Here is a 286682-nt window from a genome sequence, read left to right on the forward strand (position 1 = left end):
TGGTTTCAATCGTGTGATATATATGCATATGCACATGTATATGAGATATGTATATGTATGTGCGGATATAAGACACATGTTTATGTATAGGTGGTCCCCAACTTAAAATGGCTCAACTTACAATTTTTTGACTTTGTGATGGGTTTATTGTAGCATTAAATACATTTACAACTTACAATATTTTCATATTACGATGGGTTTATCAGGATAAAGTCCCACGGTAAGTCCAGGAGCAAATATTTTTGCATACACAGGTATGTGTACATGATACATATTTATATGTATTGATGCTGTGTGTATATATAGATGCATATGTGTGCTATGTATGAGGCAAATCTGCGCATGTCTGTGTACATGGTAAATATTTACGTCCCTCTGTGCGAGTCATAGACATAGAACAGGTGGGATGTAAACAGACGGGCTGGGCCTAGCTGCTCCTTTCCCGCCTCACTCTAGTCTGGCACCAGATTGGCCGCTCCCAGCCCGCTCCGGGTGCCGGCCCCTGCCCCCCACCCTGCACCCCGCACCCTGCCCTGCACCCCACCCCGGCCCATGCCTCGCACTCCACCTTTCCCGCACCCCGCCCCGCACCCAACACCTCCCGCGCCCCCCGCCGCGCCCCCCCCACGCACGCACCAGGCCCCGCCCACTCCGCCGCGAGCCCAGCCCGCGTCACCGCCCTCATCCCCAGGCTCCAGCGCGCCTTGCGGGGCCGCGCACGCTGGCGGAGCCGCCGGGAAGAGCGCCGTGCCGTCGATGGCGGAGGCGCGCACGTCTGCAGGGCCGCGCACGCAGTGACGGCTGACCGCCATCTTCCCTCCCGAGGCGGCAGTTCCAGGGGCAAGCGCCGGGTTTGCTGACCGCTGGGCGCCCGTGCAGCGGCCCGAGCTGTGGCCGGCGTGGATGAGGGGCAGGCGAGGCAGGGCCGCCCCTCCAGTATTGCCGCCCCTCCCGCCCCAGGGCAGGGCTGGGAGGGTACAGCCCGGGGGCGGGCTCGGGTCGCCTCCCGGCCGCCGCGTCCTCGCTGCCCCGGGCCGGGCGGGCGGGCGCCGAGAGCCTCCCAGCCCGCCCCGTGCCCCGCCCGCCCGGCTGCTTCCGCGGCGGCGCTGCCCGCACATGGGCTAGGCTGCCAGGATGTTCAGCTTCGAAGGTGACTTCAAGACGCGGCCCAAGGTGTCCCTTGGCGGCGCGAGCAGGAAGGTGAGGGCCGGGCTGGCGGGGCGCCCTCGGCTCGGGGCCTGCGCGGCCAGAGCTCGGGGCTGGGACTCGGGGTTGGACTCGGGGCTGGACTCGGGGCCGAGACTTGGGGCTGGACTCGGGGCCGAGACTTGGGGCTGGACTCGGGGCCGAGACTTGGGGCTGGACTCGGGGCCGAGACTTGGGGCTGGACTCGGGGCCGAGACTTGGGGCTGGATTCGGGGCCTCCCTGGCAGGGACTCGGGGCTTCCTCGCCGGATCTCGGGGCCGCTCCGGCCGGGACTCGGGGTTGGACTCGGAGCCGAGACTTGGGGCCAGGACTCTGGCTGGGACTTAGGACTGGACTCGGGGCCTCCCTGGCTGGAACTCGAGGCCGCGCCCGTGGGGGCCTTGCCTGTCCGCTGCGCTTCGGGACCCGGGCGCGCTGGCCGTGGCTCCCTTCCATGCAGGAGGCCGGTGAACCCTGGCACGGTTTGTGCCACCCGAGGTGAACTTACCCTTTCTGAGTGTTTCCTTTCAGAAATGCGCTTTTCATGCTCGCTCCCGCATGGCATCAGGGAGTGGCTGCTTTTCGAATGCCACCTGAAGGGCATTTTCGGGTGTAGAAGGTGAACGGCAGGCATTTGCTGATGTCGATAATCTCTAAAGTAGAGGCAGAATGTCTCATGAATAGCCACGTGTTTGAATCCAAGACCAGGGCAGTTATTTGCTACCGGCCTCCTGGAAGCTGTGGAGAGACTCCGGACTTACATCTGTTGTGATGTACCATAAGTTGTTCGCATGGTAATTGTTTAGGATAAGGGTAGGCAAACCATGACGCCTCTGTTGTTCTAGTCTAGAATTTCCAGCTGTCTGTCCCTGAAGACGGGCATCTGTTGGTTCACTGGAACCGCTAAGTCGTTGAACACTGTGTGGTCTTGTTCCCGCCCCTCCCTTCCCCCCCTTCCCATCATTTCTGAAATGTTCTTTAAAATGCTTCACCTAGTTTTTCTTGTCTGTCAGTATATTCTGTATATCACAACCGCCAGGTAGGCACATAACGCGGAGTGGGTGCGCACCTGGCAGGCCAAGGAGGAACTGCTGTTATTAAGATTGTGCTGTGGGGCTGTGTTTGGTGGTTTCTGAGGGTAGAAGGGAACCTGGGTAGAGTTGGGAGAGAAGTGTGCTGATAATTTTTCAGCTTTGAGGTTTGTGTGATGGTGATTGCTTGGAAGTCACTTGTGCTCCAGAAGTAAGTACTGTGCAGTTAAGGGTGGGCGTGGTAGCACTTAGGGTCTTCCACGTTAATGAAAATTTCTTATGAAATCAAAGGATTTCTACAGTTAGAGGAGACTTCAGAGAATCTCAGGGCCAAATCGCCTTGCTTACAAGTTCGGAAGGTGAGCTGCAGAGCATTTGAACGAGTGCCCATTCACACAGCAAGCTAGTGGCAGACCACCTGAGACTCCATGCCATTTACACAGCGCCGCGCGGCCTCTGTTGCAGGAAGGAACACCCCACGGGCCATGGATGTTGGTCCCTTTTCACCAAGGAGTGCGTCTCTGCTCTGAGGGAGTGAGATTTCTTAACTGTTGATCAGAATCTCAAGGGAAGATAGCACGAGCTGTGTAAAAGAATCACCCCTTTAAAAACAAAACTCTTTTTATTGAGGTTTAACTTAAGATACAGTCAGGTTCACAAACACTAAAGAGATCCTTGTGCAAGTGAAATTGAGGAGGAAGGGCGTGAGGGAAGCTGGGTAGGGAAGGAAAAGGCGTCTCAGCTGGAGGCTAGCTTTAGCTCCATCTTACCAGGAGCATGCTACAATTGGCCCTAATTGCAGCCTAATGGCTGCAGGCTGCTGCACCTCCGGGATGAGGGTGGGAGTGTGGCACTGCTAACCCTGAGCTGAGGGCCATTCTTCTGGGAGAGAGTGGCAGTAAAGAGCCCTTAGGAGGAACTGGCAGCAGCTGGGGCATGGGTGCCCTGGCCTGGTTAAGGAATCTGGGTGGGGAGCCAGCTGTATGTACAGCTTGAAGGATTTTTGCATATGGACACTCTCCTGTAGAGGGAACACCACTCACATCAAAGGAAGACCATCCCCAGCATTCCAGAGGCTCCCTTGCACTCTCACCCATTCATTACAGTCATATGTGACTTAAAGAGGTGGACACTGTCACTAGTGCAGTTGGTTGTTGTGGGACCATCCTAGAGTGCACTTAACACAAACCTAGCTGGTGTTGCCCACTACACACCTAGCTGCTTGGTACAGCCCGTTGCTCCCATGCTACACACCTGGACAGCGTGTTTCTGTACTGAATACTGTAGGCAACTCTTAATGCAATGGTGAATATTTGTGCATCCAAACATAGATACAGTAAAAATACAAATTATAATCTTATGGGACCACGGTGTATATGTGGTCTGTTGTCGACAGACTGAGAGGTCATTATGCCACGTGTATCTGTAACCCCACAAAGGTGACTGTCCTTCTGACCTCCGTTACTGTAGATGAGCGTTACCTGTTGAACTTCAGGGGCATGGAGCCACTCACCACTTGTCCTTTGTGCCTGGCTTCTTTGGCTCGGCTTCTGTCTCAGATGCGGATTCCATCCGCCTCGGTGCACGGCATTGACCTTTGTGTGAACGCACCATGGTTGATTCTATTTTCTTACAGGCCTTTGCTGTGTGTGCCTTTTGGTGCACATAATACTCTTGTGCTGGGTCCTAGATTATATGTATGTTCAGCTGTTGTGCACACCGCTGACACAGTTTCCCCATGTCGCTCGCCCACAGCATCTGAAGGTGTCCAGGTTTCCACATCCTTGCCAACACTTGATATTGCAAGTCCTTTAATTTTAGTGAGGATGTAGTTTCTTTGTGGTTTTAATTTTCTTTCCTGACAACTAATTATGTTGAGCACCTACATATGCTTATTTTCCTGAATTCTCTTTGACTGCCACATAAGTCCCTTCCCTTGTTGGAAAAATGAAGTTATAGTGACCCTTTTCTCATGTCTTAAATTATTATTTGAAATCTTCCCTTTCTGGAGCTTAGTGGAAAATGGAGTAGTTACCACCTTGAATAACCTTTTCTTTTTTCAAATTAAATACTTTTAGTATTTATTATTTGTATAGATCTGTGTATGACAAGTCTGACTTGAAGAAGTTTATAATCTGGTTGGGGAGATAAGACTTAAGCAATTAAAAATTAAATAACAATAGAGTAATTGCTACATTCTAAATTTCCCTTGGTCCTGATTCAGAAAAAGTAGAATTGTTTGGAGCTTAGTCCTGAAGGATGGGTGTAATTAGGATGGGTGGAAGACAAGAAGGCATTCCAGGTTCGTGGAGGGGGGGTGTGGAGTACATGTGGATTGGATTCCATTGATTCAAAGTCACTTTGGGGAGCTAAACATTGATTACACATGGACATAAAGATGGGGACGATAGACACCAGGGACTACTAGAGGGGGAAAAAGAGGGACGGGGACAAGGGCTGGGAAACTACCTGTTGGTTACTGTGCTCACTCCCTGGGTGATGGGATCATTCATACCCCAAACCTCAGCGTCATGAAGTATATTCTTGTAAGAAACTGCATAGGTACCCCCTAACTCTAAAATAAAAGTTGAGGGGTTTTTTTTTTTTTTTTTTTTTTTTGAAATGGAGTTTCACTCACGCTGGAGTGCAGTGTTGCCCAGGCTGGAGTGCAATGGCACGATCTCAGCTCACCACAAACCTCCACCTCCCGGGTTCAAGCGATTCTCCTGCCTCAGCCTCCCGAGTAGCTGGGATTACAGGCGTGTGCCACCACGCCCGGCTAATTTTGTATTTTTAGTAGAGATGGGGTTTCTCCATGTCGGTCCGGCAGGTCTCGAACCCCCGACCTCGGGTGATCCGCCTGCCTCGGCCTCCCAAAGTGCTGGGATTACAGGTATGAGCCACTGTGCTCAGCCCGAAATTTTTTTTGTAAGTCACACTGATTTCTATCTTTTAAGTATTTCTGACATCGGGATGCACACTGATAGCATGATGCAGTTTAATTGGGGGTATGTTTTTCTTGGTAGTGTATAGAAGAATATCATGGGGTCATCTGATTTCAAGTACAGAAATGGACTAAAACTAGCTTAATAGGCAAAACAGAAACAAAAACAAGTTTATGAAAGGATAGGCGTGTCTGACAGAATAGAAAGGTCAGAAACACCCAGATAGCAGGTATCACCACCACAGGAGTTGCTTGTCTTTCTCTAGGAGCTGGGTGCACTCCCTTCTTTCTGTCCTCTTCGTTCCTGGCTCTGCAGACTGGCTTTCTCCATTTCTCACACATGCTTTCCTAGCTTAAGCGTCAAGAAAGTTTGATCATGCTTACCAGTTTTCAGGAGAGGAAAGTGTGATTGGCCTGGGTCATGTTTCCACCTGATAAGCTCAGTCTGAGGAGGGCTTGGAGGCTTGGTTCAAATGGAGCAGTCTAGATGCACCTGAGGGCTGGGGTAGATTCTTCAAGAAGCGGGGAGTGGTTGTTGACTGAATGCCTGAGTTCCTGTGGGAGAGACAGGAAGGAATCTGGGCTAGAGATGCAGATTTGGGGGTTATCAACAGACTGGTGGCTTCGAACACAATTCCCTAAGAGGACTTGGAGTTTGGGACAGGGTGGGACTCGTGAGGTACTGCAACGTTTAATACGTGTGGGAGTTGGGGGTGCTTACAAAAGAGTCACACACCTCTGGGAGTGGAGGAGAGTGGTGTCCAGGGAGTGAATCTCAAGGAGGGAGGAGTGACAGCCAAGTGCTGCACAGACACAGTGAGTCTACTGACTGTGGAGCTGGGAAGAATTGGGTGATTTGAGCATATTCTGTAGGGTAGTCAGAGTTGGAAGTCAAGAGCATAGCACATTGGAGAGTGAATGGGAAGTCACAAACAGGGCCGAACACAGGCCGGATGCTGTGGTGCACGCCTACAATCTGCCACACCGAAGACTGAGGCGGGAGGATCGCTGGAGCCCGGGAATTCAAGGCTGCAGTGAGCTGTGATCATGCCATAGCACTCCAGCCTAGGTGACACAGCATGACCCCATCTCTTAAAAAATAAGGCAGGGGCAAGGCAACAGTGTAGACCTTTTTTGAAAAGAACCAGAAGATTGGATGATAGAGGGAAATTTGGTGTCTCGGAAAGAGTTTTGTCTGTTTTGGTAGACGGGGGAAACTTTATAGACTGGGAAGGATGGGGGTTAAAAATGTGGGGAAGACAGGAGTGGCATAACTTTCAGAGTCTTCGAGAATACCTGAGAGAGGGGAGAACTGAGTGTGAGCAGGCAATGGGAAATATTTTGAGACTTAAAGAAGCTAGGGATGAATATGGATATAGAAAAGTTTGTAGACCGGAGGAACTGGAAATTTGTAAGTTTTCGTAGATAGTTCTGACAATAATAATGGGAGTAGAATTAAGATCACTTTAATGTTTGTCCAGTGCTTTTTTAAAAAAAATAGACTTTATTTTTTAGAGCACTTTCAGGTTTACAATCAAGCAGAAGGTAGGTTTCCCGTATGCCTAGTCTCCCTCACCTCACTTTTCTCTATTACTAGCATCTGGCATTAATGTGGATCGTTGGTTACAATTGATAAACCAATGTTGATGTGTTACTATTAATTGAAGTCCATGGTGTACATTCAGGTTCACATTGTGTGTTGTGCATTGTGTAGGTTTTGACGAATATATGATGACTTGTATCTACCCTTACAGCGTTATACCGAAAAGTGTCGTTGCCCTAGAAATCCTCAGTGCTGGCCAGGTGTGGTGGCTCATGCCTGTAATCCCAGCACTTTAGGAGGCCGAGGTGGGCAGTCGGGAGTTTGAGACCAGCCTGGCCAACGTGATGAAACCCCGTCACTACTAAAAATACAAAAAATTAGCTGGGCGTGGGAGGCTGAGGCAGGAGAATTACTTGAGCCCTGGAGGTGGAGGTTGCAGTGAGCCTGGATCGTGCCAGCACATTCCAGCCTGGATGACAGAGCATGACTCTGTCTCCAAAAAAAAAAAGAAAAAAGGAGAAGGCCCGGCACTTTGGAAGGCCAAGGAGGGTAGATCACCTGGAGTCAAGAGTTCAAGACCAGCCTGGTCAACATGGTGATACTCTCTATTAAAAATACAAAAATTAGCCAGGCGTGGTGGCAGGTGCCTGTAATTGCAGCTACTCAGGAGGCTGAGGCAGGAGAATTGCTTGAACCTGAGAGACAAAGATTGCAATGAGCTGAGATCACGCCATTGCACTCCAGCCTAGGTGACAAGAGCGATGCTCTTTTAAAAAAGAAAAAAGAAAGAAATCCTCATTGCATATTCATCCGTCCCTCCCATCCCTGTAACACCTGGCAACCACTGATCTTTTTACTGTTTCTACTCTAGCCTTTTCCAGAATGTCATATAGTTGGAATCATATACTACGTAATCTTTTCAGATTGGTTTCTTTCACTTAGTAATATGCATTTAAGGCTCTTTTCATGGCTTGACAGCTCATTTCTTTTTACTTTTTTTTTTTTTTTTTTTATCAATTAATAGGCTATTTTTTTTAAGAGTGGTGTAAGGTTTACAGAATAATTGATGGGAAACTATAATAGAGTCCTCAAAACCTCCTCTCCGCTGCACGCTGTTTCCTTTGTTATTTACATCTTGTATCTGTGTGGTACATTTGTGACATTGGATAACTATTGAATTTTAATGAAGTCCAGCTCACCAGTGTTTTCTTCAAGGATCTTGCTTCTGGCGTTGTGTCTAAAAAGTCATTACCAAAGCCAAGGTAACCTAGATTTTCTCATATTTTCTAGTAGTTTTATAATTTTGTATTTTACATTTAGGTCTCTGATCCATTTTGAGTTAATTTATGTGAAAGATACAAAATCTGTGTCTAGATTTTTAATTTTTGAAGTTTTTTTGTTTGTGGATATCCAGTTAGCACCATTTCTGAAAAGACATTCCCCAACTCCATTGAATGCCTGCCTTTGCTCCTTTGTCAAAGATCAGTTGGCTATATTTTTATGGATCTATTTCTCTTTTTTTTTTTTTTTTTTTGAGACGAAGTCTCGCTCTGTCTCCCAGGCTGGAGTGCAGTGGCGCAATCTCGGCTCACTGCAACCTCCGTCAACTGGGTTCAAGCAGTTCTCCGGCCTCAGCCTCCCGAGTAGCTAGGATTACAGGCGTGCACCACCATACCTAGCTACTCTAGTACAGACGGGGTTTCACCATGTTGGTCAGGCTGGTCTCGAACTCCTGACCTCGTGATCTGCCCACCTCGGTGTCCCAAAGTGCTGGGATTACAGGCATGAGCCCCTGCGTCCGGCCTTTATGGATATGTTTCTAAGCTCTGTTATGGCTTTATTCTCTCCTCCATTGGTCTCTCTCCCTTTGTAAATACCATACCGTCTTGATTACTGTAACAGATCTATAGTAGACTGTACTACTTAGTATATATATTAAACTAAACTATTTTTAATTTGAGAGGGAGCTTCCTGTTGCCCAGGCTGGAGTGCAGTGGTGTGACCTCGGCTCACTGCAAACTCTGCCTTCTGGATTCAAGTGATTCTCCTACCTCAGCATCCTGAGTAGCTGGGATTATGGGCATGTGCCACCACACCTGGTTAATTTTTGTATTTTTAGTAGAAACTGGATTTCACCATGTTGGCCAGGCTGGTCTTGAACTCCTGACCTGAAGTGATCCGCCTGTCTCGGCCTCCCAAAGTGCTGGGGTTACAGGAGTGAGACACCACGCCCAACCATAGTAAGCATTGAAGTCTGGTAGTGTGAGTCCTTTGACTTCCTTTCTTTAGTATTGTGTTGGCTATTGTGGATCTTTTGCCTCTCCATAAGAGTCGGTTTGTTGATATTCACACACAAAAAAAAACCTGTGGAATTTTGATTGGGATTGCGTTGAATTGGTAGATCAAGTTGGGAAGAACTAAAATCTTGACAGTGTTGAGCCTTCCTATCCATGAATATGGAATATCTCTTAATTTGTTTAGTTCTTTTATTTCTTTCATTGGTTATATAATTTTCCTTATACATACCTTATACATATTTTGTTAGATTTATACCAAAGTATTTATTTTTGAGGGGTGCTAATGTGAACGGTATTGTGTTTCAGTTTCAAATTCCAGTTCATTGCTTATTTGTAGAGAAGCAATTGACTTTCATGTACTAATCTTATGTCCTGAAATCTTGCTATAATCACTTCTTAGTTCCAGGAGTGGTTTTTTGGTTGATATTTGGAATTCTCTGCACAGATAATCATTTCATTTGCAACCAAGACAGTTTTATTTCTTCCTTCCTGATCTGTATGCCTTTTTTTTTCTTTTTTCTTTTCTAAGACCATCAGAAAGCAATGTGTTTTATTGTCTTACTGCATTAGGTAGGATTATAGTTGAAAAGGAGTGGTGAAAACTTGCCTTGTTCTTAATCTTAGTGGGAAAGCTTTGAGTTTCTCATCATGAAGTATGATGTTTGGTGGATATTCTTTATCAAATTGGGGAAATTCCCCTCTGTTCCTAGTTTGCAGAATTTTATCATGAATGAAGGTGGGGTTCTGTCAGATGCTTTTTCTGTATCTGTTAATGTTATGTGATTTTCCTTTGCAGCCTGTGGATATGATGGATCACATTAAGTCATTTTAGAACATTGAGCCCGTCTTGCGTATCTGGGATAAATCCCACTTGATTGTGATGCATAATTCTTTGTATACATTGTTAGATTGAGCTTGTTGATATTTTGTTCAGGATTTTTGCATCTCTTTTGATGAGGGACATCAGTTTAGGGTGTTTTTGTGATGTCTTTATCTGGTTTGCTATTGGAGTGATACTGGCCTTATGGAATGAGGATACTCTAGGGCCTGCCAAAACCAGTTACTATAGTTTTTTTGTTTTATTTTGTTTTTTTGAGACAGAGTCTCCCTCTGTCACCTAGGCTGGAGTGCCTGGAGTATGGTGGTGCAATCTCACTGCCACCTCTATCTCCCGAATTCAAGTGATTCTCCTGTCTCAGCCTCCCAAGTAGCTGGGATTACAGGCGGCCACCACCAGGCCTGGCTAATTTTTTTTGTATTTTTAGTAGAGATGGGGTTTCGCCATGTTGGCCATGCTGGCCATGCTGGCCTTGAACTCCTGGCCTCAAGTGATCTGCCCACCTCAGCTTCCCAAAGTGCTGGGATTACAGGTGTGAGCCACCATGCTTGGCCTCAATTACTCTAGTTTTAATTCCTCCCCTATGATAGGTCTAGACTGTTAAGATGATAAGAACTTGATTGCTTAGTTTTGTAAAACTGCCCTCTATTATATAATTTAAGGGATTACCTAAAATATTTTAACTTAAAATGTTTTGTGCTATTTTGTTTTAAAAAGCAGGCGTGTAAAGTATGTGATAGTATAATGCTCCATATACATTGCAGTGGAACATAAAAACTTTTTCTTACAGATCTGGCATCAAATAAAATAAAAATATTTTCTAAGATCAAATTCTTTTTTTTTTTTCCTTTAAGAGACAGGGCCTCACTGTGTCGCCCAAGCTGGAGTGCAGTAGCTATTCACAGGCATGATCATAGTGCACAGCAGCCTCAAACTCCTGGTCTCCAGCGATTCTACTGCCTCAGCCTCCTGAGGAGCTGGAACTCCAGGCTTGCCACTACCCAACCCCAGCCTGGCTCTGAAAATGTTAATTGACTGTCAGGACTGGTATTATTCAGCAACACTGCATTTGTTCCTTTGAATACAGTTATGCTGTATCCTTTACATATAGGAGCAAAAGACTGTAGTTCCCTGCTATAGATAAGGTTAAGAATTCTTTTTTTGTTTTTTGAGATAGAGTTTTGCTCTTGTCGCCCAGGCTGGAGTGCAATGGCACGATCTCGGCTCACTGCAGCCTCCGCCTCCCAGGTTCAAGCAATTCTGCCTCTGCCTCCCGAGTAGCTGGGATTACAGGTGCCTGCACCACACCCAGCTAATTTTTCTATTTTTAGTAGAGACGGGGTTTCACCATCTTGGTCAGGCTGGTCTCGAACTCCTGACCTCGGGTGAGCCACTATGCCCGGCCAGGAATTAACCGATTTTTAAAAATAGAAACCAAGTGGAATGGAAGGAGTGAGACTTGAGACTAATTGTCTCATTTTCTTTGGACATTAAATCTGGGCCTACAGGGAGGTGGGTAAAGCACCATACAGTATTTAAGGAGGCACTTACTCTCAGGTTCATGCACAGGCTGACCCTGCACTGGCACATCCCTGAGAGTGAGTGCCTCCTTAAATTTGTGCCTTAGGCATCTGGCTTGCCTCATGATATCCCCTACTTGGCTTTAACCACTTGAATGTGTGCTGATTTTCTTGAGTTACAGTGTGAATTGCCAGCTAGGGTCCTTAAAAGGTTAAAAAATAGATGGTCTCATAAGACCATAGAATAGCCTCAAAAGAAGTTCTTGCAAAAGCTATAAGGAGCTTCCCTCTGTGACTTTTCTTTAATTCTTCTATTATAGAATGTAGGCACCTAGGAATTTGGAAGTGGGGCATCTTATTCTTTGACTGTGACCCCTGTTTTTTACTGCCTTTAAAGCAGCTGCCTTCTGCATGTCCCTGTTCTCTTGTCTCAGTTCTCCAAATGCTGTCCTTTACCATTTGTCAGCATGAAGGAGAAGCCATGCTTTCCATAGCCCACCACCTTCGATGGTGGTCAGATTACAGGCGGTAATACCTGCTGTTGCTGAGGGCGTACCAGACACTGGGCACAACCTACCTAGGGTTGGTTATAACAGATTTATCAAGAGTCTGACAAGGCCGGGCATGGTGGCTCACGCCTGTAATCCGAGCACTTTGGGAGGTGGAGGCTGGCAGATCACTTGAGGTCAGGAGTTCCAGACCAGCCTGGCCAACGTGGTGAAACCCCATCTCTATTAAAAATACAAAAAATTAGCTGAGCGTGATGGCACCCGCCTGTAATCCCAGCTACTCGGAAGGCAGAGGCGGGAGAATCGCTTGAACCCGGGAGGCAGAGGTTGCAGTGAGCTGAGATCATACCACTGCCCTCCAGCCTAGGTGACAGGGCAAGACTCTGTCTAAAAAAAAAAAGAGTCTAACAAGATATGTCCCCTCTAATCCAGCAGAACAAATTTCTACATTTAGAAACGTAAAAGTTTATTCTAGTGAACTAATATGCATAGGAGAAGATGCATGGGAAAGGTGATTTATGGTATTATAATACTGAAAAATACTGAAACAGCCTACATGTCTAAATACGGGACATTTGTTAAATAACCGTTAATATAACAATGCAGTGAAATACTGTGCAGCCATTTAAAGTGGTCATGATGTGTATTAATGTCTATCATTAATTTATTAACATACTTGTATTTATGAACATGATTTATTCTTAATGGAAATAAGTAGATTACAAAACAGTATTGCAGTCTGCGTTTAAATTATGTTTATCTGAACAGTCAAGATAGCTACTTTCCCAGTTTCTTAATTTCCATTGAATAAAAGAAAGATACTAGTTGCTTACTGCTGTGTAATAGAGCTTAAAGCAATACATTTTTGTTACCTTGGTCAGTTCTGTGGGGCGGGCATCTGGATCTACTTCGGAGCTGGCCTGTTCACAAGCCTGGAAGTTAGTGCTGGCGGTTGGCAGGAGAGTCCGTTCTTGGCCGCTTGCGGGGCTTCTTAGGGATATCGTGTCCTCATGGCAGCTGGCTTCCCACTAAGCTGCTGACCAGACAGAGCAGGGAGGAAGGGCAAAGCCTGTGGTGACTGGCCGTCTCAAAGCCACACACTGTGACTTTGGTCATAGTGTATTTGTCCAGCCCACTCTCAGGGTGAGGGGAATCGGGCTCCACCTCCTGAAGGGAAGCCGTAGCAAAGCATTTGTGGGCATAATCCTAAAGCCACTGTAGAAGGGAACTTCAGTTCTAGCATAGTCGTAAATGCTGGCACTGCAAAACAAATACGTTATGTTTTCTGTCTCAGCCTATTAGGAGTTAAAAATTGTGGTTTTCCTTCTTACCTCTTACCTTCTATATCAGTAGTTATTGGCTACATAAATAACAACAGTGAGTTAAAAAGCAAGCATTGTCCACATACATTTTGGTGAATGTGAGTTCACTCGGAGAAGATTGTGTAGCTCTTTGGAAATGTAACAAAGAAATTGGCAAACTAGGAGCAGCTTGAAAAACAAGTAAATAGAGAACTGACTTAAAATGCTATTTTTCTAGATGAGCCCTCCTGATCATGTGCTGGCTTTTCTTGTGAACTGTTACCTTCTCCCTTATGCTGCTTGGAAGTGTTTAGGTTCCTGCATTATCCTGCTGGAAATACTATTTATTAAGCCATTTAAGTATCTTCCTCAAAAAAGCCTAGTAGAACCATAAGGAGTAATTTTTTGTAACAATGCAAATTCACTGATTTAGATCATTTAGCTTTTTAATCCATTTGCCCTTGGAGAGAAGAGGGGGCTATGCAGTTGGACCAAGGGGAGTCAGTCAGCCCTTGGTTTGTCACCATGACAACCATGGAGCAGGAGGTAGCCACATCATGACAGGGAGGAGAGGTGAGTGAAGTGAGAAGCAGTGGGGCATCACAGTAAAGTGGCCGTCATCTGAGAACGCTTCTGCACAGCCTTGTACCCAGAAGTTTGTTCACCTTCTGTTCTAGTACCATGTGTGTATACTATTTCCAGAACCCCAAGCAAGCATCAGTTTTTGTGTGCTGGACTGGGTAAGATTCTTAGGACTATTTACATATTAACATTACTGTCACCAGTTAGAGGGACAGCATGGGCAAAGGTGTCCAACCGTGGAGACGTGGTGTTCAGCTACAGGTTGTGGCCAGAATGGGGGTGGGCAAAGGGTGTGGGGAAAGTAGAAGAGAAGGCTGGGAGGAAGGTAATCAGGGACAGAGCTGGGAAGGAAGGTAGTCTGGGAGAGAGCTGGGAGGAAGGTAGTCAGGGAGGGAGCTGGGAGGAAGGTAGTCAGGGAGGGAGCTGGGAGGAAGGTAGTCAGGGACAGAGCTGGGAGAAAGGTAGTCAGGGACAGAGCTGGGGGGGGCATTGTAGGACACACTAAGGCATATTCAGGGAGGACTGGAAAGCCGCTAAAGGGTTTTAAGTACATTAATGAGACTTAGGTTTTAGAGATGCGTGGGGGGCAGTTTGGGTGTTTGATTCTAGGGAGGCAAAGCCTGAAGCCAGGGAAATCAAGGGAGAAGCACCCACACTTGTGCCTGAAGAGCAATGAGGGCCTAAAACCTGCAGAGGGCATTTTCTTTTAAGGATGTTTCTGTTTCTCTCCTTATTTGTCACATGTAGATCTGCCGCGGTACTATTTGTTCTCCTGCAGGGCACTTTTCTTGTATGAGCTCATTGATCTTGACTTCTGTTATGTGAGGCAGAGGTGTTAGTGTCCTGTGGAGGAAGAAATCAAGGCCTGGAATCCAAATAATTTAGCAAAACCCACAACACTGCCCTGTGGTTTGTTTATCCGGATGCTGTACGGCCTCTCCGTTGTGTCTGGGCAGGGTGTCTTGCTTGCACATCTTGCTTCTGTCTCCTGCTTTATTTGTGCATTCCTGTAACTGCTTGGGAAGTTGAGGACCACATCCTGCAGGCACTGAGAAGGTGGTTCCAACAGTCCTACATCTTTTGAAACTAATTTTTCTTACAGTGCAGCTTTAACATTGTTTAATTTTTTGCCAGGCTTGGTGACTTAAGCCTGTAATCCTAGCACTTTGGGAGGCTGAGGGGCGTGGATTGCCTGAGGTCAGGAGTTTGAGACCAGCCTAGCCAACGTGGCGAAACCCTGTCTCTACTAAAAATACTGAAATTAGCCAGGCATGGTGGCGGGCGCCTGTAATCTCAGCTACTTGGGAGGCTGAGGCCGGAGAATGGCTTGAACCCCAGGGGAGCAGAGGTTGCAGTGAGCAGAGATCGCACTACTTCACTTCAGCCTGGATGAAAGAGTGGGACTCCTTCTCAGAAACAAAACAAAATTGTTTAATTTTTTACATATTACTTTAGAGATGTGTTAGTAGACGCTAGATTGTTGGCAGTTAGCATGGTTCACATCATATCTTGCTACTGTGAAACCCCTTTACTGCAAAAGATGAAATTTTAGAAAGTGTAACCTTGAAAAAAAAATCGTTAACTCTGGAACCAACTGTCTGTGACTTAGCTGTTCATCTTTTCTGGGCTTTTCTTTATTGTATCATGTAATGGGAAAGTCATAATTCTCTTTTTAATTTGTTTTTAAGAGAGTCAAGGTCTCACGATGTTGCCCAGGCTGGTATTGAACTGAGCTCAATTGATCCTCCCACCTTGGATTCCCCAAGTAATCCCAAGTGTTGGGATTACAGGTGTGAGCCACACGCCCAGCTAGAAAGTCATAATTCTTGATAATGATAAAACCAAACTTAGATTATCACGAATCTTCCTTGCTCTAAGAATGGTTACGTTTCTACTCTGCAGTCAGTGGCCTTTTTAAAAAGTTAACTTTTACTCCCGGCACTCTGGGAGGCTAAGGCAGGCAGATACCTTGAGCCCAGAGTTCCAGATCAGCCTGGGCAACATGGCGAGATCCTGTCCATACTAAAAATACAAAAAAAAAAAAAAAAAAAACGGGCATGGTGGTATATGCACCTGTGGTTTCAGTTACTCGGGAGGCTGAGGTGGGAGGATGGCTTGGTGGGGCGGGGGCGAGGTTGCAGTGAGTGAGCCAAGACCACGCCACTGCACTCCAGCTTGGGTGACAGAGAGGCTCTGTCTGGAGGGAAAAAAAGTTAACTTTTTCTGTTTAAAAAAAATGATAGGCCGGGCACAGTGGCTCACACCTGTAATCCCAGCACCTTGGAAGGCCGAGGCGGGTGGATCACGAGGTCAGGAGTTCAGACCAGTCTGGCCAAGATGGTGAAATCCTGTCTCTACTAAAAATGCAAAAATTATTCAGGTGTGGTGGCAGGCAGCTGTAATCCCAGCTACTTGGGAGACTGAGGCGGAGAATTGCTTGAACCTGGGAGATGGAGGTTGCAGTGAGCCAAGATCACACCACTGCACTCCAGCCTGGTGACAGTTCGAGATTCTGTCTAAAAAAAAAAAGATAAAGGGTCAGACTTTCTAAAGAGCATCCATGAAATCATCTTCTCACTGAACCCCCTAACTTCCCACCATTATTTTCTCAGTATCCTTTCAGAACAAGTCTAAACATAAACATGTTCTACCCTCTCATTTTCAGTTAAAATGAGAGATCATATTGCTTTTTCACCTCAACAAAATGTCTTAGTGATTCCATATCAGCATCTTTATATTTGTTATTTTTCATGGTATATAATATTCCATAGCATAGTTTGATACTTAATATAACCACTTTCCTATCAATGGATACGTATAAATTGTCTTTAGAGTTTTGCTATTAAAGGTAAGAAAAGAAAGTCTCTTGGTGTATATTGTGATATTTAAATGATGGCGTTTTGCATTGGATACTGCATTTTTTCTCTAGTCAAGTGAAGCAGAGGGAGTGGAGAAGGAACAAAGAAATCTGTAACTGGTTGTGGTCAGTTAGACTTTATTTTTAAAAATGAGCTCTTATGATTATAAAATAATATTTATAATTGGAAATGTAGGCTATACTGAAATGTATTTAATAATTACCTATAGGAACCCTACCCATCCCTTAGAACTGAAATGCTGTTAATGCATAGTCAGTTTTTTTTCCCATCTTTGTGATGGTAAATGGTCAAATATTTTCCTAGCATTTTAAAAAATTTCTTTTGAATTTGCATCATATTGTGCATTGTTTTATAAATATGATTTTTAGTGGCTTATGATGATGCACCTTTAAGTATGTTTTGCATATGTGAAATTGGTGGTTCTCATATTTTCATAGAGGTTCTTATTTCATGTAGGTCTTCAAAAAAGAATCCCACCCCCTCCACACACACACACACACATTGTAGCTTATGCATTATTCACAAATGTTAACTTTTAACATTTTCCTTTACTCAAAGGCAATGTTCTTTGAAGTGTATAAAATGGCTAGCATTATGTTAGTGCCTGAGAGCCAGAAAATACTGAACTGAAACAGATGTGAAGCTGATAATTCTGTGTAAATGGAGTAAATTGTTAATGGAAGATAAGCCAAATAGGTGAAACAAAAACCTCACAGTTTTGGGGGGTTTTTAAAAAATCAAGATATTTACAAACATGCTAACAATTGTTCTGTAAATGGTTAGCAATTAATTTGGGCATGTGGTCTTTGGGAAGTTACTTAAATTTACTTTGACATTCGCTCTAGTTTTTTAACATAATTTTATTCTGAGGGTGTAATGAAATCTGATTTAAACTATGTACGCTTTACTATTTCAAATAAAGAATAAACTTTGTTACCACTAAATTTATTTAGTGAAGAAAGCATTTTCCCCCCATTTAAAATCATCTTGGTAAGACAAAAAACAAAACGAAAAGAAAATCACCTTGGTAAATGGCATTTGTAAGGTTTGGTCATATTTAATGTTCAGAGAAGATAAGGATAGTACCTAAAGCTCCACAGGCACCCAGAGCAGTTGGCTGTGCTCACTGTGGATTTCACATTGGTGGGTAGTTACAGCAGGGAGCGTGCGCGCTGTCAGGACGATGGCCTCGGTCTTTTCGGAGACCCTTTGGGTGTTTGATGGACCTTGTCTGTAACTGCTACTAGGCATCCCTGCGGGTTCTACATCTGCATAATTTAAAAGATAATGTTTTCAACTATGAGTACAATAAATTGAAACCAAAAACTTGTTAATCAATAGGAAGTTTAGTCGTTTTTCAAAATCAAAGTGCTTTCTCCTGGTACCTTACTTGCCCCTTTCCTCCCAGCCACTTAGTGATGAACTTGTTCCTCATTATATTGAGCTGTTTTTAGAACTTGTTCTCATATTGCTTTCTTATTACTTTCTTCTAAAAAAGTGAGAAAATATTGTAAGTACATGGGTAATCATTCAAATGGGAATGTAAAAATTCATATAAAATACTAGAAGTTTTCTTGCCTTTCACCTCCACTCCTCACACTCCCAGTTCTTTTTTTTTTTTTTTTTTTTTTTTTTTTTTTTTTTTTTTTTTTTTTTTTTTTTTTTTTTTTTTGAGACAGAGTCCCGCTCTGTCACCTGGGCTGGAGTGCAGTGGCATGATCTCGGCTCACTGCAGCCTCCACCTCCCAGGTTCAAGCGATTCTTGTACCTCAGCCTTTCGATTAGCTGGGACTACAGGCGCACATCACCACCCCCGGCTAATTTTTGTATTTTTCGTAGAGACAGGGTTTCACTACGTTGGCTGGGCTGGTCTCGAACTCCTAACCTCAAGTGATCCGCTACCCTGGCCTCCCAAACTGCTAGTGTTATAGGCATGAGCCACCGCATCCGGCCCCAATTCTTTAATCCTTACATTCACACTCTATTTTGGGATTTTTACACATCCTGTCAGAGCTGTTCTCTACATATATAATCATATAGGTGTGTAAATTCCCTTCTTTAAAAAAACAAACAAGCTAGAGCATATTAAACAGATTGCTGTACTTCTCCTGTCCCCCTTAATAATACTCTCGGAGACAGTTCCTGATGAGTAGATAGATCTACCACATTCCTTTAAAGAGCTATATGATATTCCATGTAGCGAATGCCGTATAATTTATTCAGCAGCCAAAAAAATAAAGCTGACTCCAGTGAGTTATTAATGCGGTCCTTATTATATGTGAAGACAGCCCTATTTATAGTTAATGTCTTCAGTTATAAGACAGTCTTCATCATTAGACTTTTTAAATGACCCTTTTAAAAACTCATGTCAGGCCCAGGCAGTAGGAGGAAAAAATAAAGGTGTAGGCATGATCCTAATTCACAATTATGAATATCAGCATGTGGCTCACACTAGTAAGTGTCAGCTTCTGAAAGTGAAATTTCAGCATGCTATTAAAAATAAACCTGCAACAATGAATTAAAAAATTCAGTATACAGAAATCCATGCTAGTGATGTGGACGGTAATAGTCCATGCTGTGCACATAATCCTAAGCTGCAGCTACTGAATTCTTAAGTGAGAAATTTGACTACATTAAGAATTAAAACTTTGTACACAGAAAAATATAACCAAGGTTAAAGAGTGACAAAGGGAATATTTGTAGCATCATGAAAATGATTTTTTGTAAAACAAGACGAAAAGATAATCAAATGGAAAAATTAAATGATTCAAACTGTGGAAACATAAAAAGATGCTGCACTATGCAGGTGAAGACAAGGGACAGCAGTAACTTTTCATACATTGACATGATCTCCTTGGAGGGCAATTTGGAAATATTCATTAAAATTCAAAATGCACATAGCCTTTGACCTACAGAGAAATTTAACCTACAGACATTACTGACACATATGCAAGGATATCCACTGCAGTTTTATTTGAATTAGCCAAAAACTGAAAACAACCTAAATGACCATTAAAATATAACATGGTGGCTGGGCGTGGTGGCTCATGCCTGTAATTCTAGCACTTTGGGAGGCCAAGGTGGGTAGATCACCTGAGGTCAACAGTTTGAGACCAGCCTGGCCAACGTGGTGAAACCTGGTCTGTACTTTGAAAAACAGCACAAAAATTAGCCAGGCATGGTGGTGGAAGCCTGTAATCCCAGCTACTCGGAGGCCGAGGCAGGAGAATCGCTTGAACCTGGGAGGCGGAGGTTGCAGTGAGCTGAGATCGTGCCACTGCACTCTAGCCTGGGCAACAGATATATATAAATATGTATGTATAGAGAGAGAGATACATATAAACATGGTGAGACCCAATCTCTACACTCTTTTTTCCTTTTTTTTTTCTGTAAAGAGAGCCTTGTTTCATGGCCCAGGCTGGTCTCAAACTCTTGGCTTCCAGTGATCTCCTGCCTCAGCCTCCCAAAGTGCTGGGATTACAAGTGTGAGCCACTGTGCCTGGCCCTAGAGTCAGCTTTAACTTGGAGGCTGCGAAGAAAATCAAAGGAAACACAAATATAATGAAGCTTTTTGAAAACCAGTTTTTCATGGACTGGCCGAGAGAGGGAACCTGTTCTATTACATGCCAAATTCCAGTGTGAAACCATGCACTCATACTTTATTTTGAAACCATAAGCCGTAGCACCCAAAACCTGTTAAACTTTTGGGAACAAACGGTTGAAAGTAGATGCACAGAGTGGCAGGACCGGTGTAGAGAACACTGCATCTGTGCATTGTATTTAATCACAAAGGCTAGAGCTGCTAATTGGCCAAATGGGAAGCTGCTGCCAAAGCTGTGATTAAAAGTGATGATTAGTCACAAAGCAAATAAAATAATGGACAAGATTCCTTTGTCTAATGATTTAGCTCATTGTCCATTTTTAGATAGGGACAAATACATTGAGCAGCTGTTACTTTCCTGGGGAAGACAAACTTGGTTCTGTTCACTAGAGACCGATGAGCCCACTGATCCTCTGAACTCAGCTAATCCTTTGCTTTGTCAGGCATGAGCTGAATAGACAAGTCCATGGAGACATTTTTTTTCTAGCTCGTCAGTTAGAAGAAATGCTTTAAAATCTATTGTTGATTTTATGACAAATGATAACATAGACTCCAAGTGTGTTGAATGGTAAAAGCAGAGATGGTGTCTTGGGTTAATATGAGAATTTGGTCCATTGTGCTCCAGCACCAGAAACTTTACCAGAACTAAAGTCTGCTCCCTTTTTGTATTGAAAACATAGTCCTACTAGTCTCATGTATGCGGGGATATTAAGTCCGTTATCAATAGAGTGTGAAATAATTACTCTTGTGAAAGGCGGAGACTTAATTCTCTAGCCTTGTGAAGTCATGGACAATAACTACCAGCACCCACTTCTCCTTCATCCTGAAAGCTTGTAGGTGGCAAAGTCTCTCTCTCCTTGACTGTTATCTCAAGAAGAATGTCACAACTTTGTGGAGTCAAACTTTCACCATGGCATACACACCATGATTGTGGAGGAAAGAATTGTGGAAAACTTGAAAAAAGTATTTTGAATATGGCATTTACAAAGTTAGGAGTATTTGACACAGCAGGCATGTGGGAAAAAAGAAAAGAATTAAAAAAAAAAATTAGGATTAAAGGTCTCTGTGAGTGTTTTCCTGAACCAGTTAGTGGTGATGAATGGATAAAGACAGTCTCCCCCTACCCTGTTTTATTAATATGTGAATATTACCAAGTAAAAGGACACATTCAAAAGATCAGACTGTGGATGGTTTCTTGAAGCAAAAGTTTGTTAAAGCAAAATGGCATTTTGGTTAGGAATTCCTTTTCAGAATCCAGTTCTATCAGAGAACATGATTAAATACCATTTGCAGCTGGGTGTGATGGCTCACGCCTGCAATACCAGCACTTTGGGAGGCTGAGACGGGTGGATCGCTTGAGGTCAGGAGTTTGAGACCAGCCTGACCAACATGGTGAAACCTTGTCTCTTCTAAAAATACAGAAACAGCTGAGCGTGGTGGCACATGCCTGTAATCCCGGGGACGGAAGTTGCAGTGAGCCAAGATCGCCCCACTGCACTCCAGCCTGGGCCAGAGCGAGACTGTCTCCAAAAAAATAAATAGCATTTGCCTGCCTGATCTAATTACAGACATGTAAATTAGAATTATTTGGTTAATATCAAAATTTAAAAATAAAACTGTCTTAATAGAGCCTAATCTTCCTCTTAAACTAAGCAGCATAGCGTCTCGTATTCTTTTATTGTGATTATAAACAGTTTCTTTTACCTTGAGGAATCAAGTTTCAGATAGGACTTTTTATAAATAAACTTGTTAGATTTTTATGTAATTCCGTAGTTACTTTTTTTTTTTTTTCCTCTCTTTTTTTTTTTTTTTGAGATATAGTCTCGTTCTATCACCCAGGCTGGAGTGCAGTGGCATGATCTCGGCTCACTGCAACTTCTGCCTCCCAGGTTCAAGTGATTCTCCTGCCACAGGCCTCCAAGTAGCTGAGACTACAGGTGTGCGCCACCACGCCCAGCTGATTTTTGTATTTTTAGTAGAGACGGGGTTTCGCCATGTAGGTCAGGCTGGTCTCGAACTCCTGACCTCAGGTGATCTGCCGGCCTTGGCCTCCCAAAGTACTGGGATTACAGGTGTGAGCCACTGCAGCAGCCACTTTCAAATTTAACTTTAAAAATACAGTTTTCATTGTATTTAATTTGGGGGGATGCCTTCTGTTTGTGACCAGTGATGCTGTTTTTCTGTTTAGTGATGAAAGATTTCCCCTTGAGATAAATACATTTAGGTTAAAAAGAGTCTTTTTGGCAAGACTAACACAATAGTTGATTGTATCGTTTGTATGGTACCCAGTAGTAGTTCATTATGCCGTTATGTTTTATTACTGAGCCAGTTGATGTCTTAGTTGGTGTCTGCAAATTTTCTCCCCTCTAAATTTTCTGTCTTTCCCTTGTTAATTGATCTATATCTTGAGAGATACTTTGAGACTAGGCAAATCCTGTTTCTCCTCAAACTTTTGCCCACTAATTTTAGCGTACATTAGTAGATCTTGTCTGCAGTGTTTTTCTGTTTTCTGTTTTTCTCTTTCCTTCTACATTTTTAAACTCGATTCTGTGAGGAAAAGAGTTTTCTTTTCCTTGTTTATTGATTTGGTTATTTATGTAAGTATTGAGTCCATGATGCGTGTTTGTGCGTATAATCCTATGGATTAAAATCTAATGCTATCCTTATTGCATAACCTTACTGTATTCGTGAGAGTATTGGAAAAACCCAAATTGAGGGACAGCATCCAGGACATGAAAGATGAAGATAAGAACTCTATAGATTGGAGGAAGATTAAGAAGAAATAGTACCTAAATATAATGTGGGGTCCTGGATGGAATTCTAGAACTGATAAACAGCATTAGTGGGAAAATTGGTGGATTTCTAATTAAGTTTGTAGATTAGTTAATGTTATTGTATCAGTGTTAATTTCCTGTTGATAATTGTATCTGCTTAATGTAGAAGTGAGTAAGACATATGGGATAAGGGAACTTGTATCATTTTTGTAGCTTTTCTTTGTCTAAAATTAGTTTTTAAAAGCTTAAAAAATTAAAGAATATTAAGTAAACAATCATGAATCATTTTAATTAAGTTTAAAACAATATTTTTTCTGCTGTTGGACATGTGATAAAGGTTTTTTATGTGAAATTTTCTATGATAGAAAGTATCTGGAGGATTAATTTCTTTGATTTTACTTTTTTTTTTTTTTTTTTGAGACAGGGTCTCACTTTGTGACTCCGGCAAGAGTACAGTGGCACAATCTCGGCTCACTGCAGCCTCAGCCTCCCCAGTTCAAGTGATCTTTCTGCCTCAACCCCCAAGTAGCTGGGACTACAGGCATGCGCCACCATGCCTTGCTAATTTGTTTTGTATTTTTTGTGGAGATGGGGTTTCACCATGTGGCCCAGGCTGGTCTCGTACTCCTGAGCTCAAGTGATCTGCCCTCCACGGCCTTCCAAAGTGCTCGGATTATAGCCATGAGCCACTGTGCCAGGTCTGGCTTTACATTTTGACAATTAGAAACTTGATTCTAGGCCGAGCATGGTGGCTCATGCCTGTAATCCCTGCAGTTTGGGAGGCCAAGGCGGGCAGATCACTTGAGGCCAGGAGTTCGAGGCCAGCCTGGCCAATGTGGCGAAACCCCGTCTCTGCTAAAAATACAGGTTAGCCAGGTGTGGTGGCGCGCACCTGTAGTCCCAGTTACTCGGGAGGCTGAGGCACGAGAATTGCTTGAAACCGGGAGGCAGAGGTTGCAGTGAGCCAAGATTGCCACTACACTCCAGCCTGGGTCTCAATTTAAAAAAAGGATAGAAACTTTGATTCTGAATATTGTTAGTTCACCTATCAGTGTATAATTTTAAGTTGGCTTAACTACTGTCTGACACTGTTCTGATTAAGTATATCTCTTAAGATATTTAATTTTTTTTTCTTTTTTGAGATGGAGTCTTGCTCTGTTGCCCAGGCTGGAGTGCAGTGGCTTGATCTCGGCTCACTGCAAGCTCCGCCGCCTGGGTTCAAGCGATTCTTCTCCCTCAGCCTCTCAAGTAGCTGGGACTACAGGCATGTGCCACCATGCCCGGCTAATTTTTGTATTTTTAGTAGAGACGGGGTTTCACTGTGTTGGCCAGGCTGGTCTTGAACTCCTGACCTCATGATCTGCCCGCCTCGGCCTCCCAAAGTGCTGGGATTACAGGCATGAGCCACCGTGCCTGGCCTAAATTTATTTTTTTGTAATGATTCATATATAGTGTCTCCAATCTTGAACTTTTTTTTTTTTTTTTGAGACAGGATCTTGCTTTGTCACTCAGGCTGGAGAGTGGTAGCTCAATCCTGGCTCACTGCAGCCTTGTCCTCCTGGGCCTAAGTGATCCTCTCACCTCAGCCCCCTGAGTAGCTGGGACTACGGGCACATGCTGCTGCGCCCAAATATTTCTAAAAAGTTTTTGTAGAGGCAGGGTCTCAAACTCCTGGGCTCAAGTGATTCTCCTGCCTTGGCTTCCCAAAGTGCGGGGATTACAGGCATGAGCCACCTTGCCTAGCCTGGACCTTTAATTTTATTTTGGATGAAATTTACAAAAATAAAATGTCCATACACTAAAGACTGGAACAGTCTGTGGGGGAGAAGAGGGTTCTGTTTAAGTATTTTTCATTTATGTGAAGTTTTCGTTTTATTCCTTCCCTTCCTTCTACAAACCAAGTGATTTTATTCAAAACTTAATTTTACTTATGAAAAAAAATTTTCATCAAAGAAATTGATTTCTTCATTGAAATTTTTATTGAGATAATTGTAGATTCATATGCAACTGTTAGAAATGATACCCAGGGACGGCTGGGCACGGTGGCTCACGCCTGTAATCCCAGCACTTTGGGAGGCCGAGGTGGGTGGATCAGGAGGTCAGGAGATCGAGACCATCCTGGCTAACAGAGTGAAACCCCGTCTCTACTAAAAAAATACAAAAAATTGCCGGGCGTGGTGGCGGGTGCCTGTAGTCCCAGCTACTTGGGAGGCTGAGGCAGGAGAATGGCATGAACCCCGGAGGCAGAGCTTGCAGTGAGCCGAGATCGCACCACTGCACTCCAGCCTGGGCGACAGAGAGAGACTCCATCTCAAAAAAAAAAAAAAAAAAAAGAAAAGAAAAGAAATGATACCCAGAGACCCCTGTCCACATCGCCCAGTTTCCTCTGGGGTAATACTTTACAAAGCTAGTAGGATGTCACAACCAGAACTCTGACACTGGTATGGAGCACCAGTCTTACTCACATTTCCCCAGTTTTACCTGTACTCATTTGTATATGTGAAGAAATCAGATTTTATGCTTTAAAAAACTACTGAAGTACTAACTTGTATTACATCTAGTGACCTCTGGGAAACCATTTAACTTCTTGTGCCTCAGATTCTCTTATCTGATTAAGTCAAGACAGCTTGTTTGGATGGTCTTTGGATCTTTTTTTGGGTGAAAACATTCTATAATTTTTGTATGGGAGTTTTATAATTGAAATTATAACCTTACCTCCTTTTTTCTCTGTTTGGATGTAGGAGGAAAAGGCTTCTCTTTTACATCGTACTCAGGAAGAAAGAAGAAAGAGAGAGGTAAAAACAGTTTTGTAATACTCTGTAGATAAGCATTTTTTCTACAGCATTTAAACACGCCTTGGTTTTACTGTATATATGTATGTGTGTATGTATTTTTTATATATGGCAGAATGTGTGTGTATGTGTGTTTAGCTTTAGAAACATTTATTCTGGAGCCAGTGTAGAAAGAGATGGACTAAAAGGGCAGTTTCCAGACTGGAGAAGGAACGCGGGCTTTTGGTTGACTTACATAATGATATGGTTTCCAGAAGATCTAGAAAGCCGTGTTATAAATATAATGTTCATATTTCTTTTTCTTCTCTCTTTTGTTTTAAGATATTGAGTCTCGCTCTGTGACCCAGGCTGGAGTGCAGTGGCAAGATCATAGCTCACTGTAGCCTTGACCTCCTGGGTTCAGGTGATCTTCCTGCTCTAGCGTCCTGTAGCTGGGACTACAGGTGCATGCCACCGTGCCCACTTAATTTTTAAAATTTTTGTGTAGATGGGGTCTTGCTTTGCTGCCGAGGCTGATTTCAAACTATGGCCTCATGCAGTCGCCTCCCTCATTTTCCCAAAGTGTTGGGATTACAGGCGTGAACTGCCTCATCTGGCTTACGATGTTGATGTTTCATGAAGCAAAAGGAGAAAGCTCACTGTTAAGACATGTGTCTTAACTGTTTGTGAAGAAGGTAAAGACACTAATGACATTTTTATTGTTTATCCTACGTTACATCTTGTGATAATTTCTTTAAATAGCTTTATTTTGTTGATTAATCAGCAATTGTACTATCTTATGACCTGCTTTTTTAGGTAGAGTTTTTTGTTTTATTTTAACAATTCATTTAGGCCCCTGACAAATATTTATTGAGAACGTACTATGTATGTACTAGATATTGCTCTGCTTGCTGTCTGTACAGATAGTGAATAAGACAGACAAGGTTCCTGCCGTGAACCAGGATGCTGAGGTGGTGACAAAACCTCTGAGGGCAACAGAGTAATGTGATTACAACTGGAAGGGCCTATATTAGAGATGGTGTTTAGGGAAAGGGCTCTCTGAGGTGGTTACAGTGAAAAGAGTTTTAGGCAGGATTTTCCAACCTTGGCGCTGACATTTTTGAACAGATAATTCTTTGTTGGGGGGAACTGCTCTGTACCTTGGAGGATGTTTAGCAACACCCATGGCCTCTACCCACTAAATGCCAGTAGCACTCCATTGCTTCAGTTGTGACAACCAAAAATGTCACCAGAAACTACCACATGTCCCGGGGAGGGCACTGCTAAACCAAGAAAAATATTTGTTGGTTGGTGTTTTTAATCTTGTTTTATGGAAAATTCTCGGCCATTATCTCTTCCATTAGTGCTTTTGCTTCATTCTTCTCCTCCTCTCCTACTTGGACGCAAACTGTAAATGTATTTGACCTTTGCGTCGTTTCCCATATTTCCCTCATGTGCTTTTCTCTGTGTTTATCCTTTTGAATATCTCTGCTTCAGTTTGGATATTTTCACCTGACCTGACTTCTGATTTACAGCTGATGTCTTTAGCATTGACTTTTTTTTTTTTTTTTTTTTTTTTTTGAGATAGAATCTCGCTGTGTCAACTGGGCTGGACTGCAGTGGCGCGATCTCAGCTCACTGCAACCTCCGCCTTCCGGGTTCAAGTGATTCTCCTGCCTCAGCCTCCCGAGTAGCTGGGACTACAGGTGCACGCCACCGCACCCAGCTAATTTTTTGTATTTTTAGTAGAGATGGGGTTTTGCCATGTTGGGCAGGCTAGTCTTGAACTCCTAACCTCAAGTGATCTGCCTGTCTCAGCCTCCCAAAGTGCTGGGATTACAGGTGTGAGCCACCCTGCTGCCTAATTGTTAAATACATCCATTGACTTTGTAATTTCAGTTTTTGTTATTTCAATTCTAGAACTTTCTTTCATTCTTTTATATAGTCTTTAGTTCTCTTTTAATTTCTTGAACATAATTATAGATTTTTTAAGACAATGTTTAAACTCCAGTAATTGGATCTTCTGTGGGGTTTGTTTCTATTGTTTGTTTTCTTGATTTTTAATCTGACGGGGTTTCGTTTATAGGTGACTAGCTGGTTTTCTTTTGATGCTTTTAGAATTCAGTCTTTATCTTTGACTTTAGATAGTCTGATTATTTGCTTGGAGATCGTTGAGTCTGCTGTATGTGAGTGTCTAAATCTCTTGTGAGACAGGAAGTTTTCATCTATTATTTCATTAAATAGGTTTCCTAATCCTTTCTTTGACTCTTTGACCTTGGTGTTACCAATACTTTGAATATTTTATTGCTTTATGTTATCCCAAATGTCATGAATGCTTTGCTCATTCTTTTTTCTGTATTTTTGTCTGGCTGAATTATTTCAAAAGACCTGTCTTCAAGTTCTGAGATTCTTTGTTTTGCCTGATAAGTCTGTCTTGAAGCTTTCAAATGTATTTTGTATTTCTTTAAATGAATTCTTCACTTCCAGAATTTCTAGTTGATTCTTTTTAAAAATACCTGTCTCTTTGGTAAGTTGCTCACTTATATCCTGAATTATTTTTCTGACTTCTTTGTCTTTTTCAGAATTCCCTTGTATCTCACTGAGTTTTAAAATCAATATTTTGAGGGCTGGGCGCGATGGCTCGCGCCTGTATTCTCAGCACTTTGGGAGGCCGAGGCGGGCCAATCACCTGAGGTCGGGAGTTCGAGACCAGCCTGACCAACATGAAGAAACCCTGTCTCTATTAAAAATACAAAATTACCCAGGCATGCTGGCGCATGCCTGTAATCCCAGCTACTCGGGAGCCTGAGGCAGGAGAATTGCTTGAACTTGGGAGGTGGAGGTTGCGGTGAGCCGAGATCACGCCGTTGCACTCCAGCCTGGAGTGAAACTCTGTCTCAAAAAAAAAAAAAAAAATCAAAAAAAAAAAATCAATATTTTGAATTATTTGAGATTTTCAAAATTTCTATTTGATTAAAATCTGTTGCTGGAGAATTTTTGTATTCCTTTGGAGATGTCGTATTTCCTTGTTTTTTCATGTTTCCAGTGTCCTTACGTTGCCATGTGCATCTGGTGAAAGTCTGTTTTTCCTGGTGGTGGTAGTGGTGGTGGTGGTGGTTGTTTTTGAGACAAAGTCTTGCTCTGTCACCCAGGCTGGAGTGCAGTGACATGATCTCAGCTCACTGCAATCTCCACCTCCCGGCTTCAAGTGATTCTCCTGCCTCAGCCTGCCAAGTAGCTGGGATTACAGGCGTGCACCACCATGCCCAGCTAATTTTTTGTATTTTTAGTAGAGATGGAGTTTCACCATGTTGGCCAGGCTGGTCTGGGACTCCTGACCTCAAGTGATCCGCCCACCTCGGCCTCCCACAGTGCTGGGTTTACAGGCGTGAGCCACCATGCCCGACCTCACAGGATTTTTTAATAACCATTTCAAGCCCAGGAAGTACATCCACATGACCTGATGGTGTTCTTGAATCCCACAGTGTGTGTGTTAGTCTCAGCTTTGTAGACGGCATTCATAGAAGACACGAAACAATGTAGTATGGTGAGATGGAGTACAGGCTTTATTATCATATCTGAGTTTGAATTCTGCTTTACATCTTTGGGTAATCTTTATAGCGGTCTCAGTTTCTGCATCCTTAAACTGGAAGTGATGCTCGCCTGTAAGATGACTGTGCATTTGGATAGAAAATGCCTCTCTCTCTCTTTTTTTTTTTTTTTTTTTTTTTTTTTTGAGATGGAGTCTCACTCTGTCACCCAGGCTGGAATGCAGTGGCGCGATCTCGGCTCACTGCAAGCTCCACCTCCTGGGTTCACGCCATTCTCCTGCCTCTGCCTCCTGGTAGCTGGGACTATAGGCACCCGCCACCATGCCTGGCTAATTTTTTGTATTTTTAGTAGAGGCGGGGTTTCACCGTTTTAACCAGGATGGTCTCGATCTCCTGACCTTGTGATCCTCCTGCCTCGGCCTCCCAAAGTGCTGCGATTACAGGTGTGAGCCACCACGCCCAGCCTAAAGTGTCTCACAGGGCTGGCACATAGTAGTAAGCTGTCCAACAGCAGTAGCACTGGTCATAACAATGATGAAGAACACGTATTTTTGCCAGGTCTCTGAACATTTTAAAGATACTCTCAAGTCAATGAAAATTGGAATTTTCTCTTGAAACAAGAAAGTGACCTTTAAAATAGATGCTGGTGTTGTCTGCTTGTATTCCTTTAATATTTAAAACTTTAAAAAGTCCTGCTAGCCGGCACGGTGGCTCACGCCTGTAATCTCAGCATTTTGGGAGGCCAAGGCCGGAGGATCATGAGGTCAGGAGATTGAGACCATCCTGGCTAACATGTTGAAACCCCGTCTCTACCAAATATACAAAAAATTAGCTGGGTGTGGTGGCGTGCACCTGTAGTCCCAGCTACTCGGGAGGCTGAGGCAGGAGAATGGTGTGAACCCAGGAGGCGGAGCTTGCAGTGAGCCGAGATCATGTGGGCAACAGAGCAGGACTCCGTCTCAAAAAAAAAGTCCTACTATGCTGGTGAGATTGTAAAATGGTGTTGCCATTTTTGGAAAACAGTGTGGCAATTCCTCAATGATAACTCTACTTCTAGGTTTATGCTCAAGAGAAATGAAAACCTGTATCCACAACAAAACTTATATATGAATGTTCATAGCAGCCTTAATTCATAATAGACCAAAGTGGGAGCACCCCAGATGTCCATCAGTAGATGAATGGATGAATTCAACGTGGTCCATCCATACAATGGAACATTACTCTTACTTAGCCTTAGAAAGGAATGAAGTTCTCACATATGCTGTAACCATAGGTGGATCTTGAAAACATCATGCTAAGTGAAGAAAACCAGACACAGCATATTGTATGATTCCATTATATGAAGTGTCCAGAATAAGCAAATCCATAGGATAGAAGTAGATGAGTGATTGCCAGGGGCAAGGGAAGGGACAGTAGGAAACGGGGGGTGACTGCAAATGGAGACGGGGCTTCTGGTTGTGGTGATGAAGGTATTCTAAGATCAGTGGTGATGGTTGCATAGCTCTTAATATATTAAATGCATATTTAGTGGGTGTTACCTTTTAAAGAATTAATTTTATGGTATGTGAATTACATAGCTGTTAGTGTTTTTAAAGTCTTTACTAGCAAAATGTCATTTTCACTGGATTCTGACCAATTGCTCCCTCACTCCTCCTTTTATTGTTCAGGAAGAAAGGCGAAGGTTGAAAAATGCAATAATTATCCAGTCATTTATTCGAGGCTATAGAGACAGAAAACAGCAAGTAAGTTTGTTTGTTTTAAAATGAGAAGATTAGTAGGGCATGGGAGAGCTTATTTTAAATGCGGTATCTTTGTACACTTTGTTAATTGAAGTCAATGCTGACAGTAGTATTCTTCCCAATAAATAATTTTATTTGTTCTGATTATTGTGAAGATTTATAGATAGGTGAGTTTTTAGGTAATTTTTAAATAATAAAATACAAACATGGGCCTCACCACAGTTGAAAATCAAAATAGAAGGAAGTCGTGAGAGATTCTTTTTTTTTTTTTTTTTTAATTAATTGAGACTGAGTCTCATTCTGTTGCCCAGGCCAGAGTGCAGTGGCATGATCTCGGCTCACTGCAACCTCTACATCCTGGGTTCAAGCAATTCTACTGCCTCAGCCTCCCGAGTAGCTGGGATTACAGGCACGTGCCACCACGTCCAGCTGATTTTTGTATTTTTAGTAGAGTCGGTGTTTTGCCATGTTGGCCAGGCTGGTCTCGAACTCCTGACCTCAAATGATTTGCCTGCCTTGGCCTCCCAAAGTGCTGGGATTACAAGCATAAGCCACTGCGCCTGGCCTGTTTTTGTTTTGTTTTTTGTTTTTTGAGAGAGTCTTGCTCTGTCACACAGGCTGGAGTGCAGTTGCACGATCTTGGCTCACTGCAAGCCCTGCCCCCAGGTTCAAGCGATTCTCCTGCCTCAGCCTCCTAAGTAGCTGGGACTACAGGTGCATACCACCACAGGCTGGCTAAATGTTTTTGTATTTTTAGTAGAGATGGGGTTTCACCATGTTGGCAGGCTGGTCTCGAACTCCCTACCTCAGGTGATCCACCCACCTCGGCCTCCCAAAGTGCTGAGATTACAGGCATGAGCCATCGCGCCCTGCCTAGCTTTTGTATTTTTAGTAGAGACGGGGTTTTGCCATGTTGGGCAGGCTGGTCTTGAACTCCTGACCACCTCAGGTGACCACCTGCCTTGGCCTCCCGAAGTGCTGAGATTAAAGGCGTGAGCCACCATGCCTGGCCTTTTTTTTTTTTTTCTTTTTAACCATTTTTTTTTCTACAACTCAACTGTGAGCAAGGACCAATAATGGCATTTTCGTTGTCAATTTCCACCATTCCTGTAAACACAGCAACGTATATTTACATCATAAGAATTGTGTGTCCAAATACTATATTTATGGGTCATTTTGTTTTGTTTTTCTTCCAGTATTCCATCCAAAGAAGTGCATTTGATCGCTGTGCTACCTTGTCACAGTCCGGGGGCGCTTTTCCCATTGCTAATGGCCCCAACCTTACCCTTTTGGTAAGGCAGCTTCTGTTTTTTTACAAACAAAATGAAGACTCAAAACGTTTGGTGAGTGTTAACTACATTTTCACTTGTCCTCGTTTACACGTGTTCTACTTTTTTGTTTAAAGTGGAAATGGCATCTCATCAGAAAGTTAAACAGCTCTCCACTGCATCCAGGCTTTGCGAACTTCTCAGCTAGCTGTGAGAGGTTACCTTTGTGGTGATGTGTTTTACCTCTTAAAATTTGATACACATAAAAATGTGTATCCAAAAATAGTCTTTTTCGTATTTTTTACAGTGGAAAACCATAAGCATTTAAAAAGCAGAATATTTTGCCCACCTGTCATGTACCCTGACACAGCCTCAGCAGTTGCCAACACGCCTAGGTCAGTGGGACGTGCACCCTGAATACCACATCGTGATTACCTGCAAACTCTAAAATACAGGGTCTCAGTGTTTACATTTTATTATTATTATATTAGAGATGGGGTCTTACTCTGTTGCCTTGAATTCCCAGGCTTAAGCAGTCCTCCCACCTCAGCCTCCCAGGTAGCTGGGACTACAGGTGTGTGTACACCTTGTTAATGTTAAGGCTAATTTTTTTTTTTTTTTGTAGAGATGAGGTCTTGCTATGTTGCCCAGGCTGGTCGCGAACTCCTAGCCTCAAGTGATTTTCCCTCCCTGGCCTCTCAAAGTGCTGGAATTATAGGCGTGAGCCACTGTACATGATTTAGGGTCTCTTTTTTGGAGGAGGGCACTGAGGGACAGAGCCTTGCTCTGTCACCTAGGCTGGAGTGCAGTGGTGCATTCTTGGCTCACTGCAACCTTCGCCTCCCGGGCTCAAGCAATCGGTGGTGTCTCAGCCACCTAAGTAGCTGGAATTACAGGTGTGTTACCAACATGCCTGGCTAATTTTTGTATTTTTAGTAGAGACAGGGTTTCACCATGTTGGCCAGGCTAGCCTCCAACTCCTGGCCTCAAGTGATCCTCCCACGTCAGCCTCCCAAAGTGGTAGGATTATAGGCATAAGCCACCATGCCCAGCCTTAGGGTCTCATTTTTTTAAAAAAATCCCAAATGTAATCGTAGTTCTCTAAAATCTTGTAGGCTTTTGATCTTATCAGTGCTGAGGAACAGTGTGTATTAATGGTGGAAAATACATCCAGATGCATAGAAGAATAATTTTTTTAAAAAATGGAATTTGTTACTGTCCATTTTCTCAGGGAATATTAAGAGATTTGTATGTAATTGTTGGGTTATATACATTTTTAAATGTTTTTTATATATATATATATATATATATATATATATATTTTTTTTTTTTTTTTTTTTTGGAGACAGAATCTTGCTCTGTCACCCAGGCTGGAACGCAGTGGCACGATCTCGGCTCACTGTAACCTCCGCCTCACAGGTTCAAGCGATCCTCCTGCCTCAGCATCCCAAGTAGCTGGGATTACAGACGTGTACCACCACGCCCAGCTAATTTTTGTATTTTTAGTAGAGGTGGGATGTCGCCATGTTGGGCAGGCTGGTCTCGAACTCCTGGCCTCAGGTGATCCACTTGCCTCGGCCACCCATAGTGCTGGGATTACAGGTGTGAGCACCGCACCTGGCCTAGGTTAAATATGCTATTTATCTTTTTTTTTTTCCTTTTTGAGACGGAGTCTTGCTCACTCTGTCACCCAGACTGGAGTGTAGTGGTGCGATCTCAGCTCACTGCAACCTCACCTCCTGGGTTCAAGCGATTCTCCTACCCGAGCGCCCTGAGTAACTGGGATTACAGGCTTATGCCACCACCCCAGCTTAATTTTTTTTGTATTTTTAGTAGAGTCAGGTTTCACCATGTTGGCCAGGCTGGTCTGTACTCCTGACGTCAAGTGATCCACCTGCTTTGACATCCCAAAGTGCTGGGATTACAGACATGAACCACCATACCCAGCCAGGTTAAATATATTATTTATTTTTGGAAATTTTTGTTTATCTGTGTTAAAAATTTCAAATTGCATGAAAAGGGGAATATACAGTGAAAAATAAGTCTTCCTCGCTACAAACCATCCCTACTAGAATGATCCTACATGAATTAATTACAGCGGACAGAGGAATACATGATTACTCCTCTAGTGTTTGGCTTTAAAACCCAGCATTGCTCCGGAGTTGAGCTAAGGTGGAACATGGGGAAAACTTTCTGTAAACTGAGAACGTGCAGAGAAAGAACTGAGAGCCAGTCTAGAGAGGCAGTGAAAGCCGTTGAATCTACCCATTCTGGACTTCAGTTAAGTGCAGGCTCTTTCCAGGCTTGCTTTCTGAAGTTGTTGAAAAAAAGAATCAGAATAGTACAACGGCAGATAATTGGGCTTGCTTTCTGGAACAGGATGTCCTGGCCTCACATACTCTAATCTTGTAGATTGCAAGATCACCAAGGAGCACAGACAGGCAGGTGCTGTGAGATGTCGATTGGTGTCTCTCCAGAGCACCTATTGCCTTTGAGTGAGGTCCTCAATCTTAGTCATCAGTCACGACATGGTGTAGCTACACAGTCTTGCTTCAGAAGCCATCTGTGAAAAGCTTGGAGGTAAATGAACGTATTTGACTTTCGGCCTTGAGCAAATATCAAGCAAATTGCTCATGTACAGATTCTGAAACCTGAAATAGAATTAAATGTCATAAGACCAGTCCAGGAAAAGGATAAAAGAAAAGTGGGCTGGACACAGTGGCTCAGGCCTATAATACCAACACTTTGGGGGGCTGAGGTGGGAGGATCCCTTCAGGCCAGGAGTTTGAGACCAGCCTGGCCAAAATACCAGACCCCACCTATAAAACAAAGCAAAAAATAAATTAGCTGGTTGTGGTAGCGTGCTGCTATAGTCCAGCTACTTAGGAGGCTGAGGCAGGAGGATCGTTTGAGCCCAGGTATTCAAGGCTGCAGTGAGCTATGATCCTGCCACTGCACTCCAGCCTGAGCGGTTGAATGTTGATTCAGTTCTCAAGCATAGATGCGATAGCAATAAATTAATCTTAACGTAGGGGAAAATGTCTCCTGCCCCAGTCTTCACATTGTGTGCTTTCTACTCTAGGAGTAAGCATAATGCCACTTTTGATAGGTTTTCAAAGTTATTCTATGCAAAAATCAACATATATGGCTATTTCTTCCTCACCTCCTTTTAAAAAAATTTTTATTATGACTTTAAGTCAAATATGGTACTAAGATTATATTTTATGTACAGTTTAATTCTGGAATTAATTGCCTCACTTTTTAATTGCTTAATTTTCTTTGAATCTTTTGATAAAGTCTTCTTCCAACAGTCCTATTATATAATGTATAGTTATTTTACATCTTATTTGTTAACTGATAATAGAAATTTTAGGACGAACTACATGTCAGATAGTGAAGGAAGTATTCATACCTTATTTTTTCCTGAGAAAATGTGGGCAAGGTGGCTCCAAACACCTCAAGAGAAAGCCTGTGTGTAGGCAATTAACTAATATTCGGAGTAGTTCAGAATTATTTCGTCCCAGTTTAAGACATGCGCTAATTTATTATGCAGAGTGCTTTTGTGTTGGTAATTTCTTTTTTTTTTTTTTTTTTGAGGCAGAGTCTCGCTCTGTCGCCCAGGCTGGAGTGCAGTGGCGCCATCTCGGCTCACTGCAAGCTCCGCCTCCCGGGCTCACGCCATTCTCCTGCCTCAGCCTCCCGAGTAGCTGGGACTACAGGCGCCCGCCACGACGCCCAGCTAATTTTTTTGTATTTTTTAGTAGAGACGGAGTTTCACCGTGTTAGCCAGGATGGTCTCGATCTCCTGACCTTGTGATCCGCCCGCCTCGGCCTCCCAAAGTGCTGGGATTACAGGCGTGAGCCACCGCGCCCGACCTTGTGTTGGTAATTTCATTGTTTAATAACGTTTTATGGCAAAGAAATGTTAATGTCAAAGAAGAAACTACTTAAAAATATAGGCAAAGAAAAGGCTATGTGGCATATTTATAACTAGCTACACTTAAGAGGCTATCTTTGCCGAGGGTGGTGGCTCACGTGTATAATCCCAGCGCTTTGGGAGGCTGAGGTTGGTGGATCAGTTGAGGCCAGGAGTTCGAGACCAGCCTGGCCAACATTGCGAAACCCCGTCCCTACTAAAAATATAAAAATTAGCTGGGTGTCGTGGCGGGCACCCGTAATCCGAGCTACTTGGGAGGCTAAGGCATGAGACTCGCTTGAACCTAGGAGAAGTTGCAGTGGGCCAAGATTGCATCACTGCTCTCCAGCCTGGGTGACAGAGTGAGACTCTGTCTCAAAAGAAAAAACAAAGGCTATCTTTTCGTTCTAGATGATTCTAAATGGGCCTTATGAAAGGAAAAAATAAAATACCAGTCTATTTCACAAACGTATAATAGAGAAAGTAGAAGAGATTCCTTGTTAAGTATTGTGTTTTCAAAGTAATAGGGCAGCTTCATACTTACTGTCTGGTCAGGCCTCTTGATTGCAAGCCACAGAAATGTGCATCTGCCTTTAATGAACTCACTGACTATCCTTTTATCCAGGAGAATGGGAAGTTCTGGCCAGCCTGGTGAGTGGGGCCATAGGATTGCCTTCCCTATCAAAAAAATGATGGAGTTAGGGAAGGGAAGTATCCAAAAGGAACAGATGCTAGAGACACACAGGCACACACATCCGCAGAGGAAAAAGGTGAAAAGAAACAGATATCCTATGTAACTTGGAATTAATATCGTATTTCTCATATATTTTTATTACAGATTTCTGATTTTTGCAAGTGAACTATTTTTCAGATTGACATGAGCTTTAAGTGTACTTAGTTACTAATTTAGTAATTTAATACTGATGTATTATTTTAAGATTGAAAATGCAAATACTTTTGTTTTTTTGGAGACAGTGTCTCTCACTCTCTTGCCCAGGCAGTGCAGTGGCTTGATGTTGGCTCACTGCAACCTCCACCCACACCCCCCAAGTTCAAGTGATCCTCCCATCTTAGCCTCCCGAATAGCTGGGACTACAGGTGTGTGCCACCACGTTCAACTAATTTTTGTATTTTTTTGTAGAGACAGGGTTTCACCATGTTGGCCAGGCTGGTCTTGAACTGGACCTCAAGTGATCTTCCTGCCTCAGCCTCCCAAAGTTACAGGCGTGAGCCACCGTGCCTGGCTGGAAAATGCACATACCTCTAAATAAAACCGACTTAGAATATTTACTTCTTACCATCTTTTGATTAGGTTCGATTAAATGTGCATTGCCACTTAAGGAAATTTGGGGTATTATGTAAATTAGCAAACTTAAATTTTCATTGAGAGTTGTATATTATGTTTTGCTGTTTCAGATATGGCTGTATCAGAACTTAATTAAACACAGCTCTCTGTTTGTCAAGCAGTTGGATGGATCTGAGAGACTTACATGCTTATTTCAAATAAAAAGATTGATGAGCCTCTGTTGCAGGTAAAATTGTATTGTAAGTCAGTAACGTATATAACGTATTGATCACCTTGTCTAGGGGAACACCTTTTGACTTTTATTTTCAGAGACAGTGGCTTTTCCGTACTTTTTTTTTTTTTTGAGGTCATGGACTTCTATATATATATTACAATTTTTACTCTAGGTGATTCAGGCCTGCATGAGGTATAAATGAAGACACATGTATCAGTATCTTTTAGATGACTTTTTCTTTCAAGGATGCCCTCGAATTATCTTGTGAATGTTGGCCATCCTGGTTACTGGAGAATGGAAGGCCAGCCAAAAGAGGACTCCTGATGTGTGAGAATGATTCCATTCCATAGGGGTCTCCACCAAAATGCAGTTTGAAAGCCCCCTCTTTAGAATACACCTTTCATCAGGCTTTTTATTTTTTATGTAGGAACTCAGCATAAGCCTCTGCCGTGACTTTCTTGCATTCAGTGTCCGAAAGCACACGTGTAAGTGATGTGAGTTACATTACCTGCATATAACATCTTTACCAGTTTTTAATAAATTGCTTATATCTCAACCGCAGTAAAATTTTCAAATGATCCTGAGCCTTCAATATAATTTCAGTTAATTTTCTGGACACTGTCTGTAATATTTGTTTAGGATTACTATCAGAACCAGTCTTTATTAACTGATTTTTCCAAAATACTTAGCTGGACCAAAGATAGGAATAAAGAACCTATTAGAAGAGAGAACCAGGAGGATCCCAGATGCCAGTAATTCATATTTTTTCTAACTTATTGCTTTAATAAACTTTTAGTTTGAAAAACACGTTGTATACATTCTTTCTGTAAAGCAGGAGTCTGCAAACTTTTTATGTAAATGGCGAGGTAGCAAGTATTTTAGGGTTTGTGGTCCACATATGGTCTCTATTATGTATTTTTCTTGCCTTTTGCTTACAACTCTTTAAAAATAAAGGAATCATGCTTCACTCAACAGCCGTACAAAAAACAGCCCTAGGGTTAGTTTGGCCTGTGGGTTGTAGTTTGCAAAACACCTTTAACGTAACTTTTGAATGTATTTGTATAAGCAAATAATTTTGATACAAGATATATGTAAATATAATTATTCTTTTCCCAACTTTTATTTTTAAAAATTTCTAATACCAGAAACTCGTGAAGCCCAGGAGTTCGAGGCTGCAGTGAGCTGTGATTGTGCTACTGAACTCCAGTTATTTTTATTTTTGAGATAAGAGTCTTGCTCTGTCACCCAGGCTGGAGTGCAGTGGCGTGATCTCGGCTCACTGCAACCACTGCCTTCTGGGTTCAAGCAGTTCTCCTGCCTCAGCCTCTCAAGTAGCTGGGACCACAGGCACGTGCCACCACGCCGAGCTAATTTTCGTATTTTTAGTAGAGATGGGGTTTTGCCATGTTGGCCAGGCTGGTCTCAAACTCCTGACCTCAGGTCATCTGCCTGCCTTGGCCTCCCAAAGTGCTGGGATTACAGGCGTGAGCCACCGTGCCCAGCCAAACCCATGTTTCTTTAACAACAACAATAACAACAACAACAAAACACTCCTCCTCATCTTTCCTCTTTAATCTTAGTAAGGTCTCATGTATTTTTTAAAATACAGTGTATGACAGATGACTTTTAGTGGTCTGCTTATAGGTAGAGAGCGCCCTGTAAGCAGCCCATTTTTCTTGGCTTGGTCTCATTTGTATTTTGAGAGATCTTTGTTTTCTGTGAGGTCACAAAGGCTCAAGTGCTCTCTCTGCCCCTGGCCTAGGGCTGTTTTCTCTAAGGAGCACTGATTCTTTTTGATGAGAAATGGAACTTTAACAAAATGTAAATGTTAGAAATTGTATTTCAAGTGTATGTTAGTAAGTTGACAGTCTTATCTGCCATGTGCCAGAACATTGAATTTTTCTTTTTCTGTAAATGTGGCCTTCCAGAACCACCTTCAGCTCCTTTTATGACGAATCACATACATAATTTTTAATGCTGTTGAACATTTCTGAAGTCATGGAATCACTGGGTCACATGGTAGTTATATATTTCACTTTAGAGGAAACTACCAAACTTAGGACAGCAGCATATGAGAGGCGCAGTTCCTCCGTATCCTGAACCCTTGGTATTGACATCTGTCAAAACCCAGCCATTCTGATGGGTGTGTAGTTGTATTTTATTGTGATTGGAATTTGTATTTCCTGGATTACTAATGATGATGGGTGTTTCTCAGGAGCATACTGGTCATTCAGATGGCTCTTTTTCAAGAGTCTGTTCAAATCTTTTACTTTATTTTTTAAGTGGGTTGTCTCTTGACAATATGGATATCCTTTTCCCGTCCAAGGCTGTCCCGATAAACCTGGAGCTACATCTTATGTTGTCTCTCACTCGAGGCACCGTTCCAGCACTTCTCTCTGTTGCATTATCAGGTTTACCTCTCACATGGGATCATCAGCACACATGCTGCTGACTTTTGCAGGTTGACAAGAGGCTCTCCCACTGCCCGCCGCTGCCCTTTGTGTCCCAGCGGCTTGTTATGTGTAGCCCCACTCCTCCTGCACTCCTACACCCCTCGCGAGACACCAGTGTGGTGCTGAGGGGAAAGTTGTGAGAAGGGCAAAAACAAAACAAGGTCTTGCTGGGTGTCCTGCCCAGCCTGCCCGCTGGGTCCTCACCCCCGTCTCTCCTGGGCTTTGCGGCTGTTGAGACAGAAGGCAGCCTGCAGTAACCCGATGAGCTGTGTAGACACACCCTACCCAGAACCCTGCACGTTATTCCCCTCCCGGCAGGGCAGAAGGCTTTTATCACATAGAGAAGTTAGTTTCAGTGAGGCACTGAAACAGCCTCCTGGGTCCCTCATTAAAGGTGATGTGTGATCAGATGGATTCTGGTTTTTTTTGTTTGTTTGTTTGTTTTTTAAAAGAAAAAACAGCTGTAAAATACATCGTGAAGACAACAAGAGAAATCTAAAAATAAGTTTGGTGTTAGACAAAGGTTTTGATAGAAAAAAGAATTGGGATGGGGGGAAAGAAGGAGGAATGGACTAGAGACAGCCAAGAAGAGACTTTTGGGAGTGACAGATGTGCTCTGTGTCTTGATTGGTGTGACCTGTCCAGACTTCTTGTACTGCCCTCTTTAAATGGGTAGCTAAGCCTGCAGTTCTTCTTATAGTAAGAAGGGAAGCCTTAGTCAAAATGAGAGTTGACTTAGGACCAGAAATATATCATTGTTCTATTTGGGGGATATTGCAGGCATGGAAAGTCTCAAAAGCATCTTTAAGGAGATGATATGCACTGTTAAAGAGATTTGTATCTGAGTTTAATTAAATGAAGCTTCTTGGTACAATTCATGGATTATAACACTTCTTACAGTGTTTTGTAATCTTTAATTTTTCGTGTTCATTTCTCCACTGTCCATTTTTCTTGTCTGTGAACTTAGTGCCAGCATACCGTTTGGCACATAACGAGAATTCTTTTAAAAACTGAATGACTGAATGTTAGTTGGATGATTTCCCTGTCTATCTGTAAGATGTCCCTATTTTCAGAGATAATCTTGTACTGGAATAGTTTTTTAACCATTGTCACTGAGAGTAACTTGGGGAAACTGGTGACATTTTGCCATCCAGTAAGTGTGTGAATACTTTTTTTCATTTTTACAGGTTGCTGCAAAACTGTAATGATGACAGTTTGAATGTTGCACTTCCAATGAGAATGCTTGAAGTATTTTCATCTGAGAATACTTACTTGCCTGTTTTACAAGATGCTAGCTATGTGGTGTCAGTGATTGAACAGATTTTGCACTACATGATTCACAATGGTAAGTGGTAGGCAGAGTCAGAACTGTGGCTCAGCATCCCGATGGGGAGTGAGCAGAGGCCAGCCTGCTGCTGCAAGCCTGTGCCCTCAGTCTCAGTGTCAGAGCGGTACTGGTGTCCCAGACGCCTTGTGCTCCATCCACAGGTGCCCACCAGAGTCCCAGATTCCAAAATCTGTCCTCGGCTCCACCCACTCTGAAAATTCAGAAACATGCTACTCTCTTTGCCTTTTTCTTTTGCTTGGAAATGAACAAAATTGACATATGCTTTCATCAGTTGTCCCGTCATCCAAGATTGGTGTCTGCAGTGCAGCTGCCGGTCCTTCACCTGAGCAGGAAGGGCTCTTACCACCTCCTGGTCATTCTGAGTGAATGGGAAAGATAATGCCACCAATGTATGAGTTGAACATCACTCCAAGAGCCTTATGAAAAAGTAAATTTTGTTAAATGATTTTTCTTCCAAGAGTGAGGTCCTCTCACAATATTAGTTCAGTAGAAGAGAATAGCATATTTAGTTTGAATTTTCTAACTCAGTGCTAAAGTTTTAATACATTGATAATGCTCCTAAAATGACTGCATCGTAGAAGCTATAATGAACTGTATCTGAAACCCTTGAGGACACATTAGTGACACTTTTTGGAGAAAAAGTGTGAAATAAACATGATTTTTAAAGCTTTTATGAAGCGAGCAGTATAAATCCTAACACAAAAAAACCTTCGGTCCTGACATCCTCATAGGTAGAAACCCAAGCACTTCAGGACTCCTGGGCTCGAGAAATATTTGTCAGCATTAAAAATGTGCGTGAGACTAGTTGTGAAGGGAGGTCTGGAGAGCCATGGCTGCAGACAGAATTATAAGCGGCTGTGCTTTCCTTCACTTGAAGTCATAGTCTGGGTTACATCTAATGGACTTGAAATCTGGACCACTTGGTCCTCTGTTAAAACTACAGAAATTAAATGCATATTCATTTCAACCTTACTGCTTGGCGTATTACTATTTTTTAGACTCCTTAGTTTGTTGAAAACTTAGGGAAATAGTATTCCAAGTTAATTAAAAGTAAACTGAAAGTTGTGGAATTTGATCTTTTTAAAAACTAATAATTAAAAGTGGTTCATTGTGTTAGTTGACATATATACTGTTTTAAGACTAAGCATTTGAGAATTTGTACTTGTTTTCTAAAATTGTAAGGAAGATAGTTAAGAAATATGCATTATTTGAAACGTGTCCCAATATAAGAAATGCTTAAAAATCTTACACAGAAACTGCTGCTTCTAGCATCTTCTGTGGTACAGCAGTTGTTTACTTCCTAACAGTCTATAAAATTTTAGCCTTTTTAAATTATAATATTATCATTATTTGTATTGTTATTGCACATTATGTGCCATGAAGCTTTTTAACATTTGCAACAGAACCTTTGTCATGTTGTCCGTCTATTCAGTAAGTACATTGTTAGTTATGTTAGTCACTTTTTTTAAAAAGTCTTGATGTGTTTTTTAAAATTCTTGATGTATTTTTATCTTTTTAGTTTCATAGCAAAAGAGCTTTCAAGCTTTCGTATGAGTGTCACTAGTTATCAGTATACACTAGGTTAGACTTGGGGTGGTTACAAAGTAGGTCTAATGATAAAGTACTGAGTATGCACTGTTTAGTGGTCTTCACTCAAATACGAAGCTGTGTAGGACTGTTTCAAAAATGAGCCCATGCAGATGGATTGTTTTTAATGTGCTACCAAATACGCTTATATATGATGAGACACTCAAAAACTGCACCTGAACGTTCTTATTCTATAAAAATGGAGTAAATGATTCTGAAAGAATATATGATTTGGATCATTCTTGATACCCAGAGTTTATGTTCACTGCCCCCACCCAGAGTTCCTATCAAAAGCGTAGGCTGGATATTTTAAGAGGTTCTGAAAGTTGTTTCAGTTGATGTATAAGCTGCCTTTAAACAGTTAACTTCTTCAGTTCCCAGATTGTGGTCTCCAAATACATCATCTCCTCTAAAAGGAGCTTAAGAGTTCCTGGAGAAAAGGCTGATTGCAGGGCGGGATGCAGGACTGCCAGTGACCCTGGGGCTCAGGAGCCTCCTAAAGCCCACCCCAGGGCCCCAGGTGGAGCAGCATGAGGTCAGGACTACAGTGGAATGAAACCTACCAATATGTTCAACTCTATGAGTTCAACACGGTGTTTAAAAAATGCACAAATCAGAGACAAATTATAAGATCACAATATTTGGTCCTTATTGAGCTCCTTCCTGATGCAAGCAAACTAGTTGAATAGAATTTCTAACATCAGACAGTTGGAGACTTGAACACTGACTAGATATTTATGATATTAAGGAACTACTCTTCATTTATTTTAGCTGTGATAATGTTTTTAAAAATAGTCTCTTAATGATATACTAAAATAATTATATCTTAGACTTCTTCCAAATGAGGGGTATACGGGTGAAATGAGATTGGCTATAGTTGACGTTGTTGGTACATGAGGTCTATATACCGTTCAGCTGCCTATGTATTTGTTTAGTTTTCCTTACTAACATGTTAAAGAACTAACTTAAGTTTGGACCTGTAGAGATTGTAAAAAGCATTTAAAAATTGGCAAGTGTTTTCCCTTATTACAGGAAAAGGCACTAAATTTTAAATATGTGTTTTTCCTTTTAGGGTATTATAGGTCTCTCTATTTGTTGATTAACAGCAAGCTTCCATCAAGTATTGAATATTCTGATTTATCTCGAGTTCCTATAGCAAAAATTTTGCTAGAGAATGTTCTAAAACCATTGCACTTTACTTACAACTCCTGTCCGGAAGGTGCGAGGTGAGACTGGAATGGATTTATTGATTTTGTCATTTCATAAGATCTATATCTGATGGTAACTTTTACATAGGATGTGATTTTAAATATAGACTTGAAAGTCAGATTTTTGCTTTATTAGTGTTGATTTAGTTTATAGGAAAGTGTACTTTTTCTTTCTGGCCTGTAGCCTAATACAAATTTGTGATTCTGATAACATGATTATTTTCCTGCTTTTCTAAGTAACTGTCAAAAATTAACGAAAACATGGTAGTCATCTTAATAGAGAAGACATTAAGTTTACTTTAGGTTGATCTAGTTGATATTAGAATGGTTAACTTGGCTAATTTAGAAGAGTAGATTATCCTTTTAGAAGGATATTTTGAAAGGTGATTTTAATCAGTGATTGGATGGACAGTATAATTTGATTTTATGAAAAGCTTCTGTTTTTCTTTTTCAGGCAACAAGTTTTTACAGCCTTCACAGAGGAGTTTCTGGCAGCACCTTTTACAGATCAGATTTTTCATTTCATCATTCCGGCGCTAGCAGATGCACAGACCGTTTTCCCTTATGAGCCCTTTCTGAATGCACTGTTGTTAATAGAGAGTAGATGTTCAAGAAAGAGTGGTGGAGCACCCTGGCTTTTCTATTTCGTTTTAACTGTTGGTGAAAATTATTTGGGTATGAAATACAAGATCTTTTTTACCTGAACACACATATGGGTAGCATTGGCAGATGAGTCAAGAGAAGGCCATGCAGTGGCAGGTGTTATGGAAAGGTGGGCCTCTCCTGGAAGAGTGTATTTGCTGAAGGGATGTGGTCTGGGCAGTGTTCCTGGGGACAGTTTCCAGATACAGTGGAAAAGACTGACATATATGTGTCTTATGAGGCCACACAGATTATTTTAATAGAGTTAACGGAGTTAAATGGGAAAGCTCTTCTGTGAGTCGGGCCTGTTTCCCTACCTCTGCTAAACTTCCCGTGTGCCTCTTCTAGAATAACATCTTCCTGTAGTATGTTTGAAAACATACATACATACATGCATGAATTATTCATGAAAGAAATATAGGAAAATGTGAAAACCAAACTTTTTTTGCGGGGGGGCGGGTACGGGGGGGGTAGATAGAGTCTCACTCTGTCACTAGGCTGGAATGCAGTGGCTCCATCTCAGCTCACTGCAACCTCCGCCTCCCGGGTTCAAGTGATTCTCCTGCCTCAGCCTCCTGAATAGCTGGGATTACAGGTGCACGCCACCACACCCAGCTAATTTTTGTATTTTTAGTAGATACGGGGTTTCACTATGTTGGCCAGGATGGTCTCAATCTCTTGACCTCGTGATCCTCCCGCCTCGGCTTCCCACGGTGCTGGGATTACAGGCTTGAGCCCCTGTGCCCAGCCCAAACTGTTTTTCTTGCTCTCTCACTCAACACTGAAAAATTCTGTGAGCAGATATGTAGGGTTTTTTTCCCCACACACCAAGCACTTCTCCAGTGGACGCCAACTAGGTATTCTACAATTCAGTTCAATTCTGATGCCGTCCACCCAGAGATAATGTCAGATCCCATCATCTGAGGGCTTAGTCCTGCAAGACTACACCCACTTCAGAGGCCGATTACAAGTAGTAGGTTGTCACCTATACTTCTGACCAACCTGCAAAAATGGGGGTTCCTCAGCCCCTCCTTGGGATTGGTAATTGACTAGGACAGGTCACAGAACTCGGGAAGCCGAGGTGTGTGGGAATGCGGAGCTTCCATGCCTTCTCCAGGCACTCCACGCTCTCGTCACCTCCCTGTGTTGAGCTCATTGTGTCTTCCTGTTGAGTTTTATAGTGCTTCTTCTCCAGTGTCCCTCCCCACAGACAGCCCCTTAGAAGTTGGTGTGTGGGGCTGAAAGTTCCCACCCTCTGATCACTTGGTTTTTCTGGTGAAAAGCCCCATTCTGAGTCCCCTAGATGGCCTCACCATAAGTCACCTCAAGTATGATCACAAAGGGCTGGCTATGAATAACAAGAGACTCTTATCTTTCAAGAAATTCCAAGAGTTGTAGGTGCTTTCTGACACGAACGGGGACAAAATCTACATGTTTCCTATTATAACACAGTTAGAATTTTTAAAATAAGATCTGGTCAGAAATGCCTCTCTGCGTGTGAGGAAAAATGGCGTCTTTGTTTTCCATTTTAAAAAATAACGTTTAACTAAAATACGTTTTAACTGATTGTTTTGCAAAGGGGCCCTCTCTGAGGAAGGGCTGCTGGTGTATTTGCGGGTGCTGCAGACCTTCCTCTCTCAGTTACCAGTCTCTCCTGCCAGCGCGAGCTGTCACGACTCAGCCAGTGACTCCGAGGAGGAGAGTGAAGAAGCCGACAAGCCCTCAAGCCCGGTAAGCCCCGTGCCCTGCATCTGGGGGTCTGCGATGCAGGCAGCCCCGTCGGATCTTCTAGCTTTTTGTCCACCCATAGTTTAAGTTACACAAGTCAGACCCTCAAGCAGCCTTTACAGAGAAGCCCCATCAGCTCCGTAGACAGTTTCTAGTGATGGGAAAGTGTCTTCCACTGCTTTGTTAGTACGTTCATGGAAGTGTAAATGGAGGCACATAGCTTTGTGTTTGGCTTTTTAGGCAAAATAGGATCATACTGTATGTTGACTTAGTTATTAGAAAATATTTTCTAGAAGTGAAATTGTTGGGTCAAAAAGTTCCTTTTTACCCTATCCTGTGATCAGCGGGTAGTGTCTTCCGTTAATTCCTGCTGATTTTATAGAGGATAAATGTTATTTACTTAAAAATTACTTTCAAGTTCTTATCTCTTTTCTTCCTTACTATTGAGTTTACAGTATATTTTCAGGGAATAAAAAACTTGAAAATTATATATACATGCATACATAATTTGTGTTTTACTTAAAGAATTTAACCGCCAATGACTTTTTTTGGTCTTAAGCAATTGAAATGGCTTGAGGTATGGCTATCATAAGTTGTTATTTTTTCATTAAGGAGTTTTATATTGATTACTACTAAGTGTAATCACAGAATATACTTGAGAGGGTCTCAGGGCTTCCAGGTGAAGTAAATTTTTAGAATATTGTGAAGTGGGTGTGTCAGTGCAGTGCTGCACCTTCCTGGTGCACCTGCTGCACCTTCCTGGACAAAGAGCTTCACTAGTATCGAATGAAAGAGATCACAGCAATAAGAAAAGGATCGATAAGTCAGCTCAGGGCTTGATTTTTTTAAAAAATAAGACAAAGAAAGGAACAGAAAATATTCACTGCCAGGGCTCATGGCTGAGGGGCGGGCTGATTACAAAGGGGTGAAGCCGTTTTTATAATGGATAGTGGATGCTGGAACTGTTGCATCTGTCCAAACTGTACACCAAGAAGTATTCATTTTTTTGTATGTTTATAAAAAAGAGTGGGTTCTGTAGATGGAATGTAGATAAATTTTTGTTTTTGGAAGAAAGTTATTAAATAGTTACCTTCCATAGAATTTGTGAAATTAAACCCTTATTTATACGCAGTGTATTTTGTATTCATGTGAAGATGAGGCTGTGGGCTTTCTCAGCGAGAGAGAGGACAGGTTTTTCCTCGCTGTGGGTGTGCAAACACGATGAAAGCAGAACATGCGGACCCATGAACCAGGAAATCACGTGCAGGCTCTCGCTCGTGCTCACACTTTGAACATTTAAGAAGTGGGATCAGTTTCTTGATTTTTAAAATTATTTACAACCATAGAAAATATTACTCTACTTTATATTGTTTTTTAATACATAAGGGTTTCAAGGTCTGTGTATTATATAACTTTATACTTTAATTTCCTTTTTTTGTTTATTCTCTTCATTCTTCCTTTGCCTTGGGTATTGTCCACATTTGGGCTGAGAACTAAAGACCCCATTTTGAGCCGGGCACTCCTAGGTTTCACTCCAAGTCATTCTTTCTTTGCCAGGTCTCTTACCTGTATGTTTCTGTGTTGCCTTTTCTTTCCCCTGGCACTTAATTATATAAAACCTAATGTGATTGTATGAGATTTTTCCAAGGTCAAAGTTCACCCTTGATAAGCTCTTTTGCCTTTAGGTTTCTGTATAATCTGTTCACTTATAGCTTATGTATAATTTATTTTAAAATTGTACACTACAAAAATAGTAGTGCTAGGATTCCTTTCTCATTCTGACATACCTTTTGTTAGTCTTAATGTTAAAGATTCAGGTTTGACAGATGAATTTACTTCTTTTATCTATAAAGCAGTGTTTTGTTTGGTAAGTTATTATAAATTACATAAATTGTATTCATCCAAGTTTCCAGACAATACAGTCAGCAATACCCAATGTTATATATATTCACATTCATATATATATATTCATATATACACATACATATGAAAAAAGTATGTATCTTTGGTTACTGCCCCAAATGAGTAAATTGCATAGATTGGCTTGGGTTATATTCAGTGAATCAAATCTTCTGGAGAGATTAAGGTGTAAAGTAGATTTGTATAGCCTTTGATTTTAAAAAATTCTTTAATAGGCTGGGAGCAGTGGCTCATACCTGTAATCTCAGCACTTGGGAAGGCTGAGGCAGCTGGATCACTTGAGGTTAGGAGTTCGAGACCAGCCTGACCAACATGGTGTCTCTACTAAAAATACAAAAATTAGCTGGGTGTGGAGGCGGGCAAGTCCCAGCTACTTGGGAAGCTGAGGTGGGAGAATTGCTTGAACCTGGGAGGTGGAGGTTGCAGTGAGCCGAGATTGTGCCACTCAGTCTGGTCTGGGTGACAGAGCAAGACTGTCTCAAAAAAGAAAAAAAAAATTATTTAATACTCTCACTTATTTTGCTTAAACTGTGATCTCAAATTAAAATGAAAATGCCATTAGATGATAATAGTTTCACTGTGTATGGTTGTCTTAGTACAGCTTGATGTAAAAAAATAAGTAGGAAATAAAGTTTTTTTGAAATGTAAATACTGAAGCTACTGTTATATCATAGGCAAAAACCGGGTATTCACAGTTTGTTACTGTGTTAGGCAAAATGGATGCCTACTGTTGACTGGATCCCTAGAGGATTTCACACTAAGTTTACTGTGCTATAGATAATTTTGAGATGATGCCTAGCTTTCTTTGCCTGAAGAAAAATGTGATTTCGTATATGTTTGTAGTGTAGAGGACGTTCCAGTTGAGCACATTTATGGAGGCTGGTTGTTCTGGTATGTTCTAGGAGGATGGCAGACTGTCAGTATCATACATAACAGAGGAATGTCTGAAGAAGCTGGACACAAAGCAGCAGACCAACACCCTGCTCAACCTGGTGTGGAGGGACTCTGCGAGCGAGGAGGTCTTCACCACCATGGCCTCCGTCTGCCACACGCTGATGGTGCAGCACCGCATGATGGTACCCAAAGTCAGGCAAGTGTCCGTGGGCATCTGTGCCGGGGTGCCAGCCAGAGAACATACCTTCCTCCCTGGGAATTGCTCTCCTCTTAAGTTTTATCTGCTCTTTTCTGGTAGAGATTGATGTAGGATATTCTACTGTCCAAGCATTTCATAAAAAATAATTTGTGTTTTTCTTTTCTAAACCAACAAATACTGAGACCTTTTCCTGGCCTGTGAGGCTCTAAAGTACCCTATCTGTCATATTTTCTATAGTACCTTATGAACGGGAGTTTATTCACCCATTTGAAAGGTTGGATCATACCTGCATTAGTGAAACGCTATGTTACATATCTTTTTAGGCTTTTTTCATAGTACTCGTGTTTTGTGGGGGGTTTTTTGTTTTTTTTTTTTTCTTCAGACAGCATCTCACTCTGTTGCCCAGAGTGCAGTAGTGTGATCATAGCTCACTGCAGTCTTCACTTCCTGGGCTCAAGCGATCCTTTCACCCCAGCCTTCTGAGTAGCTGGGACCACAGGTGTGCACCACCACACCTGGCTAATTTTTTGTTTCTCTGTGTGTGTGTGTGTGTGTGTGTGTATGTGTGTCTTTTTTTTTTTTTTGAGACGGAGTCTTGCTGTCGCCCAGGCTGGAGTGCAATGGCGCGATCTCAGCTCACTGCAGGCTCCGCCCCCCCCGGGGTTCACGCCATTCTCCTGCATCAGCCTCCCGAGTAGCTGGGACTACAGGCACCCGCCACCTCGCCCGGATAATTTTTTGTATTTTTAGTAAAGACGAGGTTTCACCATGTTAGCCAGGATGGTCTCGATCTCCTGACCTCGTGATCCGCCCGCCTCGGCCTCCCAAAGTGCTGAGATTACAGACATGAGCCACCACACCCAGCCTTCATAGTACCGTTTTAATTAGATTGTCCTCGACAATGTATCCCTAAAAGTAAATTTTTGTTTTTCAGCCTTTGAAATAAACTTTTGGTTCAGACAAAACAAAACTTGCAAGTTAAAAATGTGGCCTATTTGTGCTTAGATAATTGTGACAATAATCTTGAACTGTTTTCTTTCCCTCCAATTTGAGTGATATGTTAGTGGTTTCTTGAGAATTTAACAGAAAAGTATTCAATTGGATACAGTGTGAAATATATGTAGTAGTTCTGCTCGGACCCAAGGGACTGATGTTGCATAGGCAAAAGCTGTCAGTAAGTAAGCAGGTCTGACGTTAATTCATGTTACCCTACAGAATTCTCTTTGTTTTTATAAAATGCCATCCCATCATATGAAAAGAGTGATTTCTGTTGGCTAACAAAGCATTCTTTGAAATGAACTGTAAGTAAGGAACCCATCGGTTGAAATGGCCTTGTAAACACTAATGTAGCCAGCTAATGAGGTGCTATCTTCACTCACTGGTGTTTATTACCATCGGAGGAAGTAGATGTCAGTGCAACTGTGGCTCCTAGATTAGGTCATTAGCTCTTTGCCGGCTAATTGCATGAGAGCAGGATGTGAGATCTGAGGATCGTAGCAGCTGAACCAGGACACTTGCTTTTATTGTAGCACACAGCCCATTGCTGTGGATAGTAATTGCTGGATTTAAATGCATCACTGCCCTGGTCTGAGGTTTACTAGAGAACTGCTTCCAAAAGGTGTTTAATGGGTGAAGGAACTTTCTGTGTAGGCTTGATTTTATGAGTACAACACCTATTTCCTCTAAGAAACTACTCTAGGAATTTTGTTTATGGCTTAAACATATTAGGTTCTAGTATTTAGAAAGAGCAAGTAGGCTTACTTTAACTGTTACAGATTTTAACTGCTTTCAATTATGATTTTTTTTAAAAAGTATTTAGAAGATGATTAGTATATTCCCAGGCTGATAACTCATTCTCAAGCCCTCACTGATTAATATTAGTCCCTTTTATTTTCAGAGTTAGGATTTGCCATTTAATTTCTGTTTAACACTGATTGTCAGGGTGTACAAATGAATGTGGAGACCTTTGTACCCTGAATGGAAAGATTTCCGAGACAGATGCATGCATGAAAACCGGGAAGACACAGGACAGTATGTAGAAGAACTGGCTTTTCCTGTAAAAAAGGATGGAAAAAATAAGGATATATATTCATATTGCATAAAGAAACTTGGAAGCATACAAGAAACTCATGAAAGTGAACACTCGTGTCTGAATACGCCGAGGAAGCTGGGGCTGGAGCAGAAGTGCTCTTCTGAGTACACTATTTTTATATCACTTTAAGTTTTGGATTAGGTGAATGACTTAATATTTTAAAATTGATTAAGTAATAAATGAATTGCCAGCTCCTTTTTTGAGAGGAAATTTTAGATATATTACCATTGGACGTGGAAATTTGGATTTAACATTTTTAATATCCACTATTTAAAAATATGATTAAATATTCACTGGCTATATTTTAAGGGGGCAAAAATAAAGGCTCTACCGTAGTATCAGACAACTAAAATAAGAAAGTAGGCTACCAAAGATAGCGTGTTAGAAAAGTGCTTGGCTTTCATCTGGCGTACGTGGGGTTTTTAGTGGGTACTGTTTCAGAGTTTCATTGACTGCATTTGTGACCCTACTTAGATGTAGATGAGGCCTGCGGTGCCCACTCAGCCCCGCGGCATTCCTGGCCTTTGTGTGTACTTGACATTCCTCGTTCTTCCTATTCCTGATTCTTTCACCCGCTTCTTTCATAGACACCATGTTCATGTGATTTTTCCTTTATTTGGGCTTCTCAGTTTCCTTTGTGGGTTCTTTTTTCCCCTCTTTCTCACTGTTTCCTAAACTTCTTTTTGTATTCAGTTTTTTAGGGTTGTTGGTTTGTTTGTGACAGAGTCCTGCCTTGTCGCCCAGGCTGGAGTGCAGTGGTGTGAACTCGGCTCACTGCAACCTCCACCTCCAGGGTTCAAGCGATTCTCCTACTTCAGCCTCCCAAGTAGCTGAGATTACGGGCGCCCAACACCATGCCCAGCTAATTTTTGTATTTTTAGTAGAGATGGGGTTTCACCACGTAGGCCAGGCTGGTCTCGAACTCCTGACCTCAGGTGATCTCCCGCCTCAGCTTTCCAAAGTGCTGGGATTACAGGCGTGAGCCACTGCGCCCGGCTTAGTTTTTTAGTTCTTTATTTGGTCCTCTGGGTAATCTCTTTCATACAAGTGGCTTCAGCTACATTCTAGTGACTCTCATGTTTGTGTCTTTAGTTTAAGTAACTTTCTGGAGCTCCAGACACAAGTGTACCTGCTTAATAGGAGATGTCCCTGGGGACCTCTCCTCTGTCCCCTCCCAGGGTCTGAAGTTGAGTCCATCATCTCTCCCTCTTAAGAGCCTCCTCTTTCTGTCCCTGTTTTGGTGAACGGGCCTGTCATCTGCTTGGTTGTCTGTGCCTACAGCCTGAAACTGCAGTGTCCTGCATGGTAGCCACCAGTGACATGTGTTTTAAAGTAGATTAAATACAAGCACAGACTCAGGTCCTTGGCTACCGAAGCTGCATTTCAAGTGCCCAGTAGCCACATGTGGCCAGGGGCTGCCTTACTGGACGGCACAGATTAGAACACACTCACCCTCACAGAAGGTGCTGGTGGGTGGTGCTGTCCAGGGTTTTGGCCCAGTATTCCAACCATGGTGCTCAAGAGCTGTATTCTCTATGTCATGGTTTGCCAGCCTGACTTGTGGAAAATATAACCCTGATTATTGCATTCTCTTGAACAGTGCAGACTCCCTTTGCTTTTAGGAAAAAATTCACATTCCTTGGATTATTGATTTGTGCAGTATCCCCTTGTTATCAAGCATTTGTTTACCTCTCAACTTTGTTTCTAGCACAAAATACTTTTTCTCCAACCATAAATGAGGCAAAAAGGCATATCTTGCATTTTCTTGATCCATTGTGCTTTTTTATGCCTCCATAGTATTTCATGCCCCTTTCCTTTTGCGTATGCCAGTCTCTTCCAGTTAATGTCTGGGCTGGCATGTTCTCAGGGGCTTGGCTCTTTTACCCCATTGATGGATCTAAAAGTTTTGAAGCAGAATTTTGAAGATAGTGTTTTAGGGGTCGAAGAGGTTGATGTTATAATTTGCCCGTAGTTTCATATAAATACATAAATCATAAGACACCTCTAGTTTTATTTCAACATATGCTTGATTTTTCCACCAAAAAGTAATACAGTGAGGCAGCTTAGTTATGTCTTGTGTTATTAATCATTGTGATTTAGATAAACAGTGGTGTGCCTCGAAGCGCAATGCTTCTTTTCTGTGCACGCGCGTGTGTGTGTGTGTGTGTGTGTAGTGTTTGTTGGTTTTGTCTTTATTTTTGTTTTCTGAAACAAGTTCTCACTTTGTCACCCAGGCTGGAGTGCCGTGGCGTGATCTCGGCTCACTGAAACCTCTGCCTCCCAGGCTCAGGTGATCCTCCTACCTCAGCACCCTTGAGTAGCTGGGACTGTAGGTGTGCCACCACACCTGGCTAATTTTTTGTAATTTTTGTAGAAACGGGGTTTTGCCATGTTGCCTAGGCTGGTCTCGAACACCTGGGCACAAGTAATCTGCTTGTCTCAGCCCTCAGCCTCCCAGAGTGCTGGGATTGCAGGTGCAAGTCACTGCGCCCAGCCCCTTGTGTGTTTTCTAACCATTTCTTTGCCATGTGTTTTCTAAGAACTGTGGTGTATATGGTGGCGATGAATGCTCTTTAGCTCTGAGAGATTTATAACTTCATATCTTATACTTTAATAATTTGGGATAAAATGATTACACAGATGACTTCAATGCGGAAAAATACAGATTGGTTTTTCATTATATATGTAGAATTAAATATATATATATATACCGTCCATGTGTTTGTAAACAAGTTTTTATAATATTTTGGAAAAAGTATTGAGGATGTACCTGGAGAGAGAAGTAAATTTTGCCTATAATTTCGTAGTTGCTTCTATTGTCAGTGATATTTTCATTATAATCAATAGAATTAATAAGCTATTGATTCATGTTAAAAATTGCATTCTCTTTCCTGAAGTTCAAATAACATTGATGAGCTTTTAAACATTTCAGCACATAGTGATCTTAAAATTAAATGTATTTTGAAATCCTATATAGATTATAAACTAATTTCCACTAGCTGTTGTTAGACACATCAAATAAATAAAATAGACTTGCCTTCGTCAACTTTAGCAATATAATTCATAGTTCTGAATCTTCTAAGAATTTTCAGAACATTTGTGAATGATAATTTTTTCACGGGAAATATGAGTAAACTTGGAAGAAGCATATTCCACCAAAGTGATTCTAAATCCCTACCACGTTTTTAAAGTTTTCTTTTAAGCTTGTTAAGAAATAGTAAGAGAAGGGGCTTCCTTTTCGATCCGCTATCTGCGGTGGAGCCGCCACCAAAATGCAGATTTTCATAAAAACCTTTACAGGGAAGACCATCATCCTCAAGGTTGAACCCTTGGATACGATAGAAAATGTAAAGGCCAAGATCCAGGATAAGGAGGGAATTCCTCCTGATCAGCAAAGACTGATCTTTGCTGGCAAGCAACTGGAAGATGGATGTACTGTCTGACTACAACATTCAAAAGGAGCTTACCCTTCATCTTGTGTTGAGACTTCGTGGTGGTGCTAAGAAAAGAAAGGAGTCTTACCCCACTCCCAAGAAGAATAAGCACAAGAGAAAGAAGGGGAAGCTGGCTCTCCTGAAGTATTAGAAGGGGGAAGAGAATGGCAAAATGAGCTGCCTTCGTCGAGAGTGCCCTTCTGATGAATATGGTGCTGGAGTGTTTATGGCAAGTCACTTTGACAGACATTATTGTGGCAAATGTTGTCTGACTACTGCTTCAACAAACCAGAAGACAAGTAACTGTGTATGAGTTAATAAAAGACATGAACTTAAAAAGAAAAAAAAAAAAAGAGAGGGGATTATCAAAGAAGACATTTGAGGTAATGAATGCCACTTTCCCCCATTTTAATTTAAACTGTAGCATGAGGGAAAGTATATTTTTTGAATCTGTAAATCTTTTAATTAAAGAAAATCAATTACCAGTAAGAAGGGGGCTGGCTGTTTAAATTGGTTATGGTTTTAGTACTGGAATGTTAACACATCTGAGTGTCTAAAGCTTATCTTCTGTTCTTAGCTACTAGTTTGTGAAGAACAATTTTTTAGCAGCTTGTCTCCAGATGAAATATACCTTAAAATTTTTATTAGTAAGGACATTTGGAATTTATTTTGAATCTTGCATTATCTGATGCAAATTATTATATATCTGTTTTATTGTTTTTTATGGCATTAGAAGTGTCCAGTAATATTTTTTAAAAAGAAATATTTCAGCAGAAGAACAAATTATTGCCTTTGTACTTGTGTGCTATAAGAGTTAGACAGATCATTGGGTGTCTCGCTGTGTTTCTTTTACCTGTGGCACCTGGACTTAGAAGGGAATTCTCGGAGGATGCCATGCTGTGGTGGCCTTGACTCCTTGTGTGGGAGCCAGTGTCCTCCATTGTGTTCTCTTTCGTGTGGGAGCCAGTGTCCTCCATTGTGTTCTCTTTCGTGTGGGAGCCAGTGTCTTCCATTGTGTTCTCTTTCGTAACTCAAGAGCGTCCCCATGGAAAACTGGCCTGAATTTATGACCCGGCTTACTGATTAACTCGTAAGATTGTTACAGCTAAATAAAGCTTAATGAGTAATTTTTAATCTATCCCACTATGTGGGAGAAGAATATCACTTCTTTACATTTTAGAAGTAGAGCCCCAAACTAAATAACCTTCAGAAATTTGTCTTTTTTTTTTTTTCAGTGAAAACATTCTTTATTAGTAAGCAGACATTTGAAACTTTTTGATTACATACATCATGCAAAATGACTGACCTCACACATGGTTGTCTATTCATTGTGACATCTTTTTTGAGTTGATTACAAATTTAAGATGACTGCAGTAGTAAAAATAATTCATGAAAATGACTCTCAATGAAGCAAAACACTACATAGCACACATGAAATACTGTTCATCCCTCCTGGATGTTTAATTCTCTCCTAATGTAAATCTCTATTTTGGAAGACTATTATATACAAAAATGGCAGTTGTTTTTGTATGTGCGTCTATAGGCACTGAACTGATAAAAACAAAATTTCAAATAATTTTACAAGGTTTGGTTGTTTTTTCCTGTTTTGTTAATCCAAAACAGGACAATGCCCTTTGATTTACAGTGTTCAGTTCTTTTAAGAAATCATTTTCTTCAGAAGATGATTTTGACCCATGAAAAAGTTGTTTTACCCCTGGTAATCTTTTTGAAATAGGGCTGGCTGTTATACATTATACAGGTTGTTTTCAGTAAGTGAAAAGGAGTAGGGCTTGTTTTGAGAAGAATTCCTCTAAATTATGGCACTGAGAAAACTTCTCTGCAATGGTGGGCTCACCACGTTCATCCTGTGGTAGTTCTGGTAGTACTCCCGGTATGGAAACCCTAGCCCAGGTAATTTCACCTCTTTGAAATAAGCAGTGACCCTGGAGAAAGGTGAATTCCAAATCCAGTAGCATATTCAAGTCATCTGGCAGAGAAGTAGGCATAAAAGACTTTTCTAGGTACTTGGAATGCTGCTGTAACAAATACCTAACAATGGAAACGTGGCTCTGGAATTGGGCAGTAGGTCGAGTCTGGAAGAATTCTGAGGTGCATGCCAGAAAGAAGCCAAATTGCCTTAAACAGACTGTTAGTAGAAATGTGGAATGTTAATGCTAGAGAGGCCTTGAAGGAAGAAAGGAGTATAGCAGAGAATACCTCAATTGCAGTAGAATATCTAAATCATCATGAATAGACTGTTGGTAGAAAATGAGGAATATGTTATTGGAAAACTGGAGGAAAGGGGTCTTTGTTACATAGTGGCAAAAAGCTGAGCTGAATTGTGTCCTGCAGTCATGTGTAAAGCAGAATTTTTAAGTGATGACTTCAATATTAGCTGAGGATATTTCCAAGCAAGCTGTGCAAGGTACAGCCTGCTGTCTTCTTGCTGATGTTAGTAAAATGTGGAAGGAGGTAGATAAATTGAGGGAAGAACTGTTAAATGTAAAGAAACTAGGACTTGATTTGGGAAATTCATGGCCTATTCACAGCAAAAGCCACTAAAACTAAGAGATTCACTGTCAGGACAGCCTTCTCTAGAGACGTGATGAAGGTATGGCTGTATAACCTTCTGCTAATACTTCAGAAACATCAAAAGGTCTGAGTATCAAGTCGCACAAAAGGCTCTTTGAGGAGATTAAGGGTGGGAATCATAGATCCTCCCAACTATTTCAGAAAAAGCCAAAATTAGAGACAGGATTTTCCAGGAAAGATATGTGAGGAGCCTCCTATCTAAATGAGTGAATCCCCATGACATATGTAAGAGACCCACAAGTTTCTCGACAGTGTTATAGCAGCAGAAACACCACCATTTTTAACAGAAAGCTTTAGAGAATATAAAAGAAGAAACAAACTGATAAGCTGATACTCAGCTGCAAACATGTGCTACCTTTTGTGAAAAAGTAAAGATGACTGAGACAGTCACAAGCCCAGAGAACTGAGCAGTGAGCTGAAGATTACTCCCAGGCCTTGAAACTGAAAGGAGGGTGCCTGATTGGTTTTGTAAATTGATGGTGCTGATGGCTCCTTTTTTCATCCCAATTTCTGCTTTTTGAACGGGAATGTGTATAGCTGTTACTGTATGCCTGTCACACCATCATACATGGGAGCAGATAACTTGTTTTCTAGGTTCGCAAGTGCACAGATGGAGGAGAATTATGCCCCAGAAATCACACCCAGATCCTCTCCCAAATTTAGATGGCTTTAGTGTGAGATTTGAGACTTTTGAGTTGGTGAGACTCAGATAAGATTTTGGATTTAGAGTTGATGCTGTAATAATGGGTTGTGACTTTTGAGCACCTATGAGTGACGTAAATTTATTTGTGATGGATCTGAATCTTTAACATGGGGTGGAGTGGGGGCGGGGGGAGGTGCACTATAGTAGGCAAGAAGAATAATGTTCCATGTAAAATGTTAATGTCCTAATCTCCAAACCTGTATGTAACCTTAAATGGTAAAAGAGATTTTGCAGATGTAATTAAGGTTACTATGGATTTCAAGACGAGGAGGTAAGCCCAGTTTATGCAATGTGCCTAATTTAATCATGAGTCCTGCAGAGAACCTCTCCAGGCTGGTGTCAGAGAGATGTGGTAACAGAAGGGTCATAGAGGTGAAACAGTGCTGGTTTTTAAGATAGAAGAAGGCCAGAAGCCAAGGAATGCGGATGTCCTCTAGAAGGTGGAGTGACACGGAAATAATTCTCCTATGTGACGCTGCCAGCAAACTGATGTTAAAAGCACCACGAAACCTGTTTGGACTCCTAACCTGTAGAATTGTTAAGATAATAAATTTGTGCTATTTTAAGCCACATTTTGTAACTTGTTACGGTGGCAATGGAAAACTAACCAGAAGTGATAACTAAGGATGAAGTGGTGTCTGGGGAGAAGGAATACCTTCTGACTTCAGAAATACGAACATTTATGCAGGTAATTCTTTAGATCTAGTCTGTCCGACAGAATATACATTCCTATATTTCTACACTAGTTTTGTTCTGGAGAAGACATTCTAGGTTGAGCACATAGAAGGGTGTTTAGTGTATATAGTGAGTTTCCTAGAAAAATGTGTTGAATGAATAAATGAATGTGATCAAGGCAAGCTCTAGGAGGAACTGTAATTACTTGATTTTAAAATGCTGTTGCTGTTTATCATAGCTTCTTAAGAATTGCTGACCTTTAGGCCAGGTGCAGTGGCTCACACCTATAATCCCAACACTTTGGGAGTCTGAGGTGGGTGGATCACCTGAGGTCGGGAGTTTGAGACCAGCCTGACCAACAAGGAGAAACCCCATCTCTACTAAAAATACAAAAATGAGCTGGGCGTGGTGGTGCATGCCTGTAATCCCAGCTACTCAGGAGGCTGAGGCAGGAGAATCTCTTGAACCTGGGAGGTGGAGGTTGTGGTGAGCAGAGATAGCGCCATTGCACTCCAGCCTGGGCAACAAGAGCAAAACTCCATCTCAAAAAAAAAAAAAAAAAGAATTGCTGACCTTTATGTGTTTCTGTTTAAGTTCACAACAGTCATAATTCTGCAAAATACAAGGCAAAACTGTAGTTTCTGATACTAGTAATATATCTAAATCAGTAAGTAAAAAGGATGTGTAAAATCTTAATAGGAGAAATAATTGTATGATCAAACAATTTCAAAATCAAACTAGACACTTTTCAGTATTTATTACAGACAAATTTTCAACTTATTTGATCAAAAGATTTCTTAATGGCTGTTGGTCAATGCTGCATCAAGAAACTTGAGTGCAAATTTTACCAAATGCATTTATCAAAAAGGGGTTTTCATTTTTTTCTGCAAACAAAACATTAACACTAAGTAACAAACTGATTTGCCTACAAATCCAAAAACTATCAACATAAGCCAGTCCTTCAACTAAAAACTCAAACATACTTATCTCAAGGTCTATTCCTAAACCAAATTTGTCTATATTCAGGTTGGAAGACAGAATAACAATAAAACCAAAATTTATCTGTAAAAATAATAAAAATAATTTGGTTTTTTTTAATGCTGGAGGTATTGTCCTTACTAATACGGCACATCATCTGTTCCCACATGGTACTGCATGGATAGGAACAATATTAGTTGATGGAGTAACACAGTGTTAAGAATATCTGCTTCTAGCAGTGTCAGGCTTTCATCTGTTAGCTCTTTATTCGGAAATGAAGTCACAAGAATAAAGTCAAGAGCTGCAAATTCAGGACGAGACTGTACAATAAAGTTCCGGACATCCAGGATCCTGTGTGTACTATTGAATCTTTGTGTCAAACGACTCCCATCTGCTAACCTGATTTGAATTTTTGTTGTTGGCACTGAATCATCAATAAGAACAACCGCGTTAAGTATTGATTTATCCTCCTCTTCTGGAGAAGAAGGTGTACTGACTATTTCAGGTGTAAGCCTTCCAAGTTTTTGCCCTTCTCCACTAAAAGCCTTGAACCTCAATCTAGGTTTTATGTATTCTTGATCCTGATGGTCCTCCATATCCCAAATCACTTGGCCACCATGAACAAGGCACTGAAGCTCCCGGGGGATCTCTCCTCTCTTAACAGACTCCAGAAATTGAGCATTTGTTGGTTCATTGTAAGGTCTCAATTCTCGATCATCTAAACTGAAACCATTGCTCCACAGTTTAAGCAAAATCTGAACATCTTGCAGCTGATTTTCTCCATGCATATATTCAGACCGCTTACAAAAGGAATTACCCAATCTGTATCCTCCACCTGTAAATGACGTTGAGGTGGTGTCTGTGGGCTCTTGAAGACTGCAGCTTTAGGTCTATCAGACTTGGAAGATTTGCGCTTCACTTCATCTTCACTTCATCTTCATACAATTCTTCCAAGGCCAGTTTATTTCTTGATATGTCATCCCTTTGGCTGTTTTCAAGTTTCTTTGCAGATTCTTCACATTAATATTAAGTTCTGCAAATCCTGTGTGCTCGGAGGCCACAGCCTGGAAGACCTCCTCTCCTGCTCACCGAGCTCAGGGCCGCCGCCCTCCGCTGTCTTCCACTGGCTCTATTTGTCTTTTTTTTTTATTTTTTTCGAGAGGGAGTCTTGTTCTGTCACCCAGGCTGAAGTGCAGTGGCGCCATCTCAGCTCACTGCAACCTCCACCTCCAAGGTTCAAGTGATTCTCCTGCCTCAGCCTCCTGAGCAGCTGGGATTACAGGCATGCACCACCACACCTAGCAAGTTTTTGTATTTTTAGTAGAGACGGGGTTTTGCCATGTTGACCAGGCTGGTCTCGAACCCCTAACCTCAGGTGATTACCCACCTTGGCCTCCCAAAGTGCTAGGATTACAGGCGTGAGCACCTGGCCCAGAAATTTATTTTTAAAAGTTTAATAGTTTGTTTTATTATTGCTTATTGAGTGATTTAGTAAATATTCTGTCAGGGTTAGCTTGAAATACAAATTTTAAAATGTGTATTTTAAATGTGTATTTCTGAAAATGGTATTTCAGAAATATGTATACATTCACATGGAAAGATGTTAATTATAATCTTAGTGACAAACTCTTAGAACCTGTAGGAAGAACTCATTTTTGTTTCTATGTGTACACACAAGGGTCTGGATGGATTTATAGCAGGGTATTAACTGATGATTTCTGGGTAGATAAGATGCCATGTGGCTAACATTCTTTTGCCTTGTTTTGTTTTAATAACATTTTTTAAAAACTCAATTTCTCAACTGAAGAGAAAATAAGCAAATACTACCTTCTCAAATTATTTCGAAAGTTCATATTTTTCATAGCTTTTTTCTTATTCTTTTTTCCATATGACTGTTGCTTATTAGCAAATAAAACTCCACAAAGGCAAGAAAAATGTTAATGCTCTTATCAGGCATATGGTAAGGATTTTAAATATCTCAGAGATAGGGTATCTATTATCATTTTCTAATACAGCTTCCCTTTTCAACAGTATGGTCTTTTTCAGAGTGAATTTTTTTTTTTTTTTTTTTTTTGAGTCTGAGTCTTGCTCTGTTGCCCAGGCTGGAGTACAATGGTGTGATCTCGGCTCACTGCAACCTCAGCCTCTCAGGTTCAGGCAATTCTCCTGCCTCAGCCTCCTGAATAGCTGGGATTACAGGTGCCTGCCATCACGCCTGGCTAATTTTTCTATTTTTAGTAGAGACGGGGTTTCACCATGTTGGCCAGTCTGGTCTCGAACTCCTGACCTCAAGTGATCTACCCGCCTCAGCCTCCCAAAGTGCTGGGATTACAGGCATGATCCACCAGGTCCGGCCATATTTCAGAGTGAATTTTAAGTGGAAATTTGCTCGAACATTAATGACAGGCAGCATACTTAGTTACATGTCTTAATTGGTCTCCTTTAACTTGTATTACCGTTTTTTCATTTTTCCAATGATATTAAATATTATGAAGTAATATTTTCCAATAATATTAAATAATATTTGTTGGAGACTCCGTTTGAGATTCTGCTCTTGCTGGAATGAATGCAGTATGTCCTCACTTTGTCATGGCATGTGACTGATAAACATCATGCATGTTTTCATAAAATCATAATACTTCTGAGCTGGAAGGACCTTAGAACAGATGTATCACTGCCCCTTCATTTTCTTATGCAAACATTGCTTTTAGCCTACATGACATTGTGGAAAGATGGCTGGGCTGAATGATCTAATAGATTCTTTCTAGCTTAAGGTTTCCTGATTCTAGGAGATTTCACATGCTCTTTCATGCTTTCGCTGTTTTTTCAATGATGTACCCTTATTGCCATCTGGATATCTCAAAATGCATTACATTAAAATAAGAATGGAGTTTAGTTGTTGTTTATTTTTAATCAGTACTCCATAATTCCTATGGTGTACTCAGAAAGTGCCGATATGAAACAATGCATTTGATGTTTTGGATTGAGTACAGGAAATTACTCGACCAATCAAATATGAGATTTTTTTATGGGATTTTGAAAGACCTCATCTCTTAAAAAAATATTTATGCCAGCTGATTACACAATTGTGGCTAGAATGTTTATCCTGTCACAAACATGCAGTATACAACATAGAGCTAATTTAAATGCTCACGCATTCTTCACAAAGTTCATCTTTTTTAAATCTAATATTATAGAGGGAAAGTTTTTAATTTTTATTTATTTTTATTGTTTTGAGATAGGATCTCACTTTGTCACACAGGCTGGAGTGTAGTGGTGCAATCTTGGCTCACTGCAGCCTCGAACTCCTGGGCTCTATCGATTCTCCTACCTCAACCTCATGAGTAGCTGGGACTACACCCACCACACCCAACTTTTCATAGAGATGAGGTCTCACCACATTGCCCAGGCTGGTCTCAAACTCCTAGGCTGAAGCAGTCTGCCTCCCTTGGCCTCCCAAAGTGCTGGGATTACAGGCATGAGCCACCGTGCCTGGCCTAAAAATCTTTAAGATACATTTTTTTAGATTTATTTTTGAGATGTTAACAGCACATTTTTTGTATTTCAAGAAAAGCGACTTGAGTCTGTCACTAAATATTTTATAAATTTTAAACGTGTTAAGTAGGCCAGGTGCAGTGGCACACACCTGTAATCTCAGCACTTTGGGATGCTGAGGCGGGTGGATCACTTGAGGTCAGGAGTTCAAGACCAGCCTGGCCAACGTTGTGAAACCTCATCTCTACTAAAAATACAAAAATTAGCCAGATGTGGTGGCGGGCACCTGTAATCCCAGCTACTCAGGATGCTGAGGCAGGAGAACCACTTGAACCCAGGAGGTGGAGGTTGCAGTGAGCCAAGATTGTGGCACTGCACTCCAGCCTGGGCAACAGAGCAAGACCCTGTCTCAAAAAAAAAAAAAAAGAAAAGTATAAGCAGTAATAACAATAGTAATATATAATATTGTGATATATTAATACGATATGTAGCAGAGGGGGAGCAGGTTCAACTTGTGCATGAAAACAGCTTATATCTTTATCTTTTGGGGTAGGTCTCACAGCCACAGGGGAGGGAGGGCGGGCTTTCCTAGCTTGGTAACAGCGCAGATTGACACCTTTGGGAGCCGTGTCTCGGTGTCTCATCAAATGGCTGGTTGTCTGAGGCAGCTTTTTGTGGTATTAGTACAGAGATTTGCTAAATTGTACGTTGATCTTCAGTGTATCGCTTTTTTTTTTTTTTAAGAAATGTTTTGAATAAGTAATTGCTTTACTGTTCTGTGTTTTTCTCCTATTCCTTTTTAGGCTTCTCTACAGTTTAGCCTTTAATGCCAGGTTTCTGAGACATCTTTGGTTTCTAATATCTTCCATGTCAACACGGATGATCACAGGGTATGTATTATACAGACTTATAAATTGAGCTCAAGGGCACGGGAAGTGGCAGCCTAATCAAAAATGTTGCCAGAACCTGTTTTTAAGTCCTGCTTATACTGGGCTTATTTCATATTAGAAGGTAAGTTCCAGATGGTCTCAGTTGCATAAAAAGAAAAATCAGTGTCTAATCTTAACAGTTACTTATCTGTATATATTATAGAGAGTATGGTTTTATCTGAAGGTAAGTTTCCTTTAAATATCCTAGCCATTTTTTCAAAAAAGCAGACATTTGGAAATTGCTTTGCTCCATATGACTTTACTCTTCTTTTCACAGTGAAAATACAGATTTGAAGTACATTAAAGACTGCTGCAAACATTAGAACAGTGTAGAAGTTTTTAAACATTTGTTGAAATAATTTGATTTTTCTTATTTGAATCGTGTAATTTAAAAAATAGCGTCTTTGACATACATATTTTAATAGAGTATGTAATAGGTAGGAATTTCATACTTAAAATCCTTCATGGTAAACTGACTTAGCCTAGTACTCTGTTGTTGAATTTTTCCTCTGCCAGAAGTCTAAGCCGGCCAGGCGCGGTGGCTCACGCCTGTAATTCCAGCACTTTGGGAGGCCGAGGCCAGCGGATCACCTGAGGTCAGGAGTTTGAAACCAGCTTGGCCAACATGGTGAAACTCCATCTCTACTAAAAATACAAAAATTAGCCGGGCATGGTGGCACGTGCCTGTAATCCCAGCTACTTGGGAGGCTGAGGCAGGAGAATCGCTTGAACCCGGAAGGCGGAGGTTGCAGTGAGTCGAGATCATGCCACTGCAGTCCAGCCTGGGTGAGAGCAAGACTTCCTCTCAAAAAAAAAAAAAAGAAAGAAAAAAAGAAGTCTATGCCAATCCCCCTGTGCTGTAATCGGAAAAGATGAAGTGTGTAATTCAGTTAATTGGAGACTAAACTTACAAGATGCAACTGCATGTCATGCTCATGATAGTAGTATAATAGCAGTCACCGTTACTGACTCCATGCTGTGAACCAGCTCATTCGGTGGTGGGAAGACACATCTCAGTTGTAGGGCAAGAGTGTAGAAAGTGGTCTTGTTTTCTTTTTAGGAACAAGAAGTTAGAAGAAAGAATTTTTGATGGGTTGGGGTGGTATATCTAAAATATAAACACACTCATTTGCAATCTAACTTGCTGTGTGCAGTCATAATGAAAACTCTTGTTGAGATTTCTCAATTTTGAGCTTTTTCATGCAATATGTAGAGCAAAAGAGATTCATATGTTATTCAGCCAGGCACAGTCAGCCCCTTTATGATGGGACTGGTGTTCAAATCATCTGGACAAAACAGTTCATACTAATGAAAGGGGAATGTCAGTTTCTCAATATTATTACTTCAAATTTTTCATTTTTTTAATTGAATCTTAAGTGAGGAAAGGGGAGTTTTACTGCAGCCAATGTGACTGGTGAAGCTCATAAAGGTTAAGTGAGGTACCTTGCATCAACAGTGGGTGGCTAAAGCAGAGACGAAAGACTCCTAGAATGATTTACTGTCTTGAGAAGTTCTTTTCTTTCATTTCGAAACCAAAATACAAGATTTTAAGTATGTTTTGTTGTGTTTTTTGGTGCATTTCAACCACTTCTGACTACGCCAGCCTTGGTTTTCATTAGTGACAGGTTTGTTTTGGGCAGAAGGGGATTGAGAATCATTAGGACAGGAAATTATCGTTTACCCATAAGTGCCCCAGCTTAGCAACAGAAACACTGTCATAGTTCTGCCTGATAATTGCTTATTTGTTTATGGCATTTGTCTCTTGCTAAGGAAATGGAGTCATGGTGTGTGAAAGAAAAGTGGGATATTGTTAATTATATTAAATTATTAATACTATTTTATGATAGGGTAGTTTTACAAATCTTATTAAAAGACAGTTTGATGATTTGAATGTCTTTTTACTTGTTTAATTTATTAGAATGAAGTTCCTCAAGAAACTGACAGTGTATTAATACGTTCTCAATACAGATACTCCTTGAGGTACAATGGGGCTATGTCCTGATAAACCCATTGTAAGTTGAAAATATCATAAGTTGAAATGCATTCAAGACACCTAGCTTACTGAGGCCTCACAGCTTAGCCTAGCCTACCTAAAACGTGCTCAAAACACGTGCATTAGCCTACAGCAAGGCAAAAATCATCAAACACTAGGCCAATTTTATAATAAAGTGTTGAATGTCCATGTAATTTATTGAATATTGTACTGAAAGCGTAAAAACAGAATGGTTTATGGATACTCAAAGTACGGTTTCTACTGAATGGGAATCACCTTTGACCATCTTGAAGTTGCAGAATCCTAAACTGAACCATTTTAAGTCAGGCACCATCTGTATATGTCTCATATTTCCTACTGGGAATAAAGTTTAAAATGAAATGACTGATTTTCTGAAACTGGCACTCAATTTAAGTCAAAAATAGTTTCACAGTAAGGCTTGCATTGCTAGGACTTACAGCTTTGGTGGGCAGAAGTATCATCAGGGGAGCGTGTTAAAATGCATATTTTCGTGAGACAAGATTGCACCATCGTACTCCAGCCTGGGTAACAAGAGGGAAACTTTGTCTCAAAAAAAAAAAAATTCGGCTTCTCTGGTCCTGCCCTAAGACTTGGGTTAGAAACCCTGGAGACTACAACCTCACAAGCTTATCAGGTGATTGAGGTACAGATGGTTTGGGGGCCAACCGAGAAGCACTATTCTTCACCCCAGTCTAGCAGACCACATTTAAACAATCTCCAGATGGATAGTGAATTTTGGCACATCAGACATTTTGCAAATAACATCTTTATTCATTTACCTCATTTTCAGTACTTGCTATTGAAATCAGCCAGTTTAGTTTCCTTCTTCTTGAAGATGAAGGAACCCATAGCCAGCTGGTACTGTTTTCCATTAGGCATCCCTTGACTACAACATAACATAGGGATGCCTTGCCCAGATGTCTTCAGTGTGGGCAGTAGGTGCTGGTGTTGGCTGTTTGATAAATAATCTCAAAACAGTCTACAGTAGTATTCTGAAAACCTGTTAAAGCAAGAATCCGTTCTTAAGAATAAAAGCTCTTTGCAAGGGTGGGGGACATTGGACGAGGAGGAGGAGTGGTTCCCACAGGCATGCAATTTGAAAACCCTTGTTCTCAAGATCTAGACAGAGGTTAGGGATTGCCTCGGGTCTCACTGATGGTCAGTAATTCACCTAGCTCCCCTGAGTTATGTGTGAATCAATGTCTTTTCCATTACAGTAAGTTACAGACTTTATTTGCACATAAGTCTTTGAGATTGACCTGTTATCAGAGGAATATTTGAGTCTGTTTATAGCAGAAAGAGTGGTCAGCAGAGAACTGAGAGACCTGTGTCTCGTTTGTGCCCTGTCTGCAGGGCAGCATTGGCACGTATCCTTCTTGCCAATCCTAGTTTTTGTCATTAAAGTAAAAATGATGCATTCCTTTTGCTTGTTTCACAGGGGGTTTGAAGAGGACAAATAAGTTTTTGTTGGTTAATTACCCTGTCTCTTATTTTTTTGGACCCAATATAAGAATTTTATGCATCCTGCAATATGTGTGCATAACTGATGATGTGTTGGTGGTGATGATTCTTGTCAGGGATAACAGTACAAGTACAAGGATTCTTGTCAGGGATAACAGTGGAAAGCAGGCTCATCAAGACACAGGAGTGGGCTCCAGCTCTCAGAGGCAGGGCTGTTGAAAGAAGCCACCCCTGTCCAATTAAGGCAGCCTCGTGCCTTTTTTATCCTCCATATAAACAACCTTTTTGTGTCATCCTGGCGTTGGCAATGAGGTAGGACAATTGTACTTTGTCCCTTTTTGAATGTCCCTACAACGTTTAAATTTTGGAAGAATGGCATTCATTCATTGATGAATCCATTCAGCATAGTGCTAAATACAGAGTGTCACAACTACAAACATGGATCATGTATGCTCAGGTTGTGTAGCATGTGGACATAGTGTATCTTCTCTGTGGGAACACAGTTTCAGGTGCACATATGGGTTCCTGTTTTCAAAGTAGATGATGGCAGTGCCCTCCCCTGAACCATGCACCATGGAGACTCAAAAGCTCCAGGTGGCTCAGCCAAGCTCCTTACGGCCCTGCTAATTATGACAAGTGGCCTTACCTTCTGCTTTGCTTTCATACATGATTTGTAGATCCTGACTCCTGGTTACATTTCATCTAATATATACCTGTAGTTTTGTGGAAATGGATATTTGGGGAGATAAGAGAGTGATCTTGCTCACAGTGTCCGTTAACCTGTGATTGATTTGACTTGGTAGAGGGGACCATGGACTTTATAGAAAGAGCTTGCAGGTGAGCCTGTTAGCTAAATGTTCCATAAGACAAGGAACCAGACTTAAAAACGAGAGAAAAGGAAGAAGTTCTAGGTGAAATAAGTCAATTTAATATATCATAGCTCTGTTTTATTTATTTATTTTTTTTGGAGACAGAGTCTCGCCCTGTTGCCCAGCCTGGAGTGCAACGGCACGATCTCGGCTCCTTGCAACCTCCGCCTCTCGGGTTCAAGTGATTCCCCTGCTTCAGCCTCCCAAGTAGCTGGGATTACAGGCACATGCCACCACACCCAGCTAATTTTTTGTATCTTTAATAGAGATGGGGTTTCACCATGTTGGCCAGGCTGGTCTCAAACTCTTGACCTTGTGATCCACCCACCTCGGCCTCCCAAAGTGCTGGGATTATAGGCGTGAGCCACCATACTCAGCATTTTTTTTTTTTTTTCTTTTAAACTTTTTTTGAAACAGAGTCTGTCTCTGTTCCCCAGCCTGGAGTGCAGTGGCGCAATCTCAGCTCATGGCAACCTCTGCCTCCTGGGCTCAAGCCATTCTCCTGCCTCAGCCTCCTAAGTAACTAGGAAGGACTACAGGCACCTATCACCACACCTGGCTAATTATTTTAATATATCATAGCTCTTGATGGGTGAAAGAGGCTGCTGAGTGAAGACCACCTTAGCTGCTCTGAAAGCAGGAGCAGGATGGGAGCTGGTGAATAAAGTGGCCAGTGGGAGCAAGGCCACTGTAGAGAACTGGAAACTTTGTTCCTTGAGGTTCCAGTTTGGCTTCAATATTGAATAGCTTTCAGCGTTACCAAAAGTAAGTCGTTGGATAAATTTTTCCTGAGACCAGAATGATTTGCCTTTATTAAATATGTTGAGTAGAAGGGAAGGGGGATGGTTTCCTCATAAGAGTAAAAGTACATGTGTGTCTTGAATAGTGGCCTTATTAGAGCTCTTCTTAGGGCCTTAGCCTGGGAATGACTGGCTCACTCTTAGTAACTCCATTATCCAGTTGATACAGGTAGCACAAACCTTAGTGAAGATTGATGGGTTGGTATGCTATTTTTTGTATTAATCTATGCTGTTTATTAACCTGCATTGCCATGGTGACTTCACCTTGCCTTTAAATAGTTTAATTCCTAATGCAAATGTTACTTTCCCTGATGATATTTGTTTGATGTTATGTTTTAATTAGTTCCCAAACTAAGACTAATGTTAAAGTGACTGGTTTTTTTCTTCTTTTCTTTAATTCAAGGTCTATGGTACCATTGCTTCAGGTGATATCCAGGGGTTCTCCTATGTCTTTTGAAGATTCTAGTCGAATCATCCCACTCTTTTACCTTTTTAGCTCCTTGTTTAGTCATTCACTAATTTCCATACATGATAACGAATTCTTCGGTGATCCCATAGAAGGTAAGGATTTTGAGAAACCAGTTTGCTGCTGGCCACTTGGCCCATCAGTTTTCATAGACAGTAGAAAAGTTTTAAGCTTTTTAAGTCTTTCAGTGTGTGTTAAAAGATGGAAAAAGAAATGATAGAAAACTGGATTATGTTTTTTAGTTGTAGGTCAAAGACAATCATCAATGATGCCTTTTACTTTAGAAGAGCTGATAATGTTGTCTCGATGCCTTCGAGATGCATGCCTGGGGATCATCAAGTTGGCTTATCCAGAAACCAAGCCAGAAGTTCGAGAAGAATATATTACAGCATTTCAGAGTATTGGAGTTACTACTAGCTCTGAAATGCAACAATGCATACAGATGGAACAGAAAAGATGGATTCAGTTATTTAAGGTATAGAGTATATGTATTTTTTTGTTTACTGACATTGAAAAATATACAAATTTTTGTCTTGACTCGTTGCAGAGGAATAAAAATGCAGGTTTGTTTCAGACATGTTTTAATTTGCAAGATTTTTTTTTTTCTTTTTTTTTTTTTTGAATACATGGACTTGATGTGTCTCCCAGGCTGGAGTGCAATGACACCATCATACTCCACTGCAGCCTTGAACTCCTGGGATCAAGCAATCCTCTCACCTCAGCCTCCTGAGTAACTCAGCTGGGGCTACTGGCACGTGCCACCACACCCAGCTAATTTATTAGTTTTTTTGTAGAGACAGAGTCTCACTGTGTTACCCAGGCTGGTCTCAAATTCCTGGCCTCATGGGTTCCTCCTGCTTCTGCCTCCCCTAGTGCTGGGATTATAGGCGTGAGCCACTGCAGCTGGCCTATATAACTTTTTAATTAAGAAAAGTAATTTTAGTACTTTTGATTAATTAAGGTAATTTAATTAACTAAAATTACTTTCATTTTAATTTACATTTGCCTCACTTAAAACCATGTTTTTAAACCTTGTTACATGCATCTTTTCTGTGTGGCCCTAACTACTTAACTGTGACACGTTGAAATATAAATACAGTTTTTAAAATGTTTTTATTTTTCACTAAATATTTCTTAGATTTTATTATTTTTTCAAACCTTTCAAAAATTAACAAGGTAAAATAGGTCATTAATTTTTAATGCTAGTTGTATATAAATTATTTTAACATATCTTTGTTCTTAACCAGAAAGTGAAGTTTTGAGTTACTGTGGTTGGAATGTTGGCAGGAAACCACCACCAGTGAGAATGTAACTGTTGGGATGGAAAAAAAGAAAAGGAAAAGGGTGCTTGACTTCCCATGAAATTTCTGCAGCAAACACATCTAGTCAGCTAAAATTGCTCATTAAAGGAGTGAGAGCAGAAGAAATGCATTTTCCAAATTGAATGCTAGATTTACAGTCCGTTTAATACCAGCAACCTCTCGCACACTAATGTTCAGTTCGAGTCATCAGCTGTCCCTTTGGGTCTTTTATCACTGCTTTTGTCAAGCTATCTATTTAATTGAAAGAAGTTAATTGAATGAAAATGATCAACTAAGCTTGTATTAATATTGCTAATGGAACTTTCTTCTTGGCCATGTTTGGAGAAAGATGTCAAGCTAGACTTTAGGAAGGGCCCATTAATGCTTGCACTTAACCTGATGGGCTAATTAAGGAATGCTTATTCATCCTCCAAGTCCACAAGAGTCTCTCTCCAGCCCGTTCTGCCTGGTTTTACAACACATTTCTCTTAGGAGCATGAGCATTAGCAGCAGCAGCAGTAACTGATAATGTTTTGATTGCACTGAATACAGTCCTAATGCATCGTTGAATTTATAATTTGGGCAGATTGATGTAATATATGTTTGCACAATTTATTTTAATTACCTATTTCTGTATTCCTAAGTAAACTGGAAAGGTCACATAGTAAGCCTTTACTATATCCTTTCTTAAAGATTGACAATTTTGCAATTTTTCTATGTTAAAAAATAAGCAATCTCACCTATTTAAAACTTATAGTTCTTATATAAGCTTTTCCTGGACGTGGGTGTTAACGGTAGCATATTTGTTTTCCTTTCAATATTTGATTAAACCCTGGGGTCTTTGTTAATAAAGCTTTCCATGATGTGCAATATCAGGTGTTGTGTATGATATCAGATAATTTCACTGTTTTATGGCACCTGTTGAGAGTTTCATAATTTCCATGACAGGCTTATCTTTAGTATGTAGAAATCTCTGAATTTAATAATGCCATATAAGATATTTTCCACCCTGGCCTTATTTTGTTTTGGTTAAGCATTAAATGAAGAGTTTGTACAGAATTTTCTTATGCCTCAAAATGACTCCCTGCCGCTTTATTAATCATTGAAGGTTTTAAGAATTAGGGCGAGGCCGGGTGTGGTGACTCACGCCTATAATCCCAGCACTTTGGGAGGCCAAGGCGGGTGGATCACGAGGTCAGGAGTTTGAGACCAGCCTGGCCAACATGGTGAAACCCCATCTCTACTAAAGATACAAAAAATTAGCTGGGCGTGATGATGCACGCCTGTAATCCCAGCTACTAGGGAGGCTGGGGCAGGAGAATTGCTAGAACCCGGGAGGCAGAGGTTGCAGTCAGCTGAGATAGCACCACTGCACTCCAGCCTGGGCGATAGGGTGAGACTCTCTCCAAAAAAAAAAAAGAGGGTGAAAATTTACCTTTTTTTTTGTTGGTGGTGGTGATTGTTTTAGGTTTGAAATCAAGTTGTTGTAAGACCTTTTGAGTTTAGAATTGTTTAAAGACCTTTTTTTTTTAAAGGATTTCTGTTCTTTGGTCACCTGTCCCCCAAACCATTTTATGCTACCTGCTGTTGAGCTGAGCCCCCAAAATAAAAATCACTGCATAATTTTTGAGTAATCAGCTGCTATTAGCTTTTCTTTTAAGAAAATACTGTCTCTATTATGAAGATGTATGAACTTACACCTCTGTAGTTAACTGTGTTTTGGGCAGTATTCTAAGAGTTTTGCATATATTCATTTAATACAATAGTTCTGTGAGAAAGATACTATAATTTGTATTACAGATGAGGTCATGTATATGATGGTAGAACCAGCTGCTATTCTACATTCCCCTTCTGAAAAAAATACAAATTTTATCAGCATTTTTCATACTGTTGTTGTGCCAAATTTGAGTTGAAGAATTCGAGGTAGAATCAACCAAAGAACGCAAAAGCGTTTTGCCCATGATCTCCTGCCTTCCATTGATTTTGACACAATTGCAGATGATGAGACCTGACTCCTTCAACACCGACCATTTTCATTTTTCAGTCGTATCGTGGTCCTCCCAAAGTCATTTGTGTGAGAGGCTCTGTTGGCTGGTCACAGAACATAGAATTTTAAGTGGATAGAGTCATCTTTCTTTGTCACTGTAAGAATTGAGGTCACTTTCTAAGCCCTGCCTTGACACTGCTAAAACAGTTTGTGCATTTATCAAATTTATAAACTCCTCTTGAAGTGTAATTTATAGCTATAATTACTTTAGCTTGATGAGATAGGAAATCCTGTTTTGAGATGTCTGTGTGCATCTACCGAACTTAACAGGAGTTACCTCCTGTGATAGGAAAACAGGAGGAAGTGGCAGGGAATGAGGAGGAAGGTTCTCATGCCCTCATTATCCATATGTCTGGAGAGAGAGAGAGAGAGAGCCATACTATGAGTGATTTTTTTACTTCCTTAGTGGTTAAGTTGTATTTTTTCAGTTCCAAAAAGCTATTTTTAAAAAGTAGTAAAGCAACAGCAGTGCCCTATTAATATAATCCTAACATGCGGCCATTTGACTGTCTATGTTACAACCAAGAGACCCAAAGCTTGTAGCGCTGTGCCATATCCTTTTCTGTTATTGAAGATTTTGGTTGATTTTGTTTTTGGTTTTTGACTACTAAAGTGGATACTATATGAAGTAATTTTATAGTGTTTTAAATATGTGCTGAAGAATACTGTTTTTCAAAATACTCCAGTTTTTAACCCGTTTATGCCAGAGGTTGCAAATTTTTTGTGTGAAAAATCAGGCCTTGGCAATGACCTTGAGCAGTAGAATATAAACCCCACAAGCTTAGCGTTCCAGTAATGGAACACTAGGCATAAATGGGTTAGCAAGTAGTAACTAAGGGCTATATAAAATTTGGTTAACCCTTGACAGCAGCAGTGCATACCAGATACTTAATGACTTTCATAGGTTAGAGTGTTTTATTCTCAGTTATTTGAATACTCACAGTATTCATCCCACCCATAGTGACACAGCTCTATGCTAATAAATGAATTCACACTGGGTGCCTGTTCCTGCAGTATCACCACGTAGTGAAGGAGACATGCATTCAGCTAATGACAGTGGGAAACAGCAAACCGCAGAGGCCGGTCCTGTGGAAGCACACAGGAGAGAAGCACCAGCTGCTGCGTCGTCTGGCACTTGACTCACTTGAGGAAAACGGTTGTTTTCCAACGAGGTCATGTTCTTAGAGCTTTTTCTGACATGTTACTTTTATATATTCTTCTTATGAAGTCAAATTGTAAAAATCCATTCTCATTTGATGTATTTCCCACATTACACATTTACTGCACTTCAGAACCTGGAAATTGTATGCTAAGTATGCTTTGTATTTTGCTTTTTAAAGAACTAACTCATCTGGTTTCAGGACTAGATCTACTCTAGAAAGAAAAAAAAATAATTAACTCAGTTGTTTGGTTTTAGTTACCAGATTTTACATATCACATTTAAGATAAAAAAGATACTTTTATTTTGTGTTATGATGCAATTTAGTCTTTCAGTTGCCCTTCAAAACTTGGACTATATGTACTTAATTTTTTGGTTGCAATACTATATCTAAATATCCATCTCCATGCAGAAATGTCACAATTTAGGATTAATAGCCTTGTCATCTAATTTATATATACATTTGTGATAATACAGCTAGTGCGTAAGAATATTTCCCCAAGGTCAGTTAAGCAAGATTTTCTTATGATCATCATTGCCATGAACTCTCAAACATAGCGATCTTGTGAAAACAGTGCCTGTTAATTTACAACGTTTACCTTGAACAGTTGTCAAGTGTGATTTTTATAAGGAGTTGGTATGTTTCTAAGCAGTTATCTACTTGATCTTTTTAATATTGGGGTTAAGGGAAACCTGCTTACAGCATCAACTATTTTTCATTCAAATGGCACGTAATAGAGCATGTGTAACAGTTGTGTACCTTTGTGGGTTTTTTTTTTTTTTTTTGAGACAGGGTTTCATTCTGTTGCCCGGGCTGGAGTACAGCCGCTCGATCTCACTGCGACCTCCACCCCCGAGGCTCAAGTGATTCTTTCATCTCGGCCTCCTGAGTAGCTGGGACTACAGGCATGCGCCACCACACCCAGCTAATTTTTGTATTTTTTGTAGAGATGGCGTTTCGCCATGTTACCCAGGCTGGTCTTGAACTCCTAGGCTCGAGTGATCTGCCTGCCTCGGCCTCCCAAAATGCTAGGATTACAGATGTGAGCCACTGCGCCCGGCAGTGTGTGCATTTCTGAATAAATTTATTAGTACTTGAATAATGTATTAGTTTCTGCATTTATTTAATGTAACGTTTTGATCTGGCATGGAAGAACATGAGAGGAGGGACAAGAGTTAACACATCAGATGGACATAATGCTATTGTATTTCAGAACTTAAAATCCAGTAAAATTGTGTATATTCAGCTAGATACAGCTAGTTGTTCCAGTGTTTGCTATCTTATTTCACATAACGTACAACACTGGTTCTCAAGTCGTTAACTACCTATCAGAGTCATCTGGAAGAGCAGTTGAAAACTCGACTGGCTCCACCTCAGACTAATTGAATTCGAGTCAGTGATGGCAGCATGCCTGTGGTGGGCTTTTCTTAGTACTCCAGGTGATTCTAAAATACAGTAAAGGTTAAGAGCCACAGGCCTAACCCTACAGATAACTCACTTTGAGCACATTTAGTCACTTTATGTGATTTGGCATGGTTGCCTCTACAAACTTTCCCTTTTTGGTGCTAGATACTTGTAGAGCAGTTGAGTTTGTGATTCTGAAAGTGACTGTGGAAAAAAGGAATGTGTTAAGGTGTTTTGAGATCACAAAATGGATCCAGTCAAATTTTCATGTTTATATTTTTCATTAAAACTTAGGAGAAAAATAGTTGATACGAAGGAGGGAAAAATGTTCTTAGTTGAATTTTAAGATTTGGCATTTGATATTCTAAATAAGTATTTTGGGAATTGGTCCAGGCCTAGTCATGCCATATTTAGCAAATAAAAAGGCAGATCACCTAGTTAAAATTGAATTACGGATAAATCACAATTACTTTAAAAAATGTAGTTATGTCCCATGCAATATTGTGGACATACTTTAAAGAAAGCAATATTTTGGACATACTTATACTAAAAATATATTATTTGATATAAATAAATATAAATTTATTATTTGATGTTTATTAAACCATGCATTACCACAGTGCCGTCTATCTTGATATCCCATCCTTAACATAACTCTCTTGGCTGGACTCACTTTTTTACCTTCTCCTTTCCTCCTCCTTTCTCCCCATCTCCCTCCACCCCCTTTTTTTGATTCACCAAGGATCCATGGTACTGGCATGTTATATTGGTAACATGTGATTACTTCTTTTTTCATATTTAGGATAGGAAATATGAAAGAGGATACACTATATTGAAATTTTTTTTAACATTTAATTGTATAATTAGTAGAATAATGTAAATGAGAACTTAATTGTCTCATATAATTTGATAATGTTTGTAATCTGTAGAAAATGTTCTCATGAGAGATTGAATAGAAATAGATATCTAGGAGTTAGGCAGACCTGATCTTTCCATTGCCTGACCTGGAGCAAGTTACCCCCTCAATAAAGCTAAGTTTCCTTGGGGATGATAAATTCATGGGGACCCCAGGATTCCGTGGGATGATGCAATTAAATATGTAAATATGTCAGAAAGCATGACCTTTGTTAACGGTTGGGGTGATTATGAAAGGGCTGATTTCAGCATGGTAACTATTAAATCTGGATTTATTTAAAGTATCAATTTAATTGGTCATAAAAATGGAAAGGCCAGACATGATCATCTTCATACAAAAAGATTGTACTTCTGTTACTTTTGGAAGGGTGTGTGCTCTGTGTGGACTACCTGAATTTATCCCATACAAGGATAGCACATGTAATTAGCATAGCTCATTGAGATTTCATCTTTGCTTTTGAAGAGTAAAATGAATGACTTTCAAGAATTAGTGTATTGGGTCAATGACAGTACTTTGTTTCAGCCAAACAGTTAACCAGACAGAACCAATAATGAGGCTCTCCCCAGGCTGCCTAGGCTGCATAAGAAACCATTAATCATAAGATGTTGTGTGTGCAGCTGAGCCCCTGAGCAACACCATGGAGTCAAAGGGTCAAGGAATAACTGACTCCAGTTTACCCTGATTACTTAACTAAACATTTCCACTCGTTTAAGAAGGATGGTATTTCCATAGCGTTGTGATAGGTTTTAAAATGCCACAAGATAATCGCCACTTCTAAATTGGTATGAAATATCCACCACTTATAAAGGTGCATCTTCGATCTTGAGTGGGTTTTTACTATGCAGTTTTATCTGCATGACCAAATTGCTCGAATAACACTTTTTCTCTGTCCACGGGTAGGTCATTCAAGGGGTGTCCACATTGTAGTGGCCTGAGATATCAACCCAAGTACCCTTCCCCTTTTTCCTTGGGCATACAGAATTTCTGGTGTCCCTGCATGCCTTGGATTTGCATTGCATAAAATAAGCATTTGTATTTCATTGTATGTAAATGCTAAATTATGGAATTTTAAAGGGAAATCTCAACAATTGATTGTGTGATCTTTATAATATGTCTAATATATCCAGTATAGATGAGATATATTATAAACTTATATATTATATATACTAGATACATGGTATATATTATACAATTTATAATTATAATATAAATTGTATAATATATAATATAAATTATATAAATTAGTATATATAATATATATTAGAAATGTTATTTCTAATCTATCCAGCGGGTGTATTATGAATCAGATTGTCCTGATTTTGTTTTTTCTGTGGTGATTTCCGTTGTCTATAATTAGAGGCGGCATGCATACAGGCCTGGCCGACTTTTTCAGAAAACGCTGTCTTGAGCTCTGTAGTAGTTATATGATCCAGTCCTGGTTGTAGATATTTAAAATGTTGGATTTACAATTTTGGTTTATCTTTGTTTATTACAAAATGCATTTCTATTCGGTAGAGAACTTCAGGTCTTTTTAAAGTAATGCTATTATATCTCTTTAATCATGTATTATAAAATTCAGAATTATTGATCTCAAGTCAGTCATTTAGTACCTGCTAGGTTCCAAGGTGGCTAGTTGGATTCTATTTGTGAGGCACTCACTGCACAACAACCAGAGAGGAACTGTTCTGAAAGAATATTGTAATTTTTTAAAACCATAATAAAATACTAAGCTGTGATGACATAGTGAAGTATGTCCAGGCCAGACTGTTTGGAAAGGTTATCAAGGAGATCAGACTCGATTTTTCTGGTGTTATAATCACAGACCTGACTTCATTTGCTTATGTGAGGCAAGTGCTGCAATTGTTTTTTCTTTGGGAGATGTGACAGTGATATCTGGGGTGCTGCTTTTTTCCCCTAGTGCCGTTAGTACATTGTTTCTCAGAAAACTCAGAAATGCTATTTCAGGAAAAAGTTTTACAAAATTGCACCACTTAGAGGGATCTTTCATTAGAACTCAGATGAGCTAAGACATTTCCAAATTTGTGGGTGTTTTTTTTTTAATATTTTAGGTTTGGGGGTACATGTGAAGTTTTGTTACATAGATAAACATGTCATCGGAGTTTGTTGTACACATCATTAGATCACTCAGGTATTAAGCTAGGTCCCCAGTAGTCATCTTTTCTACCCTCTGCCTCCTCCCACCCTCTCCCTTCAAGTAGATCCAGTGTCTGTTCTTTCCTTCTTTGTGTTCATGTAGCTCCCACCAAATTTGTGTTTCAAAGCTTAATCACCACCTCCATTGTAACTTAAAAAATTATCATGTACATGTGTTTGTTTTTCTGCACGTATTTGTTGGCAGATAGCTGCTTTGTGATGGCAAAAAGAAGCCCTTTTCTGTGAGCGGGTTTGGTGTCCGGCTCGACCTGGGTTCCTGCACCACTGCTGTGTGCTCCTCCTCGAGCGAATGTATTGCTCACTGTGCATTGTGCTGCTGAGCTCACGTGTGTGACACGGATTTGTTCTTTCTTTTCAGGTTATCACCAATCTGGTGAAAATGTTGAAGTCCAGAGACACGAGGAGAAATTTTTGTCCTCCAAACCACTGGCTGTCAGAACAAGAAGATATTAAAGCAGATAAGGTGTTATTGAAAGATCTTTTTAATATTTATCATTAAAAAATACATTCAGCTTGTGTCTTTCTGGAGAGAAGAATTAAGCACTTTAAAATTATTTATTTTATGACTCATATGACTAAATAGTAATGATAAACCTTGTTACTAACTCTTACGCCAACTTCTTAATGGAACATATAGCAGTATCATTGACTTAAAATGATATTCTGAGTTATTAATCCTCAATTTTCCTTTTTAACCTGAGATTATATTAAAGCCTTAATGATTCTTTGTGAGGTTGAAAAATATTTTGCTTTTATTAGTATTAATATATGTCTAGTATTTAAAAGAGATAGATCTTATACCTAATTTTTGTGGTTTTTTTTGAGACGGAATCTTGCTATGTTTGCCCGTGGTGGTCTCAAACTCCCAGCCTGAAGTGATCTTCCTACCTTGGCCTCCCAAAGTGCTGGGATTACAGACGTGAGCCACCACACCAGTCCTTTATCCTTGATTTTCTAAAAGAACAGAGACAAATTTGAATATTACTAACACCTACATCTAAAGCAGATTCAGTAGTATGATACGTTAGTAAAAAATTTAAGTGGCCAGGCGCGGTGGCTCATGCCTCTAATCCCAGCACTTCAGGAGGCTGACGGGCAGATCAGTTGAAGCCAGGAGTTCGAGACCAGCCTGGCCAACATGGCGAAACCCTGTATCTCTATTGAAAATACAAAAATTAGCTGGGCGTGGTGGCAGACGCCTGTAATCCCAGCTACTCGGGAGGCTAAGGCAGGAGAATCACTTGAACCTGGGAGGCAGAGGTGCAGTGAGCTGAGACTGTGCCATTGCACTGCAGCCTGGGTGATAAGAGTGAAACTCCGTCTCAAAAAAAAAGAAAAATGAAAGAAAATACAAATATTAGCCGGGCATGGTAAGTGTCCCCCTGTAGTCCCAGCTACTCAGGAGGCTAAGGTATGAGAATCCCTTGTGCCCTGGAGGCGGAGGTTGCAGTGAGCCAAGATCGTGCCACTGCACTGCAGCCTGGGTGACAGAGCGAGATTCTGTCTCCAGGAAAACCAAAAAATGTAAGTGATGTTAACAGAGGGACATAAAGTATTTTCAGTTCTTGAGAAAAAGTCATAACTGGATTCATTTCAGAATCTTGGGAGTAGGAGATGGAGTGGTGGAGGGTATAAAAGAAACCATGTCGGCCAGGCGCGGTGGCTCATGCCTGTAATCCCAGCACTTTGAGAGGCCAAGGCAAGTGGATTGCCTGATCTCAGGAGTTTGCGACCAGCCTGGGCAACATGGTCAAACCCAGTCTCTACTAAAATACAAAAAATTAGCCGGGCACGGTGGTGTGAGCCTATAGTCCCAGCTACTTGGGACTGAGGCTGAGGCAGGAGAATCACTTGAACCTGGGATGCGGAGGTTGCAGTAAGCCGAGATCACGCCACTGCGCTCCAGCCTGGGCGACAGAGCAAGATTCCGTCTCAGAAAATAAAGAAAAAAAAAAAAAGAAACCATGTCAAAGAAATATTCGAGGAGAGAAAACAGGAGTGTTTCAGAACAATTTTATAAGCATGACTATGTCCTCATGAGATATTTGTGAGTTAAGCCTGTTGCTTCTAACTCTGCCCACTGACAAGGTATAGCAGTGGTGGCAGATCCCCCAGCAGTGAACAGCTCCGGGGCCCAGGCCAGGGTTGCTTCACAGCAAAAGAAGCAGTCCTGGCACGGTGCTTGGTTCCAGGTCTGGGGAAGACCCTGCAAGATGGGTGAGGAGTGTTCTGTCATGCTGGAGAGCGAGGAAGCCATTGCAGGGTGGCTGGGCCTGGGAGACAGGGTTAGGAGCCTGTCTCTAGCTGGTCATGGGCGGAAACTTGAAGCATTCATGAAAGCAGCTAACTCTGAGTTCGCAAAGGTGCTAACAAAACCCTTCGTTGTCATATTTGTAGGATGCAAAGGAACCATCTCATTACTTTGAATAGTTTTGAAAAAAAGAAGTACTCAAGCATTTAACCCACCTTTCATTTATAAACTGTACCTCAGGCAAAACAGTGTGTGATCTTTTGCGTAGAAGTATTCCAGCCAATACTACGTGAAAAGGATTTTTGCAAACTGGAATCAGCCTGTTGCAGGCTCTGGTGAAGGAGATGACCAGGGCGGTGCCACTCCAGGTGCAGCGCGTGTCTAGGGTCTGCTGGTCTGAGATGGTGTGTTGGCCTCGCAGGAGAGGAGGGTCCTGTCCCAGAATGCAAATAACTGCACCTCTTCCTTACTCCAGAAAGTTGTGCGATGGGAAAATGTCAGCTGAACCCAGCAGTGTGCTTAGTGATTTAATTGATTTATATTTTGGCACAAGTCCCTTATCTCATCACCAACTGGTAGTACGGTGCACACACCCACACTTGAAGTAGGTTTCACCTCTGCAGTGAAAAGCAGAGATGGCGGAGAGGGGGGGCCTCTCGATGATCGAGCATCCCACACCACCTAGGAAATGTTCTCGCCAGAAAGTTAAATCTAAATGTGGTGGAACCTCTACATCTAACTACAAAATTACAGGAAACAGAGGGGTTAGAAGTACATCTTTAACAACACCATGAGGGTGCCATTAGCAAAATCTAGATTATGGGAAATTTTACAGGATAAAAGTTTCTTCATTAAAAATTGCAAGGGTGGCTGGGCACGGTGGCTCACACCTGTAATCCCAGCACTTTGGGAGACCGAGGTATGCGGATCACCTGAGGTCAGTTCGAGACCACCCTGGCCAACATGGTGAAACCCCATCTCTACTAAAAATACAAAAGTTAGCCAGGCATAGTGGCATGCGCCTGTAATCCCAGCTACTTGGGAGGCTGAGGCAGGAGAATCGCTTGAACCTGGGAGGCAGAGGTTGCAGTGAGCCAAGATCAGGCCACTGCATTTCATCCTGGGTAACAGAGTGAATGAGACTCCATTTAAAAAAAAAAAAAAAATTGCAAGGGCCGGCCGGGTGTGGTTGCTCACGCCTGTGACCCGGGCACTTTGGGATGCTGAGGCAGGTGGATTGCTTGAGCTCAGGAGTTCAAGACCAGTCTGGGCAAGATAGCAAAACCCCATCTCTACAAAAAGTACAAAAATTAACCAGGCATGATGGTATACACCTGTAGTGCCAGCTACTCAGGAGGCTGAGGTGGGAGGATCACTTGAAACCAGGAGGTGGAGGTCGCAGTGGGCTGAGGTCGCACCACTGCGTTCCAGCCTGGGTGACAGAGTGAGACCCTGTATCAAAAAATAAAAAATTGTAAGGACCAAAAATAAGGGATGAGAGGAACTGACAGATGAAAAATAACTTGAGAAAATATACTATGTCTATTTTATTTGAATACTGCCTCAACCAAATTGAAAAAAAAACTAGAAAGTGACTCTTTGATAATAATAATTTTTAAAGTGATCTATTTTGCTTCATAAAGCAATTATATTATTTTACTGTGTTTAGATACTATGCATCATCAAATAAAACAATTAGAGATATTTTGGGGCATATTACAAAACATAGTTAACTATAAAAGTATGAAAGGATAGCTAGCATGAGAGAGGACCTGAAAAGGTAAAGCAAAAGGGGACATGAAGGTACGAGGTCAGAGAGAGGGCCCAGCCCCCAGTAGAGAAATGTCCAGCACCAATTCTGTTCAAGTGTGATCAGGTCAAAGTGTGTGCTGGAGCACAGGGGAGTTCTGAACCAGGATTGCCCCCGACAGGTCACTCAGCTCTATGTGCCAGCATCCAGACATGTGTGGAGGTTCCGGCGGATGGGGAGGATAGGCCCGCTGCAGTCCACCCTGGACGGTGAGTTCTCTAGGACACAGGGTTACTGAGGTATGAATTACATGCTGTCAAATTCACTCCTTTAATCTACAGATCTGTTATTTTTCATAAACTTATAGAGCCATGTCACCCCCACCAGGAGCTACCATGTAGAAAAGTTTCATCACCCCCAAAATTGCCTCTAGCTCCATTGCGGCCACCTCTTCAGCAGCCACCCATTTCTGTTTTGTCCTGTCACTTTGCCTTTTGCAAAAGGCCTCCAAAGGGAACCATGCTGTGTAGTCTGCTCCTGGCTCCTTTTGGTCAGCACGGTGCATTTGAGGGTGCTGTGTGGGTTGATTGTTGCCTCTGTTGCTCAGCAGTATTCCAGTGTGGGGATGCACCACAGTTTGTGAATCCATTCATTGGTTGAAAGACATTTGGTTATTTTTTCAATCTCTGGGAATACGAGTACAGCTGCTATAAACATCTATGTACAGGTTTTTCTGTGAACATACATTTTGTTTGACATGGAGTAAGTTTCACTGGGAGTAAGAATCTTGAGATATTTGGCAAGTTTATGTTTAACTTGATGAGAAGCTGCAGAACTGTGTTCCAGGGTGGCTGCACGGCTTTGCATTCAGACCAGCAATGAATGAGAGCCTCTGTTGTTCCCAGTCCTCACCAGCACTTATAGTTGTCATTTTTTTAAAAAATTCTATGGGCCGGGTGTGGTGGCTCACGCCTGTAATCCCCAGCACTTTAGGAGGCCGAGGTGGGCGGATCACGAGGTCAGGAGTTCAAGACCAGCCTGACCAACATAGTGAAACCCCATCTCTACTAAAAATACAAAAAACTAGCTGAGCGTAGTGGCGGGCACTTGTAATCTCAGCTACTTGGGAGGCTGAGGCAGGAGAATCGCTTGAACCCAGGAGGTGGAGGTTGCAGTGAGCCGAGATCACACCACTGCACTCCAGCCTGGGTGACAGTACAAGACTGTCTTAAAAAAAAAAAAAATTTGGCTATTATAAAAGGTGGGAAATGGTATCTTATTGTGGTTTTAATTTGTGTCTACCAGCCGACTAATGATATTCAGCATCTTTTTCATGAATTTGTTTTTTTCTTTTGTTTTCTTGGGTTTTTTTTGTTTGTTTTTTTTTTGGAGACAGGGTCTCACTGTGTGCTCAGGCTGGAGTGCAGAGGTGCAATCACAGCTCACTGCAGCCTTGACTTCCTGGGCTTCAGCGATCTTCCTGCCGTAGCTTCCAAAGTAGTTGTGACCACAGGCGTGTGCCATCACACCGGGCCAATTTTTTAATTTTTTTGTAGAGATGGAATCTCCATATGTTGCCCAGGCTGGCCTTTAACTCCTGGGCTCAAGGGATCTTCCCACCTTGGCCTCCCGAAGTACTACGATTACAGATGTGAGCCACTGCACACTGCCTGTGAACATGTTTTTTAGTTATTGAATTTTGAGAGTTATAAAGCTATTCTGGATATAGTTTATCAGATACGTGATTTTCAAATATTTTGTCCCAATCTGTGGCTTGTCTTTTTCTTTTCTTAGCAGTGTCTTTCAAGGAGGAGAAGTTTTAAATTTTGATAGAATCCCATTTGCCATTTTTTTCTTTAATGAAATTGTGCTTTTGATATGATGTCTAAGATACCTTCACCTAACACCTTACTTTTTTTTTTTTTTTTTTGAGACAGGGTCTCACTGTGTCACCAAGCTGGAGTGCAATGGTGCAATCACAGCTCACTGCAGCCTTGAACTCCGCAGTCTCAGGCAGTTCTCCCACCTCAGCCTCCTGAGTAGCTGGGACTATAGGCGCGTGCCACCATGCCCAGCTAATTTTTTAAAAAATTTTCTTTGTAGAGGCAAGGTCTCTCTGTGATGCTCAGTTTCTCAAACTCCTGAGCTCAAGGGTTGCTCTCGCCTCAGCCTGGGATTACAGGCATAAGCTGCCATCCCCAGCTCCTTGAAATGAGTTTTAAGAGGCCAAGTTATGATTTATTGTTGGAAAGGAATGGGATATGTGCTTATTCCTGAAATACTGCCTGGGGCCCACTGTGTATACAGCCTTCTCCCAGGCGCCATCTCATGTACGCGCCTGGTCTGGGAGGAACTTTGTTACCGTAGTAGGAGGAAAAGGGCACGAAGGTGCTCGGGGGTGGCCGGGGCACCTCCCACTGCTGGATCTGGCTGCATTCGGGCCTCATCACCATTGCTAGGCGTGCACATCTAGCTGTGCACTTGAGATGTGCTAGACAGCTGGAGTGGAAGTGTGGTTGTTGATTGGGACATCTTTAATATTCGATCAAGGTATGTATTCGGGGAGCTACTGTGCTGATCCTGCACTGTGCATGGCTCATGGGTCTACCTGAGGCAGGGATGTGTTCATGGAACTGGATTTAGATAAATGAGTTAATCAGGATGATTTCAAGAATCTTCACCTTAAGAATTGTCAGTGGGAATGCAGGGGAAAGTACAAGTGAACTAATTAAGGTTTTAAAATGTGTTGTAGTGGGTTTGGAGTCCCCGCCGCTGTCTGTGTCTGAGGAAAGACAGCTTGCTGTCCTGACAGAGTTGCCTTTTGTGGTTCCATTTGAGGAACGAGTAAAGGTATGCAATTTGGCTTCTTTATTGTCACTACGTATCATATTAGTGTTAAGAAATTAACACACACCCACCAAAGAAATCTCTAAAGGTGCCTAGTACCTGGCTGATTACATAACATACTTTTCTCATTAGGCTGAAATAGCTAAGAATGATTTATAAAACCCAACCAGATACCTCTTTTTATAAACTGTAAGTATTTTCTTAGTTACAACTGATTGAAAGCCAGTAACACTATAGATTTCTTATAACGAGGGTCTAACGTCATTTTTCTCTATTAAATTTTGCATTGTTTGGCCAGGTACAGTGGCTCCTGCCTGCAATCCCAGCACTTTGGGAGGCCAAGGCAGGCGGATCGAGCCCGTGAGTTTAAGACCAGCCTGGGAAACATAGCGAAACCCTGTCTCTACAAAGAATACAAAAGTTAGTTGGGCATGGTGGCGTGTACCTGTAGTCCCAGCTACTCGGGATGCTGAGGTAGGAGGATCATTTGTGCCTAAGAGGCAGAGGTTGTGGTGAGCCAAGATCACGCCACTACACTCCAGCCTGGGCAACAAAGCCAGAACCTATCTCAAAGGGGGGGTAAAATTTTGCATTGTTTTTGAAAAAGCCAATTTTTTGTGAAGATATGCTTCTGTACATTCATGTTTAAGTTATTTATCAGAAACACTGTTTTATTTTTATTTTTCTGAGACAGGATCTCACTCTGTCACCTGGGCTAGAAAGCAGTGCTGTGATCATAGCTCACTGCAGCCTCAAACTCCTGGGCGCAAGCCACCATCTCACCTTGACCTGCTAAAGTGCTGGGATTACAGGCATCAGCCACTACACCTGGCCTGGAAACACTACTTTTTTTTTTTTTTTTTTTTTTTTTTTTTTTTTTTTTTTTGAGATGGAGTCTCCTCTGTCGCCCAGGCTGGAGTGCAGTGGCGCGATCTTGGCTCACTGCAGCCTCCGCCTCCCGGATTCAAGTGATTCTCTTGCCTCAGCCTCCCAAGTAGCTAGGACTACAGGCACATGCCACTATGCCTGGCTAATTTTTTGTATTTTTAGTAGAGACGGGGTTTCACCGTGTTAGCCAGGATGGTCTCGATCTCCTGACCTCGTGATCTGCCCGCCCCAGCCTCCCAAAGTGCTGAGATTACAGGCGTGAGCCACCGCGCCCGGCCACTTTACTTTTTATAAAAAAAGAAATGGACAAATATCTTAATTGCTTGTCTGGTGTCTTTGATGTACAAAACTTTGTTTATATATGTTTCCAAATTTTAAAACGTTTTGTTTTTATTTGTCAACTATTTTTACCAAATTTCTAAAGATTACTTGGTTCCATTCTCCAGTAATGGCTTCAAGAGTGTATTTTTTAGGCCTGTACACTCTGTTTATATGGTGAACAAAAGAGTTTCTTTTGAAGCTGTTCATGTCCCTTCACTAAACCCTCCCTGCACGTGCATACACATACACACACACACACTCTCTCACTCACTCACTCACTCCCTGAGCTCCCTCTACTGGATTTTTAACATCAAAAAATTATTTGAATTTTGTCAGAGATATTTCTACTAGTGTTAGTATACAGCTTTTTACAAAGCTGTTCTTTCCTCACTAAGTTTTTATAAAGGATTTATAAATGAAAATATTCTATGGCAAGGGGTTTAAATTTTAATTTTAATTTATTTTATTTTTGAGACAGAGTTTCACTCTGTCACCCAGGCCTGAGTGCAGTGGCGCAGTCTTGGCTCACTGCAACCTCTGCCTCCCGGGTTCACAAGATTCTCGTGCCTCAGCCTCCCAAGTAGCTGGGATTACAGGCATGAGCCACTGTGCCTGGCCAGATTTTTTAAATTTATTTTAAACTGGGCAAAGGAGCAACATTAGAAATATTTAAATATGATATACATTATATGTTATCTATACATTTATTGATAAAAATCAAGATTTGATACCTTGACTATTAGCATTTATTTCAGAATTTATGAAGATACAAAAGATAAGATTTAGCAGTTTATTCTTTGGTAGCTTGTAAGAGGTCTTTTGTTTCTAATAACCTTACAGCTTTCCTTGTTTGTTAGATCTTTCAGAGGTTGATTTATGCAGATAAGCAAGAAGTTCAAGGAGATGGTCCATTTGTGGATGGAATTAATGTCACAATAAGAAGAAATTACATTTATGAAGATGCTTATGACAAACTTTCTCCAGAAAATGGTATATATAATTCTTTCTGTGTATTATTTGGCAGGTGGAGGCTAGGGAATTGTTTTAGAAAATGGTGGTTCTTTAAAAATTAGTGTCCATCATCTTGTTCCATAATGACTTAAAAACTGAAATGTGAGGCTGGGCGTGGTGGCTCACACCTATAATCCCAGCACTTCGGGAGGCTGAGGTGAGAGGATTGCTTGCGCTCAGGAGTTCTAGAGACCAGCCTGGGCAACATACTGAGACCCTGCCTCAACAAAAAAAAAGTGAGCTTATCTGGGTATGTTAGTGTGCCCCTGTTGTCCCCACTCTGCAGAAGGCTGAGGCGGGAGGATGGCTTGAGCCTGGGAGGTCAAGGCTGCGGTCGAACCCTGATTGTGCTACTGCGGGAGGATGGCTTGCGCCTGGGAGGTCAAGGCTGCGGTCGAACCCTGATTGTGCTACCGCTCTGGCCTTGGCAATAGAGCCAGACCCAGTCTCCAAAAAAAAGTATAGCAAGTCAGATTTGGGAGACATGTTATCAAGTAATATTTCTAAAATTGACAGTTACTACAACAGAAGCCTTTAAAAAATATTAATTATTTTTAAAGGGCAAGAAAGTAACCAGTTTCCCACCTCCCGTTGTCTGCCTCTAAAATTTAGTTTGCAAGCTGTTGTTCTAAAAATCTCGATGGCAGCCATTTACATTCTGCGTTTCTGTATAAATATTTATATGAAATCACAAATTGTAAGCCAAATTAAACATATTAAAATAAGTGCCATTGCAATCCAGGTTTCTTTATAAAAAGATAAGTGTGCTCCAATGACACTGCCATTAGTAAAGAAGAATTATATTGTGACAGCAATTTGGATAGCATTTGGAGCTCACTGGCACGTTTTGTTGTATGTTAATATTTGATACTTAGTCTTCAAAATTTGTGTGCTATTAACTTCTAATATATTAGCAGTTTTAACTTCCAAATATTGTGTTTATGGTAATACATTAATTCAATGTTGGTCAATGCCGAGGGGATTGAAATGAAAGTTTAGGCTGGATCTAAAATTAAAAATGAAATCATCTTACCCAGCTTTTGGAAGGTGATGAGTTGTCCGATGTGAAATGACAATTGCCTTTTCCTCTAGGGGAGCAACTTAATTTTCTTCTAAGGAAATGAAACCTGATTTCTAATAATTTTTATTGCTTACATAAAGAACTAATTTTGTCATAATGTTGGAACAGTGGAGGAAAGCTGACATCAGTTGTTTCCTTACTCTATTTCAAGCTCTTTTTTTTTACACAATTTACTGTTGCCATTGAATCCTTGCCATGGCCCTGTGATGCTGCGAGTGTCATCAGCTGAGACTGAGTGAACTTAGGTCTGCATGCAGGCTGTGGCCTCTCCGCAGGGCCAGGTTTCTCTTGCCTAGCAGATTGTGTTTTCAGAGTATTCGGCGTGAATGAGATGAGAGTAGGTACTTTGACTCCTAATCTAACTAATCGTCTAATTGAGAGATGTTTTGGGGTCCCACAGTACCTTATAAATGAATTCTAATAGTTCTTATGTTATATTTTTATTAGCAGATTTCATGTTCATCTTCTACTTGACCCTGGAGGTCTTTACAGCTTGGGATGGAATTGTTTATTTGATGTACACAGCTGGTGCTCAGTAGATGCTTGTTCAATTTATGATTGAATCCCAGGGGGAAAAAAATAGATGTGACAAAATAATGAGTTTGCCAGTGCTCGTGTAGTGTTTAGAGAAGAGTGAGATGTTTAACATTGAAGGGCCTTCCAAGAGGCAGTTCTGGAGCAGCACCTGTAGGGGAGGAGCTGAGTTTGTGGGTGAGGGGAGCTCCGAGGGCACGGGTGCTGTGGTGGGGGGTGCTTGCAAGTAGGGGGCTGTAAGCTCTTCAGCCAGAGTAGAATGTGTTTCTTACTTACCAGCAATTTAAAATTAACTTTAAAACTACTCCCTGGGCGGGGCGCAGTGGCTCATGCCTTTAATCCCCGCGCTTTGGGAGGCCGAGGCAGGCAGATCACAAGGTCAGGAGATCGAGACCATCCTGGCCAGCATAGTGCATAGTATTTTTAGTCTCTACTAAAAATACAAAAAAAAATAGCTGGGCGTGGTGGTGGGCACCTGTAGTCCCACCTACTCAGGAGGCTGAGGCAGGAGAACGGCGTGAACCCGGGAGGCAGAGGTTGCAGTGAGCCAAGATCGCGCCACTGCACTCCAGCCTGGCAACAGAGTGAGACTTCGTCTCAGAAAAAAAAAAGAAAAAACTACTCCCTGTAGATGATTTTTTGATGTTACGGTCCAATTATAACAAGCCTCAAATTTCCTAATGAATCCTTAAGCTTTAAAAATTGTTAAAAAACTGATCACACCCCACCTCCCTAAGGGCATGCTAATAATTGCATTGAAGTTAAAAGATTGGGAAGAATCTTCTCATATTGTTTATACTGTAATGCTTAAAATCTTTATAAATGTTCTCAAATCAAATACTATAAGAATGATTAAGCCATGTGTTAAAATGTGGTGTTTTGCTAGGCAAATTAGTAAAGTCAAATATCATCTCAGAATAATTAATTTACTTGTGAGAGAATGGTTTGAGGTGCATTTTTGACTAAAAATTTACATATAATCAACTAATGTGATTATTCCACGTGTCATCTAGTCATTGAAGTGAATCCATGCTTTACGATGCTTGTTGTCTTATCTCATCTCGGAGTGATTCTCTGAAGTGTGCATGTTGGCCCCTGTTACCCATAAGTTGACTGAGTGGAATGCAGAGATTGATGGCTGTTCCTGCAGTTGGTGCTCAGAGAGCAAAGATGGGCTGGGGTCTCAACAGGGATGCCCACGCACTCCCTGCCTGCACTGCACTACCTTGTTGCAGTGCGGAATATTGGCAGAAACTGTCACATTCCCTCATGGGATTGCTGTAAGAATTGTAAAGTGGGTAACAGAGTTCCCTTGGGGCCTGGAGCTCACACTGTCATTGACTCTTGGGTGAGAGTGAGGCACAGCTGGCTCTGCGCTCTGCTGTCATCAGTTCTGGAGAGCCTCACTTGTCTGCTTTTGTTGGTTGGTTACTTTTATTTTATTTCATTTAATGGGCAGAATTACCATTTCTTCCTGAAGCGGGAAATTTCTTCCAGAAGCAGGAAAGCAAGCTGGAGCCAAATAGCTTAGATGTGTTTACCTAATTCCCAGGGGTGACACAAACACTGACCCAGAGGTGGCGGGCACGGCAGGGCAGCACTGCATCCCTGCTGCTGTGCAGAGTGGCCCCATCTTGTCCATTCAGTCAGCGACCACTGCTCAGTGAATGGGAACTTGGTATTTCTGTGTGGTGGCTATAAGCCTCAGTCAGTCCAGTAAATTGTATTTGCCCAGTATTTGACACATATCATAGACTATTTACACTCCAGGTACTGTAACTTCAAAATTACTGACACGTGTACATAGCAATGTAGGGATAGACAGGGTTTTGAGGAGATTGCCTGGAGGCTCTATCAAACATTCTGCTAAACCCCTTTTCCAGAATGCTTCTAGAGGTTACGTGTCCAATGAGATGCTCCAGGGCAGATATGTTTGGGTGACTATGCACCAAAGCCGACAGACGGCAGCAGCGCATGGGGCCTGTGAAAGTGTCGAATGTGCACTACGTGCGGTTGCTTTTCCCTGACTTCACGCAGCAGCCTGTCCCCAACTCTCATCCCCTCTCCTTCCGCCTATCTTTTCTGCAAAGCACCTGTAGAACATTCTTAGGGAAAGATAAAGGACATTTCACTTACTTCCCCGAAGCTGTTCTCTGATTCAGCCTGGTTATCAGAGCACATCTTAACTTGGTCCACCTTGTGTTTTTTTTGGTTTTGGGTTTTTGTTTGTTTGTTTTTTGAAACGGAACTTCTCTCGTTGCCCAGGCTGGAGTGCAATGGCGCGATCTTGACTCACTGCAACCTCCACCTCCTGGGTTCAAGCGTTTCTCCTGCCTCAGCCTCCTGAGTAGCTGGGATTACAGGCATGTACCACCACGCCCGGCTAATTTTTTTTTGTATTTAGTAGAGACGGGGTTTCACCATGTTGGTCAGGCTGGTCTCAAACTCCTGACCTCAGGTGACCCACCTGCCTTGGCCTCCCAAAGTGCTGGGATTACAGGCATGTGCCACTGCACCCGGCCTGTTTTTGGGGTTTTTAAATTTTTGTTTTAGAGATGGGGGTCTCACTTTCACCCAGGCTGGAATGCAGTGGTGCAATCATAGCTCACTGCAGCCTCAAACTCCTGGGCTCAAGTGATCCTCTTGAGTACCTGGGATTACAGGCACACACCACCATGCCCAGCTTTTCTTATATTTTGTAGAGACAGGGTCTTGCTAGTGTTGCCCAGGCTGGTCTTGGACTCCTGGCCTCAGGCAGTCCTTCTGCCTTGGCTTCCCAAAGTGCTGGGATTACAGAAGTGAGCCTCTGTGCCCAGACAAAGACAATGTTTTAATTTACTTTTTTTTTTTTTTTTTTTGAGACTGTCACGCAGGTTGGGGTGCAGTGGCACGATCTTGGCTTACTGCAACCTCTGTCTCCCAGATTCAAGTGATTCTCCAGCCTCAGCGACCCAAGTAGCTGGGATTACAGACATGTGCCACCATGCCTTGCTAGTTTTTGTATTTTTAGTAGGGATGGGATTTCACCGTATTGGCCAGGCTAGTCTCGAACTCCTGACCTCAAGGCGATCCACCCACCTCAGCCTCCCAAAGTGCTGGGATTAAGACATGAGCCACTGCACCTGGCCTTAATTTACTCTTTGTAGCAAATTATATAACCAGTAATTTTCCCCCCTTTTCAGCCAAATACAGCTTTTAAAAGATCATGTAGATCAGGGTTGTCCAATCCTCTGGCTTCCCTGAACCACATTGGAAGAGGAATAATTGTCTTGGGCCACAGACAAAATACACTAACAATAGCTAATAAGCTTTTAAAAAAAAAAAAATTACAGGCCGGGCACGGTGGCTCACACCTGTAATCCCAGCACTTTGGGAAGCCGAGGCGGGCAGATCACGAGGTCAGGAGTTCGAGACCAGCCTGGCCAATATGGTGAAACCCCATCTCTACTAAAAATAGAAAAATTAGCCAGGCGTGGTGGCACACGCCTGTAGTCTCAGCTACTTGGGAGGCTGAGGCAGAAGAATCACTTGAACCCAGGAGGCGGAGGTTGCAGTGAACTGAGATGGCACCACTGCACTCCAGCCTGGATGACAGAGGGAGACCCTGTCTCAAAAAAAAAAAAACTACTAATGTTTTAAGAATTTAGGTATTTGTATTGGGCCGCATTCAAAGCCATCCCGAGCCACATCGGCCTGTGGGCTGCAGGTTGAGGAAAAGCTTGCTGTAGATTCTGGAGGACCAATTCCCTGAGAGTTTGTGGAGGCGGAGGTTGCAGTGAGCCGAGATCGTGCCACTGCACTCCAGTCTGGGTGACGGAGCAAGACTCTGTCTCAAAAAATAATGATAATATCATTGCTGTTTTGAGTCCTATGTTAAAATGTCCCTAAGATCCTCACACCCCTTCCTTAAGCCTTCCTGTAAGGCCAGTTGATGTTATTGCTTTCTTGTAACATCTTTCCTCCTCACCCTCCCATTTTTTGAACAGAGCCTGATTTGAAAAAGCGGATCCGTGTGCACTTGCTCAATGCCCATGGCCTGGATGAAGCTGGCATTGATGGTGGTGGTATTTTCAGAGAGTTTTTAAATGAACTACTGAAGTCAGGATTTAACCCCAACCAGGGGTTCTTTAAGACTACTAATGAAGGGCTTCTGTACCCCAACCCGGCTGCTCAGATGCTTGTGGGAGATTCTTTTGCCAGACATTACTACTTCCTAGGCAGAATGCTTGGAAAGGTAAAGTAACCTTCATATAAAAATAGACCTCGGACCAAAAGATGTTGACATTTTATGTTTATGTGTGGTTGTTATCCAAGTTTACCATAAAATACTGTTTGTTTTAAATTTGGATGCTAAATGTTGCAAAAGCACTGCATGAAACAAACTTGTATGGTTGTAAGTAGGTGCTATGGTTTGAATGTCCCCTCCAAACTCATGTTGAAACTTGATCCCCAGTGTGCCAGTATTGAGAGGTGGAATCTTTAAGAGGTGATTAGATCATGTGAGCTCGGCCGTCATGAATGGATGAGTGGGTTTATTGTGGGAAGGGCTCTGGTGACTTTTTACAGGAGGGAGCCCCTAGCCTTGTGATGCCCTGTGCCGCCTCCAGACTCTGCAGAGTCCCCACCAATGAGAAAGCCTCACCAGGGGCTGCCTCTGGACCGTGGGCTCCTGGCCTTCCAGCTGTAAGAAATGGATTTCAGTTTTTATTAATTACTCAGTTTCAGGTCTTCTGTTATAAGCAGTCAAAACGGACTAAGACAGTAAGTTACTGCCTAGTGACTATTAGTTTACTAGGACTGCCGCAACAAATTACCACACGCTTTGAGGGGGAGGGAGGCTTAGAAAAACTGAAATTTATTATTTGACAGTTCTGGAGGCCGGAAGTCCAAACTCAGGGTGTCAGCAGCAAGCATAGATTCCTTTTTAGAGGCTCTAGAAGAATCCATTCTTCTGGTTTTGCCAGTAGCCCTTGACCTTTTTTGGCTTGTAGATTCATCATTTTGATCTCTGCCTCTGTAGACTTCTCCTTGAGTGTCTGTGTCCAACATTGCCTTTTTTTTTTTAATAAGGACACCTGTCATTGTATTGGGGCCTGCCCTGATCCAGTGTAACTTCATCTTAATTTGGTTATCTGCAAATACCTCATTTCCAAAGAAGGTTATATTCACAGATTAGGATTTGAATTTGTCTTTTGAGGGGACACAGCTCTACCTGTTAGGGTGACATTTATAAAGTTGAGTATTCAGGAATTGTTATTAGCTAGTTTGTTTGTTTGTTTGTTTGAGACAGAGTCTCTCCTTGCTCTGTTGCCCAGGCTGGAGTGCTGTGGCGCCATCTCTGCTCACTGCAAACTCCACCTCTCAGGTTCAAGGGATTGTCCTGCATCAGCCTCCTAAACAACAGGTGTGCACCACCACCCCCAGCTAATTTTTGTATTTTTAGAAGAGACGGGGGTTTCCACCATGTTGTCCAGAATGGTCTTTAACTCCTGACCTCAAGTGGTCCACCTGCCTTGTCTTACCAAAGTGCTGGGATTACAAGCGTGAGCCACTGCACCTGGCCTGTTATTAGCATTCTTAAATAAATTAGAAATTAATGTTGCTATTGTGATTAATTTCTGTAAGAATCAGGGCTATAATCATTTTCAACTTTGTAATAAAATTTCTTTATCTCATTGGTGGTTCTATTCTCTGAGAAGCGTAGTGCACGGAGTTGCCTGTTTTGAGAAGCAGCTTAATTGAAAATCAGTGCCTGCAAAACAGGTGGTGCTTTTATGACTTCTTTTACATAACAGTTTTATTAAAATATAACTCACATTATGGAAAATTGAACCTTTTAAAGTGTACAGTTCAGTGGTTTTTAATATATTCACTGTGTTATGTGACCATCACCAATACCTAACTTGGAAGCAATGTCATCATCCCAAAAAGGAAACGCTGTGTAGTCACTCCCTGTCCTGCCCTTCCTCCCCCAGCCCTGGCCAACCACTAGTCTACTTTCAGTCTGTATGGATTTTTTTTCCTGGACATTTCATATAAGTGGAATCATTTGTTATATCAACTATAAATTTGTGACCTTTTGTGATTGGCTTTGATTTAGCATGTTTTCAGGTTTCATTCATGTCCTAGTATGTCAGACCTTCACTTATTTTAAGGGCCAAATCTTATTTCATTGTATGGTGGATATACCACACTTTGGGGTTTGTTTTGTTCATTTTGAAACAGGTCTTTCTCTGCCACCTAGGCTGGAGTGCACTGCTACAAATACGGCTCAGTCCTGTGCTTAAGCAGTCCTCCTGCTTTCAGCCTCCCGAGTAGCTGGGACCACAGTTGCTTGCTACCACACGTGGCTAATTATTTCATTTTATTTAGAGGCAGGGTCTCGCCATGTTGCCCAAGCTGGTCTTGAACTCCTGGCGTCAAGCAATCCTCCTGCCTCAACCTCTCAAAAAGGCTAGGATTACAGGTGTGAGCCACCACACCCAGTCACCGCATTTTGTTTACTTACTCATCCCAGGCTGGAGTGCAGTGGTGCATTTGCATTGGGAATTTGCATTGTTTCCACCTTTTAGCTATTATGAATAATGCTACTGCAAACATTTGTATACAAGCTGTTATTTGGACATAGGTTTTTCGTTTTTCTTGGGCGTATACCTAGACATGGAAGTGTTAGGTCGTACAGTACTCCACGTCAAAGTGTCTGCAACCTTTTACAATCCCACCAACAATTTGTGAAGGTTTCAGTGACTCCACATCCTTGTCAGCACTTACTTAGTGTTGTCTTTTTCATTACAGCCATTCTAATGAGTGGGAATTGGTATCTCATTGTGGTTTTAATTTCCCTGGTGACTAATAACGTTGACCATCTTTTCATGTGCTCCGTGACTTCTGTTGAGAAATGTCTATTCAAGTCCATTGCCTATTTTTTTATTGGATTGTCTTTTATTATTAAGTCCCTGCAATGCAATGAGTTATGAAATTTATATTCTCTGAGGAAGCTGAAACATTGTCAGATAAATGATTTGCAAGTATTTTCTTCCTTCTGTGGGTTGTCTCTTCACTTTCATGATTTCCTTTGAAGAACGAACATTTTTAATTTTGAAGTCTAATGTGTTTTTTTCTTTTATTGCTTGTTTTTGGTGTCTTATCCATTCCCTGACCTAAAATCACAAGGATTTACACCTGTATATTCTTCTGACAGTTTTGTAGTTTTAGCTCTTACATTTTGGTCTTTGATTCTTTTTGAGTTCATTTTTGTAGATTGTATGAGTTAGGCATCCTCATGTTCTTGGCACCCTTGTTGAAAATTAGTTGACCATACACGTAACACTCTGAGTCTGCCCTTATGCAATGTGGTCTTGATTACTGTAGCTTTGCAGTGTGGGGTGTGTGTGTATTTATTAATAGCAGATGGGAGTAGAACCGCAGCCTTGTTAAGCAGGGATAGTGGGAAGGAATCAGTCTATCCTGGATATAGAATAACTCCCCTTTATTTGTGTCTCTTTGAAATGCATTATCGTAGCCCCAGTTATTTCTTTGTTTAGACTCCCAGTGATTTTAAGTGCTCTTCAGATTTGAGAAAGGGCTCCAACATGACTTCACTACCGTAACGGTATGTGTTATATCATCATCTTCAGGCTCACCATATTTCAGGTGGCAGATTTCAGGTGTTGATTTGATGTTGATTTGTGAGTTGGCTTTGGTGTCAGTTTTCAGATAGCATCTCTCTCTTTGTTGATGGTCACACAGCCTACTTCTCAGTTTCAGCTTCCCTTGGAGGATGTACATTTCATAATTCATTGTATGAAAATCTTTACAATGGGCCAGGCACGGTGGATCACACCTGTAATCCCAGCACTTTGGGAGGCCTAGGTGGGCGGATCACCTGAGGTCGGGAGCTCGAGACCAGCCTGACCAACATGGAGAAACCCCGTCTCTACTAAAAATACAAAATTAGTTGGGCGTGGTGGCGCATGCCTTTAATCCCAGCTACTCAGGAGGCTGAGGCAGGATAATCGCTTGAACTGGGAGGCGGAGGTTGTGGTGAGCCAAGATCGCACCATTGCACTCCAGCCTGGCAACAAGAGCAAAACTCTGTCTCAAAGAAAAGAGAAGAAAAGAAAATCTTTACAATGAAATCCCATAGTTCTTTCTGTTAAAGTGAGCCCAAGAACCTTTTAACTTAATATATATGTGAAAATAAAGGTGAGTGTTTTGCTAGACTAACCTGAAATACTCTAAACTTGGTGGTTTTCACACAATACAGTTACAGAAGATAGAGCAATAATTTTATCTGCACGAATTAAATCTTAAGATTATATATTACTTTTTCTTCCTGAATGTATAAATCATCCAGTCTTGATTAATGTAGAAGCTAATAGTTATGTAAGTCTGGTGAGGATAAACTCATTTCTCCTCTGTTTATTGACGTATTGCTTATAATTGAAATTATTCTGAAGATGATGTCATTGTACAGTTCTGTACTTTGGAATATGTATATATTTACAGAAGATCCAGGGAAGAGAATTTGTGATTTTAAACCTTTCTCCCACAAATGAAGTTTATGTAAGTTATATGTTATTAAGGCTGTTTAAAATAATAAAGTTTAGACCAATAACAAAACTATAGTTATTTGAGGATGGTAGTTAACTTAGTTTCACATATTTAAGACTTTCCTTACATTACTCTGTGTGTGGAAATTCCTAAGGGGTTACTAACTTCCAAAACATATCTGATAACCATCTGATTACAAAGTTAAACTTGTACTAATGTGCTAAACATTGCTCAGATCTAAGTAAGTGTAATAGTACAGCAACTAATAGTGTGGTACCTGAACATTACATCTTTAAGAGAAGAAAATTGTATATTGATTGATTATGATATTTATTGGGTCATAATGTATTTAAATTTTCTTTAATGCATATGTTAGTGATTGTTTACTGTGATAAAGTGCAAAGAGGTCTTCAAGAGTGATCCTACAGAGGAAGAATTACCTCATGTCACTGGTCACTTCTCAATTAAAAGTTCCATTAGCAAATGATTCTTGCTTCTGGTGTGGGTCATGATTGCATTTTATCGCCTGTAAATCAGGCTGCAGACAGGGAATAAATAAACAGCCCAAGGATGTGGTAATGTCATCTTGAACTTTTTTTTTTTTTACAGATAGAAGCACCTAGGTCCATTTAAGCCAATTAAGTTCAGAATATTTATTGAGGTTAATCCTTTATCATATTTGAATTGTATTTGAAAATGGCTTTTTTTCTTGCTTTAGAATATTGATTTAATTGGAATGGCATGCCTATAAATCAGATTATTTGATATGATCTTGGTTATATATTTGAAAATTTTAATTAGCTTGTATAACTTCGGCGTGGTTTATAATTCTTTATTGCGGTAGAATTCAGTGCGCATTTAATGTATTCTATAGTGTAATGTTGGCACTTAACAGTTTATCTTGAGATTTTCAAAAGTTGGAAAGTTTCTTTTTCTCCATCATTAGCATCCTTTTGTAAAATGCTCACTGAATTTGCTGAGGCTTTAAACATCTAAATTGAGGTGAATACTAGTCATTTTGGTTGCCTTAGTCCTTAAAGGGGCAGAGCTTCTCTTGTATAATACCTTGTTTTGAACCCTAAACTCTTTTTTTTTTTCTTTTTTTGAGATGGAGTCTTACTCTGTTGCCCAGGCTGGAGTGCAGTGGTGCGATCTTGGCTCACTGCAACCTCCGCCTCCCGGGTTCAAGCGATTCTCCTGCCTCAGCCTCCCGAGTAGCTGGGATTACAGGTATCCACCACCATGCCTGGCTAATTTTTATATTTTTAGTAGAGATGGGGTTTCACCATGTTGGCCAGGCTGGTCTGGAACTCCTGACCTCAGGTGATCCGCCCACCTCAGCCTCCCAAAGTGCTGGCATTACAGGCGTTAGCCAGCGCACCCGGCAAGACAGTTTTCTGTGTAAGTTTATTTCTTCAGAATTAACCATGAAATACAAATGGTTTAGATTCTACAGTAAAAATGGGAGATGTATTCCTGAATTCAGTTGATTGCTGCACCTAAATAAGATTTCTCGGCTGGGTGCAGTGGCTCACGCCTGTAATCCCAACACTTTGGGAGGCCGAGGCAGGCGGATCACTAGGTCAGGAGATCGAGACCATCCTGGCTAACACGGTGAAACCCCATCTCTACTAAAAATACAAAAAATTAGCCAGGCATGGTGGCGGGCGCCTGTAGTCCCAGCTACTCAGGAGGCTGAGGCAGGAGAATGGCGTGAACCTGGTAGGTGGAGCTTGCAGTGAGCCGAGATCACGCCACTGCACTCCAGCCTGGGCGACAGAGCGAGACCGTGTCTCAAAAAAAAAAAAAGATTTCTCACTGGAGGTTTAGTACCACAAGGTAAGTTCTTTCTGCCCTTGGATTAAGTAGGTCTTGCTTACTGTTGAGTTATTCCTTCCTTTTTATTTTTCTCATCACTCCCGAGCAGTAGTGAAACATCTGAAATCCATGAGAAGAACGGATCAGTGTGGTATCGAGACCATATTCTGTGTTCTGGGCCTCCATGAAGATTAGAAGCACACACTCTTGCCGGCCCCACTTAGTCTGCTGTTTGTCTTTGGCTCTTATTTGTGCAATAAAGACAACAAATAATCGAAAAAATAGTGTTGGGTGCAGTAGCTCATACCTGTAGTCCCAGCACTTTGGGAGGCCAAGGTGGGAAGATCACTTAAGCCCAGGAGTTCAAGACCAGCCTAGGCATACATAGGGAGACCTGGTCTCTACCACTAAAAAAAAAAAAAAAAAAGTAGCCAGGCACGGTGGTGTGTGTCTGTAGTCCCAGCTACTTGGGAGGCTGAGCTGGGAGGATTGCTTGAGCCTGGAACGTAGAGGCTGCAGTGAGCCGTGATGGCACCACCACACTCCAGCCTGGGTGACAGAGACCTTGTCTCAATAGTAAAATAGGGCCCATGTAAATCCTTTTAAACATTTAAATATTCATTTAGATTTAGCAAATGTAACTTTATGAAATAAAAGCCAAATGAAGGTATATGGTGTTAATTTTATTGTTTCTAAACTTAAAATCAGCTTTGAGAGGCGGCAGTAAGTAAAGCGGTAGAGGTCACGCTCTGGAGTGAGACAGGCCAGTGCAGACTCCTGGCGTCACCAACAGAGGGCAGCAGAATCCTATGTTGTCGTGGGCCTCCTTGGCTTTGGTGTAAGTAGCTAGCATTGGTCAAGGACTCAAGCTGGGAGACCGGATGGAGTGTCACATCGTTCAGGTGGAGTGATGCTGCTGCCTGTGTCCTGGTGGTAGTGCTGGTAAAAAGTCATCATATTCAAGGAGATTTGCTGATGCATCAGATGTTGGGATGTGCGAGGACAGGAGAAGGTAAGGGGACCGCCTGGGTTCTGTTCTGTGAACTAGAAGGATGGAGGTCATGCTGACTAAGCTGGGGAAGGTCCGGGCAGGAGCAGGTGTAGGGAGGGAGATATTCTTATGGAGGCTTAGTGAGGGACAGTTGAGGATAGGGGCCTCAAGTTAGAGGCAATATCTGGGCTGAGTCATCAGCATTCCCAGGGTCCTTAAGGTCATGAGCCTGAATTAGATCACCCAGGGTGTAGGTGTCAATAGAGAAGAGAAGAGAAGAGATGAAGAACTGAGCCCCAGGCTCTCCAAGGTTTAGAGTCCAGAGAGTAGAGAATTGACTAATAGAAGTTCAGGAGATGAAGCTGGAAAGGAAGGGAGAAAACCAGAAAAGTGGGATTTCAGGTGCCAAATAAAGATGGTGTTTGAAAGGAAGAGAAAGGTGGATATTGTGTGATGGTACTGTTAGACCAAGTAAGGTTTAGCACTGAGAAGTGGCCATGTCATTTAGCACTGTGGACAAGTGATTTCTGTGGCATGGTGAAGGCAAAAACCTCAGCAGATGGGTTGAAAAGAATGTCAGGATTATCTTCCTAAAGCATCATATTAAAGCTGAAAATATCCACATCATATCACAACAGAAATGTGTACCTATTCATTAGAATACATGTGAAAGAATGTTATAGTAACACTGTATAGCCCCTAAACTGGAAACTACACAAATGTCCTTCGAAAGCATAATGATAATAAATAAATTGTAGGATATTCACAAGACTTACTGAGTGAACAAACTACAGCTACTCAAAATGGTATGAGTGAACAGCACAGACCTAACATTGAGTTGAAGAATTCAGACACACAAAAGTACATTTTGTCAGATTTCATTTATGGAAGTTCAGAAACAAGCAAAGCTCCTTGCAGTTTTTGGAAGGCAGGATCCTGATGCTCCTGGGAAGGTAACACTGGAAGGGGGTGCAGGGGGCTTCCAAGGTGCTAGGCATTTTCTGCGCTGTGGACTAAGTGCTTTTCCATAAGTGTGTTCACTGGGTAAAAATGGATGGAACCACAGGGTTGTGATTAGGGCACTCTACAGCAGTAGACTTCAGAGCAGTTACAAGAGGAAGGATCGGAGAAGAATTGGGGGACTGGTTATCAAGAAAACTTGAGCTATCAAGAAAACTTGAGCAGCCGCTTAAGGGATATAGGGCTAGGAAAGCTGTGTTCTAAAGATGGGAGAAATAACAGCATGTGTATTTGCTGCTGGAAATAGTGGAATTGCTGAGGGAGAGAGGAACCGCACCCTGCAAAGTGAGGGTATGGGGTCTGGTGCTGAAGCAGGGGGCGCCACAGGCTGCGTGTCCAAGAGAGGTAGAGGAACACTGTGGGTGCAGCTGCATGAGCTGGGGAGCAGGAGCTCATTCTGACTGCGTCCCACTGTTGTGCTTTCTGGGTGATGCAGCAGAGGGCAAGAATGGGAAGAGCAATGTTCCCAGACCAGCCACATCTGCATCACCTGGGGATCTGTTAGAAATGCAAATTCTTGGGCTCCAGCCCAGACCTTCTGAATCTGGAACTCTAGGGCTAGGGTTCAGCAAGCTGTGTTTTGGTTTTTGTTTTTTTGGGGTTTTTTGAGACAGAGTCTTGCTCTTGGCACGGCTCACTGCAACCTCTGCCTCCCGGTTCAAGTAATTCTCGTGCCTCAGCCTCCCGAGTAACTGGGACTACAGACACCCACCACCACGCCCGGCTAATTTTTGTATTTTTTGTAGAGATAGGGTTTCGCCATGTTGGCCAGGCTGGTCTCGAATTCCTGGCCTCAAGTGATCCGCCCGCCTCGGCCTCCCAAAGCGCTGGGATTATGGGTGTGAGCCACAGCACCCGGCCAGCAAGCTATGAATAGGCTTAAATTAATAAGTGTGACTCTGATGCACGCTAAAATTTGAGAATTACTGGACAATGGAAATATAATAGGATTGCCAGTTAGTGTAGGGCTCACTTGACGTTAAAATCATAAAGTGAAGTGAGACCAGCCATGTGGGTTACTTGTTTTTCTACACCCGTAAACAGGTGTGTGGGTCTGACTAGGATGTAGAGTCAGATTTAACCAGGGGTGGGGTTTTTTGCCAAGTGACTATAATAAAGGGTGAATTGGTTGCAAGTTCAGAGTGGTTACAAGAGCCTGCCTTTGAATCTAGGCTGTTTAGAGAGGAAATTAATCCATGAATGGAGATTTGAGGGCAAGGGAAGCTGGACAGGAGAGGAGACCTGTGAAGTCGAGGTCCTTCAGGGAGTCAGTGTAGGGGTGGTTAAAGCGAAGATCAGTGGGGCTTAGTTATCAGTAATGCCACTCGGAGGACAGAGCTGAAGGAATTGGTAGCTAAGGTGGAGTTGACGGACAGCCAGGATGGTAGAATGACAGTCAACTGTGGGCCACAGATGTCACCAAAAATTATCACCAGAGTGTGTTGGACTCCCAGGAGCTAAAATCTTGAGTTAAGGGGCAGTGACTGAACCCAGGAGAGGTAATGGATGTTCAAACCCAGTGCATGAGATTGAAAGCCAGGGATTTCAGGGGGAGGGAAGGGAAGGATGGTCTGGAAGTGGCAGTAAGGAGCACAGGTGGCCTACCTCCCTTCTGTGCCTGGTGGTTCAAGGGTGCAGAAGAGACCACAGCTACTCACTCAGAGTGCTCTGAGGATCACAGAGTGCTCGCTGCAGGGCATATGGGAAAATGGACTGCTGAGTGTCACAGCATAGTCAGGAAAAAATCCCATCTTAGCTATGAGACCAGGAGCACAAACAACAAAAGGAAAAATGAACTGGACTTAAAAACGTTTGTGCTTCAAAAGACACCATCAAGAAACTGAAAATACAACACACTGAAAGAGAAGATACTTGTGGCATATATATGAAGGACTGCATGATAAAAATGGGCGAAGGATCCAATTGGACATCTCTCCAGGGACTGGCAGCAAGCAAATGGGCTGTTAGCTCATGCAAAGATGGCCAGCATCACTAGTCATCAAGGAAGGGCAAAGCACAGCCACAGGCTGCCGCGCACACCCTGAGTACGGTGGGAATCAAACCAGGAATCGCAGGGTTGGTGAGGATGTGGAGGAATCAGTCCTCATGCATTGCCAATGGGAATGTAAAACAGTGCAGCCACTTTGGAAAAGTTTAGCAGTTCCTCAAAAGGTTAATTACCTTTGGACCCAGCAAACATATATTTACACAAAAACTTGCACACAAATTCCCACAACAGCATTATTCATAATAGCTAAAAGATGGAAATGACTCAAAGGCCCATCAGCTGACAAATGGGTAAACAGAATACGGTTCATCCATACAGTGGAATATTACTGGGCTGTGAAAAGGGGTAGAGCACTGACACATGGCACACATGGATGTGCCTTGAGAATGTTCTGCTCGGTGAGAGAGAACAGATGCAGAAATCACCAAAGACATGATTCCATTTATATGAAATGTCCAAAACAGGAAAATCTAGAGACAGAAGGTGGATGAGTGATCGCCAGGGCTGGGAGGAACCAGGAGTGGCAGCTAAGGGATGTGGAGTTTCTTTTTAGAGTAATGAAAATCTTCAGAAATTGATTGTGGTGATGGTCATACAACTTTATGAATATAATAAAACCTTTGAATGTAAGTTATGTGGATGATATCCCAGTAAAGCTGTTACAAAGGAATCGTGCGGTAGGTAACGTGGTGACTGAGAGAGCCAGTGTCACAGAAGTTAGAGAAAGCAGCAGTCAGTATAAATCGGAGTTCATAGGTGCTATCGTTCTAAAGCTGGAAGGAGTATAGCGATTAGAGCATGAGCTCTTGTTAGGGAGACATAGTACCTGATGGTAATGAAATCTTTTATCATCAAAGGCATCAGTATCCTCAAATTTCTCAAGAAGTGGCTTGACAGATTCTAGTCTGATATCTTATTCTCCTATATGGCAAAAGTAGAATTTTGAAACTTGAAAGATGTTTTCTTCTAATTGTTGAAAATAGTTCTTGGTTATGTGGGGTACCTTGAGACTGGGCCTGAGTTTTTTTTTTTGTTTTTTGTTTTTTTTGTTTTAATTCCTACTGTCTTTCAGAAGCAGGAGTGTAAAACTGTCCTCAGATGCTCAGATGTTTGCTTCTTGTCAGTGGAAGTGGGAATATGGGTTTGCTACTTTGGCGAACTTCCTTGTTCATGAAGATGTTTTTTATCTTCTAGAAATATTTTGGGGAGCAGGGTCAGGGGTTTCTGTGTTTTGGAGCCTGAACCTGGAAGCCATAGAACTAGAAGTCGAGGAAAAAAAGGAAGGGTCAAGCCAGGTCTGGTGGCTCAAGCCTGTAATCCCGGCACTTTGGGAGGCTGAGGTGGGAGAATCACGAGGTCAGGAGTTCGAGACCAGCCTGACCAACATGGTGAAACCCCGTCTCTACTCAAAATACAAAAATAAGCTGGGCGTGGTGGTGGTTGCCTCTAATTCCAGCTACTTGGGAGGCTGAGGCAGGAGAATCGCTTGAAACTGGAAGGCGGAGATTATGGTGAGCCGAGATTGTGCCACTGCTCTCCATCCTGGGCGAAAGAGGGAAACTCCATCTCAAAAAAAAAAGGAAGAGTCAACTCCAGGCCGCTCAAAATGTATCACGTTGTGGCTCAATCGCTGGAAGCCACTGTGAGGAAAATAGGACAGGAGACGTGCATGTCTCCCCCATCCCCCATCCCCTGTGCCCTGCTGGGCTTCTGAAGTGAAAGGAGAGTTGGAGATGAGAAGGGCAATCTGTGCAGGCTTTCCTTGTCTTTACGGAGTGCCAGGGTCTCACGGAAGAAAAGGTACAAGCACTGTGAGGCCTCGGCAGCTCTGCGTGCTGGGGATTTGGGCAGCCTCTGTAGAAAAGTAGGAGTGCAGCATTCGTGTCCTGGTGTGGTGTTTCAGGATTTGCAAGGCAGAGTTGCTCTTTTTCTCTGAGTAACAACTAGTGGGCTCTGCTCAGTTATCCGTGGTAGACATGTGCTGAATCAGGAGTGAGTTCACCTCAGTTCACATTTAGAGATTGGCTTTAGGGCACCTGCCAGTGGAGTATTAGAGTGAGGCCCACGGCCTGGCCCCTCCCAGGGAGCTTGGTGTCCTCCTGCTGCTGTTCCTGCATGTGAGGTGCAGGGGACACTGGGACAACACGGATTTTTTAGTGCCAGGGTAGCTGTGTAGACCAAGTGTTGCAGGAGTTGACGGTGTAGAAAGCTCTCTGGAATAGGATTGTGAAGATCTAGGACTTGAAATGGGTGTTGACGTATACATGATCCGAAACCCACAATCCGAAAACTCTTAACACAAGAATGAAAGGATTTTTTTGCAAACAAGTTCATGAATGCAGAATTCCAGTATGTAATGTGGTCCCTGACATATAGTTGGCACTTAATAAATGTTTGTTACATGAATGGGCACCATATGTTGTATTTGGACTCTTGCATTAAAGATGAGGTATGTTGCCAGGCACGGTGGCTCACGCCTGTAATCCCAGCACTGTGGGAGGCCGAGGCGGGTGATCACCTGAGGTCAGGGGTTCAAGACAATCCTGGCCAACACAGGGAAACCCTGTCTCTACTAAAAATACAAAAATTTGCTGGGCATGGTGTGCGTGCTTGTAATCCCAGCTGCTTGGGAGGCTGAGGCAGGAGAATCGCTTGAACCCAGGAGGTGGAGATTGCAGTGAGCTGAGATCGTGCCATTCATTGCACTCCAGCCTGGGCGATAGAGCAAAACTCCGTCTCAAAAAAAAAAAAAAAGAAAGATGAGGTATATCTCCTGCCCCCTAGGAGCTTAGAGTTAGTTACACAAGCCCGTAGTGGTCACAGTGACTGAAGGGACTTCGTTTTTCAATTCCAACCTACGAATTCTGAAGCACAATTATTAAATAGCGTGTTGCTATTAGTATACATTCTTATTTTATGTTTCTTTTTTGTTTTTTAAATTGTGTGGTTAGTATGACTTGAAATAATTAAAATTATTATCTGCTTGCTCAGTTAGGATGGCTTTAAAGCAAGACATCATCTCTTATATAGTTTTTAGATTAAGTTATAAATGTTCACTTTAGAGCTGCCTGAAGATTGATAGAGATGCATTTGAAAAGCATTATTTTTTTTATTGATTCTTAATGTAGTAAATTACTGAAGTTATTTGGCGGCAAACAGAAATGGCCTGTGATGTGGTTCACATTTATTCTCCTGATAGAGCCACAATTTGCATTAATTGCGTCGAGACTGCACTCACTTATATTAAAAGGCTTCTACTATAATTAATCCTTTTTATTTCAAATCATTTTGGCACAATTTCTAGCTATAAACATTCATAAAAGACAGACAGTTGAAAAATTCGTTACAGGTTTTTTCCATATACCTATTGCTATTTTTTTCATGACAAGTAGTTATTGATATGCTTCTAGGAACAAGTGTGGTACAGCTGGCTGAGAAGGCCAGTGTGAAAAATGCTAAGTGGATTATTTTGCATAAAAAATAGGCAGTTTTTGAAGTTGTATAATTAACCTGTGTTTAGAAAATACCTTGATTTATGCTTACATTTGTATCTCAGTTGCATACATTATGGAAATTTAATTTATAATCCATTTAGCTGATGCAATCATAGTTTTTAGTGCCATCATTTATTAGTGCTTGTATATTAAATGCTCTGAAGGTTTAAACCTGCCTTATGTAAAAAATTATACCTATGCATTTACATTTTATGAGTCACAGTGGGATTTCTGTTTAAAATTCAGGTAGTTCTGATATATTTAACTAGTTTCACTGGTTTATTGTTACTAATGCAGAAATGGCAAACAGTGACCTTATATATTGAACATCAAATGATTTACACTTCCAGTTTACTTTTAAAGTCCACTGTACAAATGAGGGCTTTTCTTCAGCCCCTGGGATCAATCATGTAGTTGTATGCAGAGTGTTCCCCTTGGCTTTGAACGCGTCATTCATTTCCAAGTGATGCCATTTATCAGTGCTCCAGGTTCCTAGGATTAACCATCCTTAACTTTAAACAAACTGTGACTTTTCAACACAACTTTCTTTACCTTATCAGGAGATGATGACTATGTGCCTGTTGCCATTTTATTCATTCTCTCATTAAGAAACCCTTTTTTGCTATCTTTTCAAAATTAACTGGGTAATCATTAGTCCTCAAATCAGAAATAAAAACACAAGGACATAATACTTTGGTTTACCTGGCAGAGGCCAGCCACAGTCTTCTGGAGGGGATGTTATGCCAGCTCTAGTTATCAGACATGTGCCTGAGCTCCTTAAAAACAGCATTCTTCGGTCAGGAGTTCGAGACCAGCCCGGCCAATATGGTGCAACTCTGTCTCTACTAAAAGTACAAAAATTAGCTGGGCGTGGTGGCGCATGCCTGTAGTCCCAGCTACTCAGGAAACTGAGATAGGAGAATCGCTTGAACTCGGGAGGCGGAGGCTGCAGTGAGCCAAGATCGTGCCACAGCACACTCCAGCCTGGGCAACAGAGGGAGACTCTGTCTCAAAAAAAAAAAAAAAAAAAAAAAAAGCGTTCTTCACAATGTCTGTCATTTTCTGAAACAAAAAGCCAGTGGCACTCTAGATATTTGCTTTTGGGAAAACCTCAACAGCTATTTTCTCATTTCCTCCAGTCATATCAGTGGACAAGTCCTTAAAATGTGAATCTCAAGGGGTGTCTGGGCATGCCCTGTTGGAGTGTGTAAGTTCTGGAGTACTTATTTAAGGATGCGCATTTTATAGACTACACATACGAAGTAGATTATTACTAAATACGGTAACTGGCTGGAACCTATAACTAAGCAAAGGACTCACTCCCCACAGGAGCAGTGGCTTACAGTTGAAACGTTTCTCCTTTGCTGGAAGCTTGCAGAAGCAGTCCCAGCTCTCTGGAAGCTACTTACTCCCATGTTATTAATTCACACAGATCTCTCTAATATTTACAGTGCATGATATGGTTGGGTGATGGCCTCTAGGTTGGAAGGGTGACTTCTGAGTTGACTGTCTCATGGATGAATGACTACCCCATAAAGTTTTGTTTTGATTTTGGTATTCCCTGGGTAGCACGATGGCATTTGAATCTTAAAACAGTAGGATAAAGAGAGTCTGGGTCTATCTTAGCATCTCCTGCAGCACAGCTCATAATAGTCATTTGCAAGGTATGGTTAGTCCAGCCTTCACCTTCCCTCTCTCTGTCCTTCCTGCCGTCCCTCATTCTCGGGCAAAAATTCCAGTGCTGCACCTCCAGACAGTAGGAAGGCCTGTGACTGCCTCTGTTGAGAGGATTTCTTTCTCTAAAACTAGGCCACCTGTTCTCCACACCCCCTGGGGGTAATTAGACTACCTCTGTTTGACCTGGGAAAATAGGATCACTGTAAATACACATCTCTCTGAAGACTGGATGTTTTCTCTTTTTTTGAGACGGAGTTTTTGCTCTTGTTGCCCAGACTGGAATGCAGTGGCACAATCTCGGCTCACTGCAACCTCCACCTCCCGGGTTCAAGCGATTCTCCTGCCTCAGCCTCCCAAGTAGCTGGGATTATAGGCATGTGCCACCACACCTAGCTAATTTTTTTTTATTTAGTAGAGACGGGGTTTCACCATGTCGGTTGGTCTGGAACTCCTGACCTCAGGTGATCCAGCCGCCTCAGCCTCCCAAAGTGCCGGGATTACAGGCGTGAGCCACCGCGCCCGGCCCGACTAGATATATTCTAACACCAATGGCTTTTGTAGAGGAAGTAGAGATTTCTTGTTTACTTCTATTCCTTTACCTTAAGTTAAAAAACTGTCCAGATGGACCACATGGAAACAAGATAACTTATGTCTAACTGCATGCCTAGCACAGTGCCTGGCACCTAGTACCTAATAAGCGCTCAGGGAATGATAACTGTCTCTATTGTCTTTATTAGAAAACTTTTGGCCGGGCAGGATGGCTCACACCTATAATCCCAGCACTCTGGGAGGCCGAAGTGGGCGGATCACCTGAGCTCAGGAGTTTGAGACAAGCCTGGCCAATATGGCAAAACCCTGTCTTTACTAAATATACAAAAATTAGCTGGGCATGGTGACGGGTGCCTGTAATCCCAGCTACTGGGGAGGCTGAGGCAGGAGAATCGCTTGAACCTGGGAGGCGGAGGTTGCAGTGAGCCGAGATCACGCGGCTGCACTCCAGCCTGGGCAACAGAGCAAGACTCCATCTCCAAAAAAAAGAGCATAAGTAATATTTCTTGACATGTGAAAATCAAATGAAACCCAAATCTGGAACATAGCCACCGTCACTCATTGACACATTGTCCGGCTGCTTTTGTGCTGCAGGGCAGAGTGACATGCGGTTACGAACTGGGACCCCAAAAACTGTGCTCAAATCCTAATACCCCATCCTGTGAGCATGGCCCTGTTTGGAAATAGGGTCTTTGCAAAGTTTAGGTGAGGTCATCTCATCTTAATCCTCCTCAAGTTAAGATGAGGTCATAGTAAATTAGAGTGGGTCCCGAAATCCAGTCGCTAGTGTCTTGATAAGAGAAAGAAGAGATTCAGACCCAGAGAGCACACAGGGAAGATATCTGTGAGAAGAGACAGGAAAGTGGGTAAGGGAGCCACAAGCGAAGGCCCATCGAGGGTTACCCTGAGACACCAGGAGCTGGAGACGCAGTGAGGTCTCCTCCCCTGGATCTTGGACCTGTGGCCTGTGGAGCTGCGAGGCTGTGAGTTCATGTGGTTTTCAGTCTCTCAGTGTGTGATCATTTGCTGTAGCCACCTCAGGAGACTAACAAACCTGCAGTTCCTGAAGGATTCACCATCCTTCTGTTGAGGAGAAGCATTTGTTGGCTTCTGTCTCACAGGAAGGATCTGGCTCTTCATAATTCCACGATTTCGCCCCTAGGTGGTCTGTTCCAGAGTTCTCCGCATGCTTAGTGCGTGCATTGAATGCCTGCACGGGAGCCTGGAGCATGGTACTTGCCCACTGAATATCAGCTTCAATCTTCGGTACTATGAGGAGAAAATGCCTGCTCTCTTAGGATTGGGTTTAATATGAAGTTGAGCATATGGCTCTTTGTTTGTAGGCTTGTGTATTCGATGCTAACGTTGTCACTGTTCTCTTTTGAAGGCTCTCTATGAGAACATGCTGGTGGAGCTGCCCTTTGCGGGCTTCTTTCTTTCCAAGTTGCTTGGAACCAGTGCTGATGTGGACATTCACCACCTTGCCTCCCTAGACCCTGAGGTGTATAAGAATTTGCTCTTTCTGAAGAGCTACGAAGACGATGTGGAGGAGCTTGGGCTGAACTTCACTGTGGTGAACAATGACCTGGGAGAGGCGCAGGTGAGGGGTCAGGAGCAAGTAGCAGTATCTTCTTTTGTGTGGAAGTCCATTTGTGTTACAGTGTTTGACTTCCGCACATTTTAGTTACAATGACTGTGGCTGTGAGTTAGACGTCGAAGCATGTAGCTCCGAAGCACCTTAGCCCTGGCCTCTGAGCTGAGTGCAGTTCCTGCTCCCACGCGTGAGGCCTGTTCCTGCCCGGCAGCCCCTCCTGCGGAGCTCCACTCTCGAGGCTGCGGCCCAGGCTTGCTGCTTGTCTGGCTCTTCCTGGTGCTGGGGGTGGCCGTTCAGCAGCTTCGCGGCAGGACCCCTTGCTTAGTCCTCGCTCCTTGCCCATTCAGAGCCACCTCAGCTGCTCCAGCACTATCTAGGGGGTGTGTTCATTACCCATCTGGTTACTTTTGTTATTTATATCCTTTTTAAAAAAGAAAAAAGAAAGGTCTATATTAGAGATTCAAACTGATTTTCTTAATAACAGCTTTATCAACATGTAACTCACATACCATAAAATCTGCCCTTTTTAGTACATGATTCAGTGGTTTTTAGTATATTCATAGAGGTGTGCAATCATCATCACCCCAGCCAATGTTAGCACATTTTCCTCGCTCTACAGAGCAACCGTGCACCCATTAGCAGGCTCCCCGACCCCATGCAGGCAGCCACCAGTCCACTCTGTCTCTGCATGGGCCTGCTGTGGACACTTCACATGGATGGAGTCTTTTTTTTTTTTTTTTTTGAGATGGAGTTTCACTCTTGTTGCCCAGGCTGGTGTGCAGTGGCGCGATCTCGGCTCACCACAACCTCCACCTCCCGGGTTCAAGTGATTCTCCTGCCCCAGCCTCTCGAGTAACTGGGATTACAATGTGCCACCACGCCCACCTAATTTTTGTATTTTTAGTAGAGACGGAGTTTCTCCATGTTGGTCAGGCTGGTCTCGAACTCCCGACCTCAGGTGATCCGCCCGCCTCGGCCTCCCGAAGTGCTGGGATTACAGTAGGCGTGAGCCACCGCGGCTGGCCCGACGGAGCCTTTTACGTGGTCTTCCTTCACTTGTAGTTGCATGGATCAGGACTTCATTCCTTTTCTGGCCAAATGATATTCCATTATATGGATATACCACAAGGTCTTTACTGGTTGATGGACATTTGGGTTGTTCCTATGTTTGGGCTATTAAGAATATTACTGTTATAAACATCCACGTACAGCATACTAAAATAATTATTAATGAGTTAGTAACATCTGGGATTTGCTTCAAATACACTCTGAGCATCCATAATCTGAAAATCCAAAATGTTCCAAAATCTAAAACTTTCTGAGTGCTGACATGAAGCTCAAAGGAAATGCTGATTGGATCATTTCAGGTTTTTGGATTAAGGACTCTTACTGATAAGTATAATGCAAATATTCCAAAATTTGGGGGGAAAAAAATTCAAATCCAAACACTTCTGGCCCAAGTATTTCACTCAGATAAGGGATACTGACCCTGTGTGGTGAGAACAGGGGCAGGAAGTGGGGCTATCAGTGCCAGAGACTGGCCGGGAGGTGTGATGCCTGATGAACTGGCTGTGTGGGGTTGGGAGCTCACACACTGTTCTGTCTACTTTAGCGTATGGGATTTTTTTGTTGTTGTATTGTTTTGAGACAGGGTCTCACTCTGTCACCCAGGCTGGAGGAGTGTAGTGATGCAGTCTCGGCTCACTGCACCCTCAGCCTCCTGAGTAGCTGGGATTACAGGTGTGCACCACCAAACCTGGCTAATTTTTGTGTTTTTTGTAGAGACAGTGTTGCCCTGTGTTACCCAGGTTGATCTCGAATTCCTGAGCTCAAGCGATCCTCCTGCCTCAACTTCCCAAAGTGCTGGGATTACAGGCATGAGCCACCATTCCTAGCTAATTTTTGTATTTTTTGTAGACATGGGTGTCTCCCTATGTTGTCCAGGCTGGTCTCAAACTCCTGGGCTCAAGTGATCCTCCTGCCTCAGCCTCCCGAAGTGCTGGGATTACAGGTGCAAGCCACCATGCCTGTCCAAGAGCCATATTTTATTTGGTTACAACTTATTTAGTTGCTTTTGTTTCTGCATATTTTTCCATACCATAGAGCTGAATTTTCACCAATGCAAACTTTAGATAATTTGGTGGGGGCCGTTACTGTCATTAGGAAGTGCTCGACATCCAGTGATGTTGCTTGCTGCTGTGGCCTTGCGCCACCTAGTGGCCTGATTTCTAAATGGCATAAAAGCCTTCGGACGGTGAGTGTTGTAGTGACCTGCCTGAGGCCTTTGCTAATGCGAGTATTTCCCATTTTTCCTTCTGAAATAAATGTTAATAGTGAAACGTCGCATATGCAAGAATTCCATTAAAGCACTGCCGATAATACTGGAATCTGTTAAAAGCAAAAGTTGGAAGTTAAGATGTTCCAATTATTCATAGAAATTCCCACTGAGTTAAAAAATTATAGATAATGTATGAGAATAATTATACTAAAGAGCCTAATGAGAAAAATTAAGCAATTCACTAGTGAAGCACCTAATTTAGAGGGAGATCTTAAGGATTTCTGTAGAAATAAATAGGTAGTCTTCCATACAAGTTTTTAAGTTTATAAAGTATGATTTAAAGACTTGTAATATGCAAATACTTTATTGTGTCAGCAGGTTATGTTAATTAATCATCCCTTTTAAAATATGGTGCTGCTCTCAAATTTGTTTTCTTCAGTATAATCAATTTGGCTGTTAATCTGTTTAATGGTGACCATGAAATTTTAGACGACTAATTTACATAGAACTCTTTCTAGCAGAAAATGCTAAGGGTTTAAGAAGGACCCACAAATAATCATCTGTTAGGTAGAAAAGATTGGACTTGAGTCACAACAGCTTGGTTCAGGTCCTGGCTTGGCCGCTTTTCTGTGAGGCTTAAGGAAGTCCACAAGACCCCTTCCTCATTTCAGACGGGGCTGTGAGTGCCGGAGGATGAAATGAGCTAATGAAAGTAGGTCATGTACGGTGGTGTCTTGTGGGGCTTTATGGATTCCAAGTGAAAATAGACCTTCTGGAGGAGCAGAGAGGACAGCTCTTGGTATCTTGCTGTCCTGAGAACTGCTCCAGTTAAATATATTTGTATTTAGAGGAAATTTTAAATATGTCCCTCAGATCTGAAATTTAGCACTTATGTGACATGGTTTTTAAGTACACATAGTTGTTTGGGCTTAGCCTAAGAGAATTTTAAATTAAAAGTAGTGTAACCGTTTAATTATTAGAGGGCCTGGGCACAGTGGCTCACGGCTGTAATCCCAGTACTTTGGGAGGCCAAGGCAGGCAGATCATTTGAGGTCAGGAGTTCAGACCAGCCTGGTCAACATGGTGAAACCCTGTCTCTACTAAAAATACAAAAAAATGAGCTGGGCGTGGTGATGTGCACCTGTAATCCCAGCTACTCGGGAGGCTGAGGCACAAGAATCACTTGAACCCAGATGGCGGAGGTTGCGCTGAGCCGAGATTGCTCCACTGCACTCCAGCCTGGGTGACAGAGTGAGACCTTGTCTCAAAAAAAAAAGTTATAGAAATGTCAGTTTTTTCTGATCAGGCAAGGTAATTGGGAGCCTTGGAAGTTCCTTTAACTGATAACTTCACTGGTCCTTTGTCTTCCAAATCATACAAGTATATCATCATTTATTACCTGCCTCTAATCCATTTAAAGGAAGGGGTGGTATTTTATATATTGAAATATAATAGCTAGCCTCCTGAGGCTTGGTTAACAGATGGACTGTCAGCTGAGTACAAGCAAAGGAATTAAGGTAATGAACACAATCTTTAATCAGAATGAAGACAATGGAATTGAAAGCCCATTCTTAGGCTTGATGGTTCCAAACCTTAGGAAGTGAATTATTGAGAATAATTGAATCATCATTTAAAATGTGAAACGTTAAAAGAAGCAGATCTGCTAAGTTGAACGTTCAAGTTCAATTTGAACATTCTATATAAAATGAGAACCAGCAAACGACTCTCCTGTAACCATCAGCTGTAGGATGACTCAAGTCAGGCTCTCTAGCAGATTTGTGAAACAATCTTTCTGTAAACGGTAAGAGACTGGGACATCAGTGCCATTGCCCAGAGGCAGCAGTCTTGTCTGTTACTCTGGGAATATTAAAGCTACCAGGAAAACTGAAGGCTGTGAAAAGAAAAGAATGGAAAGGTAGGGAAGTTGAAATGTCTTTGTTCATTTATTTTGAGCTTATTTTATATTTTCTTTGTCCACAGTATAGGTTGCCCTCATCTAACCCCAGGAATGCAGTTGGGGTGTTTTTGTTGTTTTTTTGTTTCGTTTTAGAAATATAGGTGGGGGTCTTGCTTTATCTCAAACTCCTGGGCTTAAGGGATCCTCCTGCCTTGGCCTCCCACAGTGCTGGGATTAGAGGCGTGAGCCACTATACCCGGCCTGTTTTTTTTGTTTTCTTAATAAATACTTTTTAAAAATTTTTTTATTTAAAATACACTCTTTATAAATTATGATTACATGTTTATATTGTATTTTGCTCGTGTACTGTTTTGTATTTATGAATTCATATAATCATATAATCACATATAATCATATAATCACAGCAATTCCAAGTCAGACAAACAAATATCACCATTTTATTAATGGCCAGAAGTTTTAAGGTGTAAAGTGACTTGTCTGTCATACAAGTGGGGGACAGTAAGATCCAGGTCTGTGTTTCCGCTATGTTGCTTTTCTCATGAGCACTCTTGTGGTGTTTATGGGAGCCCCACGTTATACCTGCAAATTCTGTTGAGTGTAGCCATGTACTAATAAAAAGTGTTCTTACTCACTCTGTTTATATACATAAGAAATTGGCTGATCTATTATCACTGATCGTTACCACCACCCTTTGCATCGTAATTAAAGTGCTTTATAGTAATGGCATTGTGGAAGCACACAGGTAAGTGTGTGCTGCTTATATGGATGAAAATGAGAAATCACTTTACTACAGCCTTTGCGTTTCCTCCAGAATGAGTCGCTTTTTCTCTTCTGACTTAATGGTGATTGTTTGCTTCATATCTTTGCCCTCTGTGATTTCTCATTTTTATTTAAATAAAATTGCCATGGTGACATTGCTGCACAATTCCCTAGTGCTTTGGAGGAAACATGGATGGTTAGTGATCTTAAAGACAGAATAAGGTGCTGGGCTTCGGAGACTCTTCCTGGAGGGGCATCTTTGCATCTGTGCACAATGGTGTGCATACTTGGGTACTGTTTCGTATTTAGATTCTTGTTCACAAAGCATCAAGTCCTATTTCCTTAAAACATTTGTTTCTTGCTTTTTTTTTTTTTCTTAACCTATTATCATACTTTGAGGATTTTGAGATCCTTATGTTTCGTATTTCCAGGTAGTTGAACTAAAATTCGGTGGGAAAGACATCCCTGTCACCAGCGCCAACCGGATTGCATACATCCACTTGGTGGCGGACTACAGGCTGAACAGGCAGATCCGCCAGCACTGCCTGGCTTTCCGACAGGGCCTTGCCAATGTTGTCAGCCTCGAGTGGCTCCGAATGTTCGATCAGCAAGAAATTCAGGTACCCTACCTGCTGACTTTCTGGGACACGCTTGTCACAGGAAATGAAAAGGCTTTCTTAAAATTTACCTCAAATGTTATTATTTGAACTTTTTTCCTTAGGTATTAATTTCTGGTGCACAAGTTCCCATAAGCCTAGAGGACCTAAAATCCTTTACAAACTATTCAGGTATGTTATCACTACTAGTTATTGTTTCTGAAAATGTTGCAGGTGGTCATATTTCCAAAGTAATTTTTATTTTATGTTAATTAATTTATTAATTTATTTATTTTTTCAGACTGAGTTTCACTCTTGTCGCCCAGGCTGGAGTGCAGTGGTGCAATCCCAGCTCACTGAAACCTTTGCCTCCCGGGTTCAAGCAATCCTCCTGCCTCAGCCTCTCGAATAGCTGGGATTACAGGCACCTGCCACCAGGCCCAACTAATATTTGTATTTTGAGTAGAGACGGAGTTTTGCCATGTTGGCCAGGCTGGTTTCAAACTCCTGAGCTCAAGTGATTCACCCGTCTCAGCTTCCCCAAAGTGCCAGGATTACAGGCGTGAGCCACCATGCCTGGCCTCAAAGTAATTTTTATTGTAATCTTTTGTAGGGGTAATTTACATGGTTCAAAAACAAGATGACTGAGTGCAGTGGCTCACATCTGTAATCCCAGCCTTTGGGAGGCCGGGGCAGGTGGATCACTTGAGCTCAGGAGTTTGAAACCAGCTTGGGCAATGTGGCGAAATCCCATCTCTACTAAAAATTAGCTGGGTGTGGTGGCATACACCTGCAGTCCCAGCGTGGTGGCGCACACCTGCAGTCCCAGCTACATGAGGTGCTGAGGCAGAAGAATCACTGGAGCTGGGAGACGGAGGTCGTGAGATCTCAGTGAGCCGAGATCATGCCACTGCACTCCAGCCTGGGCGACAGGAGTGAAACCCTGTCTCTAAATAAATAAATATATACATACATACGTACATGGGCAAAAAAAATTAAACAGATGTTTAACATAAGAAGATAGATAAATGGCCAGTAAGCAAATAAGCACATGATACGATGTTCAACACCATTAGTCATTATAGAAAAATGCCACTTAATTCCAAATGAGATAACCCCACATACCCACTAGTTGTCTACTGGGGTGCAAGTGAGAGCTTTTTGAGGAAACGGAAATGTTCTAAAACTGGATTGTGCTGATGGTTGCAAAGCTCTAAATTTACAAAAAGTCATTTTTACATGTGCCTGTGTGTATCCATGCGTATGTATCTCTTATCTGTAGTTTGTATTGCCCTACATTTGAAGTCTAATCTTTATGTAAAAGCAAGTAATGCCTAAGGTCACGTTGTCCCCCTGATCGGGTCATAAGTTTAAGGAAATGAAATCAGTCTGACCTTTCCTTTGCCAAGAGATTGTCTTCGGTTGTTTTCATTACCCATCTGCACTGAGGGCTTGCTGCACCTTTAATAATCTCAGCTATGCCAGTAAATAGGTTTAAAATATTATATTCATTTTGGTGCCGATTACTGCACTTAAGATATTTTATTGATGTTATTTCTGTAGTATATTAACAATGAGGGAACAATATATAGCAATTATTTTAGGTTTAGGGAGCACTTTACTAGATTAAAAGCTGTAAGTGGCAGACATTACATTTTAGAATAGTGGTCTCATATAGTGAGATTGGTTGTTAGCCATGGTATTAATATGGGAATGATAATAAGAAGGAAAAATGATAAAATTAATTTAGACACCAAATCATGCTGGGAAAACACCCAGCTGCATTAGTACTAGACACCCATTGTCTGTCGTTTTAGATGTGTGGCCACATGCAAACCCCTTCTCTGCAGTCTGCTCAGCGGTGGGTTTGAACTGCATTACAGTTCTTCAAAATAAGGCTCCTTTGCAGTAGCTTTTGGTGCCCGCATTCATCTTTATAGTTACAGGGTGATCCTTATTCTAGCTTTTTATTTATTTATTTATTTATTTATCTATTTATTTATTTATTTATTCATTTATTTTGAGGGCGAATCTTGCCCTGTCACCCAGGCTGGAGTGCAGTGATGCAATCTCAGCTCGCTGCAGCCTCCGCCTTCTGGGTTCAAGCGATTCTCCCACCTCAGCCTCCCAAGAAGCTGAGATTACGGGTGCGCGCCACGATATCCAGCTAATTTTTGTACATGTGGTAGAGACAGGGTTTCACCATGTTAGCCAGGCTGCTCTCGAACTCCCGACCTCAAGTGATCCGCCAGCCCGGGCCTCCCAAAGTGCTGGGATTACAGGTGTGAGCCACTGTGCCTGGCCCTGCTTTGACCCTCCTTAAGTTGCTCTCCCCTTCTTGCACTTTGCCCATCGCCTCCACATAATTGGTGGTGGGTGGGGCGGGGGCGGGGGGAGGCAGAGAATTCCGCTTTTGCATTTACAATGGGTCCTTCATATCTGTGGGTTCTGTCCACATCCATGGCTTCAACTAATTGCAGATTTTAAATATTTGAGGAAAAAGCAATGGTTGTGTCTGCACTGAATGTGTGCTAAACAATGTAGTGTCACAGCCATTTACATAGCCTCTGCATTAGATTAGATTGTACCAGTGCTCTAGAGATCACGAAGTGCACAGGACGTACAGGTGATACACAGATGCCATGCCGTTTTATAGAAGGGACTTGAGGATCCATGGACTTTAGTATCCGTGAGGGTCTGGACCAATCCCTGTGGGTCCTGAAGGGTGGGTGTGCTTTGCATTTCATAAAGCATGTGTTCATTTTGCCATAGGAGGCTATTCTGCAGACCATCCTGTTATTAAGGTCTTCTGGAGAGTTGTGGAAGGGTTCACTGATGAAGAAAAGCGCAAACTGCTGAAGTTTGTAACAAGCTGCTCTCGACCCCCTCTCTTGGGGTTTAAGGTACACAACTTTCATGACATTTGCTTTAAAGACCACATCATAATAAGAAAGGCAGCAGAACATTCAGTAGGGTTAAATGAAGTCCTTTTACATACACTTGTTTTTATCTTCAGCTAGATTTTTAATTAAGTACTAGTTATGATGTATATATTTTGGTGCTAGTTTTATTTGGGGTTGCTTTTTTTGTTTGTTCACAATAACCTATTCATATGATAGTTGTCCATTGTGTTTATGATTGCCTGTGAACAAACCCTGCATTTGGAGGGACTATTTGCAATATTAATAATGAGTCTCATAAATCTGTAACACATCTTGGGCTTTTTGCTACTGAACTGAAGCAGGTACAACATAGAGATGTTGATGGAGTGTATATGCTACTGAGCCTTATTTTACCACTTCTGGAAATTAATGTTGATCTTACGTAATTTGGCTTATTTTTAGCAATTGAAATTGCCTCAGGCAGGTGGATCATTTGGAGTCAGGAGTTCGAGACCAGCCTAACCAACATGGTGAAACCCCTTCTCTACTAAAAATACAAAATTAGCCGGGCATGGTGGTGCATGCCTGTAATCCCAGCTACTTGGGAGGCTGAGGCAGGAGAATGGCTTGAACCCGGGAGGTGGAGGTGCAGTGAACCAAGATTGCGCCATTGCACTCCAGCCTGGGCAACAAGAGCAAAACTCTGTGTGAAAAAAAAAAAAATCCCAAATAGACTAAAACGGAAAATCCCCTACCCCAGTCAAGACCCTGCACAATCATAATTGAGTTATACCGTGGAGAACACTTTGAGCATCCATGAGACAGTCTTCCTATTTTTTTATTTTTCTCAATGTTCTAACATATGTGAAATTTAATTGATTTTTCCATGATAAGTGTTTTTGAAGTTGTTATATGTTAGACATCCAGTTTGGAAAAATCATCTTAATGTTTAGGCTTTCCGGTTAGCTTAGTATGCCTGGATTTGCCAGGGCTGCCAGAATTAATGTAGACTTAAAGGAAGAGAATGTCTTTCAGTTGAAGTACTATAAATAGCAAAGGCAGGCAGGCATAATTTTAAAGTTATGAAACTCCTTAGTGCCAGATTATTGGAGAAGAATAACATCTGCTAAAGCTAATTAAAGTTTAATATGTTTAATAAATGTGATTGTTACAGACAAAAAATCATTAAAGTGCTGTAGAAAATTGTTAAGTTACCATCAGGCCACATAATAAATTAATGATTTTTCTCACTCTGAATTAATGCAAATTCCCGTTGTACTGTATTTAATTATGCACAAAATGGTGCCCTTGACTCAGATTTCAGTGAAGAACTTCATTTTTTTTTATTTTTAAGTCTCCAAGTAGGAAATTCAATTAGCGTTATGAAAGAAACACTAAAATGTGGCATTTAATTGCAAAATATATTTTAAGCTTTTCATTTATCCAGTGACTTTGCCAGCAGTCACTGACCCCTTCATTCAGAGATCCTTTTCTGTTCCAAAAATGCAATGCTTCCTTTTTAGTATATTCAAGCATTTGTGAAAATTATTGCCCTCATGTATTCAGAATGCTGAATAATAAGTGTAATAAATGTTCTTTCTGGTTCTCCTTTGGTTCTCATTCTAACATTTTTATGAGAGATTTAAAGGAGCAAATAAACTATAATTAGAAAAAAAAGACAATGGATTTTAGCACATATTATATGCCACATATATATTTTTTAATGAAGTTTACATTTAACAGTAAAGAGACCTACAAAGATCAGTAATAAGAATCATGTAAGTCTCTTCATAGCTTTTTTTTTGAGATAGTTTCGCTCTTGTCGCCCAGGCTGGAGTACAATGGCCCATCTCAGCTCACTGCAACCTCCACCTCCTGGGTTCAAGTGATTCTTCTGCCGTGCCTCCCGAGTAGCTGGGATTACAGGCACCTACCACCACCCCCAGCTAATTTTTTTGTATTTTTAATAGAGGCAGGATTTCACCATGTTGGCCAGGCTGGTCTCGAACTCCTGACCTACGGTGATCCACCCACCTCAGCCTCCCAAAGTGCTGGGATTACAGGCATGAGCCACCGTGCCCGTCCTCTTCATAGCATTTTGTGGGCTGTGCTCTTACTAGTTTTACCCTTAACATAAATTATATGCTAAACTCAACATATAATTGAAACAAAATCCAACTGAAATGTGGGTGTGGCCAGTCGGGTGCCTGTTGTGCTTTGTGACAGCTTCAGTGCTTCCAGAGGTTTCCTACAGAATGGGACATTGCTCTAGTTTGATTCACATTTGACTACAATGGTTAGAAGGTAATTACCTTTTCTATTTTTTTAATTTTTTTAATTTTTTTGAACATAAACTCAAGATTGTATTGTCTTCATAATAAAACAAAAGATGACACTTAGAACTGGGTCTCTTGGCCCTTCCTCCTCTTCTGTCCTCCCAGTTCAGAATGCTCACATCTCTTTATAGCCAGCATTCTCTTAGATCTGCACCTATGCTCAACGCACTCAAGCCTCAGCACAAGCTTCTTCATAGTTCTAGCCTTTTCCCGGAAAATCAGCTTAGTCTGCCCACCGTAGCCTCTCTGCTTCCTATCCTAACGCCACCTTCCCCGGGCACCTGTCCTAACGCCACCTTCCCCGGGCACCTGTCCCAACGCCACCTTCCCCGGGCACCTGTCCCAACGCCACCTTCCCGGGCACCTGTCCCAACGCCACCTTCCCCGGGCGCCTGTCCTAACGCCACCTTCCCCAGGCGCCTGTCCTAATGCCACCTTCCCCGGGCGCCTGTCTTAGCGACACCTTCCCGGACATACAGAGAATCCTTGCCCTTTTGTGCCGTGTTGCTTTGTGGGCTTGCCACACTTATAGAAAGTCGAACGGGGGCCGGGTGTGGTGGCTCACGCACTTTGGGAGGCTGAGGCGGGCAGATCACCTGAGATCAGGAGTTCTCGACCAGCCTGGCCAACGTGGCGAAACCCCATCTCTACTAAAAATACAAAAATTAGCTAGGTGTGATGATGGGCACCTATAGTCCCAGCCACTCGGGAGGTTGAGGCAAGAGAATTGCTTGAACCTGGGAGGCAGAGGTTGCAGTGAGCCGAGATTGTGCCATTGTACACCAGCCTTGTTGAGAGAGCAAGACGCCGACTCAAAAAAAAAAAAAAAAAAGTCTAGCAAGTTTTAGGAACATTCACCTTGTGGGAGCGCTGTTGGCACAGGAAGTACATTTTTTTATATTGGATTTTTTTTTTTTTTTACCTTTCAGTAAAAGTAATGTTTTCATTATAGAAAACTGGAAATTGTGATCAAGTATAGGAAACCTATATTTTCTCCCATTCTAACCATTTTTTTTTATGTTTCCTTCCTTTTATTAGTATGTGTTTTATCTACATACATGAGTGTGGGTTAATGTAGGTATGCATAATTTTTTCTGTTTTTGGTAGAGGTAGGGTCTTGCTCTGTTGCCCAGGCTGTCTCAAACTCCTGGCCTTGAGTGATCTCCCACGTCAGCCTCCCAAAGCACTGGTATTACAGGTGGGAGCCAACATGCTCGACCTGTTACACACACACACACACACACCTGGTATTACAGGTGTGAGCCAACATGCTCGGCCTGTTATGCACACACACACACCTGGTATTACAGGTGTGAACCAACATGCTCAACCTGTTACACACACACACACACGTGGTACTACAGGTGGGAGCCAACATGCTCGGCCTGTGACACACACACACACCTGGTACTACAGGTGGGAGCCAACATGCTCGGCCTGTGACACACGCACACGCACACACACCTGGTACTACAGGTGGGAGCCAACATGCTCGGCCTGTGACACACACACACACACATACAGCTGGTACTACAGGTGTGAGCCAACATGCTCGGCCTGTGACACACACACACCTGGTACTATAGGTGGGAGCCAACATGCTCGGCCTGTGACACACACACACACCTGGTACTACAGGTGGGAGCCAACATGCTCGGCCTGTGACACACACACACACATACACCTGGTACTACAGGTGGGAGCCAACATGCTCGGCCTGTGACACACAAACACACACACACCTGGTACTACAGGTGGGAGCCAACATGCTCGATCTGTGACACACACACACACCTGGTACTACAGGTGGGAGCCAACATGCTCGATCTGTGACACACACACACCTGGTACTACAGGTGTGAGCCAACATGCTCGGCCTGTGACACACACACACACACACCTGGTACTACAGATGTGAGCCAACATGCTCGACCTGTTACACACACACACACCTGGTACTACAGGTGTGAGCCAACATGCTCGGCCTGTGACACACACAGACACACACCTGGTATTACAGGTGTGAGCCAACATGCTCGGCCTGTGACACACACACACACACACCTGGTACTACAGGTGGGAGCCAACATGCTCGATCTGTGACACACACACACACCTGATACTACAGGTGGGAGCCAACATGCTTGGCCTGTGACACACACACACACACACCTGATACTACAGGTGGGAGCCAACATGCTCGGCCTGTGACACACACACACACACACCTGGTACTACAGGTGGGAGCCAACATGCTTGGCCTGTGACACACACCTGGTACTACAGGTGGGAGCCAACATGCTCAGCCTGTGACACACACACACACACACCTGGTACTACAGGTGGGAGCCAACATGCTCGATCTGTGACACACACACACACCTGGTACTACAGGTGGGAGCCAACATGCTCGGCCTGTGACACACACACACCTGGTACTACAGGTGGGAGCCAACATGCTCAGCCTATGACACACACACACACACACCTGGTACTACAGGTGGGAGCCAACATGCTCGATCTGTGACACACGCACACACCTGGTACTACAGGTGGGAGCCAACATGCTCGGCCTGTGACACACACACACCTGGTAGTACAGGTGGGAGCCAACATGCTCGACCTGTTACACACACACACACCTGGTACTACAGGTGGGAGCCAACATGCTCGGCCTGTGACACACACACACACCTGGTACTACAGATGTGAACCAACATGCTCGACCTGTTACACACACACACACCTGGTACTACAGGTGTGAGCCAACATGCTCGACCTGTTACACACACAGACACACACCTGGTATTACAGGTGGGAGCCAAGATGCTTGGCCTGTTACACACACAGACACACGTGGTAATACAGGTGTGAGCCAACATGCTCGACCTGTTACACACACACACACACGTGGTAATACAGGTGTGAGCCAACATGCTCGGCCTGTTACGCATGCACACACACCCACACCTGGTATTACAGGTGTGAGCCAATATGCTCGACCTATGACGCACACACACACACATCTGGTACTACAGGTGTGAGCCAACATGCTCGACCTGTTACACACACAGACACACACCTGGTATTACAGGTGGGAGCCAAGATGCTTGGCCTGTTACACACACAGACACACGTGGTAATACAGGTGTGAGCCAACATGTTCGGCCTGTTACGCATGCACACACACCCACACCTGGTATTACAGGTGTGAGCCAATATGCTCGACCTATGACGCACACACACACACATCTGGTACTACAGGTGGGAGCCAACATGCTCAGCCTGTTACACACACACACACACACACCTGGTATTACAGGTGGGAGCCAACATGCTCGGCCTGTGACACACACGCACACACACACACACCTGGTATTACAGGTGGGAGCCAACATGCTCGGCCTGTTACTCACACACACACACACACCTGGTACTACAGGTGTGAGCCAACATGCTCGACCTGTTACGCACACAGACACACATGTGGTACTACAGGTGGGAGCCAACATGCTCGGCCTGTTACGCAATCAGACACACACCTGGTACTACAGGTGGGAGCCAACATGCTCGACCTGTTACACAGACACACACCTGGTACTACAGGTGTGAGCCAACATGCTCGACCTGTTACGCACACAGACACGAACCTGGTATTACAGGTGTGAGCCAACATGCTGAGCCTGTTACACACACACCTGGTATTACAGGTGGGAGCCAACATGCTCGGCCTGTTACACACACACACACACACACACACACCTGGTATTACAGGTGGGAGCCAACATGATCAGCCGGTTACACACACACACACACACACACACATTTTTAAGACAGAGTTTCACTCTTATTGCCCAGGCTGGAGTGCAGTGCATGATCTCGTCTCACTGCAGCCTTGCACCCTCTGCCTCCCTCAGCCTCCCAAGTAGCTGGGATTATTACAGGCATGCACCACTACAGCCGCCTAATTTTTTATTTTCAGTACAGATGGGGTTCCGCCATGTTGGTCAGGCTGGTCTCAGAAATCCTGACCTCAGGTGATCCACCCATTGTGGCCTCCCAAAATGCTGGGATTATAGTCATGAGCCACTGCTCCTGGTCACATAATTTTTAAATATAATTTTAGCTGTATCCTGTGTTCAATTTTATAGGCTACCTTTTTTACTCAACATTACATCAGGATCTTTTTTCCTCGTGTTATTCTTTGAAATATTTTTAATGGACTTTGTAGAGTCCCATCATGTGAATTTACCAGTTTACTTTCTGTTTTTTAGTTGTTTACAGCTCTTCCTTCATTGTGATGCTGTGAATCTCTTGTGCATAAATAATCATGTGCATCTCTAATTATTTCTTAGAGTACAGTCCCAGGAGTTGTGAATGTGGGTGAAGCCCCTGCTCCTGCTGCCAGGCCCACCTCTCAGAGAGTTTCGTGTACACGTGTGCAGTGAAGGGCTGACCTAGCTAGGTCTCTGAAATCCGTGCCAGATACTAAATCTGCACAGGCTGGGACAGTGAGCAGACTGAGGGCGATCTGTGCCTTATTGTCTTCCTGTTGGAAGAGAACACATAAATCACTTATCTCAAATGTGAGGCAAGTAGCTAATGATGTTTGTGTATACGAGGAAGGTGGCATCACTGGTTCTCTGTGGCCATCAGAGGACCGACATTCCCATAGGTCTCATGCATTAAGTCTGCGTTGAGCAATCCCTAACACAATTTTTGCCTACAGATACATTTGCACAATTGTGCAAACTAAGTACGTATTCATTGCATCATTTTTTGTAAAAAGCTGAGAAAAGTGCCCACCGACACATCATGCCACGCATGTCCATGGAACACCATACAGCCTCATCATTGATAGGGCAAGATGACCGAGACACATTATCAGATGAGAAAAGCAAGGCATGGAATAGTGTGTCTAATGTGCTCATGGTCTCAATTTTAAAACTAGAGGAGGGAGAACATTTTCTCATGCATGCATTTAATCTCTGGGAGCACCTAAGATGCTGAAGCATTGGTTGCCTGTGGGAATGGGAACTGGGTATCTGTGATACAGGGATGAGAATTTTCAGACTGTACCTTTAAACACCAGAACGTCATGAACACATCTGAAAAACAATATTCAAATTTCCCTGATCATCTTTCTTTTTTTGTTAACAATTATTTAAATTAAATTCTGGCACAAGCAGGCCACTTTTCATCATGCATTTGGTCTACCTCCCTCAGTTTTGTCTTGTAATTTAATTAATAGGGGAACTGGGGCCGGGCGCGGCGGCTCACACCTGTAATCCCACCACTTTGGGAGGCTGAGGCGGGTGGATCACGAGGTCAGGAGATCGAGACCATCCTGGCTAACACGGTGAAACCCTATCTCTACTAAAAATACAAAAAATTAGCCGGGCATGGTGGCGGGAGCCTGTAGTCTCAGCTACTCGGGAGGCTGAGGCAGGAGAATGGCGTGAACCCGGGAGGCGGAGCTTGCAGTGAGCCGAGATCGCGCCACTGCACTCCAGCCTGGGCGACAGAGCAAGACTCCGTCTCAAAAAAATAAATAAATAAAAATAATAGGGGAACTGGGTTGCTTCTTTATATCTCTTGAAAACTGATAGAGGTCTCATCAGATTCTAAATTTGAATTTTTCTTTTTTTGGCAATAACATCACATAGATAATGTCGTATGCTTCCCATTCCCTTAATCATCATGGAGATCCACTTCTCGTGAGTCATCTCCCCACAATGCTGGGATCAATCTCTGCGTCAGAATTCCTCTTGATTTTAGTGGTCACTTACCACTGCCTAGATCCATTGTTTAATGTGCTTCTAAAACAGCCATGTTCTAATTACGTAATTGTATCATTCATTAGCTGGAGTTTTCTATTTAAAAACAGCTTTGTTTCTTCTCACCAATGATTTGGTTAACCCGAGTAATAGCTTGTACAGGAAAGATAGAATAAATCTTGATCCTTTTTAAAAATTTTTTAAAAGGATCTCGCTAAAAATTTTTTAAAAGGTCTCGCTGTGTGTTGCCCAGGCTGGAGTGCAGTGGTGTGATCATCCCTCACTAACCTCGACCTCCTGGGCTCAAGACATCTTTTCACCTCAGCCTCCCAAGTAGCTGGGAATATAGGGGCACACCACCACACCTGGCTAATTGTTTTGATTTTTATTTTTAGTGGAAACGAGGTCTCCTTATGTTGCCCAGGCTGGTCTCGAACTCCTAAGCTCAAGCCATCCCCCAACTAGGCCTCCCAAAGTGCTGGGACTACAGGTGTAAGCTATGCGCCTGGCCTGGAATGTTATTTATCCCTTTTTATGCCTGAAGCACAGTGCACAATCTTTTATATAATTTAGAACTAAGCCATCAATGTAATTTTTTAAAAAAGCAAATGTGGGCCGGGCACGGTGGCTCACGCCTATAATCCCAGCACTTTGGGAGGCAGAGATGGGCAGATCACAAGGTCAGGAGTTCAAGACCATCCTGGCCAACGTGGTGAAACCCCTTATCTACGAAAAATCCAAAAATTAGCCAGGCATGGTGGCAGGCGCCTGTAATCCCAGCTACTCGGGAGGCTGAGGCAGGAGAATCGCTTGAACCCGGGAGGCAGAGTTGCAGTGAGCTGAGATGGCGCTGTTGCCCTCCAGCCTGGGCAACAGAGCAAGACTCCATCTCAAAGAAAACAAACAACAACAACAAAGCAAATGTGGTTTCGGGAAAATGTGACTGCAATGGTAACTTTTTACTGATTGGAGCAGGCACATTTTGTGTGCTTTGTATTAAAACTCATGTAATGCCATGCTTGTTACAGTGACATCTTGCACACATGCTGTTTTTCAGGAGTTGTATCCCGCGTTTTGTATTCACAACGGAGGCTCCGACCTTGAGCGGCTTCCCACAGCCAGCACCTGCATGAACCTGCTGAAGCTCCCCGAGTTCTATGACGAGACACTTTTGCGAAGTAAACTTCTCTATGCGATTGAATGTGCTGCTGGCTTTGAGCTGAGCTGAAGCTGATGCTGGGGTCCGACCCCTACAGAGAACCAGTGCTTCCTTCGTCAGCAGCGCCTCCCCAGACCCATGAGGATACTCACACTGCACGCCTGAGGCTCTCCTAAGCTCCTTCTTTCATTCTGCCATTCCTCCCTCCCTTCCTTTTTTAAATGATTTTTATTACGGTGTGGTCACTTATTTAGATGGACATTGCTTTTCAAATAACTTAAAATAATACGTTATGTGCCATGTGGCTACTTTAGTAATATTGCCAAGAAGAGCACAGTTTTTAGACTAGTGGCATCTCAGTGAAATTAACCAAAGATGAAGCTTTGGCTTTGCTGATGAGATCAGAGCCCTCCTGAGCAGGCAGCGCCGCTCCAGGGTTCAGACAGGGCTGCGCAGGCGGCAGAGATATAGGGTCTGAGGGCCGAGACGCCATGGGGCCGCTGCTGCTTATGTGGTTGGATTGTTTACAAGCCTCATTATTAAAACTGAAGGCATTTTTTTCTTCTGCTGCCTTTCCCAAAGTGGTTAGGTTTGGAAAAGAGATGATGGTAATATTTTATTTGTGCTTTTTAAGCCATTTCCCCAAATGGGACTAGCATGCTTGTTTTCAGTATACCATGGCCTGCCTCATGATGGTTTGGAGATACTGTCTGTGGATGTGAGGTGGGGACTTCATTCATTGTCCTATTTCTATCTCCACTTTGTGCCTGGAGAGCTTTCAGGGGAGGTGGAGGAGGAGGGTCTGCCAAGCTACTGCAACATCTGTCACCCACTATACCCAGTTACTTGGGGGAGGACAGACACTGTGGTGTCATTAAAGTCGTTTGAACCAAAGTGGCGGCTGCATCTTTGTCCCGATGCTAGCCGTGCCGGTCTCCCATCATCCGCTCGCCCTCCTTTCCCCTGGGCTGCGCCCACTTGTCTTCCTGGATATTTGGGGGTGACTCGCCATGCTTGGCACCCTCTGCTTCCTGGTGCTGCTCTGACTCAAAGACGGGACAGTCCCTGGTGCACATCCAGGGAAGATGAGTGTCAGTAGTTCCTGCAGTAGGCACTTTATCCAGACCTGACCTGTTGCTGGGTGATTTTAGTCTCTACAAACAGAAAGCGTTTCAAAGCGTCAGCTGTGGGAGCAGAGTGACCCTTTGCTGATGCTGGGGGGAGGGGATCTAAATCCTCATTTATCTCTTCTATGTCTAGTATTTTACTGTCACTGGAGGCTCTGTGGGCTGTCATAGTTAATTGACCATAATTAGCAATATACTTTTAAAGTGGGAAAGCTGAATGACACTTTTAAGACAATGAACATTATCAAAACAAAATGTATAATTTCTTAATTTGAATAATAAATTAAGCGTTTAAATGCTATTTGTAGTCTTGATATACAGAAATAAAATAATTAGGGTTGGTCTTTTTTATTTTAGGTTGTTTTATGTTGAATGTTCTATATCTTAGTTAATTTGTATATTATCAGTATTTTGGAAATAGCATATCTGAGACTGAAGAGAAATTGACAATTCACTTATTTGTGGTTTTTTTCTCAGCTATTCTGAGCTTATTTATTTATTTGTATGTTCTAATGGCTAAACATTTACATTAAATGTTTTTTTCCCAAGATTGTTTTGGAGTCCTACCCCAAATCATTGTGATTAGCACAGCTTCTGAATGTTACTGGTTTTATCACAGGTGTTTGCATGTCACCAGCTAATGGAGTATAGTAAGATGGCCTACACTCACTGAGAATCAGAGGTCCTCGGGAGGATGCCTGTCATCGGGGTAGGCTGAGCAGTTCAAGCGTCTCCTTGAACTGCCAGGATTGCAGACAGAAGTCCGCCTCCACGATGAGCGCTCCAGGCCTTCACAGCTCAGGACCCGCATGTGAACTGGCCAGCGTCACTCCACGTATGCACCGTGCTAGGTAATGGGATGGCGCTGATGGACTGATGAGTTTGAGGTGATGACTGAATGGATGCTGTCATGCTCGCATCCACAGAACCACAGACTTGACAGGACCAGAGCTGTTAGAGCTCATTCAAGTGTGAGGGGGGTGGTCTTTCTTAAAATGGTATCATGTTCTTGGTCATCAGCTCCCTGTGGCTGCCACAGCAAATTACCATAAATCAGGTGGCTTAAAGCAGCAGCATTTCTCTTCTCCAGGGATCAGGAGGCCTCAGCCTCAGGGAGGAACCCTTTGTCTCCTCCAGCTTCTGGTATCTGGTGTCTTCTCCCCCTGTCTCCAGTGTCCTGCCTTTTTCCTATAGACACCCCCATAATCCAGGATGACCTCATCTCAAGATCCTCAATTACATCTGCGAAGACTTTCTCCAAATAAGGCCATGTATATACATGTGTCCTGGGGTCAGGACGTGGCCTGTTTGGGCAGCCCCATTCTGGCTGTGTTTATTTAACTGGTAGGTAGACCCTTGGGGATTTGGAAACATGTTCTGGTTGTACTTGGCTGTTGCCCACGCTGACTCAAACAAGCCTTGCCTTTGACTCAGTAAAACGAGGGATGTACGAGATCAGTGTTCCCAGCCCTTCCTGAAGGCCATTGTGTCTCTAGGGGTGGGGGCTTAGCAATCTGTATTTTTTAAAGTATCCTGGATAATCCTTCCCAGGTGATTTCTGGAAAACAATTAGACATTCTGAAAAAATCCTTTTCAATGTTAAAAACTTCTAGGGTGGGAGTTGCAGGGCATTCCAGCTGATTTGCCTGGAGTTCATTTCTGGTGCTCCGGGGAGTCCTGATACGCGCAGGACCTGGGCCGGAACCTCCAGCTGTACGTGCCATCCAGGCTCCGTGGAGGATGGTCTGTGGCACAGCTGCCGACTGCTCGGCTGTGGCCTGGCCCACAGCCCTTCGAGCCTCTACGTTTGCTTTTGCCCACTCGGGGGTCAGGGAAGGTGAGGCTGGTGCTGGGAGCTCCTATCTGAACCGTAAAACTGGTGTCAAGAGATCTTCAGCTCAGTATTTTGAACATAAAATAAGGCCCTCAGTTATAAGCTAATGATGGGTTCTAGAGGCTAATGGCAGCCCGGAGCCAGATGTGAGACTCCAGCCCGGACTGCGTTCTATGTTCCCGACACGCGGGCTGTCCCTAGGCACCTGGGCCTCCTCAGGTCAGCCTGGCTGCCTCCCACTCAACACCTACCACTGCATCACAGACCCTCCCAACAACACCTGAGGCCTTCCTGCTGCTTTCTGTGCCCCTCCCTGTCCCAAGCCATTGGCTTAGAATCGCAGCAAAGTGTCCTCCATCCTCAGTCCCTGCCCACTGCCAAAGTGACCCTGATCTCAAGTCAGTCCATGACACTCTTCTGGGCAAGACCTTCCAGTGTGTCCCCAGCTCAGGGAGAGCTGAGACCCTGTCATTCACCCCTGGTGCCATTAGTCCACGCCCCTCCCCAGCTTGGGGCCCTGGCATGTGTGCTGTGCTGTGGCGCATGGCTGATCTCGTGTTCTACGTGTCTGATCTCGTGTTCTACAGCAGTTTATTGCCCAGTGCCACCTCCCCCGCCACACACACCCTATTTAAAACAGCCCCCCTGACCCCAGCACATCCATCATCTCTTATTGGTATCTTTCTCTAGAGTGCTGATTTTGGTCTCATACACCATGTACTTCACTCATCTATTACTTCCTTTCTCCCCCACCATGTAAGTTTCATGGAGGTGGGAGTTTAGTAAATTGCTGTTTACCAAGCATGTAGAATAACGCCTTGCACACAGCAGGTGCTCAGTAAATACTTGCTGAGTGCATGGATTTGCTGCATCTATGGAGAACGGTCTTGCTAAGAAGGTAAATTTCAAGTTAGCCCCTGTATGGTTCCTACCCTCAATTCCTGGACCCCCATTTTTCTCACTAGAGCCACTCTGTGGCTGCCAGCCAGCCCTAGCTCAGGGCAGTAGTGGGCACCCGGTGCAGGCCGCCCAGGCACCGCCTCTCTGGTGGTCCCACTGGGGGCAGCTGCCCACGTGTCCAGCAAGTGCCTGCCTGGCCTCCACACCCCGGGTCGGCTTTGTGGTCCTGGGCAGTGCGTGGGCTCCATCTGGTGGTCAGGAGTGGGCACTGCGTGTGGAAGAGCGCCCGGCACTCTGGAAGGTGATCTTCACCCGGGTCCCTGCACCCGCAGCCAGAGTCAGCAGGCTTGCACTGCTTGTGTCTCATCAGGAGGTGGCTAATAAAATAGCAATATAAAGCTAACCTTTTAAGAGAAATGTTAAAGTTTTTGAGATGGAGTTTCCCTCTTGTTGCCCAGGCTGGAGTGCAGTGGTGCAATCTCGGATCACTGCAACCTCTGCTTCCTGGGTTCAAGCGATTCTCCTGCCTCAGCCTCCCACATAGCTGGGATTACAGGCACTCGCCACCACACCCAGCTAATTTTGTATTTTTAATAGAGACAGGATTTTGCCATGTTGGCCAGGGTGGTCTCGAACTCCTGACCTCAGGTGATCCACCCACCTTGGCCTCCCAAAGTGCTGGGATTACAGGCGTGAGCCACCGTGCCCAGCAGAAGTGTTAAAGTTTAAAATCCCGTTGCCTTAGTTCATCAAATGTTACACACAGAGTTAGCAGCAAGCCAGCAGTTTCTACTAGGTTTCCAGTAGAGAAGGGAAACCTGGCCGGGCACCCAAGCTCATGCCTGTAATCCCAGCACTTTGGGAGGCCAAGGCGGGTGGATCACTTGAGGCCAGGAGTTTGAGACCAGCCTGGGCAACGTGGCAAAACCCCATCTCTACAAAAAATAAAAAGGTTAGCAGCGCATGGTGGTGCACGCCTGTGGTCTCGGCTACTCTGGAGGCAGAGGCAGGAGGATCGCTTGAACCCGGGAGGTCGAGGCTGCAGTGAGGTATGAATGGCGCCACTGCACTCCAACCGGCCAGTGTGAAACTCTGTCTCAAAGAAAAGTGAAAACCTTCGTCCACACACAGACTTGTACACAAATGTTCATAGCTGCATTATTCATGATCGCCAAAGGATGGAAACACACAAGTGTTCATCAGCTGAGGGAGGAATAAACATTATGTGGTCCCTTCGTGCAGTGGAATAGGACTTGGTCGTAAAAGGAAGTGTGGGCCAGGCGCGGTGGCTCACGCCTGTAATCCCAGCACTTTTGGAGGCCAAGGCGGGCAGATCACAAGGTCAGGAGGACGAGACCATCCTGGCTAACACAGTGAAACCCCGTCTCTACTAAAAATACAAAAACAATTAGCCAGGCATGGTGGCGGGCGCCTGTAGTCCCAGCTACTCAGGAGGCTGAGGCAGGAGAATGGCGTGAACCCGGGAGGCGGAGCTTGCAGTGAGCCGAGATCACGCCACTGCACTCCAGCCTGGGCGACAGATCGAGACTCTGTCTCAAAAATAGTAATAATGGTAAAGTAAAAGGAAGTGTGATAACACACCGCAGCATGGGTGCGCCTCAGGGACGTTAGATACAAAAGGACACATGCTGGGTGACTCCCTGACCTGAAGCGTCCCGCACAGGCACATCCGTGGAGGCGGGGTGCAGACTGGTGCTTGTTAGGGCTTGGGGGGAAGAGACAGGCACTGACAGCTGAGGGGTACAGGGCTTCTTTGGGGGATGATGAAAATGTTCTGGAATTGGTGGTGGTGGTGGCTGCACAATCTTGTGAATATACTTAGAAACAGGAAACTGTATACAGCTGACCCTTGCATAGCACGGTCTGAGCTGTGCAGGTCCACCGAAGCGTGGGTGGGTTTCTTTTTTTCTTTTCTTTTTTTTTTTTTTTTTTTTTTGGAGACGGAGTCTCGCTCTGTCTCTCAGGCTGGAGTGCAGTGGTGCAATCTCGGCTCACTGCAAGCACCGCCTCCCGGGTTCACACCATTCTCCTGCCTCAGCCTCCCGAGTAGGTGGGACTGCAGGCACCCGCCATCACGCCCAGCTAACTTTTGTGTATATTTAGTAGAGACGGGGTTTCACCATGTTAGCCAGGATGGTCTCGATCTCTTGACCTCGTGATCTGCCCGCCTCGGCCTCCCAAAGTGCTGGGATTACAGGCGTGAGCCACCGCGCCCAGCTACATGGGTGGTTTTCCATGAAAGTTGCCTTCTATTGAGTGTGCCAGCCTCTCACCTCGCCTTCTGCCCGCCCTTCCTCCTCTAGCCCACTTTATTGTGAGAATACAGCACATGACACGTAGCGTAGAAACCATGTGCTAACCACTGTTGATGTCACCGGTTGGTTAGGCTTCTGGTCACCAGCAGGCTGAGTTACATTTTGGGGAACACTGCCTAGTTCAGAGGAAAGACTGGAGTTGGAAATTCTGTCAAACCCATTTGAAGAAGCTTGGAATTTTCTAATTAGGGGGTGTATTTACCTTATTTCATTCTTACCTTTGCTGAGGCTTCCGGTTCAGAAAGAATGGGCCTGGGGCGGTCTTTATCTTCCCCCAGGACCCCCAGTCGAAGGATCCCTTCCTTTGAGGTGGGGCCCACTTGGATCTGCAGGGGCCTCCCCTCCCTGCAGCACCCTCGCCCCCCTCCCCTACTCAGGGGCCCCTGGGACCAGAGACCCCAGCCCTAGGGACACCGTGGTGGGCCTGTGCTGCCACCGAGGCCCCTCTCCTCTCTCCTCGGGTGACCGCGGTGGCCGTAAGGGCCTCGCCAGGATCTGCAGATTCAGAGGGCAGTTTCCTGTTCTGCAGCAGAAGGCGTCCTGGCACAGTCCCCGTGCAGCAATGATGTGTGTGTGAGCACAGGCCCTGGCCACCGCGGGGCAGGCAGAGGGAGCTGGTTCTCCACCTGCCCAGCTGGGACCCCAGTGTGGGACCTGTTTCCTGATCCACCACATCTGGGGCTGTCAGCTGCAGCTGAGACTGTGGTGCCCGCAGCCAGGTAAGGTTCACACACTGTTACGTTCACATCCAGACCCCACAAATGTGAGGGGCCCCAGCAGATGTTCTGCACCAAGTAAGGGATGAACGACAGGCCCAGGTCCAAGGCCTCCTGCCCCCTCTCTATTGCCCCCGCCTGGTCTCGCTGAGGCTCCTAAATGGGGTGACAAGGGCAAGGCCAGGACTCCCAGCCACCCTGACCACCCTGTGCCCTGAGACCCAGCCAGCTCCTCACCTAAGACCCATCCAACATCTTGGACTATCATTCAAGGAGGAAAGGCATCTTGATTCATCTTCAGAGTCCTAACATGACTAAGACAGCCACTTAAGACACCACGAAAGGAAGGCTGGTCACAACAAGGACTGATGAGGCAGGAAGTGCCTGATAAACTCATTCAGAATGTGGTCATTGCTTCTTGGATGTAATGAAGTCAACATTGAAAACTCACAGGAGAGAAGTCCCCCTGGAGGGAGCCTCCCGTCTGCCGGGTTGGTCCCCCGCCTACTGGGGGGACTGTTTCACTGCAACAGTGTGGGGCCATCCACTGCCTACTTCAGGGCTCATTCCCCATCTACTGCGGGGACCATTTGTCTAACGGGGCAGCATCACCCACTGCAGGAATCACCCGTCTACTGGGGAGACCGTCCCCTGTTCGGTCTGGGGCCTCAGCCTCTGACAAGCAGGGGAGAACCGAGCAGAGTCCATTGACTTTGGATAGTCCTAATGGCCTCAGTTTCTGAGCGACTCCTTTCTGCGTCTCCCGGCACCGGCGCTCCGGTTCCTCCAGCCAGGCTCCCATGTGTCCTCCCAGTGCCTGTCCTTCCCCTGGGTGTGGGCTCCTTCGCAGGCGCTGCCCACCCCCCACCTCCTGCAGCCATTCTTGGCCGGCTCTGGGCTCTGGATCCCCGGAAGGCACATACATTGAGGAGGAGGCTCTGTCTCCTCTCCCCTCCCCTTGCCGGGCTGCTGGGGGCAGTCCTTGGCCTGCTGCCCATCTGTACCATTGTCTGCCCAGAATGGAAAGTGGGCGTCTGTCATGCTCAGTAATTCCATGTCTGTTGAATCGAATATCAAAAGATCTGGGTCTATGCTGTGTGTCCTTGAGTTTTTTCATTTCGTTTTCTAGTAATAAGTGTTGAGTGCAGGTTGCCACGTACAGAGCAGCGAGACCGCTGGACTTTCGCTCTGCCCAGCACTTGGTGGCCCCCCAAGGAATGTGTTAAGTGACCTCCTTTATTTTTATTTTGTTTTATTTTTTGACACGTTCTCCCTCTGTCGCCCAGGCTGGAGTGCAGTGGTCCGATCTGGGCTCACTGCAACCTCCCTCTCCTGGACTCGTGATGTCCCCGTCTCCGCCCCCCAAATAGCTGGGATGACAGGTGTGTGTCACCATGCCCAGCTAATTTTTGCATTTTTTGTAGAGATGGGGTTTCACCATGTTGCCCAGGCTGGTCTTGAACTCCTGACCTCAAGTGATCTGCCCACCTTGGCCTCCCAAAGTGCTGGGATGACAGGTGTGAGCCACCACGCCAAGCCAAAGTGACTTCTTTTCAAGGAGGTTTCTAGGGGCCTGGAATTGCTTCTCACAGGGGGATGGGGACTTGATTTACTCCTGAAAGGGTGAGGGGCGATGGTGTCCCCCTCCCCAGGTCACCCCTCGAGCTGCCATGGGCTTCCAGTGTGCAGGAGCCTTTGGGGACAGGAGACAAGGACAAAACACTTGCCTTAGGGGACCCTCGAATGAGAGCTGTCACTGCCTTAGGTCACCTGGGGAAGCTGCTTGCCCTCAGGTGGGTGCCTGGAGTCTCATTCAGGGAAGGGCAGAGCCCAGGGTGGGGGCGCACCCTCAGACAGTGCAAGGGACCTGCAGGGATGTCAGAGAGAGGCTCTGTCCCAGAGAGACAGGCCCACAGGTGGGCGCCACACCAGGGCACCCACCCTAGCCCCACAGCCAGGCCACCCCCAGATGGGCAGCCTGGGCCCATCTTGACGCTGTCAGCTCCCCTCCAACTTAGATGCCCGCCCCCTCTCCAGGGGAAGCAGGTAACCCTCGTGTAGGTGGAAGCTCCTGTTCCTTTAGAATGGAGATTGCAGCTGGGCACAGTGGCTCATGCCTGTAATCTCAACACTTTGGGAGGCCAAGTCAGGAGGACCCATTGAGCTCAGGAGATTTGTAGAGCGGAAGGAGGGTCTGGTTCTTCCACACGTGTTTGAGAGATGCTAGCGGCTGAGGCTGGGCTCTGGAGGCCAACAACACAGAAACGCACTGTCTCCCAGTTCTGGAGGCCAAAGTTCAACGTCAGCATCGCTGGAGCAAAGCCCCTCAGGGGCTCGGGGGCCCCTCCTCCCCTGGTCCCGCTCCTGGGGTGCAATAGGCCTTGGTTGGGTCTGAATGGCCCCACTCCCCTTGCCTGTGAGCCTGCCCTCTGCTTCCTCGGTGATGCCACGGGGCCCCACTGGTCCAGCAGCAGCTGAACTGGGCTGTTCTCTTTTCTTTTTTTGTAGAGAGGGGGTCTGGCTGTGTTGCCCAGGCTGTGTTGAACTGGCCTTGAGCCATCCTCCTGCCTCAGCCTCCCCACGTGCCGGGAGTGAGGCTGAGCCACGGGGCTGGCTGCTGTGGGCGAGTTTTCTCCGTGGGACCCTGGGCTCTGATCCTCCCAGGGCCTGACCCCGCGGACACACGGACAGTATGCGCCGGCTGTATACCTGGGTCACCCGCGCCGGCTCCGAACCCAGCACGAGGCCCACTTCATTTCCGTATTCGTCCATTCGCCCAGTAAACACTGAAAACGCGCAAATCCCTGCGTGGCCCGGGCTTCCGGGACGGGCTGAACGGACAGGCCTGAGGGGCGCGGCCCGGGGACAGGGGAGGGGGGCCGGGGAGGCGCGGCCTCCGCTCCACGAGGAAGTCCCGGGAGAGCCTCTGCGGACTCCAGGGCCGCGGGAAGGGTTGCGGGTGCGGGGTCGGGATTTGCATTTCCCGCGCTGGGCTGGGGGGCGCCCGAGGCCTGCAGGAGACCCCGGACCCAGGGCTCGGAGTCCAGGAGGCGATTCGGGAGGGCCTGGGACGGCCCCGGGGCCAGGGATCGAGCCGAGAGGCGGCCCCGCGCGCTCCCAGGAAGGAAGGTGGGCCCCGCCCGGCCCCGCCACGTTCCAGAGACTTGGAACCGCGCAAAGGACGCTTCGGACTCGGCCACCCTGGGGGCCTGGCGGCCGCTCTCCCAAAAAACGGGTCCGCGGAGGGAGGACGGGGGCTCCCGCAGCCAAGGCTCCTCCTCGCCCGCTCCAGCCCGCAGCCCTCCAGGCCCTCCCGAGCCGCGGTCCTGAGAGTTCTCGGGGGTCCCCACGGGGGGCCGGAGGTCGGAGGAGGGAGGGGAGGCCTGCGCTGGACGGTGCCGCGCGGATGGCAGAGGACGCCCGTGGGTGTCGCCCCCACGCCGGCTGCTCCAGGCCCCCCGCCCCGCCCCCACTCCTGCCCCGACCTGGGAACCGCCGCCGCCGTCCAGTCCCACCCAACGAGGACTTCAGAGCGCTGACCGCAGGGGCCACAGGGTACCAGAAGGTTCCGCCCTGCATGCTTCCAGCTTGGCTAAGAAAGGAGTTGCCGGCCATGGAGGCTGTTGGGAAAGTGCCCTGACGATGAGAGATGCACAAGGGTCCTCGGGGCTGTCCTCAGGAAGGAGCTGAGCAGGTCCTCAGCTCGCCACACCTCCCGACAGGTGCACAGCCGGCAGGGGCTGAGGTGGGCCCTCCTCTGTCTCTGTGTCCTCCTTGGTACCATGAGCACAGGGCCTGGTCATGGACACCTTCAGCCAGGAGTGTCCCTTCCAGAAAGGGGGAGCCACCCGGGAAGGTGTTCCAGCGTGCCCAGTCCTTCAGTGACAGCACTGTGACCACTGCAGGTGCCTGGCACAGGCAGAGGTGGTGGCCGCCAGAGCTGGGGGACGCTCCCAGGGTGTAAGGCCAAGGCCTTGGTCAGGAGGACGTGATGCTTGGTGTCACTGGGGTGAAGCTCCGGACCCCGGAGGGAGGAGCTGCTCCCCCTGATGGGAGGACGAGAGCTGGGGGTCCAGCTCTGCAGATTTTAGCGCAGCCCTGTCCCTCAAGGCTGCCCAGGCCAGGCAGGGGTTTCTCTGCGGTCTCAGCTGGGTGAGGCCCGGCGGGCAGGCAGGAGGGAGGAAGGCACATTCTCCTGAAGCGGAGTTGGGGAGTTGGGGACTGACGGGGAGAGGCAGTGCTCCAAAGAGGCTCTGCATGGGGTCACCCTGCCAGCGATCAGCTGCAGAGGAGCCCGTCCCGTGGACCCGGGATTCATGGAGTGCACTTCTGCTGGGCGGGGGGTTGGTGTGCAGGTGCTGCAGGGCCACAGGGTGAGTGCCCATTGTGCCCTTGGTGGGTGCCGACTCCGTGCTCAGCTCTGTGCTGATGAAGAGAACCCGCTCTTGTCCCGAAGGACTTAGGCCTGACCCCCGAGAAAAGGCCAGCACACAAAAACACCAGGGGTCAGGTGCTCAGCCTCTAATCCCAGTACGTTAGGAGACCAAGGCCAGAGGATGGCCTGGGGCCTTAAGTTCAAGACCAGCCTGGACAGCACAGCGAGACCCTGTCTCCACAAAAATAAAAAAATTGGGCCAGGAGTGGTGGCTCACTTTGGGAGATCACGGCAGGCAGATCATGAGGTCAGGAGTTCAAGACCAGCCTGGCCAACATGGTGAAACCCCATCTCTACTAAAAATGTAAAAAATTAGCCAGGCGTGGTGGTGCGCACCTGTAGTCCCAGCTACTCAGGAGGCTGAGGCAGGAGAACCGCTTGAACCTGGGAGGTGGAGGTTGCAGTGAGCCGAGATTGCACCACTGCACTCCAGCTTGGGCCACAGAGTGAGACGCAAAAAAAAAAAAAAAAATAGCCGGTGTGGTAGTGGGTTGTGCAGCCTCATCCAGCCTCTGAGGAACTGCAGAGACAGAGGGCAGATGGTTCGCAGGCCAGAGAGGTGCAGGCCAGGGTTGGCTCACCTGCCAGCGGCTCCGGGCCCCAACCTCCTTGGCAGCCTCTGCCTCGCCTGCTCACGCGGCCCTTGGGCAGCCCAGGCTGCGGGCACCAAGGGGTCCTGCCAGCTTCTCAGGCAGCAGAGTCCTCCGGGTCCTGAGTGTGGCGGGACTGAGGTCCTGTGTGTGCCTCGGGAACGTGCGGGAGGCAGAGAAGAACAGGAAGGGATTGAAACCACTCCCTCCACCCACTCCTGCCCGAGGCACCAGAGGCAGCCTCAAAAAAAGCAAAAGGTCCGGCCTGCTGTGGATCTCAGGGATGCAGCAGGGGAGGCCAGGGTGGGGACAAAGGCGGGGACCAAAAAGCCATATGGGTTCTAGAACATTCCTAGCTGGGCCTTGATCCATGGCACCGTCGAGGGGCGCGGCCCCTCCGGGGAGGCTGGAGAGGTAAGCTGCAGTCAAGGACCGACGGGCCCCTCTGTGGGCACTGAAGGCCAAAGATCTGACCATCAGCCTCTGGCCACAGGGCTGGGCCTTGGCCCAGGGCCCCCACAGCATGAGGGTTCAGGGAGGAATGGCAGAAACCCACCGCTGGGAACCAGGAGACCCCGGCTCATCACTCCCTGATCTTGGGCAGGCTGTCCTCAGCCCTTCCTGTACCTCACTTTCCCGTCTGTGACATGGAGATGAGAGGTTTGTTGTGAGGATTTGTGATGGTGAATCTGGTCCAAAGCTGTGGCAGCCCTGCTGGGAGGACCCCGAGGACCGCACTCACCTGGAGAGGCTGACCACCTGGCATTTGCAGGGCTAGGGCTAGGGCTGGGCCAGGGGACTGGCGGCCGCTCGTCCTGAAGGTTCCTCCTGGTACCTGCCCCTGGTGAATCAGGGCTGCAGCCCGGCCTGGGCCTCAGGCTCTGTGACCTAATGGCACTGTCTCAATATTTTCTGCAGCTTCTGCGGTGCTGCCTGGACGTGGCCCACAGGGAGGTGGCCTGGCCACATGGAGGCTGTTTGTGAACCGATGCCAGGCGCACCCTCACCCAGGTGCGAGTCTCCACTCCGGCCTCATCCCTGCCCCAACCCATGCTCAGGGAACCCCCTCCCTGTCTTTAAGGCTGATTTCCTCGGTGTGTTTCCCGGGCTGCCCGGGCCACGGCGGATAACCCACCTGACCCTGTCCACTCAGCTGTCGGTATCCACCTGTCAGCCCCACCTGCGTGTCCTCCTGGAAGGCAGGGCCCGAGTCTCACCCTCTCTGCACGTCAGGGCCTCACCCAGCAGCAGACATTGTCGAGCAGCAATAAATGTTTGTTGAATGAACAAGGAGGCTAATACAGCCGGGGCGGGGCTGGGGGGTTGGTGATCAGCAGGAAACAGTGATGACCGGGCGTCAGGAAGGAGCTGTGGTTACTCCCAGCAGGCAGGACCCTGCAGTCAGCCCAGATTCCTCACGGCTCCACCCTCAGGATTGGGGAAGGAGAAATCGGAATTCCTGGGAATTATCAGAAATTCTTACAATCATATGTTAGTCTATATTCATCCTATAACATGTTCTTTTCATGTTTTTATGTAATATTGACTGACCATCACGATAAGAGTCAATGATTTTCTATGATAGAATCATACTAAACTTTTTGGGGCTTTTCTATTTTAAGAAGATTTAATAATAAATGCGTGGTTCAGTGTGATTTAAAACGGATCTGGAGGCCGGGCACAGTGGCTCATGCCTGTAATCCCAGCACTTTTGGAGGTGGAGGCAGGTGGATCACTTGAGGTCGGGAGTTGGAGACCAGCCTGGCCAACATGGTGAAACCCCATCTCTACTAAAAATACAAAAATTAGCAAGGCATGGTGGCTCATGCCTGTAATCCCAGCTACTCAGGAAGCTGAGGCAGGAGAAACACTTGAACCCAGGAGGCAGAGTTTGCAGTGAGCCAAAATCACGCCGCTGCACTCCAGCCTGGGCAACAGGGTGAGACTCCATCTCAAAAAAAAAAAAGAAAAACAGATCTGTACATGTGCAGGTTTCTTATAGGTAATAAAAATAATAAACAATAAATAGGCCAGGCACGGTGGCTCACGCCTGTAATCCCAGCACTTTGGGAGATCAAGGTGGGCGGATCATGAGGTCAGGAGTTCCAGACCAGCCTGACTAACATGGTGAAATGCTGTCTCTACTAAAAATACAAAAATTAGCTGGGCGTGGTGACTCACACTTGTAGTCCCAGCTACTCAGGAGGCTGAGGCAGGAGAATTGCTTGAACCTGGGAGGCGGAGGTTGCAGTGAGTTGAGATGGAGCCACTGCACTCCAGCCTGGGTGACAGAGCAAGACTCCATCTCAAAAAAAAAAAAATTAAAATTAAAATAAGTAAAATAAAATAAAAAATAAATAAATAAAACAGATCTGGCTATGAGCCACTAGATTGCCTTTATCTTTCTTAAAATACTTCCGATGTTTATCAAGCTCTTTATTCACCATTATGGAGATCTGAGAAGTTTTGCTTAATAAAGACATTAAGTTTTAGCAGCATTTCCAAGGATAGGTAGCTTGTAGCAAACACTCAAGCACTAGAATATGGCGTACGGGCTCCGGGATAACGTCCAGTACCGTGGTGCTCGCTCCCGCGGGGCAAGGCTGGCACCTGGGGCTGGAAGCACCCACCTGAGGGCTCTGAGCAGGCAGCCTCGAACACAGGGTGAGGACAGCGTAGGAGGCGTGAGGAGTCCCTGGTGCTGACGGTACGGGAGGCGTGCAGGCTCCCTGGCGCCAATGGCGCTTGGTCTCATCGTTAGCATCAGACACAGGATCTCACATGTACACCCCGACACCAGCCTGGAGCCAGGCTGGCTGATTGCTGCAGCATCTCTTCCCACCCCAAAATGTTGACTTCACATGCCTCGTTTCCTGCTGCAGCTCCTGAGTGGACACCCTGGGGTACTCCAACAGCAATATATGTTGTGCTAGTTGTCACAGGGGTTTTTTTTTCTTTGAGACAGGGTCTCACTCTGTCACCCAGGCTGGAGTGCAATGGTGCAATCATAGCTCATTGCAGCCTCGACCTCATTGGCTCAAGTGATCCTCCCACCTCGGCCTCCTGAGTAGCTGGGATTACAGGCAGGCCATAGCCACTCTGCCACACTCTGCCATGCCTGGCTAATCTTTAAAAATCTTTGTAGAGACAGGGTCTTGCTGTGTTGCCAGGGCTGGTCTTGAACTCCTGGGCTGAAACGGTCCTCCCACCTCAGCCTCTCCGAGTGCTGGAATTACACTGTGAACCACCATGGCCGGCAGCTGTTATGTTCTAATTCTCGCACAATTATACTCCTTGTTCCTGTTTTACCAATTACTCCATTGATTTTTCTCGGTTCAGAAAAATTATATCTACTTCCTGGGAAAGGCTAGGAAGGAAGTTCTGCAGGAAAGCATCTTGGAGAGCAGCCGAGCCAGTGAGGCTGGCAGGCCCATGGTGATGAGCAGCTTGTGGGGCTCGTCCGTGTCTGTGTGCATTCACGCAAACAGCAGAGACCAGACAAACTGTGTGCCCACTTCCTCCCAGCCCAGAGACCTCTTTAATCAATATTTACTATATGGCCTGACCATAGTATAGATTCTTTATATAAATTTGGGTTTTTATTAGCACATTAATTCCCAATTTGGGGGCAGTACTTCTGCTGACATTTTGGAGTCACTGTGCTTTGTTAGAACCTTGCCATGGCTGAGGTTTTGCACACATGGTGTAGAAGCAAGCATTGATATTAAAAGGGGTGTCTGGGCTGGGCGCGGTGGCTCACACCTGTAATCCCAGCACTTTGGGAAGCCAAGGCGGGTGGATCACCTGAGGTCAGGAGTTCGAGACCAGCCTGGAGAACATGGTAAAACCCCGTCTCTACTGAAAATACAAAAATTAGCCTGGCATGGTGAGACATACCTGTAGTCCCAGCTACTCAGGAGGCTGAGGCAGGCGAATCACTTGAACCCTGGGGGTGGAGCTTGCAGTGAGCCAAGATCTCACCATTGCACTCTAGCCTGGGCAAAAGAGCAAAAGTTTGTCTCAAAAAATGAAAATAAAAAAAAGAAACCAGCCTGGCCAACATGGTGAAACCACGTCTCTATTAAAAATACAAAAAACTAGCCAGGTGTGATGGCGGGCGCCTGTAATCCCAGCTACTCAGGAGGCTGAGGCAGGAGAATCACTTGAACCCGGGAGGTGGAAGTTGCAGTGAGCCGAAATCGCACCACAGCACTCCAGCCCGGGTGACAGAGCAAAACTCTGTCTCAAATAAATAAATAAATAAATAAATAAATAAATAAATAAATAAATGGAGTGTCTGGTGCAAAACACCTGGAGACTCCTGGTCTGCGGCTTTGCCGGCTGGTGTCTCTGGGTGGGGGTTCCCTGCAGGTCCCACCAAGGCAGGGCCCGAGGGATGGGCTGGTGAAAGGCAGGAAGGCTTGTTCTTCAAAGATGCAGCCACAGGCCAGGTGCGGTGGCTCAGGCCTGTAATCCCAGCACTGTGGAGGATCGCTTGAGGCCAGGAATTTGAGACCAGGAATTTGAGACCAGCCTGGGCAATATAGTGAGACCCCCATCTCTACTAAAAATTATGAAAATTAGCTGGGCTTGGTGGCACGTGCCTGTGGCCCCAGCTAACTCGGGAAGCTGAGGTGGGAGGATCACTTGAGCCCGGGAGTTGGAGGCTACAGTGAGCTCTGATCACACCACTGCATTCCAGCCTGGGCAACACAGCAAGACCCTATCTCAGAACCAATCAAACAAACAAACAAACGAACCAAACAAAGATGCAGCTGTCCACACAGGAAGCTATATGAAGTGACCTTTTGTTTTACTGAGACGCTTTGCTTACAAGTTGCTGCAGGAACAGCTCGCCTCCCCAGCAGGCTGGGCAGGGCTCTTTCCAGGCCTGTTGGGAACAAAAGGTGTTCCTCGCATGCTTTGGGTGTTCACTTTCGGGTGATCAGCAGGAAACAGTGACGACCGGGCCTCAGGAAGGAGCTGTTCTTGCTCCTGGCAGGTGGGACCCTGCAGTCAGCCCAGATTCCTCACGGCTCCACCCTCAGGATTGGGGAAGGAGAAATCAGAATTCCTGGGAATTATCAGAAATTCTCACAATCATACATTAGTCTGTATTTGTCCTATAACATGTTCTTTTCATGTTTTTAAGTAATATTGACTGACCATCACGATAAGAGTCAATCATTTTCTGTGATAGAATCATACTACACTTTTCGGGGCTTTTCTGTTTAGAAAAAAGATTTAATAATAAATCTGTGGTTCAGTGTTATTTAAAACATATCTGTACATGTACAGGTTTCTTATAGGTAATAAAAATAATAAACAGTATATAAAACAGATCTGGCCGTGAGTCACTGGATTGCCTTTATCTTTCTTAAAATATTTCCAACATTTATCAAGCTGTTTACACCATTATGGACAGCTAAGAAGTTTTGCTTAATAAGGACATTAAGTTTTAGCAGCATTTCCAAGGATAGGTAGCTTGTAGCAAACACTCAAGCACTAGAAAACGGCATATGGGCTTCAGGGTAATGTCCAGTACCGTGGTGCTCACCCCCATGGGCAAGGCTGGCACAAGGGGCTGCACCCACCTCAGGGCTCCGAACCACAGCGTCCTCCCTACTGGAGCCCAAGAGCCTTGTCCAGCAGGAGCCGTTCTCCTCTTTGTTTGTATGTTTGTTTTGAGATGGAATCTTGCTCTGTTGCCCAGGCTGGAGTGCAGTGGCACCATCTCGCCTCACTGCAACCTCAACCTCCTGGGTTCAAGAGATTCTCCTGCCTCAACTCCCGAGTAGCTGGGATTACCGGCGCTCACCACCACACCCAGCTGATTTTTGTATTTTAAGTACAAATGGAGTTTCACCATGTTGGCCAGGCTGGTCTCAAACTCCTGACCCTCAAATGGTCCGCCTGCCTCGGCCTCCCAAAGTGCTGGGATTACAGGCGTGAGCTCCCATGCCCAGCCAGTTCTCCTTTTTGTCTTGGTGAAGGGCCACGGGGTGGGGGTCCACTGACCGTCAGCGAGACCGTGAAGCAGAAGTTGTCCCCTTGGTGCCCTGGCCTCCAGGTCCTCTTCTGGAACCCCTGATCCTTTCCCCAGACAGACACCCAGCACTCAGCTCTTGTCCAGCCAGCTCAGGAGGCAATAACTCACTGGCACCTTGGAATGAAGCGTGCGTGAGGCCCTCCTGTACATGCCCCCATGCTAAAGAGAAGATCCATGGGAGAACATTGTGCACCCCAAGGGGGTCGAGTCTTGGGAAAGGCCTGAGTTTTTGCGGTCCGTGAACCCAAAAGTATCTGAGACAAGTCTCAATCGATTTAGAAAGCGTATTTTGCCCAGGTTGAGGTGTGCCTGTGACACGGCCTCAGGAGGTCCTGATGACACATGCCCAAAGTAGTCAGGGGGCAGCTTCTTCTCATACATTTCAGGGAGACAAGACACATCATCAACACATGTAAGATGGCCAGGCGCAGTGGCTCACGCCTGTAATCCCAGCACTTTGGAAGGCCAAGGTGGGCAGATCACCTGGGGTCAGGAGTTCTAGACCAGCCCGGCCAACATGGAGAAACCCAGTCTCCACTAAAAATGCAAAAATCAGCTGGGCACGGCCGCGTGTGCCTGTAGTCCCAGTTACTTGGGAGGCTGAGGCAGGAGAATCGCTTGAACCTGGGAGGTGGAGGTTGCAGTGAGCCAAGATCGCACCATTGCACTCCAGCCTGGGCAACAGAGCAAGACTCCAATTCAAAATAAATAAATAAATATTAAAATATATACATATGTAAGATGTACATTGGTTTGGTCTAGAAAGGCAGGACAACTTGGGACAACTCGAAGCGGGGGCTTCCGGTTAATAGGTAGATAAGCAACAGATAGTTGCATTCTATGAGTCTCTGATCAGCCTTTCACTGAATACACAATCCACATGTGAGAGGGGGTAGGGGAAGGGCCACGTGTGCCTTAGTCTGGCTCAGTGAGACAACAGGGCAGAGGAAGCAGTCAGATACGTGTTTGTCTCGGGTGAGCAGAGGGATGACTTTGAGTTCTGTCCTCTGTCTGCACCTGTGAAGGTAAGCTGTCCACTGACATTGCCAGGGTGAAATCCCACACAACTGCTCTAGGGTAAAGATCTTGAGCCCCACAGGGAATTTCCTGGTGCACAAATTGTGAGGGAGGTGGGTGGCTTTTTTGTTTTTTTAATCTCTGTAGCTATCTTATTTGGGAATAAAATGGGAACAGGTTTGCCTGACACAGTTCCCAGTGTGACTTTTCCCTTTGGGTTAGTGACTTTGTGGTCCCAAGATTTATTTTCCTTTCACAGGTTCTTGTGAATCAACAAAGTAGCCACCCACAGTTTCATGAATGCAGGCAGAGGACATGAGACTCCTGGGTCAGATACAAAGGTCTTTATCACCCCCCAGTAGCGCAGAGGCAGGGCCAGCATGTCCATGCACCATGGCTCCTGAGCCCCAGCTCCCATGGGGGGATGTGAAGAGGGTGAGGTACCCCTGCAAGCAGGGGTGTGCATTGCAGGAGATTACCCTGTTGTTAGAGAACCCGAATCTTTTATAACAGGCAGTAAGCATACCTGTCTTGAGCTCCTGTGTGAGACCCTCTCTCTTTCTTCCAAGGCTGTCTGCTGCACAAGCATCCCTGAAAAGACAACCTGAAACAAAGGCTCTGGTCACAACTGCACAGAAATACCAGAGGCCCAGGGAGAGTCACCTCCCAGCCAGAGGATCCACTGGGCTTCCACTGCGGAGCTGGATTACAGAGGAGCCTTTTGTTAGGCAGTGGACTGGGGGAGACATTTGGAAGCAAGGCCCAGGAGTGGTCAGTGCTGGCCTGGGGCAGGACAGAGCCGACTTCCCTCAGTTCACACAGACATCTCAGAGAAGCACTGGCTGGGGTCCCCTGGCCACGACTGCCATCCACAGGGGCATGGGGACAAGAGTGAGAGTAGCCTCTGCTGCTGCTTGCAAAGCCCTGGAAAAAGCCAGACCCCAGCAGAGTCAAGAGTCGTAAGGAGCAGGGGCGTCCTGTGGCAGCCCCATCCATCCCTGTCACTCTGCCCGTCACCTCCTGGGGCTTCTCTGGAAGATCTGAAGCCTCCACCCGGAGCCCCACCCATACTGGTTCTCCTGGAAATGCCAGCTCCTCCCTCCCTGCTCCAGGAACCTGCCTTTCCCTGAACAGGCTGCTCTGTCTCAGCAAGACGGCAAGGTCAGCTTGTTCACACTCACATGTAAATGACTGAATGACGAGAGCCTCTTGGGGCAGAGGAGGGATCAGAGGGCGGGCTGGGTCTGTCAGGAGGGTTTTCTCAGGGGCTGGGGTTGGGTGGAGGCACCTGCCTGCTCCAGCCCTGCCCAGGAGGCATGGGGGCACCCAGGGATGACTGAGGAAGGGGCTCAAGCAGTGTGGGCCTGTGTGTGGGAAGGCAGGAGCCAGGTGGAGGCCCAAGGGGAAGGGAGTGAGTCAGGCGGGGCAGTCAGACAGGCTTGCCTGGTGTGTCAGGAGGCAGGCCCAGGACAAGTGTGTGTGTGTGTGTTTGGGGGTGGGGGGGTGCACACTCTGCAGCTCAGCCTTTCAAGCCAGGGCTGCCTCTGTTCCCAATGTTGCCTCATCTGGGGCCGCATCTGACCCTTCTGTGGCTGGAAATGGCACCACCAGCCACTCCTGGAGTCATATGCCTTCCCCAGGGCTTTGGTGCCCAGGGCACCATGCAAATGTGCTCTGGGAAGGAACAGCACAGACTGTGCTCACCTGGGCAGGGAGGGCAGGGCCTCAAGGCTGCACGGAGACTCGGGGGAGGGGAGAGGACTGGGGGAGCTGGGAGGATTGGGGGCGCTGGGAGTAGGGGGCTGGTGCCCACCCCCAGGTGGCCGGAAATGAGCACAGTGGCCCAAAGCCCCTCCAGGTGAAGGAAGAGGGAAAAGTCCTGGGGACCATCCATGCACCTGTGAGTGGGGCCAAGGCCTTGCCCCTAGGACATGGCGATCCCTGCACGGCCCAGTGCAGCGAGTGGGTGACCCGTGTGGCTCCGGTTGCTTCCCAGTTACTCTCGGCCACGCACACAGCCTTGAAGCAGGAGCTCTGCCCTGGTTTCACAGCCCTGGAGCCTGGGGGAAGAACCAGTCGCCTGCATGGGGATCGGGAGGCGCAGCGGTGCGAGGGGGCCCTTCCAGGGGGTGCAGTTCTGCCATTCAAGGCCCAGAAAAATGACAGAGGAAGAAGAGTTAGAACAGATTCTGAATTGTTCAGCCTCAGCAGGAAGGAAACCCCGTCCCTGCTCCACCACTGGCGCACCTTGAGGACCTAGTGCCGGGCACAGAGGGACAGGTGCTGCAGGACCCCATGTATGCGGCCCCTAGAGTTCTCAGACCCCTGGAGACATGAAGAAGAGTGGGGGTGCCGGGGGACAGGAGTCAGCGTTTCGTGGGGACAGAGATTCAGCTTGGGAAGATGGAAAGTTCTGCGGACGATGGCGGTGATGGCTGCACATTAGTGCGAATGTGCTCAATGCCACCGAACTGTGCGCTTGAAAATGGTTGAGATGGTACATTTTACGTTATGTTAGATGAGCTTTACCACAATTTTTTAAAAAATCAAGAAGTGAAAATTTAGACCATGATCCCCAAGTGAAAGCAGATGAAAATCGGAGGAGGAGGCCGGGCACGGTGGCTCACGCCTGTGATCCCAGCACTTTGGAAGGCCGAGGCGGGCAGATCACGAGGGCAGGAGGGCGGTGGGGAGGAGGCCAGGGCAGTGTCTGAGGCTGTGTGTGGGGGCCGTGTGTTCACCTGGGAGACGGGGTGCAGAGGGGGATCGCAGGGCAGATGGGGGAGGATGAGGGCTCCAGCCAGGCCTTTAGAGACCACGTGCTTGGAGGAGCATTTGGTATCACTTGACACTAACGTGCAAACGTGGGCTCCGAGAGCAAGTCAAGGGTGTTACCGGCTGGGCTCTGGGAGCAAAGACAAAGGCCAGTGGCCTTCCACCGGCCGTGGCAGGACAAGCGGAGTGTGGTCTCCATGCAAGAGGCTTGAGCCTGCAGACCCGGGAGGGCCCCGGGCTGGCGTCACATAGCACAGCAATGCCAGCAGCAGCACAGTCTCAGGCTCTCCCCGCCCCGATGATTCTCCACCCCCAACATAAGGGGCATGTGGTCTGGAGGGACCTTTGGCCCAGCTACAGGGGACCAACTCAGGGAGACCCCTCCTTGGCTCTGTGTGGGTCAAGAAGAAGGAAAGGATGGATTCCTCGTGTCCATGTAGAGGCAGAGAGCGCTTCCGAAAAGACAGAGGAGTGACCATTGCCTCAGCTGCCTGGGCCCTGAAGGGCTCCTCTGTCCTGCTGAATGTTCTGTTCTCAAGGACGCTGGAGAAATCATGTCGCAGTTTAAGGTCCCTTCCTTGCTGCCACCCAGACCGTTCCTTCCCAAACTTTTAGTGAACAACAGCACCGGGAGAGCTCACTGAGCATGTGCGCCAGTGCACCTGTGAGTGTTGCTTGTGCGTATGTGTGTACGTGTGTGTGTATGTGTGTACATGTGTATCTGTAATGTAGGTATATGTGTATCTGTGCGAATATATGTGTTGTGTGTGGGTGTATATGTATATGTGTGGGAGAGTGTGTGTATCTGTGTGAATGTGTGTGGGTGTGTGAGTGGGTGTGTTACACATGTATGTGTGTGCTGGTGTGTGCACACGCAGCTCTGCAGTGGGCCTGGCCTTGCCTGGTCCTGGGGGAGGCCAGGACCGTGGAGTTCTAGAGGGGGCACCAAGGGCCCGTGTGTCCGCGTGGAGCTGGACATGCTTCTGTGGGCCAGGCACCCTGACCCTGATCCTCTCCAGTGAAGAGGCCGGGGGCAGGCGGAACTGGGTCAGGCTCCGGGACACAGCCTCACCCTATCAGGGCAGCGAGGGCTGGGGCGGACAGGGGAGCCCTATACAGCCCGTCCCTGGGTGGGCCTGGCCTTCCCGGCCCTGACTCAGCGTGAAGGGGCAGACAGGGCGTGGCCGCCCACGGGGATTCCCAGTTCCAGCCCAAACCCCACATTTTGCTGACTGCAGGCCCAGGGCCCAGCCCCTCCCAGTGCCCGGTGAGGCCCCAGGTGAGACCTAAAGATCCTCGGCGGGGACGGAGGATGCACGTACCTTCCAAGACAGGGACACTGCTGGCGGCAGGAGGGGCTCCGGGCCCTGCCTTCCTTCCCAGGGGCTGGACCAGGCAGTGCTGGGCGTGGTTCTCAACCTCGCCTTAGAAAAAGCGTGAAAAGTGCACACAGGGCTCTGGGGCCTGCGGAGCTCATGGCCCCCTGAGGGCAGGGAGAGCTGCTGCCGGGTCGAGCCTCTGCTCCCGTGGTCTCAGGCCCTCCCCGCCCTGATGAGTCTCCACTCCCAATACAACGGTCACGTGGTCTGGAAGGACCTTTTGCCCAGCTGCAGGGACCGTCTCAGGGAGACCTCACCTTGGAGGACTCATTCTCCGGATCTCCAGACGTTTAGGCTGAAAGTGCAGAGATTTAGAAGTCGGACAGGGAGTCTGCGAGCAGCGCTGTGCGCGTTCCACTCACCTGGACGGCATCGTCTGAGTTGCGTTTGATAAAATTCATAGGAGGCCACTGGTTTGGCCTGAGCTCCTGCACTAGGCCCGGCAGAACAGACCAAAATGCAGCCACTCGTGCTAGAGCTCCACCTCACCAAGCCAAAACTAATTTCTTCATCTCACCTTCCAGGAAACCAGGAGACAGAGAATAGCCCCAAACAAGCCAGGTCTTGCCAGCGTGATGAGGAAGTCCCCTCTGCTGGAACCTTCCAAGGAAAACCTCTTGGAAACGACCAATCTGCTTTTTGCTCTGTGTCTGCTTCCTCAGCCCCTTTCTGTCTACAAAACCAACCTCCTCTGCCCAGCACGCAGGAGCCCTCGTTCTGTTTTATAGAATGATCTGTGCCTGGTTCTAGAATTGCAAAAAGAGCCATTAAGACCATTCAACTGGGGCCGGGTGTGGTGGCTCACGCCTGTAATCCCAGCACTTCGGGAGGCCGAGTCAGGCGGATCACCTGAAGTCAGGAGTGGATCACCTGAGGTCAGGCGTTCAAGATCAGCTTGACCAACATGGTGAAACACCATCTCTACTAAAAATACAAAATTAGCAGGGCGTGGTGGCGCACGCCTATAATCCCAGCTACTTGGGAGGCTGAGGAAGGAGAATCGCTTGACCCAAGGAGGCAGAGGTTGTGGTGAGCCAATATCGCGCCATTGCACTCCAGCCTGGGTGATGAGGGTGAAACTCCATCTCAAAAAAACAAAAACAAAAACTTTCAATTGTGGCTGGGCACAGTGGCTCATGCCTGTAATCCCAGCACTTTGGGAGACCGAGGTGGGCAGATCACCTGAGGCCAGGAGTTCGAGAACAGCCTAGCCAATGTGGTGAGACCCCATCTCTACTAAAAATGTAGAAATTAGCCAGACGCAGTGGAGCGCACCTGTAATCCCAGCTATTGAGGAGGCTGAGGCAGGAGAATCACTTGAACCCAGGAGGCAGAGGTTGCAGTGAGCCAAGATTGTGCCACTGCTCCCGCCTGGGTGACAGGGTGAGATTCCATCTCAAAATAAAAAAAAGTAAAAATAAAAACAAAAAAGAAATCTTTCATTTGGTTGCAATTTTTTTTTTTTTTTTTTGAGACAGAGTCTCGCTCTGTTGCCCAGGCTGGAGTGCAGTGGCATGATCTCAGCTCACTGCAACTTCCGCCTCCCAGATTCAAGTGATTCTCCTGCCTCAGCCTCCTGAGTAGCTGGGACTATAGGCGCCCACCACCATGCCAGGCTAATTTTTTTTGTATTTTTAGTAGAGACGGGGGTCTCACCACGTTGGCCAGGCTGGTCTCGAACTCCAGACCTCAGGTGATCCCCCCGCTTTGGCCTCCCGAAGGGCTGGGATTACAGGCATAAGCCACCTCACCCAGCCTTGGTTGCAATTTCTCTTGCCAGTTGTAAGCTTTGCGATGGTCTCTGGCTTGTAGAGGAGCCTCCAGGGTGACTCGATTAGCCCCTACTCACTTGTGTGGTTGTACATTCATTATTTTCCAGCAGATAAGCCTGTGCTGAGCACCTGCTGTGTGCCAGCAACTGTCTGAGTTGCACAGCTGATACAGGACCCAGGCCTGGACCTGCATGGCTGCCAGCCACTGAGCCCAGAGCGCCACGAGCAGGGTTCAGTCACCGTCCTGGGAACGCCATGCAGGAGATGAATGGGTTTCAGCGTGCATGAGGATGGCCCCAACCTACAGAAATGATCATTATTTAGGCTGAACTCTGAAAAAGTAGAGGGGGTTAGCCAGGGAGTGGTAATGGGGGGACAGATAGGCTGTGGTGGGAAGGGAGGGAGGGGACCCCAGGCAGAGGGAGCAGCCTGTGAGGAAGAGCAAGGACACCGTGATTCTTGGACCGTGGTGGCGGAGAGTGGCTCAGACGCCCTGGCTGGGGAAGTGGGGATGCCTGCTTTCTTCTGGGAGCCCTGCCCCACACAGTGGAGTCTGAGGGTATTTTAAGCTGAGGACCAGATCCTGAACAGCGATGACCCTTCCCTAGAGCCCAGCCCTTATGCTGGGAGAAGCCCCAGTCATCCGGGGAGGTGTGTGATGCCAGCCCGGCCCCCAGCAGCCAATGCCAGGCCTGAGGGCGGGGAACCTCGGGGAGGCCCGACCAGAGTCTGCCTTCACTTCAGGAGAGGAGAGCCTCCCAGCAGAGCCCTGTCTCCCAGAGCCCTCAGAGAGCTCTGCCGCCATTGCTTTAAGACAACATAGCCAGAGCCAGTGGGGACCCTTCCAGTTCTGGGGCGGGTGAAGGACTCCCACTTCACTTAATTCAGTCTTCAAGAGTCCCTCCAGCCTGCGAGACCGTGATGGGCACCTGGTGAACCATTGAACCCCAACATCCCTATGGAAGCCCTGCACAGTGAAAGTCCCAAGAAAAATATCTGTGAAATGAGTAAAGGGTTATTCTCAGTTTACAACAAAGACCTGAAGTGAAGAGAGAGTGAAGGATGTGAATATCACCCAGCCTCGAGGATCATGGCGGGAGCTGGAACGGGGTCCTGGACTCCACCATCCTCCCTGCAGCTGGGGTTGGAACACGGTCCTGGACTCCACTGTCCTCCCTGAAGCTGGGGCTGGAACGGGGTCCTGGACTCCACCGTCCTCCCTACCCCACGCTGTCTTCTTCCAACCCCTTTTTGAGATGGAGTCTCACTCTGTTGCCCAGGCTGGAGTGCAGTGGCACAGTCTTGGCTCACTGCAACCTCCACCTTCCAGGTTCAAGTGATTCTCCTGCCTCAGCCTCCCAAGTAGCTGGGAATACAGGCATGCACCACCACGCCCGGCTAATTTTTGTATTTTTAGTACAGACGGGGTTTCACCATCTTGGCCAAGCTGGTCTTGAACTCCTGATGTTGTGATCCACTTGCCTCGGCTTCCCAAAGTGCTGGGATTACAGGCCCGAGCCACCATGCCTGGACTCTCCTTCCTTCGTTCCTTCCTTCCTTCCCTCCCTCCTTCCTTCCTCTCTCTCTTTCTCTCTTTCTTTCTTTCTTGAAATGGAGTTTCACTCTTATTGCCCAGGCTGGAGTGCAATGGCGCAATCTCAGCTCACTGCAACCTCTGCCGCTTAGATTCAAGCGATTCTCCTACCTCAGCCTCCCAAGTTGCTGGGATTACACACCATGCCCGGCTAATTTTGTACTTTTAGTAGAGACGGTGTTTCTCCTTGTTAGTCAGGGTGATCTGGAACTCCCGATCTCAGGTGATCTGCCCACCTCGGCTTCCCACAGTGCTGGAATTCCAGGCGTGAACCACCACACCTGAAACAGCGTATTTTCTTTTCTTTTCTTTTCTTTTTTCTTTTTTTTTTTTTTTTTTTTGTCACCCAGGCTGGAGTGCAGTGGCGTAATCTCAGCTCACTGCAACCTCCACCTCCCAGGCTCAAGTGATCCTTCTGCCTCAGCCTCCTGAGTAGCTGGGACTACAGGTGCCCACCACTACGTCTGGCTAATTTTTTGTATTTTTAGTGGAGACAGGGTTTCACCTTTTTGGCCAGGCTGGTCTCGGACTCCTGACCTCAAGTGATCCACCCGTCTAGGCCTCCCAAAGTGCTGGGATTACAGGTGTGAGCCACTGCACCGGGCCTGAACAGCAGATCTTTATTTTCCGTTCATTTCTTTCACTAATTCAGGTTATCGATTGCCGTGCTGCTCTCAGGAGGGGATAACCCAATCTGAGGGAATTCCCCTAGGCGAACACTGTTTCTCCATCTCCCATCCTAGGCTCTGAATTCCCCAGCGATTTCAGAGGAAGTTTCTGATAAGCCAAAAACAAAGACACATAATCCAGGGGAAAGCCTTCTGTGGCTCTGACTGGCGAGAATATCCCCGGTGATTTGAACACACGCACCTCTTCCTGGCTGGGTATTTGATTAAGGAAGAAACTCCCTGTGTTATGTAAGATCTGTGTCATCTGATCCATCAGGGTTTCTTGTCCAGATGCTCAGGCTGAAGAGGTACCATCAGTCCGAGGTCACTGCCTGGCAAGCGAAGGCCACGATGGTGGGTTGGATGGGTCATAGGTCATGGTTATGGGCTCCAGGCCCTCAGACCCCACCTCCAAATGCCTGGTCATCCTGCTAAGGCGTTTATAGCATAAATCGTATTTAACCTTTGAAGGTGTTAGACACAGTCAACATGGTACTTCCATATTTTGAGTATGAGAACAACGTTTAAAATTAAGAGATTATCATGTCCTCTCAAGTGGTCATGGTTATAATTTCGTTATTTATTGAAAGAGAAAATTCTGACGGACTCCAAAACCACTATAAATTCAGGAACATTTACAGGAGCTTGTGTCTCCCTCATTTGAACAGCCTGTACATTTCATTTCGTACCTTGGAGGACACCTGTGGTTCACCCACAAGGCTTGCTGTGTTCAGGAACTTCCAAATCTTAGAGTGAGGTGGCCACGTCCAGGGACTGAGGTCCGCTGTGAGGAGCCCCTCGGCTGCAGGTGCCAGGGTGGGGATGCGTTCAGACAGCCTTGAGGGGCCGTGGGCCACCCTGTGGGTGCAGATGAGCTTCACATGGGTTGTTGTGTGTTAAATTGTTCCCCAAAAGATGCACCAAAGGCCCAGTGCCTCTGCGTTTTAGGAAGCAGGGTTGGCATCTGTGTAATTAGTTAAGAAGAGGTCGTATTGGATTAGGGTGGGCCCCAAATCCAGCGACTAGTGTTCTTAGAAGAAGGAAATGGCTGGGTGCAGTGGCTCACACCTGTAATCCCAGCACTTTGGGAGGCCGAGGCGGGCAGATCATGAGGTCAGGAGTTTGAGACCAGCCTAACCAACGTGACAAAACCCCATCTCTACTAAAAATACAAAAATTAGCCAGGTGTGGTGGTGGGCACCTGTAATCCTAGCTACTCAGGAGGCTGAGGTAAGAGAATCACTTGAACCCGGGAGGCGGAGGTTGCAGTGAGCTGAGATTGTACCACTGCACTCCAGCCTGGGTGACAGAGTGAGACTCCGTCTCAAAAAAAAAAAGAAGAAGAAGACGAAGAAGAGGAATCGAGACACAGGGAGGAGGCTATGTCACAACAGGCAGAGAGGGGACGATGCGTCCACAAGCGGGGGGGGCCAAGGGTTTCCAGCACCCCCCAGAGGCCAGAGGTGCCCACAGAACAGGCTGCCTCCAGGAGGAGGCACTTCTACTGACACTAGTTTCACTCCCAGCCTCCAGGAGAAAGGGAGTGAGAAACCTCTGTTGTTTGAAGCCATGTGCAGTGATTTTACAGCCGCCTGGGAAACGCATACGGTGGTCGTGTGCTCTTTGCCTTTTAATGAAATAGTCCACATGCGGTTGTTAGAAAGTGCACAGAGCCCTTCGCCCAGGCCCCCCACGGTGGCGTCGTGCAGAATCACCGCATGGCGTTCCCGCCAGCACGGCCACAGAGGCACAGCCACGCCTCTCACCAGGCCTCCTGGCGTTTCTTGCACTTGTGTGTGCTGTGTATGTGTCTCTATGTATGTGTGGTGTGGTGTGTGTATGTGGTGTGTTGTGTGGTGTGTGTATGTGGTGTGATGTGGTGTGGTGTATATACTAAGTGTGGTGTGGTGTGGTGTGTGGTATATGTATGTGATGTGTGGTGTGTGTCTTATTGTGTGGTGTGTGTGTGCATGTGATGTGTGTGTAATGTGATGTGGGGTGTAATGTGTGGTGTGTGCTGGGTGGTGTGTGGCATGGTGTGTGCTGGGTGGTGTGTGGTGTGTTGCGTGTGCTGGGTGGTGTGTTGTGTAAGGTGTGTGTGATATGATGTGTGTGGTGCGCTGGGTGGTGTGTGGTGTTGCCTGGAGTGTGTGTGCTGGATAGTGTGTGGTGTGTTGCGTGTGTGGTGTGTTGTGTGTGTGTGCTGGGTAGTGTGTGGTGTGTTTGTGTGTGCTAGGTGGTGTGTGATGTGTGGTGTGCTGTGTGTGCTGGGTGGTGTGTGCGGTGTGTCTGTGTGATAAGATGTGGTGTGTCTGCTATGTGTGGTGTGTTGTGTATGTTTCTTTTGTTGTGTGTGTGTGTTGGGTGGTGTGTGGTGTGTTGTGCGTGTCTGCTGGGTGGTGTGTGGGTGGTGCATGGCATGCTGGGTAGTGTGTGGTAAGTAGTGTATCATGCTGCATGGTGTGTGGTGTGTGTGTGTTCTGTGGTGTATGGTGTGTGTGGGTGTGATGTGTGCGGTGTGTGTAGTGTGCCGTGTTGCATGGTGTGTGTGTGGTGTGTGGTGCACCATGTTGTGTGGTATGTATGGTGTGTAGTGTGTGGTGTATCGTGTTGCGTGGTGTGTGTTGTGTGGTGTGTGTTGTCTGGTGTGTGTGTGCTGGGTAGTGTGTGTTGTGTTGTGTGTGTGGTGTGCTGTGTTTGTGTGCTGGCTGGTGTGTGTGTGGTGTGTGTGGAGTGGTGTGTTGTGTGTGGTGTGTGTGATATGATGTGGTGTGTATGCTATGTGTGGTGTGTTGTGTGTTGTGTATGTTGTGTGTGTGTGCTGAGTGGCATGTGGTGTGTGTGTGCTATGTGGCATGTCATGGGTAGTGTGTGATATGCTGGGTGGTGTGTGGTGTGTGCGTGGTGTGTGGTGTGTGTGGTGTGTGTGATGTGTGGTGTGGTGTGCGGTGTGTGTGGTGTGCGGTGTGCAGTGTGTGTGGCGTGTGTGTGGTGTGTTATGTGGTGTGTGGTGTGTGTGGTGTGTGGTGTGTTATGTGGTGTGTGGTGTGTGTGGTGTGTGGTGTGTGTGTGGTGTGTGGTGTGTGTGTGGTGTGTGGTGTGTGGTGTGTGTAGTGTGCGGTGTGTGTGGTGTGTGTGGTGTGCGGTGTGTGTGGTGTGTGTGGTGTGTATGGTGTGTGTGTGGTATGTGGTGTGTGTGGTGTGTGGTGTGTGGTGTGTTTTGTGTGGTGTGTGGTGTGTGTGGTGTGTGGTGTGTGTGGTATGTGTGTGGTGTGTGTGGTGTGCAGTGTGTTGTGTGGTGTGTGGTGTGTGTGGTGTGTGTGGTGTGTGTGGTGTGTGGTGTGTGGTGTGTGGTGTGTGCGGTGTGCTGTGTGGTGTGTGTGGTGTGTGGTGTGTGGTGTGTGCGGTGTGCTGTGTGGTGTGTGTGGTGTGTGGTGTGCGGTGTGTGTGGTGTGTTGTGCGGTGTGTGTGGTGTGTGATGTGTGTGGTGTGTGTGGTTTGTGTTGTGCGGTGTGTGTGGTGTGTGATGTGTGTGGTGGGTGGTGTGTGGTGTGTGGTGTGTGGTGTGTGCAGAGGCTTCTAGTTCTCTACAACTCCACCACCCATGGGTGCTCACAGGCACCCGCTACAGGAGCGGCTCCACCCCGTCCTGCACGCAGCACCCCTCCCGCCCTGGGACCCTCCCGCCCTGGGACCCTCCCGCCCTGCTCTAACCCTGCCAGCGGCGCCGTCCTCCATGTCTGAGATTCTGTCATTTCCGCTGTGCTCTGTGAGTGGCATCAGGCCGCAGGTCACCTTTGGGGGTGGCTTCCCACACAGCCGAGGCCCCAGAGGCCGCTCTGAGCGTGGCGGGCGCCAAGAGCCCGGGGTGGAGGAGCCCGGGGTTTGCTCCTCGGGACGGAGGACGATTCCAGGCTCAGCCGCCTCCAGTCTGCAGCCGCTGCGAACCGCCTGCCACGCACATTCCTGAGCAGGGCTCTGCAGGGCGAGGTGTGCACGGCTCTGGAACCTGCCAGGATGCGCCGATGTAGCAACTCACTCAGGGTGGCATCGTTCCATGGGCAAGCACCCCTTAGAGAAATGAGGAATGACTCAGATGATCGGCTTCTACAAGTCTCTGCTGCCATTTTAGGGGACCCGGAAGGTTCCAGCTGTTTTTTGTTTTGCTTTGTTTGCTGTTTGGTTGGACGACAACGTGAGTAGGACTCCCTGTCCCAAGGAGAGGACGCGTCCAGCCCGCCTGCCACGTGTCCAGCCTGCTCTCTGGAGCTGCACCAGAGCCTGTGTGGAAAGGAAAAGAGGCAGCTCTCCCCGGGAGAGGCCTCAGCACCGCGAAGCAAACCTCTCACACGCATGCAGAATTCTCCCACGCGTGCCAGGGAGCCCAGGTCCACCTCCCAGGAAGGCCGCCTCCCCAGCGTCCCGCACGTGGCCTGCTCTGCAGGGGAGCTGGAGGACGGGGTCCCCCACACAGCTTCTCTCCGTCCACCTGCGAGGAGGCTCCTGCATAGGAACCCGGGTGAGAAACACCCGCAGTGGGAGGAGAGCGCACGCCGGTATTGCACACGCCCCCGTGTCACTTTCCCTGGTGGTCTAAGGAGATGGCATTCACTCACCAACATCCCACTCCATCATTTGGAAATAAAAATGCCGTTAGTCCTGCCTCTGTCCAGCTGAAAGCAGTCATGGCCCTGGAGCCAAGAATGGCTTTTACATCTATGGAGGGTTGCAAAAGACAAACAAGGGAAGGAGGATCACTTAAGGCCACAAGTTCGAGAGACCAGCTCGGGCAACAAAGCAAAATCTCATCTCTACAAAAAAAAAAAAAAAAAAAAAAGGCTGGGAACGGTGGCTCCCCATAATCCCAGCACTTTGGGGCTGGCATATTACTTGAACCCAGGAGTTTGGGACTAGCCTGGGCAACATGGTGAAACCCATCTCTACTAAAAAATACAAAAAAGTAGCTGCTCAGGAGGCTACGGTGGGAGGATCACCTGAGCCCTGGAAGTCAAGGCTGCAGTGAGCCGTGTTCGTGCCACTGCACTCCAGCCTGGGTGACAGGAGTGAAACTGTCAAAAAACAAACAAACAAACAAAAAACTAGCATGGCATTGTGATGCATGCCTGTATTCCCAGCTACCTGGGGCAGAAAGATCGCTGGAGCCCATGTTTGAGGCTGCAGTGTGCAGAGAGCTATTATTACACCACTGCACTCCAGCGTGGGTAAAAGTGATCCTGTCTCAAAATACATAAATATATCCAGCAGGTAATTCAGATCACGTTAATTTAAAGACAACACAGCTGAATATATGATGGCAAACACAAAATGTATGACTCCAATATATAATGTGACACCTTAGAGCATTTATTCCCTTTCGCTAAGAGGGTCTGAATTCCTTTCGCAGGGCTGCCAGAACAGCATCCCACAGACCGGGCAGCTTAAACAAGAGACTGATCATCTCGCACTCTGCAGGCTGGAAGGCCAAGGTCAATGTGTAGGCAGGGCTGGTTCCTCAGTGGCTCTGCAGAACGATTCTGTCCCAGGCCACTTCCCTTGGCTTATCGACGGCGCTTGGCCCTCTGTGCCCTCACAGGGTGGTCCTTCTGTGCGTGTCTGGGTCCTGATCTCTTCTGGTAAGGACCCCAATCGGATTGGAAGAGGGCAGGGCCCACCTTAATAATGGCCTCCTTTTGGCTTAATGATCTCTCAGGAGACCCTGTCTCCAGGTACAGTCACATTCTGGGTACTGGGAGTTGGGCTTGAACACAGGGCTTGGGGAGCACTGTTTTGCCCATAACAGGGCCTCTGGGGAAAAGTTCAAAAATCTGTCAAAAGAAGAAGCCAGGAGAATCGCATCGCTTGAACCCGGGAGGCGGAGGTTGCAGTGAGCCAAGATTGTGCCACTTCACTCCAGCCTGGGCGACAGAGCAAGACTCTGTCTCAAAAAAAAAAAAAAAAAAAAAGAGAACGGTAGATCCTTCTGTTCTGCCTGGAAGGTTGTCCACGAGGCCTTAGTGAGTGAAAGAGCCGTTGTGGGGGCGTCTAAACTGCATGTTTCCATGTGTACGTTCAGGCTACCGACCTGTAGCTCCAGTGGAATTGCAGGGGCCTGTCTGCATCATAGACAGGGCACGCTTTGAATTTTCCTGACAACGTGCGTTTTATCTATTATAGGCACATATTTTAAAAACTGGAAACAGAAACCAAAGCAAACACAAGAAAACAAAAACCCCCAAACAGATGAGTAAGGGAAACCACTCAGGATGTGTAAACCGTGCCACCAACGTTCTAGTTCGGAGCAGCCAGAACACAGGAACCTGCCTGGCACAGGCGCCCACTTCCTGGTGTCGGGTGGGCCAGAAACCGCCTTGTCATCAGCGTAGCTTGGTGAGCACAGCCCCAAGCAAACAGTGCATAGTTTTCTCGACTGTCTTTCCGAGCCCAGCTCCCTCCTGATGGGAACATTCAGTATGTCTTCCTCGGAGGAGGCCGTGTCAACCCTGACCCAGCCACTCCCTCTTTCTTCTTCTTCTTCTTCTTTTTTTTTTGAGACTGAATGTCGCTCTGTCGTCCAGGCTGGAGTGTAGTGGTGTGATCTCGGTTCACTGTAACCTCTGCCTTCTGGGTTCAAGTGATTCTCCTGTCTCAGCCTCTCAAGTAGCTGGGACTACAGGCACGAGACACCATGCCCAACTGATTTTTGTATTTTTAGCAGAGGTGGAGTTTCACTGTGTTGGTCAGGATGGTCTCAATCTCTTGACCTCATGATCTGCCTGCCTCGGCCTTCCAAAGTGCTGGGATTACAGGCGTGAGCCACCATGCCCGGCCCTGTATTTTTTAATTTTTTTTTCAGTACAGATGGGTTTTTGCCATGTTGCCCAGGCTGATCTTGAGCTCAGGCAATCCGCCTGCCTTGGCCTCCCTAAGTGCTGGGATTATAGGCATCAGCCACTGCGGCCGGCCGATCTGCCCTTCTTTTTTTTGTTTTGTTTTGTTTTGTTTTGAGACGGAGTCTCGCTCTGTCTCCCAGGCTGGAGTGCAGTGGTGCAATCTCGGCTCACTGCAAGCTCCGCCTCCTGGATTCAGGCCATTCTCCTGCCTCAGCCTCCCGAGTAGCTGGGACTACAGGCACCTGCCACCACACCCGGCTAATTTTTTTGTATTTTTAGTAGAGACGGGGTTTCACCGTGTTAGCCAGGATGGTCTCGATCTCCTGACCTCGTGATCCACCCGCCTCAGCCTCCCAAAGTGCTGGGATTACAGGCGTGAGCCACCGCACCCGGCCTCTGCCCTTCTTTTCAGTTGCTGCGTAGTCTCCACTGCACAGTCCTACTGTGTTCATCTCATCAATTCCTTAGCAGTTAGTGCTTAGGGTAGCTGCAGTTTCTGCCAGTCCCACCATGGCTGCAGAGTGTGTCCCGGCATATATTTAATGTGTTTCACTTTATCTACTCCTGCAAATGGATCTGCAGACGTTCCTGTCAGTGGAATTGTTAGGTCAAAGACGATGCATGTCTTCCTCTGAGTATTGATTGTCACGTGTCTCACACTGACAATATGCTACTGATTGCAAATCTATGTGGATGCTGCCGTATCTAATAACATTCAAATTAGTCGCAAAGGAAAAGAAAGACGGATTCCTTTCATATGAGTTGTCCAACATAGGCAGGTGCACGGGGACAAAGTGGAGGAAGGGGAGAGCCTGTGATGGATCTGAGGTGGTTGTTCTTTTTGTTTTGTTTTACTGCTCCTTGTGGAGCAGGTCCTCCTCGTAGACAGTGTGCCCAAAATAGCCCAAGGTTTCTTTCTTTCTTTCTTTTTTTTTTTGAGACGGAGTCTTGCTCTGTTGCCCAGGCTGGAGTGTAGTGGCGGGATCTCGGTTCACTGCAACCTCCGCCTCCCGGGTTCAAGCGATTCTTCTGCCTCAGCCTCCTGAGTAGCTGGGACTACAGGCATCTGCCACCGTACCCGGCTCATTTTTGTATTTTTAGTAGAGACGGGGTTTCACCATATTGGCCAGGCTGGTCTTGAACTCCTGACCTTGTAATCCGCCCACCTTGGCCTCCCAAAGTGCTGGGACTACAGGGAGTCACTGCGCCCAGCCTTCTTTTCATATTTTAGAGATGGGTCTGGTGATGTTGCCAAGGCTGGAGGACACTGGCCATGGTCAGCACAGAAACTCTTAACCTGCTCCTGTTCCCCGCTGACACGGGCTGGTTCACCCCACCTTGGGCAACCTGGTGGCCCCCAGCTTCCGGAGGTCACCATATTGAAGCTGAATTTAGCATGGACACGCAGTCAATTTAGCACACTACAGCCTGAAGTTCCTGGGCTCACACAGTCATCCTACACTCCTGGCAATTCTGTTTTAGGAATTTCTCTTTAGGAGATAGTAAAAGATAACTTCTTTTTTTTTTTTTTAAGTTGAGACAGGGTCTCGCCTTGTCCCCAGGCTGGAGTGCAGTAGTGCACTCACGGCCCACTACAACCTCAGCCTCCTGGGCTCAGGTGATTCTTCCACCTCAGCCTCCTGAGTAGCTGGGACTACAGGCACGCGTCACCATACTCAGCTAATTTTTAAACTTTTTTTGTAGAGATGGGGTCTCACTATATTGCCCAGGCTGATCTGGAAATCCTGGTCTCAAGTAATCCTCCTGCCTCAGCCTCCAAAAGAGATGGGATTATAGGCAGGAGCCACCACACTCGACCCTAGTAAAAGATAACTTTAAAAAAGAATATAGTCATGATTCATACAGATATAAAATGAGCATGTGTTAAAAGATTTAATGTAACTCGTTAAGATGTTACAACTGATTTAAAAATAATTCCAAGAACCACACACATATAGGAAATGTCAAAGAAAGAGTCAAACTGTGTAAAATATTTGAAGAAATTTATTCTGAGCCAAATATGAGTGACCATGGCCAATGACACAGCCCTCAGGAGGTCCTGAGAACATGAGCCCAAGGTGGTTGGGGCGCAGCTTTATACATTTTAGAGAGGCATGAGACATCAATCAAATACATTTAAGAAATACTTTGGCTGGGTGCAGTGGCTCACACCTGTAATCCCAGCACTGTGGGAGGCCGAGGCGGGTGGATCACCTAAGGTTAGGAGTTCGAGACCAGCCTGGCCAACATGGTGAAACCCCCATCTCTACTAAAAATACAAAGAAATTAGCCGGGCGTGTTGGCAGGTGCCTGTAATCCCAGCTACTCAGGAGACTAAGGCAGGAGAATCGCTTGAACCCGGGAGGCAGAGGTTGCAGCAAGCCGAGATCGTGCCACTGCACTCCAGCCTGGGCGACAAGAACGAACCTCCGTCTAAAAAAAAAAGAAAGAGAGAGAGAGAGAGAAAGAGAGAGAGATAGACTTGGGTTAGGTCCAGAAAGGAGGGACGACTCGAAGCGGGGGCTTCCAGGCTACAGGTAAGTTTAAACATTTTCTGATTGACAATTGGTTGAGTTTATCTAAAGACTTGGGATGACAGAAAGGAAATGTTCAGGTTAACATAAAAGATTGTCGGCTGGGCGCAGTGGCTCACGCCTGTAGTCCCAGCACTTTGGGAGGCTGAGGCAGGTGGATCACCTGAGGCCGGCAGTTCGAGACCAGCCTGACCAACATGGTGAAACCCTGTCTCTACTAAAAATATAAAATTAGCTGGGCATGGTGGTGCATTCCTGTAATCCCAGCTACTAGGGAGGCTGAGGCAGGAGAATCACATGAACCCAGGAGGTGGAGGTTGTAGTGAGCTGAGATCATGCCACTGCACTCCAGACTGGGCCACAGAGTGAGACTCTGTCTCAAAAAATAAATAAATAAAAATAAATAAAATCAGCCAGATGTGGTGGCACATGCCTGTAATCCCATCTACTCAGGAGGCTGAGGCAGGAGAATCGCTTGAACTCAGGAGGTGGAGGTTGCAGTGAGCCCAGATCGTGCCACTGTACTCCAGTCTGGGCAACAAGAGCAAAACTCTGTCTCAAAAAAAAAAAAAAAAAAAAGATAAAAGATTGTTGGCTGGGTGCAGTAGCTCACGCCGGTAATCCCAGCACTTTAGGAGGCTGAGGCAAGAGTTTCACTTGAGGTCAGGAGTTCAAGACCAGCCTGGCCAATATGGTGAAACCCTGCCTCTACTAAAAATACAAAAATTAGCCAGGCATGGAGGCGCACACCTGTAATTCCAACTACCAGGGAGGGGCTGAGGCAGGAGAATTGCTTGAACTTGGGAGGCAGAGGTTGCAGTGAGCCGAGATCACACCGCTGCACTCCATCCTGAGCGACAGAGCAAGACTCCGTCTCACAAAAAAAAAAAAAAAAAGACCGTGGAGACCAAATTTCTTTTGAATCTTATCGCGGCTGCCCTTAGAGACAAAAGATGACAAATGTTTCCTATTCAGATCTTTAAAAGGTGCTAGGCTTTCAGTTAATCTCTTCAGGATTGGGAGGGCCTGGAAGAAAAACATCTATGTTACTAGAGACTCTTTACAGATGCATTTTTCCCCCACAAAGGACGCTTTGCAGGGCCATTTCAAAATGTGGCAAAGAAACATGATTTGGGGTAAAATATTTTGTTTTCTTCTTTTTGTCATGTAATGTTATGCCAGAGTCAGATTGGAAAGTAAGTCACGATGTATAGGGTTAAAGAAAACCCATCTGTCTCTGAAGACGGTCCTGCTGAGCCCTGGTGGACGTGAATCCACTAGGAAAGCTCAGCCCGGCCCAGCTCTCTAAGTCAGCATCCCAGTAAATGCACATGGAGAGGGGGTTGGGCCAGGGCCGCACACAGCCTCAGGTCCGACATCTGCCAAACAAGACACCAGCCCTGTGCAGCCACAGCCCCTTTGTGAAACTCTTGGGACCCAACGCGCTTTGGAACTGGGAATTTTCCCAAACTTTGAAAAGTCGATTCTGCACATATACTATGGTTCTATTCCATCCCATCTCCGGAGGGCAGGCAGCAAAGTGGGTGCGGGTCCACACTGGCCATCAGTAGCCTCAGGCCAATTGTGTCATATTTTACAACCAAGGAGTTTCTTAAAAATGTACTTTCTGACCGGGCGCAGCGGCTCATGCCTGTAATCCCAGCACTTTGGGAGGCCCCGCCACTCTAACTAGGTGAACTCTCCCTCGCCTGAGGCTCCAGCCAGCTTCCACCTCCCGGCCACTCCTGGTTTGTCCATTCTGCTTCACAGCCACAGGGTGTGCTTTGAGGGCTGCACCAGCTGTGTGAGCATCTCACCTGCTCGTCCGACAGACCTGGATTTCTCAGCCCCCTGCTTCTGAATTATCTGCTCCCATCACCTGCAGGCTTTCGTCCGCGTAACAAGGCAATATTTGTTCACCAGACCCCTTCTTCCTCGACCACCCCAAAACTTGTCTCCAACACCCCCAGAAACCCCAAGCCCCTATTCCTTTCTGTAGCTCCAAATGCCATCCAGGCCTCCGCCATCCAGCCCTTCTTTGCATCTTATAGCTCTGTAGTACTATACTGGGAAAGGGTCCTGATCCAGACCCCAAGAGAGGGTTCCCGGATCTCGCGCAAGAAATAATTTGAGGTGAATCTATAGAGCAAAGTGAAAGCAAGTTTACTAGGAAAGCAAAGGAATGGCTACTCCACAGGCAGAGCAGCAGCTTCGGCGGTCTAAGAATACTTATGGTTATTTATTGATTATGTGCTAAACAAAGGGGTGGATTATTCATGAGTTTTCTTCAAAAGAGGTGGGCAATTCCTGGAATTGAGGGTTCCTCCCCTTTCTAGACCATAGATGGTAACTTCCTGACGTTGCTATGGCATTTGTAAACTGTCAAGGCACTGGTGGCAGTGGTTTTTAGCAGCTAATGTGTTATCATTAGCGTATAATGGGCTGGGCGCGGTGGCTCACACCTGTAATCCCAGGACTTTGGGAGGCCGAGGCGGGTGGACCACGAGGTCAGGAGTTCAAGAACAGCCTGGCCAACATGGTGAAAACCCATCTCTACTAAAAATACAAAAATGAGGCTGGGTGCGGTGGCTCACGCTTGTAATCCCAGCACTTTGGGGTACCGAGGCAGGTGGATCACGAGGCCAGGAGATGGAGACCATCCTGGCTAACACGGTGAAATCTCATCGCTACTAAAAATACAAAACATTAGCCGGGCGTGGTGGCGGGCGCCTGTAGTCCCAGCTACCCTGGAGGCTGAGGCAGGAGAATGGCATGAACCCGGGAGGCAGAGCTTGCAGTGAGCTGAGATCGCGCCACTGCACTCCAGCCTGGGTGACTGAGCGAGACTCCGTCTCAAAAAAAATACAAAAATTAGCCAGGCATGGTGGCAGGTGCCTGTAATCCCAGCTACTTGGGAGGCTGAGGCAAGAGAATCGCTTGAACCCAGGAGGCGGAGGTTGCAGTGAGCCAAGACCGCGCCACTGCACTCCAGCCTGGCGACAGAGCGAGACACAGTCTCAAAAAAAAAAAAAAAAAAAAAAAAAAAATTAGCATACAATGAGCAGTGAGGACAACCAGAAATCACTTTCATCTTGGTATTCGTGGGTTTTAGATGGCTTTTTTTTTTTGAGATGGAGTTTTGCCCTGTTGCCCGGGCTGGAGTGTAGTGGCGCGATCTTGGCTTACTGTAACCTCCGCCTCCCGCGTTCAAGCGATTCTCCTGCCTCAGCCTCCCGAGTAGCTGGGATTACAGGCATGCGCCACCACGCCCGGCTAATTTTGTGTTTTTAGTAGAGACGGGGTTTCTCTATGTTGGTCAGGCTGGTCTCGAACTCCCGACCTCAGTTGATCCGCTTGCCTCAGCCTCCCAACGTGCTGGGATTACAGGCGTGAACCACCGCACCTGGCCTTAGATGGCTTCTTTACCGCATCCTGTTTTATCAGCAAGGCCTTTGTGACCTGTATCTTGTGCTACTTCCTGTCTCATCTGGTGTCTTGGAATGCCGAACCTCCTGGGAATGCAGCCCAGTAGGTGTCAGCCTCATTTTACCAGCCCCTGTTCAAGATGGAGTCGCTCTGGGTGAAATGCCTCTGACAGTACTCCCAGCCATGCGCGTGCAATTAGAATGATTTTCACCTGTTAAATCCGTTCTATGTCAATTTAATTCCTAGACCAGCCAAAGAACCAGAGGGGATGGAAGGAAGCACAGGCTTTTCCTCCCTCTGGCTGGAGAGCTTATTGTAAATTCTCTTTGCCCAGCACTCGTCACAGGGGCTGGCCCTTTCCAAGCTCATGTCATCTTGTCATTTCCACACTCGATCCTAACTTTCCTTCATCACGAGGTCTTTCCCACTGTAGGACACACAGGGCCACCTGTGAGTAGCGGAGACCCATGGTACCAGGAGCCCACCTAACACTGCGGTTCCTCCCTCTCTCACCCAGACGGCTGCAGGGAGGTGGTCAAGGCTTGGGCAGCAGCCCTGCTGCCACAGGGCGGGGGCTTCAGGACCCACCTGTACATTTCAGGCTGCAGGAGGGGAAGAATCAGGGAAACATGGGCCTCTGCTGCATCACGCTCAACCTTGGGCCTGACCTCGTTCTGTGGCCACACCCAGCCACAAGCAATGCCAGCCAAGAACCTAGAACCCAGGGCTTAGTTCTGAAGAACAAAGGGAAGATACTCCCTGGAGGACACTGGCAGTTTCCACTTGGAAAAGTTATGCTTTCCAACTCGAATGGGCTGAGGTTTCCCTCCCAGTACCTTGGGTTCTCTAGTGACCAGAAAGACCCCTGGTCGAGACCAGGGAGCACCCACCACCTGATCAGGGACATGCAGATGGCTCTCAGATCGCCCAGCCATTCTGGGGAGGCCAGCCCCGCCATCCCCCAAAGATTGCGGTTCAATTCCTCCGCAGCTTCAGATGCATTTGCAGTTCTTTGGAACTTCAGGTATTTAAAGATTCTCCAACTGCGTTCAGGACTCTGTCTGACTCCACAGTCATGACTCATAAATCGTGGTAATAACATAAATATTTGGGAAATGAATGAGGCTGGGAGCCTATGAAGTGAGAATGTTACAGCTGGTGGAGGAGAAGGCTGAGACCCATACTGAAATTATAAATCTAAAGGGAAAGGAATGCAGAGTCAGTCCAGCAGCCACAATCTGGTATCTTGGTGGAGGGAGAGCCACACTAGGACCCTGGGTTTTCTTGCCTCTCGGGTTAGTTCATCTTACCTGGATCACCTAAGGCCCCGCAGAATGGGAGCCATTGTTCCATTCCATTAACAGCACACAAGGAACAGTTGTCACCGCTGGCAGAATAACAATGAGAACATTATGATTGCATTTCCTGTGAATGGACGGCATCATTGCCATGATTTTTCCATTTGAAACTATTTTCACTCTGAAGTGAGGAAAAGTACCAGATTAAAAAGAATGAAAGTTTCCTTGTTTTCAATTTGACAGAGACAAAATTACCACAAACTTGGTTTAAAGATCTTAACTGGCTTTATTTGCAATTCTAGAACTGGGAAACACCCCATTCTCTAAAACAGAACGAGGGCGCCTGCGTGCTGGGCAGAGGAGGTTGGTTTTGTAAACAGAAAGAGGCTGAGGAAGCAGACACAGAACAAAAAGCAGATTGGTCATTTCCAAGAGGTTTTCCTTGGAAGGTTCCAGCAGAGGGGATTTCCTCATCACGCTGGCAAGACCTGGCTTGCTTGGGGCTGTTCTCTGTCTCTTGGTTTCCTGGAAGGTGATATGAACAAGTTAGTTTTGGCTTGGTGACGTGGAACTCTAGCATGAGTGGCTGCATTTTGGGCTGGTCTGCCAGGCCTAGTGCAGGAGCTCAGGCCAAACCAGTACACTCCTGTATAGTGCAGCCTTGACATAACTAACTCCATCTTGAAGCCAGGCGGGGGCTCACACCTGTAATCCCAGCACTGTGGGAGGCCGAGACAGGTGGATCACTTGAGGAGTTTGAGACTAGCCTGGGCAACACAGTGAAACCTTGTCTCTACTAAAAATACAAAACTTAGCCAGGCATGGTGGCGCACACCTGTAATCCCAGCTACTTCGGAGGCTGAGGTGAGAGGATTGCTTGAATCCGGGAGGCGGAGGCTGGAGCAAGCCGAGATCGTGCCACTGCACTCCAGCCTGGGCAACAGCGTGAGACCCTGTCTCAAAAAACAAAAGCAAAAACAAAAACAAAAACAAAAAAAACTAACTCCATCTTGGAAAAAGACTCCGTTTTCTATTTCATGGGGAACTCTGCCAACAAGGATGAGGCATTTTGCTTAATAAATAAGGCTGGGTGTGCTGGCTCGTGCCTGTAATCCCAGCACTTTGGGAGGCCAAGGTGGGCGGATCACCTGAGGTAGGGAGTTCAAGACCAGCCTGACCAACATGGAGACACCCCATCTCTATTAAAAATACAAAAATTAGCTGGGCGTGGTGACACATGCCTGTAATCCCAGCTACTCGGGAGGCTTAGGCAGGAGAATTGCTTGAACCCGGGAGGCAGAGGTTGCGGTGAGCCAAGATCGCGCCACTGCACTCCAGCTTGTAATCCCAGCTACTTGGGATCCTGCCACTGCACTCCCAGCAGAGACCAGGACTCCTTTTGTCTTCTTGCCCTGTGGACTGGTTCATTAACACTCCTTCTCTCCCTCCCTCCCTTCCTCCCTTCTTTCCTTCCCTCCTTCCATCTGTCCTTCCTTCCTTTCTGAGTCTTGCTCTATCACCCCGCTGGAGTGCAGTGGCGCAATCTTGGCTCACCGCAATCTCCGTCTCCCGGGTTCAAGCAATTCTCCTACCTCAGCTTCCCGAGAAGCTGGGATTACAGGCGCTCACCACCACGACCAGATAATTTTAGTATTTTCAGTAGAGATGGGGTTTCACCATGTTGGCCAGGCTGGTCTCAAACTCCTGACCTCAGGTGATTCACCCGCCTCGGCCGCCCAAAGCGCTGGGATTACAGACATGAGCCGCTGTGCCCGGCTCCTGTTTATTTCTTTTTATTTTTAAAATAAAAATTAAAAAGAGACAGGGTCTCGCTATGTTGTCCAGGCTAGTCTTGAACTCCTAAGCGCAAGTGAACATCCTGCCCTGGCCTCCCAAAGTGCTGGGATTACAGGTGTGAGCCACCCTGCCCAGCTGCCTCTGTTTCCTTTTTTTTTTTTTTTTTTTTTTGAGACAGAGTCTCACTCTGTGGCCCAGGCTGGAGTGCAGTGCTGCGATCTCAGCTCACTGCAACCTCTACCTCCCAGGTTCAAGTGATTCTCCTGCCTCAGCCTCCCGAGTAGCTGGCATTACAGGCACATGTTACCATGCCTGGCTAATTTTTGTATTTTTAGTAGAGACAGGGTTTCACAATGTTTGCCAGGCTGGTCTCGAACTCCTGACCTCAAGCGATCCACCTGCCTCAGCTTCTTGAAGTGCTGGGATTACAAGTGTGAGCCAGCATGCCTGGTCCTCCGTTTCCTCTTGATTTTAAATGTTACTTAAATGTGGAGGCGGGGCACTGTGGCTCACACCTGTAATCCCAGCACTTTGGGAGGCCAAGGTGGGTGGATCATGAGGTCAGGAGTTCGAGACCAGTGTGGCCAACCTAGTGAAACCCTGTCTCTACTAAAAATACAAAAATTAGCCAGGCATGGTAACATGTGCCTGTAATGCCAGCTACTGGCGAGACTGAGGCAGGAGACTTGCTTGAACCTGGGAGGCGGAGGTTGCAGTGAGCCGAGATTGTACCACTGCACTCCAGCCTGTGTGACAGAGCAAGACTCAGTCGCAAAAAAAAAAAAAAAGAAGCCGAGGCAGGTGGATCATTTGAGGTCAGGAGTTCAAGACCAGCCTGGCCAACATTGTGAAACCCCATCTCTACTACAAATGCAGAGGTTGCAGTGAGCCGAGATCAGGCTGCTGCACTTCAGCTTGGGCCACAGAGTGAGACTCCGTCTCAAAAAAAAAAAAAAAAGTTGTGGAATGTTTAACCTATAACATTTCTATATTGATTAAGTATACTATTACAGGCCAGGTGCGGTGGATCATGCCTGCAACCTCAGCACTTTGGGAGGTTGAGGCAGGAGGATTGCTTGATTCCAGGAGTTTGAGACAAGCCTGGGCAATGTAGTGAGACCCTGTCTCTATTTTTTAAATAACAGTAATAAAATAAAAAAAAAACAAAAAAAAGTATACTATCGTGTTCGGTTTGCAACATTGACTGATCTGTGGAGAGGCTTGAGCCTGTGTGCCACCTCTCTGACCACAGACTGACCAGGAAGTGGTGAGGAGAACTGTCTCCTTAGGAACTCCACGGAGCTCATGCTTTTTGTGATTAAGACAGCATCAATAAAAGCCCGACACTGTGGAAAGTCAAAACATGCGTGGACCTGGTTATCTCTGACCTTGCACAGCTCATGACACCTCCTATAAACTTTATTTAACACATCTTATTTAAAGTATGGCCTGGCTGTGGCTCATGCCTGTCATCCCAGCACTTTGGGAAGCTGAGGTGGGAGGACTGCTTGAGCCCAGGAGTTTGAGACCAGCCTGGGCAACCTAGCTACCAAAAAATACAGAAAATTAGCCAGGTGTGGTGGCGCACACCTGTAGTCCTAGCTACGCAGGAAGCTGAGGTGGGAGAATCACCTGAGCCTGGGAGGTTGAGGCTGAGCCATGATCGCACCATTGCACTCCAGCCTGGGTGACAGAGTCAGGCCCTGTCTCCAAAAAAATAAAGTATGGCCTTCCTAAATTGGAATTATTTCAACAATGTCCATTTTTTCTGATATAATTTCTGTTAAGTCATCAGTAAAATGTATCGATTACGCCTGGATTTACTTAAAAGAGCCTCCCTCTCGTGAACTGCCCCCTGAGTTGTACGTGCCCTAAAGTGAGGAAAGCATCTTGCCCAGCCGGTCAGGAGAGGCAGGCTATGTGCCTGCGTCCACTGCCTCCTGCCTCCAGTAAGCACACACAGTGTGTCCATCCAGCTAATGGCCAGATGAGCAACCTACGGCTGCACATGTATCCCTGGCTTGGGTGTTACTGCCGTGACCTTTAAACTCTTTTAACAATCGGAAGCCCACTGTGTGCCAACACGCCGAAGGCTGAGCATCTCTGGGGATGGAGAGTGAGGCGGCAGAGCTGCATGGGGCAGTGCAGGTGCATGTCGTCAATTCTCTGAATCAGAAAGTGAACTGGAGGTGAGTGTGAGGGAAGAGAATAAAAACCCGACCCAGCCCTGGCAGCGGGCTCTGCAGCGCGCCTGTGGCTCTGCCCGCGGCTGCTGGCTCTCACCTCTCTGGCCTCCGTGCTGGGCAAGGATGCGGGACTCCTGCCCTGCCTTCCTGGGGGCCAGAGGCCTGCAGGGCACCCTCGACTGTGGGCAGCATGACTGGGACCTCAACAGCTCCTCTCAGGTAGGCTGACCTTCCAGTATCGAAGACTCGTCACCCACGTCCCCTTTTTCCAGGCCTCCACTCCATCGGGGACCCACATCCTCCTGCTGCTTTCGTGGGATCTGTGCTGGTCGCTTTCTCAGGACTGAATTGAAACCACCTTTGCAAAAACTATAACGAGGAAATTAAGACAGTGAAAGAGATCAGACCCAACCGACTCCATCTTGCTTCTAACCTTTAAGCTGTCCTTGTTCATTCCTGGGTGGAGGCCAAACTAACTTTGGGAAGCAATTCAGTTTGAGAACCAAACTCTAATTTTTTTTTCTTTTTTCTTTTCTTTCTTTCTTTCTTTTTTTTTTGTGATGGACTCTCGCTCTGTTGCCCAGGCTGCAGTGCAGTGGTGGGATCTCAGCTCACTGCAACCTCCGCCTCCCGGGTTCAAGCGATTCTTCTGCCTGAGCCTCTCAAGTAGCTGGGATTACAGGTACATGCCACGATGCCCAGCTAATTTTTTGTATTTTTAGTAGAGACGGGGTTTCACCATTTTGGCTAGGCTGGTCTCGAACTCCTGACCTCAGGTGATCCACCCCCCTTGGCCTCCCAAAGTGCTGGGATTACAGGCATGAGCCACCACCCACCGCCTGATTTTTTTTCTTGCCCATTCCTATCTAAGGGGCCTGGGGAGTCATGCCCTAGAAACCATAAATTCTCATCCGATGGGTTTTGTTTAACCTTATATATCATGACTTACTTTCCAATCTGACTTTGGCATAACATTACGTGACAAAGAAGAAAATCAAAACACGTTTACCCCAAAACATGTTTCTTTGCAATATTTTGAAATGGCCCTGCAAATCATCCTTTGTGGAGGAAAATGTGCATCTGTGAAGAATCTCTAGCAACACAGCTAGATCTTTCTCTTCCAGGCCCTCTCAATCCTGAAGAGATTAACTGAGAGTCTAGCGCATTTTATTTTATTTATTTATTTTGAGATGGAGTCTTGCTCTGTCACCCAGGCTGGACAATGGTGGGATCTCGGCTCACTGCAACCTCTGCCTCCCGGGTTCAAGCAATTCTGCCTCAGCCTCCCAAGTAGCTGGGATTACAGGCATGCACCACCCTGAATGACTAATATTGTATTATAGTAGAGATGGTGTTTCACCATGTTGGTCAGGCTGGTCTTAAACTCCCAACCTCAGGTGATCTGCCCGCCTCGGCCTCCCAAAGTGCTGGGATTACAGGCGTGAGCCACCGCACCCGACGAGTCTAGCACCTTTTAGAGGTCTGAAAAGGAAACATTTGTCATCTATTGTCTCTAAGGACAGCCACTATAAGACTTCAAAATAACCTTGGTCTCCACAGTCTTTCATCTTAACCTGAACATTTTTTTCTGTGATCCCAGGTCTTTAGACAAACTCAACCAATTGGTTGCAAATGGTTGCAATATTACAGCAACACAGTAGTAGCTGTAATCCCAGCTACTAGGGAGGCTGAGGCAGGAGAATCGCTTGAACCCGGGAGGTGGAGGTTGCAGTGAGCCAAGATTGCACCACTGCATTCCAACCTGGGCGACAGAGACTCTGTCTCCAAAAAAAAAAAAAAAAAAATTTTACCTATAGCTTGGCACCGCTCACCCCACCCCCCTAACTTGCTTTGAGTTGTCCCACCTTCCTGGACCAAACCAATGTATTTCTTAAATGTATTTGATTGATGTCTCATGCCTCCCTAAAATCTATAAAACCAAGCTGTACCCCGACCACCTCGGGCACATGTTCTCAGGACCTCCTGGGGGCTGTGTCACGGGCCGTGGTCACTCATATTTGGCTCAGAATAAATCTCTTCAAATATTTTACAGAGTTTAACTCTTTTTGTAGACAAGTTTGTGGTTTGAATCTGAAAGAAAATTGATAATGGCCCTTTTCCAAAAAGACCCCCTTCTTGCCTGGAGACCTGTCAGCCTTTGCATGACTAACAAATTAGCTACAAGATTAGAAATTACAGTTTAGGGGTTCAAACAGCCTCTGGCTCCAAGAATCTGGACCTCCCCAATTGCTCCTGGGGATAACATCACTATTGTAAAACTTAACATCAGTCCTTGAGATGTTTTGCAGACCCTGCATCAGCTGATACCACCCATTCAGGTAATCTGACTCAAACAGTTCAGCCCTCACACCCAGGAACAGAAGACAGCAAGAAAACCTCGCTTCAACCCCCTATGAGTCCATCTCCAACCCGACCAATCAACACTCCCCACTTCCCAAGCCCTTACCCACAAAATTAACTTTAAAAACTCTGATCCCTGAATGTTCCAGGAGACTGATTTGAGTAATAATAAAACTCCTGTCTCCCTCACAGTCTGCTCTGTGTGAATCACTCTTTCTCCATTGCAATTCCCCTATCTTGATGAATGGGCTCTGGGCAGCGGGCAAGGTGAGCCCATTGGGTGGTTACACAATGAGTGTCCAGAGCCTTTGATCTTCTAAAAAAGTCACTCACCTCTCTAGTGTGTCCATGTCCAATTAAGCCACTGTCCAAGAATACGTTCGTTCATTCACTCATTCCATAAATATTTGATGGACACTGGGAGGGTGTGGTGGCTCATGCTTGTAATCCCGGCATTTTGGGAGGCCGAGATGGGTGGATCACCTGAGATCAGGAGTTTGAGACCAGCCTGGCCAACATGGCGAAACCCTGTCTCTACTAAAAATACAAAAATTAGCTGGGCGTGGTGGCGGGTGCCTGTAGTCTCAGCTACTTGGGAGGCTGAGGCAGGAGAATCGCTAGAACCCGCAAGGCGGAGGTTGCAGTGAGCCGAGATTATGCCATTGCATTCCAGCCTGGGAGAAAAGAGTGAAACTCCATCTCAAAAACAAAACAAAACAAAAAAAACAGGAGACAATTTTCAAACAACTGGGGACACTTGCCTATGGGTTACATACCAGCCCATATTATTGAATAAATGTTTTCTTAGGAGTGTTAAAAAACAAAATTAGGCCGGGCGCAGTGGCTTACACCTGTAATCCTAGCACTTTGAGAGGCTGAGGCTGGCGGATCACTTGAGCCCTCCTGGGCAGGAGTTCAAGGCCAGCTTGGGCAACATAGTGAGAACTTATCTCTACCAAAAATACAAAAATGAGCCAGGCTTGGTAGTGTGTGCCTGTGGTTCCAGCTACTCAGGAGACTGAGGTGGGAGGATCGCTTAAGCTGGGGAGGTTGAGGCTGCAGTGAGCTGAGATCAGGCCACTGCACTCCAGCCTGGACAGCAAAAGAGCAAGAGTTTGTCTCAAAAAATAATAATAATAATAATAAGTGAATAAAAATAAGGAAAGCTATGGAGAAAAGGTACCACTTGGTGAATACCTTTTAAAGGGTTTGCAGGTGTTCACTTGATTATTTTTTCAAATTTTCTGTAGGTTTGAAAAATGAAATCAGAAACTAGGACAGTGTTTTGTGTTTTGTGTTAAAGGGACGGTCAGCTGGCGCATGGGGCCTCTGCAGCCTGGCTTTGGGCCCTTGGACGCTGATGACCCCGCCGTGCCCAGGAGCCCCGGGTGGCTCCCTTGAGTTGCAGGTTGAGCTTGTCAGGGCCTGCCCAGTGGCTGCTGGGCGGGGACAGGGAAAACCCTGCCCTGTCATTTCACAGGGCTGAGCATCAACTAGAAAAGAAAATTTCCCCGATTTCAAACTTCAAAAAAGTGGGGGAAGTGTGGGGAAAATCTACCGATTGACTAAAAACGAGAAAACATTCCCTCTGGAGGGGACGCTGCTTGACAGGCTGAGTGCTAGAGAAGCTTGCAAGAGCAACAAAGGCCTGGCTTTAGTTTCCTCAACAGAATCTGCCTGTTCTTTCACTCTGCTGATCACTCTCAGGGTTCAGGCATGAAGAGGAGATCTCAGCGTTCTGAACCCAGGACAGTCACTTCCTTCTGGCTCAGCTGAGGGTTCCTGGAGGCGTTTGCGTGCTGTCTGAGCTCTGAGGTGAGGAAGCTCTGGGCCCAGTGACCTCACTCACCTGCCTCTCTGGACCCAGATCCAGAACTGCCCATGAATCCCTTCGTGGATGTCTCAACCTGTTTCCTCTTTGGAAGATGAGGCCTCTGGATCTGGTACCATCTGACACCCCTTCCTGCTGGAAATCTGCCCGATTCTTTGCCAGTCCAGCCTCATTATAGAACTGACTCAATTTATGGCCCATGGAAGAAAATGAACGGGACCGTTTAGGGACTTTACATACTCTTAGGACTTTTATTAAAATCCCGTGTCCCAGCTGGGCATGGTGGCTCACACCTGTAATCCCAGTACTTTGGGAGGCCGAGGCAAGTGAATCACCTGAGGTCAGGAGTTGGAGACCAGCCTGGCCAACATGGTGAAATGCTGTCTCTAATAAAAATACAAAAATTAGCCAGGTGTGGTGGCGGGTGCCTTTAATCCCAGTTACCCAGGAGGCTGAGGCAGGAGAATTGCTTGAACCCAGGAGGTGGAGGTTGCAGTGAGCCAAGATTCTGCCACTGCACTCTAGCCTGGCTGACAGGTGACAGTTCTGGGATTACAGGCATGAGCCACTGCGCCCGGCCAAAAAAAAACTTTATTAAATTATAAAAAGAGAGAGATGGCTGGGCATGGTGGCTCACACCTATAATTTTAGCACTTTGGGAGACCAAGGCAGGTGGATCACCTGAGGTCAGGAGTTCGAGACCAGCCTGACCAAAATGGAGAAACCCTGTCTCTACTAAAAATACAAAATTAGCCGGGCGTGGTGGTGCATGCCTGTAATCCCAGCTACTCGGGAGGCTGAGGCAGGAGAATTGCTTGAACCCAGGAGGCGGAGGTTGCGGTGAGCCAAGATTGCGCCATTGCACTCCAGCCTGGGCAACAAGAGCAAAACTCCGTCTCAAAACAAAAATAAATAAATAAAAATAAAAATACAAAGAGATGCAGAGATGACTGGAAGGAAAGGGAGCCAGGTCCTCTGCACCCTGGCCTCCTTGAGCACACCATTGTGATCGGCACCAGACTTTTGAATTGGCAGGACGTCTAGTACTCCTGGTTTAACCCTCATGGTTTGAATTTCCTCTCAAATAGCATAACAGAGATTCGTCTGCTCTGAGTTTGACGCCTCTCATTACTTCATGAGGCAGCCCCTTCCATTTGGAGAAGTGTGGATGAAAATTACTGCAAACACCCACCTCCTCTGTAAAGCTCCCCCATGTCTGCTCACCCTGATGACCTTTTAGAGCCCGGGCAGGGGACCTGAAGGCTACTGGTAGGGACAGTTTATAACGGGGGACTACATGTCCTGCGAGAGAGGCCACGAGTGGCACAGGGTATGCACGGAGCTATGCTTGGCCTGGAAGATCACCCCGAGGATCTCATCCTGAGCTATGATTGGGCCTGGAAGGTCACCCCTGGATCTCATCCTGAGCTATGATTGGGCCTGGAAGGTCACCCCTGGATCTCATCCTGGCTCCAGCTCAGTCTAGGGCTGTCTTTGTTTTATTTTGTTGAGACAGAGACTTGCTCTGTAACCCGGGCTGGAGTGCAGTGGCTCCATCCCAGCTCGCTGCAACCTCCACCTTATGGGTTCAAGTGATTCTCGTACCTCAGCCTCCCAAGTAGCTGGGATTAAAGGCAAGCACCACCACACCTGGTTAATGTGTGTATTTTCAGTAAAGACAGGGTTTTGTCATGTTGGTCAGGCTGGTCTTGAACTCCTGACCTCAAGTCCTGATCCACCTGCCTTGGCCTCCCAAAGTGCTGGCATTACAGGCTTGAGCCACCCTGCCTGGCCTTGGGCTTGTCTTTGAGATGGAGTCTCGCTATGTTGCCCAGGCTGCAGAGCAGTGGCGCCATTTCAGCTCACTGCAACCTCCGTTTCCTGGGTTCAAGTGATTCCCCTGCCTCAGCCTCCTGGGTAGCTGGGATTACAGGTGCATGCCACCATGCCTGGCTAATTTTTTTTTTGTATTTTTAGTAGAGATGGGGTTTCAACATGTTGATCAGGCTGGTCTGGAACTCCTGACCTCATGATTTGCCCACCTTGGCCTCCCAAAGTGTTGGGATTACAGGCTTGAGCTACCGCCCCCGGCCTGGGCTTGTCTTTGTTGTTGTTGTTGTTGCTAAGGCTGGTCTCAAACTCCTATGCTGAGTGATCCTGTTGCCTCAGACCTTCAAGTAGCTGGAACTACAGGTGTAAGCCACCACAGCGTTCTAAGCCCAGAACTCTCGGCTCAGAGCCTGGCTTTTTCATTTTTATATGGTGGTTTTTGAAAAGCAAAAGTGTTTAATTTTGAAGAGATCTAATTTATGAATTTTCTTTTTTTTTTTTGAGATGGAGTCTCACTCTGTTGCCCAGGCTGGAGGGCAGTGGCACAATCTTGGCTCACTGCAACCTCTGACCCCCGGGTTCAAGCAATTCTCCTGCCTCAGCCTCTCTAGTAGCTGGGATTACAGGTACCTGCCACCGTGCCCGGCTAATTTTTGTATTTTTAGTGTAGGCAATGTTTCACCAACTTGGCCAGGCTGGTCTTGAACTTTTGACCTTGCGATCCGCCCGCCTCGGCCTCCCAAAGTGCTGGGATTACAGGTATGAGCCTCTGCGCCCAGCCATGAATTTTTTTCTTTTATGGCAAATGCTTTCGGTATCCTGAGCAAAAAAACTCTGCTTCCCAGAAAGTCTCAATGATTTTCACCTGTTTTCTTCTAGAAGTGTTATTGTTTCAGATTTTCATTTGAGTTTGTGATTGCTCTTGAGTTAATGTTTGTATACGGTGCAAGGTAGGGATAGTTATTTTTATTTTTATTTTTGGAGATAGAGTCTCACTCTCGCCCAGGCTGGAGTGGAGTGGCATGATCTCAGGTCACTGCAACCTCCACCTCCTGGGTTCAAGGGATTCTTATGCCTCAGCCTCCCGAGTAGCTGGGATTACAGGCATGCACCACCATACCCAGCTAATTTTTGCATTTTTAGTAGAAACGGGGTTTCACCATGTTGACCAGGCTGGTCTCAAACTCCTGACCTCAAGTGACCTGTCTACCTCGGCCTCCCAAAGTGCTGGGATTACAGGCATAAGCCACTGTGCTGGGCCACCTAATTTTCAAAAGTTTGGTAGAAATGGGGTCTTACTATGTTACTCAGCCTGGTCTTGAACTCCTGAGCTCAAGCTATCCTCCCGTCTCGGTTTCCCAAAGTGCTGGGATTATAGGGATGAGCCCCTGCATCCAGCGGAAATAAAATTTTTAAAATGAAACTCTTGCATTTTTTGATGGCAGCCCTTATATACTTGGTGTTATTATTACTACTATGAATGATATTGAAATCACAGTGAATGCCAACTTGTAAAACATATGAAATACAGAATTAGGCCAGGCGTGGTCACTCATGCCTGTAATCCCAGCACTTTGGGAGGCTGAGGCCGGCAGATCATGAGGTCAAGAGATCGAGACCATCCTGGCCAACACGGTGAAACCCTGTCTCTACTAAAAATACAAAACTTAGCTGGGCGTGGTGATGCATGCCTGTAGTCCCAGCTACTTGGGAGGCTGAGGCATGAGAATCACTTGAATCTAGGAGGTACAGGTTACAGGGGGCTGAGATCATGCCACTGTACTCCAGCCTGGGCGACAGAGTGAGATTGTGTCTCAATAAATAAATAAATAAATAAATAAATAAATAAATAAACCAAAACCAGGCACATGCCTGTTGTCCTAGCTACTCAGGAAGCTGAAGTGGGAGGATCACTTGAGCTAGGGAGACTGAGGCTGCAGAGAGCCATGATCATGCCCTTCATTCTAGCTTGGGCAACATGGTGAGACTGTGTAAAAAAATATATTTTAAAAAAATAAATACAAATGAAAATATTATTTCAATTAAATTGATTATAATTGAAAATTATAATAATTTGAAAACAGTAAACATTTTATTGAAGCTGAATTTGAAGCACTAACACAGATTCAACATATTTCGAGGGCAGATGACAGGTCTTAAGGCTCAGCTCTGTTGAAAGGGACGGTGTCTGTGAAACTAACTGGAGCCTCCTGGGGCTTCAGTGTTGGTCCCAGCTGAAATTTTTTGTTTGTTTTGTTTTGTTTTTGAGACAGGGTCTCACTCTGTCACTCAGGATGGAGTACAGTGGTGTGATCTCAGCTCACTGCAGCCTTGACCTTCCAGACTCAAGCTATCCTCCCACTTCAGCCTCCCTAGTTGCTGAGACTACAGTCACGTGCCACCATGCCCAACCAATTTTTCTTTTTTTTTAATTTTTACTCTGAGACAGAGTCTCCCTCTGTTGCCCAGGCTGGAGTACAGTAGTGCAATCTTGGCTTACTTCAACCTCTGCCTCCCGGGTTCAAGCGATTTTCCTGCCTCAGCCTCCCAAGTAGCTGAGATACGGAGGCACCCGCCACCATGCCTGGCTAATTTTTGTTTGTTTTTTTTTTTTTGAGACGGAGTCTGGCACTCTCGCCTGGGCTGGAGTGCAGTGGCACCATCTTGGCTCACTGCAAGCTCCGCCTCCCGGGGTCACGCCATTCTCCTGTCTCAGCCTCCCGAGTAGCTGGCACTACAGGTGCCTGCCACCATGCCCTGCTAATTTTTTGTATTTTTAGTAGAGACGGGGTTTCACCGGATTAGCCAGGATGGTCTTGATCTCCTGACCTTGTGATCCGCTGCCTCAGCCTCCCAAAGTGCTGGGATTACAGGTGTGAGCCACCGCGCCCGGCCAATTTTTGTATTTTTAGTAGACACGGGGTTTCACCATGTTGGCCAGGCGGGTCTCACCTCATGTGATCTGCCTGCATTGGCCTCCCAAAGGGCTGGGATTGCAGGTGTGAGCCGCTGCGCTGGCCTCCAACATTTGTTTTTTTCCTGAAGCTTTCCCTCCTCGCGTTCTCCTCTCTCACGTAAGCCCCATGCTATTGTTCCCCAAGAGACTCTTTTTCTTCCTTTTAACTTATTTATTCTCTGAAATGGATGACTACTAGAGCGTACTGTTAGTTTAGTATTAGAGGGAACCCACTTGGTTATAGTGTTTGCATTGCTTTCTCTATTGGAATGTGTGTGTGTGTGTGTGTGTGTGTGTGTGTGTGTGTGTGTGTGTGTGTGTTTTGGTAGAGATGGGGTTTCACCATGTTGCCCAGGCTGGTCTTGAACTCCTGAGCTCAGGCAATCTGCCCACCTTGGCCTCCCAAAGTGCGAGGATTACAGGCGTGAGCCACTGCACCTGGCCTCTCTATTAGAATTCTATAGAGATACTTGCTTTGTGTTTTCTTTTTTTTGAGATGGAGTTTTGCTCTTGTTGCCCAGGCTGGAGTGCAGTGGTGTGATCTCATCTCACTGCAACCTCTGCCTCCCAAGTTCAAGCAATTCTCCTGCCTCGGCCTCCCGAGTGGGTGGGATTACAGGTGCTTACCACCACACCCAGCTAATTTTTGTATTTTTAGTAGAGATGGGGTTTCACCATGTTGGCCAGGCTGGTCTCAAACTCTTGACCTCAAGTGATCCACTCCCCCTTGGCCTCCCAAAGTGCTGGGATTACAGGGGTGAGCCACTGTGCCTGGCCTAGAGATACTCTTTTTTTTTTTTTTTTTTTTTTGAGATGGAGTCTTGCTCTGTCGCCCAGGCTGGAGTGCAGTGGTGTGATCTCGGCTCACTGCAACCTCTGCCTCCCAGGTTCAAGCGATTCTCCTGCCTCAGCCGCCTTAGTAGCTGAGATTAGAGGTGTGCACCACTGTGTCTGGCTAATTTTTGTATTTTTAGTAGAGACAGGGTTTCACCATGTTGGTCAGGCTAGTCTTGAACTCCTGACCTCTGGTGATCCACCCACCTCAGCCTCCCAAAGTGCTGGGATTACAGGTGTGAGCCACTGCGCCTGGCCGAGATACTCTTAATATTCCAATTTGACATACGGGACAAATGAGGCTTGGAGAGATTAGGGAATTTTCCTAAATGTCATCAAGCTGGAGATAAGAAAATTATGCCTAATTTTTTTTTTTTTTTTGAGATGGAGTCTCACTCTTGTCGCCTAGGCTGGAGTGTCATGGCGTGATCTCGGCTCATTGTAATCTCCGCCTCCCAGGTTCAAGCGATTCTCTTGCTTCAGCCTCCCCAATAGCTGGGATTACAGGCACCTGCCACCATGCTCAGCTAATTTTTGTATTTTTAGTAGAGATGGAGTTTCACCATGTTGGCCAGGCTAGTCTCAAACTCCTGACCACAGGTGATCCACCCACCTCAGGCTCCCAAAGTGCTGGGATTACAGGTGTGAGCCACCGTGCCCACCTAATTTTTCTTTTTAATTTCTTTTTTTCTTTTTTTAATTTTTTTTGACTGCTCTTTGTAAAGCAGGGCTAACCCACAGGCAGCACACCCAGAGTAGCCATGCTTAAAAATTTAAAGAGGCAGCAACAACCGCTTTCCTCAGTGAACTAATTCCTACAGTTGAGGTCTCAAGCATAACCACATATGGTTCTAACTAGGTGCTCTGAAGTACCAGGCAGGGTTTAACCCTGAGTTTCGTTGTAATGTGTCCATGGTATTGTATGATGTCTAGATTTGATGTCCTTGCATTATGAGAACATGAGAACAACATATAGTAACAGAAACACATGATGCATATTGATTTGGAGGAGTCTCGCGGTTGGAGGAGAGTGGACAAACTGTAATGATGTGAAGTGAAGAAGCACTCATTAGAGAAGTGCCCAGCGAGCAGAAGCAAACGAAAAACAAATGAAGCAATCGCTGTGAACATCAGAAACCAACGTGTATGTTCCCAGTGAAGGGCTACCAAACGGAAGTTCCTGGAGCGCCAGGGCTCTCTGGGAAGAAACCCGTACAGGGTCCTGTGTGGCAATGGTGGGTCAATGGAAGCAGAGATGCCAATGGATGTTTTTATTGGTCATTAAATTTCTCTTACCCTGTTTGTTAGCATTCATTCAAAGAAAACGAGGTCAAGGCCACGGGCTGTGGCTCACGCCTGTAATCCCAGCACTTTGGGAGGCCGAGGCAGGCGGATCACGAGGTCAGGAGATTGAGACCATCCTGGCTAACACGGTGAAACCCCGTCTCTAGTAAAAAAAAAAAATACAAAAACATTAGCTGGGCATGGTGGTGGGCACCTGTAGTCCCAGCTACTCGGGAGGCTGAGGCAGGAGAATGGCGTAAACTCGGGAGGCGGAGCTTGCAGTGAGCCGAGATCCAGCCACTGCACTCCAGCCTGGGCGACAGAGCGAGATTCCGTCTCAAAAAAAAAAAAAGAAAAGAAAACGAGGTCAATTTGTCCCATGGCATACACTGCAGATCCCCTGACCCACAGTCTGGAACTTCAGCTATTCAATGTTAGGCTGACTGTCACGTGGGGTGGGGTGCGGTTGGCTTGGGGAGAGACAGCCTTTCAGATTGATTTTAAGATTTTCTTGCTGGGTACAGTGACTCACGCCTGTAATCCCAACATTTTGGGAGGCTGAGGCGGGTGGACTGATTGAGCCCAGGAGTTCAACACCAGTTTAGGCAACAAAGTAAGACCATGTCTCTACAAAAAACATAAAAAATTAGCCAGGCTTGTGTACTCGGGAGGCTGAGGTGGGAGGACTGCTTGAGCCTGGGAGGTCAAGGCTACAGTGAGCTGTGGTCGTGTCACTGCACCCCAGCCTGGGCAGAGTGAGACCTTGTCTCAAAAAAGGAAAGATTTTCTTTCTTTCTTTCTTTTTTTTTTTTGAGACGGAGTCTCGCTCTGTCACCCATGCTGTAGTGCAGTGGTGCGATCTCGGCTCACTGCAAGCTCCACCTTGTGGGTTCATGCCAATCTCCTGACTCAGCTTCCCAAGGAGGTGGGACTATAGGTGCCCGCCACCACACCCAGCTAATTTTTTGTATTTTTAGTAGAGATGGGATCTCACTGTGTTAGCCAGGATGGTCTCGATCTTCTGACCTCGTGATCCGCCCACCCTGGCCTCCCAACGTGCTGGGATTACAGGCGTGAGTCACCGTGCCCGGCTGAAAGATTTTCTTCTGTCTCCTTCCTTCTGGGTTGGGGAAAGGGATGATGCCTATTTTTTGTTTGTTTTTTTTTAGTTTTTTTTTTTTTTTTTTGAGATGGAGTCTTGCTCTATCACCCAGGCTGGAGTGCAGTGGCGCAATCTCAGCTCATTGCAACCTCCGCCTCCCATATTCAAGTGATTCTCCTGCCTCAGCCTCCCAAGTAGTTGGGATTGCCACCACACCCAGCTAAGTTTGTTTGTTTGATTTTTTTGAGACGGAGTCTCACTCTGTTGCCCAGGTTGGAGTACAGTGGCGCAGTGGTGCGATCTCGGCTCACTGCAACCTCTGCCTCCTGGGTTCAAGCAATTCCCCTGCCTCGGCCTCCCAAGTAGCTGGGATTATAGGCGCCTGCCACCATGCCCAGCTAATTTTTTGTATTTTTGTAGAGATGGGGTTTTACTACATTAGCCAGGATAGTCTTGATCTACTGACCTCGTGATCAGCCCGCCTCAGCCTCCCAAAGTGCTGGGATTACAGGTGTGAGCCACCTTGCCCAGCCCCAGCTAAATTTTGTATCTTTAGTAGAGATGCCTGCCGTGTTAGCCAGGCTGGTCTCAAAATCCTGACCCCAGGTGATCCACCTGCCTCAGCCTCCCAAACTGCTGGGATTACAGGTGTGTGCCACTATGCCCAGCTAATTTCTACATTTTTAGTAGAGAGAAGGTTTCACCACGTTGGCCAGGCTGAAGGAGTGATGCCTGTTCTGAAGTGAGCACAGTGACGATGGTGACAACCCTTGCCACGCCTGGGGTTAGTGTTTCATTTTATCCAAGGTGGCCTCTTCAGTCATTGCTTCAGAGGCTCTGTAAGGCACCCGCTAGAACCCTGGGATTCATTATTTAAAGCCTATTTATTGGTCGGGTGCGGTGGCTCACGCCTGTAATCCCAGCAATTTGGGAGACTGAGGTGGGCGGATCACGAGGTCAGGAGATCAAGACCATCCTGGCTAACATGGTGAAACCTTGTCTCCACTAAAAATACAAAAAATTAGCAGGGCGTGGTGGCACGTGCCTGTAGTCCCAGCTATTTGGGAGGCCGAGGCAGGAGAATTGCTTGAACCCAGAAGGCGGAGGTTGCAGTGAGCCGAGATCGCACCACTGCACTCCAGCCTGGGCAACAGAGCGAGACTTGTCTCTAAATAAATAAATAAATAAATAAAATAAAGCCTATGTATTGAGCAGCTGCTGAGAACATCCCTGTAGCTGCAAAGAGCATGCAGATCAATTGCTCAGCAAGACAAACATTAAATCCCCAAACCATTTATGGATATTTTTGTCATTTAAATGAGCCTAGTGGTGATGTGACTGCCATGATACCAGTCAGCCATAAAGGGATCAATAAAAAGCAATTGGGGCTGGGTGCGTGGTTCATGCCTGTAATCCCAGCACTTTGGGAGGTTGAGGGAGGTTGATCACTTGAGGTGAGGAGTTCAAGACCAGCCTGGCCACCATGGCAAAACCCTGTCTCTACTAAAAATACAAAATTAGCCCAGTGCGGTGGCGCATGCCTGTCATCCCAGCTCCTCGGGAGGCTGAGGCATGAGAATCACTTGAACCTGGGAGGTAGAGGTTGCAGTGAGCCGAGATTGCACCACTGTACTCCAGCCTGGGTGTCAGAGCAAGACTCTGTCTCAAAAAAATAAAATAAAAAGCGGCTGGATGTGGCAGCTCAGGCCTGTATTCCCAACACTTTGGAAGGCCGAATTGGGCAGATCACCTGAGGTCAGGAGTTCGAGACCAAGCTGGCCAATATGGTGAAACCCCGTCTCTACTAAAAATACAAAAATTAGCTGGGCATGGTGGCACATGCCTGCAGTCCCAGGTACTCTGGAGGCTGAGGCACAGAAATCGCTTTAACCTGGCAGGCGGAAGTTGCAGTGAGGTGAGATTGTGCCACTGCACTCCAGCCTAGGTGACAGAGCGAGACTCTGCCTCAAAAAAATAAATAAAATAAATAAAAAAGCAGTTGGGATTAATAAGAACCTACAAATAATTTTTGGCATCAAACTCGTTCTTTTGTTTCCAGATCCCGGTATGTAGTTTCTTTTCACAGCTATTCTAAAGTAATGCTGAGATATATGGAGAATATAGAAGACTTCGCAGAGCTAGCAAGAAATTAAATTGTGACTTGATCTGTGACTATCACCCATCATCAGTATTATTTTCTCTCTAATGGTGTGCAGGTCTCCTGAGCACACAGAGTCTCCTGTGGATTCCTCCTGGGACATAGACCCTGTGCTTGCTTATTGTCAGGAGCTCACACTTTTCCTGGAAGGTGGAATGGGGAGCTTACTGCCACAGAGAGTTTACATGGAACTAGTATAGTGGATGTGTGGGAGCTGGACTTGCCCACATTAGCTGAATTTGTTGAAGTGGTGTTTTGTATCTAATTCCCCTACTCAAGTGAGACATACCCATCTGTGAAGAAATCAGAGGATGCAAGGCTGAGAAGCAAAACTCACGGCCCATCTCGTGTTTAGAGAAGCCTGACTTATCCTTGATCCAGTGTCCTGAGGCAGTGTGAGGCTGCCAATGAAAGCCTGGCCTGACCTACTTTCAAGGCCACGCAGACACAACAGTCTCTCCTGCCGCAGTCGGGACCTGTCACCACCAGCGGCCAGCCTTCGGGGAGTGCTGACCAGTGCTGACCAGCCTGACCAACATGGTGAAACCCTGCCTCTACTGAAAATACAAAAATTAGCCAGGCGTGGTGGTGCATGCTTGTAATCCCAGCTATTTGGGAGGCTGAGGTGGCCGTATTGCTTATACCCGCTTGAACTCCGGAGGTGGAGACGCAGCACCAGGTGCTTCTGTCTCGCCCTTTCTACTCCACATTTCTTCTTGGTCTATTTATTCTATATGTGAATACATTCCCACGGCACGAGGTTCATACAAGAACTATAAAGGACAGTGTGTGAAAATTTCTATTCCCGGCCGGGGGCGGTGGCCCATGCCTGTAATCCCAGCACTTTGGGAGGCCAAGGTGGGCGGATCACAAGGTCAGGAGTTTGAGACCAGTCTGGCCAACATGGTGAAACTAAAGATACAAAAAAATTAGCCGGGCGTGGTAGCACACGTGCCTGTAGTCCCAGCTACTCAAGAGGCTGAGGCAGGAGAATCAGAATCACTTGAACCCGGGAGGCAGAGGATGCAGTGAGCTGAGATCGTGCCACTGCATTCCAGCCTGGGTGACAGGGTGAGACTCTGTCTCACAAAAAAAAGAAAAAATTCCTCTTTCCTTCTCTGCTTCTTAGGACTAACCCCTAACAGTTTTCTGCTCTTTTGCCCATCCCCCACCCCTGCAACTTAAAAAAAAGTTTTGTTTGTTTCTTTCTTTTGTATGTTTGTTTTTTTGAGACAGAGTCTCACTCTGTCACCCAGGCTGGAGTGCAGTGGTGTCATCTCTGTCCACTGCACCCTCCATCCCCCAGGTTCAAGCAATTCTCCTGCCTCAGCCTCCCGAGTAGTTGGGATTACAGGTGTGCGCTACCACGCCTGGCTGATTTTTGTATTTTTAGTAGAGATGGGGTTTCGCCATGTTGGCCAGGCTGATCACGAACTCCTGACCTCAAATGATCCACCCACCTTGGCCTCCCAAAGTGCTGGGATTACAGGCGTGAGCCACTGCACCCTGCCTAAAAACAATTTTTTTTTTTTTGAGACAGAGTGTCACACTGTCACCCGGGCTGGAGTGCAATGGCGCAATCTCAACTCACTGCAACCTCCGCCTCCCAGGTTCACAAGATTCTCCTGCTTCAGCTTCCCGAGTAGCTGGGATTACAGGTGCACACCACCACACCCGGCTAATTTTTTGTATTTTTAGTAGAGATGGAGTTTCATTATGTTGGCCAGACTGGTCTCAAACTCCTGACCTTGTGATCCGCCCACGTTGGCCTCCCAAAGTGCTAGCATGAGCCACTGAACCTGCCAAAACAATTTTAAAGCTAAAGAAAAGTTAAAAGAATAGAATAGGCCGAGTGTGGTAGCTCATGCCTGTGATCCCAGCACTTTGGGAGGCTGAGGCAAGTGGATCACTTGAGGTCAGGAGTTTGAGAATAGCCTGACCAACAGGTTAAACCCTGCCTCTACTGAAAACACAAAAATTAGCCAGGTGTGGTGGTGCATGCTTGTAATCCCAGCTATTTGGGAGGCTGAGGTGGCAGTATTGCTTATACCCACTTGAACCGTGGAGGTGGAGGTTGCAGTGAGCTAAGATCATGCCACTTCCCTCCAGCCTGGGCGATAGAGCAAGACTTCATCTCAAAAAAAAAAAAAGTGTGTATATATACATATGTTTATGTCTATTAAACATATATATTTTGATATTTTTATTAAACATATATATTTTAAAAACATTAAACATATATATTCATTTTGATATTTTTTATTAAGCATATATATGTTTAACAGGCAATATATTCACATAGTTTAAAACATATTCAGTGAATATCATTTTACCCGCGGACCCCTCTTCTCTGTATTTTCTGCCCCACTCCCCAATGTCTTAAGTGTAACTGCAGAGTTTCTTATACAAATGCATGTTCTTTTTCTTTCTCTCCTTGCTATACACACTGTTCTAATGTTTTAAACCTTGCCTTTTTTTCTTACTTACCAATATATCTTGATGATGATAAGATAAAGTGATTTCTAAGAATATATGTGAATAATTCTGTAATACAGTGAAAGTTCCTTACTCCTGGCCTCAAGTCATCCTCCCACCTCAGTTTTCCAAAGTGCTGGGATTATAGGCATGAGAAAGTTCCTGTTTAGTGTGTTTGAATAATCAGGGATTAAGCTAATATTTCTCTTTTTTTAAGCTAACATTTCTAAAATGAGCAGTGGGTAATTTATTTTGATGGCAGGAAACGTAACAAGTAAAGCACTTATACATAGGACTCTTCAAAGGTAATCAAATCTTAGGTATTCTTTGACAGTTTTGATTTACATACTTTCCTCTGAGGGTTTGAGCACAGGGATGTCATTAGAGAAAGATTAAATAAGTATGTGTGTGAAATACCACAGTTCTCATACACTGCCCTGTTTATTTCTGATACCAGTATAGTAGCTATCCTTCTTCCTATTTTATAGACAGGGAAACCGAGGCTTGTTGATGTGGGTAAAGTCAGTGCGTCATCAGCCCTAAAGTTTTATTGGGCATCAGGGGATGCGGGCACCACAGGGAACCATGCCTCGTGTCCCTGTGGTCACTCCTCAGCCTCCAGTCTGGCCCCAGTCAGCACTGGGCCCTCTTCCCTCTGCCCAGGAGCAGAGCTGCCCTGCAGCCTCTGCGCTTGCTGGCCCATGAAGCTTCTTGATCCACTTTTGGCCTTGAACATTTCAGTTGCCCTCAACCCCCGGGGCTCCCTGCAAGCCATTACCCCAAATCCATCCACATTCTCCACGCTCCTCCTTTCTTTCTTTTAGTTTTTGAGATGGAGTTTCACTCTTGTTGCCCAGGCTGGAGTGCAATGGCGCGATCTCATCTCACTGCGACCTCCACCTCCTAGGTTCAAGTGATCCTCCTGCCTCAGCCTCCCGAGTAGCTGGGATTACAGGTATGCGCCATCATGCCCGGCTACTTTTTGTATTTTTAGTAGAGACCAGGTTTCACCATGTTGACCAGGCTGGTCTTGAACTCCTGACCTCAGGGGATCCGTCCACCTCGGCCTCCCAAAGTGCTGGGATTACAGGCGTGAGCCACCGCGCTCAGTCTCCAAAGACTTTTCACTCCTATTTAAATCTTTTCTGGGATAAATCCTCGTCATTGAAAGATCTCATTGTTTCAAAAGAATTAATTAAATATTACCATTTAATCTCCAAGGCGTTTATACCTGTCCTCCCTAACTGCTGTGTGAGGTCCATCAGGATGGGGACCTTGTTTTGTACTGGTTGCTTTTTTTCATGATAAAATTTATTGTATTGACATGCTTCTTAAAAATTATGTACGTATTTGTTTACAGACAGAGTCTTGCTCTGGCAGCCAGGCTGCAGTGCCATGACATGATCACTGTTCACTGCAGCCTTGACCTCCTAGTCTCAAGTGCTCAAGTGATCCTCCTACCTCAGCCTCTTGAGTAGCTGGGACTACCGGTGTGTGCCACCATGCCCAGAAAATTTTTTTTCTTTTTTTTTTCCTGAGACAGAGTCTTGCTCTGTCACCCAGGCTAGAGTGCAGAGGCACGATCTCTGCTCACTGCAACCTCTGCCTCCCGGGTTCAAGCGATTCTCCTGCCTCAGCCTCCTGTGTAGCTGGGACTATAGGCATGTGCCACCACGCCGGGCTGATTTTTTGTATTTTTAGTAGACATGGGGTTTCATCATGTTGGCCAGGATGGTCTCGAACTCCTGACCTTGTAATCTTCCTGCCTCAGCCTCCCAAAGAGCTGGGATTATAGGCGTGAGCCACTGTGCCTGGTCATAACTTTCTACTTGTTTATTTTTGAGACAGGGTCTCACTGTGTTGCCTAGACTGGAGTACAGTGGTGCTCTACTGAAGCCTGGACTTCCCTGGGCTGAGGTGATCCTCCCACCTCAAACTCCTGAGTAGTTGGGACTATAGGTGTGTGCCACCACACTTGGCTAATTTTGCTACAGATGGGGTTTCACCAAGTTGTCCAGGCTGCTCTCGAACTCTTGAGCTCAAGCAATCTTCTCACCTCAGCCTCCCAAAGTGCCAGAAACAAAGAAAAATTTTTTTTTTTTTGTAGAAATGAGGTCTTGCAGTGTTACTTACGCTGGTCTGGAATTCCTAGGTTCAAGCAATCCTTCTGCCTCAGCCTCCCAAAGTGCTGGGATTATAGGTGTGCACCACTGTGACCAGCCTGATACACGTTTTAATAAGTGTGTGTATACATATATATACACATACATATATATATGCATACGTATGCATATATATACACATACGTATATATATGCATATGTATGTATATATATATACACACATACATACACATATATTTTCTTTTTCGAAAGGGGAAAAGCTATTTGTGGCTATCCTACCACTTACAATGTAAAATTCATGTCTGTAATGCCTACGTTTCAAGATTAGCTCACAATCACTGTAGGGACTTATTGAAATTTAAAATGTCCCATGATAGTACTGTCTGTCCACACTGAGATGGAAATAAACCTCCATCAACCTGCAAGCAGACAGGTTACATGTGACAGTGCCAAGCTGTGCACATATCTGAAATTCCAGTCTTTGCTGAGATTATTTTAGGTTTTATTATAAGATGCCCATACTAACACAAAATATTATTTCTTCCTTTTGAACAGTCATTTATATAACCAATAAAAAAAGAGAATAGAGGATGGGCTTGGTGGCTTTGCCTGTAATCCCAGCACTTTGGGAGGCTGAGGTGGGTGGATCACCTAAGGTCAGGAATTTGAGACCAGCCTGGCCAACACTGTGAAACTCCATCTCAACTAAAAATACAAAAAATTAGGCATGCATGGTTGCTCATGCCTGTAATTCCAGCTACTCAGGAAGCTGAGACAAGAGAATCACTTAAACCTGGGAGGTGGAGGTTGCAGTGACCCGAGGTTGTGCCACTGCACTCCAGCCTGGACGACAGAGTGAGACTCAGTCTCAAATAAGAATAGAGAATCCAGTCAGATTTTCCTTTGCTAACTGATCATTTGCTAGAAATGACATGCGGTAATACAATTAAAGTTTAAGAAACACAAAAAATGAGCCCAGCACAGCAGGTCACGCTGGTAATCCCAGCACTTTGGGAGGCTGAGGCAGGAGGACTGCTTGAGCCCAGGAGGTCAAGGCTGCAGTGAGCCATGATTGAATCACTGCACTCCAGCCTGGGTGACAGAGCAAGACCCTGTCTCAAAAAAAAAAAAAAAAAAAAAAAAAAAAGGCAGTATTTCATTTTGAAGTATAACAATTACAGGCATTAGCCAAGTGTTCCAGTTGTCTAAAATGAGGCGGGTGTACACGGAAAATTTTCCCTGTACTCTCCGAAGGTTTCACAATTGAGTCTCTGATCTAAGCTGACAGTAGACAGATTCGTAAGAGAAAAAGTATACAAATCTATAACATGTACTAGGGCATCCCAGAATCCAGTGAGATCTAGAAGCTTATATAGCCCCTTCACAGAAGAGAGGGGAGGCAGATGCAGGCAGCTCAGGGGAGAGAAAATGATTTTTTGCCTTCAGAAGAATAGGTGGTGGCCTGTGGCAAAATCTTTCTGGGTGTGGAGCTGACATCCCTTGAAGCTCTTCGCTGGTGATACTGGCTCATTCTTCCCTGTTGATGAGACTTCCAGGGAGGTGGTCAAGACAATTGAGTTCCTTTCGGATGATCTGTCTTTATGTAGATAATGGGGGATTCAGAGAATGCCCCTCCCTGCATTGGCAGGTCCCCATGTGCCCTCAGTTTGAGGGCATACTAATGTGGTAATCAGTCAACTAATTAGTAATCAGTATCCTAATATGGCATAATTCAGGGTGGCATTTCTCCAACTCTTTCATTACTAACCAGCTATTTTAAACCAAAAGTGATTCAAGTGTTAAAGGGCCTTTTACTTGAATATCTCCCAGCCTTAAACGATCATGAATTCATAAGCGTTGTTAGTTCAGAAGGTGGCTGAGCAGGCCCCCGGAATTCAGTGTCAGCATGCCACAGGATCGGAAGTTCAGGAAAGGTGTGACAAAAAGGGATTTTTCTTTCTTTCTTTTTGTTTTTTTGAGACAGAGTTTCGTTCTTTTGCCCAGGCTGGAGTGAAGTGGTGTGATCTCCGCTCACTGCAACCTCCTCCTCTTGGGTTCAAGCGTTTCTTCTGCCTCAGCCTCCAGAGTAGATGGGATTACAGGCATGCACCACCATGCCTGGCTAATTTTTTTTTGCATTTTTAGTAGAGACGGGGTTTCTCCATGTGTCAGGCTGGTCTCAAACTCCCAACCTCAGGTGATCTGCCCGCCTTGGCCGCCCAAACTGTTGGGATCACACGAGTGAGCCACTGCGCCCGGTTGAGATTTTTATTTCTTAAAGGAAAGGATAAGGTGGGCCGGGACTAAGACAACACAGTAGCAAACATCTGGCTGAATGCTGGAGAGGAAGACAATGGGAGATCCAGGCCAGGCTCCATGCACGAACTGCTTGTCGGCTCCTTAGGCTTTGGGTCTGCGGGACCCTTTCGCTACTGGGAATGGGAGCCTGACTGACTGCGCGGGGTCTGAAGCTCCCTGCTCCCGCTGGTCACCATCTACACGTATGTGGTGTTGGTCTCCAGGGTTAGAACCAGAACCTCTGAGGACGTGGGAAAGGCTGGGGAGCCTGGGGATGACTTAAAGTCCAGCGATCAAAATGCGCCGCATTTTCAGGAAAACTACTGCCACGATTTAACCTAAAAAGCTTCATCTGCATTTTTTGCCACAGTTTGCTTCCGTTTCCTTCAGTCATTGTTCCCTGGCTAAGTCTCCACGCGCTCCCGTTCGCCGGGGAACTTAGGGTATCTGGGCTTCCCTAAATTGACGAGCGGGGACCGGCGACTTCGCTCGCCTTCCCTGGCCGCCGCTTGGTTTCTTTTTCTTCCCCTTCGGGGACTTCTCTGCCCGCGCCCGCGCCCGCGCCCCAGCTTTCGTCCCGCTGTGCGGAGATGCCACCCAGCTCCACCGGAGGACCGCGAAGCAAGAGGCGGCAGACGCGCTCCGGGCGCCGCCGGCCAAGAGGAAGATGAAGGGCGCGACGACTTCGCGGTTTCCAGAATGGGCTCCTTCTAGCCCAACAATCAATGCCATTTGGAATCTTCTCGGCCTTCTCTGCGCCTTCCGCGCGTCTGGGCTCCCCGGTACTGTAGACCCGGCCCCGAGCTCCGCCCCCTCGCCCTGGGCTTCCCCGCCCCCTCGCCCCCAGTCTCCCGGCCTCTTCGGGGCGGCGGAAAAGCCGAGAACCTTCGCGAAGGTGGGGCGGACGCCTCCGAGGCTGGGCCCGCGGTAAGGGCAGTGGAAACTGCGCATGCGCGGCGTCAGGGTCGGGCGGAAGTTGACGTCGCTGTGCCGCCACCGCGTGACGCATTTCCTGTTTGTTGTTGGAGAAAGGAGAGAAAGGAAAGCGCGAGGAGCCGCCGCCACCACCAGCGCAGCAGTCCTGGAGCTGTGAGGAGATTCGGCCCGTCACCCTGCCTCCCCTGCGTCCCGCCACCGGCCGCTTCCGTCCTCGGTGAGGGTCTGTTCCGAGGGCCGGGGGAGGTCGCCTCGGGCCCCGCGCGCGCCTGGCAGACGGCGGACCTGACCCGGCGCCTGGCAACAGCGCGGGGGGTGACCGGGGTCGCCGGCCGGGGAAAGGACTGGACGGGGCGGGGGCCGTGGCAGGGGTTGTGGGGCGAAGGGTGGGCGGGGTCGTCTGGGGCTGGGGCCGGGGCTGGGTTCTGGGGCCGCCCGGCCGCGTCCTCCCCGCCCGGCGTCCTTGCCGGAACGCGGCCCAGTCTCCGCGGCGGCGGTTGGGGGTGGGGCCCGGCCTGGGAGCGGCCGGCTGGGGCTCGGCGGGGCCGGCAGCGTGGGAGGCGTGGAGCGCCTTCTTTTCCTAAGGCTCCCGCACTCGAGTCTGAAACCAGAAACGCTAGTGGCTTGCGGAGCAGGAATGCCGCAGCCGTGCCGCCAAGTTCGGAGGGAGACGAAGCAGGTGGTGGACCGCAGAGCCCTGTTTCTAGAACTCCGGACGGATTGTTCAAAAGTTTGTGGAAGAGCAGGCTGCATTTCTTACTCAGAATGTTTGTCTGCTTTGCTTTGCGTTAAAGAATCTGCACCGTAGTTGATACAACTGAAGTTTATATAACAAGTTTACATTAACTCTTACCCAATTAAGGAAGAAAGTCAGTGACACACGTAGTGTAAACTGCAAACCATATATTGGCTCGAGAAAGGTTTTGGCGCTAGCGAATTTTTTAAAGGATGGGTTTGCTAGTCAGACGTAAACTTCTGTGCTAACTTTCGCACGTAAACGGAGCAGGAAACAGCCCGAGTAGAACGATCGTGCCACCACCGAAGGGTGCCGCCTGCGAGCTCGGAGGCTTCAGCCTGTTTGGGAAGAGTAGGCTGAGCGGCGCTCTTTGTAGTTTTGAACGTTTTTATTAATATGAGTTGCGAATTTTAGTAAGGATTTGTGGCTACAATTTAAGCCAAATTATTGATTTAGTAGAAAAGTTAGACTGAAGACCGAAGAAAGGAAACAGACTTTAACCATTAAAGCTTGATTGCTGCTGCTTCGTGTTTAACCGCACTTTTCCGAATAATGTCGCATATCAGAACGATTCATGATTTCTGAAAGGAATTATATGCATTCGCCTTACTCCTCCGCCAATCCACCCGTCCCGTGTTCTCTCTGGGTTTACTCCAGACTTCCTTTTTTTTTTTTTTTTTTTTTTTTTCCTGAGACGGAGTCTGTTCTGTTGCCCAGGCCAGAGTGCAGTGGCGCGATCTCCACTCGCTGCAACCTCCAGCTCCCAGGTTCAAGCGATTCTCCTGCCTCAGCCTCCTGAGTAGCTGGGGTTACGGGTGCTCGCACCACGTCCGACTAATTTTTGTATTTTTAGTAGAGACGGGGGTTTCACCGTGTTGGCCAGGCAGGTCTCGAACTTCGGACCTAAAGTGATCCGCCTGCCTCGGCCTCCCAAAGTGTTGGGATTAGAGGCGTGAGCCACCGCGCGTCGCGGTCTCCAGACTTGTTTCCACTCCTAAGGGCCTTAAGCTCCCTTGGAGTTCGTGCTTTCACGTTTCTTTCTGCCTCCTGTGATAAAGGGATGAATAGTTTTTATGCACACTTTAATGAGCTGTGGGGTTTTGTGGATTATGCCGACTGTGAAATTTGGGAAGTAAGTTGCCTTAAGTTGGTAGATGTGGAGACTTGACAGGAAGTGGGAGAACAAAAGGGTTGAGAAGCTTTTGAAAAGTGTCTAACTAGGCTTAATCTGTGCTGTGGAAGATGAGAACGTTGGGAATTTCAGAGGGCAAAGCTCTTAAAGAATTTGAGATGAGTTCAGCACTCTCTTCAAAACAGTGTTTTAAAATTTATTTTCTTCTTAAGTTTGGGAAGTAATTCTGGCTGTAGGACAGTTTTTCCGGAACACTAGGTGGGGAGTATTGTTGAATATTGTGAAGACTAAAATATGGATATGGTATTACAGTGTGATACCTGTAACTGAGTGGCGTACATTAGCTTTCATTTTTAAGCAAGCCCGTAATTCCCTTCTATTAACTCTGTTTTGGACAGTTTCAAACGAACAGTGGTACTCATCACCTTCATCAGTTTTCAACCTAGATAACCCAAATCCAGGTCTGAGTTGGGGGTGGAATGGTCTGTTTGCACTTTTTTTTTTTTTTTTTTTTTTGAGACGGAGTCTTGCTCTGTCGCCCAGGCTGTAATGCGGTGGCGCGATCTCGGCTCACTGCAAGCTCCACCTCCCGGGTTCACACCATTCTCCTGCCTCAGCCTCCCGAGTAGCTGGGACTACAGGCCCCTGCCACCACACCCGGCTAATTTTTTTGTATTTTTTTAGTAGAGACGGGGTTTCACCGTGTTAGCCAGGATGGTCTTGATCTCCTGACCTCGTGATCCACCTCCTCGGCCTCCCAAAGTGCTGGGATTACAGGCGTGAGCCGCCGCGCCCGGCCCTGTGTGTGTGTGTGTGTGTGTGTGTGTGTGTGATGGAGTTTCGCTGTTGCCCCTGCTGGAGTACAATGGCATCATCTTGGCTCACTGCAACTTCGCCTCCCAGGTTCAAGCGATTCTCTTGCCTCAGCCTCCGGAGTAGCTGGGATTATAGGCATGCGCCACCACGCCCAGCTAATTTTTTCTATTTTTATTGGGAGGTTTCACCATGTTGTTCAGGCTGGTCTCGAACTCCTGACCTCAGGTGATCCACCCGCCTCGGCTTCGCAAAGTGCTGGATTACAGGTGTGAGCCCCCGCGTCCGGCTGTCACTTTTAAGAGTATTATAAGAGGGCACTTCAAAACTTGGGCAGGTATTTTTAGTCATCCTGAACGTGTCGCTGTGGACTGAGTGTCGCCGCGGGACCGCACAGACACCTTAACTGTCGTCTGCTGTAAAGGTCAGCTTTTATATTGGTTAATGCTTACAGATATCTGTTGAAGAATAAAAGAATGTAATTAGCCTTTGTATTTGTGAGTTGACATTTTGGCGGGATTTTTACTTCTTGGTATTTATTTGCATCGAGGTTACACACTGGATTAACAGCGTTTTTTAGAAACCTTTTTAAAACTTTTTCATTTTCTCGGAAATTATTCTGTTCGAAATCTGGTTTGGTTAAGTTTGTCCAGGACCCCATCTGGTGGTGAGAGGCAGGTAACTGCAGGTTTATTAGCGAGTAAGGATAGGATCAGTGGCAGGATTTTTAGCAAATGGTGTAGTTCCAGGACGAATAGAATTTGAGAATATCAAACTCAAAAAAATGAGGTTAATGAGAAGAAAAGCAAAGTTGGTGAAAACAAGAATATGTTAGAAACGATGATGTAGGAATGGAAAAATGACAACGCCTACCTGGAGAAAAGTCAACTAGTAAAAATGTGATTTTTTTTTTTTGTATTGATATTAATGAGGTGTTTTATCAAACAAATCCTTTATGTTTTTGTATGGACATAAATCACTGTTGACCTGTTTCATGTTCCTGGAGATATCCTATTTGAGAAGGAAGATTGATTGATTGATTGACTGACTGACTGATTTACTTGAGATGGAGTCCTTGCTCTGTGTCCCAGGCTGGAGTGCAGTGGCGCGGTCTTGGCTCACTCCACTCCTGGGTTCAAGCCATTCTCCTGCCTCAGCCTGCCAGGTAGCTGGGATGACAGGCGCGTGTCACCACGCTGGCTAATTTTTGTATTTTTAGTAGAGACGGTTTCACCATATTTGGCCAGGCTGGTCTCGAACACCTGATCTCAGGTGATCCCCTGCCTCGGCCTCCCAAAGTGCTGGGATTACAGGTGTCACCCACCGCACCTGGCTGTGTGTGTGTGTGTGTGTGTGCAGGTGGAATCGCCCTGTGTGCCCGGGCTGGTCTCGAACTTCTGGCCTCAAGTGATTCTTCCATCCCGGCCTGTCAAAGTGCTAGAATTACAAGTGTGAGCCAGGTGCCTGGCCAGATTTTAGAATTTTTGTTGTTGTTGTTGTTGTTGTTGAGATAGAATCTCATATTGCCCAGGCTGGATGCAGTGGTGCTATCTCGGCTCACTGCAACCTCTGCCGCACGGGTTCAAGCGATTCTCCTGCCTCAGCCTCCCGAGTAGCTGTGATTACAGGCACCTGCCACTGCGCCCCGCTGATTTTGTATTTTTAGTAGAGACGGGGTTTCACCATCTTGGCCAGGCTGGTCTTGAACTCTTGACCTCGTGATCCACCTGCCTCGGTCTCCCAAAGTGCTGGGATCGCAGGTGTGAGCCACTGCGCCAGGTCAGATTTTAGAATTCTTAAGCTCTGTTGCAAAATTATGTCTTTGGAAGGGTGATTTAGTTTACACTACATATGATTTTGCCCCCTTTGATATTTTTCTACCTACCTTTTGCCACCAAAGGCTTAAATTAAAAGAGAGTGTTTTATATTTGTGTTGTGCATATACACATGTGTGTGCTCTAGTTGGTATGCTTATGAACTGTGTACTAATACTTATCCCTCTCTGCCACCTTGAGATGGCATATACCACTTGGGTGGGTTTTGAATCTGAAGTTATTTGTGTTTATAGGAATGTCCAGGACACAGAGTGCTCAGAAAGTATTGATTGAATTAGATTCTTTTTAGTTTGTCTATGTCCTGATGACCTTCCTGTGATTAATAATGGAATCCAGAATTCAAGACAGTTGGAAAAAATAAGTTTTAGCAGCACTGGAGACTGAGTACTTAACCGAGTGTTGCTTTATTTGTTTATTTTAGACAGAGTCTCACACTGTCACCCAGGCTGGAGTGCAGTGTCGCGATCTTGGCTCACTGCAACCTCCACCTCTGGGGTTCAAGTGATTCTCCTGCCTCAGCCTCCCTGGTAGCTGAGATTACAGGCATTCGCCACCACACTTGGCTGTTGTATATTTAGTAGAGAGTGGGTTTCGCCATGTTGGCCAGACTGGTTTGGAACTCCTGACCTCAGGTGATCCACCTGCTTCGGCCTCCCAAAGTGCTGGGATTACAGGTGTGAACCACCGTGCCTGGCCCTATTTTATTATAATAATAATATTTTTTTGAGACAGGGTCTCACTCTGTCACCCAGACTGGAGTGCAGTGGTGTGATCTCAGCTCACCCCAACCTCCGCCTCCTAGGGTCAAGTGATTCTCCTACCTCAGGCTCCCGAGTAGCTGGGATTACAGGCATGCGCCACTATCATCTGGTTAATTTTTTTTTTTTTCTTGAGTTTCACCCTTGTTGCCCAGGCTGGAGTGCAGTGGTGCAATCTCAGCTCACTGTAACCTCTGCCTCCCAGGTTCAAGCGATTCTCCTGCCTCAGCCTCCCGAGTACCTGGGATTACAGGCATGCACCACCACACCCAGCTAATTTTGTATTTTTCGTAGAGACGGGGTTTTGCCCTGTTGGTCAGGCTGGTCTCCAACTCCTGACCTCAGGTCATCCGCCTGCCTCGGTCTCCCAAAGTGTTGGGATTACAGGTGTGAGCCAGCGCGCTGGCCTAACTTTTGTATTTTTGGTAGAGATGGGGTTTCACCATGTTGGCCAGGCTGGTCTTGAACTCGTGACCTCAAATAATCCACCTGCCTCGACCTTCCAAAGTGCTGGGATTGCAGGTGTGAGCCACCAAGCCTGGCCTATTATGATTTTTTAATGAAAGGGAGTTAAGCTTGGAAGTATCTTATAGGTGATGAGTGCCAGTTGAAGAAATGGTTTCTGATCTTGTGTAATGGGGAAATAACTTCCTGTGTTCGTTTCAGAAATATTTTAGGACATACTGGATAAGAGTGAAATAAGTAGGTGATGTGTGTGATAAAGAATGAAAATTCACTGTTGTGGTTTTTTTTTCCTGTCTGTACTTTTTTTGTTTTTGCTTTTTTTGTTGTTGTTTGAGACTAAGTCTCACTCTGTCACCTAGGCTGGAGTGCAGTGGCGTGATCTTGGCTCACTGCAACTTCTGCCTCCCAGGCTCAAGCAATTCTTGTGCCTTAGCCTTCTTTCTGAGTAGCTGGGATTCCAGACGTGCACCACCACACCCAGGTACTTTTTTTTTTTTTTTTTTTTTAGACAGAGTCTTGCTCTGTTGCTCAGGCAGGAGTGCAGTGGCACTATCTTGGCTCACTGCAGCCTCCACCTCCCAGGTTCAAGCAATTCTCCTGCCTCAGCCTGCGAAGTAGCTGAGACTACAGGCGCTTACCACCATGCCTGGCTAATTTTTGTATTTTTAGTAGAGAAGGGGGTTTGTCATGTTGGCCAGGCTGGTCTTGAACACCTCAGGTCATCTGCGTGCCTCGGCCCTCCAAAGTGCTGGGATTACAGGCGTGAGCCACCTTGCCTGGCCTCAGATGAATTTAGAAACCACTTTTTTTTTTTTTTTTTTTTTTTTTGAGATGGAGTCTTGCTCTGTTGCCCGGGCTGGAGTGCTGTGGTGCGATGTCAGCTCACTGTAAACTCTCCCGGGTTCAGGCAGTTCTCCCGCCTCACCTGGAACTACAGGCGCCACCACGTCCGACTAGGTTTTGTATTTTTAGTAGAGACGGGGTTTCACCATGTTGGCCATGCTATTCTCAAACTCCTGACCCCAGGTGATCCACCTGCCTTGGCCTCCCAAAGTTCTGGGATTATACGCATGAGCTACCCACGCCTGATCTTTATGCGACACGTTTTTTAGAAGTCCTAAACTTAGAGGTCATTGAATTTATTGGAGAAGGTTATTTTTGATTAATGGCGATTAGGCTAATTCTTTTCATGGTTTTAATAGAGATTTTTCGTTTTTTTAAACTTGATTTAGATGTATTGCTTTTGGAAACTGCAGAAATTAACAAACCTAGTTTTCTTAAGAAATATTTTTTCTTAATTTGTTAATTGAAAAGTCTATAGCTTCCTTAATAGACAGTAGGACCTAGTTAGTAGTTTAAAGAAGTTTCATAATTGTTATTATAAATGTTAATTGTGGGCTGGGTGGGGTGGCTCACACCTGTAATCCTAGTACTTTGGGAGGCCAAGGTGGTCAGATCAGAGGGTCAGGAGTTTGAGACCATCCTGGCTAGCATGGCGAAACCCCGTCTCTACTAAAACAATACAAAAATCAGCTGGGTGTGGTGGCGGATTCCTGTAGTCCCAGCTACTTGGGAGGCTGAGGCAGGAGAATGGCGTGAACTCGGGAGGCAGAGCTTGCAGTGAGCCGAGATCGCTCTACTGCACTCCAGCCTGGGCGACAGAGTGAGACTCTTGTTTCCAAAAAAAAAAAAAAAAAAAAAATAGCCAGGCATTGTGGCACACACCTGTAGTCCCAGCTACAAATAGCCAGGCATTGTGGCACACACCTGTAGTCCCAGCTACTCGGGAGGCTGAGGCAGGAGAATCGCTGGAACCTGGGAGGTGGAGGTTGCAGTGAGCTGAGATTGTGCTGCTGCACTCCAGCCTGGGCAACAGAGTGAGACTCCAACTCAAAAAAAAAAAAGTTAATTTTGTAGTTAAAGAATATCTTCCTGCTCTGCGCAAATTCCTTTCCAGCCTGAAGTGATTTTTTAATTTTTTATTTAAAATTTATTATTTTTGTGACAGGGTCTTGCTCCCTTACGTAGGCTGGAGGGCATTGGTGCGTTCGCGTCTCACTAGCATCGACTGCCTGGGCTCAAGTGATTTTCCTGCCGCAGCCACTTCCAGTAGCTGGGACTACAGGTGCATACTACCACAGCCTACTGAGTTTTTATATTTTGTAGAGACAAGGTCTTGCTGTGTTACTCAGCGTAGTCTTGAACTCCTGAGCTCAAGTGATCTCCCTGCCTCAGCCTCCCAAAGTGTTAGGATTACAGGCATGAGCTACTGTACCCAGCTGTGATTTCTTCTAAAATGCTACTTTACAGCACTGTCACTTTTATCATTTTTAACTTTAAAGTTTTTTATTTATTTTTATTTATTTATTTCATTTTTTGAGATGAAGTTTCGCCCTTGTTGCCCAGGCTAGAGTGCAATGGAGTGGTTCCGGCTCACTGCAACCTCTGCCTTCCAGGTTCAAGTGATTCTCCTGCCTCAGCCTCCCAAGTAACTGGGATTACAGGCGCCCGCCACCACACCTGGCTAGTTTTTGTATTTTTTGTAGAGACAGGGTTTCACGATGTTGTCCAGACTGGTCTTGAATTCCTGACCTTAGGTGATCCACCCGCCTCAGCCTCCCAAAGTGCTGGGATTACAGGTGTGAGCCACTGCGCCTGGCCTAAAATTTTTATTTTATTTTTTATATATTTTGTTTTTTTCTGAGACAGGGCTTTGCCCTCTCTCTTTTCCAAGTTGGAGTGCAGTGACATGACATGGCTCACAGCATCCTCGATCTCTTGCGCTCAAGTGATCCTCCCATTTCAGTCTCCTGCGTAGCTGGGAGTACAGGCGTGTGCCACCCTACTCAGCTAATTTTTTTTTATCTCTTTGTAGAGATGGTGTCTTAACTGTGTTGCCCAGGCTGGTCTCAAGCTCTTGGGCTCAAGTGATCCTTCTGCACATTTCCAAGGTTGTTTAACTCTTATGTCTTTGCTGTCTAGAAGCTTTTCAGTGTGATGTAATCCCTCTTGTCTGTTTTGGCTTTTGTTTCTTGTGCTTTTGGGGGTTATATCCAAACAAAGATTGCTGAGGGGCCAAATTTTAAATTGTGTTTAATTTTAATGACTTCAGATTTAAATAGCTGCATTTGGCTTACGGAGTCTTTTGAGTAGCACGGTTTTAAAAAGGTTTTTGCCAAGTGGGGTTCTAGTGGACACCTATGCTTGTAGAGCTCTGATATGAGTGATCTGCTGTAGAAATTACTTCTTTTGATTTAGTATATTATTTTAAAATGCAGGTGATGCACTGGTTTCTTGGTGAGGGAAGCTGGTTTTTTCTGGCTGAGCTGCTGTTAGGGTGGAGGGCTTGGAGTCCAGGCTCTCGGTGGGCAGGGAAGGCAGCTTGAGTGTGCCTTCCAGTCCTCCTGAGGGCCCACGTTTTTCTGGGGTCACCTGTTTTCTGTAACGTGCATTGAACACACGGGCCAAGGAGAAGAGGGAAGTAGAGGAGCTTTGTCCTCTGTTCTCATCCTCACAATGCTGGGCGGGCCACAAGGATTCTGGGCCAACCTTAGGGAGATGAAGGCCACTTAAAATGTTTTATTGCCACAAATGGTGTCTTTTAGGAAATAAATCCACGTATTTTACACTTAAATGATATTAGGCTACTCTGGGCACACTGCCTATGGGGTAGCCCTGCTCTGCAAGGAGTAGTAAAAAAAAAAAAAAAGGTTAAAGACTCAACTTAGTTTCTCTGTGACTAGGAAAATCGTCCAAGTGTGTATCAAATAATGCTAATTGGTACCTAGTTGTATATCTTGATTAGGCAACTTTTTGCTTAAAATTGTTTTGGAATGCAGTAGTATTTCTACAGCTTCTGGCTGCTTTATCATCTAATACACAGTTGGATATTTAATATACAGTTTTATCAGTTTTTTTTTTTTAAACACTGTTTTTGAGAGGTCTGAGGAAAAAAAAGATAAGTGTTACCAGAAATACTTCTATAGGGAAATACTGATAGAAATGTATAGGTAGCCTTGAAGTTCTGAGGTTAAAAAAAAAATTTGAATGCAGGTAACCTTTCATGGAGTTTGTCAAATTTTAAATTGTGTTTTGCATCAGTGATGACTCTGAAGCAGTAAGGAGTGAGTTAGCTTGCAGCAAACAGTGGGGATTGTTGCAGCATCAGCACTTCGGCCAGCTCTGCAGATTTCCTTGGAGATACATGTGGATTTCTCTTTCTAGACCTTCAGCTATTTTCTTTTTCTTTTTTTTTTTTGAGATGGAGTCTTGCTCTGTCGCCCAGGCTGGAGTGCAATGGCGTGATCTCGGCTCATTGCAAGCTCTACCTCCCGGGTTCACACCATTCTCCTGCCTCAGTCTCCCAAGTAGCTGAGACTACAGGCGCCCGCCACCACGCCCGGCTAATTTTTTCTATTTTTAGTAGAGACGGGGTTTCACCGTGTTAGCTAGGTTGGTCTCGATCTCCTGACCTCGTGATCCGCCCGCCTCGGCCTCCCAAAGTGCTGGGATTACAGGCATGAGCCACCGCACCTGGCCAGCTATTTTCATTTTGTTGTTTCTGTAATGCATATTTGTATTTAATTTATATTCTAAATTTGTTAGTCTTACTGGCATTTGATGAAAACTAAAAAGATAATTTTGAGATTTCAAGTATTGGTGAGAGAATGTCCCATAGCCTTGAGCATTGGAATTGTGTACATTGACAGCATGGTGCCATGATACAGGCTAGCATGAGTTCTGGAGGCAAACTTGGATTCTTACTATTTTTAAAGATGCGGTGTCTTTGGTATGTTGCCCAGGTTCAACTCAGACTCCTGGGCTGAAGCCATCCTTCTGCCTCAGCCTTCTGAGTCACTGGGACTTCAGGTGCACGTGACTGTGCTTGGCTCAGACTTGGGTTTTGAACTTGCTGGAACATTGACATTTACTTAATTCCTTTGAGCCCCCGTTTCCTCACCTACAAACAGTAACTCACAGAATGACTGTGATGGAATACATACCTGTCACAATGCATGACACGTGAGTCAGTAACACATTGTTGCCCCAGCTCCTTTCCCCCTTAATCGGCTGATAGCTAAGCCTCAATTATTAGTAAACTAATTGAGCATCATGTGACTTGATGTATTAGCATGTCACGTTTAAAATTACCTGTTGTCATTCAGGTTATAAGAAGTTTGTTTATTTGTTTTTGAGATGGAGTCTCGCTCTGTCACCCTGGCTGGAGTGCAGTGGCGTGATCTTGGTTTACTGCAACCTCTGCCTCCCGGGCTCAAGCGATTCTTCTGCCTCAGCCTCCCAAGAAGCTGGGATTACAGGTGCACACCACCATGCCCAGCTAATTTTTGTATTTTTAGTAGAGATGGTGTTACGTCATGTTGGTCAGGCTGGTCTTGAGCTCTTGACCTCAGGTGATCCACCTACCTCGGCCTCCCAAAGTGCTGGGATTACAGGCATGAGCCACCACGCCCGGCTTTATTTTATTTTTTTGAGACGGAGTCTCGTTCTGTGGCTCAGGCTGGAGTGCAATGGCGTGATCTCGGCTCACTGCGACCTCTGCCTCCCGGGTTCAAGCGATTCTCTTGCCTCAGCCTCCTGAGTAGCTGGGATTACAGGCGCCCACCACCTTGTCCAGCTAATTTTTTGTATTTTTAGTAGAGACGGGGTTTCGCCATGTTGGCCAGGCTGGTCTCGAACTCGACCTCAAGTGATCCACCCGTTTTGGCCTCCCAAAGTGTTGGAATTACAGGCGTGAGCCACTGCGCCCAGTCTTATTTTTTAATATTGCCATATTTTAAATAGGAATGGAAGATTTCTGCACCAGTCGTAGCGTTTGTGGATGTGCATGAAACCCTGTTGGTGAAGTTTTCTTGCCTTGGAGAAGGACCCTAAACAGTTTCCTAAATAGCTCTCCTGTCTGCTGCTCGGTTGCATTCCTGTTGTTTCTGATTCCGGCACATATCATTTGGAGCATCTTAGTAACCCTGCCGTCCAGTCATCACTCTCTTAAGTCCATCTCCCTTGTAGTTAGAAGTTATCTTTCCACATACTCTTGTTGACTTCACAGCACTGCTTAACTCTTTTATTTACGGTGGAAAAGTCCTAATTCCTTAGTTGTAAAATTCTTCAGTTGCGCCTTGTTCTTTCTTGTCCTGACTCCCTCTCCTTCCTCTTACTCCCAGCACCCTCACACTGACGTTCCACCCTACTAACTTGCTGCGTCCCACGTGGGCTGTGTGCTGTCGTTATTTTGCCTGAGCATATGCTGTTACTTGTGTATGGAATACTTTTGGCTCTGTTCTCTGCTTGGGGAGCTTACTCTTGTTTTTCATTTCATCAGTCAAATGTCAGTGTTAATTTTTCCTTTTCTCATGGTCTCTATACCATCTCCCCAGCACTCTGTGCGTATTTGTCTTTTTAAACTTCTTTTATTTTTTGTGTAGATGAGGGCTTGCTGTGTTGCTCAGGCTTATCTGGAATTCCTGGGCTGAAGCAGTCTTCCAGCCTCGGCCTCCCAATAGTGCTGGGATTACAGGTGTGAGCCCTTGCAACGGCCATGTGCATATTTGTCTTAATTGTAAACGACTGGTTTGTTTACATGCTTGTCTTCCACTAAACTTGGTGACTTTTATTATTTCCAAAGTTAGCATACAGTGTGTTAAAAATAGTAAGTTTGTATGATTAAATTCAATCAGAATGACAGTATTCTTTTAATATTAGGACGGCTTTGATTGGTTGACTAATGGGGCCAGTCTCACTAAAATGAAACAGTTGGGCAAGCTGTGACCCTCCCTTCCCTTGAGAGTCTTACCTGCCCAAAGGTAATGGGAAGGCAGGACCGTGACCCCAGGTTAGAAAAGACCAGGAGACTTAGCAGAGTTTTATTACTTTTTTTTTTTTTGGGTCAGAGTCTTGCTCTGTCACCCAGGTTGGCGTGCAGTGGTAAAATCACGGCTCCTAGACCTCCTGGGCTCAAGCCATCCTCCCACCTCAGCCTCCCGAGTAGCTGGGACCATACGCTGTGCCATCATGCCTGGCTAATTTTATTTTTTGAGACGGAGTCTCGCTCTGTCATCCAGGCTGGAGTGCAGTGGCACGATCTCAGCTCACTGCAACCTCCGCCTCCCGGGTTCAAGCAATTCTCATGCCTCAGTCTTCTGAGTAACTGGGGTTACAGGTGCACGTCACCACACCCAGGTGATTTTTGTATTTTTAGTAGAGAGGGTTTCGTCATGTCAGCCAGGCTGGTCTCAAACTCCTGGCCTCAGGTGATCTGTCTGCCTCAGCCTCCGAGAGTGGTGGGATTTCAGACATGAGCCACCGCACCTGGCCAACACCCAGCGACTTATTTTGTTTTTAGTAGATTCAGAGTCTCCCTTTGTTGTCCAGGCTGGTCTTGAGCTCCCTAGCTCAAGCGTTCCCTCTTTCTCTGTCCCCAGAACACTGGGATTACAGGCATGAACCATTGCACCCTGCCCAAATTTTATTGTTAATTGTAGCATCCTGGTATATATTCCAGTCCTGATCAGAAAGAGAGCTGTGGGTCTTGTTATCTTTTGTTGGTGGCAGTTGGACTGTCCCTGGAGTATCTGTGTTGGATTAGGGGCACTAAGACATTACAACATTGGAGCTTGCTCAGAGGGGAGGGACCAGGTAGGTCAGGGTTTCTCAGGAGGAACTGTGAAGAATTCTAAGGGTATATTTGCCTAGAGACAGAAAAACTTGCCAAGATAAAGCCCCCAAATATCCAAAGGCAACTCTGTGGAAGAAAAATTGAACCTGTATCGCATAATTTGAACAAGGACCAAAGGGTGAAAATTCCTTGGAGACTCCCACTCCCCAGCATAAGGAAGAATTCCTGTAGTTAACTAAAATTCAGGGCTTGACTTTAGAGATAATGAGTGCTGGTCACTGGTGTTTGTTCAGACAGAGAAAGGTTGCACTAATTAGTGGTTATTGAAGTGTGGATGCCTTATGAGTCAGAGCTTGAACTTGGTGATATAAAAGTCCTTTTATTTAATAAGAGTTTGAGGAAGACGCCCAATATGGCACTTTTCTCGAAGTACTTGGAGACAACCACCTTTTTTTTTTTTTTTTGAGATGGAGTCTTACTCTGTCTCCCAGGCTGTAGTGCAGTGGCGCGATCTTGGCTCACTGCAACTACCACCTCCCAGGTTCAAGTGAGTCTCCTGCCTCAGCCTCCTGAGTCTTAGCTGGCGTTACAGGTGTTAGCCACCAGACCTGGCCAGAGACAACAACTTTTTAATTCTGAGAGATTCTGTAGTAGCATATGCCAGACATTAGCCAGCTGCTTAACTTTTGTCCAGTTTTTTTTTTTGAGACAGTTTTGCTCTTGTTGGCCAGGCTGGAGTGCGATGGTGCAATCTTGGCTCACTGCAACCTCCGCCTCCCAGGTTCAAGCAATTCTCCTGCCTCAGCCTCCCGAGTAGCTGGGATTACAGGAATGTGCCACCATGCCTAGTTAATTTTGTATTTTTAGTAGAGATAGAGTTTCTCCATGTTGGTCAGGCTGGTCTCCAACTCTCTACCTCAGGTGATCCGCCCCTCTCAGCCTGAGCCACCATACCCGTCCTGTCTTTGAATACTGTCTCACTGTTTTTGTTCTGAGTCTTCGAAAATAATGTTGAAGGTCAATAGTAGTTGGAAGAATTAAGCCTGACAGTCTCCCAACTCAGGGTTTTACCAAAAACTCTATTAAAAAAACTGTTGTGGGCTGGGCGTGGTGGCTCACGCCTGTAATCCCAGCACTTTGGGAGGCTGAGGAGGGCGGATCACAAGGTCAGGAGATCGAGACCATCCTGGCTAGCATGGTGAAACCCTGTCTCTACTAAAAATACAAAAAAAAAAAATTAGGTGTGGTGGTGGATGCCTGTAGTCCCAGCTACTCAAGAGGCTGAGGCAGGAGAATGGCGTGAACCCTGGAGGTGGAGCTTGCAGTGAGCTGAGATTGTGCCACCGCACTCCAGCCTGGGCAACAGAGTGAGACTGTCTCAAAAAAAAACAAAACAAAACAAAACAAAAACCCCACAAAACTTGTTTGGCTGGATATGGTGTATGCCCGTAATCCCAGCATTTTGGGAGGCCAAGGTGGACGGATCACCTGAGATCAGGAGTTTGAAACCAGCCTGGTCAACATGGTGAAACCCTGTGTCTACTTAAAAACAAAACAAAACCAAAAAACCCCAAAAAATTAGTCGGTGTGGTGGCACATGCCTGTAGTCCCAGCTAGTTGGGAGGCTGAGGCAGGAGAATTGCTTGAACCTGGGAGGTGGGGAGGTTTCAGTGAGTCGAGATTGCGCCGCTGCACTCCAGCCTGGGCGTCAGAGAGCGAGACACTATCTCAAAAAAAAAAAAAAACAAAACCCAAAACTGTTGTCAATTTAAAATATTTACTCCGAATTGTGGCTCACGCCTGTAATCCCAGCACTTTGGGAGGCTGAGGTGGGCGGATCACAAGGTCAGCAGATCGAGACCATCCTGGCCAACATGATGAAATCCGTCCCTACTAAAAATACAAAAATTAGCTCGGTGTGGTGGTGGGCACCTGTAATCCCAGCTACTCCGGAGGCTGAGACAGGAAAGTCACTTGAATCAGGGAGTTGGAGGTTGCAGTGAGCCAAAATTGTGCCACTCTAGTCTAGCAACAGAGCAAAACTCTGTCTGAAAAATATATATATATACGTTTATATATGTGTATATATAATTTGTTTTTTACTCCAAGTAAGCTAGGAGTATCTTGAGTATTGCTGAAGGCTTTACTTAGTCATGCAGTGTATTTGATGGTGGATTACTCTCTCAGTATTTATTCAGCTGAATGTGGAATGAGGTGGTATGGTGATGGGGGTGGGGGTGATTTGGAGCCAAAGTGCTTCGACTGTTCCTGCTGGCTCCCTAGTGAGGGTGTGGCATCTCTGCAGATGAGTTCTGACTGTGCTCAGGCAGCTCTCTGTGCCCATCGCTCCTGCCTGCTTTTCTCTTTCCTTCCCACTTCCTCATTGTGTGAGACCATCCACTCCGTGTATTACTGGTTCCTTTCTACTTCATCACAAGCAGGTAGCACTTAGGATGTTCTAGATGGAGCCCAGGGCTTTCTTCCCTTTGAGAGCATCATCTACAAATAGCCATGGAAGTGGATATCACCCGCTTCGCAGGGTGGAGAAGCAACCACAGTGAGTAGGTAGTTTTCCAAGGAACCACGGCTTGTTTACGATAAACACCCAGTTCCACTTCCAAGTTCCTGTGCTGTGAACATTACCGCTTCCCTGTACAGGGAAGGCAGGGTGGTAAATCCTTGATTCTTAGTGCTTTCTGGCTTTTTAGAGTGACGTGACCTCAAGAATTTTAGATGTAGGTTTTACATTCAGTTCAGTCAATTCACTTTGAAGCCCACATTCTCGTTAAGGTCAGGAATTGCCCTATCAATTTTTTTTTTAAAATTTTTAAAATATTTTGTAGAGACAGGGTTTCGCCGTGTTGTCAAGGCTGGTCTCGAACTGCTGGGCTCACGCAATTTGTCTGCCTCGGGCTCCAAAATTGTTGAGATTACAAGTGTGAGCTACCGCACCCGGTCCAGTTTGGTTTCTGTGTCCTTTTGACGTACACTTCATCTTTTTGAACTTTTTAACTTTATTTTGAAGTAGTTTTAGATTTACAGAAAAGTTGCAAAGATAGTACAGGGATTTTCCTGTATACCGTTCACCCAGCTTTCCTTAATCTTTCTGTAACTGTGGTAACTGTGGTGAATTTCTCAAAAGTAAGCAGTTGACACCGCTACCGTACTGTTAAATGTGGACTTTATTCATATTCCACCTGTTTTTCTGCTAATGTCCTTTTCCTGTTCTAGAAACCATCTGAGGAACCCAGATTGTATTTAGTTGTCATTTATTCTTAGTTACAGGTTGTGTGTCGCCTTGTTTTTGTTGACCGGGGTGTGTGTGTGTGTGTATATTTTTTTTTTGTGTGTGTGATAAGTTGGGCCTGGTTAGTGCTTGGATGGGAGATAGGGTCTCGTTCTGTTGCCTATGCTGGAATGCCGTGGCGCAGTCATGACTCACTGTAGCCTTGACCACCTTCCTGGCTCAAGTGATCCTCCCACCTCAGCCTCCTGAGTAGCTGGGATGACAGACACATGCCACCACGCACGGCTACTTAAATTTTTTTTTTGTTGCGCAGAGTTCTCACTGTGTTTCTCAGGCTGATCTTGAACTCCTGGGCTCAAGCAGTTCCCCCTGCCTCGGCCTCCCAAAGTGCTGGAATTACAGGAGCGAGCCACTGCGCCTGGCCTGAGTCTGATTTTGGATAGCTTTTTAAATTTTCTTGCTTTATCTAGCATTAGCCAGTATAGTAAATTTTTATTTCAATGTAATTCTGAATTGACCTGTCCTTTATAGCTGGTTTTGTCCAGGGCAGGACCACAGATTGTATCTGTTGTGATAATAATCTGTACGTTTATTCCGTTTATTCATTTTTGTTTTTTTTTTGTTTTTTTTTTGAGATGGAGTTTTGTTCTTGTTGCCCAGGCTGGAGTGCAATGGTGCGATCTCGGCTCACCGCAACCTCCGCTTCCTGGGTTCAAGCGATTTTCCTGCCTCAGCCTCTTGAGTAGCTGGGATTACAGGCATGCACCACCACACCCAGCTAATTTTGTATTTTTAGTAGAGATGAGGTTGCTCCATGTTGATCAGGCTGGTCTCGAACTCCCGACCTCAGGTGATCCACCCACCTTGGCCTCCGAAAGTGCTGGGATTAAGGTGTGAGCCGCTGCGCCCAGCTATTCATTTTTAGTTTTAATTTTTTAAAAAAAATTATTTTCATTTTTTTGGACACAGGTCTCACTCTCACCCAAGCTGGAGTGCTGTGGCACGCTCTCGAACTGGTCTCCAACTCCTGGGCTCAAGGAGTCCTCCCACTTTGGTATTAAAAAGTGCCGGGATTACAGGTGTGTGCCAGCGTGCCCAGCCAATATCTGCACATTTATAAGCTGACATCTCTGAGAGCACAGGGCAGGGTGAAATTAGAGGCTGCCGTAGTTCAGAGTAAGGGATAATGATGCTAGTGAAGATAAAGAACACTGAATGAATTGCAGGTATTTCAGAGGTAGACTCGGCAGAACTTTGTGATTTATTTGTGTCTGTGTGCTGAGTGTAGTGATGTTGGCGAAGGTGAACATTTCACAGGCACTTCGGAGCTCAAGGTAGAATTTACTAGAAAATGACCAGATATGTAGAAGGTGGGGAGGATTAAGAGTTAAATTTTGGTCGTGTTCTATTTAGGATGTCTGCTGGACATCCAAGTGGCTGTGTCAAGTAGTCATCTGTCTATTTGTGTCTGAAGTGCCCAGGAGAGGCTTGAGCTTGGAGCTTACGTCTGGGACTCATTGGTAAGTAAATGATATTTATGTAATGAGAAAGGATGAAAACCCACATGTAGGATGAGAGTTGGCCTTGAGACTTTAGTGTTCCTGTAGTTTCTTTTTTTTTGAGACGGAGTCTCACTGTCGCCCAGGTTGGAGTGCAGTGGCACGAACTCGGCTCACTGTAGGCTCCGCCCCCCGGGGTTCATGCCATTCTCCTGCCTCACCATCCCGAGTAGCTGGGACTACAGGCGCCCGCCACCTCGCCTGGCTAATTTTTTGTATTTTTAGTAGAGATGGGGTTTCACTGTGTTAGCCAGGATGGTCTTGATCTCCTGACCTCGTGATCTGCCCGCCTCGGCCTCCCAAAGTGCTGGGATTACAGGCGTGAGCCACCGCACCCGGCCAGCATTCCCGTAGTTTCTTTAGTGGGCCAGTGGAGGGGTGAAAGCTGGTGATGGAAGGCAGTTGGAGAGAGAAGTTGGACAAGGAGAGCTGGGAAACGTCTGTGGGTGGTGGTGTGGGTTTTTTACTGACCTTAAATAAGAGCCTCCAGTGGCAGGCAGTGGGGAGCTGCAGCAGGACTGGGGCATGAGTCCAGGCAAGGAAGTGGAGCGGCTAAGGGTAAGCAGTGCAGGAGGAGCGCGGAGGTGAGGGCATCCACTCCAGGGGGTGGCTCTCATTACTGCCTTTATGCTTTCCTCGTAGGGTAGCCTTCATTTGGTAAGGAAACTAGCCATCTGATGGAGTGCTGCATGATTACTGAGTGCTGCTACTGGATGCTGCACGTACATGACAGAGCAGGCTTTCAGTGAGAGTGTTTTTGGTGGTGAAGTAAATCACAGCATTCCCCAGCTGGCCATGCGGCCCTCGCCCACACCCACGTTCTCACCTCTGTGCTCGCTGCCTCGGGGGGTGTCTTCCTCCCATTCTCACCAACATACGCACAAACACAGGCACACAAGTGCAGATAGAAGATGAGCTGTTTGGACTTGCGAGGGCACGTGTGCTTGGTGTGTGGCACATTGAATGGCCTCTTGCTATATATAGTGTTCAGAGGGAATGATCCAGATGTCTGGCATGGGAAGATTGGTACTGAGATTTCTGCTCTTGTTCTGTTAGTGAGAGTGGATTAGCAGCTTCCCCGTTTCTGCTGGGTACTGCCGCTGGCATCACTGCCAAAATGCCATCTCAGATCCTTGGCAGCAAACTGGAGCTCGAGTGGAAGTAACCTCACGTAGTCACTCAGCCAAGGGAGTGAGGGAGACGTGAAGAAACGCTGGCTTTCCTACTGCTTGTTGGCTGCTCTGCCTTGTGTGCTGTGACTGATGGGCAGGTTTTTAGTTACTGAAAGAAGATTGCGGTGTTTCTACTTACGGGAATCGACTCCTGTCTTTTCTCTAGAGACTGGTCGGACTCGTGTGGCTTGAATCCTGTATGTTGCCATGTCATTCTAACTACCAGGGGGGAAATCTTTCATAATTGGGGGTTCCTTACCTTGTAACTTATTACATAAAAAATTCCCCAATATTTTATATTGAATATTTCCAAATGGATGGAAAGAACTGTGCAGTGGTATACCCTTAGGCACATTCTCCAATTAATATTTTATCTTCATTTTATTATGTATCCAGCAAAGCTGATCACGTTAAATTGGAATAATTACAAGAAAATGGGAACCATACAAGTTTTTTTCTAAGTTGTAATTTTAAAAATACTGGGAACAAATCTACTTAAGAAAAAGAACATTTTGATACTCTAAATTCCATATCTTGTAGTTGGCATATTAAACTTCACATGTAGAATCTTTGCTGTCGTGTATTTGAAGATGTACATTTCTAAGTTTGATGTTAGTCATTTTGTTGAATTGATAATGTGGTTTATATACATCTAAATAGATCCTGATTTCCATTATAGTTTTTTGTTTTTTGATTAAAGGACTTCCATAAAAACAAGAGTTTTAGGTCCAGGTTTGGTGGCTCATGCCTGCAGTCCCAGCACTTTGGGAGTCTGAGGTGGGAGGAATCCTTGAGCCCAGGAGTTTGAGACCAAGATCAGCATAAAAGTGAGACCCTGTCTCAATTAAAAAAACAAAAAACAAAAAACAGGAGTTGAAGTTTTCACAGATGTTTCTTTGTGGCTTTGTGATACTGTTTTGTTTTGTTTGTTTTTTTTGTTTTTTTGAGACAGTCTCGTTCTGTCGCCCGGGCTGGAGTCCGATGGCATGGGCTGGAGTCTGGTGGCATGATGTCAGCTCACTGCAGTCTCTGCCTTCTGGGTTCAAGCAATTCTTCTGCCTCAGCCTCCCGAGTAGCTGGGACTACAGGCGTGCACCACGATGCCGGCTAATTTTTGCATTTTTAGTAGAGACGGGGTTTCACCATGTTGGCCAGGCTGATCTCAAACTCCTGACCTCAAGTGATCTACCTCCCTCAGCCTCCTAAAGCGCTGGGATTACAGGTGTGAGCCACCGTGCCCGGCTATGCAGATTCTTGATTGTTGGTTTAATAGAATAGGTTAGCCAGTCAAATTTAAAGAAGTGAATTGGTTAGGAAACGTCATATCTTAAAGTAGCAGTGTGTGTTTAGTTCCTCCTTGTGGGACCGGAGGCTACATCCTCCATTAGAGCTGGCAGAAGCAGAATGGGTTTCATTGTACATTTTACTGCCCGGGGAAGTAACATTTTACTGCCCACGTAATCCATAGGGGAACTTAGGGAATGAATCTCTGCTGCTGGTTTTCCACCTTCCAGTTGGTAGTGATACTGTCTAATTAGCGTGGTCAACAGGGCAATATTGTATTTGTTTGGTAGAGGAATGGATGGGAGCTTGGAACCAGACGGTAAAGTTACGCTAACTACTGTGTAGTAAAAGGTCTTTCTCTCTTGGGAGATGTGTGGGAGGGCTTTTGCTGTTCTGTCGTGTGGGTGACAGAATGGTGGAAGGATGGCTTTCTATTGTTCCCATGTGAAGTTGGTTCAGGGCAGGGACAACGTGTTTGTCCTTGGAGCCCCGTGGTCTTGCCCGACGCCTGGCACAGGAATGCATTGAATGAAAGAGGTAACTGACGTTCCCTGAGCACAGACTGTGTCTAGGAACACATGACAGACTTTGTCAGCTAGTGGTCCAGTGGCACGGAGTCTCTGCCTCAGAGTCACCTGTTGTTTTTATTTAGTTTAGGCTATTATTAGGCTATTTCAGAGCTTTTTTCCCCATCTCTAGAAGGGTCTTAGGGTATGAATCTGGGAACCAGTTCCCAGACAAGGTCTTGGCCCAGCAGGCTAGTGGTTAGCTCTAGTGGAAGTTCCCTCTGTAGGCCAGTAGGTGCTAAGGTGACACTACCCCTTCCTCTCTCTCCAGACCCATCCCACCACAGTGACTTGCCCATCCCCAGCAGCCTCATCACTGACCACCTGTTTTTACTTGCAGGACCCATTCCAACAATCTCTTAAAACATGGTGGATTACTATGAAGTTCTAGGCGTGCAGAGACATGCCTCACCCGAGGATATTAAAAAGGCGTAAGTAATTTTATTTCTGAGATAATGCATTTTCACAGTGGTACATTGGTAATTGAGTAGTATAACTTCTTCTATTTCCTATGAAAATGGCTTTTAATGTAGTATATCAGTCTTTGAATGCCACATAGTTTAATTTGACAGAGCAGTTAACAAGGAGCATTTGCAGTCTAGGCCTGGGCTTTGCTCTTCATTAGTCAGTCACTTGGTTTATATGTGAAGTCGATGATTATTTCACTGAGGATGTGAGATAATCCCAAACATCTTTTACATTGGACTTTGAAAATGGAGCTGACTTGGCACTCTTGAGTGCCCCTTTGGAAGGTAGGGGCCCAGAGTACATAGCACTTGAATTTTCTTGTTGTGATTGTTGGGCTTCAGCCTATGCCATTGGAGTCCCTTCTGATTCATATGAAAGTTTGAGAACTGCACCGCTACCTGTGGTACCTGCATCTGTGTGACCAGGGCCTGGCCAGTGTGAGGAGGGCAGTTCCAGCCACAGAAGGCTGTCACGGTAACCTTAGTCTGTTTAATTAATGAGGTGTTAACTGTGAATATAGAGTATACAGCAAAGACGTCATGAAACAGATTGTTAGATTTTAACATAGCTAGAGAGCAGTTAGCCTGGAATAGTTGGAACCAGCTTTAAAAAAATTGTTAATAAATAATGAAGTCTATACTGCTAGACTTAGTGGGTCTGAAGATAGAATTAACTTTTTTGGGGGCCAAATAGTTCATTTTGCTTAATTTTTAAATTTTAATAAAAATACAGAGTCTCAATATGTTGCTCAGGCTGGTCTCAAACTCCTGGGCTCAAGTGATTCTCTCGCCTTGGCCTCCCAGATTGCTGCGGTTGTAGATGTGAGCCGCTGTGTGTAGCTGAGATAGTTCATTTTAAAATGCTAAATTACAGCCAGGCAAGTGGCTCACACTTCTAATCCCAGCACTTTGAGAGGCCTAGGTGGGAGGGTTACTCGAGCCCAGGGGTTTGGGACCAGCCTGGGCAACAAAATGAGATACTGTCTTGACCAAAAAAAAAAAAATAACAATAATAGTTGGGTGTGATGGTATATGCCTTTAGTCCCAGCTGCTCCAGAGGCTGAGGCAGGAGAATTGCTTGAGCCCAGGAAGTTGAGGCTGCAGTGAGCCATGTTCGTGCCACTGCACTCCAGCTTAGGCAACCAAGCCGAGACCCTGTCTCAAAAAAGCCAAGTCAGGATGGCTGACGTTGCCTGAAGATTATTTGAAATCTCTGCCGAGGAACCTAGTAGGAGTCCACTGAGGAGAGGTCAGGCGGGCCCTGATGCTGTCACCAGTAGAGTGAGGTTTCCCACACTGTGAGGAAGCCTGTGCTGCACACTTTAGGCTCACACTATTTTTATCAATAGTGTTAATGGCCAGTAATACTTGACAGATTATAGAACGAAGACAGTTGGGAATACTTTACTCCTCTCGAATAAGTTAATGGATATATTAGTCTGTTTTTACGCTGCTGATAAAGACATACCCGAGACTGGGAAGAAAAGGAGGTTTAATTTGACTTACAGTTCCACATGGCTGGGGAGGTCTTACAATCATGGAGGAGGGCGAAAGACACTTCTTACGTGGCGACAGCAAGAGAATGAGGAAGAAGCAAAAGCGGAAACCTCTTATAAACCCATCAGGTCTTGTGAGGCTTATTATCAGGAGAATAGCACGGGAAAGACTAGTCCCCATGATTCAGTTACCTCCCCCTGGGTCCCTCGCATAACACCTGGGAGTTCTGGGAGTTACAACTCAAGTTGAGATTTGGGTGGGGACACAGCCAAACCTTATCAATGGATAAGCATAATATCTGTACAGTACTTTCAGTAATGATGGAAATTACATACGTTTATGATAGAGGTCATTAGAGAGTATAGATTGGTTTTAGTTATTTCTGAGAGCATACAGGTTGCTGAGTGTCTCTAGCATGGTGTTGAATTTAGAGAAGGCTGTTACCTTTAAAAGCAGTGAGATTTCCTGCACTCCTCAGCGTACAGTTGTATAAATGCTGACTTTTAAAAATGAGCAGAATGATAGCTGTGGGATGCATGCTGTTAGAACAATCTATCTTGTGTACTCTTGGCTTTGTGTATGTTGACAGTTTTTGTTTGAGGACTTAAAGGTCTGTGGCTGCCACCTGTTCTGCATCTCTCCTGAGGTACCAGACTCTTCCTGTGTTTGAATCACACACCATGGGCCTTCCTTCCTTGGTGCTGAAGTACTGGTGTGAAGGTCAACATTCAAAGTCATTTGGCACTGTTTACACTTGCATATCATGTTGTATTACACCTTGATTTTTAAATATTTCAGTAGTGTATGACTGGGGCATATACAGTTGAATCTTGTCCTGCATTCTCATCCATTACCAAGTTTTCATATGAACACTAGATGGTGGGTAGTACTGCACACTAATCATTTTTTCTCTTTTGTCTTTTGTATGGTCTGTTATTTTTGATTGAGGATTTCTGGCACATTTAGGGTTATTTGATCCACTACTACATTTTTTTCTTTTTTTTTTTGAGAGACGGTGTCTCGCTATGTCGCCCAGGCAGGAGTTCAGTTGCGTGATCTCAGCTCACTGCAACCTCTGCCTCCCGGGTTCAGGTGATTCTCCTGCCTTAGCCTCCCGACTAGGTGGGACTGCAGGCGCCCGCCACGATGCCCAGCTAATTTTTATATTTTTAATAGAGACGGGGTTTCACCATATTGGCCAGGATGGTCTCGATCTCTTGACCTCATGATCTGCCTGCCTCAGCCTCCCAAAGTGCTGGGATTACAGACAGGCGTGAGCCACTGCGCCCGGCTGCTACATGTTTGTTTAGGTCCACAGTGACATACATTACTGTTAAGTATTCTGGACTCCAGCTTTAATCAGATTTTAGTATGGTTAAGCCAAGGTTTTGTTGAACATGCTGTAAGTTAAACTGAGCCACAACAGCTTTACAGTGATAACTTGCCAAGTGTTAAAAGCACTGTCAGATTTATACTAGTCTGAGATTTTGAGGGGTACGCTGCTTCTCTTTTTTAATATTATCCTCCTTTTGAATATATGCTGCTTAGGTTTTGCTAATTAGATTAGAGGATTTTTTTGTATTCATTCATTCATTCATTCATGTATTCATGTATTCATGTATTCATGTTGAGCCGGAGGCTCTCTCTGTCACCCAGCCTGGAGTTCAGTGGCATGATGTTGGCTCACTGCAACCTCTGTCTCCTGGGTTCAAGCAGTTCTTCTCTCTCAGCCTCCTGAGTAGGTGGGATTACAGGTGCACACCTTCATGTCCAGCTTTTTGTATTTTTAGTAGAGATGGGTTTCGCCATGTTGGCCAGGTTGGTCTCGAACTCCTGACCTCAGGTAATCCACCCACCTCGGCCTGCCAGAGTGCTGGGATTACAGGTGTGAGCCGCTGCACCTGGCCTTTTTTTTTGTATTTAAATAGCATGCAATTATTTGGTCAATTGGAACTCTGCAACAGAACATGACCTTGGTCATAGAATCTTTGTAGAAGTCAGTGTTTTAACTCTGTTTAGATCTTGAATCTGGCACAGAGAATGTTTGAAAGATTCTGAGATCTTGGCCTGTTTGGTGGCAGGTGACTCACCTTTGGCACACAGATGAGCTAAGTAGTGGACTGGCTGAGGAAGTAGGGTCCTGGGAATCAGAACATGGAAGGATATGAATGGTGATGTTGGATCTTGCTGCTCAGTGACCCAGGCCTTTTTTTTCCCTTTTTAAAAATTTGAGACGGAGGTTTGCTCTTGTTGCCCAGGCTGGAGTGCAATGGTGCAATCTCGGCTCACCACAACCTCTGCCTCCCGGGTTCCAGTGATTCTCCTGCCGCAGCCTCTTGAGTAGCTGGGATTACAGTCATGCACCACCATGCCCGGCTAATTTTGTATTTTTAGTAGCGTTGGGGTTTCTCCGTGTTGGCCAGGCTGGTCTCGAACTCCTGACCTCAGGTGATCCGCCCACCTCCCAAAGTGCTGGGATTACAGGCGTGAGCCACCGCGCCTGGCCTTTGTCCTTTACTTCACATACTTGCTCAGTCTTGTCACTGTCAGGCCATGTTGTGGACACTGTGGTCTTCATTTTTCTATCTCTAGAGGTTTGTTTGTATTATGCTATCAGGATTTTGTTTGTAAAACTTACTTTAACGAGTATTTTTACAATTTTAATTTTGAGACGGTCTTGTTCTGTCGCCCAGGCTGGACTGCAGTGGTGTGATCATAGCTCACTGTAGCCTTGAACTCCTGGCCTCAAGCAGTTGTCACGCCTCAGCCTCTGGAGTAGCTGGGTCTATCTGTGGCTGCACGCCACTACGCCTGGCTATCTGGATTTTAGAACTTTGTGTATTTCATTGTAGAGGAAAGGGAGGTTTTACAATTAAAACCAGTATTCATCTCACCAGTTGGCAGCTCTGAAGCATAGTTGATTTCTGGATTTAGAATGTGATCAATATCCTTTATTCTTTCCAAGATATCGGAAACTGGCACTGAAGTGGCATCCAGATAAAAATCCCGAGAATAAAGAAGAAGCAGAGAGAAAATTCAAGCAAGTAGCGGAGGCATATGAAGTGCTGTCGGATGGTGAGTGACAGCGAGCTGCTGAAGGACCCTGAGCGGGCATGCCGGAATGCGGAGTGGGTGTTGGGATCCTCCTCAGAGTAGCATAGTATGGACTCAAGTGACTTGTTTTTGATGCCTACTGGATTTTGGGCCCTTGTGAGAGGTTTTTACTTTTCTCGTGAAGATTTGAATAGATTTAGGTAACCACGAGTGCTGAGGAGCGCCAGGGTTTCTAGCAGTTTCTTTTAGGATGGCTGTTTTAAAACAGGACTAGACATCCTGGGTTTGAGGAACCCGGGAGAGAGGAGGTTGCGGGACTCAGGTCACTGTGCATGTGGCGTGCCTGCCCCCGATGTATGTGATCATTCTGACCTTGCTCACCCCCACTGGCTTAAACAATACCATTCCAGTGGAGTCAGCTTTACTGCTTGAGAGGATGTCATTAGTTCCCAAAAAGAGGGGATGGAACATACAGCTAAAATTTAGATTTCCAGTTTCAGGCCTGTCTTCCCCTCCTAGGTCTGGAGCAGAGGTGTTGTATGTTACTGGAAGTCAGATCCATTGGCCTAGTTCACAAATGGGTGAGGGGTCAGAGGTCAGCTGTCGCCTAGATGCAGTCAGGGTTCCATGGGGAAGTAAAGGCTCTGCATGGGGCCTGGGGTGGGGGAACACTGACAGAACTGGAAAGCCACACAGTGCCCCTGTATGCTGCAGTGCTGGGTGGCCTGTTGCGAGCAAAGGCCAAGGCATTTCCAAGGTTAGGGATGGACTAACTGAACCCTGGAAGTGGGCACTTGGTTAAGTGTATCTGCATATGGTCAGGTAATTGGCCCTTATTTACAACAATTTTTTTTTTTTTTTTTTAAAGAACCCAATTTGAGGCGGAGGTTGCAGTGAGCCGAGATTGCGCCACTGCACTCCAGCCTGGGCGACAGTGTGAGACTGTCTCCAAAAAACAAAACAAAACAAAACCAATCAGAAGGAACCCAGTGTAAGCTTGCCACCTTCAACAGCTACCAGCACACCACCAGCCTTGCTTTCTCTGGTGACACTGTGGCCCACCCCCTTTGTTTTAGAGGAAATCCCAGACATTTTAGTTAAAAAAATATGAAAAGACATAAAAACACTGATATTTGAAATCTTCTTGAAATGTGGCATTTAAGGTCTCGAACTGTTGAGCTTATTCATTGGAAAGTTTTGTTTATTTATTTTTTTAAAGAGAGAGGATCTTGCTGTGTTTCCCAGGGAGGCCTTGAACTCCTGGGTTGAGGTGATCGTCCTCTCTCCTCAAGTTCCAAGCACCATTGCGCCAGGCTTGTTCCCTTTGATTTGTGTGCTGGAGTGACAGAGGAGGGCACAGGCCTCAGTGTTACCATCTTGATCTTTGGTCCTTGTTGTTTGTGTGCTAATTCAGTATTGCCAGATTCAGGATTTTAGGGACTAGTAACATTAGGAAAAGTGAGGACCAAAATGAAGCTACATATTTGATAGAGCAGCTTTAAACTACCACACTGAAAAGTCGCTTGGTTCTTTTGGGAGGTGTATGAGGTGTATTTTTCATGTCCTTTTAGGCAGCCTTCAGTGCCAGCTGGAGTTGTCTTCAAAACATGGTCATTGTTCTTGCCATGGCACTGGCTACCTGAACCTGCTTGCAAGTGGTTTGTTTCTAAGCCTGTTTTCCCATTTTGTGGAATGTGAGATTTTCTTTTACTTTTTAAAAATTGAGGAGTCTCACTTTGTTGCCCAGGCTGGAATGTAGTGGCATGATCACAGTTCGCTGCAGTCTTGACCTCCCAGGCTCAAGCAATTCTCCCGTCTCGGCTTCCTGAGTAACTGGGACCACGGGTGGGTACCACTGTGCCCAGCTAACTTTTTTGTATTGTGTTTAAAGGTGGGATTTTGCCGTGTTGCCCAGGCTGGTCTTGAACTCCTGGGCTTAAGTGATCCACCTGCCTTGACCACGCAAAGTGTTGGGATTATAGGCGTTAGCCACTTCATCCAGCCTATGAGATTTTTTGAGGAATGCAGATGGTGTCACGTCAGAAGTACCAATGCTTCTAATGTCATTGTTTTTGTTCTGGGATATAAGTAGCATTTGGAATGTAAGTGTAAAGACTGTCAGTGGAGAGTGGCACACTTATCCGCAGGCCTTTCATCTGGGTGGTCCCCTTCGAGGGTGAATGAGCCTGTAGGGTGTTAGGCTGGCGTCTTTCTGGCACATCTACTTTCTTCCACTTGCCTAGGCCCTGGCATGTTTGTTTTTGTGCTGCAGATATGGTCCTTTAATTGGGTTTTTGTAGTAAGATGGTGCACTTCTGTGGTTGGAATAATCTTGTACTTGGTCATGTGATTTTAATGTAGCATGCCTGGGCTCTGTGGGCAGTAGAGTGAAAGAAACGATCTAATGGAATAAAGAAAAAAAATTTTTTTTTTTTTGAGATGGAGTTTTGCTCTTGTTGCCCAGGCTTGAGTGCAGTGGTGCAATCTGGGCTCTCTGCAACCTCTGCCTCCTGGGTTCAAGCAATTCTCCTGCCTCAGTCCCCTGAGTAGCTGGGATCACAGGCATGCGCCACCATGCATGGCTAATTTTGTATTTTTAGTAGAGACTGGGTTTCTCCGTGTTGGCCAGGCTGCTCTCGAACTCCTGACCTCAGGTGATTGGCCCTTCTCGGCCTCTGAAAGTGCTGGGATTACAGGTGTGAGCCACCGCGCCTGGCTAAGTCCGTCTCCCCCCCCCCGGGCTCTTGTTGCTCAGGCTGGAGTGCAATGGCACGATCTTGGCTCACCACAAACTCCGCAGCCCGAGTTCAAGCTATTCTCTTGCCTCAGCCTCCTGAGTAGCTGGGATTACAAGTGCCTGCCACCATGCCTGGCTAATTATTGTATTTTTACAAGAGATGAGGTTTCACCATATTGGCCAGGCTGGTCTCAAACTCCTGACCTCAGGTGATCTGCTCACCTTGGCCTCCCAAAGTGGTGGGATTACAGGTGTGAGCCACCATGCCCGGCCGTAAATACTTAAATATTTCTAATGACTTGTGAAAATTGAACATACTGAATTTTTTTTGAATTGTTTTTCAGGAGAGAGGTACAGAAAGTTTTCCCTGTTGCTTTGTTTTGTTTTAAAGAAAAGGTGGCCATACTCCTTGAAATTCAATTGTAAAACATTGAAAACTGATTTACAACTTGGGAAATACCTTATGTATTGAATTAAGGGTTTAAAAGGAACTTGGCCTTACCGACTTTTCTTTAAATTTTTAGCTAAGAAACGGGACATCTATGACAAATATGGCAAAGAAGGATTAAATGGTGGAGGAGGAGGTAAGTACGTGAGTTTTTTCTTTGAAGACAAAAGGTCTTGGCAAGTAAGTTGAGTTTGTAAATCATGAGTCTCTTGGTCAGAGTCGATTTTGTATCAGTAAATAGAGATGCAACGTAGAAAGCGAACTAAATTGGGGAGAGGACAGAGAAATTGATAGCATTTAAAAATCTTTTATGAGACTAGAAATATATGTTGATGTACTTTTTATAGATAGGAACAATTTGTAACCATACTGCAATATATTGTGAACATATACCCTTAGATCAGCACTTGACGTTATGTCAGAATATCCTAAGGGTTTAAAGAGCAGATTTTCCTGAAAAGCTAAAATAATGACCTTGAAGGGCGTGGACTTTGTCCCCAAAAGTTCCCATGGTCACTGGGCTGTGACCAGCCTCCCCAGGGGTGTTGGGAAATTATTGCTCCAAACCCACTGGGGCCACGCGGCAGCTTCTGTGGCTCCAGGAGGCCAGTCGTCGAAGTGGGTGCAGATACTCTTGGTTTTCATAAACCTTCATAACAAATCATAAAAATGGTGTGTAATGTTACATGTTATATGCCGATCACGGATTTAGAGATGGTGAAAAGTAGTGTCGAAGGGGCCACTGCTGCACTCATATGCCATCAGTGCTGGGCACACTCATTTTGTGTCAGTACAGGGCTCATGTTTTGAATTATAGAGAACTTCAGGTTTATGAAATATTTTTGTTTTTATTAGATCATGATTTGTATAATGTTGTGTCAACAAAGAATTCTTTGCCTACAAAACACCAAAATTCATAAACTAAAAGCTGTGTTGTATTTGTGCAGGTGGAAGTCATTTTGACAGTCCATTTGAATTTGGCTTCACATTCCGTAACCCAGATGATGTCTTCAGGGAATTTTTTGGTGGAAGGGACCCATTTTCATTTGACTTCTTTGGTAAGTTAATCACGTGGGTTGACTTGGTGTGTGTCCATGACCCAAGTGAGGGCTTACTTAGTATGGCCTTTCTGTTGAATTAACATTGTATTTTAGGCTGGGCGCGGTGGCTCATGCCTGTAATCCCAGCACTTTGGGAGGCTGAGGCAGGCAGATCACCTGAGGTCAGGAGTTCAAGATCAGCCTGACCAACATGGAGAAGCCGTGTCTGTACTAAAATACAAAGTTAGCTGGGCATGGTGGCACATGCCTGTAATCCCAGCTACTTGGGAGGCTGAGGCAGGAGAATCACTTGAACCCGGGAGGCAGAGGTTGCGGTGAACTGAGATCATGCCATTGTATTGTTGCCTGGGCAACAAGAGTGAAACTCCCGTCTCAAAAAAAAAAAAAAAAATTAACATTGTATTTTGTTGTGAAACTTTGTGTTTAAAGCAGCATTGGACTAGCCTGAACAACATGGTGAAACCCTGTCTCAACAACAACAAAAATACAAAAAATTAGCTGAGTGTGGTGGCATGTGCCTGTGGTCCCAGCTACTTGGGAGGCTGAGGTGGGAGGATTTGCTTGAGCCTGGGAAATCGAGATTGGGCCACTGCACTCCAGCTTGGGTGACAGAGCAAGACCCTGTCTGAAAAAAATAAACCAGCACAGGAGCTGTAAAATCTTTTCTCTTCTTCCTCTTTGAAAATTTAAGTTACAACTTGAAAAATTAAAATAATAAAGGGTTTAATGTATTTTTTTTTCTTTGTTATGTATGGCCCTAATTAACTTGCTTTTGCCCTCGGATGAGACACTGATAAAGGGCATGGGTGCGGGTGTCTTGGAAATGTTGTTTCCCATTGAACAACCAATTTGTGTGTGAATTTGCCACATCATATTCCTGTTAAAATCATTAAGCATCATAGTACTGTTTGCAAGACCTTTCATCTGTAAACATTGTGTGAGGACTGTTGTTCAGAGTTTGCGGAAAGGCACCTTTAGAGCAAGACTGCGGAGGCCTTTGCTGAGGAGAGAATGGTTTTGTTAAGGGAGACAGTGCTGTTATAGCTGCTGTTTGATTGTAGGAAAATGGATTTCTCATGAACGGCATCTCAGTCCTGATGCCTGGTCCTAGGCTTTGGTGTATGTCTTGGGCACAGTTTGGGTCAGGCACTTTTGTTAGCTCTCTCCTGTTAGAGCCTTCTCAACCACTGGGACTTCCTGAGTGATGTGCTGGGTCACCTGAGAGGTCAGGATTAAACATGTACTCCTGTAGTTGTTTTTGTGTTTTGACTTATTGAAAGGGGAACACATTGTATGTTTACCTCCTTCATTGCCTGGAGCATGGGTGAAGAAACTGAACACCACCTGCAACTCCGAGGAGGGAAAGAGAAGAGCAGTTGTGTCTACAGATAATATAGGGGAGACACGTGGAGCTCCTGCCTGCCGCAGGCACGAAGAAGCATAATCACTCTCATATCTGGTAGGTCTTGGGCCTTTTGCATGGTGCACTTCTTCAGTGTATCTCAAATGGGGATTCAAAGAGGTTGTTCTTACACCTTATTATGGGCTGGCTGGCTTGAAGAGAGCCCCTTTCTGAGGGAGGAAGGACAGTCAGTGGCCTCAAGCATTTTCAGGGAAACTGAAGCTAAGCAGACGATTTCAGATTAGGGGACCAGGAGACTGGTGTGCTCATTGTTGAAGTGCATTTGCTGTAATCACCGCTGCCATCAGCAGAAACAGAGCTCAAGAAAGAACCATGTTTACATCCGTCCTTCATCGACCCTCACAGGCAAGAAATATTTCTCTAAGAAAAATAATTTACGGGTTGATCTCTGTCTTAAAAATGACCTTTGCATCTTGCTATAGCCTTCAGCAAACTGCATTTGTTGCTTTGCAGGACAGGGCAGTGTTGGGGTTGAAGTCCTGTGTTCTGATCCGTGATTCTCATGGTGACCAGGCGAGGAAGAAGGCCCACTCTTCCAACACCATGACTTCTCTTCTAGGGCACACGAGGGGGAACAGGCTGTCCTCTTGACGTCTGAGACCGGCCGTCTTCAGCAGGCCCTGCTTAACATTATGATTAAAGAGGCCTTTCTTCACATTATTATTAAACAGGCCGTTTCTCAACATTATTATTAAACAGGCCCCTTAACATTACTATTAAAGAGGCCCTTTCTTAACATTATTATTAAACAGGCCCCTTCTCAACATTATTATTAAACAGGCCCCTTAACATTATTATTAAACAGGCCTTTTCATAACATTATTATTAAACAGGCCCCTTCTCAACATTATTAAACAGGCCCCTTCTTAACATTATTATTAAACGGGCCCTTTCTTAACATTATGATTAAATAGGCCGTTTCTCAACATTATTATTAAACAGGCCCCTTAGCATTATTATTAAACGGGCCCCTTCTTAACATTATTATTAAACAGGCTCCTTCTTAACATCATTATTAAACGGGCCCTTTCTTAACATTATGATTAAACAGGCCCTTTCTTAACATTATTATTTTTTTTAATTCAAAGGGGAAAGGTCCCTTAGTGACTGAATTGTAGCCAATTTTTGTTTTCCTTGGGGAAAATAATCTGATACACCAAGCCATAGAGCAATTACTTGTAAAGAAGGTATAGAGATTTAATTAGATGTGAGTGAATATGTGAGTTTTTACCCCTAGTCCAAGGAGAGAGGTGCTAGTCTTACTGAAATGCTGCACTGTTAAATGCTCCATTTTACATGCAGACCTATTTTAAGACTGGGTACCCTGTGTTTCCCATGATTAGTGTGGCAGGGATACTTGTTCATTCCGTTCTTGTAGGTGTTCTAGATGACTTCCATTTTCAGGCTCTCAGGATTTGCACACTGGGGAGGCTGCTGCTCCATGGCTACTATATGCATGTAGTCACTGTGCAGCCTGCTGACAGTATGTTTAATGTAGATGGGTGTGGATGCACAGCCAGAGGGATTTCTGCTTATTCATGATGTAGTTCAGGGGTCAACACCCTGGTCTGTGGCCTGTTACGAACTGGCCTGTTAGGAACAGGAGGTGAGCGGCGGGCAGGCAGGCAAGCATTACTGCCTGAGCCCCACCTCCTATCAGCTCAGTGGCAGCATTGGAGTCTCATAAGGGCACAAACCCTATTGTGAACTGCACACGCGAGGGACCTAGGTTGCGCGTTCCTCATCAGAATCCGGTATCTGAAACCATCCCCCTACCCCAACCCACCACCCGCTGTGTGGAAGAATTGTCTTCCATGAAACCAGTCCCTGGTGGCAAAAAGGTTGGGGACCGCTGTTGATAAATCATATTTACTAGACCTGGTGTACTTTCCATGTGACAAAAAAGTAGTTTAAAATCTGCTGTAAGATATTTCTGAGCTGCACTTTACATTTATCAGAATGCAGAACCCCTGCTGTACTTCAGACCTCCCTCATGATAGGTGGGGAAGGGTGAAGGGGTGCCGGGTGTTGGACACACGGTATGCAGGTCTGTGCCTGAGCACCAGGCAGTGCTCATTGTCACGCTGTGGCCAAGGAGACTTGGGCCTGGGGCCTGCGGTGTGGAACCCATCCTTTACAGCAGAAGCCCTCCCAGGAGAGGTCGTGGAGGTGGATTCTAACACCAGCCTGGAAGGAATGCTGCCTCTGAATTGGAGGGGTACAATCAAAACTGCTGAGGCTAGGTGACTGTTGAAATTTCCAGAATGTGGAGCACATGCAAATGAGCTCTTGTCAAAATGTTAATTGGAAAAGTTTATTAATAGGCAGTGGACCTGTTTGAATTAGGATGATCTGTTTTATTATTAGAGGACCCTATTGCTCAGTGAAATGATGTTCTAAGATAGGAAAGAAAGGGTACCTGATAATAGTGCCTTTTGATCCCATTAGTCACAGCAGGCATTACCATCTGGGAAAAGCCTGTGGGTTTAACTTCACATTTTATTTATATTCTTGGAAAGCCAAAGCTAACCTTTAAGGTTTCCAGAGAGGCCTTTTATTTTAGCAGTGCAGCAAGTTTTTCCTTTGTAAAGCATCACTGTGGTACGAATGATGCTCTGTAGCAATAGAGGAGGAATCCTGTGGTATGTAGAACCAAGGAAAGCAGACTTCTTGGAGGAAAAATGAGTGCATTGAGGATAGTAGCCTGACTTCCTGACCTGTGATTAAATTATGATAGTAGTCAGTCATTTTACTCTCCCAGGGTTTGAGGAAGTGGCCAGTGAGGACTTGGAGCCTAGTGAGGAGTTATAGTAGAGCTGCCCGGGGTAGAGGAGGCCACAGAGGACAGCCCTGGTGAAGAGAACAGTGAGGCCTTGGATGTGATGAATATCCAGCGAGGACCTGGCACTCTCCAGTGAGGATGAGGCCTGCACAGGATGTCACTGGGGCCTGGGCGAGCCCCTCAGCGAGGAGCTGGGGCTCATATCCAGCGAGGACGGGGCCAGCCCGGGGGACGCAGAGGAGCTCAGTGAGGAGGAGCACAGCGGGCCAGAGCTGGGGCGCTGCCGGCACCACCATAAAGTGTCGAGGAGCTGCCCCAGCTGGACTGACTTAAACAGTGTATCTAGAATAAAATGGTTTCCTCTAGTGCCTTGATACTGTCCTTGGTCAGACGACCTCAGCTGCCTTGGAGATAGAACTGAAGAAGCAAGAGAGGGAGGTGGCAGCCCTGAAGCACAGGCCGGGCATCTCGTAGGCTCTTTCCTTAGAAGCCAGAGCACAGACCCTCAAGACAGCCTTGAGTTTGATCCGTACCACAAACCAGGGGCTTAAACTACCAAAATGTACAGTCTCCCAGTCCTGGAGGCCAGCTGTGTGAGACCCAGGTGTTGCAGGGCTGGTTGCCTCTGAGGCTGAGGTGTGTCCTGTCCTGCTCCAGGCCCTTCCCCAGCTGTTCTCCCTGCGTTTACAGACGGATGGCCCATCCGATGTTGACATCATCTCCTCTGTCTGTCTCTGTGTCCGTTGGATTTAATGTTTTAGAGACAGGGGTTTCACTGTGTTGCTTAGGCTGGTCTCCAACCACTAGGCTCAAGCAGTCTTCCTTCCTCAGCCTCCCAAGTAACTGATCACAGGCATGAGCCACTGTGCCCAGCCACAAGTTCCCCCTTTTTATAAGGACATCATTTATATCGGATTAGTGCCCACTGTAATGATTTCATCTTAACTTGATATTCTACAAAGAGCCTGTTCCCAGTAAGGTCACATTCACAGGTACTGGGGATTAGGACTCTAATATCTTTTTTGGGGGCCATGATTCAACCACTTTAACATCATATTTCTAACGGGTAGATTTTTGTGCTAGTCTTTGAAATTCACAGCCAAGCAGCAAATTTTGAAAGGTGAAAGGAGGAGGAACCTTTAAAGTTAGACATGTGCCCTCACCCCTCGCTCTGAGACGGAGTTTTGCTCTGTCACCCAGGCTGGAGTGCAGTGGCACGGTCTCAGCTTACTGCAACCTCCGCCTCCCAGGTTCAAGTGATTCACTTGCCTCAGCCTCCCAAATAGCTGGGATTTCAGGTGCCCACCACCACACCTGGCTAATTTTTGTGTTTTTAGTAGAGACGGAGTTTCACCATGTTGGCCAGGCTAGTGTCGAACTTCTGACCTCAGGTGATCTGCCCGCCTCGGCCTCCCAAAGTGCTGGGATTACATGCGTGAGCCACCATGCCTGGCCCAAGTTAGACATGTTAATGAGAGCTAGAAGTTAGGGGTCAAGTACAGGTATGGGAGTGGCACAGCAGATTGGATCAGTGTGTGCTGGTGACCTGGACCCACTATCATTACACGGCGCTACAGCAGTTTGTTTGTAATGAGTGTTCTTTGATTACTTAGGACAGAGTTCATACACATGCACACCTACACACAGGTCACTTAGAAGAAGTTAAGGAGTCTTTTTAAATACACATAAAAACATCACATATTAAGCCGGGCATGGTGGTGCACCCCTGTAATGCCAGCTACTAGGGAGGCTGAGGTAGGAGATTCCTTGAGCCCAGGAGTTCGAGTCCAGCTTGGGAAAAATAATGAGATGCCATCTCTAAAAATTTAAGAAAAAAAGGTTAAAAAATGAAACCGTGATTGTACGAGACTGGTTTCCGGCTAAAGTTTTGGAACCATCCTTGTGTGTAATTTCACATTGTCGTGAAGCAGTGGGCAGTCCCGCCCGGCATCCCCACACGCTCTTCCTCTCATCTGGTGAGAGTTTCTTGGAGAACATGCCAAATTCATGTATGGTCGTGTGCATATTTGAGAACTCCTCGTGTTGAGATGGAGCTGGTTTTTGGAAGTGTCTCATTTTTTTTGAGATGGAGTCTCACTCTGTCGCCCACCTGGAGTGCAGTGGTGTGATCTTGGCTCACTGCAACCTGTACCTCCTGGGTTCAAGTGATTCTCCTGCCTCAGCCTCTCAAGTAGCTGGGATTACAGACGTGTGCCACCGCACCCGGCTAATTTTGTATTTTTAGGAGAGACAGGGTTTCTCCATGTTGGTCAGGCTGGTCTCGAACTCCTGAGCTCAGGTGATCCGCCCACCTCGGCCACCCAGAGTGCTGGGATTACAGGCATGAGCCACTGTGCCAGGCCCTTCATTTCTACTGAAAATTATCCTGGCTAGTGAGGATGGGTGCCATGTTAGTGATCTGCGATTCTTTTGTGCTGTTTTTCAGTACGTACTTGGTCATTTCAGGACCTTTGTTTCCTCTGACCTCCTCCCTTAAATAGGGAGAGGAAATGGTTCCTGGAAACGGTCATTTTGAGAATTTTCTCTGCTGTGAGAACTGAGGCTGTGGCTACCCCTCTAAAAGGCTTGAGCCACGCCGTAAGAATTTGTGGGCAGTGTTTCTGTGGTGTTCCCTCCCTTGTATTTTGTGGTGTTGGTCCCCTTGGCAGGTCTTTGTATAGTGTTTGGTTCACATTGTTGGCATGACAGTCACGTGAGCAAGACGTTGCCTGAGTTCTTTGTCGGTTTTCGCATCATCTGTTTCCAGTGGGATTTTGGTCCCTGGTGAACTTGTGGACAACTCCAGAGATTCAGATAGTTGCCGTATCCTTAGTGCTCCCAGGAGGAGATGTTCTGGGACTGTAGGTGCAAGATGTAGGAAGAGTGGTTTAAACTTGAGGCTGCAGGCAGAGCTGATACTGTGTTGGGCTTTGACAGGTTTAGGGAATACCAGTATTTATAGGAAGTATGATAGTGTAGGGGGACAGTGAGGTGGAAGGTGTGATGGTGGAGGAAAGATGAATCGGCCATCTGCGAGTAGGGCTCAGAAAAGAGCCTGGAGCCTGCTGCTGTTCTGGTGGTTTCTTCCCTGAGGAATGAGGACTGTGGTTGGGAAGAGGCCCATTCCTCCTGACGCCAGAGTTCCTCATCTCATGTCGGTCCTTTTGTATTTGAAATAGAATAATTTGATTGCAGTGTGTTGTGGATTCTTTGACTTTGATAGATTTTTGTAACTTTTGGGAAACAGATTACTCTAACCAGACCTAGGATGTAACTGGAAATTATACTTGTAATAAAAAACAATTATATGGGAAGCTGAAAATGGTGGTGTTCATTTAACAAATACGGCGTGCCTGCCGTTTAGTGCCAGGCACTATTCTAGGTGCTGGTTCGGCAGTGGAGAGAAACACTGAAGCCCTGTTCTCAGGGCGTGCAGTTCAGGGCGGAGCTCCGGCAGTGTTCTTCATTTGCTCACATTGCATATTGTATTCCAGATTTCTAACAGTTATGTTATTTGCTACTTTTGAAAATGTGAGTGACACCATTCAAAACGTGAGTTGTAATAAATGAGTGCCTGGTTTTGAGAGGAGTTGGGAGAGCAGAGGAAGTCTGTGTCTTTCATGCTTGCCTTTTGAATCTCAAGCGTTTCTCCCTTTTGAAGGCGGCTGTCTAGGTTTTAGCTTTGGAACTTCAGGAGAGAGTGACATATTTTCCTTTGTTTGAAATAGCCATGATGCTTTTTCAGTTTTGTTTTGCTGTCATTTTTTTGTTCCAGCTTTTCTGTGCACTTGGGGAATTGACAGTGAGTCCTGAAATCATGACAGCAGGCCTCTCCTGGGCCGCGGGTGGGAGTGTGCTGAAGAAGGGCGAGCTTAGTGCTGCCCTGCACTGGTGCTGCTGTGAGATGAACGCGGTTGGTGGGAATCCCTTTGCTTCATTGTTAAGCTGTTCCTGTTCCATCAGGTTCTCATGCTTGGTAAAGCTCAGAGAAAATGTGTGGGTTTAAAACATGTTCTCCACTTCCTCAGTGTTCTTCAAGTTTGCATGTGTGTAAATGTTGCATGTGTTTTGTGGTCAGTTTTCTCACACTGTTCAGTTCATTGTATATATATATTTTTTGGTCATAAATTTGTGACTGTTCTTTAGATAGTTTAGTATCTCGTTAATGTTATGGGCCCCTTAATGCGTTGGTCTTAGTATTCCTCAGGGAATAGCATGATATTGCAAAGTTTTAAAGAAGCTCTTGCTATACGATGCCCAGAACGTTGAAATGGAAAGAGTGTCGCTGAAAAGAGTCAAACTGTAAAATATTTGAAGAGATGTATTCTGAGCCAAATATAAGTGACCATGCTGGTGACACAGCCTCAGGAGCCCCGAGAACACGTGTCCAAGTGGTCAGGGTGCAGCTTGGTTTATACATTATAGGGAGGCATGCGACATCAATCAGATCATACCTGTAATCCCTGCACTTTGGGAGGCTGAGGCGGATGGATCTCTTGAGGTCAGGAGTTCCAGACCAGCCTGGCCAACATGGTGAAACCCTACCTCTACTAAAAATAAAAAAATTAGCCAGGCGGGGTGGCAGGCGCCTGTAATCCCAGCTACTTGGGAGGCTGAGGCAGGAGAACTGCTTGACCTGGGAGCCAGAGGTTGCAGTGAGCCAAGATCGCGCCACTGCACTCCAGCCTGGGCGACAGAGCAAGACTCCGTCTTGGGGAAAACAAACAAACAAACAAAAAGAAATACATTGTTTTGGCCCAGAAAGGCAGGACAGCTCAAAGCAGGGGGGCTTCCAGACTGTTGGTGAATGAAAACATTTTCTGGTTGACAGTTGGTTGAGTTTGTCTAAAGACCTGGGATCATAGAAAAAAAAATGTTCAGGTTAAGATAAAAGATTGTGGAGATGAAGGTTCCTTTGAAGTCTCATAGTGGCTGCCTTTAGAGACAATAGATGACAAATATTTCCTTTTCAGACCTTTAACATGTGCTAGACTTTCGGTTAATCTCTTCAGGATTGGGAGGGTCTGGAAGAAAAAGATCTAGCCATGTTAATAGACTGTTCACAGATGCACATTTTCCCCCACAAAGGATGGCTTTGCAGGACAATTTCAAGTGGTTTGTAGGGCATGACTCCCCAGACCCCTTAGGTAGGAATTTGGGCAAGATAAAAAATCAGAACTCAGTCCTCAAAAGTTAAATCCTAATGCAGTCTGTTTCGAGTAATGTTTGTACCTCAGGATACAAAGTTAAGGTTTGAAGACCCATTTAAAGATGCTTCTAAAGAGATGAGCGTACATGTTTTGCTTTGCAGAATCTGCGTGAGTCTAGAGAAACTGCCACTGGGGGAGAAACGTGTATTACAAGGAAGGTGCTCACGACTCTAACCCTCACCACTGTGGAGGCTAGCCAGTAAAACCTGTCAGGGCTGGAGCAGTCTCCTCCCCCCGGGTGGGGTGGTGTGGGGTGGGGATCACAGGCCCCCAGCTGATTGGTTGAGGCCCATCCACATTAGGGAGGCAAGCTGCTTTACCAGTCTCCTGATCCAAATGCTAATCTCATCCAGAATCACCCAGAAGGATGTTCGGCTCAATATTTGGGAACTCCATGCATGGCCCAGTTAACCTGAACATGAAATCAACCACGTTGTCCATCTGTTGTCATCTTGGCACCCATATGCATTTCCTTGACCCAGGGCTTAATCGTCAAGTGAGGACAAGAACAAGGTCATAGCCACCTAACATGATCCACTATCCTACAGACAACCAAAAGTGCACTAGCCCCTTGCCCAGTGGAAGTCACGTTCTCCTGTGATGTTTACGGTTCTCTTTGATACGGGGTAACTTAATAGGCAATATGTGTGTATTACATAAGAGGATAAGAGAGGGAAGAAAACTGGTATGTGCCTAAATATAACATGCATAGATTATATATGACAAGTATTGGTCACAAAATAAGGAGGAAGTACTCCAGGCACTGATGGTCCTCGTTCCTGTAACTGGTCCTGTAGACACAGCCACTGTCTTCCACTGCCCGTTCTGTGGTCTTGTGGCCTTTGGCAGGCACCTCACTGGTTGTGGTTCTTTCTGGTGAGGTGTAAAGTAAAGAAGAAGTTGGTAGCACATTTGATTAACAAGTGTCTTAAGATTTATTTCTAAAGTATAAAAGTATGATCAGTTGTTTATAAATCCAAAAGTAATAATACATGCTGGGTTTAAGAATTTGAAAATGGGAATGAGGTGAGGAGGAGGAGGTCGTGCCCCTCCACCCCAGTTGGAGCCCCACGGGAGTGTTGTAGCACACGCTGTATAGTTGTGCATTGTAGCATGCGCTGTATAGTTGTGATGCCCACAGTCGGAGCCCCACAGGAGCATTGTAGCACGTGCTGTATAGTTGTGATGTCTACAGTCGGAGCCCCACGGGAGCGTTGTAGCACACACTGTATAGTTGTGCATTGTAGCACACGCTGTATAGTTGTGATGCTCACAGGCTTCCTTGCATTTCTCTCCAGCTCTGCTAGCCACGAACACTTCAAGTCTGCACTTAACACGCTTGCTTGCCTGTGCATGGTTGTGCACACTCAGTAACTTAGTTCCACGTTTGGGATGAGTTGAGTTCCCTGACGTAGAATTCCTGGGTTGAGGGTTTTTTATAATAAAAATATTGGTCTTATTTTGGGGGCTGAAGGTTTTAAAAGCTTAATACATACTTCTAGATTGCTTTTCAAAACGACAGAAACCAGCACGTGATAAGTAGGTCTTACTTGAAATAAAGACTTGTCTGATCTCGTGGCAACTTTTAACTGGTCTTTTAATATTATAAATATTGAAATTATTTTAATGTTTCTTAGCACTGTTTCTGTTATAAATGAGACTTCATTTTTAGGGTAATTTGTGATTTTAGTGTTTGAAATTATACGAGTTAAAATTCAGTGAATACCTGAATTGTGGAAAATTATATTTAAGCTACAAAATGTCAGTAGAGAAATAAACAAGATAAAGATTTTTTTCATACAAGAAAATGGAACGGAAAAGCATTGGCCTTCTCATAACATACTACTCAACCAGCTTTTGAGGTAGCTTCTGTAGATGATGATATTATAATTATGAATGTCATTGTCATAATTTAGCTTAGAATGCAAACCAGTTAAAATCACTTGGTTAATACTGTTATCACTGAGACACGGGTTCAAGATGCATCTAAAAGTTCAGTGCCTTGTGGACAACTTTTAAGGGTTTAGTTGCCATGGATTTAAAGAAATTGTAACTAAACCAATGTTTTAGCATTGATAAATGGGAAATTGCGGAAGGATACAAACGTTGTAGAGTTTAACTCTACAACTTGGCTTAGGGACTCAGGTATGGACAGTGAGAATAACTTGGTTTAGGGACTCAGTTATGGACAGTGAGACTGGCCACGTGAGTGCCTTTCTCACTGTCACACTCTTACCCAGGTTGGAGTGCAGTGGCTGTCGACAGGTGTGATCATAGCTCCCGCAGCCTTGAATTCCTGGGCTCAAGCAGTCCTGCCTCAGCCTCCCAAGGAGCTGGGACTAAAGATGTGTGCCACCACACCTGGCTAATTTTTAAATTTATTGTAGAGAAGGGGTCTTGCTATGTTGCCCAGGTTGGTCTTGAACCCCTGATCTCCAGGGATCTCTCCTGCCTTGGCCTCCTGAGGAGCTGGAACTACAGATATATGCTAATGTCCTCAATTTATGGAAATGCAGAAATGCCTTTTTTTTTTTTTTGAGATGGACTTAGGTTCTGCTGCCCAGGCTGGAGTGCTGTGGCGTGATCTTAGCTCACTGTATCCTCCACCTCCAGGATTCAAGCAATTTTCGTGCCTCAGCCTCCTGGGTAGCTGAGACTACAGATGCCCACCACCACTCCTGGCTAACTTTGTATTTTTAGTAGAGACAGGGTTTTACCGTGTTGGCCAGGCTGGTCTCAAATTCCTGAACTCAAGTGATCTGCCCGCCTCGGCCTCCCAAGGTACTGGAATTATAGCTGTGAGCCACTGCACCCTCCCGGAAATGCTTTTTAACGGTCACCTCCTAGGGGAGATGAAGAGAGTTACCGCATAATCAGTTTTAACTGTATTTGTAATGTTTGTTTCTTTACCTGGGAGGATATATTGTAGATATGTCAGATAGAATACTTAACTGACACAATGGTGTGCAGGCTATGGCTGCAAAGTAGAAAGTTTCAAAATAGAATGCTTGGATTTTTATTTGAATTGGATGAAGTTTTTGTGTCCTAGAGAAATTCACAAAACGTTCCTAGTTTTAGATAAAAGGTTATGATTTAATATCTTTGCTTTTGTTCTTTCTTGTCTTTGAATAGAACAGTGGGGGACGGTAAGGTTTGTTTGCAAAGTATCTATGACCATCTTACATTAATTTTATGGGCGGGGGGCGTTGACTGTGGAATGTGGGCAGTAACTTGCACAGTCAGTAACCATTGGAGTAACTTCTTGTTGGCATCCCCATTCTGGCACTCCTCCTCTAGGTCTCCACCACACATGCTGGCTTGTGGGCGGAGGGGCAGGTTGGTGCGTGGGGTGTCCGGGCACTGGCTATGCATGCCTTCTTACTCTTCTGTCTCTTGGCCACCTTTTCCAAAAAGTCACCAGTGACCAATTCTCCCAATGTTTCTTTCTTTGGGACTCAATGTCTTGGGCTTGGCATTGGGTAAAGCCGACTGGCCAGTTTCATTCTGACGAGCTCTATAGTCGTCCGGTGTGGATCTCTGCTCTCCCTGCTCTGCAGAAGCTTCCTCAGCCTTTGCTCCTCACTATTTACTATTTGCGGGTCCTGGGGGTACCCAGCGTCTCAGGGTTTTGGCTGCCCACCTGTACGTCGGTCCTTTCAGACTGTGGTCAGAGTCAACCTCAGGTGCTGCTTTTCTCTAGTCACTGAATTTTTTTTTAGTAGAGACAAAGTCTTGCTGTGTTATCCAGCCTGGATTCAAACTCCTGAACTCAAGGAATCCTCCCACTCAGCCTCCAGAGTAGCTGGATGAAGTCACTCTTGTTCATAACCTCAGTTGCTTCATGAATCTTGATTTCTGCTTGATTTCAGTGCTTGCTGTTGTATCCTTGTGTGCTGTGGTATTTATTGTCAACATTTGTGACTCAAATGTATCCACTCCCTGCTTTGGTGGCTCTGGCCTGCAAGTAGGCCGCACTAATTCTGTAGATGGTCGTGGCTTGCCTTTGTCTTTACCTTGCATGCGTTTATGTCTTAATGCATCTATTAGGATTCCTTGCTTTTATCACAGGTTTCCCGTTTTTCTGAAAAAATTACAGTAATTAACTCAGAACCCAGGTAAATTAAAAAGGTTTGTATACTTCATGAATTTTTAGTAAGCACTCATTGATTGGTAACAGCAACAGAGGAAAACAAAACAGTCAGTTCTGATCTTGATTTCCAGGAGCACTTTGTGTTTCCACTTGGCAGCGTGATGCTTCCTCATGTCGGTGATTTTCTGTTGAGACACCTTCAAGCGTTAATCTTACGTCTGCTTGTTAACATTTGTTCAGATTTGATTTCAGCTAATCCTTAAAAGTGTTTTGAGACATCAAACTTAGAATAAAAGGAATTTCCTTTGCCGAGATTCATCAGGTATTTACACTTAGCTGACGTGGCCACACCATTCCTTCTCTGTGTGTGTTTGTGCATGTTAGGGCAATCCATTTTTCTGTTTGTTTCTGAATTGCTTTGGAGAAGGCAACTCAGACTCCAAGGAATACAGCAGCCACCGTGTGAAGCTTTTCTCACTTTTCCAGTGGTCGTAGCAGGAACAGCGTCTTAACAGGACCTCAAATCAGTGATGTGAAAAGAGCTGAGTTTGAAGTGCATATTGGTGCTCCATGAAGAATGTGTATATGTGCTGTTTTTTAATTAAGTCTGGTAATTTATTTGATATAATGTATTGTAGTTTTAGTTGAAAATTAAACTAGTTAGTAAAACTGTTGGTAGTATTTCAGTTACTCTGTAGATAAGCTCTTTTGTTACAACCTCTTAAGTTTTTTGTTCCTGAATATGTTACAAACATCTGTTTTCTCTTACTGTAGCTATCACATGAGGAAAAAAACTTGAAAAAAAGACTTCATAGTGTGTGTTTATGTTTGATTTTAGAAGACCCTTTTGAGGACTTCTTTGGGAATCGAAGGGGTCCCCGAGGAAGCAGAAGCCGAGGGACGGGGTCGTTTTTCTCCGCGTTCAGTGGATTTCCATCTTTTGGAAGTGGATTTTCTTCTTTTGATACAGGTATTAAATCCCTAGGTTTAATCTCTGTTATCTTAACAGCAGTTAGTACTTATAAAAGCATAATACTCTTTTAGTTAGAGTACTTTAAAATATGTGTATACCTTTCGTAGAGTAGCATTGTAGATTTGCCAGCTTTTTTTGATATACAGGTCTGCACTTAATAACCTACATTTTCTCCTAATCTTCCTAAGAATGTTGTGCTTGGAAATCTTCTCCTCTTAATATAATAATCAAGGCCAGAATGTAATGAAATTCTTAGTTAAAAAGGGGCAACGTATGTTCTGCATCAGTAGGTGGAAAGTAACGCAGTTGGAAAATCTCACTAATCTTCATGCTGTCTAACCTCCTTTGTAGTTAAAACAAAAGTGCACAAATAGCTAGCATCCTAGGAGTGTCCCACTGGATGGAATCGAAGGCTGGGCCTTACCACTAGCCCAGGCCAGGCTCACTAACTAGTGAAGTGTCAGCCTCGCGCACGTAGCTCTTCATAGTTCACCGATGGAAACACAGCTTATAGACTGGAGTAACATGAATATGCATATATCATGATATGCCTGTGCGTTTAGCCTGAAGAATCCCACTTTTCTCTGAAGCTCATCCAGTTTCTCTTCACAAAGGAGCTTTTTTTTTTTTTTTTTTTTTTTAAATTTAAAAAGAGTCTCACTTTAGTGAGTGCCACTCTTAGTGTAGTGGCATGGTCTCAGCTCACTGCAGCCTCCCGCCTCCTGGGTTCAAGTGATTCTTGTGCCTCAGCCTCCTGAGTAGCTGGGATTACAGGTGCGCACCAGCAGGCCCAGCTAATTTTTGTATTTTTAATGGAGACAGGGTTTTTGCCATGTTGGCCAGGCTGGTCTTGAACTGACCTCAGGTGGATCACCCGCCTTGGCCTCCCAAAGTGCTGGGATTACAGGCATGAGCCACCACTCCTGGCCTGGAGCTGCTGTTTTGATTCTCTCATTTTTATTTTTAAGCCCCCACGATAAGAATTGGGAGAGCTTGTTATATAGGGTTCCTTCTTCATCATGGTCAGAATTTTATTTTCTTTGAACATTGTGCTCATGCCATCTAGGTAAGTAGTGAATTCTGCTCGATTGGACCTCAGTTTTGATGTGCTTTCCCTCAACAGATCCCCTCATTTGATACCATGGAATATGCTGACCACAGGTTAAGAAAGCTAGTTAAAAATACCATGTAAATAGTCCTTTTTAAAAGTATTCAGTGGCTCCTGTGTGTGTGTGTGTGTGGTGGGGGTGTAAGCCTTCTCCACTTCTGAGGTGCCTTACAAAGTATCACAAGAATAAATACTTAGCGAGGCTTATCACAAGAATAAATACTTATTTATCTAGACCAGTGCAGTAGCCACCAGCCACGTGTAGCTCCTGAGCCCTGGAGGTCTGGCTACTCCTAATGGAGATCAGCGGGAGTGTGAAATAGTCATTGGGTTTCAAAGATGGAACATGGGAAGCGGTGTAAAATACCGCAACGATTTTGATTTTTTGTATTTCCAATTGAAATATTTTGGATATACTGTATTAAATAAAATACTAAAATTAATCTCACTAGTTTCTGCTTTTTAGTGAAATAGTTAGAAGAGGTAAACTTAACATACCTGGCTCACATATTTCTTCAGGACACCACCAGCCCTAGACAGTATCTGCGCTTAGATGATTGAATCATGTTCAGAGGTATGCGTCATTTGTGTTAATGTGAGCATTTTGGAAGCAGGACAAAAGCTCTCACCAGTAGACTAGCTTTAATATAAAAAAACAGGTTTGCTTTAGTGTGACTTGTGAAATTTTTTAGTGTCCACACTGTGATAATGTCCATAATGTATAATTGAGAATGGTGTTCATGAACTGTAGAACCATAGTTTTTTGAGATGAATACTTGTAGTATTCTTTCTACAATTATTTTAGTTTTTTAATAATTTAGGTTCTTATCCCCTGTGGTCCTGTGGCAAAGAGAAGGGAAGCCGGTTAGGTTTGCTGTTCTGTGGTGGTGAGGTCTCTCTGTTCCTGTGGGGTAAGGTTGTCCATCACAGTCCGTGGAGTTTACAAGCCACGCCAAAGCAAACAGAGCTTGATACTGAGGCTGCTTTGCTGGTTGGAGCTTAATACCAGTCCCAGTTCCAGAATGTTCACATTAACACAACACGTGCTTCATGGTGCCAAGCAGAACACCCACAAGCAGGGGCTGTCTTTGGCATGTCAGAAAAGCTGCTCGGGTCCCACGAAGCTCTGCGTGAGGAGGGGGGAGAGGAGAGGCTGCACTCTCGCGTTCCCCTAGAGTTCCCGCTGAGGGATTTGAGAGACAGTCTTTCCCCCCCTGGGCACCCCAGCACTTCGGCTGAGTCCTTGCTAGTTGCGTGGTTTATTACTCCTCGGTTCTATGCCTTAACATTAAATAGTCTGCTACTGAACTTTCAAACTCTTGTCTTTGCATTACTAGTTGACATATTTCTCTAAGCATTTTTCTTTTCTGTTTTCCTGTAGGATTTACTTCATTTGGGTCACTAGGTCACGGGGGCCTCACTTCCTTCTCTTCCACGTCATTTGGTGGTAGTGGCATGGGCAACTTCAAATCAATATCAACTTCAACTAAAATGGTTAATGGCAGAAAAATCACTACAAAGAGGTACTGTGGTATTCTGCGTTTTATATTTTTAGTAAGCAGGCGTAGTGTTTCACTGGTGCCATGCTGCACGTCCCCCAGTGTGTGAAGTAGAGGTTGTTGTATGCTAAATCTGGCGCCGTGAAAATCTTTTGCTCACCAAATTCATTAATTAAAGCTTTTTCTCTGAAATTTTACTTAACTGTTGAATTATTGGAGGGAATCTTTAATGTAATATAGTGTACTAAGTTTCTGCAGCGTTGTTAAAGTGGTAAAATGGAAAATCATGACTAGTAAAGCCTTTACTGTTTTATAGCCTCTGCGTGGATTTAGCATCCACCTGTACAGTGTTTGAGACACAATTTATTTTGTCAGGTTCTATTTTAGGAAAGGAAGATGTGTTGATGACAGGTTGGCTTCAGCCATGTTTTTACAGCCTGAAAATTACTTATATTCATGGTGTATTTCAGTAATGTCCTTAACTTAGTTACCCTCACACATGCATTTTCTTTACCAGAAAGGTTTTTAAATGAATTTTTTTCCTACAGAATTGTCGAGAACGGTCAAGAAAGAGTAGAAGTTGAAGAAGATGGCCAGTTAAAGTCCTTAACAATAAATGGTAAGGAGCAGCTGCTGCGCTTGGATAACAAGTAATTCAACGCACGCGCTTAACAGAAATGTTAAACTATAACAAGCACCATTTGAGGATTAACAGGAACATTTTTTTGAAGATTTCAAACGAACTCGACTTTCAGTATAATTGTACCTAAAGTATTTATAAACAGCTCATCGGAGCCTCTATTTGTCATAGACTTTTGAGTTGATTGTTGGGACCACATAATAGGACCATTTTTTTTTGTCTTTAAAATTGTTGTAAATCTCTGTATGCACTTTGCTTTTTTATTAAACGTACTCCAAGGTGAGTCTTGACTCTTTAGTGTAGGACAAGATTGTACACTAACACCAGCATGGACCTGCTTTTCATTGTGTCTGAAATGTGAGCCACGTAGTGTCGGCCTGCTGTGAAGTTAACATTGCCAGGACGATTCTTCTACAGAAATAATTTCAATTTTTTTCAGTATTTAGTAGTGAAAGATATTAATGCATTAATGGTAATACATTTCTGGTTTAATATAAATTAAGGATGTTTTCTAGTTGTGCATGAATGCTGGCAACTTAGTAAGTTTTGACAATTGTTTAAATATGTAATGTTAAGCTTAGGTTTAAAAAAGTAAAGCTGGTAAACCGGGTCTTTGTCATTTGCTTAAAAAAAAAAAAAAAAAAAGAAAATAAATGCGAATGTGTTGGTGCATTCTTCCTGAGTGGGATCTGGAGCTTTTTTGTGTCTGTGTATGATTTGTGCCTGGGCTTCTAGTGTCACTTTAATAGCGTTTCGTGCTGTTCATTCAGGTGGACGCTGCACCTCAGTTACATGTAGACATTTTCTTCAGTATATTTAAAGTATATGAAGATTTTCATATTGTAAGTTGTGATTTAGCAATTGATCAAACATTTAATTATGGTAACATTTCTACAGGAGAGGGAAGAAACCATTGTATAATTTTTCACTCTTTAAAGTATGTTCTAGTTTGATGTAAGATCACTTACGGATCCGGGCGCGGTAGCTCACGCCTGTAATCCCAGCACTTTGGGAGGCTGAGGCGGGTGGATCACCTGAGGTCAGGAGTTTGAGACCAGCCTGACCAAGATGGTGAAACCCCCGTCTCTACTAAAAATAGAAAAATTAGCTGGGTGTGGTGGCAGGCGCCTGTAATCTCAGCTACTCTGGAGGCTGAGGCAGGAGAATTGCTTGAACCCGGGAGGTGGACGTTGCAGTGAGCTGAGATCGTGCCATTGCACTCCAGCCTGGGAGACAGAGCAAGCCTTCATCTCAAAAAAAAAAAAAAAAATCACTTTGGGACAGTCATGGAATTATTTAGGAGTGAGCAAAAATAAAGGTCTTTTGTTTCTCAGTTTGTAATATCTTTCATGATTACCATTGGTAACTAGAATCCTAGCTGTAGTGAATATTGAACTAGACTTTGACCGGATTTAAAACTGTTTTGGAACTAAACAGCATGAAAACCGCTAGGACAGGCGGTTCCCTGACAAACAGCGTGTTCCATCCGTGCTGGCTTTGCAGGAGGGCAGAGAGATTGCTCGGGATATGCCAGAGCCCTTAAGGAACCTCACGTGCTGTTACTGAAAATAAGTAAAAAATATTTTAAGGAATTTCATAGGAGCTCAAAAAAGCATAGCAACAGTTAAGTAATTGGGGACAGTTGAAGTACAAGAAGAACAACGAGTGATGTGCTTGTCTGTTGTGTCGGAAATAACCCAGCACGCAGCACTTCCTGTCTCTGGATAAGGTAGGTATGCAGCCATGGCACGTGCGGGAAAGCGGGACAGCGCCCTCTAGTGTTGGAAATCCCACTCACAACTAGCATTGTGCGATTATAGAGCGCGCTTTTGTTTATGCCATCAGGATGGGTGGCTTTTTTGTTACTAAATGAGAAATTCAAATAGATACTTGGACTAAGGCGTTTTATATTTTTCATTAGTGGGTGGGATGAGTCAGTGCAGCAGCCTTGAGACATCCAGGGATGTCCAGAAAGACGAGGAAAATGAAAAGTCTTCACCTGTAGTTGTTAAACTAGGAAGCATTTTGCTATAGCGTTGGTACTACACAATTTTAGAACACATTTGGTTGTTCTAGACTTTGTGGAGTGTTTCATGCAACTCTAGCTGTGAACAGTTTACTCAACATGGTGTTACAGGTAAAATATGTTTGACTCCTAAGGAATCTTTCTGGTGAAAAATTTTTTTTGAGGAGGGAGCATTCATTTGTACTTGGGAAAATTACTGTTTTTTTTTTTTTTTTGAGATGGAGTCTTGCTCTGTCATCTAGGCTGCAGTGCAGTGGTGTGATCTTGGCTCACTGTAACCTCTGCCTCCCGGGTTCAAGCAGTTCTCCTGCCTCAGCCTCCTGAGTAGCTGGGATTACAGGCACCCACCACCACACTCAGCTAATTTTTGTATTTTTAGTAGAGACGGGATTTCACCATGTTGTCAGGGCTGGTCTGGAACTCTTGACCTCAAGTGATCCATCCACCTTGGCCTCCCAAAGTGCTGGGATTACAGGCGTGAGCCACTGCGCCTGGCTGAGAAAATTACTTTTATTCTGTTCTTCCATTGATAGAAGTGTAATTTTATTAAGTTACTAATAGAATAGAAAGCCTATTTGTTGCTGTCAAATCTTACACCTTTGATTTTTAAACCCCGTTAAGTTTATTCCTAGAGAATTCAGTCTAAGGGTGCATGAGAGCACCTTTGAAAAGTTAGGAAATGGCTTTGAGCATTGATACCATCACTCAAGTAAGTGATGGCTTGGAATAATAATAGCATTTGATTTAAATTACAGTTTCTGGTAAATTCAACAGTCTCTTTACTTTCTGTAGTGTTGAGTGCCTTTGAAAATAGGAAGCTGAACGCTCCTTGACGGCACGTATCTGGTTGTGCGCAGCCCCACGTGGTCCCATCCATTCTGGGATGTGCCGTCTGCTGTGTTTGGTTTGTGCTCAACTTCCCTGTTTGAGATTCTTTTTTAAGTTTTATTTTTAAAGTCTTTAATTTTTAAAAATACTTCAATAGCTTTTGGGGGTGGTAAGTGGTTTTTGGTGACATAGATGCATTATGTAGTGAATTCTGAGATGTTAGTGCTGCTGTCACCCAAGCAGTGCATGTTGTACTCAAAGTGTAGTTTTTTAATCCCTGTTTGGCATCCTTTTGTCTGGAGGGCTCAATAATCTGTATTTTTGTCATCTCCTGTTTTCCTATTCCTTGTAGCTCCACCCCCTGTTGGTTTGATTTTAGTGATGGATTATTCCTTATATTTCTATCCTTTATAAAATTTAAGCTTTTTAGATTCCAAGATTCCAGGCTTGATTTTGGAAACTTGGGGTTTTAAATAATCTGAAAGACGTCAATCAATAGTGGCATCGTGGGCGACTTGTCGTTCTTCCTCTTGGAAGTCCTTCAATGAGTAGATTTTAGAAGTGGGTAGAGTTAGTGTCACCATTTGCTAAACTTACCTGTGCACCTAGTGTGCTGAAGTAAATGTTCCTTACAATGTGGTAACGCTTGAGGAACATTGTGGGGTGATTGTCTTTCCAATCAATTTTAATTTCTGTTTATTAATTAGAGCTTAAAAAATGCCTGCTTATCCTGTCTTGATTACCTTCTAGCTATCATTTCTTTTCGGGAATACTGATCTTGTTTTAAGCACTATAGAATGAATTAGAAATATTTTTATTTGCAGAGGATTCAACAGTAATAAATAATTGGCATATTATCTCTTATTGATTGGCAGCGGTGTTGAAATTTAGCCATTAGCATGTTCAGTGACAGAATGGAGGCAGATATTATTTCTGGAGGTTTTCAAGCACAAAATTATGTTTAGTTGATTTGAAACCTTGATTTTGTGGGGTCTAGAGGGGACTGAATTACATAACCCACTGCTGTTTGTATTTTTAAAAATGAAGGCATGAGATCTTACCCTTTGGGGTCTTGGTTTCAAAGCCTTTGGATATGGTATTCCTAGCTGTTCTAGGGACGTGGGGGGAACTAGATGTAGGCCTTGGTACTAAAGTGTGACCAATGGTTGAAATGGGGTAGACCGAAGTCTGTCATTTGGCTACGTTATTTTGTCTTCCTGTTTAAAAAGGTGAAAAGAGGGAATGTCACAGCAGCTATTCCTGTGTTAGAAATCTAGACGTCACTGATTTCCAGAGACAGCAGAGTTTATGATTGGGCGTTAGAAGGCCTGTCCTGGCTTCTGTGCTTTGGCCAGTATTTGCTGCCTTTTGTGCAGGCTATCAGTCGGTCTTACCTAACTGTTCACTAAGGACTCGACTCTGAGCTTTGTGGCCTGGGCAAGTTGCAGACTCAGGGGAGACCCCTGACTGCGCTTTGCCTTTTTCCCTGTACCCTGATGGGGAGAAGATTCCTGCCCTGGAGCGCAACCCCAACAGGAATGCAGGTCCTGTGAAGGCAGTAATTCTCGTCTGTCTTGCTGCTGCTGTGTCCTGGCAGGTGTGACCTGGAAGCATCCCGTGAGTGCTGGCTGCGGACACCCAGATAGTGGTTGCTGTCCCACAGCCCTTGATTTAGAGATGCCCTGGAGTATAGAGCAGGGGCTTACTCCCCACACCCCTCCTGCTGTGCGACCTGCGGCCCGGCCTGCTGTTGGAGACTTGCCATGTGGATCAGAAGGACCTGCGTCTTGGCTTACAAAGATTCTCTACTCCCGGGAGCCCTGACTAGCAAACGTCTGTGTAGTGTTGATGCCACACTGCAGTTGTTAACATCGCGTCCTTTTCTGCCGTGTTAGGTTGGTTTCTCTCTTAAACAGGGCAGCGCTGTCATCCCATTCCCCCACCTGGTCCTTCCTCTTCCCCTAGCTGGTTACTGAACTGACTGCCGTTCAGGCACTGGTGGGATATCACTTCCAGAACTTCCAGAACCATAGAGACCGGAGGTTTTCTGAAGGAGGCTTTGGTGCTGAAACATTGCTGCAGAAATGTGGGGTGGAGTCTCCTTCCTGCCCGTCTCACCCAGGGGATGTGGTTTGCTTCCCGTGTGGTCAGCGCTGTGCTGCGAGCTCTGAGGTGACCTTTTCCTCTGCCTTCCCACAGCTGCCCTGAGTTGGCAAGAAGTGCTTTGCCCGAGGACAGGGTCTAGTTGATAATGGCGTGTGGGGGAGATGTGGCTCCTGAGGCCTGGAGCAGTCAGTCATTCATTCCTTTATATTAATTTATATTTTACTTAACTTTTGGACCAGGTCTTTCTCTCTAACCCAGGCTGGAGTACAATGGTGCAGTCACAGCTCTCTGTAGCCTTCAACTCCTGGGCTCAAGCATTCCTCCCACCTCAGCCCCTAAGCAGTTGGGACTACAGGTGTGTGACACAACGCCTGGCTAACTTTTTATATTTTTAGTAGAGACAGGGTTTTGCCGTGTTGCCCAGGCTGGTCTTGAACTCTTGGGCTCGAGTGCTTCACTCACTTTGGCCTCCCAGAGTGCTGGGATCACAGGCATGATGAGCCTCCACTCCCAGCCCAGAGCATTTTACACTAAATGTCAGGACATTGCTGGTGGGAACAGCAGTTGGAGCAGAAGCTCGGGGTGTGGTCATCAGGGAACTGTGGAGTTCGCAGCCTGTGTGAGACACGTTTCTTACACACATTTCTGCCAAATTGAGAACTTTGCTGCTCGTCAGCTCTAAGCCAAATAATCTCTTACCCAAAACTTCCAGGGATGCATTACATAATGCCAGGCCTCTGAGAAAGTCAGATGCAGAACTCGAACGAGAAAGTGCTGTTTTCCACGAGTCTTTTCAGCCGTATCTTTCAGTGTCCATGGGTCAGCGGTCCCTGCACAGATGAATTGGCACTGGACACGGTCTCCCACGGTGGCTGCTGGAGGCTAAGCCTTCCCTGCCGGTCCCTGCCAAGCAGGAAAGACAAGTTTCCCTCAGTTGGGGGTCTGTGCCCAGCATGAGTGGTCTATCTAGTGAGTGGCTGGGCACAGTTGTCCCCATCCATGGCTGATGCCTGGTGGCAGCACCCACTGGGTCTCAGCCCAAGTCTCCCGTGGAGCCTGGCAAAATATTGGTGTCCTTTTCCATGTAATATTTAAGGTATTTGTGTAGAGTCTTATGTACTTGTAGGAGCAGTTGGTTAAATTAGGTACCTAGAAGTTGAGTAATTGGTTTGAGAAACGTGTGCATTGAAAATTGGTAAGTTAGCAGGTGCAGTAGCTCATGCCTGTAATCCCAGTGCTCTGGGAGGCTGAGGTGGGTTGATTGCTTTGAGCCCAGGAGTTCAAGACCAGCCTGGGCAACATGGTCAAACCACGTCTCTACAAAAAATACGAAAATTAGCTGGGCTTGGTGGCGTGCGCTTGTAGTCCCAGATACTCAGGAGGCTGAGGTGGGAGGATCACTTGAGCCAGGGATGTGAGGCTGCAGTGAGTCGTGATCGCACCACTGCACTCCAACCTGGGCAACAAGGAGACCCTGTCTCAAAAAAAAAAAAAAAAAAAAAAAAAAGGATAGTCATAAATGATTTCTTAGAAGGAGTCTTCTCCTATCAACAATGGATTGGGGTCTGTGTCCTCACACTTGCTAGTACTGTCTGTCAACAATTTCTAAAATTTGCGTCTTGGCTATCCAGGGCAAGCATCTTGTGTCACCTGCATGTGCCTCTTTTTCTGTGGACTTACTCTCTTGATTTTATAGGAGCCCTTTACATACTAGTTGATTAGTCCTTAGCCTGCTGTGTTGAAAGTGGGTTTGTTTTTTTTTTTTTTTTCTTTTGTTCACGTGACTTACTGTGTGGTAGTCGTCTTAATTATTTACACAAACGTGTGTGTGCGCGTGTGCCTGTTATAGAGCTGCCCCATATTTTTATTTTGTAATCCTGTGTGTGTTTACTTTTATTTACTTGGAAAGGTGGTTGTGTGGAAAACAGCCAGCTTTGTCCCAGACTTCTTGCCCGCGTTGTCCACCGCGTTTCTGCTGGGCTCTCGTCCTGTCTGGTATGGATGGCAGTGCATCCGGAAGCACAGCTCAATTCCAGCTCGTTTCTAGGCCAGTCTTTGTCGTGCTTTCAAATGAAAGGTGCAGTCAGCGCGAGGAACACCCCATGTAGATTTGGGAGAGCCTTTGACACCCGAGAGCCATGTGGCAGACTAATTTTTTTTTTTAACATCCTGTTTTACAGACAGCTGTAAAGTGCTGTCTTAATACATAGGTGTGCACATTTCTTCATTGTATCACTACATGAAGCTGGGAATGCCGTCTGTGTGTTTTCTGTTCTAACTTGTTATGGAAAACCAGGAAGTTGGTACGCCTTACGTTGCTTTTTATCTCATCACTTTAGTCTTGGTATTGTGATTTTATTATTTTTATTTTTTTGAGACGGTGTCTTGCTGTGTCGCCCAGGCTGGATGGAGTACAGTGGTGTGATCTCGGCTCACTGCAACCCCTGCCTCCTGGGTTCAAGCGATTCTCCTGCCTCAGCCTCCTGAGTAGCTGGAATTACAGGCGCCTGCCACCACCCCTGGCTAATTTTTTTTGTATTTTTTAGTAGAGACGGAGTTTCACTATTTTGGTCAGGCTGATCTCGAACTCCTGACCTCAAGTGATCCCGCCCTCCTTGGCCTCCCAAAGTGCTGAGATTACAGGTGTGAGCCACCGCACTTCGCCTATTCTAATTTTTAAAAAGAATTGGAATATCATATTTTTTACAATTGGAAAACTCTATAAATTTTCTAATTTTTACCCTTATTTTTCTTATTGATACAAGTATTTTTGTCTTGTTTTCCAGCAGGCTGACTTTAGTGTTTTACTGTGTGATTATGTTTCTGAGAAAGATTAGTTACTGTGTTTATGTCTAAAAATTCCTCTACATGGCACTGTTGGGTTCTCTTGTACCTTGATTTTACTTTGGGTTTTAGATTGTGTAGAGAGGGTGAGGCTCCCGGCCCTGTGATCTTGAGGGTGAGTTGGGAGCCGTCTGTGCCCTGCCTATCCCAACACCAGGTTCAGCTGCCTGTGAAGTCATTTGTTTCTGGCACATTTCCTAGTTACTGGTATTTTTTAATCATTAAAAATGTTTTAAAATTATTGATAGTAATTGTACGTATTTGTGGGGTGCATGTGTGCAGTGGGTGATGATCAGATTGGGGTGAATGGCAGAGCCACCTCACAGTTACTGTTTTGTATTGGGAACATTTGGAGCCTCTCAGAAAACTTTATTTCCTAAGCTGATTTGTTGAGGGGTTTTCTTTCCTATCAGTTTGCTAATTTATGTGTTCACTGGAAGTATCCACGCCGTTCTGAGGCCTGTGATCACGCGCCTTTCTCATTCTTTATGTTTGTCCGTGTCTGTAAAGGCTTCCAAGTGTTTTCCTGTTGGTTTAGTTTCTCTCAAAAGAATAGCTTTCTCATATCTAATTATTATCCTAAGTTTTTCTTCCTATTCTTTTGGTTAGTTGTGCTTCTGCAGAATATTTATTGGCAGCACTTTTGTTCATAAATAGGAATTTTAAGAATTGCTTTTAAGTTTGACTTGTAAAACATTTTTTGTTGACTTCTAAGTCGTTCTTTTAAATTTCTATTTTCATTCAAAACATAACACATATGACATCTGTTTTTGGAAGGAAGGGTTAAGAAACAGCAGATGTTGCCTTGTCAGTTCTGTGAACTTGTATTCTACTGGGTTTTTTTTCTATCTTGGTTAAGAAATGCTGCCCCTGTGTATCTACCTTAAAAAATGTTTAAGTCCAGGCGTGGTGGCTCACGCCTGTATTCCAGCACTTTGAGTGGCTAAGTGGGTGGATCACTTGAGCCCTGGAGGTCGAGGCTACAGTGAGTCGTGATGACACCACTGCACTCCAGTCTGGTGATGGAGTGAGACCCTGTCTCAAAAAAAAAAAAAAAAAAAAAAAAAAAAGTTGAAAATATGAATCCATCTAGAACATTTGTGTGAAGTGGCCTCACTTTTTCCTCCTCTATGGACAATTTGTCCTTCCTCCATGATGAGTTGTGATTTAATTTTTAATGATTTGCTTGTCTGCAGCTTTTTTGGGAGGAACTTTATTGGGATTTGCCCATCATGGGTACATTTGTTAAGGATGGGTGCGATTTCTCTCTTGTGAAGGAGAAGCAACACATCACAAGAGCAGATTTTGTCCCCGCCTCTCAGCGGAGCTTAGAACCATACAGAACGTGGGCCAGGTGTGGTGGCTTACGCCTGTAATTCCAGCACTTTGGGAGGCTGAGCCGCGTGGCGGGTGGATTGCTTGAGCCCAGCCTGGGCAACGTGGTGAGACTCTGTCTCCACAAAGAATAGAAAATATTAGCCTGGCTTGGGGGTGTGCGCCTCTAGTCCCAGCTACTCAGGAGGCTAAGGTGCGAGGATTGCTTGAGCTGGTGGAGGTCGAGGCTGCAGTGAGCCAGGATTGCACCACTCGGCACTCCAGCCTGGGCAACAGAGCAAGACCCTGTCTCCCGCCCGCCAAAAAAAAAAAAAAAAAAAAAACCAGCAGAGAGTTAGTTGTTTGTCTTCGCCATCCGGTATTACCAGGGCTGGAAGCATACTTGAGAGCACTATGTTTAATGGGCTGGGGAGGGGGGTTGGTGATGGGCACATCCGGCCACTTAATGTAGTTAATAGCAACTGAATGAAAAGCTCTAACATGAATTCATCGTTTCCTCTGTTATTTGACTTTTAATATTAACATATCTAGTTCTGCTTTTGTCTGTCTTTAAAAGACAGACAGAATTGCATGGGCAGCTTCTCTGTTTTTCCTGTGGGTGCAGGAGCTTAGCTTTGGGCTCCTGAGCTCAGGCCTTCTCAGCTCTGATGAGCTTCAGGAGAGGCAGCTGGAGGTTGAATCTGGGTGGTGTATGCCTTCTTATGGAAGTCCCTGATGGGAAGACTGAGGAGCTCTGAGAAGAAACTAGAATGACTTGTCATTACATTTTTATGTGGAATAAGATTCATATGTCTTTAGAAAAATAAAATTTTGTGAATATGTGAGTCTATAAAAGTTACAACATTCATTCTACCTTTTTTCTTTTCTTTCTTTTTTTTTTTTTTTGAGATGGAGTCACGCTGTGTCACCCAGGCTGGAGTACAATGGGGCGATCTCGGCTCACTGCAACCTCTGCCTTCCTAGTAGCTGGGGTTACAGGCCTGCGCCACCACACCCGGCTAATTCTTTTTGTATTTTTAGTAGAGACAGAGTTTCACTGTGTTGGCCAGGCTGGTCTTGAACTCCTGACCTCAAGTGATCCACCTGCCTTGGCCTCCCAAAGTGCTGGGATTACAGGCTTGAGCCTGTAATTTTTTTTTTTTTTTTTTTTTGAGACATAGTCTTAACTCTGTCACCCAGGCTGGAGTGCAGTGAAGTGAACTCAGTTCACTGCAATCTCCGTCTCCTGGGTTCAAGCGATTCTTATGCCTCAGCCTCCTGAATAGCTAGGACTACTGGTGTGTGCCACCACGCCCAGCTAATATTTTGCATTTTTAGGAGAGACGGAGTTTCACTATGTTGCCCAAGCTGGTCTCGAAACCCTGACCTCAGGCAATCTGCCTGCTTCAGCCTCCCAAAGTGCTGGGATTACATGCATGAGCCACTGTGCCTGGCCCCATGTTCCTTTTCAAGATTTATTTTAATGATTAAGTGGGCAACAGTTAAATCCCTCCAGCGCCGCAGCCTAACCAGGGTTGGGGGCAGTCTCAGGGCAACGTGTTTCTTGAGGACGCTTAGATGCCTAGGGTTCCATTTATAAAGAGTTCCTTGAATAAAAATCAGACTTTATGTAGTGGGCAGCTAGAAACAGGGAACTAAAGACTTTTCCTCTGTCTGCCTCCAACAAAGCCCAGGCACCCCACCCAGCACCATGCTGTCAGCCGTGGGGACAGGCAGCCCAAGGCCACAGGGAGAGGGCCCCAGGAGGCCTGGCCCTGTGGGGTGAGGCTACAGTGCACCCTGGGCCCCCTCCTCTGCTCTCAGTGTGAGTCCACTCTCTCTGCTGCCCTCTGGGGTAGTCCGTGGACCGCAGCTGTGTCCATACTAAAACATGACGAAAGGCTGTAATTTCCGGCTTTCATAGCCTGGGAACCTCTGTCAGGGTACTGTATATTGTGAGTTCCTGGGAAATGGGCACAAATCAAAGGGACCCGGCTCTGGGAAGGGAGGCCACAGTGTATCCCCCGAGACTGAGGAACTTCAGACAGTTAAGTCTAAGGGGTTTTTCAGGCATAAACATCCACCGCCTGCCTCCTTTTCTACATGGGAAGGCCGACGCCACACTGTGCTTTAGTTGGTTTCCATCTGAAAAGGATCCCGAACCTGCCACGGGACATGATGCCAGTGGTAGCTGAATGTGCCTCACTCCAGGCCCTCCTGGAATTATCCTCACCACTCGGCTGAGGGATGCTGTCCACACTCCTCTCACTGATGTGGACGTGTGCACGCGGTGTGTGCGCAGAATCCAGGCTATCAGGATGCTGTGCCGTGGCTGCCCCCGTGAGGCCCATGTGAAGCCAGCCCCGTGCGTCTGTAGCTACCCCTTGAGGAGTAACCTGAGCTGCGTGCTTCCTGGGAAGTTGCTAAGCTGCACTGAGGGGTAACAGCAGCATGTGGCCTCCACCTCACACAAGCATTTGGCGTCTCCTTGAACCTCTGTTGTGCACCAGTCCCTAGGAGCCACTGAAGAGCCAGACCCAGTCAAGGCCGTCCAGCCAGGGAGAGGGGGGTGCGGGTGAACGGTGTCCTGCAGGTGCTGGGCCGGAACCTCTGTCGCTGCGGTGGTGTTTTCCGCTCTGACATGAGTGGGGATGCCAACCCCAGCAGGGCTTCTGGGAATCTTTTGGCCTTTTGTTGGCGGGGCTTCGTGAGCCTCTTATGCTGGGAGGAATCCAACAGACTTTCCTCCTCATTGTCCTCAGCCTTCGCCCATGCTCCGATTTCCTCCTGTGTCCCCATGTGTGCTCCACTGCCACCATCCCTCTCCCAGCCGGGCCCTGGGCATGTCCCTGTGCCGTCAGCCAGCGTGCTTTTGCAGCAGTTATTTCCAAACCGACCTTCACATCTTCATTCCCTGGAGCCACCTCTTCATAAGTAGCTATGAAGGGTTAATTGTGGCACCTGTTCTCCCTCTCGACCTCTGCCCTTCGTCCTTCTCAATTCAGCTTCTATGTCACGAGCCCATCACGTGGCTGGCAAAAGCAAGTCACTGTCCTGTTTTAAAACTGTTCAGGAGCCTGGGTGTGGTGGCCCACGCCTGTAATCCCAGCTACTAGTAAGGCGGAGGTAGAATTACTTGAACCGGGAGGCAGAGTTTGCAGTGAGCTGAGATGGTGCCACTGCACTCCAGCCTGGGCAGCAGAGCGAGACTCTTATCTCAACCAAAAACGAAAGCCTTCGTACCTGCTCTGCCCTGTGTTTGAAGCCAGGTTCCTAGCATTTTCCCAGTAGATGGGGTCTGCCGTTCCAGGGCTGTTCGATGCCTTTGTATCTGCAGAGTGCAGACAGACAGCACTGCCTTGCCACATTGGAGTCTGTCCACCCTTGAGCTCCCTAGGAGTGAGAGCAGGGTCTTGCTGGGCCAGTCCCCAGTGCCTGGCACACATGAAATGTTTGAATGAGCCGATCTTCTGATGGGCCAGGCATGCATTTTTGGTTGTTTGAATAATCTGCAGTGTGTGAGTGGTATTCCTAATTTGTATAAGTAGGGACTAACCCCCCTCTCTCCCCAAAAAAAGTCAAAGAAAGGAGCAGTCTCCCCAGGGGCCTCGTGGATTGTGTGTATTTGGGAAAAGTGTGTTTTTATCCGCAGGAGTTTGTTTTCATCTGTGTGTTATCAGCCAGGCTCCTGCACTCCATTCAGTCTCCATTTGGGGAAGAAACTGGAGCCTCTGATAAGATGGCCATGCCCGCGCGGCAGCTGCGGAACATTCCTCTAATAGCTTCTCGATGATTTCAGTGTGTTTTTGGCTTGGGGGGATGCTGGCAGATCTTGTTTCTGTTTTTAAATTTTATTTAACTGTGGTTACAAAACAGGATGTTTTCTGGTATATTTAGTTCCCCCAATAAGAAGAAACTTGAACTGTTGTAACCAGCCTACATTTTAGTAATTTATAAGGTTTAATATTTAATTCACGCACAGGAAGAAGCAGAAATTATACCCAAACAGTAAATTATCTATGGGCTGTAGAATTAGAAGTGACTTGTTTTTTCTACAACTAATGTGTATTGCCTTTTCTGTACAAATTGCTAAACTAAAATTGTTTAAACAATTAGTGGTAAATTTCCAAAGAAGAGTAATTAATGGTATTACATGGACAGTTTTAAAAGGCTATATAGAAAGATTTTAGAAAATGGTTGGCTTTCAGAAAGTGGTGTTGGCTCTCGGAGGGTGAGGCTGAACGGCAGTGAATGCCCTTTTTTGGTTTTAATTTGGGGAATTTTAGGTTAATTTGTGAGAAGTTGTTTTCTTAAGGATGTTTGTAGAAGTTCCACTGACACGTTTGTTGGGGGCTCTTGGTGTGAGATCTTGCACAAGTCAGGTTGCTTGACTGAAAGGTTCTCAGCAGCTTTTGCAGGGCGGGTCCCTGGGGTCCCCCGCCGTCCCCTGCCCTGTCTGGTGAGGCTCATGCCTAGAAGGGAGGTCTTTCCCCTCCTGATGAGTAGGTGGCAGGAAAGTGGCCCTGCCCCTGCTTGGTGCTAAAGAACAGCCCTGACCGCATGAGGACATTTTGACCAGTGCTGGTCCTCGTAGACCACAGGGGTTGCGTAAGGTTGGGATGGCATTTTCACTGCGTGTGATCCAGGTTTGTATCCTTGCCGTTGACCTACAGCTGCTTGCAGCGCTCAGTGCTGGGATGGCGGCACAGGTTTGCGGCCTAGCAGCAGTTGGCCGGGCCCTGCAGCCTGGGTGTTGAGTGGGCCGTGCCGTCGAGGCCTGAGTGCGGTGACATCACCTAACATACCCCTCTTGCTAAGCTGCGTGTGACTATATATCTATATATCTCTCTATCTATTTATATATATTTTTTGGAGATGGAGTCTCGCTCTGTCGCCCAAGCTGGAGAGCAATGGCACAGTCGTGGCTCACTGCAATGTCCACCTCCTGGGTTCAAGCGATTCTCCTGCCTTAGCCTCTGGAGTAGCTGGGATTACAGGTGCGCGCCACCACCCCTGGCTAATTTTTGTATTTTTAGTAGAGACAGGGTTTCACCATGTTGGCCAGGCTGATCTCAAAATCCTGACCTCAGGTGATCCGCCCGCCTCGGCCTCCCAAAGTGCTGGGATGACAGACGTGAGCCGCCGCACCCGGCCTGTATTTTGTCAGGAGAACATCAGCATGAGTTAAGTTTATGATGCAGGTCTTCAAAGTTTTTGCTTAGTTGGGGAAAGTGCAGTATTTTGTACCACCCAGTAAAGCCTTTGTAAAGCCAAAACATGAAGTAGATATTGATCACTAATAAGGTTTAATACAGTTGGTTTTGCCTTTTTTCGGTTTCTTTGTGAGCTGCAGTAATGGGAAAGCAAGTTCTAGGGAAGTGTGAGCATGAGGTGCTGGGATTCCTGGGTCCCCGCGCCTTCGTGTACGTGCTCGTGTGTAGGGAGGTCTGAGCATGGGAGATGCCCGGGTCCCCGCGCCTGCATGTATGTGCTCCTGTGTAGGGAGGTCTGAGCATGGGGTATACCTGCGTCCCTGTGCCTTTGTGTACGTGCTCATGTGTAGGGAGGTCTGAGCATGGGGATGCCTGTGTCCTTGCGCCTTCGTGTACGTGCTCGTGTATAGGGAGGTCTGAGCATGGGGGATGCCCGGGTCCCCGTGCCTTCGTGTACGTGCTCGTGTGTAGGGAGGTCTGAGCATGGGGGATGCCTGCGTCCCCGCGCCTTCGTGTACGTGCTCGTGTGTGGTGTGCCGTGATGCTTGCTCTGCAGCAGGCCTGCTGGTGGAGAGCTTTCACTGGCACCGAGCTCTTCTCCTCGGTGTGGCCGTTGGCTCCGTCCTGGTCATTCTTCCCTGTTAAGTGTTACTCTAAAGGTGGGTCCTAAACTTGGCAGGAGCTTCTAATGAGAAGGGGCACTTGATCCTCAGGTGAGCTGTGTTTAAGTTCTTGGCGCCGGAATTACCTTTGTCTTGCGGCCTTCACTGCTGGTGGTCTGTGTCTCCTCACCAGGCTCACCGCCAGCCTCTTGCGTGCGCCTGGCGCGTGTCAGCTGTGGGTCTGGGATGAAGCCCGGGTGGAAGTCGAGGGTGTTGATGCGGCACACAGGTCATGAGGCAGGCCAGGAACTGTGGGTGGGTGAGACGTGAGTGGGTCATGGATCTTTCTGGAAGTGAGTTGGTCACTGAACCCTGCAGAGGGGCCTAGGCACCAACTTTAGGTCACAAAGATGTGGAAGGCAGGTGGTGCTGGAGCCCCCACCCTGGCCAGCCCTTGGCTTGTTTCTGTGTGTGGCTGTGACCCCGGACTCTGGATTTCTAGGAAGCTGAAAAGGTTTGATGACCTCTTTCTGTCTTAAAGCGGGAGGTGAGGTAAAACCACTCCTGAGAGGGACTTACCCGCTGTGGTCCCCCCTTTGCTGAAGCCCTGGGTTTTGATGGTGCCGGCAGCTGTCGGCCTCCTCGCCTCTGATTGCTCTGGCCCACCACGAGCCCCTCACCTCCTGCAGGGCTTACTGTGACCTGGGCTGCTCCTCCTGTATCAAAGGATTGCTGGCGTCAGAGCTCTTCAGTCGCGTACGTGATTTATATAATTTATATTTCTTTTTTTTTTTGAGAAGGAGTTTCACTCTGTTGCCCAGCCTGGAGTGCGATGGCGCCATCTTGGCTCGCCGCTACCTCCGCCTCCCGGGTTCAAGCGATTCTCCTGCCTCAGCCCCCCGAGTAGCTGGGATTACAGGCACGCGCCACCACGCTCAGCTAATTTTGTATTTTTAGTAGAGACAGGGTTTCTCCATGTTAGTCAGGCTGGGCTTGAACTCCTGACCTCAGGTGATCTGCCCGCCTCAGCCTCCCAAAGTGCTGGGATTACAGCGTGAGCCACCGTGCTTGACCTACCTAATTTATACTTCTTAAGCAGTGGAAAGAGCACAGAGACCTGTTCATATGGTGGATGTAGCAGTTTTTAAAAGTGAATGTAGATTTGAAGTCACGACATCTGTGTGAGAGTTTTTGGGGACACAGTTCAGCCTGTAACGGGAAGTAAATCAGGTGTAAAAATGTGTCAAGGTGAGTGGAACTAAGGGGAGAGAGCTGTGACGTGAAGCATTACGCAATAAAGAGATTGCTGCCTATTAGACAGAAACAGAGGTGGGAACAGGACCGAGGCGGCGTGAGTGTGCGCTGACCTCTGCAGCAGCGGCCCTCCTGCCGCCGTCTCCACGCGCCCTTCCCGGACCTGTTCAGTTCCGCAGCCGCGGGCCGGCGCCCCGCCTGCAGAGGCTGGCTCTTCCTGGATGTGGGCCCCTCAGAACGGTTGGAAGCCTGGAGCCCACAGGCTGCTTATCTTAGCAGAAGGCCTTGAGGGCTCCTTCCCCCACGGTCGCTGTGACGGAGGGAGCGTGTCCGCTGTCTGTGGCTTCGGTTCTTCAGGCTGCTGTTGTGTTGAGAGTGGCTCTGCCGCACTCCACCTTGATAACTGGGTTTCATCCTCGTCGTATTTTCTTATTTTTTATAGAGATGGGGTCTCCCTATGTTGCCCAGGCTGGTCTCGAACTCCTGGGCCCACGTGATCCTCCCTGCTTGGCCTCCCAGAGTGTGGGGATCCCAGGCGGGGTCCACCCTGGCCTTGTCCTCATTTTAAAGATGAGGGGACAGTGGAAGCACAGGGAAGGTGCCTCTTCTTCCCTGAGCTGCACCCCTTCCAGGGGCACCCATGCTTCCATGGGACTCATGCTGCCCGTGCAGTGGCGGGTGCAGCACAGTCCCACTGCTGAGCGGCTTGGCCTGCAGCGAGGCCCCCCCACCGGCCATGCTCTCCTGCTGGCCGTGGGGTGAAGGGGTTGCCTGTGGTGGCCACGGGGCCATGTGTGCTTTGAGCCTGGCGTCGTCATGCTATGCACGGTGTCCATCTCCATTCAGAGACAAGCACCTCCCAGGCTGGCCAGACCACTCACACCACCTCCACCTCTGTAGGCCTGAGGGAGCTGGGTCCCAGGGGAGGGTTGTGGGAGTGGCAGGAGAAGTAGCGATGTGTCTTGGGGAGTCACCATTTCTTCCATCCCAGGGGCCTACGGTGCATGAGTAGTCCCAATTTAAAACAAGGAATATGGGGCCTGTGGTTTCTTATTTAAAGTAAGCCACTCTTTGGCCCCTGCACTTTTCCAGGGCAGGGTAAACCGGAATGTTGTTAGAATCGGGAGCAGTCATCACCGTGGGCCACGGAGAAAGTCCACGGACCTCCACTTTCTCCATCAGCCTTCTGGTCTGCCTTCGTACTGTGAACCAGGAGTATCTGAGACCGTCTCAGTCAGTGTAGAAAGTTTATTTTGCCGAGGTTGAGGATGCTCCCGTGACACAGCCTCAGGAGGCCCTGACGACAGGTGCCCGAGGTGTTCGGGGCACAGCTTGGTTTTATGCATCTCAGGGAGACATGAGGCGTCCCTACACGCAAGATGTACGTTCCGGAAAGGGGACAGCTGGACGTGGGGTCGGGGGTTTCTGGGTCATAGGTGGATAAGACAAATCATTGCATTCTATGAGTCTCTGATCAGCCTTTCACTGAATACACAATCCACATGTGAGAGGGGGTAGGGGAAGGGCCACGTGTGCCTTAGTCTGGCTCAGTGAGACAACAGGGCAGAGGAAGCAGTCAGATACGCATTTGTCTCGGGGGAGCAGAGGGATGAGTTTGAGTTCTGTCCTTTGTCTGCACCTGTGAAGGTAAGCTGTCCACTGACATTGCCAGGGTGAAATCCCACACAACTGCTCTAGGGTAAAGATCTTGAGCCCCACAGGGAATTCCGTTGTGCACAAATTTTGAGGGAGGTGTGTGGCTTTTTTGTTTTGTTTTGTTTTTGAGACATTGCCTCACTCCTGCTGCCCAAGCTGGAGTCCAGTGGTGCAGTCTCAGCTCGCAGCAACCTCTGCCTCCTGAGCTCACGTAAAGCCGCCTGAGTAGCTGGAACTACAGGCGTGCATCCCTGCGCCCTGCTGTAGCCACCTTCTTTAGGAATAAAATGGGAGGCAGGTGTGCCCGATGCAGTTCCCGGCTTGCTTTCTCCCTTTAGCTGAGGGATTTTGGGGTCCTGAGATTCATTGTCCTTTCACAATACCTTGTTTCCCAAATGAGCAACCAAGGAGAGCGGTTATACTTGCCCTGGGGCTTTAGGGGGAAGCGTGGCCCACCCTGTGTGGACTCGCAGCAGAAGCAGAGGCTGCTCCAGAGACTGCGGTGCCTTCCTGTCCACCCTGACCCAGGAGCGTCAGTGTTGAGTGAGGGGCACTGGCTGTTTCTTGAGGGTGGGAAGGAACACCTTTTCAGCCTACTGTGCAGGGTTTTTTTTTAAGGCAGGATTTCTGTTACCCAGGCAGGAGTGCAGTGGTGCGATCACAGCTCACTGCAGCCTGGAACTCCCAGGCTCAAGCCATCCTCCCAGCTCACCTCCCCGAGTAGCTTAGACTACAGGCATGCACCACTACGCCTGGCTAATTTTTTCTCTTTTTTTTTGTAGAGATGGGGTCTCACTATGTTGCCCAGGCTGGTCTCAAACTCTTGGGCCCAAGTGATCTTTAGCCTCCACTTTAGCCTCCCAAAGTGCTGGGATGACAGGTGTGAGCTGCCACTTCCAGCCCTACTGTGCAGTTTTTTTCTTTTTCTTTTTTTGAGACAAAGTCTTAATCTGTCAGGCTGGAGTGCAGTGGTGCGATCACAGCTCACTGCAGCCTTGAACCCCCTTGGCTCAAGTAATTCTCCCACCTCAGCCTCCAGAGTGACTGGGACTGTGGGCGTGCAACAGCGCACTGGGCTAATTTTTGTGTTTTTTTGTTTTTTTTGTTTTTTGATAGAGATGGGGTCTGTCTTTTTTCTTTTTCTTTTTTTTTTTTTGGTAAGGAGTCTCGCTCTGTTGCCCAGCCTGGAGTGCAGTGGTGCAATCTTGGCTCACTGCAACCTCTGCCTCCCAGGCTCAAGTGATTCTCATGCCTCAGCCTCCCGAGTAACTGGGGACTACAGGCATATGCCACCACACCCGGCTAATTTTTGTATTTTTAGTAGAGATGGGGTCATGTTGCCCAGGCTGGTCTCAAACTCCTGACCTCAAGTGATCCGCCCACCTCGGCCTCTCAAAGTGCTGGGATTATAGGCGTGAGCCACCGCGCCCGGCCCAGATGGGGTCTTTCTGTGTTACCCAAGCTGATCTCAAAGCTAAGCTGTTCTCAAACTCCTGGGCTTAAGTGATCTTCCTGCCTCAGCCTCTCAAAGTGCTGGGATGACTGGTGTGAGCCACTGTGCCAGCCTGTGCAGTGTTTTTAAAAGGATTGGTGTAACAGTAACTTGTGTGAACACATTGATGTGGTCTGGGCCCTTCCCCGCACGAAAGGACTGATGGAATCCTCAGAACTGCAGGCATGTTGAGCGCCAGAAGCAGGGTCCTTGGGTCACTGACAGGCCAGCCTTGGTGGACACGTGCTGCAGAACACTGCCTCCAGGTCCTCCCGCATGTGGGACGCGGCGATGGCAGAGATAAGGTGATGTGGCAGGGAAATCCTGAATCACACAAGGACGTGTTGTGCAATAGCTGCATGAGCTCTAGCAGGATGTTCGAGAGAATGTCCTGGGGGCTCTTTGCCATGGGAGAGGGTGTTGCTGTGGGAAGTGTGCTGAGTTGTGTGTTCCGCGGCCCTCTGCGTGGCGCCTGCTTCCAGGCTGTGCGTGAGGCTGGCTTGTTCCGTCCTGGGATGCTGGCAGGAGTGCGGGTCTGTGCATTCCCAGATCTTGTGAGGAGCATCAGCAGCCCCAGCTCCTTCCTCCTCATGGTGAGTGGGAGGCGAATGGGCCAGGGTGCTGGGTTTCCAAGAACACCTGCCTTGCTCTCTGTGGGGATCCACAGAGTTCACGCAGTGGCCCCGTCAGCCCTGAACACGGAGAGCCACTGCCTGTGAGGCCCTGGGGGCGTGTCTGGAGAGCCTGTCATGGCATGGAGCTCACCGTGCAGTCTCCTGGGACCTTGAGAGACTGCACCAGGCTGCATCCTGCGCCAATTAAACCCGAACCTCAGGGCTGATCCCGTTGTGGCCAGGAGGCAGATCGGATAATGCTGGGCCTGGAAGGGACAGGGAGGCCGAGTCCGAGGCGAGGGCTGTGGGGTGGTGCTTGTTCCGGTTCTCCTGCAGTTGGTCTGTCCGTCCTGCCTGCTGTGACTGCTCTCCAGCCACTTTTCTCTTTTTCATTTTTCTTGCTGGAAAGCTGTAGAAGGCAGTGGGGTGGGAATGCTCCATCCACAGTGTAGGTTAGAACCTTGGAGGTGATGGCTTCGCCTGGCGGTGAGGTGAACAGAGCCTCCAGCAGTGCCGGGTGTGTAGCCGGGGCAGCTGCAGCAGGAGGACACCCAGAGCCTTGGCTCTGAACAGATAGAACCATCGAGACTGAATCGGGCAGTCCTCCTGTTCAGACCAGCTGTGTGTCCCTTTTGTCAGGCAGCTGATGACCCCTGCTGGCACATCTGCCTCCCAGCCGTGAGGCGGCCGCTCCCTGTCCATGCTGGCAGTGCACTGTGCCCACGGGAAGCTTGGTGTGGGGGTTTGGAGCAGCAGCACGCTGCGTGACTCCCCAGGTGATGCCAGGGAGATCTGGATAAGGAGGTCCTCATCTCCACCTTCATCTTCTTTCCTGAAGTCACTTTTCCTGGCACCTCACTAACCATGAGGTTTCACGGGAACCTTGGGGAGTCCCTTGTGTGCTTGGCCTGGGGACACAGGACTGTGTTGGACCGCTGGGGCCAGAAGCGTTTTTCTAGAGACCAGACCTAAGCAGCTGCTGTCCACCTGCCACGTGTGCCAGCCCCAGCCCTCCTCCCAAGTGAGTGGGGGAGGGAGGCTTCTGGGTGTTGCCGGGACCTGGCCGGGGGCGGAGCGGCTGAGCCGTGCAGGAAAGGATGGGGTGCAGGCATCTGCAGGAGCCAGGCTGCCCTGTGGATGTGGCCGTGGAGCCTGCACCTTTCTCCCCCAGTCACTCCAGGGCTGCTCTGAGCCCGCAGCCGGCCAGCTCAGCGGCCCGGGGTTGGAAGGAACGCAGCGTCCATGCCTGCTCGGCAGCCTCAGCCGGGAGGAGACGACGCAGGGAGCTTTGGACGCTGCAGGTGTCTTCAATATTCATTTTCAAAATATCAGTCTTAAGTCTCAGCGGGGCCTTTTTCTAAACAGACGGTAAATACAAAACCTCCCCCAGAGCAGCTCTGAAGGCAGCACGTTTCTCTTTCTCTGAGGTGGGAGGAGGCCGGGCTTTGAGGGCAGGAAGCCCTGGTCGAGGCTGGACCCGAAGCCTGGCCCTCCCCAGGCAATGGCAGCCCCGGCTGACCCACAGCGCTCTGAAGACAGGTCCTCGGACACCCGCCCGGGGGCGCGTTTTCACCTGTGGACGACGGGTGCGGGGGACAGCTGGGAGGTGGGGGGGTCCCAACCGCAGCTGAGCTGGAAGTGCAGAATTTCAACTGGCAGCGAGACTGGGCTTCCCAGAGCCAGGATGAGCCAGGATGTGTGGGGTTACCCTGCCCCCATTTTCCCTCCGCGTGGAGTGAGGCGGGTGAGCGGCTCACGCTTGGCTCTGAAACTCCCCAGGCACCAGGGTGTGTGACTGGGCCAGGCAGGGGGCGGCTCTTCTGGCAGCAGTCACGAGCTCACACTGCATCGCTGTGCCCGGGGACGACTTCACAGCTATGGATATTTAGGATCCAGTTCAGTGTGTCACACACCAGAAACTTTAAATTTTTTTCTCAAATGTTCTACATTAGTTGGCAAAGTATAATTCTTAAAAGTCATGGCGGAGTATTGGGTGCGATCCTCCCGGAGGCAGGAACAGGCTTGGCACTGGCAGGTTCTGGTTGGCCCTTTGCTGCCATGTGCGTGGGTCCCCTCGTATCTCCTCTCTCCCTCCAAGGTGGGACGTGGTACCCTGGGAGCACCTGTGCCGAGTCTCTCCTTGATGTCGAAGGGGCTGGGATGGCCCAGGGTCCACAGGTGTCACCAGGCAGCCTGCAGATGCTTCTCGGCGATGCGGCCTCTTTGAGTTTCAAGGTCAGATCTGGAAGCCACGTTGCCACACAACAGCAAGTTCGCAGCACTGTCTCCATGTGTCCCGCTCTCCTGCCAGGGTCCAGGCAGCTGGGAAACAGCTTGGTTTGCTGAGAAGCCACGTCTCGGTGTCCCTGTCCCAGAGCCCTCCTCGCTCCCAGCCTGCAACTGGGGTCCGGTCAGTGGGCCCTGGCATGTTTCCTCCTGCTGCGGGCGCGCTCAGGAAGTGCTGTGTGTGCATGGCGCCCGCGTGCACGGCGCCCGCGTGCACGGCCTGTGTGCTGGGTGCTGTTTTCCTTCACTCACGTCATAGAATCGCAGACAGCAGCCCTGCCACCTGTTCATTCTGCAGGTGAGCACGTGGAGTTCCCAAGGGGAGAACTGGCCCCGGGCTAGGTGACCCCTCTCAGCTCAGCAGTTCCGTGTGATGCTGAGAGATGTGCGTATGTTCTTCTGGTACAGCCATCTCAGCAGGGGTCCTGGGGTCCCCTGGCAGGACGTGCGGGCCGGGTGTTGACAATGGGGTGTCATAGGTGAAGCCTCACAGCCTGCGTTTACGGTGCTTGGTTAAATGGTCCCCAAAATCACGTTTCTATGTTCCAAGTGTGGGGAAATAGGATTGGAGTAGAAGGTGACATCTGAGGCCTGTGCCTCCTCTTGGGTTTGCTGAATTCCAGAAACGATTGAGCCCTGTGGGCGCCGTGCTGCAGCTTTAGGGTTTTGTGAGGATTGCCTTCCCCTCTGGGGACACACAGGCTCCAGGTTGCGAGTTGCCCGGGTCTTGGTGTTCCTTGGAGATGAATTTCTGCACTTGTGTGGGGGGTCTTCCTTAGGCGAGCATCACCATCGTGGTCTCCAAGGACCAGAGCTTGGCCTGAGGGGACAGCCTGAGAGCAGGCTCCTTCCTGACCTCGGAGCCGGTTCTCTCCGTTGTGGGTGAGCCACATTTGAGTTCCTGGGGGCAGGCCCTTGGCCTGGCACTCAGCACTGAAAGTGGTGTATAGGCCAGTTTAATTGGAGAAGCTCCTGAATGTCCATCGATCTGTCAGTCCGTTGGGTTTCAGGCGCATTTCAATGGCTGAGTGCTCCTTAGTGCTTGCGGGGAAGCTAGGAGGACGGGACCACCCCTGGCGTAAACTCTCTGCTGTGCCACGGGAGGGGTCTGCCTTGCTTTACATCTGTGCAGGGCTCGAGGCCCGAAGTGCTGGGTGCGACACGTTTTAGGCACATTTTAGAGTTTGCAGAGGGACGAGGAATCCCACCACCTGCGGCCTCGCACGCTTGCTCCTGGAGCTCTGACGGAGCTGCCTCCCTCACATCCACGCGGTGACTGCCACTCAAACTTTGAGAATCACAGTGGAGATCATTCTGTGAATATTGTTTTCTTGTTTTTATTCCTCGTATCCATCAGAGTTCAAAACATTTTTTCTATATTTTTTTTAATGCATGGCCTTCCAATGACTTTTTCTGTATTTCAAAAGATTAATAAAAGCACAACTTTTCAGAGCGTTGAGGAGCCGGCCCGTCTTGGGTGTGTGTGTTGTTGCGGGGCCAGAGCTGGAGCTGCGCTGGAGTGGCTGGGATGGCTGCCACAGATTTATTTCAGCACGAGGCGGAGAGGGGATGTCTTCTGTGTATGGACTCTGAGGATGAAATCGCCAACTGGACCCAGAACCTTTTTTCCCCAGGGTGGCCCAGCTGGCTGGTTTTGACAGTGAACTTGTCAGCCCTGGACCGTGATTTCAGTGGGGCACACTCACTCTTGGAAGAGGCGTGTGGACTGTGCCAAAGCTGGTGGGTGGGGCGGGGAGCCGCTTCTTCCAGGAGACAGAGAGGGGTGATTTTCAGATGACTCACTTTTTTCCCACTCTTGGAGGATTAAGTTCTGGCCCCAGTGGTGCCACTGAAGAAAGGAGATGACCTCTTTCTCCTCCCCAGAGATGACGCGTCTGGATTCAGGGAGATCGTGCGGCCAGCTTCCCTCCCTCTGCTCTGGATGGGGGCCGGCCGCCACCGCTCACTCACGGCTGTCTCTCTCCCGCTGTGCCTGCAGGTGTGGCCGACGAGGATGCCCTCGCTGAGGAGTGCATGCGGAGAGGCCAGAACGCCCTGCCAGCCCAGCCTGCCGGCCTCCGTCCGCCGAAGCCGCCCCGGCCTGCCTCGCTGCTGAGACACGCGCCTCACTGTCTCTATGAGGAGGAGGGCGCGCAGGACCGACCTCGGGCACCCGGGCCCTGGGACCCCCTCGCATCCGCAGCAGGTGTGCAAAGGGAGGCAGCCGTGGAGCAGGCGCAGAGTGAGACTTCTCTGGGTGCCAGAGGACAGCGACGACACAAACCGCGCCTGTGCTGCTGTGTTCTGACCTGAGCGGGCGTGGGCGGTCGGGCGGGGCGGGAGGAGGTAGCTTCGCTCTGCTCCTCGCCCGCTCGCAGCGCCCCACGCCACGGGGGCTCCAGGCCCCCCCACCGTTAAAACGGGGTCCGCGTGTCCTGTACACAGTGTGTTGCTCCGCAAAGGATGACAGAGCTGCCACGGCAGTGCGAGGTGCTGCTTTTACCGTAGACGTGCCTTTTCGTAGCTTTCAGCGTAGAGCTTGAGGCCTGTGGCTTAGGCCAGGTGGTCTCGTGCTGGTGGGGTCTGCATCTGCCCCTGCTCCTCCATCAGCTTCACCTTCTCGTGCCTTCTTCTGCGCTGGGTGCAGAACAAAAGACCCCCTCAAGTCAAGCCGCCTTGTGAAGCGTAGTCTGCCCGCCCACCCACCGTGGGGTTCTTGGCTGCCCTGCCCTCCTCCCACCTCTTAGGGAGCCGGATAGTCTCTGAAGTGAGTGCCCCGGAGAAGTTCTGGGTCACCCTGAGGACGTGCTGTGCATGTAGGCTTGGCCCTGACTGCGTCCTGAAGCCCAGGGTCCGTGTAGTGTGAATCGTGCGTCTATTGGAAGTATTTGTGCCGCTTCTGGTTCTTACCGCGCGCAGTGAGGTGACCCTAGCCGCTCATGTCGTGCAGGAAGACATGGATGGCTGATCTCTGGGTTTGGGGGACCGAAGCGGATGTCGTGAGGTTACTTCTGTGAACTTGGGCCAAACAGCACTGTCTAAGCAGGACATGAAAAGAAGCGGGGAGCGTTTCTCCTTTTCCCTTCATGGAACTTTCTATTGAAAAATTAGCCCCTTCCAGTCCTTCTCGGTTGAAGCACAGTTGCCGGTTACGCTTCCGAGGAGGACGGAACGTGCACCCCCACCCGTGAGAGCCTCAGGACGTGCCACCTGTGGGTGGGCACAGCAGGCCCTCCAGCCGGCCGCCCACCTGCCGTGCTGCGCTCGCCTTTGCCGTGTGAGTCTGTGCTGTGTCATTGAGTGACAGACAGACGCAGTTGCAGGCTGCATGCACCCAGAAAGAACTCCGCCTTCACTGAGTGGGGTGGGGGAGGCTCCCCAGGATCCCTGCAGTGAGTGGGGTGGGGGAGGCTCCCCAGGATCCCTGCACTGAGCGGGGTCGGGGAGGCTCCCCAGGATCCCTGCATTGAGCGGGCGTGGGGGAGGCTCCCCAGGATCCCTGCACTGAGCGAGCGTGGGGGAGGCTCCCCAGGGTCCCTGCACTGAGCGGGGTTGGGGAGGCTCCCCACAGTTCCCTGTACTGAGCGGGCGTGGGGGAGGCTCCCCAGGGGCCCTGCACTGAGCGGGGTTGGGGAGGCTCCCCACAGTTCCCTGTACTGAGCGGGCGTGGGGGAGGCTCCCCAGGGTCCCTGCACTGAGCGGGGTTGGGGAGGCTCCCCACAGTTCCCTGTACTGAGCGGGCGTGGGGGAGGCTCCCCAGGATCCCTGCACTGAGCGGGGTCGGGGAGGCTCCCCAGGGTCCCTGCACTGAGCGGGCTTGGAGGAGGCTCCCCAGGGTCTGTTGTGCGCTCCTGGTACTGGAGGGTCTGAGGGCCGTAGGGAGGGCGCACTGTTTGTCGATGGGTCTTTGCAAGGTGCAGGATAGAGCAGGGTCGTAGCTGTAGTGTCCCCAAACCACTGGGTTTAGGAGGCCACCGGCAGCCTGGCCTGCAAGGGGCCTTGTGATTTCGCAGGCCCCGAGAACGTGGTGTGCAGGTGTGGGCCGCCTGGGGGAGCCATGTTTAAAGTGCGGTGAGGCTCCTGGAACAGCACCCACCGCAGGCCCGAGGCCACACCTGCATATCAGAACTGGGCCGGCCTTCTCCTTCCGGGCCGGCAGCGCCTGTGGCTATGGCTGTGGACGGGCAGGCAGGCGCTGTTCTCCCCACGCCTCACGGCTTTGCCAGTTTGTATCCTCGGCTTCCCTGCCATACACCGTTTCTGAGGGGGGAAAACTGGTTGACTGCTGAATCCCAACACAAATCCTTACAGCAAAGAGGCCAGTGATGGCTTTTTTTTCTACCCGGATCTTCTTTGTGGATCTTCCGTCCTGCGGCTTTTCCTCTCATTTGTTTCCCTTTTTTAAATCGCTTCATGAGATCTTGAAGATACCAAAGGAACCATCAAAGATTTAAAGACGTGATTTTTATACGAATATATAATGAACACATGTCAGAGACTTTTACTTAAGTTCTTATTGAGAGATGACAAAGCTGACTCAAAGGATGAGTCAAGAAACCGCTGCAGAGTTGGAGACAGAACTGGAGTGAAATTGCAAAGCAGGATGGTTTTGGTCTCTGCAGAGGCCATTTGCGACTCACTTACCAATCCGGTGTCAGGGCGCTCGCTGGTGGGTGACAAGGAAGAGGTTGAGCAAGCCTCCGCCCCTGCAGGCTTGCTCATTGTATAGGGATCAGAGCACCTGCACCACCAAATCCGAACAACTGTACATGCTTACAGACAAGGGCACGTGCTGGTGTGGGAGTGACAAAGTCACACGGGTGCAGACCCCTTAGCTCCAGCCTGCTGGGTGTTCTGACGCGTGGACTTTGTAGCGATAACACAGGCTCCTGAGTCAGGATACTGGTTTGCTGCATTTCTGCGTCACTGAAGGTCTCGCTTTCCCCAAAGCCCCTTGTCACAGAAAACCCATGACTCTTGGCCAGGCCTCTGGGTGCCTCGAAGATCCCACTATCATCTTTTTGCGGGATTTGCAGTCCTGGGCAAGGTTCCTGTAAAAGGAATACAGTGAGGAGACCAGCCATCTGGCAGTATTGATGGCCCCCGCTTTGGCCTCCAGCCGTCTGACTGGTCCCCGAATCAAGCAGGTCCTATCGGAGCTCCTAGGAGTGAGTGAGCTTCCACTCACGGAGTCACAGCCTGGTGTGCAGCCCCCAGGCCTGGGCAGTTCTAGGGTATGGTTTTTCTTAGGCTGGAAATGAGCTCTCACTTGAGATGCACCCCTCAAAATACTGAACATACTGCTTCTGTGAGAATTTCCCCTCCTTGTGTCTGGTGTGATTGACAACGGGTGCAGCCAGTGGAAGCAGGAATGTTGGGGAGCGCGGGGTGCAGGGGGTGTCCCTGTCCCAGTCAGTGGAGCGGCGGGTCGGCAGGGAGTGCCTGTCCCTGCTGCGCGGTGCAGGGTTCCCGTGGCTGGTATTTGCCGCTGTGTGGAGTCCTCAAACCCAGCGCTCGCCCTGCCTTCTTTCAGAGGACAGAGGCACCACCGGGGACCCACCGGATACTCACTCAGGCTTTGGAAAGGCCGAGTGATGTTTTGTGTTTGTGAATTCCACACTTACTGTAGGAATATCAAGAAGACATAACTGTTAAAAAAGGAAAAGTAAAATTACTGAACAGGAAAGAAAGAATAAAGCAGGTCCTTTATTTTTTTGGCTGAGGAAAGCAGCCTGCCCTGGAACGCTATAGAACGTCTCCCTTTTTGCAAAGCACAGCATGGAGCTCTCGGAACTGAAGATGGGAATCTAACCCTGCCCTCAGCTTTCAACAGCTCGAAGTTTCTTTTTAATGAAACTAATTTGTGTATTTATACTTAAGGGTTTTCAACGTTTCCAGAAGTTGTTTTCTATCAGGACAAGTTTTTAAGTAGTCGCTGGTGGGAGAGCGTGCCTCTGTGGACTGTGCCCGAGGCTGGCGGTCCCACGAAGGCCCAGAGCCCACGAGCCGGTGCCCAAGGCCATGTCTGTGATTTGCAGGAGGTTCAGGTGACAGGAAGGCCTGCTCTGTTTTTCTCACTTCAATTTTGGACTTTTTTTTTTTTTTTTTTTTTTTTTTGAGACAGTCTCGCTCTGTCACCCAGGCTGGAGTGCAGTGGTGTGATCTCGACTAACTGCAACCTCCGCCTCAAGGATTCCAGTGATTTTCCTGCCTCGGCTCCTGAGTGGCTGGAACTACAGGCGCTTGCCACCACGTCTGGCTCATTTTTGTATTTTTAGTAGAGATGTGGTTTCTCCATGTTGGACTGGCTGGTCTCGAACTCCTGATCTCAGGTGATCCCCCCCGCTTCAGCCTCCCAAAGTGCTGGGATTACAGGCATGAGCCACTGCGCCCAGCAATATTGGAGTCTTGAAGAACACTGGAAAGTGGTTTCCTTGTAGCGGACCGCCCCTCCCCCACCATCCCGGCAGCCCCAGGGCGGGTGAGGGTGACTGCAGTGTGGTCACCTCAGGCTTTCAGTCCTTAACTCATAAAGGACCAGCGGCAGTAGTTGCTTTAAAGGAGCTCCATTACTCCCTTTGTTTTGGGGTCTTGGTAAAGTTTGCTTTGCTGAAGCAGAGGAACCGCAGGCGGTGCTGACCCCCGCCCCGCCCCCATCCCACAGGGTCCCTTGGGTCCCAGGGCCCGAGGATCCTCTGAGGGGCACAGCCTCCAAGAGCTGGCTCTGCCCAGGCCGCGCTCCACAGTCGGGGCGGCTCCCCGCATGCTGCTCGGGACGGGGATCTCCTGGCTTCCTCCCGCTTCCTTTCCTCTGCGTTTTCCGCAGAGCCGCCTCCCTGCTTTGGAAGCAGGTACTCAGCGGCCTCTGCAGCCGCCAGCGGCACACAGGCCTCTCTGTTCTTTCTTTCTTTCTGTAACCGTAACTTGAGGCACATTTCCTAAACATGCAGCATGGAACACTTGGCGGTTCACAGAATGCGCATCTTGTGCTGCCCCCGTAGGGCTCTTAGGACGCGCTCCGCTAGCAAGGAAGGTGGCAGCCTCCACTGTGCATGGGTCACAGGCGAGCGTGGTGTGGTGTGGTTGTGGGTGGGGTGTGGACTGGATCTGCAGACTTGTCCCTCTCTCGTGGAGAGCTGTCGGGGTCCAGGCAGTGCTCAGTGGTGAGAGCTACAGCACATTTGAAAGTCCACATGTGTTTGCCCCACTGTGGTCCAGGACATGCGTGAGCCACACTCAGTGGACTTGCACCTGTGACATGTTGGTCAGCGTGGCGGCCGTCAGCTGGGCGTGGAATGCATCTGATTGGAGCCCGGCACCCGGCCCACCATGATTGTGATTCTCTGGGGCGAGTCCTGAGTGTGGGCAGGGCCTCAGGCCGCCGAGAGGGCTGTGAGCAGGCTCCTTCCTGTGAGGCAGGATACCACCATGTGAAGTTGTGTGGGTCTTCAGAGAGTTCTGGCAGGTCGAGGGCCTGTGCGTGTGGGACCCAGGCCTGCCCTGCCTGCTGCCAGCCATGTTCCCTGTGCCCAGTCATGTTGACAATTGTGGCCAAATTCAGCATCAGGCCTGTTTCCTGCACCCACGTTGGCACACACTGAGTTCAAGACAATTTCTGCAGAAATGAATCCAGAGGTGTTTATTTCTGGCACGTTGGATCAGATGTTCAGAGGGTGGGCGTCTTTCTCCGTGCACTTCAGCTGGATCAGTCAGTGTCAGCCATTGACTTTAGCAACAGGGAAATGAAAGACTTTCCTCAATAAGAAATGGGACTTTCTCACGCTGGATGGCACAGAGCCCGCAAACGTGAGGCCGGTCCACACCAAGGCTTTGCCTGCAGAAAGGCTGCACTGTGGACACCCTCCCCACAGGTGGGCACGCCTTTGCGCAGGCCCAGTGTGCGTTCTGAAGGAGAGCCCAGGGTGGGGTTCCGGCACTGAGGTGCAGCTGTGCCCAGGGTGGGCTTCTAGCTCTGCCGCCGGGCGGATCTCGGATAGGTCCCAGGGTGGGCTTGTAGCTCTGCCGCTGGGCAGAACTCGGGTAGGTGGGAGTCCTCAGGGTGAGCTTGTAGCTCTGCCGCTGGGCGGATCTCGGGTAGGTCCCAGGGAGGGCTTGTAGCTCTGCCGCTGGGCGGATCTCGGGTAGGTCCCAGGGTGGGCTTGTAGCTCTGCCGCTGGGCGGATCTCGGGTAGGTCCCAGGGTGGGCTTGTAGCTCTGCCGCTGGGCGGATCTCGGGTAGGTCCCAGGGTGGGCTTGTAGCTCTGCCGCTGGGCGGATCTCGGGTAGGTGGGCGTCCTCACTTCTCTGCAGGGCGGTGAAGCTCTCTGGGTAGTGTGAGCAGTTCTCAACGTGCACCTTGGAAAGTCAGCGCCCGTTTTGAGGTTTAGGTGTGGCTAAGATAGACGACTTCATTTTGTTGCTTTTTGTTCGTAACATGGGGAGATATTTAGAAAACATGTTTGGCTCTTGCTGGGGAAGCAGTGCTGTTCCGCACAGTGTTTTACAAGCCGTGTTTCCTTAGGATTGAAAGAAGGTGGCAAGAGGAAGAAGCAGAAGCAGAGAGAGGAGTCGAAGAAGAAGAAGTCAACCAAAGGCAATCACTAGACCGGACTTGAGGCACGCGGTGCACCCCCAGACGCTGGCGCTCCACCGTGCTCGGCATGCGGTCGTGCACACGCGCTAGGTAGCAGCGTCGGTCAGGACTGTCTCGAGGCCACACTCGCTCGGCAGGATTATGCGATCACGGATCAGTCAGAGCAGGGTCAGGAGACGGGGCTGACGGCACGGGTGGCGGGGATAGACGTTTGGGACGTGGCCGCGACTCTCTGCTTCTCTCCAGCTCTCAATCTGTAGCATTTTCCTCTAGTGCTTCCGGATCCTCTTCATTCTTTTCGGCTACTCAACCACTCCGCATGCTGCTGGAATATTTCTAGCTTTAGAAGTACAGTAGGGCGCAGATGGCTAACTGAGTAACATTCATGAAATGAGGCTTTCTGTGGCGGCGTAGTGTTTGGAATTAGAAGGTGATTCAGTAGAGTGTAACTTAGAGAATATTGCAAGTGACACATTGAATCCTGCCCATCAGGGCAGCTTTTCCTCCGAGCAATTCGGCCACACGAATAGAAGGCTGTCGTGAATCACATCACATGGAAAATCATTCCTTCTGTTTACTCTTTTAATTTTCATCCTCTGCAGGTAGTGCAAATTCAACTTCAAATATGGTGTAGGTTTTGCTAGATTCCATATTTTTTCCTTGGATTTTTGCTAATTATTTTTAGCAAAAAATTTTTGCTTAGCGGCACCCTCCCTAGTGTCCATGGGTTAGGGCCGTGCTGGGGAAAACGGGCCCGTATTTACACACGTGCAAAACACCCAGAGACGGCACAAGGAGGTTGAACTAATGTTTCAGTTCGCGAACACTGACTCCTTACGAAAGTCACTTCGTTCTAACTAGATGTGCCCACTTCTGGTCATTATTTCGTTTGCATGATGTATTGCTTCTTCACGTTTTGTTTTTATTGAGCACATAGTAGAATTCCAGGGCTGCCTTTACTTCTTCCCTGCACGCCCCCTCCCAGTGACTTTCCTTCCCTTTCACATGAGGATCTGCTGTTCATGTTGCTTTCTCCTTTGTCCTCTTGGACTTGAGGGCATTGTGAAAAGCTTTGCTGTGATTTAAAAATGCCAGCAATTTTAATCTAGTAGTGTTGAAGCCGGGAATTTTTTGGCGCAATCCATATAGCAGTGACCCAGGCTTGGGAGCCAGAAACAAGTGTGACCTGTTATTTTATTTAACACAACTGTTGCCAAAGAGTTGGCTTTGTTTATTTGGTTTTGGTGGGGAGAGGAGTGGTATTTGATGCTTTCTGTGGACAATGTAACCCTAAACACATCATGTATTTTAAGTGCCACCTGCATAAATAAAACATAAGCATATTGAATGCAGCTCGCCTGCCGTCCTTTGTAAGCGCCAGTAAGTTGCACTGTTAAGACTGATTAAAAATAAAAGCAATTCTTCGACATTACAATTATGAAGGATAAAGTGTTTTGCAGGCAGAAGCCTTGCTTCTGAAATGCGTCACTGTAAGGTGAAAACATGACTTTAAAGCTAACATCCCCGGCTGGGCAAAGCGACTCACGCCTGTAATCCCAGCACTTTGGGAGGCCAAGGTGAGCAGATCACCTGAGGTCAGGAGTTCAAGACTAGCCTGGCCAACATGGTGAAACCCCATCTCTACTAAAAATACAAAAAATTAGCCGGGTGTGGTGGCGGGCACCTATAATCCCAGCTACTTGGGAGGCTGAGGCAGGAGAATTTCTTGAACCAGGGAGGCGGAGCTTGCAGTAAGCCGAGATCGCACCACTGCACTCTAGCCTGGGAGACAGAGCGAGACTCCGTCTCAAAAAAAAAAAAAAAAAAAAAAGGCCAGGCACGGTGGCTCACACCTGCAATCCTAGCACTTTGGGAGGCCGAGGCGGGCAGATCATGAGGTCAGGAGATCGAGACCATCCTGGCTAACACGGTGAAACCCCGTCTCTACTAAAAAATACAAAAAATTAGCCGGGTGTGGTGGCGGGCGCCTGCAGTCCCAGCTCCTCGGGAGGCTGAGGCAGAATGGCATGAACCTGGGAGGCAGAGCTTGCAGTGAGTCCAGATTGCATTACTGCACTCCAGCCTGGGAGAGAGAGAGCGAGACCCCGTCTCAAAAAAAAAAAAAAAAAAAAAAAAAAAAAAAACCACCAACAACAAAAAACTTAACACCCCAACGCACAGATGAGGTGGAAACTGCCTCTTACGAGGTGGAACGCACACACGAGGTGGAAACTCCTGCAGCCTTCACAGGAGACATTGAGGGCCCCGAGAGGAAAACCTCATCGACTCACCCTGGCTCTGCTGGCGACCAAGACGGGGCCAGGCATGCGCTCAGTGCTGACGTCCTGGCGTCCGGCCTTCCGGTGCAGTAAGTTGCCTTGCGGGCCGGGGTTGGGGGTGTTTTTAAAACAAGATTAGTCCTTCTCAACTGCTCAGATCCCAGAATCTGCTGCTGAGATTGTGGCCAGGGAGGCAGGTGGTTCGACACGTTTAGAGGTGACTGTTGTGCCCTCAGCCCTGCCCAGTTGACCCTCAGGGCGTCCCAGGAGCGTGGCCGGGCAGTCTCAGCAGGGACACAGCTAGGGAATGTGGACAGAGCCTCGAGCGCCTTCCAGACAAGCCAGGCCACACACAAGACAGGCTCTCAACAAAGCGGCCAGAGCCCCGTCTTCACACGGCGTGGCTGCTGGGTCAGCTCATGTCACAGGTGGGTCCTCCTGTCGCTGAGAGGGAGAGACCCCGACCCCAGGAGAAGGAGGGAGCTGGTGTCCATGGAGCCCGGCAGGTGCATGGCCAGCAGGTAGGTATCTGCTTCTCAGGTGAGGAGGGGTATTGGGGTCTACCCGACCCCTGTGCCCAGTGCCCCATCCCCCTAGGGCGTGTTCAGGAGTGCCATTGTGCAGACAGAGCCTGCGGCTGCTTATGCCAGCATCTGCTGAGGGGGTGGAGAGGGAGCCCGGCCCCTGGGTGTGCTCAGCAGCTGCTGAGATGATGGTAAGGGGCAGTGTGGCACCTGTCGTCGTCACCTTTGTGACGTCCCAAGCACTGGGGGGCCCTTCGGGGGGTGGAGAAGGCAGTGAGGTGCTGGTGGGTGGGAGGCAGGGGGCTGTGGACAGTGTGGCAGGGACTGCAGTTGTGGGACTGGAGTGGGGAGTCCTGGGGGTGTCAGGACCACAGTGGGGCTTCTTGGCCACCCCACTGCCAACCCCAGGGCCACCCTGTACGCCGTTCACTTTTGTCAGGGGCACGAAGGGCTGCAGAACCCACTTTCCGTAAGTAAATACATTTAAACATCCTGAAACGTTCACACCCTAACCCTAACCTGGGGTCCCATGTGCCTTCCCTCATGTGGGTTGCACAGCTGGAGACAGAATCAGAACCAGGACATGGCGCCGTCACCAGGGAGAGCTCTCTGCTCTTTTGTTCATAGGCCTGGAAAAGTGGGACCATGAGGTGAATAACCACACCTGTGTTTAACACATTTTGTTTTGTTTTTGTTTGTTTGTTTTTTTGCAATGGAGTCTCACTCTGTCACCTAGGCGGGAAAGCTGTGGCACCGTTATTACACCTCAGAAAATTAGTAATTCCCCCATGCCAGCTACTTCTCAGTCCATTTTCAGAAACTATTTACTTTTATTCTTTTCTTTTTTGAGGCAGAGGCTCGCTTTGGCACCCAGGCTGGAGTGCAGTGGTTCAATCATAGCACACTGTACCTTGATCTCCTGGGCTCAAGCGATCCTCCCACCTCAGCCTCCCAAGATGCTGGGGCTACAGATGTGCCACCATGCCTGGCTAATTTTTACATTTTTTATAGAGACAGGATTTCACCATATCATCCAGGCTGGTCTCAAACTCCTGGGCTTAAGCAATCTGCCTGCCTCAGCCTCCCAAAGTATTGAGATTACAGGCGTGAGCCACTGTGCCTGGCCCATAATTTTTTTGTTTGTTTTTGTTTTTTTGCAGGAGACTGGAGTTTTATTGTTACTCAAATCAGTATCCCCGGCCTGTAGTGTTTTTAAACTAGGCTTCAGTCAAGACTACATATTGCATTTAGTTGTCATGTGTATTAGGTCTCTGTATGCTTTTACCTCTTATTATGAAAAATCTTAATGTCCAAATTATGTGTTTGGAACAGGTAACTAGAAATGAATCCCTCTCCCCGGCCCAGAGGTGCACAGTGCCCGCCCCTCTTGTGTATCTGCACCCCCTCCCCATCATGTTTTTTTGTTTTGAGACAGAGTCTTGCTCTATTGCCCAGGCTGGAGTGCAGTGGTGTGATTCGGCTCACTGCACCTTCTGCCTCCTGGGTTCAAGCGATTCTCCTGCCTCAGCCTCCGGAGTAGTGGGGACTACAGGCGCCCGCCACCATGCCCGGCTAATTTTTGTATCTTTAGTAGAGACGGGGGTTTCACCATATTGGCCAGGCTGGTCTCGAACTCCTGACCTCAAGTGATCCACCTGCCTCGGCCTCCCAAAGTGCTGGGATTACAGGCGTGAGCCATTGCGCCCAGCCCCCATCATGTTTTGAAGTAAGTCCTGGGCTACGCATGACTTCATCTGTCAATATCTGACCTGTCTTTCCTCCAAATTTCTTAGCTGGAATTCTTCTGTAAAGATGGATTTTCCCTTATCCACTGCTTGGGTCCCAGAAGTACAGTTTCTGCTTCAAAAGGCCCGGCACATTCTTGTTTTTCCCGAGTCCCAGCGTCTAGAGCCACTGGCTGGCTCCCTGGCTCCTCCGAGGACCCCGAGGTGACCAGCGGCTCTGTTAGTTCCATCGTGAGCCCACAAGCTGTGATTGCGCTTGTGGTGTTCCACGGTTGAGGCCGTTGCCCTTGGAAGCTCGGATGGTCACATCTTGGGGCAATAGACTCCTCGGTGCCTGCAGTTCGTGCTGACCCTCAGGGCCTCGGCTGCTTCGGGTCCTGCCTGGAGATGCCCGAGGCTGCCTCTGTGGATGGAGGGAGAGAGTATTTTTTAAAGAGAAAATTCATATTAGGATATATAATATAAAGGATTTATATTAATATTTCCAGTTCAAATTTAGGATTACAGGGTTTTCACTATTTGGATTTTATATCAGATTTTTTCTTTTACTCTGAGAATTTGAATTCTTTTTTTTTTTTTTTTTTTTTGAGATGGTCTCACTCTGTCACCCAGGCCGGAGTGCAGTGGCGTGATCTCGGCTCACTGCAACCTCCAGCTCCCGGGTTCTAGTGATGCTTCTGCCTCAGCCTCCCGAGTAGTTGGGATTACAAGTGCCCACCACCACGCCCGGCTCATTTTAGTGTTTTTAGTACAGATGGGATTTTACCATATCAGCCAGGCTGGTCTCAAACTCCTGGTCTTAGGTGATCCACCCGCCTCGGCCTCCCACAGTGCTGGAATTACAGGCGTGAGCCCACCACATCCAGCCAGATTTTTAGTTCTTAATACATAACGTAGTTACTTACTTGACATAGAAAATTTGATATATAGAAAATAATAATAATTTAAAAATTTTAAAAATATTTAAAAAATTCAGAGCTCTTCGATCCTTTTTCTTTCTTTCTTTCTTTCTTTTTTTTTTTTTTGAGACAGAGTCTCACTCTGTCGCCCAGGCTAAAGTGCAGTGGCGCGATCTCGGCTCACTGCAACCTCCGTCTCCCAGTTCAAGTGATTCTCCTGTCTTAGCCTCCCAAGTAGCTGGGATTACAGGCATGCACCACCACGCCCGGCTAATTTTTGTGTTTTTAGTAGAGACGGAGTTTTGCCACGTTGGCCAGGCTGGTCTCGAACTCCTGACCTCAGGTGATCCACCCGCCTCGGCCTTCCAGTGCTGGGATCATAGGCGTGAGCCCCCGCGCCCGGCCCCATGGTTTTTCTCAGGACATGACACTGGGATGCGTAAATCTTGAGATAATCCCTCTTGGTGTGGCTAAGCCAACAACCCCATAGACCCTTAGCTTCATTTATTTCCTTTTACTTTCAACGTCTAGGATTTAAGAAATGTTTGCTGTAAACATGTGCATGGTTCCAAAGCAAAATTCACAAGTCGCCCTCAGGGGAGTCCGAACAGGCTTTCATTTCCGTTTGTTTTTTTCCATTTCAATACATTAAAAATAAACAAAAGTTACTTTTATTTATAACTTAATTACATAATATTTAAATAAACATGAAGCGATCCTTCACTCCCGCCTTTGCTTTTCCTTCCTGGGCGTCTGGAGGGCCGTGCGCCTCACCGGCAGAGCTGCTGCATTGCGGACCTGCCCCTGCCCTCCCCGAGTTGCTCACCTGGATCCTCTGCCCCCTGTGCTCCTGAGAGGCTTCGGGCCTGGGGGCCGGAGGACCTGCAGTCACACATCTCGGCCCAGCACAACCCGTGCGTGGGGCAGGAGATGCGGGCACCTCCTCCTGTGTGGCGGAGCCCCGTGTGTACCTGGCGGTCCTGCCGGAGACGCTGAGCGCAGTCACCGTAGGGGTGCTGGGGCCATGCTCCTCCGGGGTGCAGAGGGTCTCTCGCCTCTGCGCTGGCCCTTCCACTCTCGGAGACTGGTAGCTCGTTCATCTCCCGCTGCCTTGCTATGCAGCGGCATCTGGGGTCTGGAGTACCATTCGTGAGTGGCTGCAGAACGCCCGCCTCCTCATCCTGTTACTCATCCTGCCTTTATCAGCTTGCTCTCTTCTGAAAAGAATCCTTCCCGAGTTGAGCACAGTGGCGCACGCCTGTCATCCCAGCACTTCGGGAGGCTGAGGCAGGAGGATCCCTTGAGCCCAGGAGTTCCAGACCCGCCTGGGCAACTGAGTGAGACCCTGTCTCTACAAAAAAACAAAAAAGTTAGCCGGGTGTGGTGGCACATGCCTGTAGCCCCAGCTACTGGGAGGCTGAGGTGGGAGGATCACGTACACCCAGCCGTGATCATGACACTGCTCCAGCCTGGGCAACAGGGTGAGACCCTATCTGAAAAAAAGTCTTCCCTTATTGACTGGGCATTTGGTTGTACTGAAATGCACCTTCTACCCCAGATCAAAAGTATTAATTAACTGGAGTACATTGAGGGCCAAGCCCCAAGAGAAAGCCACACCACCAGGGAGCAGTCGAAGGAGCAGGTCACTGTCCGCTCGGAGAAGAGGCACTCACTTTATTAACTTTAAATATTTTATTCCTAAATTTTGGAAGTAAAATCAACATACAGGGAATACATGATCATTGGTAGAAAAATCAGAAATGCAGATACGAAAACAAAGAAATGATCCCTGCCACCTGGAGACCTTGTCTTGGTGGACACACAGCAGTCTGTGCTTTACCCAACGATATGCTGGGAAAGACTTCGCATCAGGAAACAGAGACCTCCATGAATATTTTCGTGGCACAGAATTGCTTTGTACCCAGATGAATTTATCATAGCCAAGTGCCGCTCTCACTCCTGCGGGCTGACTTCCTGTGGGCGGAAATCCTGTTGTCTTTATTTTTTTGCTGCTTCTGGGGAGGAGGTTCTTGTTCCTACAGGGTCCTACAGGGTCCCTTCCTGGACTTGTCTGTTGTCTTTGGGGCGGATTCCCCTACAGGGTCCCTTCCTGGACTTGTCTGTTGTCTTTGGGGCGGATTCCCAGAAGTGGGATGGCCAGATCAAAGGTCAGATGAGCGCTCATCCCTGCGAGCTTCTACCCACCCGCACGCCTCCCCCTGCCTGCCCTGCTCCTTAAGAGGGGCCCTGCCCTCCGTCCCTCAGACTCCCACACTCTGCAGGGGGTTGGTCGGGGCAGCTCCACTGCAGCCCACACCGGCTGTGGACAGAGCAGGGTGCCTGGAAGGCGTCCCTAGATTCATATTTTAGAGGTTTCTGACAGTTTTTTTATTTGGCAAAACAGTTTTCTATTGCATCTGGAACCCTCCCAGGTGAGCCCTTCGGTTACACTGAGGAAGGGCCACAATCATGGTTCTGGGCAAGCGAGGCGTGGACATGGCCTGGCGCCGGTGGGAGGCCTCAGCTGTGTGGGGGCCCTGTGTGTCCTGACGAGGCCACTCACGCGGCTGCAGGGCTGTTGGGCATCTCAGAGGGTGAGGGCGCCAAGGGGCTGGGCTCCAGACACTGTCCTGGCACGCACACGTGGGGAGAGTTGGGCTGGGTGAGCACCTGTGGGATTCCGGGAGGTTATTTGGGGATGGGAGCACCCCGGGAAAGATGGACTTCCTGCGTTTGGGTGCCTTGGGCCCCTCATCGCTGGGATTTGAGTGTTCCCGGCGAGGTGCTGCTGCTGTTCTGTGCCCAGGCCTGGGGGTGGTGACACCCCGGGGACTCCTCAAGAGCAGGCCCTCGCCGTTCCTGGGCGGTCCTGGGTTTCTCCCGTGCTCACTTCGTTTCTTCTCAGGAGAGGACAGAGCGGGGTACCGCATATAAGGTGCTGACCGCTGGATGACACAGGAGGAGCCTTGCTTCGGGGCGCTGCCACTGTCACTGCTGTGCTGTGTAGGTGCAAATCCCAGGGCCAGAACCCCCCAGCCAGGGGAGGTGCAGCCCAGCCTACCATTCACCTGGGCAGGAAGCAGGCAGGGACCAGGGCTGCCTCCCAGAGCCGGGCAGGTGGTGCCTGGTTTACAAAACCCAAATTCAGGGACAAGAGAGACCTGACCTGCAGCTTCAGATCCACACCTAGGCCGGGAGAAGTGGCTCGTGCCTGTCATCCCAGCACTGCGGGAGGATCCCCTGAGACCAGGAGTTCGAGGCTGCAGTGAGTCTCACCCGTGCCACTGCACTCCAGTGTGGGAAACACCGTGAGCCTTGTCTCTAAAACAAACAAACAAACAAAGATCCACACTGATGCCTGTTCTCCACTTCTCTCCACAATGCTGCCTCCTAATGAGGCGGGTATCTGGGTCCATCCCAGGAACCCCGAGGCTGGAGGCCAAGGGGAGTGTCAGCAAACCTGAGGCCTTTCGTCTTGGAGGGTGGAGGGAAGAGCCTGAGGTAGACGTACGCACAGTGGGACCCCAGGTCAGCAGTCTGTCCTGAGACCCTGCCCTGAGCTGGGGGAGGGTGCACCTGGGTTCCACCCTTACCTGAGTGCCCCGAGCTCAGGCTCCACCCATACAGGGGCAGTGCTCACCCAGCCACCCCGGGACCCTCTCTACCCTAGACTGGCCCAAGCACCTGCTGGCCCATGGCAGGGGGAGGCAGTGAAGGGCAGTGGGCTTTGCAGAGAAGAGGGGTGAAGGCCACCCCTGTTGCCTGTGAAGTAGACTCAGGAGCATGGAGCCCCCCTTGAGCCCAGAGGGCCCTAGCTGACTGGCACGTGGGTCCCAGGCAGCCCAGTTAGTACTGTGCCCGCCTCTGCTGTGGGGTCCAGCCTGCTTCGCCCCTAGGCGTCCCTCGAGGGTGCTGCAGGGAGAGCCCGGCTGGCAGGTGACTTCCGGACACCCAGACCTGCAGAGCCCCGGCCCCTCCACCCGCTTGCTTGGGAGCAGCACATGGCGTCTGCCACTCTCCTGCCTCTGCCCTCTCCCTGGGAGGTTCTCTCTCCCTGTTCCCAGCCACTGTGCTCCCTGCGCTCACATGGATCAGGCAGGAAGCAGAGGCAGAGGGCAGAGGGCAGAGGGCTCCCCACTCTCGGGCCCCGCCTGGGTGCAGTGTCCAGGGCAGAGGGCTTCCCCGTCTGGGCCCTGCCTGGGTGCAGTGTCCCGGGGCCTGTCCACAGACGCTGTGGGGCCAGGGCTTCCCAGGGCTGCTCCTGTCTGGTGGACAGAGATGGGGGCATGGGTGGCGCCCAGGTGAGGGTAGGTTGGGCTGGGTGAGTGCCGGCTCACTTTCCCCTTTCTTTTTCGTAATAATACTTTTTTTCCTTCTTATTTTGGGGAATATATAGGCTACGATGAGGCTCAATTCAGCCGGATGTTTGTGCTCGCGTGCTCACAGCGGCACTGGCCACGGCAGCTGGGGAGGGAGTGGATCCTGTGTGCGGGTGGAGAGATGGACGTGCTCCCTGCGCAGTGGGACTGCGTTCAGCCCTCTAGAGGATGGGCTCTGATGTGCTGCCCATGGACCCGCCCTGTGGACACGGTGAGACCCGCCCTGTGGACACGGTGAGACCCGCCCTGTGGACACGGTGACACCCGCCCTGTGGACACTGTGAGACCCGCCCTGCGGACACAGTGAGACCCGCCCTGTGGACACTGAGACCCGCCCTGTGGACACTGTGAGACCCGCCCTGTGGACACTGAGACCCGCCCTGCGGACACGGTGAGACCCGCCCTGCGGACACGGTGAGACCCGCCCTGCGGACACTGAGACCCGCCCTGCGGACACGGTGAGACCCGCCCTGCGGACACGGTGACACCCGCCCTGCGGACACGGTGAGACCCGCCCTGCGGACACGGTGAGACCCGCCCTGCGGACACTGTGACACCCGCCCTGTGGACACTGACACCCGCCCTGTGGACACTGACACCCGCCCTGTGGACACTGTGACACCCGCCCTGTGGACACTGACACCCGCCCTGTGGACACTGACACCCGCCCTGTGGACACTGTGACACCCGCCCTGTGGACACTGACACCCGCCCTGTGGACACTGTGACACCCGCCCTGTGGACACTGACACCCGCCCTGTGGACACTGACACCCGCCCTGTGGACACTGTGACACCCGCCCTGTGGACACTGACACCCGCCCTGTGGACACTGAGACCCGCCCTGCGGACACGGTGAGACCCGCCCTGCGGACACGGTGAGACCCGCCCTGCGGACACTGAGACCCGCCCTGCGGACACGGTGAGACCCGCCCTGCGGACACGGTGACACCCGCCCTGTGGACACTGACACCCGC

The 286682-nt window shown here is 46.4% G+C and overlaps 3 protein-coding genes and 2 pseudogenes across 6 annotated transcripts; 3 read left to right on the forward strand and 2 right to left on the reverse strand.

The window, feature by feature from the left end:
- The first annotated feature begins 778 nt into the window (after positions 1–778).
- Positions 779–131027, forward strand: UBE3C (ubiquitin protein ligase E3C). 2 transcript variants are annotated; one of them, XM_054494482.2, is made up of 23 exons: positions 779–1200; positions 25747–25800; positions 30995–31069; positions 32263–32409; positions 37667–37782; positions 41411–41568; positions 44231–44384; positions 44821–45041; positions 46588–46739; positions 49559–49746; positions 64522–64608; positions 70195–70352; positions 70500–70732; positions 79619–79723; positions 83443–83530; positions 86014–86111; positions 88175–88307; positions 93930–94177; positions 111441–111653; positions 117034–117222; positions 117324–117390; positions 119971–120101; positions 129251–131027. In XM_054494482.2, the coding sequence occupies exons 1-23, from the start codon at positions 1135–1137 to the stop codon at positions 129419–129421; spliced, it is 3252 nt and encodes a 1083-aa protein (XP_054350457.1). In that variant the 5' UTR covers positions 779–1134; the 3' UTR covers positions 129422–131027. The 2 variants fall into 2 exon arrangements, with proteins under 2 accessions (XP_054350457.1, XP_063524121.1); XM_063668051.1 differs by lacking the exons at positions 779–1200; positions 25747–25800 and adding exons at positions 26148–26471; positions 36876–37020.
- Positions 54694–56501, forward strand: LOC129040242 (ubiquitin-ribosomal protein eS31 fusion protein-like; annotated as a pseudogene).
- On the reverse strand, positions 56489–63073 carry LOC129040793 (UBX domain-containing protein 2B-like; annotated as a pseudogene).
- A 15073-nt stretch (positions 131028–146100) lies between the features above and the next one.
- On the reverse strand, positions 146101–152990 carry LOC129041668 (uncharacterized). Its single transcript, XM_054497095.2, has 4 exons — positions 152873–152990; positions 152454–152555; positions 148883–148960; positions 146101–146364 (listed from the first exon to the last, which is right to left on the reverse strand). Exons 1-4 carry the CDS (start codon positions 152909–152911, stop codon positions 146356–146358), a joined length of 228 nt encoding a protein of 75 aa, XP_054353070.2. The 5' UTR covers positions 152912–152990; the 3' UTR covers positions 146101–146355.
- Positions 152991–196940: 43950 nt separating this feature from the next.
- Positions 196941–277232, forward strand: DNAJB6 (DnaJ heat shock protein family (Hsp40) member B6). 3 transcript variants are annotated; one of them, XM_063668053.1, is made up of 10 exons: positions 204611–204727; positions 218404–218494; positions 222993–223102; positions 226343–226402; positions 227214–227324; positions 241671–241802; positions 244295–244436; positions 244961–245031; positions 269287–269493; positions 275809–277232. In XM_063668053.1, the coding sequence occupies exons 2-10, from the start codon at positions 218430–218432 to the stop codon at positions 275889–275891; spliced, it is 981 nt and encodes a 326-aa protein (XP_063524123.1). In that variant the 5' UTR covers positions 204611–204727; positions 218404–218429; the 3' UTR covers positions 275892–277232. The 3 variants fall into 3 exon arrangements, with proteins under 3 accessions (XP_054351177.1, XP_063524123.1, XP_063524122.1); XM_054495202.2 differs by lacking the exons at positions 204611–204727; positions 275809–277232 and adding an exon at positions 196941–197080 and having other exon boundaries at positions 269287–269615; XM_063668052.1 differs by lacking the exon at positions 275809–277232 and having other exon boundaries at positions 269287–269615.
- The last annotated feature ends 9450 nt before the right edge of the window (positions 277233–286682 follow it).

This window comes from Pongo pygmaeus, chromosome 6 (assembly GCF_028885625.2).
Source record: "Pongo pygmaeus isolate AG05252 chromosome 6, NHGRI_mPonPyg2-v2.0_pri, whole genome shotgun sequence".
In the NCBI taxonomy this organism is placed as follows: Eukaryota; Metazoa; Chordata; class Mammalia; order Primates; family Hominidae; genus Pongo; species Pongo pygmaeus.

What these genes read in the sequence shown, in the direction of transcription:
- LOC129041668 (XM_054497095.2), bottom strand. Translation starts at nt 152,911, where the DNA reads ATGAATTTTATCAAACGCAACTCAGACGATGCCGTCCAG. An exon ending in ACTCAGACGATGCCGTCCAG is followed by an intron (nt 152,556 to 152,872) that starts GTGAGTGGAACG and finishes GCTTTTTCTAAG; the next exon opens with GCGAGGTTGAGAACCACGCC. An exon ending in CAGTGTCCCTGTCTTGGAAG is followed by an intron (nt 148,961 to 152,453) that starts GTACGTGCATCC and finishes CCTTTGTTTCAG; the next exon opens with GTTGTCTTTTCAGGGATGCT.
- DNAJB6 (XM_054495202.2), top strand. Translation starts at nt 218,430, where the DNA reads ATGGTGGATTACTATGAAGTTCTAGGCGTGCAGAGACATGCCTCACCC. An exon ending in CCCGAGGATATTAAAAAGGC is followed by an intron (nt 218,495 to 222,992) that starts GTAAGTAATTTT and finishes ATTCTTTCCAAG; the next exon opens with ATATCGGAAACTGGCACTGA. An exon ending in ATTTTCATTTGACTTCTTTG is followed by an intron (nt 227,325 to 241,670) that starts GTAAGTTAATCA and finishes GTTTGATTTTAG; the next exon opens with AAGACCCTTTTGAGGACTTC.
- UBE3C (XM_054494482.2), top strand. Translation starts at nt 1,135, where the DNA reads ATGTTCAGCTTCGAAGGTGACTTCAAGACGCGGCCCAAGGTGTCCCTT. An exon ending in TGTTGGTGAAAATTATTTGG is followed by an intron (nt 45,042 to 46,587) that starts GTATGAAATACA and finishes TGTTTTGCAAAG; the next exon opens with GGGCCCTCTCTGAGGAAGGG. An exon ending in CTTCGGTGATCCCATAGAAG is followed by an intron (nt 70,353 to 70,499) that starts GTAAGGATTTTG and finishes TATGTTTTTTAG; the next exon opens with TTGTAGGTCAAAGACAATCA.